Source organism: Nelusetta ayraudi, unplaced genomic scaffold (genome assembly GCF_046127955.1).
Source record: "Nelusetta ayraudi isolate G7.1 ecotype Tasmania unplaced genomic scaffold, CSIRO-AGI_Nayr_v1 ptg000094l, whole genome shotgun sequence".
NCBI classification, from domain to species: Eukaryota; Metazoa; Chordata; class Actinopteri; order Tetraodontiformes; family Monacanthidae; genus Nelusetta; species Nelusetta ayraudi.
Window position 1 is genome coordinate 823,142 of NW_027466144.1, and position 278,592 is coordinate 1,101,733.

General features: G+C 48.7%; 16 protein-coding genes across 48 annotated transcripts in view; 10 read left to right on the plus strand and 6 right to left on the minus strand.

Moving 5' to 3' along the window:
- map3k15 (mitogen-activated protein kinase kinase kinase 15) overlaps positions 1–6,720 on the plus strand; it is a 13,239-nt gene extending 6,519 nt beyond the window's left edge. For 4 of the 10 annotated variants that reach the window (XM_076047541.1, XM_076047542.1, XM_076047544.1 and 1 more), the window contains 14 exons: positions 1–55; positions 151–278; positions 362–492; positions 1,183–1,288; positions 2,035–2,192; positions 2,274–2,457; positions 2,563–2,740; positions 3,369–3,543; positions 3,612–3,797; positions 3,889–3,994; positions 4,387–4,627; positions 4,835–4,947; positions 5,307–5,413; positions 5,648–6,720. The exon at positions 1–55 is cut by the window's left edge and continues 79 nt beyond it. In XM_076047541.1, coding sequence (XP_075903656.1) covers positions 1–55; positions 151–278; positions 362–492; positions 1,183–1,288; positions 2,035–2,192; positions 2,274–2,457; positions 2,563–2,740; positions 3,369–3,543; positions 3,612–3,797; positions 3,889–3,994; positions 4,387–4,627; positions 4,835–4,947; positions 5,307–5,413; positions 5,648–5,995 — 2,216 coding nt within the window. In that variant the 3' untranslated portion in view covers positions 5,996–6,720. Of the gene's footprint in view, positions 56–150; positions 279–361; positions 493–1,182; positions 1,289–2,034; positions 2,193–2,273; positions 2,458–2,562; positions 2,741–3,368; positions 3,544–3,611; positions 3,798–3,888; positions 3,995–4,386; positions 4,628–4,834; positions 4,948–5,306; positions 5,414–5,515; positions 5,593–5,647 lie in introns of those variants that run through there. The other 6 variants (XM_076047545.1, XM_076047546.1, XM_076047548.1 and 3 more) reach the window with 4 other exon arrangements.
- A 1,479-nt stretch (positions 6,721–8,199) lies between these two features.
- On the plus strand, positions 8,200–9,585 carry ccl20b (chemokine (C-C motif) ligand 20b). Its single transcript, XM_076047551.1, has 4 exons — positions 8,200–8,465; positions 8,615–8,717; positions 8,841–8,918; positions 9,051–9,585. Exons 1-4 carry the CDS (start codon positions 8,387–8,389, stop codon positions 9,097–9,099), a joined length of 309 nt encoding a protein of 102 aa, XP_075903666.1. The 5' UTR covers positions 8,200–8,386; the 3' UTR covers positions 9,100–9,585.
- A 1,036-nt stretch (positions 9,586–10,621) lies between these two features.
- On the plus strand, positions 10,622–26,430 carry cnksr2a (connector enhancer of kinase suppressor of Ras 2a). The gene is made up of 24 exons (XM_076047628.1): positions 10,622–10,711; positions 14,177–14,340; positions 14,886–15,088; positions 16,182–16,269; positions 16,695–16,736; positions 17,013–17,132; positions 17,542–17,601; positions 17,710–17,778; positions 17,936–18,082; positions 18,410–18,522; positions 18,633–18,787; positions 19,173–19,262; positions 20,827–21,038; positions 22,051–22,093; positions 22,168–22,343; positions 22,431–22,504; positions 22,611–22,682; positions 22,806–22,873; positions 22,981–23,078; positions 23,320–23,538; positions 23,745–23,886; positions 24,271–24,501; positions 24,746–24,933; positions 26,020–26,430. Exons 1-24 carry the CDS (start codon positions 10,648–10,650, stop codon positions 26,227–26,229), a joined length of 3,048 nt encoding a protein of 1,015 aa, XP_075903743.1. The 5' UTR covers positions 10,622–10,647; the 3' UTR covers positions 26,230–26,430.
- Positions 26,431–27,974: 1,544 nt separating this feature from the next.
- On the minus strand, positions 27,975–30,229 carry klhl34 (kelch-like family member 34). Its single transcript, XM_076047627.1, has one exon. It carries the CDS (start codon positions 30,073–30,075, stop codon positions 28,285–28,287), a length of 1,791 nt encoding a protein of 596 aa, XP_075903742.1. The 5' UTR covers positions 30,076–30,229; the 3' UTR covers positions 27,975–28,284.
- Positions 30,230–31,129: 900 nt separating this feature from the next.
- smpx (small muscle protein X-linked) lies at positions 31,130–35,679 on the minus strand. Of its 2 annotated transcripts, none has more exons than XM_076047646.1 (5): positions 35,529–35,679; positions 33,102–33,148; positions 32,504–32,590; positions 32,036–32,198; positions 31,130–31,917 (listed from the first exon to the last, which is right to left on the minus strand). In XM_076047646.1, exons 1-4 carry the CDS (start codon positions 35,662–35,664, stop codon positions 32,043–32,045), a joined length of 426 nt encoding a protein of 141 aa, XP_075903761.1. In that variant the 5' UTR covers positions 35,665–35,679; the 3' UTR covers positions 31,130–31,917; positions 32,036–32,042. The 2 variants fall into 2 exon arrangements, with proteins under 2 accessions (XP_075903761.1, XP_075903760.1); XM_076047645.1 differs by having other exon boundaries at positions 32,025–32,198.
- A 5,655-nt stretch (positions 35,680–41,334) lies between these two features.
- On the minus strand, positions 41,335–46,547 carry LOC142902420 (protein nucleotidyltransferase YdiU-like). The gene is given in 18 exon segments (XM_076047446.1): positions 41,335–41,924; positions 42,010–42,089; positions 42,233–42,276; positions 42,373–42,449; positions 42,621–42,912; positions 43,313–43,357; positions 43,853–43,982; positions 44,073–44,156; positions 44,235–44,307; positions 44,423–44,492; positions 44,571–44,658; positions 44,753–44,820; positions 44,975–45,073; positions 45,173–45,229; positions 45,322–45,386; positions 45,487–45,615; positions 45,691–45,809; positions 45,889–46,547. Coding segments are annotated over 18 exon segments (1,866 nt in total). The 5' UTR covers positions 46,112–46,547; the 3' UTR covers positions 41,335–41,801.
- A 58-nt stretch (positions 46,548–46,605) lies between these two features.
- Positions 46,606–50,710, plus strand: pdss1 (prenyl (decaprenyl) diphosphate synthase, subunit 1). The gene is made up of 11 exons (XM_076047460.1): positions 46,606–46,806; positions 47,333–47,400; positions 47,613–47,739; positions 47,863–47,993; positions 48,233–48,374; positions 48,450–48,561; positions 48,646–48,755; positions 48,875–48,955; positions 49,096–49,209; positions 49,298–49,378; positions 49,651–50,710. The coding sequence occupies exons 1-11, from the start codon at positions 46,648–46,650 to the stop codon at positions 49,789–49,791; spliced, it is 1,266 nt and encodes a 421-aa protein (XP_075903575.1). The 5' UTR covers positions 46,606–46,647; the 3' UTR covers positions 49,792–50,710.
- A 698-nt stretch (positions 50,711–51,408) lies between these two features.
- abi1a (abl-interactor 1a) lies at positions 51,409–70,965 on the minus strand. 11 transcript variants are annotated; one of them, XM_076047447.1, is made up of 12 exons: positions 70,743–70,965; positions 64,602–64,769; positions 61,486–61,662; positions 59,001–59,015; positions 58,326–58,429; positions 57,764–57,916; positions 56,341–56,441; positions 55,394–55,510; positions 54,039–54,323; positions 53,033–53,128; positions 52,211–52,396; positions 51,409–52,116 (listed from the first exon to the last, which is right to left on the minus strand). In XM_076047447.1, the coding sequence occupies exons 1-12, from the start codon at positions 70,857–70,859 to the stop codon at positions 51,941–51,943; spliced, it is 1,695 nt and encodes a 564-aa protein (XP_075903562.1). In that variant the 5' UTR covers positions 70,860–70,965; the 3' UTR covers positions 51,409–51,940. The 11 variants fall into 11 exon arrangements, with proteins under 11 accessions (XP_075903562.1, XP_075903563.1, XP_075903565.1 ...); XM_076047448.1 differs by lacking the exon at positions 59,001–59,015 and having other exon boundaries at positions 70,743–70,964; XM_076047450.1 differs by lacking the exon at positions 55,394–55,510 and having other exon boundaries at positions 70,743–70,964.
- A 645-nt stretch (positions 70,966–71,610) lies between these two features.
- Positions 71,611–77,129, plus strand: acbd5a (acyl-CoA binding domain containing 5a). Of its 2 annotated transcripts, none has more exons than XM_076047459.1 (13): positions 71,611–71,744; positions 72,048–72,159; positions 72,470–72,590; positions 73,127–73,199; positions 73,277–73,394; positions 73,744–73,983; positions 74,071–74,220; positions 74,319–74,401; positions 74,479–74,683; positions 74,915–75,117; positions 75,406–75,465; positions 75,584–75,693; positions 75,787–77,129. In XM_076047459.1, the coding sequence occupies exons 2-13, from the start codon at positions 72,057–72,059 to the stop codon at positions 75,797–75,799; spliced, it is 1,479 nt and encodes a 492-aa protein (XP_075903574.1). In that variant the 5' UTR covers positions 71,611–71,744; positions 72,048–72,056; the 3' UTR covers positions 75,800–77,129. The 2 variants fall into 2 exon arrangements, with proteins under 2 accessions (XP_075903574.1, XP_075903573.1); XM_076047458.1 differs by having other exon boundaries at positions 71,614–71,750.
- Positions 77,130–77,267: 138 nt separating this feature from the next.
- On the minus strand, positions 77,268–82,496 carry mastl (microtubule associated serine/threonine kinase-like). 2 transcript variants are annotated; one of them, XM_076047444.1, is made up of 13 exons: positions 82,086–82,496; positions 81,865–82,002; positions 81,609–81,748; positions 81,418–81,506; positions 81,206–81,312; positions 80,953–81,112; positions 80,675–80,823; positions 79,496–80,506; positions 79,228–79,369; positions 79,105–79,119; positions 78,408–78,521; positions 78,201–78,302; positions 77,268–78,077 (listed from the first exon to the last, which is right to left on the minus strand). In XM_076047444.1, exons 1-13 carry the CDS (start codon positions 82,242–82,244, stop codon positions 77,920–77,922), a joined length of 2,484 nt encoding a protein of 827 aa, XP_075903559.1. In that variant the 5' UTR covers positions 82,245–82,496; the 3' UTR covers positions 77,268–77,919. The 2 variants fall into 2 exon arrangements, with proteins under 2 accessions (XP_075903559.1, XP_075903560.1); XM_076047445.1 differs by lacking the exon at positions 79,105–79,119 and having other exon boundaries at positions 82,086–82,494.
- Positions 82,497–82,735: 239 nt separating this feature from the next.
- LOC142902425 (ATP-dependent zinc metalloprotease YME1L1-like) lies at positions 82,736–88,446 on the plus strand. Of its 3 annotated transcripts, none has more exons than XM_076047461.1 (18): positions 82,736–82,966; positions 83,605–83,724; positions 84,120–84,288; positions 84,375–84,479; positions 84,569–84,678; positions 84,815–84,965; positions 85,082–85,189; positions 85,494–85,667; positions 85,738–85,890; positions 85,980–86,112; positions 86,203–86,265; positions 86,346–86,458; positions 86,599–86,754; positions 86,885–87,036; positions 87,129–87,255; positions 87,379–87,452; positions 87,604–87,690; positions 87,770–88,446. In XM_076047461.1, exons 1-18 carry the CDS (start codon positions 82,931–82,933, stop codon positions 87,908–87,910), a joined length of 2,172 nt encoding a protein of 723 aa, XP_075903576.1. In that variant the 5' UTR covers positions 82,736–82,930; the 3' UTR covers positions 87,911–88,446. The 3 variants fall into 3 exon arrangements, with proteins under 3 accessions (XP_075903576.1, XP_075903577.1, XP_075903578.1); XM_076047462.1 differs by having other exon boundaries at positions 82,737–82,966; positions 85,082–85,165; XM_076047463.1 differs by lacking the exon at positions 82,736–82,966 and adding an exon at positions 83,126–83,268.
- Positions 88,447–89,106: 660 nt separating this feature from the next.
- On the plus strand, positions 89,107–96,073 carry LOC142902527 (phthioceranic/hydroxyphthioceranic acid synthase-like). Of its 2 annotated transcripts, XM_076047672.1 has the most exons (6): positions 89,133–89,190; positions 89,289–89,442; positions 89,530–89,690; positions 89,791–89,994; positions 90,070–90,251; positions 90,333–96,072. In XM_076047672.1, exons 1-6 carry the CDS (start codon positions 89,133–89,135, stop codon positions 95,838–95,840), a joined length of 6,267 nt encoding a protein of 2,088 aa, XP_075903787.1. In that variant the 3' UTR covers positions 95,841–96,072. The 2 variants fall into 2 exon arrangements, with proteins under 2 accessions (XP_075903786.1, XP_075903787.1); XM_076047671.1 differs by having other exon boundaries at positions 89,107–89,442; positions 90,333–96,073.
- Positions 96,074–106,228: 10,155 nt separating this feature from the next.
- Positions 106,229–189,462, plus strand: gli3 (GLI family zinc finger 3). Its single transcript, XM_076047487.1, has 15 exons — positions 106,229–106,683; positions 122,851–123,025; positions 137,461–137,706; positions 151,336–151,441; positions 165,572–165,777; positions 168,834–168,995; positions 172,863–173,064; positions 174,346–174,565; positions 175,495–175,608; positions 176,196–176,336; positions 182,081–182,230; positions 182,315–182,479; positions 182,559–182,852; positions 183,531–183,924; positions 185,253–189,462. Exons 2-15 carry the CDS (start codon positions 122,893–122,895, stop codon positions 187,409–187,411), a joined length of 4,692 nt encoding a protein of 1,563 aa, XP_075903602.1. The 5' UTR covers positions 106,229–106,683; positions 122,851–122,892; the 3' UTR covers positions 187,412–189,462.
- A 935-nt stretch (positions 189,463–190,397) lies between these two features.
- prpf4bb (pre-mRNA processing factor 4Bb) lies at positions 190,398–198,486 on the minus strand. Of its 6 annotated transcripts, none has more exons than XM_076047404.1 (17): positions 198,331–198,443; positions 198,125–198,239; positions 197,013–197,091; positions 195,477–196,615; positions 195,164–195,334; positions 194,907–195,086; positions 194,658–194,739; positions 194,317–194,518; positions 193,490–193,563; positions 193,273–193,363; positions 192,956–193,103; positions 192,675–192,812; positions 192,393–192,546; positions 192,168–192,282; positions 191,909–192,060; positions 191,676–191,762; positions 190,398–191,565 (listed from the first exon to the last, which is right to left on the minus strand). In XM_076047404.1, the coding sequence occupies exons 2-17, from the start codon at positions 198,157–198,159 to the stop codon at positions 191,362–191,364; spliced, it is 3,051 nt and encodes a 1,016-aa protein (XP_075903519.1). In that variant the 5' UTR covers positions 198,160–198,239; positions 198,331–198,443; the 3' UTR covers positions 190,398–191,361. The 6 variants fall into 6 exon arrangements, with proteins under 6 accessions (XP_075903519.1, XP_075903517.1, XP_075903520.1 ...); XM_076047402.1 differs by having other exon boundaries at positions 195,477–196,618; positions 198,331–198,442; XM_076047405.1 differs by lacking the exon at positions 198,125–198,239 and having other exon boundaries at positions 194,907–195,065; positions 198,331–198,486.
- Positions 198,487–200,849: 2,363 nt separating this feature from the next.
- Positions 200,850–207,469, plus strand: pxdc1b (PX domain containing 1b). 3 transcript variants are annotated; one of them, XR_012929093.1, is made up of 6 exons: positions 200,850–201,538; positions 204,727–204,818; positions 204,900–205,017; positions 205,113–205,224; positions 205,588–206,418; positions 206,453–207,469. XR_012929093.1 is itself a non-coding variant. In XM_076047515.1 (5 exons), exons 1-5 carry the CDS (start codon positions 201,283–201,285, stop codon positions 205,709–205,711), a joined length of 702 nt encoding a protein of 233 aa, XP_075903630.1. In that variant the 5' UTR covers positions 200,850–201,282; the 3' UTR covers positions 205,712–207,469. The 3 variants fall into 3 exon arrangements, 1 of the variants encoding a protein (XP_075903630.1); XR_012929092.1 differs by having other exon boundaries at positions 205,588–206,414; XM_076047515.1 differs by having other exon boundaries at positions 205,588–207,469.
- A 459-nt stretch (positions 207,470–207,928) lies between these two features.
- On the plus strand, positions 207,929–227,587 carry tmx3b (thioredoxin related transmembrane protein 3b). Its single transcript, XM_076047492.1, has 16 exons — positions 207,929–208,061; positions 208,318–208,375; positions 208,832–208,871; positions 209,500–209,623; positions 209,797–209,842; positions 210,899–210,979; positions 211,414–211,513; positions 211,744–211,821; positions 212,012–212,078; positions 215,983–216,081; positions 216,820–216,877; positions 217,129–217,182; positions 219,475–219,531; positions 222,020–222,149; positions 223,500–223,568; positions 225,312–227,587. Exons 1-16 carry the CDS (start codon positions 207,971–207,973, stop codon positions 225,597–225,599), a joined length of 1,440 nt encoding a protein of 479 aa, XP_075903607.1. The 5' UTR covers positions 207,929–207,970; the 3' UTR covers positions 225,600–227,587.
- Positions 227,588–278,592: the final 51,005 nt, after the last annotated feature.

Below are 278,592 nucleotides of genomic sequence, written 5' to 3' on the forward strand. Positions count from 1 at the left end.
ACCTCAGCAACCAGGTCAGGATCGCCATCAAAGAAATCCCCGAGAGAGACAGCAGGTGGGTGGAGGAGGTCTGGAAGCAGGAGAGCAGGATGCTGTCCGACTCTGTCGACAGTGTTTCACTTGTGCCGCTCTTCTCTTTCTTCTTCTCAGGTACTCGCAGCCGCTGCACGAGGAGATCGCCCTCCACAAGTACCTCAAGCACAGGAACATCGTCCAGTACCTGGGCTCCGTTTCTGAGGACGGTTACATCAAAATCTTCATGGAGCAAGTGCCTGGGGGTGTGTGTTGTGAGAAAAAAAGTGGATGGACAGAATTCAGAGTCACAGAGTTTGGTTTTCATTGTGGCTCCGCCTCTCCCCAGGAAGCCTTTCGGCGCTGCTGCGGTCCAAATGGGGCCCGCTGAAGGAGGCCACCATCATCTTTTACACCAGACAGATCCTGGAGGGGCTGCGCTACCTGCACGAGAACCAGATTGTGCACCGGGACATCAAGGTGAGGAAGCAGGCCAAATCTGGCTGGACCAGTCAGAGTTGTTTCTGTCAAACAGAAGAATGATGACGTCTGTAGCGCTGATCAGCGACGGTTAAGAAAAAACAATGTTGCGACAACAGCGGAACTTTGATACAACTTAATTATGAGTCAAACAGTTCACAAGAACGGTGAACAAATGAATAAGAACCTGAGGGTCACCCGCTGTCACTACTGCAAAAACATTCATAATAACCATACAGAAATGAAATCAGTAAATTGAAAAGAAAAAAGAAAAGTAGTACCAGTAAGTATCATAAAAATCTGCTCTCACGAGGGTTAAAAATAAAATCCATTTGTTCCAGATTTGGTCAAATTTGTCCTGTTGGATTCTCAGTTGGAAGGTGAATCTTTCCATCCTAAATACCTCTAGAATGGTTCCAAACCAGTCATCTAGAGTAGGTGGGGTCTGAGCTCGCCATCACGTGGTCATGGTCTCTTTACTTGCCACCAGAAGCAATTGCATTAACTTCATCTCCCGCCGACAACTCCTGAGGTATTTGAGCTTTAAAAAGTGAACTTAATGAAGACTGACCGCAAACATTTTTAAATTGTGAGGAAAAACAAAATTTAATTTTGTTTTTTTTTCAACCTCTGCCAACTCAAATGCACTCAACAACATGTCAAACAGCCCTTCTCGTCTCTGTCCACCAGGGGGACAACGTGCTGGTCAACACCTACAGCGGCGTCCTGAAGATCTCTGATTTTGGGACGTCCAAACGCTTGGCAGGCGTCAACCCCTGCACGGAGACTTTCACAGGTGAAACCTTCCCTTCCGCACGCACACGCTGAAAATGCTGCCTGGCGCGCTCGTCATTCTGACCGTCCTCAGAAATGTCAAGGGGAGGCCGCTGTCGGCAGAGCAGGGACACTCTGGCTGGCAGACAAGTGCATCTTGAATTTCACTTTTATCAGCCATCTGGCCTCGTCCTCCGCTGGCAGCAGGTCAGCTATGCCACCAGATTAGCTAATCAAGCAGACTGTTTGTCTTTCATTAGCAGGTGTGTGTGCATGTTGCCCCTCCCCCCCCCCATCTCTATTTTATGGCTCTCTCTGTCACGCGCCTTGCAGGAGCTGTTAGGGCAACGGACGAATGCCGAGAGCAGAGCAGACACGCTGCTGCTCACTTCCTGGTCCTCGGGAGTTCATCCAGCATTCTGAGTGCGACTGAGCTCTGCTGAGACATGTGTTGACTCCCGCGGGCGGGTTTGAGTCCCAGCTTTAAAAAGGTTTTATTTGTCACGTGACACGATGCCGGGTTCTGATGTGGCAGAACCTGACGTGATCGTGCGTGTGAGGAATAAAGGAAGTGTAGAAAAAAGAAGAAGAATATAATAAGTGGCAAGTGACGACTGAAATATACGTTTTACAAAAATACAATGTTGGTTCATTATCGGCTCTAATTTGGTCCGCTGGTGACAGAGTGGGCGGCTGCGCCGCCTCCACACTTTCCCATTAAAATATTTGAAACTCCACTGATGGTGCGGTCCGCCTCACCTCTGGCAGGGACTCTGCAGTACATGGCTCCAGAAATCATCGACAAGGGCCCCCGGGGGTACGGAGCCCCGGCCGACATCTGGTCCCTGGGATGCACCATCATAGAAATGGCCACTGGCAAACCGCCGTTCCACGAACTGGGAGAACCGCAGGCGGCCATGTTCAAGGTAGGAACCCAGCGAGTCCCAGTCTCGCTGGCTCTCAGGTGCGCTCTGTATTTCTGGTTCACACCTTGTTTCCGTTGGCAGGTCGGCATGTTCAAGATTCACCCCGAGGTGCCCGAGTCGCTGTCAGTGGACGCCAAGTTGTTCATCCTGCGCTGCTTCGAACCGGACCCCCACAGACGGGCCATCGCCTCGGACCTCCTTAGGGACACGTTTGTCAGGCACAACACCAAGGGCAAGAAGAGCAAGATCGCCTTCAAATCGCCAGGTAGCGCCGACAGTCGTGGACGGTAACGGCGTGTGTGTTTCTCTATCCAAATCTTTGACTTATTCGCTTCCTCTTTTTTTTTTTTTTTGTTCTTTTAATTTGCAGACAACACGCAGAGCGTTTCCCTGCCGGTGCAGCTGCAGTGCGAAGCCATCGGCAGCACCAGCAGCGAACAAGGCTCCGTCAGCCCGGACTGCGACTCCAAGCACGACGTCTTTTTCCAGAAGAAGAAGAGTTCGGGCTCGGAGAATCTGCTGAAGCCGCCCAACTCCAACTACCTGAGGTCTGCACGGAGCTGCGCGACAGAGCAAGAGTGCATTCCTTTTTCACTTGCTTTTTGCACTCCACACATACACAATCAGAGTTTAAAAGCCACCATTAGAATTAATAGGGAAAAAAGCGGCTACACGGTTTTAGGGTTTGACACTGCAGCATCGCAATTTCCCTCCTTAGTTGCTGTGAGATTCTCCCAAATTTGCTGCAGACAATCCCACTAAAATCACGCAAAGAGGATTGTGTGCAGTTTTGTCTGGCAGGTGGTGTCATTGTGCTCACGCTGCTCTGCCTTTTACTGCACTTGTATAATGAGCTGGGCTAATTTTATGAGTTTACGGCTGCTTGGCTGAACACACGCACACACACACTCGCACTCGCGCACACACACACACACACACACCAGTTGGCATCCACACCCATCTGCATTTCGCTGTGTGTGTGTGCGCGTGCATACGTATATACATCCACTCGGCTGCAGTGCTGAGTCACGGTGCCGCTGCACTCTGCTGTGCACACACAGTAGCCAGGAGAGGATTGCATCTGTAAATAAACTGTAAATCAGCGGCTGCAGCCAGGCCTCTGCTGAGTGTGTGTGTGTGTGTGTGCGTGTGTGTGCGTGTGTGTGTGTGTCGCAGTGTTCCCGACGAGAGCTCGGCTTCGGACGACCGCAGCACCCCGGCCTCCCCCGAGGACAGGGACAGCGGCCTGTTCATGCTGAAGAAAGACAGCGAGCGGCGGTCCATCCTGTTCAAGGTGCTGAACGAGGACCAGGCCAAGGTCATCTCCAACCTGAAGGAGAACTACATCCAGGTGCGTGCCCAGCGTCAAGCGTGCGCCGCCGCCACGGCTCCCTCAAGCTGAGTGCGGCGTGTTTGCAGGGCAGCGAGGAGCTGCAGCTCTCCGTGGAGCACATCAAGCAGATCATCTGCATCCTCCGCGACTTCATCCACTCGCCAGAGAGGCGCGTGATGGCCGCCACCATCTCCAAGCTCAAGCTGGACCTGGACTTTGACTCCACCTACATCAACCAGATCCAGCTGGTGCTGTTCGGCTTCCAGGACTCGGTCAGCCCGCACAGATGCGCTGTTTCCACCCGCTTTCATCTGGTTGTTCTACCATCAACCTTTTTTTTTTTTTGACGTTGTTTTTTTCCAGGTGAACAAAGTGTTGAGGAACCATCATATTAAACCCCACTGGATGTTTGCAATGGATAACATCATCCGACGAGCTGTCCAGGCCGCCATCACCATCCTAATCCCAGGTAGTGTCGCAACTTGGCTTTGAAAAAAGAAAAAACCCAGACAAATGCTGCCCTCTAGTGGTCAATAATCTTAACGCAACACTGTAGATTTTTCTGATTTAAAATTAGCGTTTAAAGTCTTATTTTATGATTCGTTGACATTTGACAGGTAGAATGGCATTCTTCTCATGAACGCAGCACATCAGACTGACCAGTTAGAGAATTATAGAACTATGGTCGCCTGCCCAGCATCCTCTTGCAAGAGCATACCTGGCTAGTCTGTGCAGGCACTAGTTCCATAGTCAGTCATCAGGCCAGACAGGTGCACTCAGTGCAAGGAAAAGAGGATTTTGAGGTGGAAAAACCACACGGTGTCGCTTTAACGTCCCGGCTTGACCCCGTGACCTGCGCAGAGCTGCAGAGCCACTTCGGCCCGGCCTCGGAGTGCGAGGGAGCCGAGAAGGAGGACGAGGTGGACGAGGAGGACGGCGAGTTCGTCCCCGTCCTGGTGGCGCACGCCGATGACTCGGGCACAGCGGCCGACCCCTCGCACTCCACTGTCACCACGCAGCACCTGGCCCAGTCCCAGGAGCACCAGCGCTCGCACCATCAGCTGGGCGCGCAGCTCGGACGCCTCAAGCAGGAAACCAACAGGTGCTCTCACACACACACACACACACACACACACACACACACACACACACACACCATGAAGACAGGATTTCACCTTACAGTTGTTTTTAAATGGGCTGCTGAACTCGCAGGAGATCCCTTTGAATCAGCAGCAAACCACATCTGAGACGTTTCTCTCAGTCTGCGCTCACTTGAGGTCATTTGTTGTGGTTGTGTTGCCCCCTACAGGCTGCTGGAGGAGCTGCTGCAGAAAGAGAAGGAATACCAGCAAGTGCTGAAGATGACGCTGCAGCAGCGAACACATGACATGGAGCTGGTCAAAGTCAAACACAGGCCAGCAGGTGAACACACACACACACACACACACACACACATGATCGATAGATAGATAGATATAGAGATTCATTGATAGAGAGATAGATTATTGATCTCCAGGACACCAGGACCCATTTACAGCAGCTTGAAAAGGGAAGTAATGTAATAAAAGGTGTGGAGGGATAAAAGTACACTGTAAAATTAATAAAAGAAATGAAAATAACAATCAGTTAATCAGGGATCGAAAGTTAAAGCTTAATTCACTTTCCCACCCCGACTGTCCGTCTGGAAAAAAATCCATAATATATTAAAAAAGATATGTAAATGCTCAGCAAAATCTATTTTTATTTGTGATGCAGAATATTTCTGATTGCTTCCCACACAGACTTCTCACCTCCCTCTATCTTCCACATCCCAGCGGACCAGGAGCCCGACAAGCAGCTCACTGATTGGCTGAAGGAGCAGGGGGCGGACGCCGACGCTGTCGACAAGGTTAATTTATTGTTTACACTTTTAGCGTGCTTCTGATGCTGCTGCTCCTCCGGCTACACTGATGTGTGTGTGTGTGTGTGTGTGTGTGTGTGTGTGTTGCAGTTTGTGCTGGAAGAATACACACTGCCTGATGTTCTCAATGACGTGACGAAAGACGACCTCCGCTGTCTACGTCTAAGGTATCGCTCCTCTCGAGTCTGGCAGAAAGAAGCTTCCTGCTGTTTATCCCCGCAGGCTGCTGTCGCTGTTGTTCTTTCGTCACTCCGAAGACACCAAACACCAGAAAGCAAAGCAGACGTCAGCGGACCCTGTTTGACTCGTCCGTCTCGCTGTTGCTTTCCTCAGGGGCGGAGTCCTCTGCCGCGTATGGCGAGCCATCCAGCGGCACAGGGAGAGGCTGAGGAGCCCCGACAGATTAGAGGAGGACGTATGACAGGACGGTACAGCTGGAGGGTTGCCAGATCAGGTTGCCTCCCCCTACCCCAAAACGTGATATTAAAAACCTCTGTAATTAATACCTGTTTGCAAACAGTAAGAATTGACCGTCGTGGAACATTAATGAAGCACGTGTGGCCTTTGTGACATCACAATGGGATTTCCAGCAAAGCAAGCAGGAGAAGGAATCTCGCTGCTCCGTTGTGAGGCTTTTATTGAGCGGACACACAATCATTGTTACACTGAAACCTCTGTGGAGTGAGTTTTGCATCATATTGGAAGCGTGACTCGACTGGCCACTTGTCTGTGGTGACGCATGAGTGTTGTTCAACACAGGAGTGATGGTGAGGAAGTCAGGTTCCCCTGCTTTTTGTTGTGTTCCATTTTCTCTCAGGGGAACCCACCAAACACCTGATTTTGTCATCAGACAAATGTGACGTGACATGAGATAGAACCAAATCAAAAAACAAACTAAATTGACCTTTTCATTTTACTCTTGAAACGTATGAAGAAGGCAAGTCTCACGCTCCTCCGCAGTGCCTTGAAATGTTGTTTGTAAAGCAAAAATACCAAAGGAGAAAAAAAAATTCAAACAGAATAGCAAGAATGTTTTTTTTTTTAAGTGCTGTCACGTTGATCCTTCAAGAAATGATCACTCATGGTGCGATATTTTCAATTAAAGTTTCAAAACTGACCCACCGTCGCTTAGAATCACCAGCATATTGTTCATTCTGAGAAAAAAGAAGACTTTTTTTAAATTAGTTTCCAAGCCTTTTGTACTCTCTCCTCTTCCAGGCTTTTATCCCTGTGTTTTTCTTCCTGCCTGTTTTACCGCCGCTTCAAATTTGCAATAAACCGCAACAGAAAAGGGATTTCCTTCTTTCTCTCTCTCTCTCTCTTTTTTTTTTCAAACCCGTTGATCAACTCTGCCCACTCAAGTATCGCACTCATTACAATTACGAGCCTGTGCATCATATCCATATCAAATACAAACCCTCCTGCGGCCGCTCCCTCCTTGCAGCGCGGTGTTGGTTTACTGCCCGCGGCCTTCTTTCTGTGTGATTAACTGCTGAGACAGCAAGCGTGGGCTGGCTTGCACAACCTTTATGGCTGTTCGGTGACCCAGGTATTCACTTTTCATCAAAGCCATAAAACATCAACCCTGACTCCCGAGACCAGTCGGTGAGTTAATGAGCCAACCTGAGTGAAATTAGTAGGAAGTCCTCTTCTGCTGTTGCATCATCCACTACTGCGTCACTGCTGAGTATTGCAGTACTGGTACAATTATTCTCTGGGCAGTCCCGTCGACATCGCATGACTGTGGCTCGTGACAACTCAGGCCTTGGGAAACTTCCTTGTGCATAAGGTTACACAGCCTTTTAAACTGTGAGAAAAATAAATGACTAAGAGACCAGCAAGTATGAATTGTGCCGTTGCGTCCCAGTTTTCCAGGAAGGTGAAGGTGGGTGTGATTTTCACATCGTACCATCACCATGTGACGATTAACCTGCCAAGAGTTCAAACAAGGAAGTTCACGCTTAGTGCACTGTTGCATTATCTCAAACGCATGAGGTAATTCCATCCCTCGTAAAGCTGTTTCTATTTATAGAAGGTCTATTTTTAGCTTCTTTTTGGAATGCGGAAGTTGTTTAAGGCGTCATGCCAGGGGTTGCCTCACCACAAGGGGTTTTAAAACTTGATAAAGATAGTGACAAACTGATCTGACTGAACTTATCACATTTTATTTAAAAAAAAAAACAAAACAAAACACAAATTGACATCCTTCTACCAGAGGTCATTGTCTTTTCCACTTTTGGAAAGACGGGCATCAATCAAAAAGTTAAATGTAATTATTTTCATTTTTAAAAGCCTGAATAAAAAGTCTAAAAAATACACTTTATTCTGACATCCAGCAAAGTATTCAGTTGTTAAACTTCATGACTTTGTGCCACAGTACACGATCACCCACATGTCCCACTGCCAGTGCACGTGTCGCTGATCGAAACTACCAAAACAATTGGATTCCTATCTCCCGTCTGATTAAAAGCACTCCCATTTTCAGTGCGCAAATGAGACATTCTTTGGCCCTCTGCTTATCATCAAATTCCACTTTTATGACGTTTCCGCGTTCGATGTCGTCAGCATTGAGGAATGACTCACCACGCTTAAATGTCAAATCTGCAGCCAGGAAAGCTTTCTTTTTTCCATCATGCAACATAATCACAAAACTGAGGAGCAAAGGTGTCGTAATGTCAGAAGTTGAAAATAAATAATGCTAATAATAGTCTGATTATGTGTCTATCATAATTCTTTGAGAACCAACTACATGTCTGAACCAGGAGGGCAGAGTGGATGTGCAATCATTTACCTCCCTGCGTTGTTGTTGGTTAAACAATCACTTTGATTCATTGCGCAAGACAGGGAAAAAAAACCACAGACCTGCCCTACTTAAGCAGAGCGCTGCAATGGACCTCTGTCACACACACACACAGACGCACACAGTCACTCTGGGCGAGCTCCACCAAGTGAGTGAGAAAGATGACAAACGGCCGGCTGTGTCTCGTGGCTCTGTGCTCCCTGCTCATCCTCTGCACCTTCATCAGCAGCTCGCAGTCAGGTCAGTTCAGCTAAACTGCACTCATGTTGCCCTGTTGATTTTTTTTTTTTTTTTTTTTTTTTTAATGTAAATGACAATGTCTCCATTGGTGTATAATATTAATTTTTCTTGTTTTTTTGTATTTTGTATTTTTTCTTGTTTTTTTGCAGTGAGCTGCTGTCTGAGGTACACCCCACACCCGCCGCCGTGCCATAGGATTCGGACCTTCTCTGTCCAGACCATCGGCGCCTCCTGCGACATCAACGCTATAATGTGAGTCCACCCGTGCAATTTCACATTTCACACCATCATGACCGGACGGTCAGCATCTTGAATGCGACTGTGTGAAAATTGTTTGTGCGTCACAATGTCTTGACTCTGTGCCTGGTTTTGCAGCTTTCACAGGAAGAATAATAGGCTTGTCTGTGCCGACCCGAAATCCACAGAGACTCTCGAAAGGCTGGGTTGTTTAAAGTGAGTTGCAATCAATCTTTTTGTTTCCCCACCTGCTTCTTATGACACATTTTTATTTATTTATTTTACTTTGGTGCTGGGGCTGAATTCTGATGGAAACTCATTTTTCCCTGTTTTGTTTTGTGATGAAAGGAGGAGAAGGCAGACTCAGATGGCAAAGAAGCAGAAGACGCAACACTGACCCCTAGCTCCGTGAGGCTCAGCTGGAGGATGTGGTTCAGTTATTTTGCAACTCCCCTAAAAACACTACTTAACTAGTGACTTAGACAGACTCTTATGTTCTTAAATCTGCCAAGCGTGACATTTGCCCTTTGACACTGGATGAAGAATTGAGGATTTTCTTTTAGCTAGATGCAGTATTCAGTCAGAATTGACTCGTAACAAAGTTACCCTAATGATGCTTGTCAGTAATAGTTCCAGACCATATTGTTCAGCATTATTTACTACTTAATACTAAGTATTGGATTGAGAATTTTTATTAGATAAAAATAAAAAATATATCATATTGCTCTTATTTTTATTTTATTTAGCTGTTTTTATATTTCTACTTTTTGGATTCCGGGTATGTGTAGTATTTTAAATACAAAGACTATAAGCTACAGACAAGCCAAGTAGTATGCTAATACAAAAATATAATTGTGTTGAGATAAATAAAATGAGATGAAAAGTACACATGAATATGCTTCTATTGTCTTTCATGTTGTTTGTGTTTTATTTGTTAACAGCATATAATGTCTTCATCTTTTTGTTTGTTCGTTTGTTTGTTTGGCCTGCGTGACTTGGGGAGCGGGGGGGGGGAAGCAGGAACGCGCTGACTCTCCAACGCTGAGCTGCCTGACGTGCGCGTTCACGGTCCGGAGAGAGACACTTGTGGGCGGCTGGAGGCTGCATGGATGCGCACCGCACCGGTGTTGCGCCCAAAATCCCACCGCCTCGCATGATCCCCCCCCCCCCCCAGTGGCGTGAACTAGCAGTTTGTTTCGCTCGAAGCAAACTGCTTGTGCTCGATGCTAACAGACCGAACGTGTTTCGTCAACTTCGGCAAAGACCACAAACGTCTCAAAAATATTTGAAGTGTAAAACCAGCCAACGACAGCCATGATAGTAAACTCTAGAGAGCACAACCAAGACTGGAGTTCATCACTTCACATGACTCATCAAGTAACTTCAATTTAGGAGGTTAAAAAAAAAGAAGCAACGTCTTGTCTTGCAAGATGAACACAAGCGGACGCGCGTTCACGCGTACAGTGAAGCGAGATCTTGCAGGGGCGCGCACGCACAGACAGAGAGAGAGAGAGAGAGAGAGAGAGAGAGAGAGAGAGAGAGAAGCTGGGGCAGCGCAGCGGGAGCACCAACGAAGAAGACGCATGTTTTCAGTTGGCATCGCTCGTGTGAATCCAGCGGACGCGCCAATCTGCTGCACGCGCGCAGTTTGCCTCGCGCTGAGGGGGGAGTCGCGGCGGCGTTTCGGGAGGTTTTGAAGACAGAAGAAGAGGAAGAGGGAGGAGGAGAAGAAGAAGAAGAAGCAACACATCGTGATTCAGTGATGAGAAACAAATAGGGTTATTTTTTTTTATTACCCAGCCTGCTTTGCGGGGGGGTTGAGGAGGGGCTGGAACCTTAGGCAGGTGTCGCTCAGTCGGTTGGTCGGTGGGGGGCGGGGGGGTTACGCGAACTCGGGGCGCGCGGCGCACAGAGGCGCGAGAGGAGTTGGCGCAAAGTTTTCTCCATGGCGCTCGTGATGGAGCCGGTGAGCAAATGGAGCACGAGCCAGGTAGTGGACTGGATGAAAGGTACGGACGCTTCTGGAGCTCGCACTCACTCACGCACACACACACACACGCGCACGACTCACACACACACACACACCTCCCACTCAACACGGAGTCAGCCTCGGTCCGATGCATGTCTTCATGTTGAGTCACGCTCGTCATGTGTGTGTCACAGTGTCACTCGATGCTCGGCGACTGATGATGTCATGGACTCGCTGGTTCGAGTCTTTGATTGGGAAGATATCTCGTCATGTTCAGTTCACGCTACGTGTGCACATATGCATGTATTTATTGTGTTCCCGGTCCTGGTTGTTTTCACTTCACTCACGCGGCAAACCCGCGCGCCGCAGATGTGGGCATTTCTTTCTCCACAGAATGAGAAGGAATTCTCACGTGAGCCACTGTACGCAGTTATGATCCGCGCTGATCTCGAGCAGGGGTGGGCTAACTTTTTGACTGGTGGGCCACGACGGCTTGTAAAACATGAGAGAGGGGCTGGAGCAGCGGCAGATGGATGGAGCGTTTTGGTGAGCCACCTCATAGGAGGAAAAAAACGTATTATGGGATATGCACAAGTGTTCTATTAACATCAATTGAAAATGAACAAAATCAGTGTCTTTGAAGCCCCACGGTGTTTGGCTCTTTATTGATATGACTCTTAAAACACTGAAAAATGGATGCGATGCAGCTGTTTTATTTAGCAACATAACCCCTTCACGTTTGGCAGGCCGGGTTAGAAAGCCTAATGGGCCGCAGATGGCCCCCGGGCCGCAGTTTGCCCATGCCAGATCTTTTGTTTTTAATCAGGCTCAACCACCTGTTTCAGACTCGAGATGCATAAACAAATAAAATATGCTAACAAAGCCTTTAGAGCTACTTTACTTTGGGAGCTTTAAATCATATGAAGTCAATTTTGCAGCTTTGCAAAAAAAAATTTCCTGATGTGTTGATTTCCACGTCAACATCTGGATGGTTGGGTCAGAATGTGGTCCGGAAGAGTGGATCACATGACAACATACATTTTGTACAAAGAGCCGACGTGCACATCTATTTCTCCCCTCTGTCGCTGGGAAACGACTGGTTTGTGAATATTCATGAGTATGCAAATGCCAGGGCGGCTCGCTTCATATTTCCTCAGTGAGCGTCAGGACGTCTCCTCTGAATCCACAGAATTCGGTGCCCGATGTGTCGTCTCGCCAGCGTTTCACAATGTAAACAGCGCCGTGCACGCGCACCTCGTCTTGTTTCCCTGTAAACAGCGAGCAGCAAGTGCGGCTGCGGCCGCTGCCGCTGACTTCACCAGCGTCCAAACACCAACTGTGTTGCCCTGGTCTACGGTCTCACGAGTTAACCGGAGGCTTTGACAGGCCGGGTGCTCCAGTTGAGGTGTGTCAGGCTTTCATCGCATCGCGGCTGGATTCATTCAAACTGGACGGTGAAATGAGAAGCAAAGTGCAGCAGCGTAGAAGCCAGCTGTGCGAAATATACACCACCTTTTATGAAGATGACTTTGGGAGTCTGCTGAAGTGCTGTGTGTGTGTGTGTGTGTGTGTGTGTGTGTGTGTGTGTGTGTGTGTGTGTGTGTGTGTGTGTGTGTGTGCAGCTGCTCTCACTCTGTGCGGCCCCTGCACCTGGCTTTGGTGGAAAAAGGCCAGCAGTTATTGTTCGTGGGTGCATCAGGGCATCGCCTCGGCTTTATGGGCCCACCTTTGCTCGTTAGTCTGTGATTGGCTGCTGGTGTGGAATTGATCTCGCCAGAGTTTCAAACAACCAGGTTTATGGTCCCTCCTCAGCCGAGGGAGCCGGCGCCGGTGAAGTCGTTGTACACGTTGTGAAGAATAAGAAAACCAATGTCCAAGTGGTGCCGGGGGTTGAAAGGAACTCAAGCCTGTGTGGGAACGGAGCCGGTTGGGCACGAGCACGTGGCAGGCGTTCACGTGTGTGCGCGTTGAGTTGATGTGTATTTTTGGGGTCCACCGTGGACGTCCCTCAGGCAGTCAGTGAGCTCGTTTGGTCTTCGTTGTCCCATGGGGGTGATCGTTTTCACACGTCAGTCACGTGAACACCCTTTCCCATGCATTTAACTCACACATGCACAAAAAAAAAAAAAAGACAGAGGTTATTATTTACTTATTTATTTATTTAAAAATCAATCAATCAAAAGCAATGAAGCAGTGAGCAATAATCTTTGTGTGTCTGGGTGACCTATTTGGTGGGGAAAAAAACAAACAGTGCATGCGCATGTTCTTTGTGTGTGTGTGTGTGTGTGTGTGTGTGTGTGTGTGTGTGGGTGGCTAGATGGTGACTTGTTCATCTCAGACCATCTGTGCAAAACAGCTGACAGACAAATGCACACACGCACACGCATGCACAACACTGGCTCTTGGCCCCCAGACACGCCCACGCACACATCACTGTCGCACGTTCACACAAATAACACACGTGGGTGTGTGTGTGTGTGTGTGTGTGTGTGTGTGTGTGTGTGTGTGTCCTCGGTATTTGCTCTGACTCTCTGGGCGTCTCTGGGCGTCTTTGGGCGTCTCTGGGCATCTCTGGGCGTCTCTGGGCGTCTTTGGGCGTGTGGCGTCGTCCCACTGGAGGTTTTTTTCTGCGGCAGGAGCTTCGCTTTTCACTTGGGTTCAGCGGTGCTTGTGTGGCGCCGCGTCGCAAAAACGACGGTTGTGGGTCCGACAGGACTGCAAGAAGCGGATCGTCGGAGTTCTGGCAAAATGAATCCAGAGGGAGGAAGTTCCTGTTTCCAAATCTGTGTTCCTGGACGCAGCGGCTTTTCGCGCTCAGATGTGCGCGACATTATTTTTTCTTCCAACATAAATTGCGCGTTCCCCATCCCCACCACAAGGGTGGAGAGTGTAGTTCTACCTCCTATTGTAGCAGATGCTTGAAAGTCACGGAACAGATGACACATTGCCTGAAATTGGCTAATCTTTTGTAGGACACTTGAACGTTCCATTTTTTTTTTCTTCTGTGTGTGTGTGAGAGAGAGAGAGAGAGAGAGAGAAAGAGAGAGAGAGAGAGAGAGAGAGAGAGAGCGCAAAAGGGTGGTTGTGGGAGTTTGGCTCACCGTGCTGTTGTGAAAAGTGTGCCTCCGTGGGAGTGAAGTGTGTGAGTCAGATTTGAATCACATTTTCTTCTGCATCAGTCAAAGCCTTGCGCGCACCTTCACACACACACACGCACACACACACACGCACGCACACGCACACATGTCCACGTACACTGTACACAAGTCCATGATTATACCATTAGGCACCATTATACAACAATCCCACACAGGCAAAAAAGAACGAATTGTCACTTCATAGACACACGAACATGATGATCATGATGATGATGATGATGATGATGATGATGATGATGATGTTGATGGCCTGATTTCATTATGATTTGACAGTGTTGCATGCGCATCATTTTATTACTCATCTGGCCAACTGATGCTTGACCTCTCTTTGGTTCTGATTGCGTCAGGCCTGGACGACTGCCTGCAGCAGTACATTTGCGTGTTTGAGCGGGCGCCCGTGTGCGGCGAGCGGCTGCTGAGGATCAGCCACGCCGAGCTGGAGGAGCTGGGAGTCTCTCGCATCGGACACCAGGAGCTCATCCTGGAGGCCGTGGACCTGCTCTGCGCTCTGGTGGGTGACTTTCTCAGCCAGCCGTCCTACACAGTCGTGACTCACCTTTAGGTGTGCGGCGCCACGCGCGCACGCAGCGCCTCATTTGCATCGGGCCGCGGCGAACGGAGGGTTGGACGGAGAGGGAAGAATTAGCATGGCAGAGAATGTCAGCCGGACAAACGAGTTGTCGATGTTCTTTTAGGACTGAGCGGTGTTAATTTTGACAGCAAAGTTTGATTAAGTTTTAGTTAGAATTTAACCATCTAAATTGTTGTAGTTTTAGTCCAGTTTTAGTTGACGAAATATCAAAATCGTTTTGGTCGACTAAAAAGTTATCGTCTCGTTTTAGTCTGAAAAAAAGGTTGTTGACGATAACTACGACAAACTTTTTTCGTCAATAAAATTGACACTGTTATTGAACTCATAAAAAAATTCTAGGCCTTTAATTGAATACGACTTTGCCCACATTCAATAAAAAGTGAAGCTAAAAGAACAACACCGGGCCGTCCTCATCATCGCCTCATACGCTCACATGAACCGCTTCCGTCCGTCTGTCCGTGCAGAACTCGGGCCTGGAGACGGAGAGCGTGAGGACCCTGGCCCACAAACTGGGCGCCTCGGCCAAAAACCTGCAGAACTTCATCTCCAGCCGCCGGCGGAGCAGCCAGTCGGAGAGCAGGTCGTCTCGCCGGCTCCCCAACGACCTGCTGACCTCCGTGGTCGACCTCATCACCGCGGCCAAGAGCCTGCTGGCCTGGCTGGACCGGTAAATATGACGGGGAAGTGTTGCGCTCGCTCGATGACGTCAGCGATCAATGGTGTTCAGCATGACTTGGGATTTTGAAAGTGTGCGCATAGCCTAAGGCGCTGCCATTTTTATAGATAAATATATATATATATATAGACTGAAGCGGCGCATAGCCTCAATACCGATGACCCAAATTACAGCGATGCACCTGCGCTCCAGTCTGTGGCTTTTTTTTTTTCACTCCGGGTCTTTAGTCCAAAACATCATAATGACTCTGCAGTCGTGGCTACAGTGCAACGTCTCGTTTTGTGTGTCTGCTCATGTTTTCTTTAAAAGGGAAACAAAAGTATTGCAGCCACAATTGCAGTACAAACAAAACCAGCGGCTCTCTGGAAGCTCATTCAAACGACTGCTCGGACGCCGTGCCTATTAGCGGCTCTTTAGCTGAATGCTGCGCTCTGGGATTTTCATTTCCCCTCTAAAAAAGCTGCTTTTAAAATCCGACACGCGAGGAGTGATGTTTATAAACTGGCGCAGGGCAGAACCTGGCCTATTTACCTTGTTCTGCAGCGCAGCAGCTTCATTTATCCATTCACTGGAGCTGTGTCCTCTTTCTTTTTGGAAGGGGGAAAAAAATGAAATATATATATACACCACGGTTGAAGGTCCAGGCAGACGTCAGCAGCGACTACCAGTCTCCTCTGAACGCACTTGTCCTGGTTTCTGAACTCCCGTCTGCATGTGTGAGACGCTCAACTTGACTATGTTTGGAGGAAGACGCCGCTTTATCTGTCGCGTATACGCTGTCAGTGAGCAGCCAGTGCAAAAAAAAAAAAAAACACAAAATCAAATCTCTGTTCCCGCCAGAGCAGACTGTGGTGCAGAACAAACTCACTGTTCCATTGATTTTATTTTTTTTGTTGTTTTTTGTTCCATCCGAACGTAAAAAGACACCGAATGTCGACACAATTCATCCCACTTCTGTATCCTTAATGAATGCGTCCACACACACTTCCTCGCTGACTGTGCTTGTGTCCGTCTCCTCTGACTTTTTATGTAAGACTGCCGGTGTATTTAAAGGCACCACGGTGTGTTCTCTCTTCCTGCCCAGGTCTCCCTTCGCTGCAGTGGCAGACTACTCAGTAACCCGAAATAATGTCATACAGCTTTGCCTGGAGCTCACCACCATTGTACAGCAGGTGTGTGTGTGTGTGTGTGTGTGTTGCTCTGGATGGCTGATGGCTCCTAAGCGCACCTGTCAGAGGAGTGTGTGTGGGTGTGATGCGACAGGCTCGGCTTCAGCAATGCAGAATCTTCATTTATTTCTTTATTTACTTATTTATTACTACCTATGCATTTTACAGCGTGTCTGTTGTGTGTGTGTGTGTGTGTGTGTGTGTCTGTTGTGTGTGTGAGTGTGTGTGTCTGTTGTGTGTGTGTGTGTGTGTGCGCGCCTCTAAATAAACGCGGTGCATTTGCGTGGGCGTGTTTTGCTATCGGCCCGGGTACAGACGGTGCAGCTTTACCGGGGTTCAGGAGTGAGAGACCCGCACCGTTTATTTATTTTTGTTTTATCTGGCAAAGACAGGCCGTGCTGATGCCTTCACTTCTGCCTCTCCCGCAGGACTGTACGGTGTTTGAAACCGAGAACAAAATCCTCCACGTGGTGAGTCCTGCTCCCTCTCGTCCAGCTGCGGCATTTTCAAATCCAATCTTGTCTCGCGACGAGTCCAATCATCGCTCCGCGTCCGAGCTGCTGCGGCGCCATCTTAGCGGTCCCGTTGATTAGCAGTTCAATCTGCAATCTGCGGTTATTCAACCGCCTCTTTTTCTGCCGAGTCTTTGCTTGTTGCTGCTGCTGCTGCTGCTGCTGCTGCTGCTGCATCTCTGCTCGCCTTTCATCGCCGGCCGTGTTATTTTTGCCTCCCTTTCCCTTCTGTAGTGCAAAACGCTGTCGGAGGTGTGCGAGCACATTGTCTGTGTGTCATCTGACCCGCTGGTATCGCAGTCGGCCCACCTGGAGCTGGTTCACCTCACCAACGTCAAGTCCTCCGAAGGCCTGGTAACCACTCTGTGTGTTTGGGTGGGCGATTCGTAACTTGCAGATCAATGTTGTTGGGAACTCGTGGTTTTTATATTTTTGGGGATTTTGAACTTTTGTATCAAAAGTGGAACGGTGTTTTTTTTGGAAAATCTATTATGTTATTATAAAATATCACTGAATAATTCAGTCACTTCCCTTTTCAGCTGCAAAATAAATATTCTAGCTTTTTATCTTAAGATCCTGCAGCTGCATCCTGGTTGCAGGTGGCAGGAATCCTCCTGGTATTCACCTGCTGGGTTTCCAGTCCTCAGTGCTCTGTTGGAGCTCTGTCATTGATTTCCGCCCGCTGTCTCACAAGGCAAACCTGCCAACTGAATTTCACACCGTCGGTCTCCTCCACTGATTCACCCTTCCTGTCTTCTCCAAGGGGATGTACATAAAGTCGACGTATGACGGCCTTCATGTCATCACAGGAACCACTGAAGGGGTGAGTCGCCGCAAAGATCACACAATCGTGCGTTCGTGCCTCAGCCTTTTCCAAACTGTTAGCTCGGTGAGTTCACATCCTCCCTTTTCCTTCTGCTGCCGCCTGTAGTCTCCGGCCGACCGCTGCAGGAAGATCCACGCAGGCGACGAAGTCATTCAAGTCAATCACCAGACCGTCGTGAGTCTTTCCTTCCGCGATTTTATAAGAGACGGTGTTGTTGTCCAAGTGTCGGACGGAGCGTCTCCCCTGCCGCTCCTCTGGCAGGAGATGCTCAACGGGTTCGCAGGCGCGCAGCTTGTCCCTGCTGAGCCTCCGTCCTCTCTGCCCCCGTCAGGTCGGCTGGCAGCTGCGCAACCTGGTGGGCCTGCTGCGGGCTGACAAGGGCGTCGTGTCGCTGACCCTCAAGAAGCGTCCGCAGAGCACGCTCAGCTCCGCCCCCGCGCTGCTGAAGAACATGCGCTGGAAGCCCCTCGCGCTACAAGTCAGACCACTTCTCATTTTCTCACCCTCAGTACAGTAACTGTTGGCTCAATCGGCGTAGTTTGCCGCAAAAGACGGTGATGAATACACACCTTCTCCTCCGCTATGAGTCATATTGCCACAGAGCAGTAACAGAAAGGTGGTGCGGAGATGATTGGCCGAAGTTATTTATCTGAAAATTTGACTAGAATTGACTAGAAAAATAAACAGAAACCGAAAATGCTTGAGGCCTATTTTTGCATGGATGAATATTAGAAGTCAAGGCCGCCATGTTTAAAAAAAACCCTGAAAATAATAACAAAGGTGACGCTTCGTCTTGTTCCGACAGCCAACCAGAAGCCCCGGCAGCGGCTCCGCCACGCCGTCGGGCACGCCCACCAAGAGCGCAGCCCTCCACGTCCTTCACATCCCACCTCCGCCCGCCGAGCCCTACTCACCCAGGTACAGGACTCGCTTTCTCCTTTCGTTTCAGCTTCAAGCAACAAAAATAGACGAAGACTGACTTGGTGTTTTTGTTTTTTTTTTCTTGGCTGCCTCTGTTGTTGCCATAGAGACGAAGCGGGAGTCCCGTCAGGTGACGAGGCGTCTTGCAACCACGGCGGAGTCGGAGTTGCCAAGCGCTCCGACTCGCCCAACACCTTCCTGGATCAGGAGTCACGGCGCCGAGAGGAGGAGGAGCCCGTGTACTGCACCACGCCTACATACGGTACGCTCCTCCGTCCAGGGGGTGTATAGACATTTGTGTGTGTGTGTGTGTGTGTGTGTGTGTGTGTGTGTGTGTGTGTGTGTGTGTGTGTGTGTGTGTGTGTGTGTGTGTGTGTGTGTGTGAATTCGACCTATTGATGGAAATGGCTGCCAATGCATTGGTCTGTTTGTGCGTCGTTGGAGTCACCAAACTGAGGTCAAACTTTTTTTTTTTACCCCCCTCCTTCTTGAAAGCCATCAGCAAACAGACACTCAAGTCAGTTCAAACTCAACTCAAGGTCCCTCAACGCAGCTGCAATCCAGCTGCAATTTATCCAACATAAATAAATTGAAGCAAAGCGAGTTTAAAATCGACCGCTCCTGTAGCCTTTTGTGTCTCATTGTAGGCAGACTGAGGCCGATCTCCATGCCCGTGGAGCGCAACTGGGTGGGCGACTATGAAGAGCACGGCAAACTAAACAGAGAGTGCCACAGAGGTAAGAGGCCCAGAGTCTGAACCTGTTGAGAAAAGGCTGCCGGCTTGTTAAACGCTCCCGTTCTCTCTTTGCGGCAAGCGAGATGTCAGTGCGTGTAGAGATCAGCGGGGCTGCGGGAACAGACAGTCGGCACAAAGGCAGAAGAAATAAAAGGAGGTGATTATCGTGGGAAATAGAGATGGTGGTGGTGGAGGTGTGTGTGGGGGGGGGTTATTGGAAAAAAAAAGCTCTCCCTGACCTCCACCTGAATCGCTCACATAGTTGCCATGGCGACAGAAAGGCCTTGTTGCTGTTGCCAGGCAACGGCAGGAGGACAGGACCAAGAAGACCTGAGTTTCCTCCTGCCTGCACCACGGCAGCGGAGAGGGAAGTTGACAGAGGGAGGAAGATGCAGCAGAGTTTAGCCCCAAATCCTGAGCTGGGCTGGCAACAGCATGCGGCACAAACACACACACACACACACACACAGACTCGTGCGTGACACCACACACACCAGAGAAGATGGCGGCGGCTGTCAGCAGAACTTGCTGGAACGACTGTGCAGCAGCTGCTCCTGCTTTGAGCCTCACAACTCGCACCTCCATGACGTCATGTTCCATCACAAGGGTTCCTGAAGGGTTGTGGGTTCGATTCCGGGCCTGGGACCTTTCTTGGTGGAGTTTGCATGTTCTCCATGCGTCTGCTGGGCTCTCTCCACTGGGTTCTTCAGCGTCCTCCCACAGTCCAAAGACATGCATGTGAGGTGAATTGGAAACTCTGAATTGTCCGCAGGTGTGTGTGTGTGTGAGTGCACGTGGTTGTTTGTCTCGATGTTTGAAGTGGAAGAAGTGGGTGGATGGATGGGTGGATGGATGGGTGGATGGGTGGATGGATGGGTGGATGGATGGATGGATGGGTGGATGGATGGATGGGTGGGTGGATGGGTGGATGGATGGATGGATGGGTGGGTGGATGGATGGAAGGGTGGATGGATGGAAGGATGGGTGGGTGGATGGATGGGTGGGTGGATGGATGGATGGAAGGATGGATGGAAGGATGGATGGAAGGATGGGTGGGTGGATGGGTGGGTGAATGGATGGATGGGTGGGTGGATGGGTGGATGGGTGGATGGATGGATGGATGGAAGGATGGGTGGATGGGTGGATGGATGGATGGAAGGATGGGTGGGTGGATGGATGGATGGGTGGATGGATGGTGGATGGGTGGATGGATGGAAGGATGGATGGATGGAAGGATGGGTGGATGGGTGGATGGATGGAAGGATGGATGGATGGAAGGATGGATGGATGGAAGGATGGGTGGATGGGTGGATGGATGGAAGGATGGATGGATGGAAGGATGGGTGGGTGGATGGATGGATGGATGGGTGGATGGATGGATGGGTGGGTGGATGGATGGATGGGTGGATGGATGGATGGGTGGTTCCTAAAGGGTGACAGTGTTTGGGCTTGTTGACTGGAAAACGTCTGACGTCATCATCATGGCCCTATCAAAAAAAGTTCCACGTCTCTGTGTTGCAAGTGTTAAATGTTGGTGCTGATGTTTCTGACTTTCCACATTAAAGCGTCGCTGGCCGGTTACATGGGGCTGCCCGGCGCCAACGACAGGACCGGCTCGGAGGACTACCCCTCCCACACGGCTCGACCCGGCAAGCGCTCCAACGACACGGCCAAGCGCGCCAAGAGGCGAAGCCACCACAGCCAAAGTCCCTCCCACTACGTCCTCCCGCCCAATCAGAGAGAGCCCCCGCAGAGAGACGCCGCCTCCATTTACCACGTGAGCCCAGGGCTTTGAAAGTTCCCCTGTTTTCAGCTTTTGGCTTGATTGATATTTTCCAGGATACCGACGGCCCGCCTGTGTGTACGGACGGACTGAAGGCTCCCGATCTGTGTGTGTGTGTGTGTGTGTGTTTGTGTGTGTGTGGCTGCTGTGATGGCAGATGGGTTGTCTGCAGGACTCTGAGGGCAGGCATATGAGTGGGCAGAGTCACTCGCTCTGTGCTGAGCAGCAACGTTACACTCAGATAGAAAACACTTGCTATTCCCAGTGGATTTAGAGATGTGCTGCTCCACAAGGAAAATAATTTGACTGTGGGGGAAAAAAAGGAAATCATTGATATTTTCTGTGTAGCCCTCAGGCAGGAAAAATATTAGCCTGTTTTGTTTTGTTTTTTCCTGAAGTTGGATTTTCTTTTAATATACATACATCTGCAATTTGAATCCCTTTCTCATCAATGTTAACATTGAATTGGCACATAGGAGCCACTCAGCAGCCCAGCACCAGAGTTCCTGTGGCAACAATGAGCGACAAGACAAGAAGCAAACATCGCAACTTGCGTTGTTTGTGATATGTCTCGTAGCGGCTCTGCTAATGGCTAATTACAGGCTGCAATTAGCCAGGCAGGTGCAGAGGAACTGTTTGTTGTGATAATGACATAATTACAAAGTCCAATTAAGCAGGCACATTGTGTAAGAACAGCTAATGGCTCATCACGCCTACTGGCCATCGCAGGCAGCGGTTGTGTGTTTGACAGTTGTAACACCTCGGCAGAGCAGCCCAATGCTGTGCTTCAATAATTCATTGGCGCTGATAGCGCAACACGCAGGTCCACAAGGTGGCACCATGACCTCAGGGTGGTCGCTGAAGAAGGTGCACTAGAAGAAGAATCCTTGCTGGCATTGTGTTTATTGTGTTGTGCTGCGTGACAGAATGTAACGTGTTGTTATGTTTCAGGTTTTGTTTTGTCTCACAAACCGCCTGACATTTGTCTTCTTTCTGATGAACTCAGACGTACCAGCAGTCGTCCTCAAAGAGCAGAAAGAAGAACAAAGGTGAGCAGACACGCAACGAGTTTTCCAGCTTCTGCCGTCGCAGGGGCTCATTTTCACTTTGGCTCGTGGGACAGGTCGCAGCCTGGCCTCCCTGAGCCGGAGGCGGGTCTCCTGCAAGGCGCTGGGCCGAGGGGACTGCGAGGGCTGGCTGTGGAGGAAGAGAGACGCCAAGGGATACTTCTCCCAAAAATGGAAAAAGTACTGGTTTGTCCTGAAGGACAACTGTCTGTACTGGTACATCAATGAGGAGGCAAGTCCGAACCAGGGGAAAAGGAGGAGAGAATTCTGTTAAAGCAGGTCAATTGCATTGATTCACTTAGTTTTCTGTTTTGTTCAGGATGAGAAAGCCGAGGGTTTCGTCAGTCTTCCGGAGTTTAAGATCGACCGGGCCAGTGAATGTCGCAAGAAGTAGTGAGTGCCTCTTCCAGACTGTCCAACACAAGTATTCCCCTGCATGGTTGCCCCGGCCTCTCCTGCCATCATGTACCGTCTCTCTGTTTGTCCCGTCTCTCCCCAGCGCTTTCAAAGCGTGCCATCCCAAGGTCAAAAGCTTCTATTTTGCAGCCGAAGGAGTGGACGACATGAACAGGTAACAAAAGTAAACACGTTTGAGGAATACGATGCCAGTGTCCTGCGAGAGAGCAGAGAAAGAAGAAGCAATTTTGCAGTGAACATTTATTGAGATAAATAAGACTGTTGTTCTTTCTGTGAGATGGCTGAGTCGCCTCAACATGGCCGCGGTGGGCTACGCCGAGAGAGAGAGGATGCGCCAGGACCAGGGTAAGGATGGATGGATGGATGGGCGGAGGGATGGAAAGGTCAGGGAGGAGCGTCTGAGTCTCTCTCTCTCTCTCTCTCTCTCTCTCTCCCTATCTCTCTCTCTGCAGATTACTGGAGTGAGAGCGAGCACGAGGACGACACCGTCTCCAGTCCCAAACACGACAGTCCACCTCCTCCGTACGATACCTACCCACGGCCTCCGTCAGTAAGTCCTTCACTGGATGGTGTAACACACTTGCACACTGCGCAGCGGTGTGAACTGCTTAAGCTTGACAGCACAGCCCTTGTGATCACTCCTTTCGTCTTATGTAAGCGAAATACATAGAAATTGCCAAAAAAAAAAAAAATGTTTACTCTTTTTTGAATAGCATTGCAGCTGGCGTGCACTCATTTCTTTCTCTTCACTCAGTCGATCGCTCGGTCTCTCTCTCTCTCTCCTCCGCCAGATGAGCGCCTACCTGGAGGGCAGAGCCACCCGTCTGTCCTCCACGGAGACGTCCCGCTCCCGCTCCTCCCAGGAGGACTGCCTGTGCGCCGACGCTCCCTCCTTGGCTGCCGAGCCGCAGTACCACCCCAGTCCACTGGCGGGAGCCGCCACCTTCGTCGGCAGGGAGCCGCGGGGCAGCAGCAGCAGCGACGTCCAGTTCCGGTGCGACCCGGTGGAGGTGCGTCGCACTCGGACCGTCTGTGAAAGCCGCAGTTAAAACGACGCAGCTCATTTTATCTAAAACTTGGATAAATGACTCGAATGATTTGACTGATTTGAACACAAAACTATTTCATTATCATTCTTTTGGCATGCAAGGTTCTGCATTGATAATCCCATGTGTTTGTAAAACTCAAAATCGTATCATATGATGACTTTTTGCAGTTCCGCGCCAGTCCCGCGGGAGGCAGCAGTGAGACGGGGTCGCTGGGTCGATCCTCCTCGTCCCAGCGCCGATCCTGGCAGGACCTGATCGAGACGCCGTTGACCGAGTCGGGTCTGCACTACCTCCAGACTGGACCACTGGGTAGCAGCGCAACATCAGATTTAATGAGCAGAAAACAGCCACGGTTGAAACCATCCTCATCCTCATCCTCATCTTCCTCCTCATCCTCATCCTCATCCTCATCCTCATCCTCATCCTCATCTTCCTCCTCATCCTCATCCTCATCCTCATCCTCATCCTCATCTTCCTCCTCATCCTCATCCTCATCCTCATCCTCATCCTCATCCTCATCTTCCTCCTCATCCTCATCCTCATCTTCCTCCTCATCCTCATCCTCATCCTCATCCTCATTCTTATCCTCATCCTCATCCTCTTCCTCTTCCTCTTCCTCATCCTCCCCCTCCTCCTCCTCCTCCTCCTCCTCCTCATCACGTCGCGTCTCCTGTCTCTCTCTGTCTTCTAAAGAGGACTCGGTGTTTGCCGAGCCGACTCCAGGTGGCGCCACGATGGCGGCCGGCGGCGTCTACACCCTCCCCGCTCAGCGCAGCGTCGCCGCCCCCCCGGCCGGCCAGAGGCCGATTCCCATGGCAACCTGGGGGGGGAAGCTGCGTAGCTTCACGCTGCCGCGGGAGAGCGGCCTACACGCGCTCCTGACGACAGCGCCCACCAACAAAGAAGAGCAGCAGCCTCGCAACGGTGAGCCTGGAGAGCACAGGTGCATGCTGGGGGAGATAGAGTGCGCACAAGTGTGTGTGTGTGTGAGCGAGTGGGTGGGTGAGCGGTAGGTAAGCAGGCAGTAATAAAGGGTCTCTGGCTGAGTGGCAGCACCTGGGAGTTAAGGTAAAGGCTTTGACGTCAGCCAGCGGCAGAAGCTTGTGTTCATCATCGGCACGCTGGAGCACACACACAGCCGTGACCAGTCCAGATCTCCCCGCTCCAGGTGGCAGCGAGGGAGCGTCGCTGGGCGACCTGCTGCGGGCGTGCGAGCAGGGCGGAGTCTGCCCCCTGGGCCGAGGGTCAGAGGTCAGGAGCCAGTCGGAGTTCAGGCAGTCGTTCCTGCGGCGGGCCGCCGACCCCCAGCTCAACGACCGTCTGCACCGCCTCCGCATGCTGACGTCCACGCTCAAGGTTCGCTCGTGCACACACACACACACACACACACACACACACACACAGGCTGGAAAATAAGAATCACACTTGAAAAGGATGCAAATGACAACCATATTTTATTTTTGTGGTGTCATCATTCACATTGAAGTCGAAGAATTAGTTTTTTGAAATAAAGGACCAGTCTGCTCTCAGACACTGTTTATATAGACGGAACATCATCATCATTAGAAATCCCTGCAATCAACTCACACGAACGCTAAACAGTTATTTGACTCGCAACAGTCGAGAGAGGTTACAGAGTTTCTCGCCACTCTGACCGTGTGAAATTATTTTACAACTGATGTTATTTAAACTGTCGTGCTGCTGCTGCTGCTGCTGCTGCTGCTGCTGCAGGGACGCTGTGCATGAACTGGACACACACTGTTGAACGTCTGTGTGTCCCTGCCGTCCAGTCGCTCTTGGGCGGCCGTGTGGCTCGTTGCTCCGCAGCCTGGTGTCGCTGGAAATGAGCCTAAAAGTGGAGCGAGTGTGTTTCCGTCTGCCGGGTTGCTGCCTTGCTTCTGTTTTCTTTTCCTTCTTGTCGCCGCCGCCACAGTTTGCCGTCTTTTGTGAGTCTGTGTGTGTGTGGCTGGCGAGGGCATGCTCAGGCATTGTTTGTGCTGTTGTTTTTTGTGCGACGGCCTTGTTGTTTGTTGCCCGCTTGTGTTTGCTGCAGGAGCCCACTGGGCATCTGGTAAACAGAAACACTAAACTGCTGTGTTTTGTGTCTCATATTGAACCCTCGATGTCAGGGGTGTCAAACTCAAACACACAGTGGGGCCAAAATGTAAAACTTGGACAAAGTCGCAGGTCAACATTGATATTCATTGAAAAAAATCCTCCTCCGGATGGAACAGTGTACCTTTTTATATGGACCCAAACAAGTCCCAATATTGGCCCGCGGGCCAGAGTTTGACACCTGTGCTCTGCTTCTGGTGTTTGTTCGTCTCGAAGCGTCGCTCGTTTATTTTGAAGAACTAAAGAATTGAAGAAGAAGAAGAAGAAGAAAACTCTGTGATGGTGACCGAGCGCCCTTCTCTCCTCCCGCTGCGCTGCCACCTGCAGGACAGGCAAGGGGAGCTGACCCTGATTGACAGGCTGCTGGCCAACCCCCAGCTGTCGTCGGCGGAGTTCCTGGAGTGGAAGCGGGCCTATCAGGAGCTGTTCTCCCGCGAGATGAGCCCGACGGCCGCGTCGGCGCCGCCGCCGGACCCCGGCCCGCCGCTCACCCCGTCGCTCACTCACACCCTCTCCTACATCGAGACGCACGTGTGAAGCGGCCCGGCGGCCCCGTTTGGCCCGTTTATCCCGGGGAGCCGTGCGGCCGTCGGCGCGGCTGCGGCCCGCGACGGCCAGAGGGCTCTGAGGGTTGACCCCTGACCTCTCCGCTCCGCCTGCCGGTTGTGATTTAGCCCCTCCCCCGCCCGTTAATGTTACTTTACTGCGCTTGTTGAAATGCTGTGCGTGCAGATTTACCCCCCCCCCCCTCTCCTTTGCCATCACCCTGCTTGTTGTGACATGTTGAAACAAGCCAGTACAACATCTCAAAGACTGACTGACATCTTATTATTTTCCCATTAAAAGCCTCATACTTGACGTTTGCCTCTCAGCCCTCGTCACAATATGCCTTTAGTTTGTGGTCGGACTCGCTCCGTGCTGTACGTTCTGCGCTTTGGTCGTGTGCTGGGCTGGACCTGAAGCATGCAGAGGAAACACACACCGTCCAAACCGGCCACGCATTTCCAGGCCAAACTGGGACCAGTGGGACGTCTCATTTTTGATGAGAGAATTTCCAGAACAGTTGCTGAAGTCTTGAACGCTGCCACGCTGTGACTCCCTCGGCCGGGTTCCTCTTCAATGAACTCGTTGGAAAGTCAGAGAAGTGTTTTGGTTCTTTTCAGTTTCTTTGTATCTTTGGAGGGACCTGGAGTGAGTGGTTCGCTGCTTCACATTGTCTTCACACTGTGTGTGTGTGTGTGTGTGTGTGTGTGTGTGTGTGTGTGTGTGTGTGTGTCTGACTGACACCGTTTGCATTTGTTCTCCCTCGCCACCTGCAGCCAGGTGGTTCCGTGGAGGTTCCGAGCTGGTTCTGATCCTCGGTGCTGAGAGTCAATCAGGTCGCGCGCGGCGTCCAGCAGACCTGCAGGTTTTGCTTCAGCTTCAGTGAATAAACTGTTTGTGTTTGTGTGACTTTTCCAAACACCTCTTGATGAGTTTTTTTGGATGATCGTGTAAGATATTTCAAAGGTTAGATTTATTATATACTTTCTTGTATCTTGCATGCAACAACTAGAACAGGAGACACACGTATGTTATGAAATAATAATGACGATAACGATATCTTGAAATTAACATAAGGTTCTAATTTGTCTACTGCAGGAACATGACAACTCTTAAAGATAAAAGACATGTGAGCAACTGGGGATGTAACAAGATCAGAATGTCACAGTGTCATCGTCGTTAGGAATTTGCTTTGGTACTTTTTTAAGAGACATGTAAAAAAAAAATAAAAGTGCCTTTAGTTTTAGTATAGTTTAATAAAAGAGACAACTGAACTTGATGGTTACATGTGCAAGAAATAAAAGTGCCCAAGGTGTGTTTTCGTTTTATTATGAAAGACTACAAACTGACCAACTGTCCAAATGAGAGTTTGTGGTGCAGCTACAAACTCTCATTAATAATTATGAACTGGTAACTTTCCTTGAGAGTAAATTCCAGGCCAGGATTGCATTGAAACAGTGATGTTGTGATACTGTTACATCCCTTTTAGCAACTCTGCACACAAATGAATCCCAAGTGTCGTCGTGCTGTTCCGTCGCTGCTCCCCTCGGTCGGTTTGATGGCATGTCTCTCTGTTTATGAACAAGATTATTTTGGTGTGTGTTTTGAAACCTCTTGACAGTAGAATCTCTGTATAGATTAAACAAAATGATAGTGTTTTGAAAGATGTTCTGTTTTTTTCTTTCTGGTTTTCATCTATTTATCGATTGTATGATATTTATTTTTTGGACAGTCGGGTGAAGGTCGTTCACTGGTCAAACCATAAGTTCTAGAAGGAGTCACTATTTATTCTAGGTATTATTTTAGAATTAGAGGGCGGCTCAGGTCAATAAAGTGTGACAACTTGGACAGACGTGTGTTTGCTTTTGTTTGTCGGTTATCGCTGGACTGAGCTGCTGCAGCAAAACACAGAATTCCCATAATGCTTTGGGTTTTCTCTCTTTCCATCTTTTCAGAAAAACACTCTTTTGTCTTCTTGCTAAATGCAAACAAATAAACTCTGTGGGTCTCTGGAGTGTCAGTCTGGAGGTTCCGCTGCCTCCGCGTTGCTCAGCTCTGCTCCGGCAGCGCCAGCAGGGCGCACTCCGTCCCCGTCAGCGGGCCGGGAAGCCGGCCCACCTCCTTCCACGTGTCCCTCCTGGTGTCGTACTCCATGACGCTGCGTCCCGTCACCCGCCGCCCGTCGCTCCACCGCTGCCCCCCGAACAGCAGCAGCTTCCCAGACGGCGTGGTTGCCATCCCGTAGCCGAAGCAGCCGCCGGGCAGCGGCCGCAGCAGCGTCCAGTGGTCCCAAGTGGGGTCGTAGCGCTCGATGTCGCTGAAGGGCTCGAACATCCCCAGCAGGGCGTAGATGTGGCCGTTGGCGGCGGCCAGGCGGTGGCCGAAGCGGGCGACCGACATGGGCGCCTTCCTCGCCCACGCTCGACCTCGAGGGTCCCAGAACAGGAAGTCTCTGCTGCCGCTGCCAACGCTCTCGCTGTGGCTGCCGCCCTGCAGGCCGCCCGACACGTAGACGCCGCCGTCCAGCGCGGCCGAGGCGTGGCCGTGGAGTGGGCGGGGCATCGGCGGCCCCCTCCTCCAACACCCTGTGGCCATGTCGTAGAACTCCACCGAGGCGGTGGCGGCGGCCGTGTGGCAGCCCGGGGTTCCCCTGCGGCCGCCGATGGCGTAGAGGATGCCTTCCACCGCCAAGCAGCTGAACTGCGACCTCCCCTCCAGCAGGGGCGCCGTCTGCTGCCAGCTCCTGAAGCGCGGGTCGTAGCGCCACACCCGGTTGGACGGCGAGACCGCGGTGGGTTCGGCGGGGTCGCCGTCGTCGTCGCCCGCCACCTCCTCGCCCCCCAGGACGAAGAGGAAGCCCCCCACCGAGCACACGCAGTGGCCCTGCAGCCGCAGCGGGAGGGCGGGGCTCACCGGAGAAAAGGTCCGGCTCCTCACGTCGAACGCCAGCGTCAGCGGCTCCAGCCGCTCCGGGCTCGGCCCTCCACCCACCAGCAGCGCCAGGCCGCCCGCCGCCCTCGGCCTGGACTGCTGGCTCTGTCGGAGCGGCTGGGCCGAGCTCAGCGCGTGGTACTCCAGCGCCCGGGTCACCTGACTCCGCACCAGGGGCGTGGCCATGGCTCGGTGGGCCTTGCCGAAGGCGGCGAGGTCGGTGGGAGCGACCAGCCCGAAGCGAAGGCGGCTGAGCAGCAGGTTGGACTTGAGGGCGGGGAGGGGCCCGTTGCTGCTCAGCCAATCCAGCGCCAGCTGGAGGAGGTCCTTCTCCTCCACGCCCGCCATCTCGTCGGTGTCCAGCACGGCCATCAGCGATTGGACGTTCAGGCCCAGCAGGCCGGCCCGCCCCTCCCCCAGCAGCGCCCCCATCTCCCGGGCGATGGTCCGGTGGGCGGCCTCCAGCGCGTCCGGCAGCGCGTGGAGCTCAGCTAGGTTGGCGTAGTAGCAGCAGTTGTCCACACGGAGGCCTTCGCTGAGGAAGCCCTCGCACAGGGACACGGCCGGCGCCACCTGCAGGTACCTGGCCGCCTCCAGGATGGTGGGGAGGGTGTCAGCCGACAGGTTGAGCCACCCGGAGTACAGGAAGTCGAGGACGGCGCCCAGACCCTCGGCGGCGAGTGCCGGGAGGCTGACGGAGCCCGCCCACCTCTCCGCCGTGGTCGCCCCGAAAAGAGCCCAGAAATAGTCGGAGGAGGCGGCCAGCAGGGCCCGGTGGCAGGGGAAGCGCACGCCGCCGCCGGCCTCCAGCACCACGTCGCACATGACATTCTGGGAGCGCAGACGCTGAAATCCCGAGAGGAGCCGCGTCCTCTGGCCAGAGCTGTAGAGCAGCGAGTAGTTCTCCATCCAGGACGGAGGGTGGAGGACGGAGGGTGGAGGACGGAGGGAGGAGGACGGAGGGAGGAAGGAGGTGAAGTCCGCTCAGCCCAGGCCTGCGATCACGTCCGGCTCCCTCAGATATTAAAACTTATCGACCAGCTGCCCTGCGGATAGTGCAACAAGCAGTCACGTGCACACACACACACACACACACACACACACACAGCTCATCCTCCTGGTTGTCAGTGGTCCTCAGCTGAAGGCAGCACAGCACTGTGCAGTGTGTGTCTGCACTGGGAGGAGGGGCTCTGCACAAACACAACACATCTGGCTCACACATCCACCTGAGACCGCACAACATGTTGATCGGTTCACACACACACACACACACACACACACACACACTCAGATACTGGCAGCCGGGTGTCAGGGATTATGGCTCCAATGCTGGTGGATGAACTCATTGGTAAATAAAGCTGCTGCCGTCTGCGACCCAAGATTCCAGGCTGGCGCGGCATTTATTCGCGGGCAGGAATAGAAACGGAGCTCAGCGGATTTAGCACATCGACGTTCCACTGGAAAGACAGGAGGTCTGCTGAGCCGAGCCGAGCCGAGGGGGAGCGAAGATGCTCCTCTGACCACTCGGTGTCGACACTTTAGATTTAGTTTGTCTGTGTGTCATTTTATTTATTCACTTTATGCAATTGTGGGCAGAGCAGGTTGCTGAAGCAGGACAGTACAGAGTAAAGTTTGTTGTTGCTGTGTGTGTGTGTGAGTGTGTGGGTCTGTGTGTGTGTTTGTGTCGGGGGGGCGGGGGGGTGTTTGTGTACTGATGAGCGCTTAGCAACTGTGTAAGTATGTGCTACTGATACTCAGGAACATCAATGTGACTTTGCTCCCGCGACCTTGTGAAGGTGACTTAAGCCTCCTGATTAGACGGCGGCTCGCATTCATCGTTCGTGAGCTCAACGCAAGCGTGTGTGTGTTTGTCTGCGTGTGTGTTTATTTGTTGGATGTTGCGCTGCAGTTGTGAAGAGACAGAAAGACGCGCACACACACACACACACACAGACACACTTCATTCTGTGACTCCAGAGTGCTTTTAATCTCCCGAACCACGTTTCCCTGTCGCCCTGAAAATTCCACTGTGACCTGCTGGGAGTTAAATTTAGCCGCAGCTGCTCTGTGGGTGATTGTGTGCACATGGACATGTGATGAGCACAGATTACCAAAAAAAAAAAATGGTTTGAATTGTTGATGTGAGAATATTTGTTTGTTTGGTTTTTTTCCCCCCTCAAATGTTCAATATTCAATTCCTCTCAGACGCGTATAAAAGATCCAATCGTACCGTTAAAGCAGTGGCAATTAATAACTCGACATTCAACAGCGAGCGGCTCAGTGTGACGCTTCAACCTCTCCATCGGTTCCACAGAAACATTCAGGTTGGTCATTTTGAGAAGAAAAACACAGGTACCATTTTTTTTTTTGCTGTATTGTTTCCTTAAACTGGAGTGAAGAAATACAGACAATGAAAAATAACTTGTCTAATAAAAGTCTGGAAGCAGTGACAAAGAACATACAGACATTGTTGCCGTTTTACACCTGCAGATATTTTGGGGTGAGCACCGCGTCTCACTTGTTTTCTTGCACAAATCATTTTATTTATTTTTTATTTTTTTGCATTGGTGACAGTCTGAATCGGTAGCTAGCTATTGTCATGGTTTGAAACTATCAAAGCTCTGAGTGAGACGGGATGGCCGCCCCCCAGTGGTGACAGAGAGTCTCTCCCACTGTGTTGTGCTGTCAGGGGTCCAGTGTGCTTCGCTGAGGACTGGCTGCCTTCCTCTTCTTCTTCTCTGCTCTGTGACTCTGCAAGACAAAATGCTCTTTTTCCTATCTTTCTATTCCAGGCAATATTTTAGCAAAAACAGAATTTTATTTTTTTTAATTATTTCATTTCCCTAAATGGTACTGACTTGCTGGTCACCTCCGTGTTAATCCTTGGTGACCCATCGCAGCTCGCTCTTCACGTTCTGCAGCTCTGACAGGTTGACGGCGGGACCGGGCAGCTTCACCGCCCCTGGTAATGTCGTCGTCTTCTTCTCCTCCGGCGTCTCGGCATCAGCGTCTGTGATGTCTGTTGGTTGAGCCTGAGGACAGGGAAAACAAAGAAGTGAATGAATGCTGTTGACGTTGCTGAAGCACAACCCCCCACCACCACCCCCGGACACATTTCCACTCAGGAGAGAAAACCAATGGAAGACAAACAAACAAACAAAATGCTACAACTATTGTGTTCTAGATTGCTTTAGTGTCTGAACAGAGTGAAATTCAATGTTACCCCCAGCTTTTATATATATGTGTGTGTGTGTGTGTGTGTGTGTGTGTGTGTGTGTGTGTGTGTGTGTGTGTGTGTGTGTGTGTGTGTGTGTGTGTGTGTGTGTGTGTGTCACACCTCCTCTGTGACGACCGCCTCCTCTTTCTTCCAGACAGGATGTCCCGCCCCTGGGCGCAGGGCTCCCATTGGGATGTTCAAATTAGCCTGAAGGACAGCGGGAGCTTCATTCAACATTTAGAAACAACAGCAACTCAGGAACCTGTGTGTGTGTGTGTGTGTGTGTGTCTGTGTGAGTGAGTAGTGCTGTCCTCAAAGTCCTGTGGTTTCTAATCGTGACTTCTACTTCCTGCATAGCGCAGCAATGTCTCGGAAAGACTCGGATTTGATGTGTAATAAAAAATAAAAATATAAGTTAATGGAGTTTTTGAAAAGTCCCTCAAATTATGAACAAATGAGAAATACCCTAAATGTGCCTTTTGCATGAAACTAGATGAGCTGATGAGGTCCTGCTGGACAGCTGGGTCCACACAATTCACCAAACGAGGACGTTTTTATAACTCCATGCACGGTGAAAAGAATAACTCTTTATTTGTAACAATAATTTGGAATCATTCATTCCACACACAACACCGAGACACATGTTAGCACATCAAGCATCTAGGAAGAGAGCAAACACACACACACTAAACTGCAGACACAGATTAAAACCATTTACCTGAAGTGCTTTTACGTTGGAAGGTTTGGACATGGTCCTCCGCTGACCTGCAAGAAGCACCGAGATCAGCGTGAGCGACTCAGTGCCACAAAACTGCTGGCATTTTTTTTTTTTTTTCCACTCAGTCAAGGTCAGCGAGCTAGCGTTTCCGTTGCCTGGCGACTCTTCCTGAGTGAAACAAGTTGGGTCGCTGTTTTCTGAATCATTTATGAAAGGGCAGAAAACACAGCAGCTGTGCTCCACGTCGCAGCCTTTTTGCAAAGTCGAGTAAAGCAACCGATGATTTTTTTTTGTGGCCCTCCTGAGATGTAAAAGCCGCTCTGACAGACTCAGAACGACTCCACTGTCACATCGACAGAGCACAAAAACTCTCACTTCTCGTGAAGTTGCGGTAAAGTCAAAATACAAGTCAAACTGTCGTATACATGGTCGTGCACGTCTGTCTGGTGACTTGAAAAGAATGTCAGAGATGGAATTGCATCCTCTGATTTAACAGGGAGAGAGACACCAAACACCAAGTGGGGGTTAGTTTGTCAAATTAGTCACTTGTGATACAATTTCCATTTGTGCCCGTCTCACTTTCCAAGAGCCTGGCGGCCGGCGGAGACGCTAACGAGTCCCTGGTTGATGCCGTTGGCAGCGCTGCTTGAACTGGCCGCCGCAGCGGTTTGTCGCAGACACGCGTTGGAGCTCAAACTCGAGGGGCACAAAAGTACGAACGCAACACACAACTGGCAACCCCACCGACGGCAGCTGGCCTCACATGTCAGACAAGCCCCATTCACTTTCACTGGGAGCCTGTGTGTGTGTGTGTGTGTGTGTGTTGAAGTGTGTGTGGGTGTGGGTGTGGGTGTGGGTGTGTGTGGGTGTGGGTGTGTGTGTGTGTGTGTGTGTGTGTGCGCTCGTGGGACAACAGGCGTCCTCATACTTTACATTATTCAAATCCTCAGACATGGAAGCCCTTCACTTTGAGCCCAACGAAGGGCCAGTTGTGCTGTGTTGTGTCGTGCTTTGTGCATCAGTTATCGCGTCGAGAATTTGAGCGATGGGGTGTGTTTTTGCGGCACGTCAGCTGCGGCCGCTGACAGTTGACCACAGTGGAAACTGATATGGGGGAAAATATAAATAAATAAATAAAACTGAATTCACTGAACCAACTAAAATAAATATTCCAGTTTGTTGTTTTTTCTATCCATCAAGACTCAAACCACTTTCAGGTTTGCCCACGATAATGAAAACTGTAACATTTAAATTTACAAATAAAGTAAGAGCAACACACACACACACACACACACACACCAACACAAATCTCATGTTACCTCCTGTTGATTACACACTCTTCTAATGTGGAAGGTTTGTGCGTTCTGACTTCTCTTGCTTGTTGTTGGCTTTTATGTTTAATTCCATTCTGTCTCACACACTCTTTCCACTCTTCTTCCTCTTCTTCTTCTTAACCCCTCTCATTTACTACCTTCTCTCTTTCTTTCCCTCTCCCTCTCTCTCTCCCTCTCTCTTCCTCTGTCTCTCTCTCCCTGGTGGGCGGTAAAAGGATTCCTGTCATATCTGGGATTTGTTCTCACTATAAATAGAAGTGTGATGCACAGAAGGGACCTGCGTTCTATCAATGCACACACACACGCATACACACGCACGCACACACACACACACACACACACACAAGCAGCAGTAGCAGCCGTAGCGCTGAAACTTTCCCTCCCCATTTGACTCTCTTCTTCACCCTGAGGTGATTCCCTGATGGCAGTGGAAGCCTCCGTTGTAAAACCGAATACTTAAGACTTGCAAAACAACACACGCGTGTGCACAGAGGTTGGTATTGACAATTACAATCATAGCAGGTTGATTGCAGAACATCTCTTGCTTGCAAAAAAGCTTTCAAGGCTGTGAGTTCAGCGAGATTTTTGGCACCTTTTCAAATTTAGTACCACAGCGCACAGGGCCCAAAAAGTTCAAATGTCCGTGTAAACAAGGCTCGAGAACACCCTCAGTGAAATGACAACATTTATGAAGACTTGAGTGTCGCTCCGAAAAAGTGGTCTCCACGCGTCACAGCATCACTTGACAGACTGTTTGATTGTGACGTGAGAAACTTTTCCCAGCCAAGTCAGTCTCTGTGGCCTAAAATGGCTCTGCCCTATTTCTCCTCTCTTTCCCTCTGCCGCTCTCTCAGCCTTTCTGTCTGTCTCTCCGGCAGGAAGACACACACACACACACACACACACAGTCCATAACACAAAAACAACGACTCAGTATGAGTGTTCACAGCCTGGTGAGAGTCCCCTGACCCCTAAAGGAGGTGGCATCTCAAAAACATTAACACTATCCTGCTGTGAAATCGATATTGTGTGCGTGTGTGTGTGTCTGCGTGCGTGCGTGCGTGCGTGCGTGCATGCACACACGCTGTCTTACCTCCTGCTGTGTGCGTGTCTTCTCGGCCCTGCCGGTGCTCTCTCTTTCTCTCTTGCTCCTCGGCTCTACCTGACCTGTTTTCTCTTGTCCTGATTGGATTGAAGACGCAGGAAGCTCCTCCCAGTGTGCCTCCCATGTCGTCGTCGGAGCAAGAAGAGGGAGTTTCAAACTTGTCCGCGAGTCTCCCCTCGACATCAGCCTCCGTGTGTGTGTGTGTCCCCTGTCTGTCCTTTACTCAGCGTGGCATCAAACACCAAAATGATCTGGCAGCAGAGTCGCACAGACAGCTTCTGATATAGTTCATGCCATGCAAATGCTCCCTCCAACATGCACATTCATCCACTGGTTTTTCCTGTTTTGCAGGCAAAAGTTTCCCCATTGCTCCTGGAGTGACCCAATGGGCCGAGACAGCAGTTGGTCACTGGATTCAGCGCCACTGCGGCCACTTTGTATGGCGAAAGGAGGCTGCTGGTTTTCTCACTGTTGTTCATTTCCACTGCACCCAGTTTGGTTACTCGCAATGTGTTTTTTTTTTTCAGTTACCGACTGAAGAGCCTTAATTGGAAAGGATTTGCCAGATCGCGCCCACTTTTGCTGCTATTTTGCATAGAAATGGGTGTGCCTACTGAGACCACGCCCACTTCCCCACGATGGCGTCGGGAATGGCCGTGTTCTCTAAATGCAGGTTCATACTAGCGGACCAACCATTATGCCACCAGCGCTCAGCCGTGGTTCTCAGGACGCCTTTATCCTTCATTTCTGGCCAGTGGACATTAAAAATAAATAAATAGCACTACCTGAGGCTGGATTTGAACCGTCGGTCTTTGGATCCACTGCCAAATTCTTAAAGGTTGAGTGAGCTAAGTTTCGTAAAGTGAAGCAAAAATATTTTTTTAACACTGACTGTGGTAAGATTTGAACCAGCAACCTTGGCATTCAGAGACCATGTCTGACCCTCTGAGCTGTTCTTCAGGTGCTTGCTAAGGTTCTCCCAGTGCCTTCACCCTTCTCTTTTCTGGCTGTAGGACTTAAAAGTGAATCAGTGCCTGACGTTGAGGTCGGGTCGGGTGCTTTGTGGCACTACCGGCAGTCGAGGTCGAGGGCCTCGGAAACAGCCCGTGGCTATACTGTAGACGTGGAAAGTGTAAACGAATGTGTAATTGCAAACTATGACCACTAGAGGACAGTCGTCCTAAAAGCATAAATTGACTCGACTTCTTCGTCGAACCCTTTCGCTCGGTCCAAAGTGGCTGAAAGTAGGACACGGAACGTCTAGAGGTGGCTGATGAGAGAAAACTGGCATTATTGTGGTGAGTATCACACTTTTATCCCCACCAAGTTCATGACAGAAGGACTTTTTAAGGTTCGCTGGAACAGCGGAAGAATTTGACGTCGTTGACTTGTGCTTTTTCAGCGGAAGCAACCAGGTTTGTCACCGCTTGACGTCTGTGCACTTGATGAACACTTTTCTTCCACTCTTCGCTTAAAACGCACGTCTCCGTTTCGTTTCACCTATTGCGTTTTTCATCATTGCGTTATTTAGCAGCTGAGTTTTAGAGCTAACTTGTAGCTAGCTGGACCTCGTGGCAGACTGATTGCTAATTGCTGACACCTGGTGCTCTGGCTCGATGATCTGCCAATGAGCTCCAGTTGCAGAAGAAACCCGGATTGAGCCTCGAGACACGGAGCTGAAGTGTTTGTAGTAGTTTTTTTTTTTTTTTTTACACAATAACTTTTCTTTCCAGAAAAGCACACACCGGTTGCAACAAAAAAAGGAAAGGTGCATATTTCCATTTCATGGGAACACATGTACAGTGCAGTTGCTCATTTTGTTGTGTTTAAGGTTTTGCAGCCACCACAACGATGGAACTTTGTCATTGAAAAGTGAGTGTTTTATTTCCTTGCGTTTCATGCTGGATGTTTTGCTGTGAATTCGATTTCCAGGATGGTTGCACACCAAGCTGGCCTCCCGCCACCTTGGTCTCAAGTAAGTTGAAACGTTCAAGTTTCTTCCGTTTCCCTTTTTAAATGGACTGCTCTTGTTATAAAAAAAGAAAAAAAAATCTCCACTTTGAAACATTTTGTGCAATGGTACTTATTTTCTCCCTTGGCCAAACACTTCATACATTTTTTCTTTTAGATTTCTTTGTGACTTGACTCGTTTTTTTTTGGGTGCATTTTATTCTACTTTTATAACATTTTTTACTACTTTGGCAACTTGGTTTTCGCCTCTAGAATTTAGAGAAGGGTCCCCCATCACACTCGAGGCAGCTTTCATTGAAAGGTGAGTACGCTATATATTTCATCTGTTTGTGTTGCAGCACATCAAGCTGAGTGCTAGCCTCAAGTAAGTTGAAGCATTTGAGTCTCTTCTGGTTCCCTTTTTAATGGACTGCTCTTGTCTTTCAGTGCTTGTGATGTCTGGAGCCACTTGGTGGATTGTTAAAATTGAATAAAGAAGCTTTCAATGTATCCCCTGTTCTTGTAGTTTAATCTTCGCAACACTTAGTAAAATGGCCCCCTCATAATACAACCAAGTGTTAAAGGCCTTCTCATCTCATTTGGACTGAGGTCAAGTAAGCAAAATACAAACATGTTTTTCAAAATCTTTATTTCAAAAGCAATAAAGTCAGGACCAAACATTGCAAAGAGGCAGGCAGGAGAATTAAAGGGGAAAAACAATTTTCCCCATTTTAAACTGGAACCGTTTAAACAGTGACACCTGAGGAGGAGAGAAGAGAGCAGAGTTAGAATCTCAGCTTCAAGACTAAAAATAAATAAAGACATACTCGCCAACAGGACGTTGGCCTGGCCTCCTGGTCTCACTGCCTCGGTGACAAGACAAAGAAATAAAATTTAAAAAATAATAATTTAACAAGAAAAATAGTTTGGGACCAAGGAGGAGACCAATGTCTCACCTGGCTTCAACACTGTCTGGATGTGGACCAGCATCACCTCCAGATCCTCCTGTGGGAGGACGACACAACAGGCAAGACAATACATTTCACACCAAGTCCAGGTCAAATACAAATCAGGCACAACCTAGAATAATGAATCATCTTTAAGACAGTTTTGATGAAGTCTTGATGAGTCACTGCCATCTTCAGCATCGTGGTCAGTTTCTGCAGGTCCAGCTTGGGCAGCCACAGTGGAGGAAGCTTCCGGGCCCCCTGGTGTATGGGGTGCCGTTTGTAAAGTTTGTCATGCTTGAAATAACAGCAACATTTAGCTTCAAAATCTTTTTTATTTTTATTTTTTAAAGTTGTGTGCATTTTTGAAAGTTTTTTTTTTTTTTTTTTTTTTTTTAGCACATTTAACTATTCAAATATAAATGCAAAATCGAAACGTTAAATCTAAACGTTTCGGGTGTAACTAAGCATTTAGCTATTATGCAAATTCAAGCTGCCGTTGACCGGAAGTACCACAATAAAAGCCTGACGATGTTGAATTTGACTCTGTCAAATAACGAATAAACAACCATCTTTTCAGGAGGAAACTGCCTCTTGGACATAGATTGGTGGTTTTAAGTACCCAAAAAATAACAAACCCGTTTGGAGATGCTATATTTTACGAGTACCTTGAGTGTTTAGTGTGCGGGACTTGCGCAGCAGAGCGTGTTGTCTCTAGACTTATGACCTGTAGCCCCCAGGTCCATGAGCCACACCAATGTGGCTGGTTGTAGGGGCTACAGGTCGTAAGTCAGCAAACTCTACTGCGCAAGTCCCACACACTAAACACTCAAGGTACTCGTAAAATATAGCATCTCCAAACGGGTTTGTTATTTTTTTGGGGTACTTAAAACCACCAATCTATGTCCAAGAGGCAGTTTCCTCCGGAGAAGATAGTTTATTCGTTATTTGACACTAAAAACAGAGTTCAACATCGTCACACTTTTATTGCGGTACTTCCGGTTGCCGGCAGCTTGAATTTGCATATTAGCTAAATGTTTAGTTTCACCCGAAACATTTAGGTGTAACATTTAGATTTAGATTCAACGTTTCGATTTAGCATTTATCATTTATATTTAAAGAGTTAAATGTGCTTTAAAAAGAAAAAAAAAGAAAAAAAAGAAAAAAAGAAAAAGAACAACTTTTTAAAAACACAATTCTAAGCTAAACGTTGTGGTTATTTTAAGTATGACAAACTTTACAAACGGCGCTGGTGAACCAAAATGAGAATACAAGTTATTCTCACACCAGATTCAATGCACACACAAAAAGGTGGTCAATTGTTTTGATCTAAAGAAAGTAAAGCTTTGCCGGATGGAGCAGCAACATGACAGAGGTCCAAACCTTTCCTGCAGCGCAGAGCCGTGAGTTTAAAACGTCGAACGTAACTCACCACAATAATGCCAGTTATCTCTGATCAGCCTCCTCTCAATGTTTCGTGTCCTGCTTCAAGCCATTTCGGAATACACCCCTGCTCATGTGACACGGTGGCGAGGGCTTGCCACACTAAGGACCGAGCGGAAGGGCTTCAAGAAGAAGTCGAGTCAGTTTATGCTCTTCAGACGACTGCCCTCTGGCAGCCAAAAGCTCTGAAACTCCGCCAGTATCTCCTGTTGTAACCTGTGTGGCGCCTGGAAAGAAAAGTTATCGTGTTATTGTGGGGGAAAAGCAGCCGTAAATGTAAACTACTGCCTGAGCGACAGAGCCTGCTCCAGAAACCCTTCCGCTCCGTGTCTCGACGCTCAATCCGGGTTTCTTCTGCAGCTGGAGCTCATTGGCGGATCATCGAGTCAGAGCACCAGGTGTCAGCAATTAGCAATCAGTCTGCCACGAGGTCCAGCTAGCTGCTAGTTAGCTCTAAAACTCAGCTGCTAAATAACGCAACGATGAAAAAAGAAAGAAAAAGCAATTTGTGAAACGAAACTGAGACGTGCGTTTTAATGTTCATCAAGTGCACAGACGTCGAGCGGTGACAAACCTGGTTGCTTCCACTGAAAAAGCACAAGTCAACGACGTCAAATTCTTCCGCTGTTCCAGCTAACCTTAAAAAGTCCTTCTGTCATGAACTTGGTGGGGATAAAAATGTGATACTCACCACAATAATGCCAGTTTTCTCTCATCAGCCTCCTCTCGATGTTTTGTCTCCTACTTTACAGACACTTCGAACCGAGCGAGATGGTTGGACGAAGAAGTCGTGTCAATTTATGCTTTTAGGACGACTGCCCTCTGGTGGCCATGGTTTGCAATTACACATAGTACATTCGTTTACACTTTCCATGTCTACAGTATAGCCACGGGCTGTTTCCGAGGCCCAGATCGTCGAGGCCCTCGACCTCGACTGCCGGTAGTGCCACAAAGCACCCGACCTCAACGTCAGGCAGTGATTCACTTTTAAGTCCGACAGCCAGAAAAGAGAAGGATGAAGGCACTGGGAGAACCTTCGCAAGCACCTGAAGAACAGCTCAGAGGGTCAGACATGGGCTCTGAATGCCAAGGTTGCTGGTTCAAATCTTACCACAGTCAGTGAGTTTTTTTGAGTTGTTTTTTTTTTTTATAAAGCCCTAATTCCAGCCTTATCGCTAGCCCTAATGCCATACAAGTCAATGAGGATCAAAGGTCAACTTTGTCCTAGAGACATGGGAGCACTTGCTGCTTTCGTGCTCTATCTTGAACTGTCCCCATGTGACCGAGAAGTCATGACTCAGCCGGTGGTTCAAAGTTGTCTGTACATACGCAGGAAGGAGCTAAATAACACAATATTAGCCTTCACACTCGCAGAGGAAAAACAAACAAAAAAAAAAAACATCTCAGGAGACAAAATTCTGAAATTTTCATTTATTTAATCAAAATTCACAAAAGACGTGGCTTTAACCCTGTGCAACCCTAACCCTGTACACCTGCATACACATAAATATATACACACACTTGTGTCGTCAAGCCCATCAAACAAAGTTTATTGAACACACACACAGACGCACATGCATCACATACACACACACACACACACACACACACACACAAACTTGTTATCACGTCTGCAAAATGTCTGGCAGTATGTTAAGCGGCTTTTGGGGCCCATTACACACAGGCAGTTAATAAACAGATTAATAATCAACTGCTGTATTCAAAACACACGCTTTTGGACATCTCTGGGGATGCGGTAGGACGACATGTATTTATTTAAGGGAGAATTTATTTTATTTGAAAATGGAACCCGGGCATAAAAAATACATTTCTATGAATGAAAATGCCATTCAAGTTTTATTTTGGAGCAGATTTTAGTGGTCCACATTTTTTTCCCACGGTTTTGCCGTCCGTGCACCATTCAAGAGGAACAGCTAACTTTCAAGCTCCCAGCCCACGTTGGTGGTCTCGCTGCATAGCCCGTCGCCTCTGCTGTCTCTTGTGTCACAAATGGAGAAGACAAGACCTGGTGCAGCAGACCTACCTGGTAATCATCAAAAAAAATGCAAGGTTTGAACCAATGAACGACATCCACGACAGACATTTAAAGATACTTTGACAAAACAAACCTCAGAAAAATCGTTAGTCTCAGCTTTTCTTATTGCCGACTCTGCCATCCAGTTCCTCAGAACATATCTCGGGTTGATGCCTGAAAGATATATTTCTTCACTCACATCACTGTTATGTTAAAAATATATACATTTGTAGCGTCATATAACATACAATGCCACAGTGGGGCAAAACAAGTGAGATCTTTGAAACCAACTGTTGCATGCAGATTAAAACGCTCACTTTTCATCCTCTGCTGACGACTGAAATCGCAATCTTGATGTTGCCTGACCAAATGGGATTCAAAAGGACTCAAATCAAAATCAATCCTTATGAAATTGAATAATGCTGACAGTGACAAACCATCATCTACGGGTCTTTACCATTCGAGGCGGCGCAAGAATGTGCCGAGCCAATCGGAGAAGAGCTTATGGGAGGACAAGTCTTCCAGAGCCCAGGCCTAAAACCAAACAAGCATATGAGTCCTTATTATTCCACTGTCTCTCTATCATTTTTTCATACATGCCATACCATCGCAAATCTTACAGTTATTGTAACCGTCATATCTGGTTGAACAGTCCAGCTACCCACTGAGGAAGGAACTGAAGGAGTTCAACCTAATCGGCTCTACCTGCTCAAAGTTTTTGTTTTGAAGCTGCTGGGCTGACAATTCACTGAGCTGCCTGAAGGTCATGGTGAAGTCAGACTGGGTGTCCTCCATCATCTGGGGCAAGCAAACACAAGGTAGGACTCGAAGCGAAACACATCCATTTCTGCAGCGCCAGAATGCAATGAGATTGGACCGAGTGACCGGTCGGGGTCATCGGCAGGCGTGACTTGCCTTGAGCAGAACAGCAATGAGGTAGCCATCATCCTCCTCTTCACCCAGAAGACCAAGTTTAGCTTTAAAAAGCTGCTGAATCCTGACATTTAAGCCAAGAAACGGCCATTATGTTGAGTCAAGCTGAGTCGTTCTTTTCTTTTGAAACTCTTAATATCATATCATTAATGCTATTTACTTGACAGAATATTCTCACGTAACATCTTAGCTTTCCTCAGTTGGCTCTAGAACATAAATTCTCCACAGAGAAACTACAGAACATATACATGGCCTCACTACTAAATAACTTGATTTCTACTTCATTGCTAACTTGGCCAAATAAATCCTACTTTTTAAGGAAGAAAAAAATCAATGGCTCATCAAAATATGAAATTGACTGTGAGCACAGCAGTTTTTGGTTTGGGTATTAAAAATGCATAAATGGATTGTTGAATAAGTTATCAATAATGCTAATTTAAATATTTCGAGAAGGAGACGCCCACCTGATCTGGTAAATATCAACATATCCTTCCAAAACAGTCTTCGCCCTAAGAAAAAGATGCATTCAAAAATAATTCTGGTTTTAAAAACTTTAAAGTCGGCAACAAATAAACCAGAAAAATAATAATGAGGCAATATGTCACAGTTAGATGTGTCTGAAAAACAATTTAGGCTCAGCAAAACATGAAAAGCAAACGCTCCTCAGGTCAGGTTCAAAGCCAAAGCTATGTGCTGCCCTCTGCTGGATGAAAGGAATATTGCATGTTGGGAGCGGTAGATGGGTACTGAAGCGTAAACATATTTTCATTTCATTCATCTCCAGTCTCAGTGGTAAAATGCAAACAAAAATAAGCTGATAAATAAATATAAGAATGTGGTTCAATTGGGTGACTTCTAGGGGACAAAACCCAGGGTAAAGCTGTGCTAAGCAATAAATAAATAAATTATAAATGAATAAATAAATAAACTCTATTTGGCAGTCAGTGGGGAAAAAACAAATCACATCTTGCATTGCCTCACATTTCATCATAGAAATGTCTTACTTTTCCAGCTGTTTTTCAGACAGCACAGGACGGAGAGCGGCCAGAAGCTTCTGCAGGTTGTGCTGGCCAACACTGGCCTGAGCGCCAATCCTGTATCTGCCCTCATCATCAGATGTGTTGGGGACAAAATCTGGAACATCACAGCTTCTTGTAAAACAGTGAGCAAAAAGCAGCGTGCAGTTACTGTACAGTGAATGGAAACATAAACTTCAATATGCACCGGGGTTGTATGACTCCATGAAGCCAAACGGTCCATAATCTATGGTGATGGACAACAGACTGAAGTTATCTGTGTTGCACACACCTGTAGTGACAGAATGATGCCAGTCATTATATGCAAATGATGATGTAATCAGAATTTCAGACGGATTGGAGTTCCTACCATGTGCAAAGCCAACCGACATCCACTGTGCAATTAGATGAGCTGTTTCATTTACCACTGTGGAATAAAACAGCTAAAAAAAAAAAAAAAGAAATCACAAAAACACAAAGAAAGACAAGTAAGTGTCTTCATAAAAAGGATCAGGTGACTTGAATCAACACTGCATGTTGTACATCAGTTTTCCTTACCAAGTACTTATCTGGGTGGTCAGAACTAATTGAAGAAAAATGTTCATCAATCACAAAGTCCAGCAGCTTTCTAAAGAGAGCATTGACATGGTGTTATACTGGCCAAAAGGAACGCAGAGGTTGCAAAGAAAGAACTTAGAACACCCACCTGAGGAGCTCCAGCTCGTTGCTTTGAGACAAGACTTCCAGAGATCCGATTCGAAGCCATGACTTGGCAACACGGAGAACAACAGCTCCTGTTTTCCCATTAGAATAGTACATTAGAAAAGGCCCTTAACTGTCCATGAATAATATATTGGTTTTGTCCAGTTGCTGCATGTATCACTGCACCTCTTTCTGTCTTCACGTTGCCATTGTAGAACTGATCCCTCAACACAGGCTCATCACTTACAATTATACTGAAACAAAGTGAGTAAAATAATCACATTGGAAGAAAAAAAAAAAAGGCCACTTTTATTTTTTTTCAAACATACAATGACATTGATTACAATGTGACTGTAAAGACCCTTTATTAATATGAATCAATCCTGTGCACCATCACGTTAGTCTCACCTGGCAGCTCTGCTGGTTGGGACACCGAGGAAATGCATGGCCTCACTACACAGGAACTCTCTCACTGAGGAACGGATCACAGCGCGACCGTCTCCTGACCTACATTAAAATGTTTAATTTCTTTCTGTTAGGGTGAGTAAGCAGGCAGATGATGCCCAAAATGTGCCAAAAAAAAAAAAAAAAAAAGGCCTTGCACACCTTGAATATGGTGTTTTCCCAGAGCCTTTTAGCTGTAGCTCCCATATCTCTCCATTCCTGAAGGACAATTTGATTATTTTTTGGGGGGTGAAATGTCCCTTAAATTAACTATTTGTTATGTAAGTAACATTGCATAAAAATAAACTCACCTGTCGGTATACTGACCAAGCAAATGTGCTCGGCCATCACCAAGCTGACCTGCCCAGTAACCAAACTAGTTCAAAGGAAACAAAAGTTCACACCAAAATGTTCAATTAATTTCACGGCTATTCATTTTTTATGCCTAATTGCCCAGATGTGATCACAAACTCTACCTGGTGACCGCCGTATCTGTGTGCAAGCGGAACACATCCTGGCAGCACCCTGCCACCACTGGCGTACTGCAGGAACTCATCCGTCTGGGCTGCACTCACGGCCACGTTCAGGATACCCTCAACCACATCCTGTTGAGTATGTTATATTCCAGATGGACCTTCTATCATAAAATGTACCAATGCTGGTCACTGTCATGACTCCACCTTTGAAAGTGCTGCCAGCCTCAGTGGGCCTCTCAGTGGGCTGGGAGTAGATTTGGAGAATATGCAGTTCTTTACAGTGCGAACAAAGTTCCCGTTGACTTCATCGACGGGGAGTTTCTCTGCAGAGAAAAGAAGAATAATTCAGACTCATGAGATGTATGTTTTTATTTTCATATGCTTTTATTGGAATCAATTTACCCATGAGATTCTTGCAGGACACATTCAATTGGGTGATGTCCTGTATGAGGTCTGAGGTCACGCTCAGTTCGTCACAGCTGGACTTGACTGGAGTGTGTACAACCGTTTTGACTTGACTCTGGCAGTCATCCTCAGCTCTTGTGCAGAAGTCCAGGGCGTGTGCTGGTGCAAAGAGGCCCACAGGCACCAGAACACAGACTAACAGTGTGTGGATACTGAGCATTCCCACAGCAAACGAATTTACTCATAAACAAATGTGAGTAGGAGATGATGATTTTGAGAATAAAATCAAAGTTTTTCCTTTCAGTTCATGTATATTGTTCGAGTGACTTTGTTGCGGCTATATTGGCTATTTACCGGTGACAAAAACTAAATTCAAAACGCGTTACCGTGGCTCCCCGTGTTCAGCCTGGTGTCTTCGTTAACATTAGTCAGACTCGTAAATAGCGCTATGGGTTAGCATCCTGCTGCTAGCACTGTGCGAACATCAGGTTAATTCAAGTAATTCTTTTTTTTTTCTTTTTTAAACTACGAGTAACAAGTCATAATCTTACGTCCCCTTAGCACAGCATAGGGCGCTTGCAATTTTTTATTTTATATTTTTTTAAATAAATATTTAGACGCCAAAAAGCCGAAGCATCATCTGTACTCCAACACTTCCTCCTCCTGACGGTACGTCATCAACTGCCGACCGCCGCCGAGAGTAGTTTCCGGTTCCGCTTTTATATATAACTGTGTCAATGCACGCTTTTCGGGAACATGGCGGTCCCGTGGTGGAGGCTATGCCGGCGGTTGAGTTCGGGTTGTACGAGCGCAGCGTTGCTGGAGAATGTGCGACGCTTTGACAGCAGGCCGATGTCGGCCGCGGCATCCTGCCTGGGCCGGCCGTCCTGGTGCTCCTCTTCGCGGGAGAGCGCGGTGAGTGTTGCGGCTTGCATCGAGACACAGAGTCCTGTCGCAATCCAGGAAGGTCATTCATACCGCCGAGCTGTCAGCCGCACCTTGTGTGTGTAGCGGTTTGAATGATTTCACGGGTTGAACAGGGAATGCTGTGGGAGGGCGGAAATAGAATAAACACCCGCCTTGTGTTTGACTTCTGCAGCCTTCTGATGTTGTCTAATGTTAAACGATATGCGACTTGCTGAGGGAGGGTTGTTGGTTTATCCATAGGCTCGGCTCGTATTAAGGTCAAGACCTTCGCCTACTGGCACAGGAGACCACGGCCATGTCATTTCATTTGGTAGCTATTGAACAGAAACATAGTCCTTCTGATAAAGTCTCCGGTTATTATAAAATGTATTCATTTGTCCCCTGCATTTCTGCTTAGAATAAGGTGCTAAAGGTACTTGCAGTACAAATGGTAAAACACCTATTCTAGGTCTACGTGTAAAGTGAAAACTGACTAATTAGACTCCCATGTGCATCATGTTTATTGCATTTTTAGGAGCAGAAATCAACACCACTGACACAGAGGATGCCAAAAACATTAGACTTTGCATCGTCATTTACCAGGTGAGTTTTAATGATGCTTCATCCAGATAACTAAAAGCTATTATTCTCTTATTTTGTACAAATGGAATTTGTGATATTTGAGATTGACACAATTCCGCTGCATCCATGAAATCATTTTTTTTATGGAGCCCTAAAGTTGTAAATGCTTTTCAGGTCAGATTGGAGTTAATATTTTGCAAAGACTTTGATTATTGTCATGTGTTCCTCTCCAGACGTTTGCTGCTGGATCCCACTCCACAGTACCATGGCTGCAGAAAACTCCACAGTGATGCAAAGCCGAAGGACCCCTTCACCTTAGCGCAGAGAGATTTAAAGAGTTTATACGACGATATTAGAAAGGTACTTTTTTTTTTTTTTCTCAATGCCCAAAGTGTATTTTAGATTTGGTTTATATCCTCATATGGTATTTGGTGTATGAGATCTAGTTTTTTTTTTTACATTTATTTTTTTTAATCTCTGCAGGAGCTTTTTGTGTCCAAAGAAGAGCTCAAGTTTCTGTGCGACTACTATTTCGATGGCAAGGGAAAGGCCATTCGACCAATGATAGTTGTCCTGATGGCCCGGGCGCTCAACATCCACAGCAACCGAGATGGGTAAAGAACATAACGTTGATTTGACAGTCATAAAGTAGATTTTATTTTTTTTTTTGGGGGGGGAGATAAGCAACACGGAGAACAACAGCTCCTGTTTTCCCATTAGAATAGTACATTAGAAAAGGCCCTTAACTGTCCATGAATAATATATTGGTTTTGTCCAGTTGCTGCATGTATCACTGCACCTCTTTCTGTCTTCACCAACTTCATCTCACTTCCTTTTACGCCATCCCCCTCAGAGATTTGCTCCCGGGTCAGAGAGCCGTAGCTATGATCTCAGAAATGATCCACACTGCCAGCCTTGTGCACGATGACGTGATCGACGGTTCGGATCAACGGCGGGGGAAGAGAACCATCAACCAAGTCTGGGGGGAGAGAAAAGTAAGAGAAGCGGAAACCGGCCCTTCCTTTTCCTCGTGTGGTCGAAACTGCCGGCAACTGTGTTTCCTCTTCCAGGCCATCTTGGTTGGAGACTTCATCCTGTCAGCGGCCTCCATGGCCTTGGCCCGAATCGGAAACATCACTGTGGTGAAGGTCTTGTCCCAGGTGATCGAAGACCTGGTGCGAGGTACGTTCTGCTATGTCTCTCTTATCGTAATGAAAAAACACATTTTTATTATAAGGCACAAAGTGACTGAATTGTGCTTTGTAGGTGAATTCATGCAGCTGGGCTCCAAAGAGAACGAGAATGAGAGATTCAAACACTACCTCGAGAAAACCTTCAAGAAAACTGCCAGTCTCATTGCAAACAGTTGTAAAGCAGTATGTACGTTCCATCCCCACGCATATGTCTCAGAGTGGAGGGAAGCCCTGGTTTCCACACTCGACCCGTCTGTTGTTGTGGATTGACTATTGTGTCTGTGGGTTGTTGTTGTTTTAAGGTTTCCATCCTGGTGAATTCCGACCCTGAAGTTCATGAAATAGCCTTCCAGTACGGGAGGAATGTCGGCATCGCCTTCCAGGTCATGTTTGCAACCCAGTTCACTTCTTAGTCTAAACGCAGCATATCTTAACATAAACAATGCTACAACGATTAAGCGCTGGCTAACCCAATGTCATTGAGCTATATTGGTAGCTGACGTTCACTTTCTGTGTCCTAAAGTTGGTGGACGATGTGTTGGACTTCACATCGGGAGCCAGTCACTTGGGAAAACCCTCGGCTGCAGATCTCAAACTGGGCCTGGCCACCGGACCGGTCCTGTTTGCCTGTCAACAGGTGAGACCAGTGCAGCCTCTCTAAGTTGAAGGTGTATTTCTCCCTCAAAGTGTACTCGCCATTTAACTGGACTGTCATGTGCTTTCAGTTTCCTGAGCTTCATGCAATGATCATGAGACGTTTCAGCACAAAAGGAGACGTGGATCGAGCCTGGCAGTACGTCCTCCAGGTACGACACTCAAATGTTTACCCTCCCCAGACTTTCAAGATTTGCGTATTTTTTCCGAAATTTAAATTTAAACCCGACATCTTATCACTTAATTTATCTATCTTGGTGCACCAAAAGTGGTGCAGTAAGTAATTCTGTCTGTAAGCCCAAACTGGCTACTGTAACAACTTCTCTACAGATCCATCAAGTAATTTCACAATGCCACCAGAGAACAAGTACGTGTTAATTACCGAGTCTCTGACCTTTGGGCCTTGGTTTATTGGTTGACGCAGAGTGACGGCGTACAGCAGACCAACTACCTGGCGCAGCACTACTGTCAGGAGGCCATCAGGCAGATCAGCATGCTGAGGCCCTCGGCAGAGAGAGACGCCCTCATCCGGCTCACCGAGATGGTACTCACCCGAGACAAGTGAAGCCGCTCCTGCCCAAGACTCCCTTCAGGCAGCTACTCCTGGGCACGCAGCCCGGCCTCGACCCCGCCCCCCTCACAGCCACTCCCGCCGCCTGCGCCAGGCAAGGGTTGGACCCTGAGGCGTCAGAGAGCACGGGAGTGTCGGTTGAGGCGGACCTCCGGCGTCCGTTGTGGTTGTAATCAGGGAGAGCAGAAGAGCCTCAGTGAGTCCAAACTCGAAGGGGTTGAAGCGGAACGCGGAGGTCTTCCTGAATTGACGTTTTCGTGGCTCCCTCAACACCTCCCCACTCCCCCGACCTGAAAACCATCGACGTGATAAGTGTATAAATGTGTGAGATTCAGTGCAAATCATGTAGTTGCAATCAAGCAGATCAGAAATGAACGGTAACTGAAATGAACGGTTCGCAGTCGAAACTGCCAAACAACACTGTACTGTACTGTACTGTACTGACCTTCCCGGAGCGTCGGTTCCACGACGCAAGTGCCCGACGCACGACGCGCAGTTTTCACAACGCAACTGCGCGGCGACACTCTGCTCATAGACACACTTGGTTGGATCCGCGCCGTCTTTGGAGATCCGTCCAAACCTCAGAGGCCAAAAAAAAAAAACCCCAAACCCAAATAATGTCTGTCTTTCGAGGCACGTGAACTATTACAGGTTCAACACCTTGTAACAACCAAGGCCTTAACATCTACCGTGACTGTGTGCTGAACAAACCTGCTATTAAATATTTTTTATTTAAACCAAGCCGTTGCGTCCTCTTGAATGCTCGTCAAGTCACACCACTCGCTTGTCGTACATACATCTGTTTATTATAAAAGACTGTACATAAATTTGTTCAATCAACATGTCATATGTACAAATAAAGGGCAGTATGCAGATGGATACGAATATTTCTACCCATTAAACTGAACTGCAAGAGAGAGAGAGAAAAAAAAAATCACTGGATATTGAACAGGCAAAACAAACTAATCAAGGCATTAGCTGCTGATGGTCCCAGAAGTACAAATGTCAATATTAAGGAATGAGATGTATGTTCAAGGGTCAGTGTACAATGTTAAAAAGACAATCAAGACCTGAGTGAAAACTATCATTGATTGGATGCCTGTCTCTCTCTTCTTTGTTGTTAGTTTAGCTAAAAGTACACAAGCCTGTTCACAGCCACGCGAGGTATGATTGTTCATTAGTTACGTGGCAGTCCGCTCCCCAGTCTAATCCATCACTGCACACCACCTACAGACTAGTACACGGCCCACGGCTCCGACAGGCTGACACGTGAGTCGAATAGACGATGTTAGGAGAAAATCTTCTCTGAAAGTAAACTGGAAATGTGTTCTCATGATAAAATCTGGATGGCAAAATGAGTACAAGGAGAAGCTGATTATAGAATTTAGTCATTGGAGCTGCTAACTTTTAGGAGTGACAAAAGACAATTATCAAAAAGGTGAATTTATTAAAAGAAAAAAAAAAAATGAAATATGGGGAAAAAAACTGAATATATCATAATGACTTTGAATGCTTAAAAGCCAAGGAATGTTTTGATTTTGAGAGAAATTGGGTTATTTTAGAGAAATCTTAATTCATTAAAAAAACAAAACAAAAACAGAGCATCTGCGCGCCATAAACAGGGTTTGGATTTATTTTGCGAGAACAGAAGTGAAGAGAGCACCACTAATGAAAACTATCATAGATTTGACATTCACTGAATTCACATGACATAAACCCTAGTGGCTGCATCTCACCATATATACAAACTGGCGGTACAAAACATTGCAACTGAAGAGGATGGTGACCCCGCCCCCTTTTTTAATTTGTTCTTTCAAACCTCAGATCCCGGTCTGCAAACAGGCCGACTGTCCTTCGGCTGCAGCTCCGACGGCCTGGAGCGAGTTGCACTCCATCTCATTAAGAAACACTATTTTACACATTCCATAAATGTTCCCCCACCCGCCCGTATAACACCCGAAAATAAACTAAATAGATATCACTTTTCATTTCATATGCAATTAGCAATGTCATTAACATTCTGTTACATCAACAAAAAAAAAAAGGGGGACTGTATGGTTACATATCAGGAGGGCTGCCAGTCTCTATGTGTTTCAGGGGTACGACTGAATAAATAAGACTGTACTGTCAGCATGAGGTCCCTTCAGTCGGCGTAGTGCATGATGGATTCCACGTAGTTGCCGGGGAAGAGCCCCGTGAAGCCGTTGCAGACCCCCTCGAACCAGCCATCGTCGTTCTTCTTGACCACGTAGATGATGGCCCCCTCGATGAAGCTCAGCTCGTCGTCCTTGTCCCTGGTGTAGTCGTAGATGGCCACCACTGCGAGCAGAAGACAGAGGGGGAGAGAGCAATGTTTAGGGGATTAAGAGGCCTCGCCGCTAAAGCTGCACCGGGGAGGCTGGACTCGGCGAACCTTTCTCGACGTAGTTCTTGGGCGCCCACTGCGGGTCTCCGTCGGCGTAGGGGTCGTTGTACTGCACCACGGCGGCGTCCTCCTCTTCGTAGTCGACGGGGGGCGGCGGTGGGGGCGGAGGCGACTCGTCGAACATCGGCATGTCGTCCGGAGGTGGCGGGGGTGGCGGAGTCGGGGTATCGACAACTGTTCGGGCAGACAATACGGTGAGAATGGGCCGCCAGCGTGAGCGCCCCCTCGTGCCGGGGGAGCGGGGACAGTTGGCGGAATCATGCAGGGATTGTTGAGAGGACATGCAGAAGGGTTTGCATGCAGGACGTCGGGATGTCTATGAGCTGGCTGCAGCACTGCGAGGACTTACTGAGAGAGACGTCACCCAAACTGCAGGTCAAGGCAGAGTTTGGAGTCTCAAGCATCCACACACAGAGTTTCATGTCTAAGTTTTTCTTTTTTTTTCTTTTTTGAAACCCACACCCGGCAATCGGGTGATTAGCTCAAGGTGTGGACAGTCAAGTCAATAAGTCCCACAGTCATGTCAGAGATAAGGTTTCTGAATGAACTGATAACTGTCAATGGAGAATCAACGGTGGTTGTTAAGTGGTGGAAATGATGTTCCTCTGTTGCTATGACAAAACAATGAATAAACAGATGAAACCATCTTAGAAATGACAACACAAAACAACTATCTTCAAGCGAGCTAACAGGAAGCAGTGATGAGGACCAGTGCATGCTGCTGAGTGTTCTGGAAAGGGAAAGGAGGGGCCGGGTGAGAGGAGCAAAAAAAGAAAGAAAAAAAAAGACCATCTTAGCCTCTTCACTTACTGCTCTCCTGCATTCTGGCCACAAAGCCAGTCAGAGGTATCTGTGGAGTGAGCTGGGGCATGGGGGGAGGAGGAGGAGGAGGAGCAGCGGCAGACACTGCAAGCCGGCAGAGAGATTAAGATGAGAGAGAGAGACAGAAAGAAAGAGAGGCAAAGAAAGCCACCATCAATCACCAAAACCACACGGGAGGAAGCCGACGGTGCACCGAGATCAGTAAACACAGAAGTGTGAGGCAGGAGAACAGCAGAGTGACAGGGGCAGCGAAGCCGAGTGCTGCGGTGCATTAATGAACCCGCTGGCCTGAAGACAGCAGCTATTTGCTTCTTTTCGCCTGCTGCGTCTTTTGCAGCAACGTTTCCGCAGCTTTAAGTCTGATCCCGGCCTTCTGCGAGCGTGACCAGGGTTCACATGGCCTCGCGGGACAGCTGGAGCACTGATGGCAGATTCTGCCTGATTGCTGACTGTCGGGCTAGCAGAGCAGCGGCCAGAAGGGGGCAGTGTTTTTCAAAGACATTTATGACTCAGAGCCTTGCGTCACCAACAGAAATCATGCTCAACCTTTTTCGGAGGGGTCACTGTTTAAACTGAGACAATGCATCCTGTGTCTGCCCAATCATGTCATGTTTATAACAGCAGGGGTGTAAAAACTACTAGTGATTAAAGTCCAGACAGTCAGTAATTCATTACAGAGGCTGTTGTTTGCAACATTTGAGACATTCTGCATCAATACCAAGAGTTGTTGGTTTTTTTTTTTTTTTTTTAAAACCCTCCGACCTGCACTTTCAAGCCTTAGTGAGAAGTCGATACATGTGACTCAGAATGCCGGCCTGACCTTCTAAGAGGCTCTTAGTGCCACGATGCCTGCTGCTGTGAAACACTGGTGTGTGTCTGCGAAGCTTCACTGGCTTTTTGTGATTGTGCATCACTTTCAAAAATAAAAACTGGGGGAGTGTTTTTGCTGGCTGACAGTGAATGCAGGCTGGAACTGGAGACAAAAGGGCCTTACTTGAGTTCTGGCCATAACCAGGGGTGCCTCCATTGACATGAGGCTGCTGCTGCTGCTGCTGCTGTTGCTGCTGCTGTTGCTGCTGCTGTTGTAGTTGCTGTAGTTGCTGCTGATGCTGCTGCTGCAGGGAGAACTGGGAATTGACGGAAGGCGCTCTGCGGTAGGTACCCGTAGCCGAAACCATAGAGACAGAGGAGTTGGAGGGGTTGTGCCGTGAAATCTGCCGTGAGATGGTTCCAAACTGGGACATTGGAGCTGGTCCCAGTCCAGGCCCAGCGGCCACGACTAGAGACACCCAGAGAGAGAGAGAGAGAGAGGGAGGGAAAGGAGGAAGGACAGGCAGGATGGGAAAAGGGGAGTTAAAAAAAGCAGAGGGGAGGGCACAGGGGGAGAAAAACAAGGCGGCAGGGCTGTTAAGTGATTAGAGCCCCGTATGCAAAGACAATTACCAGAGAAAGCAGATGAGCTGAGAGAAGTAACACCACAACAGCAGCAACTTTGGTTTGTGAGGGAGTAAGACACACCAGTTCAGTTCAGTGACTCACAGGTCAGCAACACTTGTTGAGCGTTGCCTCCTGCACCAACAGGCAGCCTCAGTCTATCAGCGACTCACCCGACAGGTCGTGAAGAAGTCTGACTGGCTCGCTATACGAGACAACTGACTAATCTGATCACCTTTGGAGAGACTAGACTAGATCCAGCAGGTTTTTCTTGTGCACGTCAGGTTATGCGGAAAAAACCTTTGGGGTTAATATTCTACCTTAAAGGAAAAGCACTTTTCAGAAGAGAGGGCACACGTTCATTCCATAAACTGTTGCAAGTGGTCGACAGTAACTCAGTCCAGGTCATGTGAGACTTATTTTCAACATAAAAGCAGATTGGATCAGACAGGAAAGAGGAGCACCACCACCACCAGCACCACCAGCAGGTGCAGCACTGAGGAGAATCACTTCCACTCACTCAGAGTCCAAGCAGGACATCTGTCACCTGCTGTTTTGCCTCCAAACAGTCTGTTTGCACTTCAAGCAAGATGATCAGCACTCGCAAAAAAATGGTTTCAATTGAAAAATAAAAAATCCAGCAGACACTAAGTTTCAATTCAATTTGCATCAATTCCTCGGACCTTCGCATGCAACCGTGCAGCCTGCAGTTTCAGGGCAGAACCAGGCCACGGCATGGTTACATGCGACGACAGAGTTGAGTAACAATCCAAATCTCTTGCTTGCAGTGCAAACAAACACGCTGAGACCCCCCAGCAGCTCTCCACCCAGCGTCCTCCACCATGACAGCGATCAGGAGAAAAGTCTTGATTGTCCACCAGCAGAGGTCCGCGGCGCGGCTGTCACAGGTCTCACCTGTAGGGGGCAGCGGTGGCGGCGGCGGGCCGAGGCCGCTCATTGGAGGAGGGGGAGGAGGTGGCGGTGGCGGGGGAGGAGGGGGCGGGGCTCCCAGAGGAGCGGACATGGGCGGGACTGAAAGAGGCGTTTGCATTAATAAACACAGAAGCTGTTTGTGGTTCACCTTCTGCACCTCTAACGCTGTTACGCAACGCTCTACTCAAGAACCCCGCCGGGACCCCACATGTGCTCGCGCACGGTTGTGGCATCTGCACGCACGCTATTCTGCAAAGAAGCGAGTATCCATGGCGACAGGGCTGCACAGAGCCGCAGTCTGTGTCTGGCACTGAGGTACAGTCCAAAAAAAAAAGAAGAGAGAGAGAGAGAGAGTGAGGGAGAGACAGAGAGAGACAGAGAGAGAGAGAGAGAGAGCGAGAGAGAGAGAGAGAGAGAGAGCGAGAGAGAGAGAGAGAGAGAGAGCTTCTTCTCAATCCTATTAAAGTTTAAGGCATCAGTGTATGGGAGCGTGTGTATGGTGCGACGCCGTGCAATGCGGGGCCTGTGCACGGTGCGATGTGGGCTGCGCTGTTCTACTATAAAGAGGCAGGCCCAACACAGCTTGGCCTATTTACACAGTGGGATAGAGAATCAGCTGTGCTAAGAGCACAAAGGGGCCTCCGTAATCCCTGTCTGCTAAACATAAGCTCCATGTTGCGAAGCCCCTCACAATCCGCAAACAGCAGCACATCACATTTGTGCCCGTGGTGATTAATGAGACTTGATTTGCACGTCCGCGACACTCAAAAGTAACACATCTCTCCCCTGGCGTGTGCGCTAACGCTAACCAGTGTTTGTCCTGCAGAGCACGGTTAATTGACCTGGAACGCGACGATGACGAATCATGACAACAATGCAATGTGATATACAGAGCAGATTTGTTTCTCCCATCCCCACGCGAGTCTCACCTGGCCCAGAGTTGGGGATGGAGGGTGTAGGCACGGCGATGGGAATGCCAATCCCGCTGCTGCCGCTGTTCTCCCTGCTGCTGCTGCCTCCGCTGCTGCCACTGGGGGAGCAACAGAGACAGGACGTCACGACACTGCAACCTGCTCAGACCGGACTGCACAAAAGCCTGCCAGCCTCAGGGTTGTTTTTTTTTTTTTTTTTTTTAAAGTTATTTAGTATTGGAGCAGCCAGTTAAGGGAAAAACAAAACACTGCAAATACTAATATGCAAGCTAAACATATATGAATGCATTTTGTCAAAACTAATGTCCTGAACTGTAGGAACTTCAATGATTATTTTCCACCTTTTGATTTCAGGACCATTAAAGAAAAAGGAAGTCAGTATGATTTTCATTTTGTGTGTGTAATAAAACTGGATGGTGGGTGATGACTGCTGTCAAGCATCGTCGAGCTGTGAGCAAGAGGAGAGAGTCGTGCCTCTGCCTCCAGCCTGGGTTTGACCTCGGGCTGGTAGATCAATGCCCTGCCTGGCTAAATCCCTCCTCTCCCACACTTTACTCTCTCCGTCGCGGGTTGGCCTTGATCCTCAGTCCTACTCCCCTCCGTTCCCCTCCCCCCCGCCTCTCGTCCTCTTTCATGGCTGCTTCTAAAGCCGACCTTCTTCCCTATTTTGCGTCCGCTCTCATGACGATCTCAAGAACACACAGACCTGTTTTCATGGCCTGGGAATTAAAAAATAATAACCAAAATAACAAAAACAATGCGTTCAGTTGTGAATGTCTGTCAATCGAGCCCTGTGGCTCCCCTGTTGGTGTCAGTGGGATGAAGGCTAAAAAACATATAGTAGATACTCGTGTCTTTCCTGTGTCATGCCCATGCTGTACTTTGCTCCCCCGTCTACACGCGGTCTAATCTCTGTGTAACTCGCCTGCTCCTCGGCTAACCTAGTTATCTATTTCCCCTTCCCCGTTCTACCCTCTTTGTTTCCTTTCCTTCCAGCTCCCCGCGAAAGTAGAAAAACACACGGTTACGCCTGTGTAAAAGCAGTTCAGGCATGAAATCGTCAGTGCGAGACGGATCTACAGGATGCTTGTGAAAGTAATCTCGTATTGATATATACACAAAAAAAAGGCAGATGCTTGTTATTACGTCGATGATCTGCATAAATAACCCATAGGGCAAAAAACAGAGGATAAATCATAAGCAGGTGGAAGCTACCTTCATAATGATCTAACCTGGCATGATTTCCTCACCGTGCTCCTGCAGTGTGGTGCACAGCAAGCGCTCTGTGCACTCAAGTCAGCGTCAATATTCATGAATGTAGGAATATCAACCTGTCCGTCATGCGTGTTTGTGACTGCACAAGCAAATCCGCACTGCGTTTTCCAATAAAGCAGATTCTATTTTTTCCTCCTCTGCCTACCTGTGTGTGCGCGGCCTTTGGTTGAGTGATGCTGTGCGTCCCGGGCTGTGCTGCTGCCCGTGCTGACTGCCCAGCCTGGCGGGGCTGGTCATGTAGTCGTTGGGCACCGTGGGCGGCTTGACCGGCTCCAGAGTCTTGAAGGGGGTGTTGCGTCTGGAGGACAGCAGGAAGTTGACTTTCAGATAGCGGTTATAGAGAGAAAGTTGCAAATGGATATAAATAGAACTGGACAGATGTGAATCGGATTTTCAAAGCAGCCTGGAAGTTTACTTCAGTCATGAAAGTGTGTGAGACAACAGGGTTCACTTTGGTGTCACAGCTGCTCCTGAACTAACAGATAAATCTTCCCAGGCTTCACGTTTTCCTTTCTTCATATCAGATTTCAACACAAGTAGCGAACAAGCATGATGATGTCCTGGGGCTTCTTGGTAGCTTGCTGACTCATGTTATCATTCAGAAAAAATTTAAAAAAATAAACTTGAGATTTTCTTCAATTATTAATGTTGAACAAACTTAAAAGGGTCGGCCTTGTGTACCCATGTAACTAAATTAAAAATCTTACCCAAGTGTGCCACGCCCAGACATGGGAGGGCTCGGCGGTTTCTGTGTCGGCGGGTTGGTCCTCGATAGAGTTCCCCCTCTGACTGACTGATTGTTTCCATGTTGCTGAGGTGAGAACAGAACAACAAACAGTTTTGGTTGTTTTTTTTTTTTAAAAAAAGGCAGAAAGACAGACAGAAATCCGCCAGACAGGGCAGTTGACTGCACATTGTTGTAGTTAAACAAATGGTATGACTAAATGGATGAGTGGAGATACAGATAAACCAGATTACAGGCTGCCCAGATAACAACTTTTCATGAAGTGCGCATTTCATTTTTTTTTTTTATTGTATTTCCATTCCACGTCTTCTTGCATAACATTCAATCAAAGGCTTTTCCAACCTCTTCGGGAGAGAAAACTCATTCGAGCAAAACTCAAAAAAAAAAATCAAGGCAATCATGAGTGTTTGTCTGGGAAGCCTACAAGGAATTAAATGCATTATATATGGACGACTACATGACATTTACACAACATGACAACACACACGGGTGGTCAGTTGACAGGGAAACATTCCTGGGTCTTAGTCTAAAGACGGGAAAGGACAACAACAACTACATGGACGAGGCGTGCCGTCGTGCCAGGCAGATTAATGACAACATCACAGTTAAAGGGCGTTGTGTGACGAACCAGACTTACCTTGGCTTTTAGCCACTTATGTGGGTGCAGGAGGGGAAACAAAAAAAACAAAAAAACAACAGACACACACACAGGACTGGTTAGTAAAAGTCAAAGTTTGCACCAGGTGAGGAAAATAACTCCTGCTGTATTTACACTGGATTAAACATTTAGCAACAATCCCAGGGCAAGTCAGCCACAAGTCGCTGGAGCAGAATAAAACACCACAGTGACCGTTGCTCTTTTCACCCAGACCTCACAGGGCCACACCCAGAGTCACAGAGAAGCTGCAGGGAAAAAAATGCAAAAATCTGCCGGCACAGCAATTGGGTTTCTGGGGGATAAAAGCCATAAAATAAAAAGATTTGTAGGCTAAGAAAAATAAACGACAAAGCGTCCGTTCGCACGGCTTGAACTGAGAATCTGGCTGGCCTGAAAGCAGCGTCGACAAAATGGATAAAACTCTGTGAGAAAATCTCTCGCCGAGTTCTGTTTACTCGTGCCAAGGAGAACGCTGAGCCAACACACACCAGCGGGGTTTGACAAACGCCAAGTCAAGTGGCTCATCTATAATGCAGCGTCCCTGGCGGCCTCTGCAGAGAGCATTGAAGCGACGCGAGATCAGCGGGGAGGGGAGAAAGTGAGGCCAAAAGCAAATGTGTAGCGGAGGTCGGAGAGGGGTGACACACACAAAAAAAAAACTTCCACCAGAAGCAGCTGCGCAGGGAGAGTTTCACACTCAACTTTCACTCGCCGCCTGTGATAAGAGGTGCAGGGGCGGAGGGGTGTGGCACGATGTTGCCGCAAAGAGAAGGCCGTCTTGCGCTGACACGGCACGTCTGACGTCGAAATTCTGGACAGGCAGGTTCAGATTAAGGCATTATCAAGTCCAAAACGGCTTAGCATGTCAAGCTGGGGTGAAAATATAGGGCAGCGCAGTCCGTCAGACTTGGGTGATTCTGTGAGGGAAGGAGGAAGCGGCACTGCGGGGTTCGACACCCTGGACAGAGTGCAACACGGATAGACGAGAACACGGTCACTCCAGGTGGAGGCGGATTGTCTCTGCAGTGATAATAATGACAACCAAAAACTCTTATTTGTATTTGCACTTGGACATTGTTCCATAATCTACGTACTTCCTCGGTTTGAGAACAATAGTGCTGGCTGGATTAAAGATCAGCTGACTGGAAGCATAAATCACATCTTTTGCATTCAAATTAATAAAAAGCAGCGAGCTGAACTGAACTGTCAGTTCAGTGTGGGTGTTGGAACATCCTCATCTGTCAGACTCCAGATTCCTGTCATAACTACAAGGACAGAGGTGATTAGAATTATCTGCAAGATTCATTTTCTGATCTGCTTCTCCCTTCATCACTCGCTGGGATGCGAGTACAGCTTTGTTCAAACGCACTTAATATGCAAGAGCTTGACGTTGCAGCCCGCGCATTAATTTTAATTTTAATTAAAACGCACACTTCAAGCCCAACCGGACCGGTGCAAAGACGAGCGGGCTACACAGCTCGCAGCAGGAAATTAACATTATTTAAACACCTATTTAAAGTTTTGATGCAGGTCGGAAACCAAATCAATGTCGAGCAACACGCGCGCGGTTTCGCCCAAGAGGACGGCTCCAGTGTAATTCCCTGCAGGGAGGATCAGGAGTGACAATGCTGGATGATAATGGTGAGCCTCTAATCCAATCTGGCCCACAGCAACAATTGACTAGCTGATCGATGGGCCAGTGGACATTGAAGGGGGAGAATGGACGTCACTAAAGGGGCTGCAGGCCTCAGGATATGATGTTATTACGGCGACTATCAGCCCAGCGACCTCTGGAGCGACTATTAGCATCAGACAAAAAAAAAAAAACACGATGCGAGTTCAGACCGTAAACAGTTCATCACATCCAAAATTGGATTTGCAGCTTTCGGAATGTACTGATGTGAAAATGAAGCGCAAATGAAATTTTAGCAGCATCAATCTCCTGCAAAGCTTTAAAGGAACGCCAGAATGAGATTGTGAGTGCGGTCTGAGTCCAGAGTGCCTGTTCAAAACGCCTCGCAAATTTCATCTCCACCGGCCATATTCACAACACTCCCAAGAATAGAAGCATTTTCAGAGAGCAGGATGATGTAATCCCTCCACCCCCAACATGCTCCCATCAACTCGCATTCAAACGTATTCCTCTAGGGTGAGAAGGGGAATGGGGGGGTGGTGGGCGTTTTTTGAAGATAAGAGAGAAGTCACCAGGGAAAGACTGAGAGCGAAGAAACGAGTTGAGTGTCAAGAAAATGCAGGAAGAGAGCGAGGAAGAAGGGAAAGCATCTTGCAGGGGTGACAGGAGGAGGAGGGGAAGAGTAAAAATGACTGAACGGACACGAAAGTGAGAGAAGAGACATGAGAATAAAATATAGTGCCGCATAAAAGAGAAATTAAGAGTAAACACAGCAGAAAATGGAGATATCCTCCACAACATGTGTAGTCGGGGTGAAACGTTGCTGCTCACCTTGACGCCGTGGCCGACATCGTCCAGAACGTTGTAGTCTATCGGCTTCCTGATGTACCTGACCGGCCGCTCCATGTTAGCGGGCGCGATGATCTTATGAGTCCTTGATGTGTTTTTGTTGGTGGTGAGGATGCCGATTTCCCGCCTGGCCACCTTCTCTTTGTGGATGTCCACCGTCTGCAGGGCGACAGGAAAGTCATCAGGACGAGGCGCCATCATTGAACCACAGGGAGGGTAAGTGAGAGAAGGACTTCAGGAGAGTGGCGTGCAGCACTTTGAGTGATTGAATGGTGAGGCGCGGCAGATGGTTGCAATGCTTTCACCAAAAGCCACCATTGTCAGACGGCACAGCAGCCAGAGCAGCAGAGTGTTAATTTGTCCAACATCACAAATAAAATTGACAGTGTCAGCAACATGAAGAGTATTTATTTCAGCTATAAATACTCTGCATGGCTCTCGCCTCCCCCTCCTTCCGCGTCAGCATTGGATTCGTAAAACGCAGGGAGCAAATTGCAATGCATTATTTATGTTGCATCGCTTTTCACTGAAATTGAACTGGCGTTTCATCAATTACCCCGAGTCCCTTCCAGAGGAGTTGGAAAGAAAACATCCAGAGCGCCAGCTCAATATGAAATAAATGAATTAAAACTTTTCAGCTGTTTTTCCCCTCCAACAATCACTTCTAAATGCACTCACTAGTGACTTCTTTCTATACAAACAGGAAGGATATTACTTCAAACAAACAATAGATCATAAAAACAGTATGATTGATAGTGGAGATAGTCAAAGATGCTCACTCTCTGAAAGGCTCAAACCAAAAGACAGGTGCTTCACAGATACATCAAAATTTACCAGTTAACAAATCACTTCCCGTGTGAACATCAAAAAGCGAGACTGATTTCTTTGCACTGCAAACCCTTTTACAGAGCGTCATTATTTGTCTCCCATCCCCGGCGGAGCATTCAGGACAAACTGCCCTCCCTCTTGAGACTGAAGGCCTCAGACTCAGACTACAGTTTTTCACAAGGGGAGTCCAGCCAGTGCCTGGAGGCCAACAGAGGATTCCTTTCATGCCACATCTGTAGCCGGACCCAGCGCCATCCCATTATGCTATACTGGGCCGCTGTATGGGTGGCGAAGACATGAAGCTCCATTTATCAGAAAGCAAACGCAAAAAGAAAGAAAAAGAGAAAGATCGGTGCCGGCGGACAGGGACGTGGACACAGCCAATAATAAGCCCTGTAAATGAGCAGACAAGCTCAAAAATAAAAATAAATAAAGATGTGATGACGAGCAGATGTGAAAAGGAGGATATGGTTAACCATTGGTAAAACTGGGGCTCTATTTTCATGGGTCTTGTTTGTCAGAAACAGCCGGTGGACAAATGGCGACCGCAGCCGAGCCAGGAGGGAAGTGAGAAGACGAAGTGAGGTGTGTGTGTGCGTGTGTGTGTGTGTGTGTGTGCTCATCTTTTTCTGTGCGCAGGGAAAATAGCCACAGCCCAACTCGCAGCTGTGCGAACGTCAAGGTGAACCACAAACCCTCCATTGTCCCTATTGAGGTCTTCTAGTCTTCTACGATTGAAGTTTCACATTGTCGACGTTGGAATTGGAGGAAAATAATTATCTGTAAAATCTTACACACACGCACGCAGGCACGGCTCCCTCCCCTTCATTACTATTTGGGCGATCACGGAAGGTTCTCAATGTGAGGCCTTTTCTTTGGTCAGACTCACAAAGCGCTCCCTGTTCACAGGCTCTTTGCAGCCACTTCACATCCTGCACCAGGTGGAAGGCCTGCGATGGCGCTCCGCTCCTCAGCCTCCATGCTGCCGTGGATCGATAAAGCAGCAAACGGGAGGAGGGCCAGTTGCACTGAGACAACCTGATCAATGTGTCGAACAGCATCAAACGTGGTGCTTGCGTACAGATGAGAACGGTGCGCTGGCCCGATGCAGCGGTGGGCTGAGCGTCGAGATGCTCCGTGTTAAATGAATACGCAACTGCAGGTTTGTTTCATCCGTCCAATCAATTTCCATCACTGCTCCTCCTGCACACAGTCTTGCAGGAGGGAGATTGTTGGGCACTTTTTATTCAAATTTGATCGTATGGCACAACATGGAATTAGGGATGTGTCACTGTCTCCATGAGAGAGCAGTCGTATTTAGAATCTTTTTCAGCAGTTCGACTCAGCAAAAAGCTTCTTGCTGCTGTGCAAATATTTCCTGCGGCGGAAAGTATTTGCTCTAAACTCTGCTAGGCATTCAACTGGAGACCGGTAAAACGTACAGAGGGGCAGACAAGTTCACGGCTCTGCCTCTTTATCAGCTAACTGGCTTGACTGCATTATGGGAAACACCTCCTCTCCTCCCCCTCCTGATTAATGGAAGAGCAACTGGCCATGGACTGAGAGTGTGAATTGCAGGAGACAGGAGACGGTGATGAGCACTCGGAGTGACGAGAGGAGTGAGAGTGATGTTTACTGTGCCGCGGTGGCTGAAACACAGCGTCACGTCTGTCTCTCGAATCCTTTCCCTACGCCGGGGAGTGTGGAGTTGCTGTGACCTTGTCGTCAAATAAACACTGTTTGTCAGGAATGATTGCCTCAAAGAGCAAAGGAAGTCTGTTTTGGAGGTTTGCACAGGGCGAGACTTTAACTTCTCATCGTTTATCTTCTCTCTCAAGCCCTCCAATCCGACCTTGTCTCTGGTGTATTGGAAAAGAATTTCTGGCGCTGGAAGGGAAGTGCTGAAAGACAAACTGAGAAAATGAGCCCGTCTGGCACTTTGTTTGATTTGTGATGACTTATGTTCACAACTTTATTCTATTAAATTTGTTCAAACAGTCTGGCGATTAAATGAATGAATCAGAGAGCGCGCGTAGTGTTATCTCTCACCCTAAATACCTTTGGAACTTGGCAGCGAGATTAGTCGGCAGGTTAGAAGTTGTAAAATCATCAGACTCATCAAACACCTGATAAGGTCTCGCACCTGCGAGCTCTGTGCTTTGTATATATATGTGTGTGTGTGTGTGTGTGTGTGTGTGTGTGTGTGTGTGTGTGTGTGTGTGTGTGTGAGAGTGTGTGTGTGTGTGTGTGTGTGTGTGTCCATCCCTCACCTGGGAGATGTGGTTGATGGAGGACTCCATCCGCCGCAGCTGGGAGGCCTGGATGTCCAGCAGCTGGAGCACATTGTTGGCTAAGGCATTGATCTGGTAGGCCACACTGGCCAGGGACTGTGTGGTGTAGGCTTTGGTCTCCTCCAGGGCTTTCCTCTTGTCCTGGGCCTGGAAGGAGATCACAACGGCACAGGTGAGGATCATGTTTGGGCTACAATTGCCGTCCGTTATTCCCTCCATTGTATTATCGACCAGAGAACACGGTGAAACAACACTATGAAAAAAACAGGGACTTCATGAGTGCTACTATATAGCATTGCCATATAATAGACGCAGCCATCATTCCTCCATCATGTCTTTTAAATACAACAACAGCCTGGCGGTTGCAAAGCGACCAAACCAAACAACACGCTCACCTCAAACAGGCTGAGCGCAGAGTTCCAAAATGAACCATAACACTGTAATGCTGTCTGTGGACTCCCTCGTACACCTCATAAAGATGAGTGCAGAGAGAGGAGCCCGGGGGGGGGGGGGGGATGCTGAGTGTTGATAACACTCGGCCAGGGGGAAAGAGGAACGTCTCTGAGGCAGCGGTGGAGCAAAAAAGCTGCACGTCCCACTGACGGCCGCACCAAACTAATCCACAACCAAAATCCTGCGGCTCAAAGTTCCTGACCTGGCAAGCAGCTGAGCTGCTCAGCCTGGGTCAGGTGAGAAGACGGTGACAGTGACAGTGACCGTGCCAACGGTTTCCTTTTAGCCAGGATCAAAGGGGCGGATGTGCTGTGAGAGACAGCAGCCTGGGGAAGTGGGCGGCTTCCTCCAGAGGGCGAGAGGCCATCTGTTGGTCTGAGCTCAGCATTGAGCAGGCGGAGAGGACTGCTGTTACTACTAATAACTGAGGGGGAAACAACAGGAGCCAGCAAAAACTGACTGCCATCTTAGGCTCTTCTTGCTTCTTGCTTTCTAAAGTGGGCGGAGAAAAGAGATTTCAACCAGACTGATGAGCAGCGCTGACCGTGCCGAGCTCACAGATGTGACACTTGATTGCACCGCCGGTGGCGGCGTCTCAGACTCCAGTTAAAGCCCTGCTGTTCCACCGCTCCACAAATCAGAGGTCAGCGCCGCAGCGGCCTGCAAATCCCAAAACTGCCTGGATTACTCAGAGCATTTTCTTGTCCGTCATCAAGCAAGAAAACCGACGGAGCGGAGTCACTTTCGGGAAAGAAAAAGTGAGCGGGAGACTCGGATGGGGGATGTGAGTGTACGACATCGCAGCTAAACGCTGAGCTCCCAGAGAGCTCTCAGTGCTCCAGGGGCCACTTTAACTCATATTTCTGAGATGAGCAAAGACCGAGAGACCATAATAATAATAAAAAAAAAAAATCCAGAGTGGCCCAGCAATAGACAAGCTGTCAGCGGCTCGTCTGACTTTAAAAAGCAACTCTAGAGGAATGTGTGTCTACAAGCCTGGGGGTGGGCGGGGAAAACACTGTTGTCACCGTCACCGGGATCTCGCTGTGCCGCTTCCTACATGTTTTGCTATGGGAGAGTATCTGCCTCCACTTTCAGCCTTAAAATAAAGAAGTTTAGACAATCATGAATATCAGTGTTTAATAATATACAGTCGATATAAAGAATCATCAAATCAAACAGGAACAGTACAGGACCAGTTTAAGTCCTTCTTTTGTTTTCTGAAGTATAAAAATACCACCAAGATGTTTTTCCAAAAAAAAAAAAACATCTTACTGGCAGGGGTGGGTGAAGACTGGCTAAAAAAGAAGAAGTGAGTTATTCAAGGCCTGTTGTCAGCCAGGGCGAAAGGTCTGCACTTCCTCCCCGAGGGCAGAGACTCTTCACCCTCCACCCAGAACGGCTGGAACAGGAAATGGAGAAAACCAGTGTCCTCCTCCTGACTGCCTCGCATGACTGAGGACATCTAGAGAAGTGAGACAAAACAGCGAGGAGCAGACCAGAGAGTATCGGCCCCTGGATACCAGGCAGCTGACAAACACATGTGTTTGTATGTTCCCAGCTTGTCCCGAGGGGAGGAAAGTCCGTGTTGGAGCACACATACGGCAGACTGACAGGAATGTTTGGAATTCCGCAACACGCCGTATGTCTATAAACTCTCATGTGAACTCCTGAGTAGAAATATTTCAGACATTTTTCGAGAAGATAAAAATGCGGCAACGATCGGCAGGGCGGCGTGGATACATTTAGCTTTGCAGAGCACCAGGGCTGAACCTGCAACAGGTCGAGTACTGACAAGACTGTGAACTGGGGATGGAGATTGAAATGGAAAAATAGCAGTTTAGGTGTCACAGGGTGCAGGTTCACACAGCACGGTGTGCTCAAAGTGACACTGCGGTCGGTGTGTGTGTCAAGATTAGAGAAAACCTGCAGGCTGCACTTTGGCAGCAAAGTCCCCCCACTTGTTATCAAAAGTCAGCAGTACGCCGTGTGAATTCATAATTCTTCTGGGGCCAGATGGAGGCTGACAGGGAGGCCACGAGGTCTAAGCTGACCTTGAAGAACTGCCAGAGCACAATTAAAAATTCCCTCGACATGTTGAGGGAAGGTGACACAGGAAGAAAGTCGGCACGCAATGAAAAGCCATGAACAACTTTTCCTTCAGTGACTTACTAATGGGTTTGTCCAGAGCAAAAAAAAAAAAAAAAAAAAAAAAGGCACTGAGCTGAAAAAGTTGTTTTTCGGTTTAATAAATCCGGCTCTGCATCTCAAGATCGGCTGCATATTTTTCACAGATATCAGTGACTCACAATGAGAGGTTAATCGACTTCACAAAACCTTCGCAGGCAGCCAGCACTGAACAAATCAGCCCAACAATTCTAGAGCCACCCGGCGGAGAGGGAGGAGTGACAGGTGGTCAGAAAGGATGAATGGGCCCGGCTGGTATGCTGAGAGCCGCTAGGCCTCGCCACACTGACGGAAAAACCAGGCCACTCCACACACACAGAGCGGGGGGGGGGGGAGAGTAAAAGAAGGACAGGAAATGAGGACTCAGTAACCCAGAGAGACAAAACCTGCGAGGAAAAAAAGATTACATTTGCCACCTGCTCTTATCCAGGAGAAACATTCACATCCAGTCCTCTGGGAGAAAAGGAGGACAGCATTACAGTGTCTGACCCACTAGCTGCAGGTGAGATTCAATCTACCTGCTCGTATAGGACTTGGAAATAAATTTAAAAAAAGCCTTAAGGCAACTGGTTCTGATTTGCACTGCGGTCCTGACTGGAAGCCACTATGTACTTGACCTCCCAGTGTTGCAACAACTGGTTGGCAGTCGGAAAAAAAGGAGCTTGCAGAGAAGACACTTTGGCACATGTGTTCAACTTCCCTTTGTAATACTTAACCGGTTCATGGCTCACATGATGAACTGATTCAACAAGAGGCTGCATGGAACAAAGATGAACATCCAAGTGAATTTTTAAAATGCATAATGTGTAATTATTGAGTCAGCAACATAAGAGGAAAATATGTTTGTGTCATAAAAGTGTTTATTACAAAAAGAAAAAACCCAAGCAAGCAGCATTGACAGAGGGATTTTTTTCAATGCTCTATTATTAAGCTACTTCCTGACATACTGAGAAGGTATTTCCAGGAAGCTGGCAATCAGTAAACATAAGACTGACCTCACACACATTTCTCAACAGTCGCTTCCACAAAAATAAAGTGGGCCAGCGATCCGACTGGGGTTAAATCAGAGGTTTTACCATCTGCTTTGGCTCGCTAAGCTTTTACAACTATCTACAACAGTGAGTCGCTTAGAAAGAAAAACCAAAAGTGCTGGTGTGTGAGCGCTGAAGGGACGAGCGCAGTCAAGCTGAGACATGTTGACGTGTGCGTGTGCATTTTGTATCTCTCGCCTTCAGAGAGAGCTTAATAAAAATAAAAAAAAAAGTGTGCTGTTCGTCTGACACCGGCTTCAAATAGAGCGGCCACATGTGCCAAGAAGCTGACAATCCCGCTTTTTACGTCAGCGCTTCGCACAAGGTGCCCAGCAGGGGGGATAAACCTCTACAAAAAATGAACAAATAAAAAAAAGGGAATGAATATTTTCAGCTTTTATGTAAAGCATACAGCTGGCGTGTCGACATCATCCCGCCCTCTTGAGTAAGATTTTCTTCCAATATGACTGCTGTTGCTTGGGACAGGGGATACAAGATTCTTGGAAACTGGAGATTGTGAGCTGGTCGCTGAAATATTCTGTTCCATACCTCCTGAGATTCTCCAGTAACCTTTGATCAATCTTTGAAATTGATTGTCCTTCAGAGGGCAGAAGCTGTGTGAGCTGTGATTCCCACTGAATTTAAAAGACTTGAGTCCAACATCTCTGTGTAGGGGAACAGTGCAACTTCTTTTCACGCCCCATGAATAAAAATAGAGATGATCAAATCCTTTTCAGATGTTGACCAAACAGAAAAGGAAACCCAAGGAAAATGTAGACACACACACACACACGCACACACACACACACACACACGCACACACACGCACACGCACACACACGCACACACACGCACACACACGCACACACACACGATCAAGCCTATGAGTCACCTGCCACCCCGCCAAGAAGTTCTATTCTGAGCCAGCAAAAATACCCTGAAATGAATCATTATTGTTATTATTATTACATTTTTATTATTCACGAGGTCCCTGTTGTCCCTTGAGGGAAACTAGTTTTCATTGCCACTGTCTTCAGCAAGTTCTAATACAGAACAGGGAAAGGTCTTTCTATCCTGATAAATAACTGGGGAAAAAAATAGATGTGGTTCTGCTTAAAAAGCAGCAGAAATGACACAAAGTGCACTTCTTCTATACACATTTTCCCCCTCTTCGTCCCCCCCCAAAATTATTTCGGGCCGTTACAATTCCAGATCATCTGAGGACGAGCGCAAAAAGAGTCCAAATTACAAGGAGTCCTTGGGGAGTGCAGCTGTAGCAGACACACCCTCTGTAGCACAGATAGGATGGGATGTCTTCCTGCTGAAAAATAACATTCCCACAAACACTGTTTGTCTGGCAATGTCGAGTCACAAAGCCTTTGTTGTGGATGAAATGAAAGCATTTGTGGCAACACGACAAGCTCAGTCAAGGAGACGTGACGTTAAAAGTTCCAGTCCACATTTTGTTTAAAGCAAAAAAAAAAAAAAAAAAAAAAAAAGTACAAAAAAAACTGTGACTTTGAAAGGGCAAGAAAAGGCTGGGTGAGATTTGCATGACATTGGTTTCCATCAAATATATATGTGTATATGTGTTAGACTTCCACTGAGCACCAAACAAGTGTTTTAAATTTGTCCCTCTCATCTCACAAGAGGTGTAATCATGCAAACCGAGCTGGGGAGAAAAGAAAAAAAGAAGAAAAAAAAAAGAAAAGAAAAAAAACATTCTCGAAAAACTAAAATTACAACGTCTTTACGTTAAGAACGTGGAATGCATGTCCAGTCAGCTTTGATACCACTGAGTGCTCACAGGTCTAATTTAGCCAAAACAGAACCCCTCTTCCTGTCCCAATGAGAGCTTTTCTCTCTCTTTCGTGGTATTAAGTTGTGCTTTTGAAAGGCTTAATGGACTGTAATAGACTTGCCTATACTAACGATGTTGCGTGAGTTAATAATTTGAATGCGAAATTAGGTTTCCCCCACCTACTGTACATTGTTGAGCACTGCAGGCAGCGTCAACGTCAAGTTAGGACAACAAGCTGCTCTTATTTTCTCGACGGTTCAATTACAAATCACATTTAAAAACAAAAAAGGATAGAAAACGCATTATATATCGCGGAGGGGGGAAAGTCCGACGAAACAGCGATGACAGCCGTTTTAAATCGACCAACTGTAATCACAAAAAAAGTAGACACACCCTCTGAATAAACGGAATAAAAATGAGCAGTGTGAGAACAGATATCAGCTGCCTAAACTGTTTCACAGAAGCTTTGAGTTCGTGTGAACTGACTATTATCTTAGCTCGAGTGTTCGGGGCGGACATGTTTATTCCACAACCGAAGCCCAGTTGCATTATCCACATTTCCTGTCCCGGGAACCACCGATTCAATCCCGAGCTTTTCCTCGACAAAAGCGGGTTGGAGAGATGTAGCATGTTAGCTAACTTACTCACCTGGACATAATTGTTCTCGCAGTAGTCCGCGACTCTCGTAAGGTTTTGGTAACTCTCCACCAGTGCATTTTTGCTTGCTGGAATCTCTTCCTCTAACAACATTTGTAGCTCTGCCATCTTTACATCTCTCGGCAGAGCTTCCCTTCCCTCTGCCGTCCTTCCCTTTGGTTGAGAGCGAGAGAAGCACCAGCCCCACTTCTGCCTCGGACAAAAAAAAAGAAAAAAAAACAGACCTTGGGATTCCAGCCTTGGCGTCACGTCGTCTCAAAGATCCTCGTTGCCAGACAGAGCAGTCACGACGTTGAGATACAAGATATCGATACAACTGTAACTGTAGAATCTTCGGGAAATATTTTATTTTAAAATACAGATATATGAAAACAAATTTTCTGGGAGATTATTATCTACTTTGGTGAATAGAGCTTAAAAAGGTATATGTACATTCTAGTATGTCCAACAAGTGCAACAAAATCAAATGTCACCGCAAAACTGTCGCCCAAGATGAGGTTCTTCACACATTTTAAGTAGTTAGGTCATTAATTTGTCACTGTCGACTGACACTGACATATTTTCAAGACAAGATTTCCAAAATAGGAAACCGTTGCAAGTGGAAAAATAACAATCGAAGTGAGAGCTCTCTTTTGTTTTCCATCCACCCATCCCAGTTGTGAAAAATCAAAGATGGAAGTCTGTCTGATGGATGATGGCTTTTGTAGTTTTTAGTCCAAAATCGAAAAAAAGAACGATTCTTATCAGTAGCGTATCATTATCAACACACATCATTTGATAACATCCATCCCTCTCAAAACACACCCCTTGTTTCATATTATATCCCTCGCATGTGTGGCACTTCTATTAAGTGGCGATAACCTCGAAAAGAATATAAACCACAACTCCCAGCGTGCACTTCGGCTTGGCCTTAACACAGTTCATGGCCGCTGGTCGAAGGCTACATACTGCGTATAGGTCGCCTCTCGACGAAGTGATCAGCTGCTGACGTCGGTAAGCGTAACTCGACATTTCAGTATTATGTATAGTGTTTAACACAGTTATTACTGCAGGCACATGTGTCCCGCTTGATAGACGTGTCCTCTATCAACAGCCGAGTCAACCTCTTCCTCCTATTGGTGTTTACGTCTGTGTAGCTACACCAACTTTCGCTGTTCGTGTCAGTGTTTTCCTGTCAGGGGCCAGCAAATACGAGATTGTCCGTGCTCAGGAAAAACGTCAAGTCACAGCATGTTTCCCCCAACGCTGCTTTACATAAACCGCATGTCATGTTTGTGTTTGCGTTGACCGCCTCAGTCGGACACGATGGAGATGGAGTGTGTTGCGGCGGAGGAGGAGAAGAACAGGCGCTTGACCCAGCTTCGGTTCGACGCCGCCGTCAAAGTGATCAAGAGTTTGCCCCCCGACGGTGAGCTCTGGTGACAGCCGCCTTGCAACACGCGTCCAAGTCTCATTTAATCACATCCGTCTCAGAATGAAGGTGTCCCAACAGGCAACTGTCGCGCACGGCCAGGTGCAGCAGAGCAACGTCTCTGTCTGGCTCGGATCTCGCAAGGTTTACAAGGCTTAATCTCATTACTGTACTTGCACTGAATAACACCCCATCCCCCATCAGCCTGCAGCCTAATGCACCGGAACGCTAGTTTCTTATCTTATTCTGAATAAGAAACGAGGCAGTGCTCATATATCCCAGAATCTTTCCCTCTGCTTTCCTTCAGGTCCCTTTCAGCCGTCCAATGACATGATGTTAAAGTTCTACAGTTACTATAAACAAGCCACCGTCGGAGTGTGCAATATCCCCCGTCCTGGCTTCTGGGATGCAGTTGGCAAAGCCAAATGGTAATTGTATAAGGGTCGGAGGTGCAGGGAAATAACCTGTCTGTTGTTTACTGTCGCCGGAATTTTGGTTTTCACATCACTTTTCAGGATTTACTGGGTTCTGTTGAATAGTTATTACGTTTTTAGAACAATGTTGAAAACATATTCTGTAGTGGCCCACTTTGATCTCACCTCGCTCCGCTATTCTTTCTCTTTTTGTCCATTTGTGCAAGTCATTCTGGACTCTACGTGCAACAGTGACCTCTTACCCACAATGTTTGACCATTTCCCTTGTGGCTAAATTATAAAAAGTCATATATTAGAAATAGATTTTTTTCTTCAACCATTGGAGGGTCAGTTTACTATCAACCAGTTCACTCTCAACCTTTGACCCCGAGATAATGAAAAACAAACTGGGCTTTAAAGAAAACTGACCTCATCGAAAGAAAATCAAGACAAGCTCAGTCATTTTCAAAGCGACTGCTGGTTTTTGTTATGCTACACAGGAATAGCTTTTATTAATTTATTAGTCACTGAATTAATTGTCGTTGTTGCAGGGATGCCTGGAGTTCTCTGGGAAACATGTCCAAAGAAGAGGCAATGGTTGCCTACGTGGATGAGATGAAGCTGGTACGATTTCTTCGCTTAAAAAGAAGTATCTAAATTCAGTTTCACCTGTTTATTGTTGTGGAATTTGACTCCTGAAGATCCTAGAGGGCATGCCCATGACGGACGAGGTGGAGGAGCTTCTGCGAGTCCTCGGCCCGTTCTACGAACTGATTGAGGAGAAGAAAAAGATCTTGCATGTATCAGACCTGAGCACAGGTGAGGCATTTTTTCCCCACCAGCTTTGCCTCTTCATGCTTGTTTTTTTATTTTATTTGTGATGTCACACAACACACACAGCTTAACTTTTTTCTTTCTTTTTATAATTTTGCCTCTTGTTCGACACTTAGCCCGTTTGACAATGTTTGCTAGGCAACTGGAAGGCAAGTATATCACAGTGCAGCGCTAGAGACCCAGTCTGGATTAGTTCATGTGCTGTGGCTTGGATGCTTTTGTGTTTTGTTCGCATAGACGATTGAGCAATTTTTCTAGTGCAACAAAATTCGATGCGTGTTCTCCATAAATCATATTGTTACAAGAGTCTTGTGAATTCCATCGTGCTGCTCAGGCTTCGGGACGACACTAAATGCGTTCACTTCCAAGAGCGTCGCAAAGGACCTCATCAGGACGATGGAAAGGAACGGCACTCTGGAGACGCATCCTGCTCAGCAGAAATCTAAAGAAGTACGAGGGAGGTTAGACAACGAGGCTCAGGAGGAGGAAGAGGAGGAGGAGGAGGAGGAAGAAGAGGAGGAGGAGGAGGATGACGAAGAAGAAGAGGAAGAGATGCCAGAGGAGCCTGTTAAAGGTAATGAAACAGGTTTGTTTTATGAGCCTAGAGGTATTTGCTTGAGAAGAACTTCCTGATGATCTTTACTTTTACTTTGTATTCAAGACAAAGAATCAGCGGCTCAGAGGAAGGAGAAGGGCTCCAGCAGGAGGCACAAAGCACCCCTCTCTAATGGCAAAGTGGCAAACGGAGTCACACACCTGACCAACGGGAACCACCAGGAGGAGAAGGCTCTGTTGAACGGACACCACTCGGGTACAGAGGACAGAATCTAGGGTTGACACTAGATCAGAAGGTTTGAAGCTGGCTTCCTCTTTTATTAACTTTTTTTCCGCCCTCTGTACTCACTGCAGACGTACCTGGCCCCAGCCACTTGGCCAGCGACTCGGACAGCGAGGTCTACTGCGACTCTGTTGACCAGTTCGGACAGGACGAGGCAAGAAAACGCTCCTAAACTCCCTCCTCGGCCTTGGGTTGTAAAATCTTTGACTGATTTTTGCATCACCTCTCCAGAGCTCAGATCGTAACCACTCCCTGGATGACCTGGAGGAAGGGGAGAGCCAGCCTCCTGTCGAGGAGATGCAAGAGATGCAGATTTATGGCCCACCGCAGGTGGTCCGGTGTGGAGGGGAAGATGGCGAAAACGGCAGGCCGATGTCCCAACGGCAGAGGTCACACACGGACATGCGGGACAGCTCTTCGGCCAGAAGAGGAAGAGGTAGGTGCAGCCACCTGCTGGACTCTCAAGCAGTGAGTGGCACTGAAGACTGACTCCAGTTCAGAGCAAAGGAGATTAAAGTCTCACATCTCTCATAATAGCATGAAATATTTAGCTGTAGTTGTGTCATTATTCAAACAGCCACAAGCAAATCCTGCTGTTTGAAAGCCTGGAACACGTCTTAGTCATGAATTAGTCTCTTATTTCAATTTTTTGTCTTCCTCCCTGCAGGCTCTAAGTCTCCTGGTCTCGGCGCTGGATTTCAGGTGCCCATGCAGGGCGGAGGAGATGGGGACGGGAGCCGGCGTGGAGCGTCTGCTGCCGGCGGAGGAAGCCTGAACGAGCAGATCGTGGTGGCGCTGGCCAGACTGCAGGACGACATGCAGAGCGTCCTGGAGAGGCTGCACACCCTGGAGGCTCTCACCGCCAGCCAGGTCAGACCGGGGGTGGTGGCCGTCAACAGGCGCATGGACAGACTCGTGACTTCCTGAAAAATGAGCAAATTTTTTTTTTTTTTTTTTTCTTTTGCATTTCTTTTTGAAAAATAAGTCATTCAAATGATCAGAGCATTCTGGCTTCATTTTATTTGCAGTAGGTGATCTGTAAAAGATTAACACAGTTCTCACAAGTTGCGACTCGCAAACATAGAAGATAAGCCAATTGCTCTTTGTGCCTTTTTCCTCCTGAAGCTTCTTTTATGTTTTTTTTTCCTCACTTTGCAGGCGAGGTCAATGTCTCTGTCTCCAGCGTATGCATCACCCCCAGTGAATAAGAGGAGTCAGGTATAATTTAAAAAAAAGAAAATCCTTGCGTATTGAAATCATGATTTAGAACTGGGACATACTAACGTAGGTACACCGCATTTCCTAACGACAGTGCACATTGACTATGTTTGTTCAGAGACCTTCCTGGTGGCCTTTCGACATTTCTCCCACCAGTTTGGCCTTTGCCGTCATTTGGCCATTCGTGGTGCAGTGGCTCATCCGCCTTGTCATGCATCGGAGGAGAAGGTAAACGACAGCAAGGGCATCGGCCGTCTCATTAAAAGGCAGTCGCCGCTTTAACTTCCCTATCTCTCCCCCTTTGTTTCCTTTTTAATCAAGACTGACGAAATGAAGCGTCTCCCATGTGAGGGCGTGGACGACACAGAAGACTTTAACGCACCTCTAGTTTGGGCTGCTGAAGGCTGCAATCAATCCTCCAATCCTCTGCTTTTATCTGCCCGGCAATTTGCTTTTGCACTATGAGGACTGGACTTGGAGTAATCGTAGAAACGGCATGTCTTTTCAGTGACGTGGATATGAAATTTGATTGAACTACGAATGTATGAACGGTATGTGGCTCTGTGAGGCGAGACTGGCAGTCTTCTCTGTAAGAAATGGTTTGCGTTGAAAGGAGGAAAACAACCCAACTTTAACAGCTTCCCAGTAATCTTTATGGTAAGGCTTTATATTTGCACACAAAATGGGCCAGAAACTTTGTCGCATTGAGCGTAATGCTTGATTTTACTGTTATTAGTTGCCTGAGCGATGCTGCTATAGTAAGATGTTGTGATATCAGTTGAAACGGAGATATCTGAGGAGATTAGCGTACGTGACGTGTTGTGTGTATTTAGATCAAATATTTGTTTGAAATGCTCAAAAATAAGTCATCAAGTATGTAAAATCAAGGCAGCATAGGTTAGGAATTACAACCGTTTTGTTTGTCGTTTTTTTTTTCTTTTGCGTTTGGTATGTTTAAAGTGACTGCTGTAGGTTGGACATGATTGCAAACAGCCCTGCTCCTGTTGTCTGTATTTTATGTTGGTGGTGCTGAAAGTGGTCTGACGTTTTTTGCCATCTAATTTCCCCAAATAATAGAATCAAGTGCCTCAACATCATAAAGGTACATTTGCACTGTCTGTGGCATTAACATTTCTCACATTTACGCGTTGTAGCTTAGACGTGCTCCAGTGCTTGGACCAAATATTGACAGATCATACTACCATGAGGTGGCGAGCTGTTTTTCATCGTCAACAGAAAACACTGTTGAGTGTTGAGGCCCACTGCGTAAGATTTATTAGCTGCTCAGTGTTCTGTGTTTACGCTGACACATGACAAAGGTAAGAGTAAGATTGTCCGCAGTATGCTTTGTTGCCACTAGATGCTGCTAAATCTTACACTCAGCCTCAAGTCTTTGTGATTTTCTTTTTGTTTGTTTGTCTATTTTCCTGTTTGTGCAAGTAATATGTGAAGACTAATCATTAATTTCTGTCCAAAGCAGTGATATCTATACAGATTGTGTACAATAGCTGTACAGTTTAAGATTAATATGCAGTATTTTGATTGCATTCCTGTGAAATAATATGTAGAATGTTATATATCGAACGTGCAGGGGTTTGTTACTGCACAGGACTAATTTTTTTCTCCAGAGCAATTATGTTTTAATAAAACATTGACATTTATAAGGATGCCCGAGATTTTGTCGACCTCTACTCTCCTCTGTTTTCACTGAGTATCTGATCGATGAGCTTTGCAACATTTCAACACAAATGTGTCCCTTCACTTTCTTTGCGATCGAAAACACTTCCGTGAACAACTTCACGCTTATTTTATTTTTTATTTTGCTTGTTTCTTTGAGAAAAACAAGATAAAATACACAAAAGGAAAAAGCATCAAGATAACTTTTATCCTAAAAGACATTGAAAATTTGATCATATTCAAAAGACCATTAGAAATGACAGGAAACATGCTAGCTCAAATGCAGTCCCTCCCATGTGGTGAAACAGAACTAAGTGTTACTAACAAGATTTACATATAAATGTACAATCTATAAATATATTAGCATATTTTTGAACCCCACTATTATAAATGTAAGGGGCCCGCCCACTTCATCAGGGTGATATAGCAAACAGGAACAGTGCTCAACATCACACAGTAGTTTCAACTATTTTTTTCCTAACCTTTCAAGAATAACAAAACAAAACATCGACATTTTTTTTTTAAAAAGAATGAATAAAACAACACTTGGAAACATTAAAGAAAAATAAGTATACCTTCTACAACTACTGTAACTAGTATAAGTTACTGCATATAGATTTATTACTATTACTTTTTTTTAAATTACAGTCATTGAAAAAGAAACCAGCAGAAGCTAAACCATTTGTTTTTCGAGTGTTTTAAATCAAAGGTAGTTACAGTGTATTTAAAAGGGCTAATTTTGGTGCTACATTGTACTTAAAAGGGCATTTTTTTGTGCTAAAGACTGAAACCCGACACTGCGATGTGTTGAGCATTGTTCCGTGCGTCAAAGTACGAGGTGTCCGTTTCGTCCTCAGGCTGAGGAATGAAAGGCATCGGCTGATTCTGCAGGTTGTCCCAGTCCAGGCCATCGAAAAGCGGGTGTTCCCTCAGGTCTGGTGGAATTTTAAGTTCAAAATTTTATTTAAATTTCTACTGTCATGGATTATTATTATTATTATTATTATTATTATTATTATTATTATTGTTTTGAGGTAGAGGATGGAAAAAATGCTTACTTTTTAGTCCAGCTCGCTTCCTTACATCCATAGTTAGGAGGATCTCAATTCCATTCCTTGCGTTTGCCGACAGTGCCTCCTCATCCTCGGGCCAAGGAATGTCTAAAAGATTTGGCAATGAGAAATTTTTTTTTCCATTTATTTCTTACTCACATCTATGTTTGCTGCATGCAATGCAGTATCTGTCAGGTTGAGGCAAAGACCAACCTCTGTTGAGAATATTCTGGAAGACCAGCTGAGGGGTCTCGTCGTTGAAGGGAGGCACACCAGTGAGGAACTCAAAGAGACACACCCCCAGCGCCCACCAGTCCACCATGCAGTCTGAAAAGCAAGGCACACGTCATACACCGGGCTGCTGCAAACATCAGGCTCCCAGCATTCCAAGTGATTCCCTGTTAGAGGGAGCACTAAATGCACTGCGGTGGCAGAAGCAAGGACTCGGTTAGACTGTAGCATTAGAATAATTTCACCATTCAGACATTCGAAGCAAATCAACCAAAACACCTGCTTCTCAGACCATTGTTTTCGAGAAGCTGCTCGTCTCTGAAGCCAGAGCTCAGAACGCTGACAAACCACCCAAAATGCATCGACTTTGTGTGTATAGTTACAAGAATATTGCAACCATAGAACAAGATCTGACTGCCAAAAGGTTAGCAAAAGTTATTTGAAAGTAAAAGCTAATTCCACTTTATAATCCCTTGTTATTAAAAAAAAAAAAAAATGTAAAGAAAGCTTTTCCCTTCCCGCTCATTAGGCCCCATTCATTAATCACTCCCAGGGAATGGGGGGGAACCAGTGAGGAAAAATGGGGGGTGTGGCAACAAAATCAGTTCCTCTATCATATTAGCAGGCTGCAGAGCCATGCGAGCTCGCTAGCAGACAGCAAGCATCAGTTTGAACTTACCACACTGATAATTTCCTGCAACTCAGAGGGGAAAAAAACAGCCCGTCACAAACAAACAATGGGCTACATTGAAAAATGAAAGCAGTGTTATTGTTTTGTGCCATCGGAATTTTTTTTCCTTACCGTGTGGTTTTCCCAAAAGAAGCTCCGGAGCCAAATAATCAGGAGTACCCAAAATAGGTGCGCCCTCAGCAGGCACTGGCCCCCTCCTGATGCTCTTTGGTGTCCTGAAAGGCGTCTGCGAGGTTGACATCTGCTGTGGAGTCTAATTGAAGAGAAATAGAATTAAAATAATAATAATTTAAAAAAATGAAACAAAAAAGTTTACCTCAAATTAGCAATGTTTTTCTAAGTAATCAGAGGGAGGTATATGTAAATGTATCTTTTCAACCTGAGTGTTAGAAGTGCTGGCGCTGGCTCTTCTCTGAACTGGTGTTGCACTGCCAGATCCAAAGTTGTAAGATGCAGCTGGGGACATGTCCATAGCCTCGAGGGAGCCGGTGTTGTAGTGGGAGACCCCCGACATGTTGGAGCGGTTGATGGAGCTACAGTAGCTGCGGAACGCAACAACATTTTTCGGCTTGAGGAAGGAGGGGGAATGCGTAAGACTGCAGGCCGAATCAGAGAGTCTCTTCACAGAGGAACACCGAGACTCCCTCCCAAAGTCACCGAGTCTGGGCGCAGCAGATTGGGTATTGAGGTATGACTTGGTGAAAGGTGTGACTTTGAATGCCTCTTGGTCACCAGAATATACAGACATTTCAATTGTGGAAGATCTATTTTGCTTGGGAGACATGTGACTGTCAATAGTGAGAGATGTTTCGTGCTGAGAGCTATCAGAATCCAGGCTCCAGCTCCTGCAGAGGTCACTGTTGCCAGCCATGGGCGATGTGGAGCTCGACGGGAACAAGTCTTCAGGTTCGTCTTCAAACACATCCTCGGTCGGCTCCTCCAATTCACCAAACAGACTTTTGGCCACACCAATGGGACTAGAGCAATTCAGATCTTGGTCTTCGGGCACTTCATTTCTGAACTCTTGTAATTGTACACTGGAAAAGGCTCCCGTCAGTCCAGTATGGTTCCTTGCAGTCTCCTCTGGGACCTTGCAGCATCTTGTGTAATGAGCATTATTTTTTTTGGCCTGTTTTTCAAATGGTTCAGGACTACTCTCAATGTCAGAAAATGTTCTCTTTGTGGATGAGCCAGGGTAACAGGCTGGTGACATGGGGAGCAATTTGTCTTTTGAACTTTTTACAAAAGAGACAGCGAGTTCTGGATTGGAGCCATTGGCAAAGTTGCTCAGGACTGAGGGGGTAGAACTGTTTGTTCCTGTAGGTGAAGGATTCAGTTCACACTGCTGCTTAGAATCACCTTCTTCCTTGTATTTGTGGATGTTTTCTTTCTGTGGGAAATGAACAAACATTATCTAAGCCGCTTGCAGAGCAAATAATAACGATGACATTCTTTTTTTTGTTTTTGTTTTAATAAACCAATGATATCATACCAATGTGGCAAAGCTATTTGCATGAGCAAGTTGTTTGTGGTTGAAACACAGGTTTATGTCACTGACCTCCTCGGACTCCCACAGTGGACTGATGCCACCTTCAGTGTCTGTGGTGGTGCTGCCTGCACTCACTGTCTCAAACCTCTGCCTGGTCTTTAGCAGTGAGGGAGTCAGATTTTTTGGCATGCGAGTGCTGAACAAAGTATCCGTTGGTCCTAATGCAAAAGAACAGAGAAAACAGAGCAAGGTTAAAAGAGCTGTTATTAAATGCGTTTCGTGGCAAATTTCTCATCAAGGAGGTACATCAGCCTTATATTTCAAAAGGAATTTTGACTTTTTCATACCCTTTTTCCAACGATAACGAGCTGGAGATAGTTGAGAGTCGTTTGTCTGCATTACAGGAGAACCTAAGGAGATATTTTTTCGTTGCACCCTGCCACAGGACATTGGACTGGACATAACAGATGCACTGCAGTGTCGTTTGCCTTCCCCGGCTGGTGTATTCTGTGTTTGAATAGTGACAAGTTCAATAGATTCATCTCGCAAGAAAAAGACAATCTTGCGTACGAGAGAAATATATTGTATGAATACACTTACAAATCCAAGGGAGCTGATCAAGGAGAGGATTTGGCCCGGAGTACGAAAATAATCTTCTTTTGGTTTGGACAGAGACGGAGTATTTAGAATGTCCATAAGACTCAACTCTGAGAAATGGCAAAGAGTAAACATCAGAAAATATACCTTACATGACTAGCAGTGCAGTGGTGGTCAGGATTGACATGTGACATGCTGAAAATGAAAAGCCATACCTCTGCCCAGTTTGACCTTGGATAGACCAAAATCTGTTAACTTGATATGACCTTTATCGGATATGAGCATATTGTCCGGCTTCAGGTCCCTACAGGTCAGAATGTAAGAAACATGTCACTTCAAACAATGCGTCACAAAAATAATAACTTGCTGTTATAAGCATTTAACAACATTGAAAAATCACAGGTACCTGTGGATTATACTATGACGGTGAAGATAGTCCAAGGCCAGTGCGACCTCTGCAATGTATTTTACAGACATCTCCTGATCAAAATATCCATATATGTGAAGCAGGGACTTGACATCTCCACCAATGAGGTACTCCATTACCTGCAAGCAACGGAGAAACGGCGATGTCCACAAACGTTATTTTAAAAAACATGGAGAATAAGTTAATTTATGTCCGGTCTAACTGTCATCTTGATGATCATGGCATTGGCTCTTACCAGATAGATCTTAAATGCTGTCTGAAGGGAGTAATACAGGTGGACCACGAAGGGGCTTTTGCTCAAAGCAAGCGCGTCTCTTTCTGCCTTCATCTGCCCCGTCATGTTTTTGTCAACCATGTCGGCTTTCTTCATCACCTTGGGATCAGGAAGGAGAACGTTACGATAGAAAAACTCACCCCCGACGAAGAAACTGTCGAGAAGAAAACGAGCAAACCAACCTTAATGGCATATAAACGCGCATTGCATTTCTTCCTTGCAAGGTAGACCTTGCCAAAGGCACCCCGGCTGATAGGCTTCAAAACGACGAAATCCTGAATTGGAGGAATATCCGCCCTTTTCCCATTGGTATCGCTTTTATTATTTTCACCTTCATCCATTTTCTTCTTGAATTTCGAAAAGGCGATGTGGTTGTGCCTATCTCGATCAGTTAACTCAACGCAAACTATGACATGTTCCGACAATAACTAAGGGTTTGTTTTGAATTTTTGAATTGCGCTGCTTCGGGCCAAGGACCTTTGACGTTCTATTTAGGTATACATGTAAGTGCCTGACTGCAAAAGAAGAGCCACTCTTTCCCACCCTCCAATTGATAAATTTTCTGAACGGTATTTTTTTATTGTGAGTAAATCTGACCGATACAATATAATTTCAATGCAATAAAATTAGTTTTAATGTCATCGTATTTTTTAGTTTAATTAAAAAAAAAAAAAAAAAATTAAGATATTGTTAAGAACAGAGATTTGTGGAAACGGGAAGCTGTGAGATTTTATGGACAAAGACACATAAATGTAACACAGTTTATCCTTTTGATATTGAATATGACCTTAATTTAATTGTTCATTACGTTTACAGTGCGTGCTGTTAGTGTACCCGGAAACAGATAATTTACGTCATTTTGTAGTCGATGACATTTCGCATGCTTGCGTATCATAGCTGTTGAAAGTTGTGTAACAGGGAAAACAAAAGGACGCGACTCTCGAGAAGACTCCCCTACTTCCGTTATTAAGAGGGTCAGACCTCAAATATTTACCCTCTAGGTCTTAATTATCATCCGGCAAAGAAAATGTTTTCGCTATCAGCGTCTCTTCAACCACAGCAGGTATGCCGGTGTCGATTAGTAGCTATTTAATTTAGCTAGCTGATATGTGTCCTTCTGGAATGCCACCTGTTTTTGATTTAAACACACCAGTGCTGTTTTGCCGTAATTAGTCGAAAGGGTTTTTAACAACGTAAGCTACGACTTGTCGTTCTATTTGTTACGTTTCTTTTGCGGTCAGGGGCAACTTAGCTAGGCTAAAGTTAGCAGTACCGAGTCAATGGTATTTTCCTTAATCACCCCACACGCTTACGTCACGTTGTCTTGTGCTATTTGTTGCGTGGATCGCTCCAGCAAGCGTGTGCGTGAGTTGTTTTTCGACTTTAACAAATGCATTGACGTGTTCCGGTTGAACAAGGGCCAGCTAAAGATGTATTTTTTTGTACTGCATGTCTTTTCGAACCGGCGTTACATAAAAAGCATACATCTGACGTAAGGTGGCCATACTGCGCCCTGTTGGTCGGAGCAAGTATAGACGGCTCGAATGAGGATCATGTTACAGACCCCCTGCCTGAAAACAACAAAACTTCAAACTATTTTAGTAATGAGCAATTTGAAACATATTTTTGTATGTGTGAATGTGTCCTTCCTCGTTTTAGTGCACTGATTGTTCGCTCCCCCCGCTTTTTTGTTTCTGCCAGATGATGCTTCCCCTCACCCAGATCCTCAATTCCCTCCACTCTCTGAAGAATACAGCCACAGCCTCAGTCCAGACCCTCCACAGAGACTTTATTCAAGAGCAAAGTTCACTTCTAAAAGAGGTGAGGCGAGCATAATAATAAAGAACTGACAGTGTGGTCTGACCTTGAATATCTACAAACTTTTCTTGGAAGATTTTGAAATAGCAAAACATACTGATAAAGGACACCTTCATGGGACAACAGCCCTAGAATATACAAATAGGATTTTAATTGATTAGGGTTTTACTGAGTGATACATGCAAGTACATATTTGTGTTTTGACATTGTGTTAAGGTCAGTAGTTGTAATACTTACACGTCAATTGTTGGTCTGAAACTTTTTTAATTCATGTATACGTTACTATAATGTAACTTTAAGTGTGTCAGACACAGTCCTTGTCAAGCGCAAGTTCAATAATAGTCCATGTTTCTGCCTGGGGATGATTATAACCTGCTATTGCTGTCCGTACTTCACAGCCCACTGTAAATCTAAGAGACCTTGGCCTGTCTGACATCAGGGCCAGTCAGCTGGATGAACTAGTCAGCAGATTACTGCCTCATCCAGGGCCTGAAGAACCCCCCACTCTCCAATACAAGTGGAGGACAAGTCACATTTCTTCTGACAGTTTCTTTCACAACAAGCATGGTGAACTTGTGAGACTATTTCACAAAATTCTGATTGCATGTAATGAATGTAAAGGGAAATAATTTGTGGCTTTATTTGTGTTTCAGGGTTTTCACATCAAACATCCGGGGTATTTGGGTCACCGGTATTCCACAGACAAAACCATCCAAGTCCGCTTAAACAAGTTTGCTCCAAATTCCAGTTCCTGCCTGGTGAGAAAAATGATGATGCCTGGGTGCATGTCATACATTTGTGTAGTTTGTTTGAAATTCAGGGTTTTCTTATGTTTCTCACTATTTAGTGTGGGTCCAGAGTAGGGGTTTTAAAACTCTTCGGACCAAGACTAGACGGATGGAGTCTGACTACGACGGCCCGGTGACGTCTGAGTCCTACACACCTGCTTTCATTAAGGTCAGTTTTATGGCAACTATTCAATCTTCCTGAATTGTCCATAAAAATGTGTTCATGCCTGGACTGTTGCAAATCAGTTTGCAAATTTCCTCTGGGTTACTTAGTGTTCACTCTCCTGCTCTAATTATTTATACAGGGGTTGCTTCAGAGAGAAAAAGGACCAGAAGTGCAATCGCTTGACCAACTGGTGAAGCAAAAAGACGTCCCAGACAACAAGCAGGAGGCCTTTAAAATTGGTTTCACTGAGGGCTTCATGCGATCTCAGGCCTTCACTCAAAAATCACAAGGCATGTGTGCAATAGTCAGAGTAATGGTTGCTTCACGCCGTGTTTGGCTGGCATTTCTGAGTTTGTACATGACTGACAGAGAATCTCTTTTCTATGACTTTGCTTTGCTCTGACAGACTCACTGAGGAAAACCAGGTTGATCGTCTTGGTCCTCCTCCTTGTTGGTATTTATGGCTTGTCAAGAAGCCCGTTTCTCTCGGGTAAAGGCTCCTTTTCTGATGCTGGTTTGTTTCAGTTTTTATTCTTCCCTACCCCTACGCTTGCATCAACCCACAACCGCTGCATGCCAAGAAATACCATGGCATTGTTACAGAGTCACTTTTAGCCTTAAGGTTAAGGTAATATGTGTAATTTGTAATTGAAAGTTATATATGTGTTAGTTGCAGAGGTGCTGAAGCTATCTAAACAATGTGCAGGAGTAAATTTATTATATTGACATATATTCCACCACAGCAATCTGGTGCAGGATTGATGCTCTTGACTGTTTTACTTGGGACTGAATGTCAGTTGTGTTGATGACTTTTGCAGTGAGGTTCCGCACCACATCTGGCCTTGATTCAGCTGTTGACCCCATACAGATGAAGAATGTGACGTTTGAGCACGTCAAAGGGGTTGAAGAGGCAAAAAATGAACTGCAAGATGTTGTGGAGTTTCTGAGGAATCCCCAGAAGTTTACCGCTCTGGGTGGCAAGTTGCCTAAAGGTATCGCATTGCCCGACAGGCTGCAAAATGAACATTTGATCTGTTTGGCTAAATAGATTGTCCTTTGCAGGGATCCTCCTCGTTGGTCCACCGGGTACAGGAAAGACTTTGTTAGCACGGGCTGTGGCTGGCGAGGCAGACGTGCCTTTTTACCAAGCCTCTGGATCAGAGTTTGATGAGATGTTCGTGGGTGTTGGTGCTAGCCGGATCCGTAACCTTTTCAGTAAGTTTGCTGCATACGTAGTAAAATGAGGAGCCGGTTACAGAGGTGGTCCATCAACTGCAATGTCTTCTTATCATTATTGTTTATAGAAGAGGCAAAAGCAAATGCACCTTGTGTCATCTTCATTGATGAGCTGGACAGCGTTGGTGGAAAGAGGATCGAGTCTCCGATGCATCCCTATTCCAGGCAAACGATCAATCAGCTGCTGGCTGAAATGGATGGGTCAGTTTCAAACACTCAAACATTTTAAAATGTCTTGGTTGGAGCTGTCTTTAATCTGACACTGTGGTTTTATGTTTTGGTATTTTTCAGGTTTAAACCCAATGAGGGTGTCATCGTTGTTGGTGCCACAAATTTTGCAGAAGCTTTGGATAGGTAGGCCTATTTTTTATCATCTCTACCACTTCCTATGAAGTATTTGTTTCATTGAATGCAACTTGACTTTTTGTATTTAGCGCACTGGTGAGACCAGGAAGGTTTGACATGCAGGTGACAGTCCCACGGCCTGATGTGAAAGGACGCACAGAGATTCTCAACTGGTACCTCTCCAAGATTAAAGTAGAACCTAGTAAGTCCCAGTATACTATTAAAAAAAACAAAAACGGGCATTTACACACCTGTGAGACTCTTCGTGAGGGGGGAAAATGGTGAAATTGTCCCTTGAACACAGAGTTTCTCCTGACAGAACACTTATCTGTTGTTTGGCAGCTGCTGATGCGGAGATCATTGCCCGGGGCACTGTGGGCTTTTCTGGGGCTGAACTGGAGAACCTGGTCAACCAGGCAGCCCTGAAGGCAGCCGTGGACGGGAAAGAGATGGTCACTATGAAGGAGCTGGAGTTTGCCAAGGACAAGATCCTAATGGGTGAGCACACATTATTTATGTGTCAGTTTAATTTCATGCTCCTACATTGAAAAATGTGGAAAAAGATAACAGAAAGTAGATTTCTTTTATGTCGCTCATACTTTATTTATTTGGTCTCTTCTGTTGCAAGGCCCCGAGAGGCGAAGTGTTGAGATTGACAAGAAGAACAAGACCATCACTGCCTACCACGAGTCTGGCCATGCCATTGTTGCCTATTTCACCAAAAATGCAATGCCTATCAACAAGGCCACCATCATGCCTCGTGGTCCAACTCTCGGACACGTGAGCTTCTCATCTCACTTTTGTTCTCTTGTTAACCCTAACCAAACAGAATGTCAAAGCTCATACCCGTCATCCTGCTCCCTGTCCTGTAGGTGTCTCTGCTCCCAGAGAACGACCGCTGGAGTGAGACAAGAGCTGAGCTGCTGGCTCAGATGGACGTCAGTATGGGTGGACGGGTAGCAGAGGAGCTCATCTTTGGAGATGACGACATTACAACTGGTGAGGGGTTAAGATCAAAACGTCATGCACATATTACTTTGGTGTCATTTTAAAGATGAAATATAGGATTATATAAAATATATGATCTACTTTGTTTTGAAATGTTCCTATTTTGCTGTTCAGGAGCTTCCAGTGACTTTGATGGAGCGACCAAAATAGCAAAAATGATGGTGACCAGGTTCGGGATGAGTGACAAGGTAAATTATATGTCTGCTGCACGATCACTTTGATGGTCTAATGAGGTCTCTTCAAAACAGCCTGAAAGCGTATAAAAATTAAGTACATGTAATCAAATCATGCTTGAAATGGTTCATTTAACCTGACACTTTGATCCATTCTTCCTTACAGCTTGGTGTTATGACCTACACTGACGTGACTAAACAGAGTCCAGAGACACAAGCTGCCATTGAACAAGAAGTCAGGCTCCTCCTCAAGGTGAGCAGTCACACATTGTCTTTATATTATCTCCCAGTGATCCACTGACCCCCCCCCACCCCGTCCCCTCTTCTTCCAGGACTCTTATGATCGGGCTAAGAACCTCCTGAAGACCTACAATAAGGAACACAAGATATTAGCCGATGCCCTGCTCAGATATGAAACGTTGGATGCCAAAGAGATCCAGATGGTGCTGGAGGGGAAATCACTTGACCACTAAACACCTCAGCATAGATTTTAGACTCCTGTATTATGTGTATATGAAGCTGTGCCATTTGTGCACCGGCCTTTTGGAGGCCTTGTATTTTAATTGTTTCGATCCCTCTGAATGAGAACATTACATTTCAGTCCGTTACATGAACTTGTTTCTTTGTTAATTGAACATGTTTAGTTAGTTGGTTGTTGTTTTTTTTTTTAAACAATACATTCAGCCCTACATTTTGATGCACTTTACAGTACAATTGGGTTTTCTTTCCTCATGAGTTTTGATCAGTACGCTGTCATTATTCTTGTCATAAGTAGACAATAGAGCAAATACATTTTGTAAAATCCTGGGTACTGAGGGCAGAAACACAAGATACACGTGCAACCTTTTGTAGTTCCACAATCTAGAATGTACCACGAAATCATTCATCATCACAGATGTGATACCAATGTACTGTTGCATTGTTCTCAAAGTAACTTTTTTTTTCCCTTTTATTTCCTGCATATGCTGTTTTGTGAGTTATTTATTAAAATATCCAAAGGTGTTCTCTCTTTTGTTGTCCCCACTGGGTTATCATTTCCTGTTTTAAGCTCACCAGTAGCGGATCAATTGGGGGGGGGGAAGAGTGTATATTTAACATGACAGCGTACAAGAATCTGTGCTGCTGACTGTGACTTGAGTCCGAGGACACTGTAAGCACAAATAAAGGTTCATCCTACTGAGGAAGTGTCGATTGAGTCCATGACTAAAATAAGACGAGCGAATGTGGAACTTGTTTTAGTTTGTAACAACATTCTTTAATCAATCTAGCAGGGTTTATAAACTACAACCAGACATTAACTTTGTGACTCCAATGACTTTATATTTAAAGGGAATTTTCAAGAATCTGAGAAGCAACTGCCCACTTGAACAACACAATACACACAAAGGTGTTTTGTGATTCTCTAGAGAAGGTACAAAGGCTCATTATCTGCCTTCTTCGCTGATCTGTGTCTCCTGTTCGGTGTATTTAGTTCTGTGTGAAGCCATCTGAGCTGCAACAACCAGACACTGTTTGGTCCCTTTTTTCAACTTTTCCGTTCATGCTCGGCACAGAGTTTATAAAAAGGTGGAGGTTGCAGAACTCGCAGAACTGACTTGGGACCAAAAGGAGTAGAAGCCACGCTTCACTCCTCACTGGACTGACTTGTGAACGGCTTGGATGCCAGGCCAGGTTTACTCTTCCTCCTCAATAGCAATGGAAGAAACAGAGGATGACATTGCTGTTATTGGAATTGGATGCAATTTCCCTGGAGGTATGAATTCCTCATAATCCTTTTGTCAGCCTTCAAAAGTTCTCTTGAGGTTCATAGTTCCATAAAATTAATCAGAAGCATTTCCAAATGTGTCTTAGGTGAAGGTTTGGAAAATTTCTGGAAGATTCTGTTGGAGGGAACCAACTGTGTTGCAGACATTCCAGTGCAGAGGTTCGATGCTGCTCAGTGGTATGATGCTGATGATGCAAAACCTGGAAAAACGACAACAACCAAAGCATCTCTGATAGAAGGGTAAGCAGGATTATTTGCATGGCTGGCAGTTTTTCTGACATAACTACTGTCTCCATAAATTCCGGTCCATTTTTTTTTTTACATCAGGTTCAACGAGTTTGACCACAGGTTTTTTGCCATCCCTGAAGCTGAGGCTGACGCCATGGACCCTCAGCAGAAGCTCCTTCTGCAGTGTGCTTACAGGGCGCTAGAAGATGCAGGGACTGCCATGGAAAGCATCAGTGGAAGTAGAACGGGCGTTTACATAGGTGCTCTCATATCACCATGTGGCACATTTCAAACTCACTGCTGCCTTTTTCCCTTTCAGCTTTTAACCTTTTATTGTTTTTTTCCCTTTTATTGTTCCAGGGCTGATGAACAGGGATTATGAGAAGCTTCAGAGCAGCAGCTCCGCCACAGTCACCCACTACAGCGGCACTGGGACAGCAATGAGCATGGCCGCCAACAGAATTTCCTTTACATTCCATCTGACCGGCCCGTCTTTTGCTGTTGACAGCGCCTGCTCCTCATCGCTGGTTGCTCTGCACACTGCTTGCCAGGCTATAAAGCAAGGTGCCCACTTTTCTTTGGACCAATGCATTCTATCTAAAATGTTCCAGTCCTCATTCCTCCGTCCCTTTCAACCAGGAGACTGTGAAATGGCTCTTTGCGGTGGAGTCAGCTGCATCATCGAGCCCAGAGTGTTTGTCGCCCTCAGTAAGGCGAAGATGATCTCACCCGAGGGGACGAGCAAGCCGTTCTCCTGCCGGGCGGACGGCTACGGAAGAGGGGAGGGCTGCGGCGTTGTTCTCCTGAAGCCTCTAGAAAAGGTAGCCCAATTTTGTTGTGCCTATTTTTGACGGGGGAACAGTGGCCTTGCTGCCATTTCACACACTATTTCTCTTTCAAAGGCCATTAAAGACAACAACAAAATATGGGGCGTCATCAGCAAGACGGCAGTGAACCAGGACGGTCGCTCGGTCACACCAATCACCAGACCGTCCAAGACTCAACAGCAGGAGCTCCTGCGAAGAATCTACTCGGACTCTGACCTCGCTGACCTCCAGTACGTCGAGGCCCACGGCACCGGGACGCCGGTTGGAGATGCGACGGAAGCCAGGAGCATTTCAAACGCGCTCGCCAGAGCCAAGCCTCCGGGATCAGCGGGCCTGCGGGTCGGTTCTGTCAAAGGCAACATCGGACACAGTGAGTCTGCAGCGGGAATGGCCGGGCTGATTAAGGTTCTCCTCATGATGAAGCACGAGACCATCGTGCCTTCGTTGTTCTACTCAGAGGACAGCGCCGCCGTGGACGCTGGAGCCCTGGGGTTCCGCATTCCAGTGAAAGTGGAGCGGTGGGAGGTGAACGGGTCAAAGTTGGAGAGGGTGGCCGGGATCAACAGCTTTGGATTCGGAGGCACGAATGCACACGTGATAGTGAGACAGCACAGGCGCACTGAGGCGACAGGTCAGATCCTGCTGGGTGGCCCCAGAATATTTGTAGTGTCTGCGGCCTCTGAGAATTCTCTTCTCTCGTCCATCACCGACACTCACCGGAGGCTCTGCAGTGACCCAACAGTCGACTTGGCGGCGCTGTCGTACACGTCGGCGTGCAGGAGGAGTCACCTCAGACACAGGTACAGAAAGGCCTTCCCCTTCTCCTCCCTCTCAGACTTGAAACGACAGCTGGAACTGAAGACAAAGCCGGAGCCGGCGAAGCCCGATGACAACAGGCTGATCTTTGTGTTCTGCGGGAGCGGGCTGGCCTGCGGGGAGATGTGCACGCAGCTCCTCCGAGAGGCTCCGGTGTTCCGGGACAAAGTCAGAGAGGTTGGGGAGCTCTTGAGGAGTCACGGAAGTCACGGGGTCATTCGCTGGATGGCTGGCGAGCTGCGCTTGGACGACGACTCCCGCAGGAAGCCGGACGTCACGCAGCCGCTCCTGTTTGCCATGCAGGTGGGCGTGGCCGCCCTGCTGAAGCACTACGGCATCCGGCCCGACGCCGTGCTTGGCCACTCGGTCGGCGAGCTGGCCGCGGCTCACTGCTCCGGCCTGCTGTCCCTGGAGGATGCTGTGAAGGTGCTGCACCGCCGCAGCGCCCTGCAGAGCGAGGTGACCGGAGGGAAGATGCTGGTCGTCGGCAACGTGGCCGTCGAAAAGGTGCTGGAAATCCTGCCGGGCTGCGGGGGTGGAGTCAGCGTGGCGGCGCTCAACAGCCCTCAGTCCTGCACGCTGTCGGGAGACGCGGACGCCGTCGACGCCCTTCATCGCAGCCTGAAGAGCGTCTTCGCTGGGACAGATGTCTTCCTCCACGAGCTGGACGTCGCGGCAGCGTACCACAGCCACATGATGGATGCCATCCTGAAGGACGTGGAGGAGAGTATCCATTGGCTGCATGGCAACAGGATGGAGTGCCAGCTCATTTCGACGGTGACCGGCGAGAGTTGCCGTGACGAAGACTTCAGAACAGGGAGTTACTGGGCGAGGAACATCAGAGAGACGGTTTTATTTGACAAAGCGCTGTGCACCGCTGCTGCCTCCAAGGACCAGAGGGCGACTGGAAACGTGACCTTTGTGGAGGTCGGACCCCGCAGGGCCCTTCAGAGAAACATCCTGGAAACTTTGGGCAACGACACTTTAGTTCTGTCCTCCGTGCAGCCGGGCAGAGACTGCGACACAATGTTGTCCACCATGGCGAGACTGTTTGAGCTGGGGACCAACATAGCGTGGGATCGCATCTTCAGAGGTCATGAGACGCTACCCACCGCACTGCCCGTCTATCAGTTTTCCAACGTGAGGAAGGAATTGAGTTTCAAGGCATCGACAGAAAGCAAAGGCTTGGTTGCATTTCCTCCTCACGTTTTAATATCGCAGGTGAAGCAGGACATGCAGGACATGCAGGAGTACACATGCACCCTCTCCGCAGACACAGTTCCATACATCTGGGAGCATAAAAATGGCGGTGTTCCCATCGTTCCCGGCGCGCTCTTTGTCGAACTCGCCTACGCCTCAGCGATGGCGAGTGTGAAGCCGAGGAAACATGTTTCCTTCCCGCAGCTCGGCGTGAGGTTCGAGAGGCCACTCACGCTGAGCTCCAGCTGCCAACAGCTGAAAGTGGCGATGCAGCACACGGATGAGGGATCCTCTTTCAGGATCTGCTCAGCTTTTCAAACTCACGCTTCAGGCACGTTTCGATTTTCAACCGGCCGAGCACCGCTGGAAGAGCCAAGCATTCGTCCCGACGTTATTTACCAACGGTGCAAATATGTGGTGGAGAAAACTGAGATTTATTCCCTTCTGTCCCAGGCAGGATTTGAATATGGCCCCGTCTTCAAACAGCTTGGCGACGTGCGTCTGGGAGACGAGTACAGAGAAGCTGTAACATTGATTCAACTTCCAGGGGAAATTGTGAAAGAGCTCCGGGACTATTACCTTCACCCTGTGCTCCTGGACTGTTTCTTGCAGATGACCGCCGTGGCAGCTCACAGGCGGCACTCCGGCAGAGTGGGATTCCCCTCGGCCATCGGAAGCGTGTCCATATCTGGGCCACTGCGGGAAGAAATGATCATGTACCTGAGAGCCACTCAGGAGACTGCAGACTTCATTGATGTGTGCGGTTGCTTTTCCACATCTGATGGCCGAGCGCTGGTGGAACTGACGGGGGTCAGGGTGTCGTTTCTGGGCGCTGTTCAGTCGTGCTTCTTTCACAATGAAACCGCCACGGTTCCCGCTGGCGGGGATTCTCCCGACATCCTGATCAAGGCGTTGGTTTTCGAGGACCGACTCGGTGTCGCTCAGGCGCTGAGGACGCACATGCATCCCGAGTCGGCCCTCGTGGCCAGCAGAGAGCGCTGGACATCGGACCAAGTGAGGAACGTAGTGTCGGAGTCGCTCAGCGCCAGTGAGGATTTGGAAAAGGTCCTCTTCATCTGCGGCGTTGAGGACCTCAGTCACCTGCCCCCTGAGAAGGTCGTGGACTCTCTGGCCACCTGCTGCGAGCTCCTCCGCCAGGTGGTTTTAGCCTTGAAAAGCAGCAAGCGGCCGTTTGCCATTTACGTCATAACCCACAGAGCGACAGAAAAGGTGGTGGACCACATCAGCCCAGGCTTCGTGCTGTCCGGCGTGACCAGGACTTGTGCAGCGGAGACGAATGGCCTCTCCTTTCACCTGATTGACCTGGCGTCGGTCAGCGGTGAGGACGTCAGAACTCTGGCTCGGGTCATTAATTCCTGCAGAGAACAGGAAGTTATGATCAACAAAGGACAAGCGTCCACAGTGAGGATAGCCAAGACTCCCAGGAGAGAGGAGGCATCGTGTGGGGGTCATATTTGCTCTGGAAATACTCCAGAGTTTGTTCTGCAGACGTCTGATCCGTACAAAGTGGCTGAGCTGACCGCTGCACCATCTGACTCACCGGAACATCGTTTAACAGAGAAGTCTGTGGAGATTCAAGTAACAAACATATGTGTGCACTCGTGCGATTACTTTCCGGTCACCACCTCACAGTTGAACTACGGCAGGACAATGTATTGGGATGAACACACGTCACAGAGTCACAAGCTTTTGTGTCTGGATTTCAGCGGCGTCGTCACGGCCGTCGGCAAAGAGGTTTCCAGCACAAGAGTGGGAGACCACGTCGCCTCGTGCTACCCGGCCGTCGCGCACTCCAAAGTTGTAATTCCTGCAGATGTGTGCTACAGCACCAAAAAGTTTACCTTTCTCCAAGAGACGCCGTGTGTCTCTTTCTTCATCCTGGCGTGGGAGGTCCTGCAGAGGGGGCTCAGCGAGGTGAGAGTCAAGCACAAAAGGATGGTCATCGTTTCCCACAGCTCTGCTTCTGCTCTGGTGAAGGTTCTGGCTCTGACGGCAAACAGATCAGGTTGGAATGTTTCATCCTGCAGTCATACTGGAGGACAAGCTCAGCGCTTCGCTCAGAGTCATGCGTTTGTTTTTCTGCCGCCATTTGAAAACCCATGGCAAGAAATATCCGACTTCGAAGGACCGGATATACACGTTATTTTCATTTGCAGCGATGACACATCCTCGGCCCTCCCAGCGAGCATGTTAGCTCTGAGAAGTCAGAAAACTCATGTGCATAAAGTCAATGTGTCCCAAGTACTCCAACGAGCTGTCGTGCACGAACAGAGCAAGAACATCTCCAACTGGCTCCACACGCTGGGCTTTGACGCAGCATCTCTCCCGCTTAAAACAGAGACGTTGCAACTGTCAAGCACAAAGACACCCAGGCCTCACTTAGACACTAAATCCTACTTGAGGTCAGTGACGGTGCAACAGGTTGCTCTACATCAGACAGACGCAGTGGGTCCACTGTCAGATATTGTCTCTCTCACAAGGCAGAGGCGGCAATTCAAACAACATGGTGTTTACATTGTAACTGGAGGTCTCTCTGGATTGGGGCTTGAGACGGTAAAGTTTGTTGCGCGCAGCGGCGGTGGTTGCATTGCAACACTGTCCAGAAGGCCTGTCACTGATGAAGTACACGGTGAATTGGAGCTCCTCAGAAAAAGACACTCGGTGAGAATCATAAACGTCCAATGCGACGTTTCCGTGTGGACACAGGTGGACGAAACCATCTCCAAGGTTGAGCAGCAGTTCCCCGGCTGCAGCATCAGAGGGGTGTTCCACAGTGCTGCTGTGCTACAGGACGCGCTAATTGAAACTCTCGACTGGTCCCTCTTCAGAAAGGTGCTGCTGCCCAAGGTGGGCGGAGCCTTGAACCTCCACAATGCAACGCTTCATGTCAAGCTCGATTTCTTTGTGTGCTACTCATCCATCTCATCGTTCATCGGCAATCCCTCCCAATGCAACTACGCGGCGGCCAACTCCTTCCTGGACACCTTCTCTCACTACCGCAGAAACCTCGGTCTGGCTGGCCAGTCCATCAACTGGGGACCTTTGAACCTCGGCCTCTTGCTGAACAAAGAGCATCTTCAGAGATTCCTGGAGGCCAAGGGGATGAGGGTGATGGGGGTGGGGGAAATTCACGGAGCGCTCGAGGAGTGCCTGGCGATGGACAGGCCGCAGCAGGTTGTGTGCAAGTTTGACTTCAAGAAGCTGAGCGCGCACGTCCTGTCACAAAATGCTTCTCTGAGGGAGAGACTTTCGGGCCTGGTGAGAAGGGAGATCAAAGACGGTGCGAGTGTTGGACCCACAGCAGTACACGGCAGCGTCAGAACCATCATCTGCGACATCCACAATATCAGCGTCGAGGAGCTTGACGAGGACTCCACGCTACATTCAGTGGGCATCGACTCCATGTTGGCCATGACGCTTCAGAACAGAATTTTCCAAGAGACGGGTGTAAATATCCCTCTGGTGAAGTTACTGGATCCAAATGTTACTCTGGCCACGTTGGAAGCCGTTGTAATGCGTGGTGGAGAGTTACATTTAAACAGGTAGTTCAGGCATTATCTCTTTCCAAGTCCAGCTGAGGGACCTCTCATTCTTTTCCATTGTAATGTCTTGTCATTGAGTTGAAATTATGGCAACATATGAAGTGAAATATTGCAGTACACAATCAATTTGAATTCATAAATCCAAATGAAAGAAAATGATAAAAGTAAAGATCTGAAATGTTTAACAGAGGAAGTGTCGTTTATTCTGAGCTGATGTCTATTTTATTTTGATTACATGTGGAGATATTCAGGAAAAATACACTGGCATGACTGCTGACGTCAGTTAAACGCATGAACAGCACGACTTTTGGGTTTGTTTGACCGTGGTGCTTTGGCGCCCCCTTGCGGTCATATGCAGAATACAGAAAAAGCAACGACCCTGCTGACGGATCGACGCGGAAACAAAGTGGTGACGCCAAGAAGCAACAGAGGCTCCCAAACAAACGCCTATTAACGGAACCAAAAGGTGAGCGGACCTCCAGAATGAAGTGGGAGATTCCGAAGATTTAACAAATGGACAAGTGTGAAGTGCTGTTGTGGGTCAGGAAGCGGTGGACACGAGGAGCTTTGCTCTGGGACGGAGTCAAGGTAAGAACACCAGCTGCCGCGCATCACAACTACCGAGTCTCACTCGCAGAACACGGTTAAGCAACATTTGATTTGATTTGAAGCTCTTTAATGTTCTCGAATGGCAATTTGGTTTGCAACATTAGAGTTTCACCTGTTAAAATGTGAGTGTAATGAACCAAAAATCAGCAGGAAACTAAACCGTACCCGGGGAGCCAATGAAGAAGTTGTAAGTTTTAGCACCCATGGTGGCAGAGACCTCTGGTTCATGCCAGGCAGCATTTGGTCTCAACCTGCACTGCAAAGCTGCTCCGAACCTGTGCCTTTCCCTCCCCTAATAATGGTAGAGACATTTGATTCATGCCAATGACCACTGTGGAGCTGGTCATAACCTGTATCTTTTGCACCCCCTAGTGGTAGAAATCATTGGTCCATGCTAGTAAGCTGCTGGTAGCAGGTCTCTTTGGACCCCTCGTGGTATAGACCAAAAGTCTGTGCCAGGGAGTTTTTGGTCCTCGCTACTGAGAAGCTGCTCACAACCTGTAATCTTAGCGCCCCCCTAGTGGTGTGATTGGGGCTGATTTATTTGTTTTGTTTTCTTTTTTTCCAGGTCTATGTTGCTGGATCAGAGAGGAGTTGGTTTTGGTCCTCCCACTGAGAAGAACTTGGTCAGAATCTGTACTTTTAGCATCCCTAGTGGTAGAATAATTGTACTGCACCTTTGAGCTTTTTTGAGCTGTCCAATAGAAAAGTAGTATTTGCCAGGTCAGGCCCACTTTTGCGGCATTTTGCATAGAAACAGGTGTGTCTACGGAGACCACGCCTACTTTCCCCCCAAAATGGCGTCAGAAACTGGACGTGTCCTCCAAACCACGCTCCATTTATACAAATACATGCTATTTTATGCTAATCAGGTTCATATCCTGTGCTATAATGTCAAAATGGGTGTGGTTATTGTCCCTGTCATAATTGTGCACGTTTCTGTAAATAATGTGTGGCTAAATGGGGCATTTATTGTTCTGCTTTGGCTGTTGCACTTTAAAGTGATGCCTAACATAAGATTTGAACCACCAACTTTGGGATTCAGAATCCGTCTCTTACCCTCTGAGCCATCTGTACTGAGTTCAGGGCAAGTTTCCTGGTGCTTTATCCTTTTTTTTTGGCCATAGAACAAAAAAGAACCCAAACAGTGACCACTTCAGGATTTGAAACAGTGATCTTTGCATCTCAAGCCCATGTCTTTGCCTCTGTGCTATACTTCAGGCACTCGGTGAAGTTCTTCTGGTGCATTTATCCTTCTCTTTTCTGCCTGTTGCACTTTAAAGTGAATCACTGCCTGACATAAGATTTGAACCACCAACTTTGGGATTCAGAGTCCATCTCTTACCCCCTGAGCCATCTGTACTGAGCTCAGGGCAAGGTTCCTGCTGGCTTTATCGGTCTTTTTGGTCCAGTGGACATAAAACAATCTTGAGCTGCTGCAGGATATGAACCAATGATCTCAGAACTCCAAGCCCAGCTTTTCCACTCGGAGGCAGTCGTCCTGTGCCCGATGCATTTATCCTTCCGTTTTTGGCTGTTGCACTTTAAAATTGATTCACTGCATGTTATGAGATTTGAGATTTGTTCCATTAATGATATATACATACATTCAGTGTCCTTTCTCAACCCTTTGGAGTCAGCAAAAGAATACATACTACAACATTTTTAGTCCAACATAAACAAATTTTCTAAACAAGTAAAAAGGAAAAATAACTGAACTACTGAAAGTTAAATAGGGAAAACTTTATGAAGCTTACGTACAAAATGAAAATAAGAGATGTTCAAAGTGTGAAGTACTGAAAGACGCAGAAAAGATAATTTACCACAAAACGAGGTGCCAGTGATAGTTAATAACACGGAAATGACTTTTGAATGTGTAAACACACACGAGACTGAGTCGGAGGAGGAGGCCTATGGGTTAGAATTCACATCGCATAGCTACGAACCTCTACCACAGGGTGGCGCAGCGCCCGCAGAGCATGGTTTCCCGTGGTGTTGGCCCCATCTAGTGGCGATGTTAATGGGTTCGGGAAGGGTTCCTCAGGGTTGTCTCCTCCCTGTGGAGACGCCAACAGACTGATCATCAGACACGCGGGATTGCTAATATATAAAATATCCCCCCCCTTCATTGTAGCAAAACTGTGGTTGCACGGCGATCAGCACAGGGGGTGGCATGGTCAATCTTTCAAATCAAAAACCCAGGAAACATAAAAACAGACTGAGAATGATGAAAACTAAATAAAAACAAACCACAATGGCTGCAGTCTGTGGCAACTAGACTGCCCAACACAAGTGGAGCAGCACCTGCAGTTTGGAACACTCCATCCATCTTTCTGCACGAGGGGAATTATTTGTGTGTGTGTGTGTGTGTGTGTGTGTGTGTGTGTGTGTGTGTGTGTGTGTGTGTGTGTGTGTGTGAGTGAGTGAGAGAGAGAGAGAGATGTGTGAGCGGAAGGAGACTGCATTGAACGAGGACACGGTGCTGTATTGGAGTAATAGGAGGGTGCGTGTGTGACCCAGTGACACTGAGTGGGCTGCTTCTGCCTTCTACCGACCGACGGTCTGCTTCTGTGGACGACGGAGGACCTCGGGGACCACAGCCATGGGCTAGGCAACACAAACGGGTCAATAAACGGGGAGGTGTGGTTCACAAGACAGACCCGAGGGTCACATATTGTGCAAAATATACTTTTACCATTGTTTTCTTGCAGTAATATGCATCTTCTGGTCAGCTGGTGAGCCTCCCAGACTCTAGAGAACGTCACTGCATTTTGCACGCTGACACAAACACACCTCTGGAAAAAGTGCACAACATAAAACATGTCACAACATCCTCATCCAGGTATTGTGCGACGTGACAGCTTTTGTTTTGTGTGTTACGATCCAAGTGAAGCTTGTTTGGGAAAAGCCGAGTAACATAAAAGCCAATGGGGAGGCAGCAGTTTTTTTTTTTTTTTTTTTTTTAAAGATTTACGAGATAACAGATTTCAGAACAAAAGGAGGTGATGCAACTGGAAGATAAAGGGTCCAATGAATGCTGTTGATGCAAAGAAACTAGCGAAACCAGAATTTTCTCTAGAAACAAAACTAGAATGTTACAAAAAGCTTCACTTTCCTATTTTAATGATGACACATGACCTATTGTGCCTGATTTATTCAAATGTATTCTTGTTCTACGTACTTTCAACTTCCACTGCAAACTGATTGTTTCATTTGTGAATCAAACCAAATAATGTGAGGCACAAAGCTGCTGCGCTGGGAAACCACAGATCTGAAAACACGCAGCGCCACCAAGCAGAGGAAGAGAAGAAGAGAAAGCAGGACTCAATCCGGCAAGAAGCGACTTTGTGCCTCTCCCCTGTGCAAAAAGAATTGTAATAGAACTCAGACCTCCGCAATTCAATTCAAGCCAAACAGGGAGCTCAGCCCCCCCCACAACCCAACAACCACCACCACCACCCTTATCAGCCGCCATCTCTCCCACAGCTAATATTTCACTTCAGCTCCCGGGCCTACAGAATGAGAGACGTTTCCATTTCACGTCAGTCATTTCCAGGCCTGTGTGTTACTTGTGTGGTGATAAGTGTTTGACTGACTGGGAGTGTCGTTAGTCACTGTCCGGCTGCGAGTGACAGCCACAGATTGACGCTGCTGATGATGAGTCGAAAGGCGCCGAGGCCCGGTGTGTTTCTGCAGGAGAAAAAAGAAAAAAGACAAAGTTGATAGAAAAGAGGGGATGATTGAGGGGAGAGAAGAAAGACACTTCACATGCGTTTAATGAGAAACACGCACGTAGCAACACTTATAATGGGGGACTGCAAAAAAAGGATTCTATGTTTAATAATATAACCAGGAGACAACAATCTCATGCTGTTCTAATTCAGAAATGGGTTTATCTTTTTTTTTATTTTTTACATGCATTGTATTTTTAATGTACATATATGTTGCATGTTTTTAATGTGTGGTGGTTGTATGAAAAACACGCACTGGGCCCACTGTTTGACCTTATTTCCCTGGCCCTCCTTAAAGGTGCATTAAACTAACGTTTATTAAGGATTAATATAATAATTTTGAGCCTGCTGCTTCTTTTTCACAAAACAAATAATATTTGCTTCATTCTTCTTTTGTGTGAAATGCTGGCAGACATTTTGACGTTCTTGCTTGTAGTGAAGTGAAACACCGTTTCCGTCTTTCCAGGGCACTAAATCGTTTTATTCCGATAAAATGCAAAGAAAGATCCCCGTCGCTGTGTTGGGGTTGGAAAAAAAAGAAAAAGTGGGACTCGGAAAACAACATGTCGGCCTATTCCTCCTCCACCCGCCTGTATATTTACTTTTTAAAAAACCCAGAACTATGAAATCATCCACAAGTGCAGGCCTCCTGAGGAGCAGTTGAGACACCGGTGGATGGATGCGATAGTAAACAAGGCAGTTTAGCGGTCGATGTTCAACATAATGTTAGTGATCGCGTTTCATTCCAACAGACAGCGTAAACACGCGGTGGCCAGCGGACTCAGCGCGGCCCTGCAGCGGCGACGTGACGGCCTGTGAGTTCCCCTCTGTTGTGTTTACACTCTGGCTTTTCCAACATTGTGACCAGATCTTGTTCTTCTGCGAACTCTAACCGCTTCTTTGCTTCCATTGTCCCAACTCGACCTGCGATGCATTTTTTTTTACAGAGTGCTCTGTTCTTTTTCGCAAAATCACTGTGAAAATCTTTTGTTTGTTTTTTTCTCCAGAAGTGTATAACCCTTCTCTTCCATTATGAGGGCGATTGAATCATATTCATGACTGCATGACTTTGATGTTCGAACACAGATTAGTATTTCACTTTCAGAGTATAGAGGAGGAAAGAGGGATTTTTCTACTTATCTGTAAATGGTATGGCTCGGTTTTCTTCCCACTTTTTCCACTGTGGTTCAGTCTGTAAAAAAAAAACACACACACACACACACACACACACACACACACACACACACACACACACACACACACACACACACACACACACACACACACAGCACAAAAACGGATGAGGAAGCGACACGACACAACAAGGTCAAAAAGTTCAATGTGTGCAACATGTTTTGGCCCTGGCGCTCTCTGGCGCTCTCTACCCTCTGCTTTACCTCCCGTCTCGGAAGCCGTCTGATGGACGGGCAGAGCGAGTTGCCGGCTCTGTGAAAAAAGTGAGCCGAGTCTGACTGCTGCTCTACCTGAGGAGGAGCAAAAAACAAAAGAGCCATCTCTACCTGTAGGACTGTGGGAGTCGAGGCTTTGATCTGGACCAGATAGAAGAGAGTAGTTTGATGAAATATTGATGCTTTCTTTTCTTTTCTCTCTCTCTCTTTTTTTTTTTTTAACTGTGTCCTGTGGGAGCTCGCTCTGCTCTCAGGATGTGTGCGCTGATCCACAATAGCGCTCTGTTCCTGGCGAGATGAGAATGAACTTGACTGTGCAGCTCTTGTGGCTCCTAATGGGCCTAATGATGACCGTCCACACTGGGGGGTCATCAGTTTTTTTGAGGAGTGTTTTTCTTGCTGATCAAAAGAAAAGGTCTTTTTTTCCCCCCCTAAATTAGTCCACACCTATGGCAAGAAGAAACACACAAAGAAGCTGTGTAATTTTGACAACACGCAACCTTGACAGCCGAGCCCGAGCATGACTCAAATCTTTATTTGGTGTTGGGCTGCTTTTTAGGATTTGTAGCGCGTCCTTGAAACAGGGGTGAAACAGCTCAGAGCGTAAATGTTTCATGCGCGATGCATTCATGCATGCATTCATGGCTGCAAAACGCCACTGTGGAACTTTGTGCACGCTAATCGAGCGGGAATAAAGACATCACTTGTCACCGAGTAAATATTTTTTCAAGTTTTCAAAAAAAGTTGAACAATGAAGTTCAGTGTTGAGCTGCAGCGGCGGGGATCGCAGATTAAACAATGGGGAGAAAAAAAACAAAAAACAACAAAACCTTAAAATTGGATTGTAACTGGACACTGGGAAAGTTTGATGCGAGTTTGTGCAAGTGACCCAAATTCTCCCGGCAACAATCGTCTCTTTGCGGAGAGAGAAGAGGAGAAGAAAAAAAAAAAGAAATGAATATTGATAACTGCCTAGAGTGCTTTTGTCTGAAATTTAAGAGGCCAACACATTCCAATCACAGCGGAAAATAGAGCAAAGTACGAGGGGGCTGGATTTATCTCACTCCCATGCTCACGTTCATACACAGAGATAGTCGGGCCGGGCATAATGACTTCTGCGCCAAAAAAAAAAAACGAAGGAGGACGATTATATGGACTGTATGGCGGTGGGGTGCGGGGTGGAAGGAGGAAGACATGGAGAAAGGGGTTGATGAGGGGGCGGAGGAGGAGGGAGGAGGGAGTCTGAGGAGGAGCCAGGGGGGCAGCAGATAGTCTGGGAAAAAGGTCTCGCGTTTAAGTGGAATTAACATGCCTCCTCCATTGGACTCCATCTGATAATCATATTCATGCCACACAAGGCTCAGGCCCTCTCCGTTTCATTATTCCCTTTTAATCCGGCCTGATAAGGGGGGTGCAGGGCGCCTCGCGCCTTTATTATGTCGTCATTTGGAAGTCCACACCGACGCCATCACGGGAAAATTGCTTCAATAGCCCGAGCGGATACAGTTTGTATTATTTCTGACGGATTCAAAATAAGCATAAATATATATATGTATATATATATATATATACATATTTTTTCCCCCTCACTACTGGAGGCTGAGGGGTCTTATCAGTCATTCACACTAATGGCCCACTCAAGCTATCCAATCCTCTGCTGCTGGTGGAGGTGGTGTCATGTAAGGGGGGAGGAGTGTGAGCGCTGCGTTAAGCGTCCTGAACGTACAAGCGGGCGGACGGACAGACGGACCGACTGAACAACAACCTGAAGTAGATTTCGGTTGACTGGGGGGTTCAGAATGCGGAGGAAGATTGGGAGGTTTTTTTGTTTCAAGTGGGGAAAACATTCCGAGATCGGCCAAATTCCCCAAACTTCCCGTTTTTTTCACAGAGGTGCACGTGGGGTTTGTAGCGCTGATGAAATTCGACATGCTTCAGAAATCTGTTTTCTCTCTGCAGGACGGCAATCATCGCGCAAAGTCACTGTCAATTAACGTTAATGCACGTCTGTTAAAACCATCCTCAACTCCTGCAGGATGATGAAGGAGAAAATATCACAGCAGCGGCTTTTTATTTCCTTATTTATTTATTTTTAATAGTTTTCCTTCATTGATACATGTAGTTTTTTTTTTTGTTGTTGCAAAAATGCAACCATTTAGGTTGGTTGTATTTGCCGAAATACTGCAATACAACAGAGATTACATTAAAACATTTGAAGGTAATCTTGAGATGAAACAAAGCAATCCAGCGCCGGCTCGCGCTCGGCTTATATAAGAGAAGAAGAAGCGCGAAACAAACGTCCTCTTCAGTGTTGAGAAGATTTTTTTTTTTTTTTCAAGAGAATTTCTCAAGCGTCTTGTTTTCAGCCCCAGTAACGCCGAGCCGGCGGCCTTCCAGCGAAGCACATCTGCGTGGACATAATACGCTTGCGCTGCCGTATCCATTTCACGGCGACATCTGTCCGGCAGCTCGGAATTAAAGGCAAAAATCCAAATGCCAACACAACATTCTGCCAAGTATTGATTTACTGTTACTGCCGGGGCAACGTGCGAGCGTCGCAGGCTGACATATTAGCTGAGCGAGGCCGCGGCCACGCCGGGAAACTCACTCCCTCATTGTGCAGCCCCCCCCCCCCCACCACTTCTTCTTCTCCCTTTTTTTATTTTTGTTTTTTATTTATAACATTTTTTTAAAAGCTGCAGATATTCTCTCTCTCTCACTCTGTGTGTGTGTGTGTGTGTGTGTGTGTGTGTGCGCCGCTGCACCTCCCTGCCTGTGGATCTCAGGCTCTGGAACAAACAGGAGTTCCTGCTTAATTGGGGTGAGATCTGGGGCTTAAAGGGGGCCAAGAAAGGACCCGAACCCCCTTTTTTTTCCTTCTCTCCTCCCTCCTCCAGAATCGCTTTGGCTACAGAGGTGCTTTTGATGTGTGCTTTGGCTCTTGCGAGGCCCGACTCTGGAATATGTTCTTGGGAGACCATTGGTTACTTGCCTCCGGGCAGAATCTCAATCCCCGCGATCCTGGCCCTCTTTGATGAAATACTTTCGGGAGCCGCTAACCCCACTGATGCCCATGTGCACTCTCGACTCCCCCCTCCCACCTCTTCCCCTTTACCTTCTTGTTCTCCCCCACCTTCACGTTCCTCGGATTCTCTCTGAGAGATTCATAACAAGGACTTTATCTCTGTGTAGCCGCGGCCAGATGAGCACCGGCTGACAAACTGACAGGAGAATTAGTCGTGTCTTTGCACGGCACCTCTGACCGCCTCCGACTCCGGACTGCACTTCCTCAGCGCAGCCGGCGCCTCCCGATGCCGAGCTGGGTCCGCACAACGCGCTAAATGACCCACTTCACACGACAACCACGCTGGCCGACTCAGATATTCAAAGCACCCTCCAGCCGTCCACACCCTCTCCCATTCAAAATCCATATTCACATCCTGACGAGTTTATCGGTGACAAAAGGCATCGATTGCTGTCACCAGAAGCTCTGACTTATTAATCTGCAGATAGATAGATGGATAGATAGATAGATAGATAGATAGATAGATAGATAGATAGACAGATAGTTCTTGGTGGACTTGACCTCGTGGCCACACGCACACATTCAAAATGCGGCTGGGGCGATTAGCCGCTGATTTTCTCCTCCTCAGTCTCCCACCTCTTCATTGATTGAACGCGCACCCCAAAGACCCCTTTTTAACCACATCATTTCCCTGTATATCGATTATGTATATTGATTAGAACCTCCGCCTACAGGAGGGCTGCTCGCCGCCCTGCCCCGGCCGGCCGCCGCGTTAGCGTGTTGCTCTGTCTGAGGGAAGGGGCGGGGCCGGGGGGGCGGGTTGAGGAGGGGGACCTTCTCCTTCTCTCGCACATCCACACAAGTCCCCGACTGGCCAGTCAAGTGGGCGGCCCATAAATGATGAACTAGGCTTTCACGGCTGGGTAATTAAGAAATAATGTCCTGTGAGGCACCGTGATTTGAAGTGGATTCGAGCTGATTTTTCTTCTTTGATATTATTTATTATTTACTTTTATTTCCTTTTGTTCAAACAAATAAAGATGGAAAGATGTTACCAGCTTCACAGCTTCAAGCAGGTGACATCTGTACATCTTTATTTGTCCGAACAAAAGAAAATAAGAGTAAATCTATCAACGTTTTCAGTCGAAATTATTCTGACGTTAATATACTTCTATTGGCTTTTGAACGTGAATAACGAGCAATTATTGACGCGCAACAAAACAAAACTTCCAACCACAAGCAACGGCATGATGCATATCATTTCTCCATACTCCCCTTGTCCCAACTTGGTGCACACCTCCTTAATGCAGGGGGGAGAGGGGGGGCCTGTGCGGGGTAAAAGGGAAAAGTGGGAAAAAAAAAATAAAATAAAAAAAAATCACTTTCACGTACAGTGTGTGAGCACCGCTCCACAAATGGCCGAAACATTAGGGATGACGCGAGTGATGAAGTTTCCTGAGAAATATGAGTTTACATAAAAGCGATGGAAGCAGGAGGAGTAAAAAAAAAAGGAGGGGGTGGGAAGGAGGGAGGGGAAGAGGGAGGGAGGAAAGGAGGGAGCGATCCGAAGGGAGGAGTCAGGAGAGGGAAGGAGCAGCTGGAGTCCCACTCTTCACTCCCTCTCTCTCTCTCTCTCTCTCTCTCTCTCTCCCTCCTCCACCTCGGGAGAAAAAAAAGCGCACTAAATGTAACAACAACTCCGCACGCGTTCCCCCTCGCGCCTATGTTGCCTCTTTTGCGCACTCTTTCTCCGCACATATCACCGGGAGTCGGCGAGAAGTTGGCTTAAAGAGCAGCAAGCTGAGAGAGAAGGGAGGAGGAGGAGGAGGAGGAGGAGAAAAAGAGAAGGAAAGAAGGGGAAAAAAAAACTGGCAGCGCCGTTCAGGAGTTTGACTCGCTGCGTAAAAGAGAAAGAAAAAAAAAGTCTCAGGCAACTCCAGAGAGAAACATCTGCAACTTTGAAGAAGAAGAAGAAGAAGCAGCAGCAGCAGCAGAAGAAGCAGAAGCAAGGAGAAGACGCCTCGTTTTGCTTGGTGAAGAAAGAATTAAAAGGGCAAAAGCACCCGGAAAGAAGTAAGTAGACTCCAGTGAGAGGCGCGAGACTGACTTGTCCACTTGTAAAGTGAACATTTTCCGGAGGAAAAAAAAAAGGGGCAGCGGATTCTCTTCCTCTTTTCAAAACAGAGGGATTCCGCACAAGTTTAGATGCGGCCAGTGAAATTTGCGGTGTGTGTGTGTGTGTGTGTGTGTGTGTGTGAGAGAGAGAGAGAGAGAGAGAGAGAGAGAGAGAGAGAGAGTGAGGGGGGAAAACTTGAAAAACACTTGAAAAGTTTCGAGCTGGAATCCAGCATCAGCGGAAAGTGCCGCAAACTACATTTTAAACTACAAACTGTAATAATGACAATTAAACGAACTTGTGAGGCTCGGCTCGGATTTTGTCGAGACGTTTTTTTGAGCGGCTTTGGACTCTAAACATGGAAGCAGACGGACAGATGTTGCATTTTTCAACAAAGCTTGCAAAAAGTTTGGTTGTTTAAAAAAAAACACAATTTGTTCTTGTCGAGGAAACTGGTGTTGCGGGTTTTGAATAAAAACCTTTTTCAGGCGTTTAACCTTTTACTTTTTTTTTTTAAGGTGTGGGGGCTCTGAGAAACGTGCATAGGGACGCGGGGGGAGGGGGGGGTCGTATGTATGTGTGTGTGTGTGTGTGTGTGTGTGTGTTTCGGGGTGCATATTTATGTGCATGCGTGATCATATTTCAGCGTCTGCTATTGATTGGCTGGACTTTGTCAGTGAGTTCCCTTAAAACAGTTGTCCAGATAGTTTTTTCTTTTTTTTTTTTTTATAATTAACTCTGTCACTGACCCCGGGGTTGACCTTTGACACGCAGGCATATTAAATTTATTGCCACTGGACCATGTCAAAGCCCACATTCTATTTGGGGGCTGGCCGGGGGGGAAAAAAAAGGGAAGAATTGCACAATCTGGCCCGTGAAACATGTCAACGTTTTAACCAACTTGGAATTTTTTCAAGAAGGAAAAACAAACTAATTTAATTATTTTGGTGTGTGTGTGTGTGTGTTTTTTATTCTGGCTGATATGTTGAAAGTGTCTCGACGACTGCAAAGTTTAATTATATTCAAAAGGCAGTAAATAATTTATTTTGCATCTGGATTTATTTTTTTTCTTTAGGAATGTATATAAAAATTCTGATGTGCTTCATTTAAAAACGATATATTTTTTCTCAGGCCTGTGCATGGACATTGTAATGGGATTTGGAGCTGATCGAGGTGCCGTTTGGAGAGATTTATCAGGCCTCAAGCAAATAAAAAGGGAGAAAGCAAAATCCTTTTTTTTTTTCAACTTGTTCAACTTTGTTTGATTAAATTTACCAGCCTTGTCATAATGGAGATAATTAGAGCGAGTGCAGCTGCAGGTATCCTCGCTTGTCTTTGAAAAATACCCCAGTGCCACATGCGGTGGAAAGCAATCCCTCCACATCATGTCTGTGTCTGTGCTTTTTTGGCCGTCCAGGACATGAAAATGTTTGGGAGCCCCCGAGGTTCCACATGTGCGGATATTTGTTTGAAACTTTCCCTCCTGTTCTCGCCAGCTGTTCCACATTTTATCTGCTTGTCTGCTCTCGGGTTTCACGCGGACGACGAGGGTCCGAGGCGCTCAGCCATGCGGTGCGGCTCAAGTCCACCCCTCTTCTCTCTTTTACCCCCCCCACCCCCTTTTGACACTTGGCAAATTATGAACGGAGGTCTGGCTGCCTCCAGACGCTGCAGCGAGTAAACGCAAAAATAAGATGTTTAAACAGCGCAGATTGGAATCTTCTCCTGGCTATTTTTATGTGACGCGTCCGTCATCCGTCTTGGCTGTGGCTTTCGCTTCTCAGCAGAGTTCTGGCAGTAACTTTCCCGACGCGGGCTGCGTTTTTCTTGTTGTAATTTGAAAGAGGAAAACGAGTCTTATGTGGACTGACACTCAATACCTTGCACACTTTATTCAGAATGGCAAAAGATCACTTTTCACAAAGTAGGTAATTAATCACTGTCATCTGAGTGATTTAACTCTGTTAACATGAATAGTCCTCAGGAAATGAATCAATAAATTTATAAAAATTAATATTTTAAAATTGGTGCTATATTTAATGCAGAATGAGAAATTGTGTTTTTATGTTTTTTTATTTTATTTAAGAATTAATTGTTTAAATTCTTCTGAATTTCCTCCGTGTCAGAAGCACTCAAAAGCATAATTCTGAAAGCATCTTATTTTAAAAAGGTGACAGTCAAGTATTAATTACAACATTATTTTTAATCAAGCCTGGAATTAACTGAAAATGTTATGAGGTAGAAGACATTTTGTTAATTCCTGAGTTTCCCAAAAATGGTGTCGGTAAATAGAAAATACTCACACCGGTCGTACGGCATTAAATGAATACATAAATAATTCCAAATTTGTGACAACACGTTTCATTACAATTACAAAAGTATTATGCGGGGACACTTGTAAGAGCTGTGCAGCGATTGTGCGACACATAAAGCAAAGTACCCAGAGGGATGCTGGTGTCAAACAGGTGCACTGCTCCCGAAAAAAAAAAAAAAAAAGGGGGACTTGTCCCATTACGAGGCTGCGGCGGTGATGAATGCTGGAGTGTTTAAGATGCTAATCTGCCAGAATGAGATGCACAGCTCGCAGCCTCTCGCCTACTGTAGCCAGCAGAGATGCATCACCGCCGCTCTCGCTGCCAAGCGTGAGGAGCGGCCAGCGAGCGCCGGGCCGGGCACGCCGTGTCCGTCAGATAGCGGCGGCGGCGGCGGCGGCGGGGCTCTTATCTCAACTTTGAGCACTTCTTAAGGAGAAATTATGCATTGCCGCCTCTCTGCCCGGGACACCTGTGACCCCGGCGACCTCGGAGAATAGGCGCTGTCATGTTAATGCAGAGGGAGATGGCATGCTATTAAGCTTTTGAGGTATGGCCCCCGCTCTCCCCTGCATTCACTGCAGCCCGGCAGCTTAGCCGTGTCCTCAGGCCGCTCTTGCCTCGCAGCAAAGGAAGAATACCTGTTATCAAGTCTGCATGCGAGAGGAGGCCACTAATGAGGCGCCGTTGTCGTGCTAACGGCGCCTCACAAAGAGATCTGAAAGGTTTTCTTAAAGCCAGGTTGATTGGAGGAAGTTTATTTTTCCACAAAAGACAATGCAGGCCGCGCTGTGTGTGTGTGTGTGTGTGTGTGTGTGTGTGTGTGTGTGTGTGTGTGTGTGTGTGTGTGTTTTGTTTTTTCTGCACAGTGTTACTTTTGTTTAATTAACAGCATATTGCAGGGATTAAAGAGTGTGTCTGAACTGTAATTTGAAAAAAAACAACAAAACGCATTCACAAAAACACCTGCAGCGAGACTCGTTATTAAAGTTTATAATAAATGCTTGTATTTAAATAGCTGTTTGCCTCCATTTCATGTAAGTGGGAGAGGCTAAGTGTACGGGGCCCCCTAAAGAAATGTCTCACTTTGATGATGCGCTACTTTGATATGTTGACATCAAATGAAAGAGACGCGGCTGAGAGACGGAGAGAGAGAGGGAGAGAGAGAAAGAAAGAGAGGGAGAGAAAGAGGACAAGTCAGACGGAGGTAGCGGTTGAGTTGGGGGGTGGGGGGGGAGGTTGCAGGAGAGGGTGGTGGAGGGGTGCTGCTGCTCGTGAGAGAGGACGGATGGAAGTGTGTGTGTGTGTGTGTGTGTGCGCTGGTGGGGGTTTCGGCGGAGGCTCGGCGGGGTCTCATGAAAAGTTGGGGCCGCGGCGGCAAACCTGAGACGCGTCAAAAACGTCCGGGTGCATTTGCGCGCAGGCGGAGACAAGAAGGGGGTCTTTGGGTGTGCAAGGACTTCTCCTTGGCCCCCACCCCCCCCACAAATCCCCCCGGCCCAGCCATCCCTTCAGGGCATGCCTCAGATCTGGCTCCGCGGCTCTCTCCCAGCGACCCAGCAGCTCCGCTGGCAGATTTAATATGCTATGTGTTCTGCCCTGCCCACCTCCCCCCCCTCCCCCCCACCCACACCCTGACACCACCACCACCTCAACCATCATTGTCCCGCCGGCGGGACCGCCACTCCCTGCTTCAAGGAGCCTGCTAAAGGCACCTTTCAAGCCCGGGTGATGTCTTTGGATAAGGACTCGGTGGCGGCGAAAGGCGAAAGTGGCTGCGGGACTCCAGATATCCGCCCTGTAATTTCAGATATGCATATTTTGCTGCGCGCGGGGAGGAATCTGAAGACACACGATCGCCGTCGTCCTCTGCCTTTGCTTTCTCCAAAAAAAAAAAAAACAAAACCCCCAGAGTGGGGCACCGCAGACGGCAGTAAAAGGGGCAGGAAGTGAACAAAACCTGAGTCGGAGGGATTTATGATCGATGAGGGTGCGTGCGACAGCTTAACATAAGCCACCGTTGTAGGTCAGCCTGAGTTTTATTGCAAATATACACGCAGGTGCTGAGAATCAAAGAGGCCGCCTTTTCTTTTCCTCGGCGGTGGCGTCGTCGGTCCTCCTCCACCCGTTTACCACTTTAGATGTCTTTAAAGCGAAAGCAAAGAAAAAAAAGGAGGTGGCGGGGGTAAAAAAAAAGAAGAAAAAAAAAAGAGGCTTTTGCACTTTGGGCCCCATTTGCTGGCGGCGCTGCGTGTAAAGCGGGGGCCGGCCCCCCGAAGACACGGGACACAGTTTCCCGGGGGTTTGTTATTGCAGATGTGTCACTGTGTCAGCTTTGATGTAAGCCGGTTGTGGCATCCGTGAGGGGTCTTTGCTTCTCCCGCGCCGTCCTGCGGGCGGGAGGACGGATGAGGCGGCTGCTGGCTGCCTGTGAACAATGACCCGTCAGTCAGGCCCGTTGCTCAGTGCGTGAAGGCATGAGTCAGGACTCGACCGCAGCGCCACGAACTTCACAGCTTTCATGCAAGGAAAATTATCCGCAGCGTTTTTTTTATTTATTTTTTATTTTTTTAAAGATAAAACTAATCAAAATCCAAACAGCATTAATGACGCTACTTGCTGTCACCTATAGTGATGCTAAACAGCCCCTGGTGTTTATGTGTGTGTGTGTGTGTTAGCTATCTGTTTGCAGCACGCCCCTGAGTTGTCCTGCCGCATCACATCCTCCTGGAGTGCGGGTCAAGGAGGCGCCCCATTGTTTGAATGTCAAAGGTAAAATCCTCAAGGTCAAACAAGTGAAAGACGCGCCGGGTCAGACACTCACTCCTCGGCAAACATGTTTGGAGGAGCACCTCCACCCCCCACTTGCTCCTTCATTTCCTGTGTTGTGGACTTGGGGGCAAATTGGAGGGGGGCATCCTATACACCACACACACACACACACACACACACTCACACACTCACCCGCCCCCTTCCTCCATGGGTTCTTCTCAGCAATGAATGCTGAAGAGAGCCTGGCTCTAATAATGCCTCATCTTGGAAGACAAAGGGAGAACTCGGCTATCGGAGCAAATTTCTGCCCCGACCTGAAAGAGCTCCACTCTGACAGTGCACCAGTTGAAGACTAATCGTTTTTTCTCATGCAAAGCACGCTGTTTTAAGAGACCGGGCCGCTGCGGGAGGGGGTGGGGGTGGGGTGGGGGGGCTCTGTGTTTTAACAATACTCCGCAGGGAGTGAGGAACAGGGTTTTGGGGGGGGGCGGCAGAATGGAAGGGGGAGGTTGGTGGTGGTGGTGGGGGTGGGGGTTCTTCTCTCTTCTCTCCTTTGCTCCACAGACAAAGCCCAGTTCCTTTTCAGGGTTGAAGAGGGTGGAGGGGGTGGAGGTGGTGGTGGTGGGGTTGGGTGGGGTGTTGTACGGGGAAGCATCCAGAGTTTCTTGAGAGAGAGAGAGAGAGAAAGAGGAACTCCAGTTGTTTGCAGTGACACTCTGTCCGTGGTGCCTTCCACCTCCGGAGGGGGTGGGTGGGTTGGTGGGGCGTGGGGTGCCTGGCTGGCAGTGACAGCCCTGCAGAGCAGCGAGACCCCCCTAACCCCCCCCCCCCCCACTCCCTCCCACCTCAAAAGAAAAATGTTACAGAGCAGCAGAAATATTAACGTGTACACGGGACCCCTAAAACGGCTGCAGCTATTCCTGCCAGGCGGCTGTTTGTATTAAGAGGGCTGGACGTGCTTTGGAAATATATCTTATTCATGAAGAAAGCCAGGTTAGACTTCCCAAAGAATTCATTATATGCCCGGCCCCCCCGACCCCCTCCACCCCCTCCACTAGATGCGGCTTTGCGGGGTTTGCAGCCGTCCCCCCTCGGAGGACGTGGAGCGTGGAGCGCGACATTGTAAAGCCTCCCCTCAGTGGGCAGGGGAGCGCGAAGGGTTCCATTTGTCAAAAAAAAAAGAAAAAAAAAAAAGGGTGCCGGAGTCTTTTTCCCCTCCTCAACACCCCCCCCCCCCATTCCCCCCCCACCACCTCCCGCTTACTCTCAAACTCATTGTCTGAGCAAAGGCAGGACATTAGTCACCGCAACGGCAGCAGCCTGCAGGGCTCGGGGAGTCCGGACTGGGACGGAGAGTCGGGGGGGTGGGGGGTAAGGTACGAGAGGGGGGCACGTAAGGAGAAGGAAATGTGGGTTAGGCGAAGCAGGGAGGAGGAAAAGTGAGGAAGAGGGGAAAAAGTGAGTGCAAGAGAATGTGTGTGGGAGAGAGAGAGAGAGAGAGAGAGCGTGGGGGGTGGGGGGAGGGGGTTCGAAGGGAGTACTGGTGGTGGTGGTGGGTTGGGGGGGGCGCTGCTCTACCTCAGGGCTCAGTGTGTAAGCCCCTGTCTACCCCCCAAAGCTGCTTTCACAAAGAGATTTACAAGACAGGTCTCCAGTGTGCTGCGCCGTCCTGCATTACGAGTGAGAGCGGGCGAGCGGGCGAGCGAGCGAGTTGCCACCACTCGGTCTGTGTTCTCAGCACCGCTTCTTTTTTTTTTTAGTTTGTTTTGCCGTTTTCGTAAAAAAAATAAATATCACGCACGCACGCATGCAAAAAAAATGATGTTGAGCCAAGTTTCACCGTCCGGGAGGCCCAAGAAGTCGAGAAGTGTGTGTAACCGATTCCAGTCCAGTGGCAGGGTGCGTGCGTGTGTGTGTGTGTGCACGTGTAAGTGCACACACACACACACACACACACACACACACACACACACACACACACACACTTGGGCCGAGATGTATTTCACAGATTCACAAATACAAGGGATGCCGTTAGCTTTTGGAATTATTTATAAAGCCCAGGGTTTTGTGCGGCGCTCTAAGTCACTGTCTCCTCCCATTACAGCCCACGACTCTACCTAGCCCCCCCCCCCCCCAGCCTCCACCTTCAGCCTCCCCCAGCCAGCTCGGGTGTTCTGTCTAAACACGTTGCACTTACTGCTCTCCAGAAACGCTCTTTTGCGCGCGCTGCTGAAGGTTTGTGAAGTTTGCTCTTGTTTGCAGAGAGACCTAATCTGCAGAGACAAACACAATCTACTCACTGCAGCGCAGCCAGGCAGCCAGGCAGGCAGGCTGACAAAGTTGTGCAGACCCATCCCATATGGCCATAATTACCCTGTAATCCAGGAAAGTTTTCTTCTTCCCCCCCCCTCCCCCACCTCCTCCTGCGTGGCCTGAGCGGGGGTGAAGGTTTTAGCGTGTTTGAGATGGTTTATGTTAATGTTGCTTTTATTGAAACAAGCTGGGATGTGATTACAGTCCCGCTCGGTACATATGAGCCGCAAACTGCTCCAGTACCCCACCGCCCCAACACCACCGCCATCCTCCACCACACCCCATCTCCCTCTGGCAGGGAGATCAATGCAAACCAGCTCACGCAGGGTAATAAGCCATTAGTACACACATTGTTGGAGAGATTTACATACATCGACCGGCAAACTGATAAACTGGGTTCCGTGTCCTAGAGGTAAGAAATATTGTGCGCGCTAGTGATTAGCTGAATGAACTCTCTGATAGAGTGAGCGTGCGTGCACGAGCGCCTGTGTGTGTGTGTGGGTGTGTGTGTGTGCATGCACGCTGCGGCGATCCCTCGTCTGTGATTGGCGCTCATGTGTGATAGGTGCCAGATTGTGTAGCTGTGGGCCGCGTTGTCTCTGCTCGTCAGCCAGAGCGGGGAGGAGGATGAGGAGGAGGAGGAGGAGGATGAGGAGGTGAGATGTGCCGATGATTGCGCTGCACACTCTTCCTCTGATCTGATTCATCACTGACTGTCTCACCAGCAAAAGGCTGAACTTATTATCCCCGACTCAACTTCCAGCGCCGAGCCAGCTGCTCTCCCTGCCTCCCAATTAACCCCAGGCGCTCGTCAACTGCTCCAATTAAGGCCTCCTCCTCCTCCTGCGCCTCCACCTCCTCCTCTTCCTATCCTTCCTTCTCTTCCTCCTCTTCTTCTCCTCCTCCTTCTCCTCCTGCTCGTCGCAAGGCTCCAGCATGTGGCGAGGAGTGAAGGAGCGAGCCGCCGAGCGTCGCGTCTGTTTGTTTAGCAGCCGTCCTGAGAAATGGCGTTGTGGCCCAGGATTTATTGGAGGCGGAGCTGCCAACAGCTGAAAGGGAGTAAACGCGGCCAGATGTTTGGCTTCCTCACGACGGAGCCAGCGGGCCTGCGGGGCCTGAGCAGCCTGCCGCTGCTCCTCCTCCTTCCTCCGTAATTCCCGGGATTTCTGCATTTTCATTGGTCCGTTTCGCCATTTTCTCCTGGAGTTAGTTTCTCATAGCTCAGCGTTTAGTGCCGCCACATCGTCCCCGTGTTCAATCCGTGCAAAACTCTCTCACAAGGCCCAGAGTTCTTCCCAGCTTTTCGATATCTGGAAAATATTGGAAAAAATTCCTTATTTTTCGAGGCGTTGCTTTCTGATGAAAAACAGTGTGTGTGTGCGTACGACTGTGGGTTTGTTGATGTAGGTGGGAATACAGGTTGGCGGTGCTGCCAAATCCTCTGAGACCGCCTGCCTGCCTGCCTGCCTGCCTGCCTGCGAGGGACGGCGGCGGCTCTGTGGTTGATATGAAAGTGACGGGAGAGAGTTGTCTCAGAGCCGTCAGGGAGCGGGAAGTCTCTGGGACTCCCTCTGAGCTCCGGCTGCCTTTGATCTCGCACCCTTCGCCGCTGTGCGCGTGGAAGTGGCAGAACTGTGGAGGTTCGCGCCGACGCAGACGCAGACCCGAGCCGCTCCTTCCTACTGTAAAATCTCCCGAGGAGGAGGAGGAGGAGGAGGAGCGAGGAGTGAACTGGACAAATATCGATCCGCAGCCACTTCTTGCGGTGGTTCACTCGTGATTTGTTTGACCCAGTTTGCTGGAAGCCCACAATAGAAGGGAGTGAGACGTCTCGACGCGTCACTCGACGAAGTGGACTGACGAAGCAATCCAGTCACGGAGGTAACAAACAAACAGCTCAGATGTGCAATTTCCCAAAAAGGGATCAAGATGAGACCGCTTGGTTTGGAGTGAATCACCCTGCCAAGTCCACCAGAGGCCCGGCAGCAGCGTGTTGAGATGCAGCAGCAGCAGCAGGGACTGGCTGACTGAGTGAGTGAGTGACCTCAATCCCAACACACTTCCAAACCCGTCTGACCAAAGATAACAAGAACATCAGACATACAACAAACCCACCCCCCTTCCGTGGAATGTGGAACCCAGTTTAACCCGGTTTGGATCGGTTCCCATCCACACAGGAAGTCCGACATTAATGTGATGGCATCTCTCTCTCTCTCTCTCTCTCTCTCTCTCTCTCTCTCTCTCTCTCTCTCTCTCTCTCTCTCTCTCTCTCTCTCTCTCTCTCTCTCTCTCTCTCTCTCTCTCTCTCTCTCTCTCTCTCTCTCTCTCTCTGCATTCCTTGGACGGAGCTGCAGCCAAATCTCAGGACGGCTTCATTCAGCATTCCCCCTCATAGCATCCCAGTCTGTTTGTTTTATTATTGGCTCCCTCTTGGATTTTTTTCTCCTTACAAGTCTCAGGGCTCTTCATCTCTCGGCAGCCCCAAAAAAGTGAGACAACTTCATCTCATCCAATTTTCAGCCCTTTAATTCGGTTTAAATGGCATGGCCGCAAGGGCCCGAGTGAGAATTAATAAGAGCCAATAAAGCTCGCCGCCGGGGCATCCAGGCCAGTGTTTAAGTAAACATTATGACTTCTTGAGGGAGGGGGAGGGAGTGGAGGGGGGGATCAGGGGCGGGACTTGATGAATTGTGGCGGAGCTTGGGAAGGGCTAATTTCTCACTTAGCCGTCCTGATGGGGCTCGCTAATAGGCCCCGGTTTTGCCTGGCTGATTATCAGCCGGCTTTATTATTGTGCATTATCGCGCTGCCCCCTGGCTGTTGTTAGCGCTCGGCCCCGGAGACGCCGGGGAACCTCCATTAATCACATCGCGGTCGCCTTTGCTCACTTTTTCCCGGCCGACGCTTATCCCGGTGACACGCGGGACAGAAAAGGACGTGAGGAGGAAAGTGAAAAGCGAGATTGAAAGGCAGCGAATGGAGTTTTTTTTTTTTTTTTTTTGCGGCTGAAGTGAATGCAGAGGAAGGAGAAGTCGGCGGTGGGGGCAGGGCGGTTTGAAGTTATAGCTCAAATAACTTTACTGTACATGGCTTGTTTAAGGGAGGTGTGTGTGACAGTCCCCTGGGTGACTGGGCGAGGACCTCCTGACTCACTTAGCAGGGCCTGCCTGCCTGCCTGCCTGCCTGCCTGCCTGCCTCCGAGTCGCGAGGCGTGTGAGGCTCTTCATCAGTCGAGGTGCTTCTCTCCCTCCACTCATCTGCTCCCAGGGGTCTCGACTCTCTCAGTTCCAACATGCAGCAGCAGCAGCAGCAACAGCAGCAGCAGACGCAGCAGCGCGGAGGGAAGGAAGGAAGGAGGCACGTTTGCATCGGCTGCCTCAAGCTTCTCAAACACAGCCGGCGAGGGGAAAAAAAGAGCCTCGGTTTCTCAGTTTTTTCCCCCACGTTAGTTGCTTCGCTCGTTCTTTCGTTCGCATGCACGCAAAACACATCACCATGTTCTGGAGCGGTGCAGGCGGCGCAGCGTAGCGTGTACTGTTTGGCTGTGAGAGGCATGGTGTAGGATGTTGTTGACAGGCATTGTGCAGGGCGCCGCCTGGTGCGAGAAAGCGTCTCCTCTTTGGAGATGAGAGGCCTGCTGACAGGAAGCAGACCTGAGCCGTCTTCCTCTCTGTGCCACGCACAGGGGGCCACTTGACTGGGTGCAACATGGCTGCTAAACAAACTGCAAGATGTTGCTTTGAAAGTTTGGAAAAGTTTTTTTTTTTCTTTTTGCCATCATGCAAATGCAATGCAATCCCTCGGTTTTGGAAAAGAGGGGGAGAGAAAAACTTTTGGGCTCAAGTTTTGTCGAAAGATTCTTTTCTCCTCAAGGACGCCGACGGTTTGAGGAGAAATTATGGGCGGCTTTGTTTTCAGCCTTTAGTAAATTGCTGAACAAGAATCTTTGGCGACTTAGGAATCAGGGCCGATGTCTGATCAAACACAAGGCAAACAGAAGAAAACACATCAAGTCGGAGTGAGGAGCTAATACTGAACAACAGGGCCGCCGCTGCCAGCGCCGGCATTATCCATTGTCCTCCAGTCCCCATTTGCCCTCATGCAGAAAAAAAGCAGCTCATGAACAAATGCAAAGTCAAAAACAAATAAACAATTTAATAAGCGGGGGGCTGTGGGGAGAACGCACAAGATTCCCACTGCGGCCCCTCGCTTTATTTTCCTCTTATCTTGTGGGTAGCGAGTGCAAAAGAAACATTGTGTAAGCATTACGATTACATCGTGTGGGTTTGTTACCCAGGAATGTAAGATGCACTCGACTCGCTTCATGGCGCAACACACAGAGACCCACAACAACCCCCCCCCCCCCCCCCCACACACACACACACCCAACACCCAACCCTCCCCAAAAGCATCTCAAGTGGAGGAGTCTGAGGGAGCAAGACGCACGCGAGGATAATCTTATTAGCTCCTCTGAAAGCTACTGATGAGCTGCGGCGCTGGGCTGCGTTTGTCCTTGACGAAATAAATAAACAGAAAAGCGCTCCCATTTGCACGCTTTTCTGTTTTTTTTTCCTCAAGTGTTGTGCAGTGTGGTTGTCATCAGGCCGCATATCGCCGATGCAGCGCAGCGTCAAGCGGCGAAGAGCTTGTTTATAACAAACAAATGGATCCTTCAAAGCATTCCGACAGAAAGCAAGATTTTCTGATATAAAAGCACAAACATGTTTGTGGTGGCAGCGCCAAAGCATTTTGCTGCTGCATATCAGTGGACTATGATGTGTGTGTGTGTATGTGCGGTGGGGTGTGACTAATTCCAGGTAAATAGCCCCGACTTGAGGTGCTGGTTTTCCCCCCTCTGTCAGCTGTAGGCTAAACTTTGTGCCAGCTGGGCACAACGTTGCCGCAGCCACAGAATCTCCCCTCGCAGGGCCAAGGGCGAGTCCTGGGCGCAGTGTCCAACAAAGCGTGGAAACCCAAGTATGCGGTTCCCTCTGAGGCACATTGGATCGGGGAACATGTCCTCGGTGGGGCCACCGGTTTGTCAAACGCCTCCTCCTCCTCCTCCTCCTCCTCCTCCTCCTCATCCCTCCACTGGCCCTAACCAATGCAAACACAGGCAGGGCGGGCGGACGGGTTTGCGTTTTTATTGCTAGATTCAGCTAAGTCTTGCCGAAGGGCCCCTCCCCCCACCCCGCCACCCCCCCAGCCCTGGCCCTGGGTGTTTTTAGTTATTCCAGCTGTTGCAGGAGCCCTTAATGTTGTTGGCATTAGCTGCACAAACGTGCAAAAACACACATTGTACGCAGGGATTGGTGGAGGAGGGGGTAGGGGGGGGCATGTGCAGGCATGCGAGGGGCACACGGAGGTGCACACACAGGCACGCATGCATTTAAGTGCGCACAAACACACACACACACACACATTCTCATGCTCCACCCGTCCCCCATTCATTCTCTCCGCCTCTTATCCCACTTTCTGCTCACAATCTCCCTCAATCGTCTCCATCTCCCATCTCTCCCCTCCCCTCTAACTCGCTCTGCTGCTGCGGTGCGTTTGTGCAAGCGCTGATAAGCCTCAGATAGCGGATCTCGGTGGTCGCTGATGTAATGATGATGAATGCCGCGGCGCTGCCAGTCTCCGCCCCCGGGGGGGCCCTTGACACTCAACAGTCGGCCCCCTTAATGAAATGAGCGCAAATACAGTACAGTGTCTTGGGGAGTCGGGGTGGGGGTGGGGGGTGAATGGGGAGCTTGCAAATGTAAGAGGACACTTCAAAAGTTGCCGTGAAAAAAAAAATGAAAGAAATGTCCCTTTGTTTTTTCGCGCTTGTGCGTTTTTACGCAGCGCTTATGCAAATGCGCCGCGAATGGCGAGCGTGCGGTGGAAGTGGCTGCACACCTGCAGCAGTTTTATGGAATCAGCCTTGTAAAGATGTTGTCTGCAAGTATAAAACACCGCCCCCCCGGCCCCCCGCCCCCCCTCACCAAACAAGCTGTGATTTGTATTGAGCGCATGCAGCCGTTTTAAGCTCCCTTTCTTTTTTTTCTCCAAGTCAAAGTCAAAAGTTTATTTTTGTGTCTCACTTTGATGTGTTACAATTTGCAGATGACTTTCAACTCGGCGCCTTTGTCACCGAGGCGTATAATTTATGTTAAATTGATTTGCCTAATGTGCTTATAAAATGAGAATTTCTTTTCCTTTTTTTCGGAGGGAACCGACTGAATTGCGGTATTTTAAACCTATTTAATCGCCTCCCTGTCTGTGTGGAAGGATTACAGTGGCGCACAAAATAAAGATACACTCCCTTTCTCTCTGCACTCTAATTGGGTGCTGCAAATACACTTTTTCATGGGAAGACGTTAATATGAAATTAACATTTATTTTGGGCAACAACAGCAGTGCGCGGCGGCTTGTAATTCCTCCCATTATGCCGGTGACACATCCACTTGCCGTAATATTTCTCTGCTGTCTCATGCGAGTGTGTCTGCAACTGGAGAGGAACACTGATCTCTGCGGATCGGCATGCATGGAAGGATAAGCACAGAAGAATAGGAACTTTTTTTTTCTTTTTTTTTTTTACATTAATAATAATAATAATAATAATAATAATAATAATAATGATAATAATAAGGTGCACTCTGATGAGGAATTTCTCAGTGTTTTGGGAAAGAATTGCCAGGGGGGAGAAAATGAGCAACAGGGAGGGCCAAAAACAGAGAGGAGAAACATCTGCAGGACTGGGTGTGGGCGTCCAGGTCAGGGGGATTACGGGTGAAAAGGTCCCGCTTTTAATTGCCGCTTTGGAACTGTGGCCTGCCTTGTGGAACACAAAAGGCCGGTCAGACACGCTTCACTGCCTCGGACTTGTGAATATTTGCCCGGCACCGTTGGAATGCCCTGCTTTCTTCCTGGGCTCCCCTACAAACCTCCGGAGGCGCCGCCCTCCCGCGCTTCTCGCCGCTCTCATCTGTCTGAGCTGCGGCTGCTCGGCTCACCTGGAAGACACTGCCGGTGCACGCACAAACACAAACACACACACACACACACACACACACACACACACACACACACACACACACACACACACACACACACTTGCCTTGCTTTGCTTTGCAACTTCTTCCTGTTTCTGGTCAATCCTTTACGATCTTAACGCAAATGCATGGCAAAGTCCTGCACTGTGGTCAGATTTCATAATGGGCAACATTCGCCTGGGCTGTGCACATTTTGCAAAAGCAAAAATCCCAGGAAATGAAAGCATCCAGGCGGTGAAACGCACGCAGCGTTGCTGTAAGATCTTATCTGAGCCGGTAGGACAAAAACGTCTCTGGCTGCGGCACCTCAGCTACACATGTATCCATGCGGGAGTGATTAGAGGGACGAGCTCTTTGTTTAATTCTGTTTTGATTGGTAGAAGAGAGTTAATTGCATTGTGTTTTTTTTTCCCCTCATTCACCCACCCACCCACCCGCCCCCTCCTCTTTTTAACCCCCCCGCAAGCTCTGGCGATTGCTCACAGATGCCGTCGGAGGATCGAAAATGAAGACGGGTTCTGTTTTTTTCAGCCGGTCGGTCGGTGGGGGGAGAAGCAAAAAAAACAACAAAACAAACAAAGCGCGCAGTGTTTGTCTGAAGTTTACCCCTCACCACTTCCCTCTCGCCCTCCCCTCCTTTGGGAGTTTGTAAAAAAAAAAAGAAGAAAAAATCAACCCCCCACCCTCCCTCTCTCTCTCTCTCTCTCTCACTCCACCCCAAACTCCACCACGCTCTTGAATTTCAGCAGCTCCTCCTGTTTTGCGCCGCAGCCGACTTTGCTGCCGCTGCCCCTTTTGTGTCCGTGTGTGTTTACGGGGTGAAGGAGGGGAGTCAAACAGAGAATTAAACAGAGAGTTAAACAGAGAGTTAAACGCCGCACTTTGGTAATTAGCCGGCGTTCGCTGCAAAGACAATGTTAGTCAGACTAAATATTTCCAGCAAGCCTCCGTGATTTACGTCGCCAAAGTACAGGCCCGGCCTCGCCGGAGCGCTGTGACGCTCTCCTGTACTTTGTGTAAATGAGTGGTTGTTGTGCGGTTGTCTCCATAATCAGAGACCTCCGTGACCCAGATAGGAGCCGGGAGTTTGTAGACTGGCCTCGGAGGTGCTGAACCGAGCAGCGCGTCTGCCAGACTGGCTGGCTGAACCCCTTCTAAACCCACAGACGGCATTAACTTGAACCACCTTTATTCTTTGAAAGAAAAATTGCCCGGCACCATGATATTCCCAACAGGGCCTTCAAACAAGCCTTGTTTTTTTAGGACTGTGAACGTTTCTCTCTCTCTCTCTCTCGCTCGCTCTCGCTCTCTCTCTCTCTCTCTCTCTCTCTCTCGCTGTGGTATCCCCTGAAGGTTTCTTCTTTCTGTGGTGGAAAGGCAGCTAGAGTGGGATTATCAGTATATCCACAAGCCGCCTGTACTTCTATTCTGAGGTATGAAACCCAGGCAAGATGTCCCACCTCGTTCTGTGCACGGGCTCGTTGTCGGGGTTTTTTATTTATTTTTTTTTTGACAGGAAGTCAGAAGTTTAGTGTGACACTGTTGAAAATAAAGCAAAAAAAAAAATTTCCTTGGCGGGACTTTTACATCTGAAGTTTTGAATTGAATGAATCTGAGCAGGTGCACCGACGTTGCTGATTTGTCCCGACTTGAGTTCCTCACGTCTATTCTCTTTTGCACTTTTTGCAAACAGCTCACTCCTTCTCCATGAGGTGCTGAGGAATGAGCCATCGCCATGGAAACCCAGTCCCAGGCCAGTTCAGCAGCTGAGAAGAAGAAGAGGGTGGAGACCATCGTGGCGACCAAGGGCTCGTCGGCGCGCAGCGACATCAGCGAGAAGGCCGTCGCCTCCAGCACCACCTCCAACGGTAGACGCACCTCTGCAGCTCTGATGCTCTCCAATGTCAACTCCAAACCTTTTCTGCTCCCACTGAGAACTTTTCTCCTCCTCCTTGTTGTACAGTTACAGTTCTACGTTACTTCCCAATAACCTTAATCGACTTTGCACACTCTTTCAACTACTTGTTGAGGTGGGAGAATTTTTCTTTTCACGCACTCTCTCAAAAATCCTCCTGCGTCCATCTCCGCATCATCAACTTGTGTAAACGTTCTAACAAAAAACACATTTTGGACACTCGGCGCTCGACGCTCGACAGCAGCGGGGAGCGGGGAAGTTGCCATGTTTACATTCCACCGTGTTTGACACATAACATTAAAGGGGTGTAGAACTGAAAGTCCACTCAGCCTTTCATTATCAATTTTGACCGCTGAATGATGGAAACCACATTAGCTGGCTAAAATCTTTGGCTCGGGAAAACTTCGCAGTTGAAAACGTTGATCTCCCTTCTCTGCATTTTGCAGCAGCTGTGCTCATTATTACTCAGAAGAGTTAAAACAAAAAAGTGTGCAGTGGTCTGGATCTGGTAGGTTTCTGTCAAGCCCCTCCGCCGCTATGTCAAACGTGATCAGCCCAAGTGTGAACAAGAGACAAACAATCCATGAAATTGTGAGGAAAGAAAAAAAAAGAAAGAGGAAAGTGGTGGCGGGCTGTTCCAGATGGGACTTATCACAGGAAGTGGGTAAGGTAATGCATCCCCAGACATCTTGGGGAAACATTCTCGCTCTTACTTATTCCCAGATGGCTCCCATTTTTTCCCCTCCCTTTCTCCCTCTGTTTTTTTTTTAAATTAATTAAAGGGGCAGTGAGGACGGAAAAAAAAAGTTTGTTGAGGAAAACGCATGGCTGTAATTTCGCTCTGATTGTACATTTTTCTCAGTAATGCCCTGGTAATTACATCTGTGAGCAGCATAAGGTTTGTCTGGAAAACATTGCAGTGAATTCTCCTCTGGTCTCATCCGTCTTAAAGCGGCACCGCGCTCCTTTTCTTACAGTAGCCTCATCATCGTATACATACATACATACATACATACATACATATACACATATATATTTTTGGTGGGATGGAAGGACGTGTGTCTGCAGAGATCGAATCCCGACCTTCATCCGCTGGAATCAGACTATAGCTTACACATTCTTTGTGTTGTGTTGTAATTACAGCACATTCCTCGGTCGCCCCCAGAACTCATAACCTCTTATCAGGTGTAACCCAACACCGGCCTCAACTTTAACCCTCGTCGCCCCCTCCGTCCCACTGCCTCCGTCCAAACAAAAGGTAATTGTAAGCAGCTGCGGGCGGGTCCCTGGGTGACTGTTGTGCCTCTCAGGAAGGACCCTGGGCCCAGTTCGTCTCTCTCCGCGCCCATCAAAGGCCGAGTGGCGGCCCCTGATCTCAGGCCGGCAGATACCCTCGCGGTGCAGCCGACGACAGTGTGGAACGTGGAGAACGAGAGAGGCGAAGGCCTCGAGATAACTCCAACTCAAGGAGGGTCAAGACGGGACAGACTGACTTTTCAAAAATGTTGTAGTTTCTCAAGCAAAATCAGGGTGAAAGTAAGTTACCATTCAAGATTCCTAGCACTAAAAACCATGTATGGGCATCGTACACGATTAATAATCATTCAGAAACAAACAGTCAGACACCAGCCACGAGGAACCTCTGATATGCATGTGATCCAGTTGCTGCGTGCAACCAAGAACCTTCACACTCCTTCTGTCACCAGCAGCCAGACAACAGTCCACATTATAGGTCTATGATACTGTGCACTAGATCACCTGTCTGAATGACCTCACAGACTGTGCAGAGTAGCATCAGAACAGGGACACTTCCTGCTGACCGGGCTGTACGCCGTCCTTTCCGCCCAAAAGTTCTGAGCCGAGTCGGGCCCGGTGCAATTACAGAGTCCTGGTGGAGCGTTCCCACATGGCTGGCTAAACGCTGGCTTCATCCTGTGTGCCATTCTTCTCCGTGCCCCCTCCTCTCGCACTGACAGCTCAAAAGAGCCAACTGTGCCACAACAATGCTGTGATTGGTTCTCTTTGGGAGGGAGAAGGGGTGGGGGGGTGGCGGGAGTCGGAGTAGAAGGAGGGTGAGGAGAGGGGGGGGTCTCCTCCCGCCCTCGTCATTCGGCAGGCAGGTGGACCACAAAGTCCCCTGATTCTTTTGTGGGGTACAAAGCTAGGAAAAAAAAATATGTCGGCGCTCCCCTCGCTGAATAAATCCTGTCGTCATGGGATAATTTGCTGATAATGAAGAAAAGAAAAAGAAAAAAACACGTTGGTACGAGTGGGAGGAGGGGCTGGTGGTGGTCAAGAGGAGTTAGTTATTTATGGGAGAAAGTAAAGGAAAAAATAAAGTTTGCAGCCGAGTGATCTTTGGTGCGGCTGGTGGTGTAAACAGGGAGCCGGGACTCACTAAACCAAATGAGACAAGGTGGGGGGAAAAAATTGGAAATGAAAAAAATAAATAAATTAAAAAACTGCCGGATGCTTTTTGCTTTGCGTGCAAAGTGACTGATTTGGGACCTCTTTAAAAAAAAAATAAAATAAATAAAGGCAGAGAGCAAAGTGTCTCAGAAGCGGAAAACGCGCGAAGCCTTCGGAGGGCGAGAAAAACGTTTGGTTTTCATGTAGGCTCGCCCAGAAAGTCCCGAGGCGAATGGAGAGCGTGGCTAAACTGTTTAAAGAAGAAAAAAGAAACACACTTGACTGGTCTGGAAAAAAATATCCTGATGGAAGGAGAGAGAGAGAGAGAGAGGAAGGGAGAGAGAGAGAGGGAGGGAGGGAGGCATACAGGCAGAGGGGAGGAGGGAGGAGGAGGAGGAGGAGGAGGAGGTGGAGGAGTGCGGGGGCCACCACCTCCTTTTCTTAGGCAGCCATTTAAATGATCAACAGTAAATAGAGGGGAATGTCATCTGACAGAAATAAAGTTCCCGTTAACAGCGGGGATGGAAAGTAATTTACAGATACGCTGCCCCCCCCTGCCCCCCCCGTCCCCCTCCTCCGCACCCCTCCCCCACCTCCCGCCATCTTTGTGCCTCCCAGATAAGGTTTCATTTCAGAAACGGATAGGAGACATTTTCACTTACGGGCCCCCATTCTGGGACACCTGTGATAACAGCTTGTGGAGCCCTAATTGAAAATGGGTTTCAAAATGGATTTTCACTTTTCTTCCTCCATCCTCTCACCCCTTCTCACTCCCTCCCTTCCCTCCTCCCCAACCTCTGCCCCCCCCCACCCCCCCACCCCTCGCTGCCGCTTGTCGCTGGCTGAGGGAGACAATATTGGAAGGACAGTGAGGGAGGGAGCGAGGGAACGAGGGAGGGAGGAGGGTGCAGGGAGCCGATCATCCCTCAGCCTGCGTGACGGCCGTGACAGCCGCGCGATTCGTCTTATTAATGAAATCATTGATCACTTGATGGGACTCATAATCCACTGTTTTGGCCACTGCCCCGGCCCCGCCCCCTTCCTCCTCCTCCCTCCTTATGCTGCCCTGGTCTCCACTGGTCTGAAAAGATGAACTACTCCCGCCACGGCTTCTCAGAGTTGCGGGATCTGCTGGAGGTTTCTGACCCCTGAGGAGGAAAAAAAAAACCTCACTGCTGCCTACTGTCAATAGTTTCCTGACAAAACTTCTCATTGAATTGAATACATTTTTAGCTGAGCCAATTTTTTCACTAATTTTTTTAAGAATTTGATGAAAAGTTAAAGAAAAATCTGTTGAACTTATAACTTAATATTTAATGACCCAAAGCCGTCATTTTGAGACGATCTCTGTGAGTTCCGTCGTCTGGATTTGTGGGTTTTTTTGACGGGGACCAGGCCAGGAAGCCGGGGCCCTTCTGCGTTACCTTACTCTGGGGCCGTGCCGACGGCGGCTAATGAGAGAGGACTGATGGGGGGATAAGGGACCTCGCGGGAGCCCCGGCTGGCCCCCGGGGTCAAACAGCACAATGGAGGAGGCGTTATAGAGCCTGACACACAACCCCGCACAGGAAAACTGGCTTTTAGTGTCAAAAGACCCCTGTACACTGCATCAATTATACATAGCGCACACACACACACACACACACACACATTCACACACACAAAAAAAACCTAAATCAGCAGAAACTCGGAGAGGGAATAAGCATTTATCCGCGTTATTTTCCTTTTGCAATCGCAAGAGTACGTGGCGGGGGATTACTGATAGATCTACCTGTAAATACTCCCAATATTGGGCCTGCGTGCAAACTGGCCAGAGCCAGTGGACATTTCATGGTTTTGTGCACCGGAGACAATTTCCTGCAGCGGGTGGGGGGTTGGGGGGGGGGGGTGGAGGGGGGGTGAAGGGAGGGGGGCCAGGCTTTGGCAGAGTCTTCACGCATGGGGCCCGAGGCGCAGGATTAGCTTAGCCACCGCTGCTCCAGCAGGGCGGAGGGGAACCTCAGCTGCCCGACCAGGCCCAGCCAGGCCTCTCTAGCCTGGCCCCCGTCCACGTGCACAGAGCCCGAGCTGCTGGAGCTGCTGGTGCTGCTGGAGCCGCTGGTGTTGCTGGAGCCGCTGGAGCTTTAGTGCTCCTCCAGTGCCGGAAGATACATATAAGCCAATGCCTCCAGTCCAGTGCACGTGTGGTGGAATTGTTTTTTGTTTTTTTTGTTTTTTTTTGGAGGGGGGACATCCGACTTGTTTGCTCTTGCTGGATGGAGCCCAAAACAGAAAGTGCATGAGAGCAAAATCTTTTCAAATTTGTGGGCGAAAATGTAAATGACCGAAAGTCACGTCAAGGTTGACGATGAAAGTTTCTTTTCATTGATGATTTCCATCACAGGGGCAATCGACTGAAAAAATATTACAGATAGACGACGTCACCACATAGTAAAAGAAACAACCACCCAACTATGTAATTAAAAGCATCTCTACAATGTAAACTTTCCAAAAATAGGACTCAATTTCCTGTCGGGTTTTCCCCCCTTTGGCGGCACGAAGGGCAAAAATTCCCTCTGACTTTGCAGCCGGAGCTCCTCGAGTTCTCGCAGGTCGCCTTGGTTGGCTCACGCTGACCGCCACAATGGCCCCTCACAAGAGGTGCGGATCATTTTCGCTGGCACGCTGGGAGCCAGAATGGCCTCGGGGTCAGAGGTCAGCGGAGTCTCTGCTCTCGTGCGCAGCCTCACAAAGACAAATCAGCCGACTCTGTGTGAGCGGGCGGCGCTGCGCTGACCAGACTGGCCCCGGCTGCAGCGCCGCGGCGCCGCCGCTCCGCCAGGCGCCGCCCCTCTCCGAGAGGAAGGGCGACCAATAAAGCCAGAAACCCGGGAGCTGCCGTTTCATCGCTCCGTCCATTTGTCGCTGGCCATCCCCGGACTGCCCTCCCGCGAGCGGAAACAAAGCCAGAGTCTTCCGACCCCACCGGGTGATTTTTTATTGTCTCTTCTTCTTTTCTTTACCGCCTGTGTCCTTTTTTTTTTTTTTTTTTTTGCTTTTGTGTCTTTTATCATAATCAAAAACTCGAGCCCGTGGCAAGAACAGCAGGTAGTTGCCCTGCCAGAGGGGCTGCGGCTCGTGTGTGAAGTGGATGAAGAAGTGGTGAAGGACACAACCGACCCCAAAGGAATCTTAGCTTAGGCCGCTTCTGTTTATGTGAAGTGGTCGTCGTGCACATGAGAGAACAAGTTCTGACGTGACTCAGATTAGTATCAACGTCCGTTTTAAAATTATATATAAGGCAAGTTTAAAGAAAAAGGCTCCCTGGAATGATTGGTTTGCTCCGGGAGGATCTTGTATGTTTCATTCCACTTTGCTTTTTTCCCTCCTGTTCAGTACTCGACTGGCCTAAAATCAAGACATGCTCATAGAGACCAAAGAGCCTCCGAACACTCCCCTAATCTCTCTCCCCTGACCTCCACTACCCTTTGGGCCTTGACTCTCACCCTTCTCCCTTCGCCCTGCCCCCCCCCCCCCTCTCTCTCCCTCGCAGTGCGAAAGAGGAGCCAGGATCAAAGGCCATAAGCCATGGCAGTGATTTCTGGTGATTGATTAGAAGCAGAGGTCTAGAAGCAGCAGCAGCGGCAGCAGCAGCAGCAGTGCCCTCTCTCTCTCTCTCTCTCACTCGCCCCTCCTTTCTTCCCACCCTCCAGTGCTGTGTGCTCACTCTCCCAGGGCTCTCGTAAATAGCTCAGGCTTCAAGTGTGAAAAGAGTTGCCACGATTGGCAGACCGAGCCCCACAAACACATCCGTGCCGGGGCGGCTCGGACCCTTTTTTTTTCTTCCCTCCTCTCCTCCCCTCCCTCTCTCTGTCTCCTCCCCCTTTACCCTCTTTCTCCAGGATGGCAGGGGGGTGTCAGTTGATAAGAACCATTTGTTGTCTTGCTTGGATCTGGGGAGGGACAGTGTAATCCCTTCGCCCTGGCCCGCTCGCAGAGCTGGAGGAAAAGAGCAAAGGAGAGGAGGAGGAATTGATTTTCAGATAGAGGGCATGCGGAGAATTGAACTCAGATGTGTAGCGGAGACGGGGGTTTGAAGGGAGCTCTCCACTCGTGGGGAAAACAAACGTCTGTAGCTTACAGCGCCGGGGCCGCGCAGCTTGAACCGGAGCAAGTCCCTCCAATGTTAATCAATGGTGGTGCAGCCCGGCTGCTTTTTCTTTCACGAGCCTCTTTCTCCTGCTCAGCCCCGACGTCCCGAACTCAACTTAACCAGGAGGTCTTTGGACGAGGGAGTCGCCCTGTTAAAGGCACTGAAATCAGGCCGCGGCCACTCAGATGCACAGAGATTAATGCTGCAAACCCTTTTCATTAATTTGTACACAGTTGCACATGTACCTCAGCTGGAGCTCTGAGTCTAATGGTGTTTACCCACAAGGGTTTGATGCATGACAGAGGCTCCATTAGCCAAGAGAAGGTTGTTTCCTGGCAATAATACTAGGATAAAAAATTTACATTTTTACAGAGTTAGAGCTCAATGCCACGGAGCCTCTCATTAAGACCATAAAAAGGTTCTTATCGGTCCGCATTCTCAGAGTTGTGGGCCCGCAGTGTTCTGTGGACACCCGGCCGCGCCTGCAGACACATTATCACTCCATTAGCCTCACGACTCTTGCTGGAATCTCACTACACACGCACACTGGTGCCAGTGTAGGATGCACAGTCATTATTAACTGTTTGGTGACCTCGTGACTTCATCTTCACAGTGGGCCCAGCACTGTGTCTGCCACCACCGTCAATGGGCTCTTTGTTCCCGGGCCTGGTCCTCTGGAGGAGCTCAGCATGGGGCTGCGTGAGTGCAGTGGACCCAGTGTGGCTCCGGAGGGCAGGAGAAGGATGGATGGATGGATGGATGGATGAATGAATGGATGGATGGAGGGAGGTGGGCAGTGGAGATAGATGTGGGAAGAATGTGTGCATGGGGGGAAACTGGTAGAATTAGAGGTGAGATCATGAAACCAGGAGTGCGTCACTGGACAGGAGGCGTGTCGATGACTGACAGAAGGAAGGATGAAAAATTTGGAGGGAACATATGGCGAGTTTATGCTATATGACAGGAAATGGATGGTTTTTAAATTCTGCCAGCGTGACTCTAACCGATTTATTCCAGTGCGAACGGCAGATTTTCAAAGTGTTTTGTGTGTGTGTGTGTGTGTGTGTGTGTGTTGAAGTGAACTGCACTCGCCAACCTCGTGTGGAATGTGGGATTAATGGCAAAGTAACGCAGAGATTAGAGGAGGGGGGGGGGGGGGGGCGATGGGGGGCAGAGAAGAGCAGGAGAGGAGGATTTGAGATGCAGGAGTGACAGCGAAGGTCATACATAAAAAGAGCTCATTACAGGGGGAGGACAGCGAGAGAAGCAAGACATGATGAAAGTGACATCGGAAGCCATGTGACGTGCCAACAGACGGTTATCGTGCACGAGTTGAATTATTCAGAGACGCTACTTTCTTGACCTTTTCACACTTGTCAGCTGGTATTTACCCTTAAATAAAGAAAAGAAGGGAAAAAGAAACAATCCAAGACGAGCTCAATCCCGGTCATTGTTATATATAATGTCATGTTTGGTCTCATCATGACATGAAATGAAATCTCCCGGAGTCATTCACTCCGCTTGTGAGTCGGTTTCACAATCCCGGCTTGTTCCGCCGTCCCCGCTCGGTTACGTCTAAAGCCCGGTTCGCTATCCGGCGCCCGGCCTAATTGTGTTTGGCCAACACTGCAGCGCCTCTGATCTGCAGCGCTTTCACCCGCCTGCTGCAGACACTGTAATTAGAGCGCCGGGCCTCACCTGCGTTTTAGGGGAGAGGGGAGTGAATTACACGCTGTTTATAAAAGCCAGCACTCCCCCTTTACATCACACGTCGGGGGCAGGTGAGGGTCAGCTCTGGGGATTTTGGAGTCGGCCGGCGCTTGTGCTGTGCATAAAGCCCGGCACCTTCCTTTCTAATAGAGAATTACACTTTATAATCTGTGCCCCCGCAAAAGAGTGGCTGTGTTTGAAATGTTTAAAAGGGAGGCTGACAGCTTGGACAGATGTGACAAAACTGTTACAGTTAAAGTGATGGACTTGTGCATCGGATGGCTCAGGGTGCACGAGTCGCTGTGGGAATATGATACTAAAGTAGAAAGTTGCTGCAGCTTCAGTGACCTGCATCTGTTAAACGCATCTAAAAGTCTAAGAAAAGAAGTCTTCAAATTAGAAATCTAAAATCTAAACAGTTTTTTTTTTTTTTTTGCAGTGTTCTGAAAAATGATCTCAGCTGTGCAAACACTTCTCTTGGAGCGAACATAAATCTACTCTTCCTTTTTTCTTTTTTTTCTTTTTTTTTGAGCTGCATAACAGGTGCGAGAATAGCGCAGCAGGGCCACTGAACAGGTCCATAGATTAGACAGATCTGAACATCCTCGGGCCTAATCACCTGGAGAGAGAGGGAGGGGGGAGGGGCGTGCGAGTCCACTCCGGACTCAGACATTTACCAGTCATTGATAAAGTGCTTAGCGGCAGGAAAATTAATGAATCCGGCCAGGCTGGGAGAGGAGGGGAGGACGGGGAGGGGTGCTGGGAGGAGGAGGAAGGCAGTTAGGGTTGTGCAGGGCGGGGGGGTGGTGGAGTGTGCTGTGAGGGGGTAGGGTGGGTAATCCTGTTCCAGCTAAATGGCTGATCCCCCTCATTCCTCAGATATCAAATGTCAAGAGTTAAATTAGCCTGCTAGCCTCTGATAGGAGTTAACATGCTTTTAAACGGGGCGGAGCTCGGCGATCCCGGCCTCCTCTGGGACGGTGGGCAGGTGCCTTTGAAGTGTCTAATGATCGAGTTCCCAGTCAAGTCTTAATGGGGCCTTGCACGCCTCATTGCGGCGCCCTCGCTGACTGGCGCGCCAGAATTTGTACGTGTGGATTTTTTCATTTATTTATTTTTAAAAAAGCAACCGGAAAACACTAACTCTAAAAAAAAAAAAAAAAATCTTAATTAAAATTTACTAGTTTAAGGTGTAAAAACACACACACACACACACACACACACACACACACACACACACACACACTATTTTCTCCAAACTACTGGCCGTCAGTCTCTTTGCCTTGGCCTGGATATCCGTTTCTTTTGGCACGCCGTCGCTAATCTGAATGCCACAGACTTGGTCTGGATCACTCACTGGTGTCAGAAGTGGGATTCCAATACTGGGGGCCCTGTGGCTGGCCCAGTCCAGTCCGGTGGGCAGGGTGCCCAGATTTACCGTGAAAGAGCCACTTGTCCCAAAATGACAGAAGTCGGCCCTTGCGCGCGCTCATTTTATATTGTAAGAGGCCGGCGTAGCGAAGCGCCAGGTTATGGCTGATTATTGCGAGCGTCCTCCGACCGCGTCCCACGGCTGAATGACATTTTTTGGCTTTGATGCCTCGCTCGGTCTCTGATTCCTCACAGAATGCCGGCCAAGGTGCCCTTCCAGTGGAAAAAAGAAGGAAAAAAAGCCCCTTAAAAAGCCCACAACTATCTGCAGTCAAAATGCATCAGCATGCGTATTTAGGAGCGAGGACTTTTCAGCGAGGGCTAAAATGGCCATCGCCTCCTCACAATGTGACCCTGATGAGACGACAGTGGCCGCTCCGTGGTGGGCCGGTGCCCCCGTCGGGCGAATGAGGGGGCGGGCGGAGGCCCGGCGGCGCCACGCGGCCCCGCTGGGAGCCTGATTTGAAGGTGCGGCGGGTGGAGATGGAAGGCGCCAGAGACGGCTTTGATTTGGGCCCCTCCCCCCCCCGGGCTCCCCTGCCCCGAGGCCAGAGGGCTGCGGCTGTGAGTGGCTAAGCTCCGGGTGCGTCCCAGTACGTGCACGTCCCCCAGTCACCAGAGAGAGAGAGAGAGAGAGAGGGAGAGAGAGAGAGAGAGAGAGAGTTTGGGATGCGGACACATGGGAGTCATCAACTGTCACTGGACTGCTGGTGAAAAAGACCCGACTCTGACCTGCAGTTTGTGAACAATAACTCCAAAGACAATGAATCAGTCCACTAATGATTCACCGTCCAACACGTCTGATTCACTCTGCACAGATGCTCAACATTCTCTCCAGTCTGCCTCACTCATCAGGGAGATTTCAGAGTCTCACCCCGGATCCTCCCTCAGGCCTCGCTAACCTCCACATCTTGCACATACACTCAACTAGCGCAATGAGAAACCCACCCTACCCCCACCCCACTGGTTCGCAGTGGCCCCCGCGCTCGCCAGCCGAGGAGTTGTGCAGAAAAAAAAATACCCCACACAATTGTGGTAATCCCCCCCGGTGCTCCTGTTGTATGGCGCTCGGCGGAGTTAGCGAACGTCTCCCATCTCCGCCTCTCGTCTTTCAGGCCGCGCTAATCGTGAATGATTCCCTCTGTCTATAGCGCCGGTGCCAGGGCCGGTGAATCAGGTACATAAGCCTAAGCCGCTTGGAGAGGTGCTCTTATTAAACTCTAGCCAGCTGCTGGATTTTTTTTTTCCTCTTCCCCCCCTTCTCATTGTTAATTGGGGAGTCTTGAGCTTTTCCCGGGAGTTTATTTGCAAGAGAAAGAGAGAAAAAAAAGAGGGAGCAAAAGATTATTGCACAGGAGGAGAGTCGCTTTGAAGAAATGTTTTGTGACTTGCGCCGCAGATCCTCCTCTCCTCCCCGCTCGCACTCCGCGTGCGCCCCAGCCAAAACCCCCGTTTTGTGCCACTGACAAACAAAGCCTTGGGAAGTTCCAAGGTGGAACGCAGCGCACAGCGTGTCTGGCTTTGGCTCAGAGGTGCAGCAACAACACCTCCACTGATGTCTGAGGCTTGAAAGGGGGAAGGCGGCGGTGGAAATCTTAACGGTGTGCGCCGGCCTTTGTGCAGTGCCTGGAACGTGCACGGCCCGGCTTTGGAGAGTTCAGGCTCGGGGGCAAAATCCGATTCTCGGGAGTGGAGGACAGATTGGCACGAGTGGGAAGCGCAATCCCTGTTTTTAACCCCTGCCTTAAAAAAAAACAACAAACTGGGGGTTTTGTCTTTCTCTTCATTGTCTTGAATTGGCCGGGCACCCTTAACTTAAGCCCCCTCTTGTCCCAGAACCATCTCTCTCCGAAGGAATTGGCCTCTCTCCATATCTCATTATCTCCTCCGAAGTTGCAGATTTCCAATGCGTACAAACACTGTGTTTCTACGCCGGCACAATAAAGGCCATGCACCGCGATCTCTCTAAAGGTATTCGCACTGTTTTTTTCAATAGAGACCCCGGACATGCAGGGGGAGCGGAGGTGGGGGGAAATTGGTAGAAACCTGCTCTTCAGGATTTAATGAGCGCCTTGCCGGGGTTGAAAGAAGGATAGAGAGCAAGTGAGGGAGCGGCAACCAGAGTGCACTCGCAGCCGGGCGGAGGGGGAGCGCGATAGGGGGAAGGAGCGGCGGAGGAAGGAGGGAAGAATGCAAGAGTGGAGCAGCAGGTACTATAATAGTGGCCGAGAAAGCTCCTGAAATACTAGAGCCGGGGCGTGTGCTCTGATCAGAACGGCAGCGAGCACAATTACCTTCTTTTCAAATCCTTCAGTGACACTGCGGGAGGAAGGAGGACTTTGAAAGTTGAAAGGCAGGAGCTCCCTTTCAACCTCAAACGCGAGCAGGAAAGGGCTCTGAAATTTGTTCAGTGCTCCCCATCCACCATTAGCTTGTTTCTTCCTCTCGCCTCCAGGCATTTAAGCGCTTTTTGAAAAGATGTTAAGAAATTCAATCACCATAGAGAGAGTGGGATACTTCTATTTTTTTTTCCTTCTCCTTCCCCTTCCTGTTTTTTTGAGAGGCGTGCTTGCCTTTGGTCCGCCGAGGACCGGCCCGTTGCTTTTGTATTGGCCTGAATAGACCTCGCAAACTGGCGCAGGACTGGATGTGGCAGCCATGGGAAAAAGAGAGCGAAATGAAAGAGGAATAAAAAATGAAGGAGGGAAAAAGGGCCCTGGACGCTCTGGAGCCGGGCGAGCGTTGCGGCACTGAACGTTTCAAAGTTGCATGTGTTTCCATTTCTGACACGTAACTGACATGTTGGAGCGGCAGCAGAGGTTTTCCGGCAGGCCCGGGTGTGTGGGGGGGGGGAGCGGGGCGGGGAAAAAAGAAAAGTTATCTGATACTGTTTCTTCCACCGCCGCAAGAAGTCAATTGACCCCTTGTCCTGCCGAGTGAGTGTTTGTTTAACAATTGAAGGCGCTATAAACTCCAGTAACGAAGCCCCTTAAGGTGTTACATGGTGGGATGATGAACCTCCCAGTGGGCTTTGTGCGTCGACTTAAGGGGGGGATGGTGGGAGTGTGACACCGCTGTGATTGAACTATTAGTCGCATGACCTCACTTGCGGCCGGGGGGGGAGTGACACGTCTGAATTGCGGCGGAGGTCAGCGGAGGAAGAGGAGGAAGAGGAGGAAGAGGAGGAGGGCGAGAAAGAAAATGAAGAAAAATTCTAAAAGTAGAATCGTTTGAAAGCTCCAAATTTCCAGCTGCGTTAAGGCTCCAGCACTAAAGCTGTTCCATAAAACATCAAAAATGTCTGTGTAAAAACAGCAATAAAAAAAGAAGAAAAAAACACAGGACATAAATATTGAGAATGTTTTGACTTCTGGAATGGGAGAGAAGCGGCTCAGGAGTGCAGGCCTCGGCTCCTGCTCCCGGCATCCTCCACATCCTCCACATCCTCCACATCCTCCAATCCAGTGTCGGGGAGATGAACTCCGCTCCCAAAATCCCTTTATGTTAATATTGCGCTTTTGCGAGCGGCAGACCTATTAATCCAGCTTTAACCGTATAAGTGCCATTATTTCCTTAATAAGATCACTGGCTGTGCCGTATAGGATTAAATACTTATATCATAACTGACAGCGTCATTTCCCGCAGGATGAGCTCGGCTTGCCTCTCTCTGCCTGTCAGTTCCGCGTTAAGAATCCTTGAATCGGCTGCCAGGGCCCCGACGCCGGTAATGGATGTGGGAGAGTGAGGGAGTGAGAGCAGGGGGCCCGTGGGTTACCATCCTCTCCTCCTCTTCACCCCCCCCCTCCCCCTCCTCCGTCTTTTTCTGATCACTTTGCCTCCTCGGTGAAGTGGCGCGGCATGATGGCGGTCCTCTGCAGTGCTCGGGGTGGCGTTCTTTAATCTTGTCCCCTTCTTCTCCTCTTAATTGGCTGCTGCTGCTGCTGCTGCTGCTGCTGCTGCGGCTGCTGCTGCTGCTGCTGCGGCTGCGGCGCATAGCGCCTTGCTAATGCTAAAGAACGTGCGGCGATTCTCAGTCACACTGAGAACAAGCAGTGGAACCGACTCGTGACCGCTGCCCTCAATTCGATCGGTCTGGGCCAAATGTAATAAAGAGATAAAAACACAACTGGGACGTCCTCAAGGCCCGGATATCATCACGCTGCGCAGAACTCTAATGCCGGGTCAGCAGGCCGCCCGACTCTTACACATGTCAGTGCAGAGGGTCGGGGCCAGGGGTCAAGGGTCAGGTCTTAATGGTAAAGGGCGCCCCCTCACCCCTCCGACCTCAACTCAGCGTCTATTCTCTTCCTCTGGAGCACAAGCCTGCTAATTCTCCTTCAGTCCTGGTTCAGGTTCATGCTCCCCTGCTTAGACAGTGGCAGCAGTTTGAACTATGTTTACATGATGTAGCTGTTGAATAACAGGAGTGGTTGCCCTTGATTTAACCTGCAAACACAGCAAATGACCCTGTGTGCTGTGAACTCCGCTTGGACGAACAAACAAAGAAAGTTGGAAATGTTTAGACTGCAGAAAGTGACGCCCAGACTGTGTAATAAGCTTGTTTAAACTTTTAAATTTGAGTGTGAAAACTGAACTGGATTTTATTTATTTATTTATTTTTTTACATTTTCATGCACCATTTCTCCCTGAGAAATTTCCTCACTTCCAACTTGTCCTTCTCCTCCTCCGCTGCTCCGCCCCTGCAGAGGATGACGGCTCCGGTGTGCCGTACCACCGCGAGCGGCGCAACGCCATCAGCTCCCAGACCGCCACGCCCGGCGCCCTGGACCGCAGCATCAGCGAGGAGCCGTCCACCTCCACGGAGGAGCGCCCCCCGCTGCTCAAGAAGGAGCTGCACAGCTCCCTGCCCCACCTGGCCGACCACGCGCTGCCCTACCGGGGCACCCTCTTCGCCATGGACCCCCGCAACGGCTACCTAGACTCGCACTACAGTAAGTCCACTCGCCTCCACTTTGACAAAAAGAACCTACCAAGACTCCACAAAGGCCGAGTTTGTGTCTGGACTGTAGGTGAGTGGCGGCGCCGCCACGGGCCTGATTGGGTCTGACAGATTAGCCGCGCTCTTGTGCCGCCTCGCGCCTTTCCCTCGTTTGCACGCACATTTGTGAGTGCGCACACACGCACGCACGCACGCACGCACGCATGCGAGTCTGCTGGCACGTCGGTCTCGCTGTGCGCCTGGGAAGTTAGCATGGGGAACGGCCAGCGCGCCTTCTTAATTCCCTCATTAGGGGCCTGTCTGAACACAGCACTCTGCTTTCTCTCATCAACGCACACTTCAAAGCAGCGCCGACTCCAATCCCACCCGCCCCCCCCCCCCCCCCCACTCTGCCTCACTCACTCTCTCTGTGGGACCCTGAGACTGCGAGAGCGAGAGAGAGAGAGAGAGAGAGAGAGAGAGAGTGGACCAGAAGGGCGAATAGAGACGAGGTGCGAGAGGTTGTAGTGGGGGGGGGGGCTGGAAGGACAGGATGCTGGGTATCATTTGAGGTGAGTTGGTCGGTGGACGCCAGAGGGGGGTGAACCTGCGTGCGTGCGTACGTGGAGAGACAGATGATTGTGGAGTAAGAGGCTGATTAGGAGGATAATTCAGTGGCCACTGTAGCCCCGGACTTAGCCTGCGGACAAGGATTTGATGTGATAGCTTGTTTAGTTCGGTCAAATTGGTTCTGAATTGGGGCAGACAGAGTCGGGAGGGCGGGGGTGGGGGGCTGGGTGGGTGGAGAGGGGAGGTGGTGAGACGGAAATTCTAATCCAGCGCCCTGCGACGGACAAGTCCAGCGTCGCCCGACCTCACGCTGTAACTCTATTTCTTCGGCCACTTCATTAAGCGTCGCCTCCCTCCTCTCGACCTCGGAGCCACTAAAGGTGCTTGTTTAAAGGAAAGGCACTTAAAACAAGGCAACGGCAGGCTGGACAGGAGCCCCGAGCGCACAACATTACTGCCCATTAGGTCTCCACCTAACTCAGCAACACTGCCACCTCTCATTTGATGTGCCTGCGTCGGTATGTGCGAGGGCGCTCCGGAGGTTCCAGACCGCTGAAGCCTTGGGGTCGCGGTGGGAGGGGGGGGGAGGAGGGAGGAGGGGAGAGGGAGTGGGGGGAGTTCACTTCGAAGCTCAGGGTCATTTGGCCTGAAATGGAGAGTTCAAAAGCAGCCCGAGAAGTCAAAAGGGTTGTAGAGCTTCAAGAGGTTTTCTCTGTGTGTGTGTGTGTGTGTGTGTGTGTGTGTGTGTGTGTGTGTGTGCGCGGGGGCGACTGGGGAGGCTGGTGAAGACCAGTAAATCTGTCAGGGCAGAGGGGAGGCAGAGGTGCGAGTCCATCACGGTCAGTTCATCCATGCTACTCCGTGTCTGAAGCCTCAGTAAGAGCGTGGACACAATATTGAGTTGAACGTCGAATATAAAGCCGACTCACATTTGTCACAACCAAAAGAAATTCAGACAGATTTGTAAAAATGAGGCATTTTAATACAAACGTGTAATATTTGCAAACAATGCAATATTTCAGACAACTTCTCCAAAAAAAAAAGAGTAAGAGAGTCCAGTTTTCCAACTTGAGCCACATCTGCTGGAGAACCACAAGGAATCTCCTTCCCTGCCATTCCCGGTGTTCCCGCCACGCGTCAGCCGCGCGATCCCGACTTCTCCGCGGGCGGACGTCTGATGTCAGGCGAGAGCTGTGGCGTCGCTCGTGTGTAAAACACCTCCGGGAGGCCCCAGGTGTCGGCGACGTGCGCCGCACGGCAACCCCTTGAAAGGACGACGGGTTCCATTCTGTCTGATTGAAGCCAGCGCCGCAGTCTGGGGGTCAGCGGGACGAAAGGCTTCCGCCTTAAACCTTTCGCCTCCCTGCGCCGCTTTGAACAGGAAGCCTGTGGAGCCCCGGCGCCCCCTTTTGCGCTCTGCGAGGTGCAAAGAGCAAACTCACTTCTGCTCTGGATTTTCATTTTTTTTTTTCCACACACACACACACACACACACACACACACACACACACACACACACAGAGTCCTGACTCCTCTGCTGCCCCAGTGGTCGTCCCGCTCACGGGGAGGGGGATTGGGAGGGGAGGCGGGGGGGGGGCTTTTGCACCTCGGAAATCCATCCCAGGTGCGCGGCGGTGATGAAGAGGCCTCCTCCAGCTCTTGTGCTGCGCTTGCAGAGCGTGCACGGGGGCAGCCGCGCAGGTAAATCCGATCAGTCTTTGTGGCGGCCTGCGTCGCCGCCTAATGTGCCTAAATATCGACGGCACCTGCAGCCTGGCGCACACCTGGCCGCCGGGTCGCTGAGGCAGTGGCGGGCGAGGGAGTCGGAGAAGGAGGAGGGAGATCCGGTGTTAGCGGTGGTGGTGGTGGTGGTGTTGGGGGGGATTCTGTGTGTATTTTGGGGGGGGGTTAAATCTCTGCTATTCACCCTGGAGTGATCTCCCACTCCTCCAGCGTCCGCCGCCCTGAGACTGTGTTTACTCTGGCTCTTTTTTTTTTATTTTGTTAACACCCACTTCAGCGCAGACAAGGAGGAGGCGCGAGCAAACACCGCCGCCATTGTTAGCATTAGCTAATCGTCGCCGGTGCCGGAGTCTTAGCAGCTTTTCTTGGGCAAACACTGGATAAGAGTCCACATCCCGTCTTACCAGCGCGCTAATACACGGGGCTTTGCCGCCGGATCAGAAGGAAGGATTGAGACGAGGATTAATGAGGGAGAAGTCTTTAAAAAAAAAAAAAAAAAGATCTTAATTGTGTGCAAGTGTGAATGGGATGCGCGGCGCCGACATCCGTTTACATTGTCGCGGCCGATTAGCCGGTCAGTGGTCCTGTTGCGGCGCTGAGCCCACTTGCTGGCGAGCCGTCGCTGCTTCCTCCGAGGAGATCCTCTTCTTCCTCTTCTTCTTCTTTAAAGTGTCTCCTCCTTCTTAAACACTCTGCCCCTCCCGCTGCCAGCCTCAACACATCCACGGAGGGACTTAAGACGCATCCTTTTCACAAAAAAAAGGATTCTCGCAAAAACTTTAACGCCCCGGAGCTTTTTAGCCAAACAGTAAAAAAAATAACAATAAAAACAGCAGCGTTGGATAGAATGTTAAAGTCTCGCATGACACTGGAGAGATTAAAGTTCCCACTCTGTTGTTTCTGTTAGGACACTGACAGACTGCAGGCAGTTTGCCTAACAGAGTCAGAACCTACAGAAAACTGGCCAACGTCCGGATGCTGGGGTTGAAAATCCCCGGCCTCAAATCCTCCCCGTCCTCGCCTGATCTCAGGGAAGAGCCGAGTCCGTTAAGCCCGAATCGGTGTAGGTGCGGATCTGCGTGGCTGAAGGATGCCATTACACGTCGGCTATAACCCTGCTCCCTGAGCCCCTGCAGCGGCCGATCTCCGCTTGGATCACGCGAGCGGCCGCGTCCGGGGGGGCGAAAGAAGCGCCGGGCGCCGAGCGTGCGACTGCGGCTCTCCGGCCGCAGAGGTTAAAATAGCAGAAGTGCTGCGCTTGATCTCGTGTCCGCTGGGCCGCGACGCCGAGTCCGACGGGCCTGGATGTGGAAACGCAGCTGACCGTTGAAGTGCACGAGGCGGCTGTCAGCGAGCCGTACGTGAGCCGCACATCGATCTCTCCCCGCGAGTAATTACAGTTTGTTCTTTGTGGCGCACTGGCTGGAAAAACTGGACTTTTCCAAGAGTTTTATAAGAGGAGGGGACGGAGACGCAAGGTCACGTGTACTAAAGTAGCGCATGCGGAAAGAACACAGGGTGACCAAGGTTAGAGCTAAGCAAGCAGACTCATACCATAGCATTTAAAAATTTCAAAAGCAAAACATTAGGATGGTAAAGTCAATACTCTGGGAGCCAGTGCAGAGGAACTGGAACTCTCTCTCCCTCTCTCGTCTCTCTTGTGTGCTTTTGTTTGCAGGCGTGCATTCAAAAGAGACAAACTTTGCGGCTCTCTTGTCGGTTTAAACGTGCACTGAGGCACAGATTCAAACACCCACCCCCCCGCCCCCGTCCAAGAAAAAAAAAAAACAAAGCACAGAGCGCAGCCTCGGGTGAGAAGACACGTGCCCGCGTCAAGGGTGAGTGTTTGGCTTTGTAATTGTTTCAGCATTTGCTTCTTTTGGAGCGCGGTGGCACGGTGTAGTCCCCCAGCAGTGCAGCAGCCTGGGGCAGACTGCAGGCGATGGAGAGGGATCCCTTCCATCCGCCGCCTTTCATCAAGAAAGAACAACACGGGCCCGGCGCTCCGCTCTGGCCCCTTGGTCCAACACACCAGGGATAATCAGATGATCCCCTTTTATACAGCTTATTAGAGGCATCTCATGCTGTAAGATAGGCCATATTCTCCCCCCCCCCGTTCCCCCCCTGTACTCCCTCCTTTTGTAACGCGTGATGATTTAAAGGGGTTAGTCGGAGTTTGAAGTGCCTGCCGTCTTAAGGTCACGTCGTCGTTCCGGCAGCAAAGCTTCGATACGTTGCGAAGCGGCAGTCGCACAATCAAGCGGTACTTTTTTTTTGCTGTCGTTTGTCTTTTTTGTTTTGCTCGACAGTAATAAGATTAGAATAAAATGAGAAGGGGACGGGCGGGGTTGGAATTAAGAATTTCCACTCAACTTAAGATGTCCAAAGAAACGCACTCGGCCGTCTTGTTGTTATCGCCGTGGCAACATCTGTCAGGGTGTCTCAACTTCCTTTCAAAACAGAAGATTCTTTAATCAGCCCGGCCGCAGACGCCAGCGTCGACAATGGCTGACGTTGTGAGTGAGGGCTTAAGGATGAAGATTTGCCCCCCCCCACCCCCCCCCCCCTCACGCCTAAATAGAGAATCAATTGCAGCAAACAACGCTGGTAACAATACCATTAGACAGCAGCGTGCTGGAAAAAAAAACAACAACAACAACGAGAGTGAAACACTGGCAGGGGCCCCTCTTGGGCTGGCCGGGGGTTTTCTCTCCCCCTTAAGTTACCCTGAAGTCTCCAGCAGGATAATCACCTCTGTGCGCTCTGGGAGAACCAGTGTTTTTTTTCGCCGCCTCTCACGTTTATTTCCCCTCATATACAAATGGCATCGCTCCTGCGCTCGTCCTCCTCTCTCTCTCTCTCTTTTTCTCTCTCTCTCTCTCTCTCTCTCTCGCACGGCGGACGAAAGATAAGCGCCCTCATCCCTTCGCCCCAACAATCCGCATCTCGCTGTCGAACCCCCTAGCGCCCCCTAGCGCCCCCCCGCACCCTCGGGGAGGGTCACCGGCGCTGCTCGGAGAGGAGCGAAGGCTGATGAACAAAAGTGTAATTAAAAGGTTTTCAGCGCGGCGCGAGATACGGCGGTGAGAAGGAAAACGGGACGGGGAGACGGACGGAGGGATGAACGGTGGAGGAGGAGGAAAGAGAAGAAGGGAGGTGGGGCCGGGGAGGGGCAGGGGAGACGGAGGGGGGGGGTAACAAAGCAGAAAATGAAGAGAGACATAAAAGAGTGAGAGCTGGAGGAGGTCAAGCCCATCACAGGCTGCGGCGGCGCCTTCAAGGACGGCTGGGACAGGTGGCCGCTCCAGACAATCTCGCACCGCAGAGCAGCATCCTCTCAGGGGGAGATAAGGGATTCCTCCGCCTCACTCCGCCTCACTCCCGCTCCGCTACTCACACCCCCCACACCTCCTTCTTCTTCTTCTTCTTCTTCTCCTTCTTCTCCTCCGTCTTGGGGTTTTCCCAGCCCGGCAGCTTTGATGTGGCTCAGTGTGTTGACGGGGCGGCCGCAGGCCTCGGGGCTGCAGCTCCGCCACTGTGCCGCTGGGCCGCTGGGCCGCTGGGAGCCGACTCCAGCGCAGCTCAATCAGTGGGACTCTCCCGTGCCCGCCACCTTCAGCTCTCATTAAAGCGCTCCGGCAGGGTTAATCCTCTTTAAGGTTTACACGGGCCCCAGTTTGTCTCTCTGCCCGGGCCGAGGAAACCCCTGGGCGCCACCTGCGTGACAAAGACTCAAATCGCTGTGACACAAGTTCCCTCCATCTGTTTCCTCCTCCGCCGCTCTCCTCTCTCTGCACTCCTTTTTTTTTTTTCCATCCCGTGCCTTTTCACCGGCCTCCTCCTCCCCCCCCAACCCCCCCTCATGTGCATTGTGACTCCTCGCCACTCCTCGCTCCCTCGGTAGCACCTAGGCGTGGTTGTAAGTCTTTCAGGATTATTTGGGTGCAATCTGTTGACAGGGGGGCTGCGGTAAATGGATTACAACTTTGTCCTTGTTTTGGGATGCTGTAAGGAGGGCAAGGGGAGAGATACGCTTTGAATAATAAAAGGAGGCGAAGAAAAGAGGCCGGCCGAGAGCAGGATTAACTGGGAAGAATTAGGAGGACGACGCGAGAGCAGAAGCGGAGGGTGAAAGAGAGGCGAAGGTGAAAAGTGGCTCCGGCGCCGGATGTGGGCCGCCGCCCACGTGACCATGAAGTGGCCTCGGCCCGCCGCGTTCATTTGTCAGCTTTGATCGCGGCCATGTGCGACATCGACCCCTCGTGACGCGCAACTTCGCACAGCGCCGGGTTGGACAAAAAAAATCCACGGCAAAAAAGTGGAAGCATAAATCACGACGGGGGCTTGAAGAGAAACAAATGTGGCAAAGTCCCGGTGAGTTTAGACCAGGGTTTAAATCAACTCCATCCTCCTCCTCCTCCGACCCCCCCACAGCCCTCCTCCTCCGAGAGGCAGCCCTGTTGGGAAAGATGAGGATAGACAGATGTAACAGATGAATCTAGAGAAGGGGAGCGAGGTAAAGCGGAGCTACTAAACTGCTGTGTAAATCTCTCCCCAGCTGGGTGGGTAGAGGAGGTGGAGGGGGTGTGGCGTGGCGGGCGCGGCGCTTTGTTCTGCTCCCCCAGCTCATCCCAATCGAGGGAAATTCACCCCGTGCAGGAGATAGATTGGCGCTCCCCCCGCTGCCCCCCCGCTGCGAAATAACCTTCACTCGCAAGATCAGCAAGTCTCGGAAACTTGGACGAGGAGAGGAAGAAGCGAGAGCGCAGCTGGGGTTGGATGGAGGATGGAGGTGGGGGGTGCGTGCACGCTCTCCATGTGATTGCGTGCAATTTGTCAGGACCGACTCCACTCTGCAAATGTCTTGCAGATGCTGAAGTTTCACAAGGAAGCCTGAGTGACTTTTGGAAAGATGAGGTGGGATGGCGGGACGGCGGGATGGTGGGATGGTGGCGGGATGGCGGGATGGTGGGATGGTGGGATGGTGGTGGGATGGTGGGATGGTGGGACGGTGGGATGGCGGGATGGTGGGACAGCGGGACGGTGGGATGGCGGGATGGCGGGGGGGTGATACAACAAAAAAAGTTACTACGCGCAAATCTCTTCTGCACCTTCCGGCTGCAGTCGCTTCCATGACTCTGCAAAGTCTTGTGTCAATCAGTCGACCTGAACACGCAAAAAAAAAAAAAAAAAGCCCACCGGCGCCGCTGACCGACGTGTTCAGTCTCGACAAACAAATGTCTGCTGGCAGCGCCTGGCGGTGGAATGTACACTGGAAGGCGAGGAGCTGATGTTTGTCTTCATCACCGCACGCAATCGTCTGCCCCCATCTGACCCCGTCACCTTTCTTAACAACGCGACGCGTCGAGGGTGGAAGCAATTTAGCAGCGAGAGCCTTCGGCCTGCCGGCGGCGCCGCAGCTTATTTTCTCCTCCGCCTGAGTTCCCCTCGCCCGTCCATACGCACTAGGCCCAGAAGGCTGCGCTCTCCCGCGCACCGCTGAAATCCCTGCGCAGTTTCAACATTATTCTAATTTATACGCCGGTAATTAAGACCATTAGACCCCCAAACAATCCTCCCCCCTCCGCCCTCTCCCCTCCGCCTTACCCAATTAAGCAAAATGTCAAAAAAAAAAAAAAAAACCCCAACAGCAACTCCCTCTGAGCTTCGCTAAACACTCTCCAAAAGTGTTGTTTACACGGCCAAGCAGCTTGAGCTCGCGCTGTTGTTCAGCAGCCGTGCAGACCGGGAGACTGATTGATCGCCAGGCGGCTCGGCCAGGGAGTCGTGTAGCGGCTCCTGTAATGTTGCGCTCGCTCAGTCGCAGTGAAGTCGTTCCGTTTTGTTTGTTTTTTTTTACGGCCGAGGGGAAAAGCGTCATTTCTGAAACTTGCAATCGTTGCGCAACCGACGGTGCCGGCCTGTTTGTCCCGTTCCCCTTAAAGTCTCAAACTTGTGAGCGTGTAGCATTGCCCCCCCGCACACACACACACACACACACACACACACACACACACACACACACACACCGCCACCATCTTGGATCTCAGAGCAGCCAGGCGCTCGCAGGACTGTGCATGCAGAGCAGGGGGGGAAAAACACTGCGGTTTTCATGTGGGCAGGTTTGGAAATGCTCTGCATGCTTACATACTTATGGTCTTCAGTCGCTTTTTTTTTTTTTTTTTTGGTACAGCTGCAGATGCAGAAAGTGATGGGCTGGGACTGGGAGGACTCGGAGGACTCGGGGAGGGATTAAGGGTCAGGCCTGTCATTAGGTGACGTAGTTTTCAGCATCTGCAGACCAGAGTCTTCACCACGGAAACGCGTCTGCAAAAATGAAAAAAAAACAATCCTGCCCGCTTTTAAACTGCCGTGGGTTAATACGTCCACGCCCTGCGACAGCCGGCGCTCGCTGGCTGCAGGCACACAGCGGGAAACGCCGCTAGTTTAGTGCAGTTTGCGGCGCAGCGGCGGACGTGCGTGTCTGAGCGGTGAGATCACGAGCGCGAAGCGAGGTGGCATAATGAAATCTGGCACTCGCAACCTCCAGCGCAGGCTTCATATGTTCCACATTAGCAATTCAGCCGAGCCCTCTGGAGGAGGCCTTCTCTCTCTCTCTCTCTCTCTCTCTCTCTCGCTCGCTCGCTCGCTCTCTCCTTCCCGCTCGCTGCCTTTAGTTGCCGGTGACAGTCTGTCACTGGCTCTTTGTGCTGTGGCAGCGGAGCGTCGATGAGAAGTGCCGTGTGTTTACGGAGAGGGCTGCTCGTAGTGACACAGGAGGAGAGTCGCTGAACCCTGAACAGCAGAGGAGGAGGAGGAGGAGGAGGAGGAGGAGGCAAATAAGCTCACTGTGCATTACAAAAACTAAAATAAACGGTGAAAATGGTGCGAAAAGTTGAAAAACAAACAAAACAAACTAATCAGGAGGGTTTAAGTTGGCTGATTCACAAGCATCCAGTGAGTGATGTTGAGGCGTGAAGCTTTTTCCTTCTTCTCCACCTCAATTTAAAACCATTCGCCCATTGCGCAGCTCGCGCTAATAAGCAGGAAGCTGGTGGCTTAAGGTTAAATTGGAATTAATGAGCCGCTGTCAAAAGTTTCCTCCTAATTGCTCCTTCCAACAGGGAACCATTTGCATTCACACCCTAATGACTGTCATCACCTTTTTATTAAAAAAAACGTCTAATGAATGAATAATACAGAATAATAATACCGCGCCTCCTTTTTTTGTGGCTTTTAAGCCGTAAACGCAACGGACTCTAATTCAATAGAAAAGCCTCTCGACCTCAGTCAGAAGTAGTGAAAGCGTCGACTGGTGTGACTCCCAGCTGTGTTCTGCCAGAAGATGAAAATGCCCCTAAATATCCTGGAGGGCAGCAGCAACCGAGGCGGGGAGTAAACAGTGAGGACTCCCGACAGGAAACACTGGAAATGGATCGCAGGATGAAGCCCCCCCGAAGCCCCGCTCCACCCCCCTCCCTCCCCCACCCTCCCACTCCCTCATTTGCCCTCTTTTCTCTCCGACTGTATACATTCCCTCGGCTGACACGGGGGGGCCTGTTTGCCTTGCTAATGGAGAGCCGCGGCGGCGTAAAAGAGGTGGCAGGCTGCTATTTAGACAGGGCCGCGGCTAAAGTAAACTTGCGAGCTGGATTTAAATAAACCTCGAGTGGCCGGCCGGCCGGTCGGCCCGTGCGGCGGAGCTGTGGGCCGCGGCGCTGAGCGAGGAGCTGCAGAGGCATAAACACACAGAGGGGATCTGGCTAATTCAAGGCGGTCTGACTGGCAGACGTGGGAACGCGGGTTTGACTTGGTGGAGGGGGCGGCGCCCTGTTGATTTATTAACAGCTCTGCAGCCTTCACGCGTGTTTCTGTGGAGTTTGATCTGGAGAGCAAGAAAACTTTTGCAGAACCGCAGCCAAGCTGAAAGGTTCATTTCCGACTCTGACAGCCGAGGCTGCCGGGCGGGGCGGGGGGAGCCGCCGAGGGTAAACAAAGCAGATTCGGCTCCGGCCCGGCCCGGCCCCTCCCCTTCCCTCTATCCCAGAATCCCTTCATCCCAGCCTCCCACAGCAGCTCTGGAATCGGCCGAGGTGAGCCAAAGCCGAGACTGAGTCATCAGGAGGAAACTATCAACTGGACAGAGCAAGTCAGACGCTTGCCAGAGCTGCAGAGGAGGCTCTGAGCACTTATCTGCGAAAGCCGGGGGGGGGAGGAGCAGGGAGTGAGAGTAGGGGGGAGGGAACTTGTTTGGATTTTTGGAAATTCTATTTATACCCAATCATTGCACAAATACCGATGTGTTTTGTTATATAAAGTTGTCTTTATTTATTTATTGATAAGAAATAAGAGACATGCTGACGTTGTGCGTCTTGGTGTCATAGCAGAACTTCAACGTGTGAAATATCAGCCAATATCCAACAGCCTCCCCTTCCCCATTGTTGCGCAACACAGATCGAAACTTTCCACATGCAGTAGGCCTACAACATTACAGCATTTCATGGATGCAGGCCAGGACAATCAGTATTTAGCTCACATGACAACACACACACACACACATAATCTGATATGCTACACTATTAATCAATCAATCAACTTTTATTTGTAAAGCACTAAATCACATCCAAAGGAGTCTGGAAGTGCTTCTGCACAGTCAACAGAAAAACCAAGTGAACTCCAGAGCAAGTGAGGCGCGACGGCGGCAAGGGGAAAAATCTCCAGCAGACTCCGGACTGCGGAGGGCGCTCATCTGCTTTGACCCATAGGTGTGAAGAGGAAATGAAGCAAAATGAAGACAAAGACAGAGGGATGGATAGAGAAAGCACAGTCAGAGTGGCAGACAGGCCAGAGTGAGTTGCAATGAGCTTTATAGACAGAGGTATAAATGTGTATATCAATAAAGAATTAAAATATAGAAAGACACACACACACACACACACACACACACACACACACACACACACACACACACACACACACACACACACGTCTATTTATATTCATGTTATTGTATTCATACAAATGGAATTATTATAGAATTGAACTCAACTGAAGTGCATCATTATGTTTTGGTTGCTGAGCATGAAGGAAATATATGACTGTGATTCATAAAGGAGAGTCAACGTTGTGCATTCCAATGCAGCCGCGACAGCAATTGGCACCAATCTGGCGCACTTACAAGAGCACTTGACTGAATAAATGTCAGGATTATTGACTGTGCATGGCATTGGTGCTTTGTGATATTATTTAACCGTTTGTCAACAGCAAATATGATCAGACAGAGATAAATCATTTAACGCACGCACAAAGCACGTTTGACATCTCTCAAATTGAAAAAAAAAAAAAAAAAGCACCACGGCAGAGGCTGACAGACAAGAACACAGACAAGAAGCTCAACATCACCACGGCGGGTGATATCTCTTTCTCACACACACACACACACACACACACACACACACACACACACACACACACACACAGTGACTTCTCCAACTCCAAGGCAAAGCTGCTTCTCGAAGATCGCGACCAACCACAAGGCCAACACAACCATCACCAGAGCGTCGGGAAAGGACAGACGCACAGTCGCACAGACTCATCTTATGCACTGCAATCCATTCTATCGTCACAATTCAGTCACTGCAGGAGAAAAACAGACCTCTTACCTCAAGTTAGAAGAGACCTCTTGTGTTTTCCATCCTGGTTTACAAGAAGGAGAAGGAGAAGAAGGAGAGGCTTGGTGTCCTGGAACTTGGTCGTCTTTGTCCACAGGAGGCCTGCTGAGGTCCACAAACAAGCCGTCTTCGTGCAACCTGGTTGTTAAATGCATAACCTGTCCAATGTTGCCAGTCATTTATAGTTTGATGACTTGTCAACCTCCTGTCTTGCTTCTGTTAGAAGCGCACAGGGCAGGTCTGCTTGGCTCTGGGTGGCACAAAATATTTTTTTTCTAAATATCCGGTCATGGTGAGCGTAAAAAACATATCAGTGCCTATTATTGACAGTCAAATATTTCATTTTTCTGTTTGACAAAATTGGAGACCCCCTTCAGTCACTGGAAGTTAACAAAATCCAAACTAAACACAAAAAAGCAGAAAAAGGAAAATGTAGGAGAAAGTATCAAGGTGATTAAACTCTGGATCAACAAGAACTTTGGTCCATGAAGAGAACAAGCAACAAGCTCGGAGTCTCTGAGATAGAAACAGAACAAAGGGAAGTGCAGACTCATTATACGCAGCAGGTGGAAGACAACGGGGGTGGTGCTGTGACACACAAGGGGGTGGAGCAAGTTACCCAAGACCAGTTGAGCTTCAAAATAAAACAGGAAGTCACGAAAATCATGGACTGTAAAATAAAAACAACAACAAAACAATCAGCCCAAAATTGGTTCTCTTTGTCTTCCTCCACTTTTCAATAAACAGGAAGTGAGATGTAGACCCTCTATCCAGTTGTTGGTGCCTCTATAAATTCTGCAACTTCGAACTCAACTGGTATTTAAACTACGGCTGAAGAGTTTGATAAAGTTTTGACTTGAATTCAGGTTCATTTGGCCGCTTAAAAGAAAAAAAAAAGAAAAATCCCTCGTGCCAAAAACTAAATCTCTTGGTTTCCTCACTCAGAATTACACTCTAATGCTTTAAGATTAGAAAACAACACTCAGCCGATCCCCTTTTAATCGTTGCTGGCTGGACTTTGGCCCAGACTGCAGCGTCCTGGTGATTGAGGAGGCGAGAAAAGGCTGAGAGTTGCCCAGGGGATCAACACCTGCTGCTAAAACACACAATAAAACCCCAAAACAAAACACATGCACATCACCAGCAGAGTTGCAACTCTTTTCTTCGCTGCGTCTTTTGTGAACTAATTGAAGTGCTGCAAGGTTTGTGTTGAGACGATGAGCACGCACACACGCGGGGGGGGGGGGGGGGGCTCAGCGGCTTTTATCATGCAGATGCTTCATGCGATCGAAGCGACAAACAGGAGCATCGCATTTGGAGTTGTGACAAAGGAAGAAAAAAGTATGTTTTTCTTTTTATGCCTGATGTGCTTAACTGCGATCCTTCAGCACAAAACCCTCCCCTGCTGGGCAAGAAAAGAAATGCGTCATTTGCGTGGTTTCCTCTCTCTTTCCTCGTCACGGCGGCTCGCTTTATGTTGCGCGAGCCTCGAGACATCGACTGGCATCCAGGAGCGGCACTGATGTGGTCTAATTTGGGCGGGGATTGCCGTCAACCAGAGCTTCTCGTTTGCCTGGTAGTTGGCTGGAGTTTTGGAAAAAAAAAAACATGCGGAAAATCTTCATGTTTTCTGTTTTTCTTTCCTTGTTGCTGCACAGCTGCGCCGCAGTTCTTCCCGGCCTTCCATCCTCCGGTGCCCATCGATGACAGACACACACAGGGGCGCTACATCTACGAGCCATCGCCCATGCCCCCTCTTCACATGTAAGTCTCACACTCACTCACACACACACACACACACACACACACACACACACACACACACACACACACACACACACACACTGATACGAAGCTACTGTTCTGGTTTGCAGCAGGAAGATCCTGGGTTTGATTCCCACTCGACGTCTTTCCTGTCTACATTTTGCAGCTTCCTTCCCACCGTCCACACATGTGAAACACTTGGTCGAGGTTGGGTTGCCAGGTTGCCAGGTTGCCAGGTTGCTTTCCATGTGGAGAACTGGCAACTTGTGCTGGAGGGTGAAAATCTAGACAGTGATCTAGACAGTGAATGGAATGAATGAAAACTGGTGCTGATCACACCAGCTCAGTGCTGCTGCTGCATCACATGCACGTGCACAAACACACGCACACACACACACACACACACACACACACACACACACACACACACTCCACCCCTGGGCACCAGGGCGTCCTCCTCACCGGTGCCTCTCTGTTTTTGCTTGTTTGGGATCAAAGGCCACGGCCTCGCAAGATGCGCAACATGAGCCGCGTGTCAGAGACACGCAAACGAACACGTGTCAGAGCGGCACAGGGAAATGAGAGCGGGGGGTGGGGGCCTGCGAGCGTGCAAAGATTCTCATAAGAGCAGAGATCAAGCCCCGTCTGTCAGCGGAGGGAGGTGATTCCTCCCGCTGACGGCGTCTCCCGGCGGCGAGGGAGCCGCGTGGCAACAAAGCAAGCGGCCTCGCGGTGTCACGCGGACGCCATCGGTGGGAAGTGACGGCTGGAAAAGGTGGAGGAGGAGGAGGCCCGGGGAGCGTTCAGAAGCTGCAGGGCTCCATCCTTAACCCCCCCCCCCACCCCCTGTCATTTGCGCGGTGAGGCGTCCGAGCGGCGTGACGAGACGCCTCGCCCTCCACCCGCTTCTTTCCTGACGGGCGCAGGCGGCGAGGAAGCGATCACGCCGCGGCGAGGACAAATTGGACGGGGCAGCTACTTGGGCCGCATTATGTTCGATATTCTTCATCATTATCAACTCACCCCCACCCCCACCTCACCCCAGCTTCCTCCTCCTCCTCCTCCTCGGGAGTCATATCTCCCCCCCTCGCTGATGTGCCGCTAAAGCGTAATGAATTTTTTATGTCCCCTCCCCTCCAACCCGGCCCCACCTTTCAACGCCACTCGTCTTCTTCCCGCTGAGGGGGTGAGAGCGCGTGGAGAGAGGGGGGGGGGGGGAGAACCCGCTAAGGTGATTGATGCCAGGTGTCACCGCAAACAAAATGGCAAATATAATTTAGCATTTAGCTTATGCAGAGATAATGGGGCGAACACGCCGACAGCGTGAGCAAACAGCGGCGCCTTGTTATCCGTCAGGAGTGTTTTGGTGCTATCGGGACTGGAGGTGAGGGTGGGGGGAGGGGAAGGGGAGGGAGCGAGGGAGCTGGATTAAGGAGGAGAAGTTACGGCGTCTTCAGTCACTCAGCGATCTGCGCGCTCGGTTGCCTGCGCAAACAGGAAATCATCAAACACGCGGCTCGTTAACAGGACGCGCTGAGCGGAGGCATTTGTCACGATTACGAGACATCTGCTGGGCCACGTTCACACCCGCGCGCTGTCGTGCACGCTGTCAATAAACCCACACTTGCAACATCCGAAAAGCCAAAAGTCCCGACCCGGCGTCCTCCCGATGAAGAACTGAGGCTCCACCCTCATCGCTGGCATCAAGAACTTCAAACTTCACGACCCGTCAACCAGAAATGTTCCAGTCCACTGCGAGGACGTGCGTTCCGCCGGGTGATGTCGTCGGGCCGAGCAAACAACAGGCAGCAGACATGCAGCCGCGGCTCCGGGGGGGGGGGATAATGGACGGGGGGGGCGGTGGCTTATGGAGAAATATTGAATTGTTTTAAGACAAGTTCTCCTCCGTGTGCAGAATTAATCGTTATTAGCCCTCTCGAAGATATGCCTAAGTACACAGGGACTATTATTGCCGTACTTCCCCATGCAGCCTCTCATTACGGCCTGTAATTACAGTCGGCTCGGCCCCGCGGCGCTTCCATCAATCCAGCCGGCTTTTTCCCCCCGCCGCGCCCCCCAGTCGGCAACCACTGGGCATCAGTGGCCGAAGGCGGGGAGGGGAGGGAATGAAAAACACACTCACACACACACACTCACACACACACACACTCACACACACACACACACGGCGCAGACGCCCGGCAACTTGTTTCCTCTCCGCCGCTGCCGTGACACATCAGCCATCCATAAAGTGGCAAATGAACAGAATCATATCCTATTACTGCGTCGGGGCCTAATTGAAACATGTTTATTTATGGCCCCCTGTTTTCAGATGGAGGCGCGGGCTGTTAGCAGCGTGGCTAACGGCGGCTCTGGCGATACGGCGAGGCGGGGCGGAATTAAATTAAAAGCACATGAAATGAAATATGCTCCGTATTAGCTGTTTGACACTTAATTTGCCTTCAAATGAGCGGAGGAAATCACAAATTAACTGTCCTTTTGGGTTTTTTTCCCTCCTCCTCCTCCTCCTCCTCCTCCTCCTCCTCGCTCCTCCCCTCCCCCTCCTTTTTCCTTTTCACCTCGCCTCCCCCATTAGGCGAGGGAGAGCGCAATTACAGAAGAGGCTAATCGTTTAGTTTATGAATTCTTGCGGGGAAGGCACCAATACGCCATTCAATATTAATGCCTCGGGGGGGTCGGGAGAAAGGGGCGGGGCTGGGTAGTTTGGGTCGGGGGGGTAATTTCCTATGGGTGCTTGCATTGCTGGGGGAAGAAGAAGAAGCTGAAGAAAAACAATAAAACTACAAACCCCAAAGGTGCAGCAACGACAAGGAGTCTGCTCTGAGTTCCAGCTTGAACAAAGCCGTTCAAAAAAATCCTTTTTGTCGTTTGCGGCCGGTTTAATTTTCAGCCCTGCTCTTCCTGGCCAATACCTGCTCCAGACAAGATGCTCACCGCTTAAATAAACACAGGGACGAGGAGGCGGAGGAGGGGGAGGAGGAGGAGGAGGAGGAGGGCGGGCTCTTGGCGGGGGGCTCCTCGTCCCCTCTGCCAGGGCCATTGTATGGCACCAGCTTAATGAGAGTTTCGGAGGGGCGAGGAGGGAAGACGGCTCCTTTCACTCGGCCTTTATTGCCTGACCGCCGTACACAGCAAAACAAAACAGGCCTCTCATGCGAGCCCAGCGCCGGCTTCTGGTCGCCCCGGAGACGGGCCGCTACAAACGGAGGCATTTGTCACAAGTCAATTATCAGCGTCGGGGGCTAATCTGGAGTCTCCGGGCCCTTGTCAGCGTGAATGGAGGGGCTTCAGTGAAACAAGCAAACATTCTTAAGGGGGCTGAAGCAATTGACTCGCAACCTTTTTTGGCCGAGTTAGTGAACGCAGGTGCGGAGCGAAGTGGCCCGAGTGCCAGAGGAGGAGTTCATGAGGAAGTTCATAAAGTTGAGGACGAGAGGGATTATATGTTTCACCACTGTGTGTTCAAATTGGATGAAACAATGTTTGAAATATTCCAAAGAGCAGGAATAAGATATGCGGGACAATTTTATTTCTCTGTTTTTTGCTGGCTGCTAGTTTTCACAAAGTGCTGCATGTCGACTGGGAATTCCACGGCCCAACCAAAAAGAGAAAATATGATCCAGTGAACCTGCAGCTGCGTGGATGAAAATGCCTTCGTGGATGTCAGGGGTCAGAGGTCAGAATGTTTGGACAGGTTGGACGCCACGGAGAGACGACGGTGACTCTGGTTGCAACCAAAGGGTCTGCGGAACAACAGCTCCTAATAAAGTGGCCGGCGACTGGCTGTGGATTGCGTCAGGACTTTACGGCCTGGACAGGAAAACTGTTGCAGTCGGACTCACGGATGCAGCCGCAGTCAGAGCTGCAGCGCTGCAGTGTGTCTGTTTGTTCAGCTGGAGGTCTGGCCTGACTGGGGATCCACTTCCCTGTCATCACTGCACAATCTCAGCACACCCCACCACCCACACCCACACACACACACACACACACACACCCCTCTTGCGTGAGCCGATCGAAACCGGAACGCGGCGTCGCTCCAGAGATTCTGAAAGCAGGAGAAGTGAATCACCTCCTGAAACCTCCACATTCCCAATTTTATTTCCCCCCCGCACCTGAGGCCGGAGCCAGCGTCGCCCTTTTCCAAATTCCACACGCTTCCCCCTCACTGTCCTCTGTGTGTTTGTGTGTGTGTGTGTGTGTGTAAAATACTCAGGGTTCCTCTTTTCAATATGGATCCTGTGTCGTTTTTTGGTTTTTTCTTCTTTTGCTATTTACATAAACCGTTGTCAGAGCGCCCAATCTGGGCACGGGAAAGCGCGGCGTTGCTTAGCATAAAGACCGGGGCCTTATCTCCAGTCCTGCTTCCAGATGGGACGCCGCGGAACAACAAACACAAACCCAGAAGTACAAGGCGCGCGATGCAAAACAAAAAAAGAGAGAGAGAGAGAGAAGAAAAACAAGGGTGAAAAAACAACGGCAGCGGCAGAAAGGCACGAGGCTCCTCTCGCCTTTTGTGTCGGGAGATGTTTTGTAATTGCAGTTGTTTTTTTCCTGCAGCTCTGCTGCGTCAAGGCTCCGTCAGTCGGCGCCGAGTCACTCCCAGGTGTCGCGCAAATATTTGTTTCGCCAAAGCTGCAGCAGCTTAAAACTCATCTTCTCAGGATAAACAAAAAAAACAAACAAAAAAAAAAATGTTGCCTCCTCCGAAATTTGAATGCGGTCTAGACTGAAGCGTATTTTTTTATTTCTCGCCACGCCGGGGCCCATAAATTACATTAGGAATCGACGAGGGCTTTTCATAATCTGCTGTGATCGCCGCTGTCCAGATAGACGAGAGACACTTTTTCATCCTGCCTTCTAACTGTCCAAAACGCACTGGTTGTGACTTCATAGGTCACTTCCTCCCTCCTCCTCCTCCTCTGCTGCACTCACTGCTCTGCCCCCCCCTCCCCTCCCCTTCCTATACACCCCCCCACCAGCTTTTAATGCTTCCTCTATGGGGTAAGTCAGGGGGACAGGCGGTCACGCGGTAGCTGGCTCCATGATTAATGGTGTTTATTCTTGACAGAAGGCTCCTTTATTTATCTGCATTGCAGTATTCGCTGATACTATCAGTCACCTGAATGAAAAATATTCAGTCATACCAATTTTGCAGTATAATTGAGTAGAGTCACTTCCTTTCAGATTTTTTTTCCTCCCTCCCTGCCTCCTTCCCTCCCACCCTCCGACCTCCCCCCCCTCCCCCCCTCCACGCCACCTCCCCCTCGCCTCTCCGCCGCTCTATCTGGCAGCCTTATCATCGCCACAGTAATTTTTTTGCGCCGCGTTGTTTGATATGGAGAGGCTGGCTTTGGCCCGCATTTGACATAAAGCCTCTTCAATTTTCACCGCAGGAGGAAAAAAAAGAAAAAAGAAAGAAGAGGAGAGGCAAGAAAGAAAGTTGTGCACCACTCTGTGAAAATGTATGAAGAGAAGAAAGTATCTCGCCTCCCTTTGCCCCTTTTTTTTCTGAGGCAATTTCAGGATTTAGAGAGAAAGGAGATAAATGCCTAAGCAGAAATATGGGCAGATTGAAGTAACAGGATATCTATTTTTTTTGTAATACACCAGTTTCAAAAGCCCTAAACGGCCGCTCGAGTCTTCTCTTTTTTTCCTCCCCCCTATACCCGGCCTGTGCACCAGACCGTGAGATTTTAAAGGCACCTGCATTTTGGAGATATTTCAAGCATAGAGGCCTGTAAAGGTTTTAAGGTTGAGTCATTACCAGTGGAGATCTGTCATGACACGTTCAAACAAACTCTTTCTACAAGGGCTCCTACACCGAGGCAGCCTCTGCTGCTCCGCGTGCATTTTCTGTTTGGATTTATTTTTTCCCTCTTCAAACAAAAAAATAAATAGAAATACATCATGAATTTTTCATTTGTCAGGCTTCGCGTCTCGATTAAAAACGCTCAAGACGCATCCAGGCCCCGTCGAGGAAAATAAAGCACATCTCATTTACAAATGATCCTTTATTACTTTCACCCAGCCGTGACGCTAATATTATTATTTCCCCTTCATTGTGCTGCACTCTTGTTCCGCATTCCAAATTCCTTCCTCCTCGCGCACGTCATAAATATCTTGGAGAAAAGGTACATTTCGATAAAAAAGGGAATGCATTAATCTGTAATAAGAGGCCTGTGAATTTGCACATGTAACACATTAGTGGATTTGATTTTCCCCTCGCCGCCACCCTGCACCCCTTCATGTTTGAGATCTCAATTTGTAGCTCTCCCATGGAGCACAATGGAGAAGCAGGTCTGAGGGGAAGAGATAACAGGCAGGTGCCAGCAGCTCTGCGCCAACGTGTGTCATTGTGTGTGTGTGTGTGTGTGTGTGTGTGTGCGTGTGTGTGTGTGTGTGTGTGCGTGTGCGCGCGTGTGCGTGCGTGCATTCATCCATGTTTTCACAAATGCACAGTTGTTGCTAACATTTTTTATTTTCCCTTAAAATTGATTAAAAAGATATGTTTCTTTATTTTTCGCCTCAATCTAAATTTTAATTCGTAAAAAAAAAAAATCACGATTTACAACTGTATTTTTTCTAATAATATGTACATTTTGAAATTAGTATTTCATTTGCACAAAAAAATATTAAGCGCCATTGAGGGCCGGTCAAAAAATTATTGAAATGTGATGTGTTATTTTTTTTTTTTAATTTAGAATAATTACATTTCTTTTTAGAATAACGTATTTTTTAAACATATAACAGACAAAACACATATAATCACATTTTCAAGCGATGAAGCAGTAGACATATAGTCATGAATGGTTCAAAAGAATAATTTATACTTTGGCTGATTTATTGGTTAGGACCTCCAGAAATAACAGACGCACGACTCTGAACAGACATGAGGTCATTTCAGATTTATAAAGGGAAAAAGCCATCAGGTAGCCGCCAGTGTGCTGGAGTCTCTGCTGACCGGCAGCAGCTGTTCTGGGAGCAGTCGGTGGCAGCGTCACACTGACTGTCCCCGCAGCCTCAGGCAGCCGCGGCCCAGACTCTTTACACAACCACAGCTCTTTCATTTCAATAAGAGCTCCGTCAATTTCTTTTTATTTTTTTTTATTTTTTTTACCTTTTTGAAGTGAATTTCAAACAGGAAATATTTGCCTTTGCACTTAATGCCCCATTATCCACTTCGCCCTTCAACGCCTTAAAGAATTTAGAGTCACTTTTCTGCATGTGCCCGGCGGTCGCCATGCTGCACAGTGAAAAAGAATCTCTCTCTCTCCCTCTCTCTCTCTCTCTCTCTCTCTCTCTATATATATATATATATGGAATTTCCATTACTGTGATGTGGAGGCTGTGGGCTGCAGACCCTGTGATTCTCACTCTGGGGGCCAGTTACAGCGACTAACGAGGCCGAGCCAAGAGGGCATAAATCCTGCACAACTGGGCTCAGTTTCCTCTTCCTCTTCCTCCTCCTCCTCCTCCTCCTCCTCCTCCTCCTTCTTCTTCTACTTCTACTACTTCTTCTTCTGCAGGTTTCCCGTCCAAGTTTAGTTTCACCCAAGACACTTTTTAATGTGATACCCCCTCTCACTCCACTCAACTTGTTTATCTGCTAAATCACAGATAATTCCACTCTCCACCCAACCAGTGCAAATTAATTTCCGACACGTAAGATGCCCGCCGTTCTCTCAGCACCTTCACTATCGGCCCCATCAGCCAGCTGGTGTCCGCTGCATCTGATAGGCCGTTAGTGGGCAGGTTCACCCCACAGGTGTTTTGCAAGGATTAATATTATTATCTGTTCTTTATCAATTTAATCAGTGGGTCCGTTTCAGGGGGAGAACGTGCCCACAAATACTCCGGTGAAATCTGCACAACAGTGAATGATTTTTTTTTTAATGCATCCATCGATACATACAGCTTTATCCTGCAAGTCATCATGTTTTTCAGCCTTTTCCTTCAGTGTCACTCACGTCCTCCATCAGTCGGAGGTCACGCCAGCCTGCGTTTAAGGCTCCTGCAGCTTCAGCCGGACTGAACTTGGCACCACCGCCTCTCAGCAATTTTTTTTCCTTTTTTTTTTTTTCTTTTCTTAATGATTAAATATCGAGGAACCCCTCTTGACATTTTATTAGTCCAACAAGATGGATGAAATGACCGCGATAAAGTAGGCTGAGTCTGTTCACTCTCCCACCAGCACTTTGCTTCTCTTCTGTCCACTTTTTCTTCCCCCTTTCGCCTCGTCTGCGCCCCGGAAAGTATGTATTAAGAGAACCGTGATGGATTCCCGTCTGAAGAACACTGCAGAGAGAGGGAACACACATTTTTTTTTGCGTCTTGTACCTGATGCTCCTGTTTTTTACCCCCCCCATCACCCACTCCCCCCTCCTCCTTTCTGTTGATCTACCTCAGATCTCAGTCTGAAGGATTAACCGTCTCCAGCCGTGTGTCTCGGCTGTCTCCGAGTGCGGCATATTGTTTGTGATTTGCTCCGGCCCATCCGTGCGGCTGCTCATTTCAGCAGCCCAGCGTGACACGGTGAATTGAGGGGGGAGATCCACGTCGCTTTTCTCTTCTTTTCTTCTTCGTCTTCTTCTCTTTTTTTTTTTGCTTTTCCCTCCTCCTCCTCCTCTGCGGCCTTGGGCCACACTCATCCTCTTCGCTGGAGACAGCCCGCAACACCCGTGCTCATTACCTGACTTGTCGAGGTGGAGGAGGCGGTTGGGGGGCGGGGGAGTGGGGTGGAACTCGAGCCCTGTATCGCTGCAGGCGTCAGCTGAGGTTTTTCTTTTGCAGCAAAGGTATCGGGGGCCATCGAGACATTACTTGAGAGGAAGAGGAAGATGGATGCGCTTCCTGGCTGGTTTCTGAAGTTTAACACTTGTGCACCCAGGAGTCCCACTCCTGTCTCCTCTCTAGCCCCGGGCATGCCAGAGGAAGTCAAAACACTCTCAGAGAGCAGGGCTAATTCCACCTGTGCTTGTGTTTGGACGAGGTGGAGTGGGGAGGTAGTGTGGGGGTGGGGGTCGGGGGGGGGGGAGAAGAAAGCAGAAAAAGCAGGCGCCAAATTATCTCTAAAAGTTGAGATGAAAGAGAAAAGGCCTCCGTGCAAAATGATTGTTGTGTTTGTGAAGCAATGAAGAAATCACGCTTGGGAAAGAGAACAAGAGAACCTTTTTCCCCCCCGTTCTAATGTTTGTTCAGTGATTCGTGCTCCCTTGAAATTACAGGGGGTTTGTGGAAAAAGGCAGACTCATTTTATGTAATTTCACTTTCATGTTTTTCCTTTTTTTTGCCCCTTTATAGCCAGTCGATTTGTTTTTGTAGACATTCTTATCTCAGCGGCTGAAATTGCATTTAATTGCCGTGCGGAAAATAGCGGCCGCCACGGAAAACTGGAAAAAAAAGAAAAGAAAGCGATTCTCTGTGGCTTTTCTGGCGCTGCGCTGCGTTGGAACTCGCACAGAGGCTGAGAGGACGCGTTGAGCCGCCAGCCTCTGATAAGTGCGGCGACACGCCGAGGGGCCTCCCAGCGTTTGTGAGACACACCTTCAGCATGCGACCCCTCTGACACCTGTCGCAGCCGCTGACTCAAGCTGTGGTTATCAATCCGGCTGCGTGGAAGTGATGCGCGAGACGGAGAAAGAGAGATAGAGGGAGAGAGAGAGAGAGAGAGAGAGAGAGAGCGGGCGTTCTAGCGGGCGGCGAGCGTGTGAATCGAGCGTGCGGGAATGTCTGGCACGCCTCTGGAGACGTCCCACCGGGAGGGAATCCGGCCCCTGTGAATAGAAAGCCGGCTCCGCCCCCTTGAACCCACCCGGCCCTTTGATGTCGGGCGGGTCACTTGGAGCCGATGCAGGGGGGCGTGGTGGGGGGGTGAGCATAGTTAACCTGAGAGCCTGGCAACCTCAGCGGGTCCTGCCAGGCCAGCACGCTGCTGCGCTCGGCCAGGGGAAGAAGAAGAAGAAGAAGAAGAAGAAGAAGAAGAAGAAGAAGAAGAAGAAGAAATCCTGCTTTTCTCTCCCCTCTGCCTTCAGTAAAGCAGAAATATTGGCAAGGCTGCAACCACTGGCACCACTTCACCCTCTTCTGCATACACTGTAAAGTGGTGCCATAAGCCTGCACCGTTCCACCATGAATCACAATAATAATAATATTTAGAATAAGGACAATGATAATAAAAGGGTAGCCGAGCAGGGGTTAAGGAGTGTTGAGTGGATATTTTCCTACTCTGGAATGGTGCACTGACGCCGCACTGACCTGCAGTTTGACTTGAGGTGGAAGCTGAAAATGAAATTTCCTCTTTAACGGCCGCTCTTAATTGTTATTGGCTGTGTGGAGAATGAAGTCATCGGAAGGTGCTGCCGTGGCAGAGCCATCGAGTCGTCAGCTCGCTGCTGGTGTGGATGCAGCCGTCTCTCCGTCCTCTCTGCAGCCCAGGTTTGGGCCTTTAAAGTGCCTCGCTTTCAGTTTTAAAATATGTAAGACAGCTTTTGCAGATTTTTTTTAATGACGTGAGCAAGTTGATGGTGCCAAAAGTCACCAGATCTCTCAGTAAATCCTCAAAAAGTAGCTTTAAAAAGATCCGGGTTGCCACGTTAGGTCATTTCACACCTTCTCATTCTCCTCCTGCAGTAGTGTTTGGGAGCTGGTGGTCGTCCAGTTGTTGATTCTGATATTTCACTGATAAACATGTCAGGACGGAACTGCAGTAAACTGGACCAGACGGTGCCGCTGGCCTCGGCCGATGTCGTGAGACTCTCAGATTGGACGCTGCAGCGCCGCTAATCTCCTTCCTGGACCACTTCAGCAGCTGAAGATGAAGCGATAAAAACAAATGATCATTTCTAACCATTCACAGCTGCTGGATTATGGGATTTGGGAGCAGAAATTTCCTGTGCCTCCGCTGGCGAGGCGCGCGTCAAGAAAGCCTTTGTGTTTTTTTTTCTTACATGACGTGCAACCACTTTTTCCCGCTCAGGGTTTTTTTTTTCTCTCTCTTTCTGCCAGCTGCCCTGAGCCACAATGACACCCTTAAGTTCTGAGTGGCCGCCCGTGTATTTACTGCAGGTCTGCACCTCGGAAAAATAAATATATACATATATATATACTAAGGTTGTCTTAACCTTGATCCAAACAAGGTCTTGAGATCCCTGGAATGTCTCGGAGCTCCACTTGCTCCTGGCACGTGTCTGCTCCTCCGGTGAAACGGGACGGCCGGTTTTAAAATCCACAGACCGCCCCGTGTAAACAGGCAGCGTCCTGAAGAGGCATCGGCTGGTTGCAGCGAGGCCACGTGAGGGGAAATGACTTCCATATGTCCGCAGCTCTGCCCCCCCGCCCCCCCACCCCCCGCCCCCTACTCCCCTCGCCCCCCACACCCCCTCCCCTGCCTGCCTGCTGGATGCCTTCTTTGAGGGTTATTGGGAATTACGAGGCCCGGAGTGGGAAGTGCAGGGATGGGAGCGAGAAGTTTTTTTTTTCTCCCCCCCCCCCCCCCCCCCCCAACCTCCCTCCCTCCCCCCTCCCTTGACTTCTTCCCCCAGTGTAAGACAGAGAAGAAGCATGCAAACCCCCGCGGTACAGCTTTGATGTAAATCTCAAATCAGGTGTAACTAAGACTCTTCACACGCACATCCACACACACACACACACGCAGGGAGGGCGAACATTCCTGTACACACACACACACACACACACACACACACACACACACACACACACACACACACACACGTCAGATAACTTCCTTTCGTCATGTTGATTAATGCGTACTGGCAGATGCTAAAGCGATCATGACCCTGCAGAGAGCAGCTGAACGCCGAGGTGCAGCCTCCGCCCCCCCCCCTCCTCCCCCACCAGCGAGGACTCTCGCCGCCACCACACTCCTCTGAGCCATCCATCTCTCCGCCGTCCTCCTTAAATCCCCTCACACCTGGCGCTGCACCCCTCGGAGACACAATTTTTTTTCTTTCCCCAACTTCCATCTGCAGGCCTCCGACCTCTCGGATCGCAGGGCCCGTTACCTCCTGGCACTCCTCCTCCTCCTCCTCCTACTCCTCCTCTCATCAAAACTTTTCTTCCGCACCTTTCAACAGGGCGAATTGAGAGCAGCCAGCCGATAATAAACGTCTGCGCTGCTGTTTTTGCCCGTGGGTTTCCAATCCCCGGCCCTGTAGCAGCCTTTTTTTTTTTTTTTTTTTATTCTGGAAGGTAATTGGAAAAAAACAAAGCAAGGCCAGGCTTTGCGCCAGGGTCAGTGTGAGGAGACTCGGCCAAGGCATGACGAGGTTAATCAGTGTCATGGCAGCCAGAGTGTGTCTGGCTCTCCTCAAACACTGTGCAAAGCGCCCAGACCGGGAATGGCATGCCAATAAAATGTTCTCTTTTTTCCTTTTCTTCTATCTGAAAATGTCACACGCGGCCATTTTTGGGCAACAAATGTTGCCTTTCAGTGGAGACTAGCACGCGTGGGGATCGTCGCCATCGTTGCGTTACAAGTGTCTTGAGGCGCGGCACATTTTTTTTCCCCTCCTCTGTCAACGTTTCGCTCTTGAGCGCGGCGCCACATCAAAGTGGCGCTCGGCAGCTGTGTTGTGATCTGGCATAACAAGGCGTGTAAACGGCGAGGACGCGGGATTCGCTTTTTCATAAACACACTTGTTCGGGATGCTGTTTTAATCCCGGTCGACGCTCTCGGCTTTGCACAGCAGGGAGGGTGCAGAGACCTCTAGGCAGTCTTCTGACAATGGACCAGGTAGACACTACTAGCCCCTCCCCCTTTTTGCTTTGTCCACCTAAACCCACTTTAGCATCACTGAAACACAATGTCGCCCACTGTGGACGCCGTTAAAATCCTGCCGAAGCCCCTTTGGGCTCATTACAGGACCGAGCAGACAAAGTTTACACTTGTGTTTCCAGTGTGTATGTGTGTGTGTGTGTGTGTGTGTGTGTGTGTGTGTGTTTCCACTCCTGGCCGCTCATTATTGGCGCTGGCCTGAGCTCTTTCATTAAGAGGGCTGCACAAGAGGAGGGATGGAGGAGCCAGTAGGGGATCAGAGGACGGGGCGGAGGTCATAATTGGGCTGTTCCGCTCCCCTGGCCTCGCTCAAGGTCACGGCGAGACGAACCCGCCACCGCCACTCTCACCCTTTCTCCCCCTCCCTCCCCCCACCGTCTCCCTCATTCATATCTCCTCCTCCTCCTCCTCCCTGGCTCATCCCTTCCTCCTCCTGGGGTCCATTGTCGCAGAAGGCCGCTCGGCTGGGGAGCGGCGGAGGAGTGAAGGGTCTAATTCAGTCTAATCTCTCCGGCTGCTAATGTCTGGCTGATATGTGGATTTCAGCCCGTCCTCAGGGGAGGGACTTTGTGGTGAAGGCCGTCATTACCGAGTTTCCTTCAGCCCTCTTCACTCGCCAATTATGAGAGAGGAGACGGCTTTTAGTTTGTCTCAAAGTTTTGTTCACGACGGAGAGAAGAAGAGGAAGAAGAGATAAAAAAAAAAAAAAAAACGGTGGGAGAAGATTTTAAACAGTGAGCTGTTTAAAAAAAGAGAGAAATGGACGTCTCGTGTGAGACCTCGCCGAAGGATTTTTGTACAACGCTGTAGCCGTCATGTGCAATTCTGTTCTGGGCCTCAGCTCAAAGCCGAGTCTGAAGCCATGTGAGCGAAAAAAGCGGCGAAACGGCGTTGCTCGTCTGGCGCTGGCCAGCGGTGAGTGAGCTCCCTCGCTCGCTCGCCCGCTCCAAACTTTCCCTCTGATTAAGACACAGCGGTGAAAGCCGCCTTTGATCTGAGGAAATGTCTGCACGGGGAGCAGCCGGAATGCAGCGGCGAGCTCGCTGCCTTGCAGATGGGGGGGAGAGATAGTGTCACGCTCCATTTGTCTGTGTGTCCCGGACTGCCAGCTTTCCGACAGACAAACTTCTTCTTGTTGTTTCCTTTGATTACAAGTTCAGCGACTTGGAATTGAAATTTGCAACATGCCACCACTGTGTGTGAAAGCCTCTTTATGAGTTGTTTTCATGAGTATTATTGAAGAACTATTATGGACCTCTCTTTTCTGACTTTTTCCACATCTTTTTTCTCTCCATCCTCGGCCTTTTGCTTTCCAGGCCTCACGGCCTCGCGGGCAGCCCAGCTTTCTCCGACATTTCCCTCATCCGGATCTCGCCCCAGCGGAACCCCTCGGTGGGGGCGGAGTCGCCCTTTCACCCGCCGCACCCCTACATCAACCCGTACATGGACTACATCCGCTCCCTCCACAGCAGTCCCTCCATCTCCGTCCTGTCAGCCACCCGGGGCCTCAGCCCTGCAGATGGTGAGTCCAGTCCACTCACACACGCACACACACACACACACACACACACACACAGCATAACATCCACGCTTGGGACACGCGCACATCTGCACTCATAAAAAATAAAAAATCTCAGCAGACCTTTTGGATGCTACTTAATTGATCAGCGGCTATCGATTGTGAAGCAGTTTAAACTATATATTTTTAATGACTGTTGGGGATCAGGAGAGGTCAGGTGAGAAGCAACTAGATCTGTCTCTATTAAGGCGGAGGGATTGTGAGACGCTATCTGAAAGGGGGCGGAGGGACGGGGGGCGGGCGGGCTGATGCGGGTGGGTGAGAGCGCGGCGAGGAGAGTGCAGCGCGGTCGGTGCGGGTGGGGGCGCCGCTTGATGGCTGGGTAATCCTTTTGATCTGTGAGTCGTGTCAGAGACCTCAGGGGGATGAATCACCGAGCTGCAGGGTCACGAATAGTGACAACACACACACACACACACACACACACACACACACACAGTCGAAGGGAGGGAGGGAGAGAGGGCGGGTGGGATTGAAGTTGGAGAGGGGGTCTGGTTGTTATGATATCCTGCTGGGAGCGTTTGTGTCCTGAGTCCTGGTGACGGATCTGAACTGGGAAATCAATTAAACCGCACAAGGAAGCCAGGTCAACGACGAGGGAAACAACAACACGTTCATCACCATCAAAAATTAAATGCATTGACTTGATAAAAAAAAACAATTATAATTTTCTGGTCTATTTTTTTTTTTTTTATATCTGAGCATCTTTGACTTACTAAAAATAAATAAAAATATGAAGAACAGAAGAATAAGTGTGTTCTGAATGACAATGAAGTTTTTGTGCTCAAATCAAATGCTACAAATTATGTTGCTGCTTCAATTCCTCATAGACGGGAAACTAATTATATGAATGACTTTGTTTAGATTCTGCAGGGGAAAAAAAAGAAAAAAGGGAGATCTGATCTGATCCAGCACTCTCTAAAGTGTCTTTTCAAGCCATAGAAAGACGCTTCTCACCAACACCAGGCTCCATCCCACCCAGGCCTGTTCAATAAAATAAATGAAAAAAAATAAGAGTAATCCAAAAAAGTTCTTCTGTGCTGCTCCTCAACATTGCTCCTCACAAACAGGAAGTGTGGAGCTCCTCCACCCCTCCTTTCTCCTTCTCCTTCTTTCCCTCCTTCTTTCTCCATCGCGGCGGTTTGGTCTCGCTTTCAATCAAAACAGTGGCTCCAACCTACCACACGATCCCCTCTCACTTTATAAAGCTCTGAATTGTGAATGAGGCGCCTAATTACTCCTTTAATCAAGCCAGTGATTAATTAACCCATCAGCCTTTGTGTTGTTAGTATATCACCGCGCTTACAGAGTGAGCCTCCCTTCTTCCCCCCCCCCCTCTTTTTCTTCTTCTTTTTTTTTTTTTTTTTTTACAAAAAAACGTGCATTTGAATAATGATGAATTAATTAACAGAATCTAATGGAGAATTACAGTGGGTGGGATTGAGCGCCGCCCTCTCCCTGGCACGCACGCTCGCTCCTCTCCTCCTCTCCTCTGTGGGTGTTGGCGGCGGGACGGGGGGGCTTCACAGGGGCTTCACAGGGGCTTCAGAGGTAGACGCAGCCCTCATCTTATTGTAATGCTGAAGGAGCAGCCGGTGGCTCACCGAGTCCTGAGGCAAGTCTCTGCCTTTTCCACGGCGGCTGCCACACTGAGAGCTGCGCCTCCCTCATCCCTCCCTCCCTCCCTCCCTCCCGCCTCCCTCACCACCCCCGTACCACCACCAGCACCACCAGCACCACCAGCACCCTCCTCCTCCTCCCCCTTCTTTTGCCCTGAGGATCGCACTCGGATGCCAGCATTTCTGATTTAGAAATTCCGCAAAGCTCCCCCCCCTTTCTTTTCTGCGCGCACACACTGAATGGACCATTTTATGGCTGAATGCAAAAGCAAAGCTAAGGCGGAACAGTGGAGACAATTAAGGAACCCCCCCCCACCACCACCACTAAAGACATAATACCCAGATCGAATTAATTTAGAATTTTTTTCTTCCACTCATTCAGCCAATCATGGATTCATATTGCAGCCATACAGGCCGGCCTTAAGAGGAAATCTTCTCATGGAGCCTTTCTTTATTTATTCTCGCTTTAGTTTCTCAATTGGGGGTTGGTGGTGGTAGTTGTGGGGGGTTGGAGGGGGGGTTGGTAGCGCTCTGTGGGTCTGAACCGTTTCTATATTTGCATCCAAAACCACAGCGATCCCTCTTTCTTTGCATATTTGCATAAGGAAGCCGACCAGCCAGATGTTTATTTTTAGGCTCCGGTTCAAGGACTTACGGCGCGCTCACGCAGGGGGTGACGACGCCATTTGAAAGGGAAGGGAGGCAGAGAAGAGAGGAAGGAGAGGGGGGGGGGGGGGGTTGGAGGCAGAATCGCTCGCCGCATCTTTATGTATGCAGATGCATCTGGGCCGATTTAGGGCCTTTTGTCTGCGCGCCGTCGAGGAGCAGGTTGCGTATCTGCAGACTGCAGCCGCGCTGCGTTCCAGCGTGCGAGCACCGTCCCTGGCACGGGATGTGTCGGCCCACACGCGCGCACACACACACACACACACACACACACACACACACACACACACACACACGTGCACACATGCACGCACACGCGCGCACGGAGGCATGCATGTTCCCTCTCCAAAGTCGTCAAGGAAGTGTGAGATGAGGGCGGGGATTGTTTCACAGCCGCATTGTAAGACAATCAGTTCCGCCGCGCTCGGCTCGCACGCACGCACGCATCAATCAAACGCTCCACGTGCACGCTCGCTGTAATCTCTGAGCCAGCGCGGCCCCCCCAACCCTCACCCCCACCCCCGCCCCCTCTTCTCCAGGTGATGCTCCCCCCGTGTTTCCCTCCACTCGGCCGTGTTGTTAATGTTCTCATTAATGTGATTGGCTGTCGGCCTCCTCTGACTGGAAACTCCGCCCCCGTCCTCCCGTGATCGCCCTCGCTCTGACCCCGTCGCTCCCTCTCTCCCTCTCTCTCCCCACCCCACCCCACCTCAGCCCCCCACACAGGTCTGACCACGGCCGAGTACTACCACCAGATGGCCCTGCTGGCGGGCCACCGCAGCCCGTACGCCGCCGACCTGCTGCCGTCGGTGGCCGCCACGGCCGGCGCCACCAGCGCCAGCGCCCTGCACATGGAGTACCTGCAGGCCATGGAGAGTAAGTCCGCTCTTCACTCACTGCACGGCAAGGACGCACAGTCACAACACCTGGTCCCCAGAACACCATTATTGTTAGTATATCAGATCTGGAACTAGTTTGACGCTCTTTGTTTCACTTTGTATAGAATTATGAGTTTTTAAATACACACCAAACCGGTGGGACAATGGTAGAATAATACAGGCACTTCAGTCTAAATTGCCCCAAATCAGCTATGAAGGATCCTTTATTAATCTGATGACTTGATTGGTTAGCATCTTCATCTTTTTTTTTATTTTGGAGGTAATAAGATAAAGTTTGAAATACTCACCAGTAACATCATTATCCGCTGAGTCCTGGAGCAAATTAAATATTTTTTTCATTCATTCATTTTCCATACCTGCTCCTTCCCGAGCTCAGGGTGACGGGGGTGTGCTGGAGCCTCTCCCAGCTGTCTCAGGGCGAAGGCAGGGTGACACCCTGGACAAGTGGCCAGTTCATCACAGGGCCACATAGAGACAAACAACCATTCACACTCACATGCACACCTACGGACAATTCAGTGTTCAATTGACCTCGCATGCATGTTTTTGGAGTGTGGGAGGAAGCCGGAGAACCCGGAGAGAACCCACGCAGACACAGGGAGAACCTGCAAACCCCACACAGGAAGGTCCCAGGCCCGGAATGGAACCCCCGACCTTCTTGCTGTGAGGCGGCAGCACTACCCACTGCGCCACCGTGTCGCCCAAAATATCTTTTTGAATTAAAATAGTAACAATAAGACACATGACCTAATAGAACACATCCAAAGTCACGATAAACAACTTAGAACAAAAAGTCGTATGATTTATTTAGTACGCGTCCAATGACTAACAGTGAAACTGACTAACTTAATGCCCGGTGCACCAGACGTCCACTGGGATTCCACTGTGATGGATAACGAGTGCACGTCTCCACACGGTAGCCTGGGTGGCCTCGGTGGGAATTCAATCTCGGGGAAATGCCCCTTTAGACACACTGTGCCCATCTATCCACTATATATATCCTACAAGAGTAGAGGACGTTGAGCTTCACTTTGACACCCACTTAAATGAGCCATTGTCTTAATGTGTCGGGCTCGGGACTGTGCGCAGAGGACTTATGCTAATGAGTTATTTTAAAGTGTAAATAGGAAATTAAATGCACACTGGATCTTTGAGAGGGTCGCGCTGCTTCACCCCCGCTGCCTTTGATGAGGATGTATTTAGGCAGGCGGGCCTCGCTTTGCATGGAAATCCGGGGTGAAGTTCCCCCGTATTCCTCTGAACAAACTAATTAAAACTGGCCAAACTTGCGCGGGTATCAGAAAATTAATTGCTATTAAGAGGGAATTGGAATGTCCCACCATTCATCACCGGAGAAATCCTTTCTTCTGTGTCACTTTTTAAGATTAATAGACTGAAACAAAACAATTAGGGGCCAAATTTAAGTGGAGATGCGCCACTTCTCACTTATTGAAAAAGAAAAAGAAAAAATGAAAAAATGCCTGTGATCATAGTCGGTAATAGCTCATCACGGTTCAACAATGTGCGTCTGAAAAATTAACACTTTAAAGCTTTGTTGGATTTCAGAAAGGAAGGGGGAAACACACACACACACACACACACACACACACACACACACACACACACACGCACACACACACACACACACACACAAAGAGAGGAGTCTATCAAGAGGCTTTGGCTGATAATCTGGGCTAGTATGTTACTGCGGCTACTTAAGTCTATTTCACATCAGTGTAATTACCTTCAGTGAGAGTGCTGCTAATGAAACAATGGGCCTGTCCTGCCTATTTGTGATTTAATGGGCTATTGTCTGTATTCCGATGGCCTAATTAGCGCTGCGGCTCGACTGTATCGCTTTTATATTAAAGTCTGTTTTTTTTCTGCTCTTTATTTGTACATGTTCATCTCCTCATTATTTCTCCTTTTTTTTTTTTTTTTTTTAAAAGAAAAATTAATAGGTTTGCTCTCGGTCACAGTTTCCTAGCCTCAAAATCACCTCAGAATAAATGGAAATACTTCCACAAACAGAAGGACAACTTCATATAAGGCCAATTAAGGAGAAAGAAGAATTATTCCTTTGTCCCCCCCCCGTCCATTTCAATCGCCTGCCTTCATATATTTTTTTAATATAATTCCTAATGTAGGTTCTCCATCACATGAAATTACCAACCTTATATGCACACGTGCGCCCTCCCCTGTGATAACGCGCCTCTCTGGTGGAGTTCAAGCCCAGTTTTGGGAGCCCGGCTCTTTACTTTCAACAGCGTCAGTCCGGCCTGTCTCAAGCCTCCCCGGCCGCAAGAATTAATGACGCGGCGCAAACGCAGCCATCCTGTCCATAAATCAAGGGGAAATTAAAGGGACAGCGCCGCCATGTGCCAGGACGCTCCTCTCTCCGTCTCCGCCGCTTGGCCGATTTATCATTTGGGCTGTGCATTAATAAACACAGACTCCCAGGAGGCGCTGCGGTGTTGGGACGGCCGGCGCCCACCCTTCAGTGAGCAGCGCCGGTGAAATTTTCCTAATTGGTTTTGCAGAATTTCTTTGAACGCACGAGGTTGAGTTTGTGCAAAAGCAGAAGGATGAAGATGAATTCTTGCCTGATGATACAGTGGAAATAATACATATTCCACAAAATAATAAAAAAAAAAGTGCACCGCGTCACGTCGCCTTTCGGAAAAAAAAATTTGTGCGCGCTCAGGGATTTGTAAGTGCACGGCCGCCGCGTCCTTACATGCAAGCTGCTAAGCTAAGCCGTATATAAACAGATTTTCCCTGCAATGACAACGTACAGGGAGTGCAGTGTGTTACTTTTTGCACGGCTTTTTTTATGTCGCTCAAACACACCGGCGTCCACACACTCTCACACACACACACACACACGCACACTCATGCACACACACTCACCCATTCACATGCAGGCTCTGTGATTACCATGTGAATGGGGGCGCTCGACGAATCGTCGGATGTGTCAAAACCAGAGACGGAGCGTTTACATTTTGAGGGATGGATGGATTGAGGGGGACGTAAATATGAAGGGGGGAGGGGAGGGGGCGGGGGCATAAGAGGGGGGGGGGCTCTCAGGGGCGCGAGCTGGTTTTGTTTCGCCCATTTTTTTTTTTTTTTTACAAAATAACTCCAAATGTTTCATTTCCAAGTCGCGAGTCACAAAGTCATTGTGTCAGTTCAGGCACAAAGCGCCACTTCCACCACTGTCACCTCCTCCCCTCACCCCCTCACTCCCCCCGCCCTCCCCCTTGTCTTGTTTGTGACATCTCTGCGTGAAAAGACAACAAAAGTCATGTTTTAATCTCCACCCGTGGCTCTTTGTATGTGCCGACAGAATGGTTTGCCACATTTTTTTTTTATTCCCGCCTTGTACCTTTTGAAAAACCGCTCCCCCCTCCCCTTTCAGCGGCCCCTTCCTTAGTCAACACTGATTGCATGTGAATAACGAGTCAAGATTGGCCTTGATGAAATATTACCATACACAGTCGGAGCATTTCTCCAACATAAAAGGCATGTTTGCTCATGGATGAAATGCAAGCAGTGCATCAAGTGACAGGCGAACAAGTCGTTCAGACGAGCCTTTTGTCTGATGATTGACAAAGATGTCATGTGTCGGGGGGTTAGACTAGACTGGGTTAGGAGCTCGGAGTAGAAAAAAAAGAGGCATGACTCAAGCGGCACATGCTCTTTTTACAAGTCGTGACTAATTTGGAAAAGATTTAAGGGGAATTCAAAACAAAAGCGAAGGAAGAATAATGAATTTGTTAGCTTGCTGCAGAGTTCCTTTCCTTCCCTCTGATCTCCTTCGCTCTCCTTCTCCGCGTCCTCGCAGACTCCCGCTTCCCCAGCCCGCGGCTGCCGTCGCGGCCCAGCAGGAAGCGCCCGCCGCCCAACTCGCCCCTGTCGGAGCACAGCTTCGACCTGCAGACCATGATCCGCAACTCGCCCAACTCGCTGGTCACCATGCTCAACAACTCGCGCTCCAGCTCGTCCACCAGCGGCTCCTACGGCCACCTCTCTGCCGGAGCCATCAGGTAGGCCAGGGCCCGGGGTGGTGGTGGGAGTTGGGAGTTGGAATCACACTCAGAAAGAGCTGGAGATGCGATTCTGAACTCAGAGGAGCTGCTTCAACTGTTGGGAAATGTTAAAACTTTGGGATATTTCCAGTTGTGATGCTACGTTATCGACTTTCGTGCAGCACAAATTAATGACATCACATTTCATGAGTGACGCTCATCGCGACTGAGCTTTGATTGATTGTTTGCATAAGGTGGTCGTTCGGGGACTCGCATGTGCCAATGATGAATCCACCGACAGCAGGTCACCCAGGAGAGAAGGCCGTTGATTTTCCAACAGGATTGATTTGAGTTTTGTTTTTCACACAGCCTGTTGCAGTGACAATACTCTACACAGAAAATTGGTATTTTTTTGTACATCAAAATCCCCGTGCGGTGTGTCGGTGGCCCTGCCTGCCTGCCTCCCCGGCGGCTCGTGTCAGTCATCCGGTGCACCTCTCGGAAAAAAAAACAGCCCGCACCTCCGCTACCGCGGGGAGGGTGGAGTGGGGTGGAGGGGAAAAAAGAGGAGAAGAAGAGAAAAGGGGAAAGCAAAGATCCATGGCCCCACCCACAAGCATTGATCAGCGATCTGTGAGAAGAGCTTGATCAATCACGGCGGCCGGTGGCGGCTGGCGGCGCTCGGGCCACTGTGGCGCTGACAGGACCCAAATAGCCGCGGCCAACAGACTGATGAGTGATATGACAAGCGGATGGGCCCCCAAATGTGTCTCGGCCCATTGATTTCCACTCCGGCTTGTAATAAAAATCAGCAGACATATGGGGCCGCGGCGGCTCAGGATGAATGGAGTCGACTCGCACTGATCTGAGCTCGCAGCCGAGCGGAGCTGCTTGCACCGGCCTCTGGGACGTGTGTGTTTTTAATACCATAAACAAAGTCAGCTCAGTTTAAGAGTGAATAAACTGAGAAAACTCAAACGGCCGCAATGGGAGGAAAATTAATTTGGCGCGACTTCTCCTGCGCCCTGAGCGACACGCTGCAGGTTGTTTATCATCCGCATCGTTTTGCCCAGTAGGAAGGATGACACACTGCCTTACACACCGCATGATAATTTACGCCGTGTTAACAAGCTGAACATTCATCGGCAGCCCCCCCGGTTCCGCTATTACCGCAGCATCTCCTGTCAGATGGTCCTCAGGGAAGCAGCAGCTATCCAGAACCATCCATTCGTTCTTCTCTTTGCCTCGCTACTTTTGCAAATCATTTTTTTCTCTCCTCTCCTCCTCCGTCGCCCTCAGCCCGGCGTTGAGCTTCGCCTACCCGCCCACGCCGGTGGCTCTGCACGTGCACCAGCAGCTGATTGGCCGCCAGCCGGGCATCGTGGGCTCCGCCTTCGGCCACAGCCCGCCCCTCATCCACCCGTCGCCGGCCTTCGCCACCCAGAGGCCCGTCCCCGGCATCCCCCCGTCCGGGCTCAGCGCCAGCGAGCGCTCGGCCATCTCCAGCGAGTCTTCGCAGGTAAGGACGGCAGCAGCAGCAGCACCGGTGGTGGTGGTGGTGGCGGCGGCGGCGGGCGGCGCCCGTGTGATTCATCATCACTGGTAATAGGCGGCGGCGGCGGCGGCGGCGGTAGCGGCAGCCAGCCACGTCTCAGGCAAAAAAACACGGAGCGCCGAGGCCTCCCCGCCTCCGCAGCCGCTCATCTCCTGGGAGCTTCGCCGCACTTGTGCCGCCTCTTGTTTTGAGAAGCCCAGAATGCGCCCGCAGCAGCAAACAACAAGGGGCTTGTTAGCATAGAATCCCAGCGCTGACTCCATTAATCACCAGAGAGAGAGCAGCGATATAGAGAGGGAATATTGACGTGGATGGATGGATCCTGAGGGGCTTTTTTCTCTCCCCCCCCCCCCCACCACCACCACCCCCACCCACTTCCCCGCTCCTGGCTCGATGTGCGGCCTCACATCTGAAGTAAATATTCAGCCGTTTATTACCCGTCTTCCCCGCTGCTTCCCCATCACGGGAGTGTTGCTTCATTGCCAATGAGGCCTCGCCCGGAACTGGACGCGGCAGAAAATTGCCTGTTTCTTCCTCCCAATGAGGAGACTATTGCTTGGCAGCCTCCCGGCGGTCTGCTGGGGGGAGGGGGAGCAGGACGGCCGCCTTCCAGGCCAGACAGACCCAGAGGGACGGCAGCGGCGACTGCTTTTTACAAAAGGCTTCTAACATGAAGCGCCTAGTAGGCAAATTGAAAGCTGAGGCCAAAGTCAGGTGACCTATCGGTTTGCTGAGCGCTGATATAGTCCAAACTGTGCAGTGTGAACATCATCGGGACGACTTATAAGCAACAATTGCAATTTTAATTATTCTATAGAGGATTAAATACAATTTAAAAAAAAAAATGCAAGTAGGATCTGCAGCAGATGGGAATGATTCTGTGTTTTCCACAGATCAAACCAACCAGTGAGTCGGCGGTGACCAGCACCGGAGACCCGATGCACCACAAGCGCTCCAAGATGAAGCCAGAGGAGGAGCTGCCGAGCCCGGGCGCCGTCAGCGTGCAGGTGAGGGCTGTCAACGTACTTCTTCTCTCTGTCAATTTATTCTTCAGGACTATTTTTTTTTGGACAGTTTAGCTTTTATTTTTTATATTCAAAGGAAACGGAGCCGCGCCTGAAAGCCTTTTTAATGTCTTCTTAATGGGGGCCTTTCTGGCGAAAAACAGCAAAAAATTAGAAATTAAAAAGATAATTAATAGTGTGACTGCACTCGGCTGCACCACCCCTGCTGTTGTGGCTGTGAACACCAACCCCGAACCCCCACCCCACAGTGTACAGGAGGGTTAGATTCCTCAAATATTCGGCCTATAACAGCCCTGCAGGCACAGAGCAGCTTTCAGAGCAACATTTCCTGCTTTTTTTTTTTTCCTCCCGAAGAAAAAAAGGGGCCAGACTCACATGGGAACTATTTTTCTCAGACGTGGCTCCAAATCTTTTTTGGCTTCCCCTTATAATGCAAAACTAACAGCCTGGCCCAGCGCGGACCCCGCTGACAGATCTGAACGCAGCCCAGAGGGCCGCAGAGCAACAGGGCCGCGTTTCTGTTGTGTCGCCACGTCGCAACTTTCTTCTCTGTTGCTGTCGTCGCTCAGGATCACCCCGACGGGATGACGCTGGTGAAGGAGGAAGGCGACAAGGACGAGAGCAAGCAGGAGCCCGAGGTGGTGTACGAGACCAACTGCCACTGGGAGAACTGCTGCCGCGAGTTCGACACGCAGGAGCAGCTGGTGCAGGTAGGTCACGTGACCAAGCACGATGTAGGGAACAGAACAGCACAGTGGCTGATGACGACAGAAGGATTCCAGGGGGGGGGGGGGAGAGAAGCGGCGGCCTTTGGTTTGAACACTGTGAGAATCTCCAGAGCCTCCGGCTGATGAAGGTGCCAGCAGCACCGCGAGGCAGCTGCGCCCGTCTTTGCACTGTTCCTCACGCCTAGGCCTCGAAAAATAAAAGCACTGCCAGCCAGTCAGCAAGAGAGTGAGTGAGCGAGCCGCGGCCCCAAGAGCTGCAGGCGCTGGCCGATACCGCCGCTGGATTCCTGATTGGACGCAGGGCCGGCGGTAATGGGCTCAGAGAGCCTGGAGCAGAGAGCCAGTTAAGCCTCACAGAGTCCAGGATGTGAAGCCCCAGCAGCAGCAGCAGCAGCAGCAGCAGCCTCCAGCCTGTTATCACAACCCTCACACTGGTAGCGGCTGAGATGGATGGCCCTCGTCGCCCTCATCGCCCTCATCGCCCTCATCGCCCGGCCCGGCCCAGCGCCGGAGGGCTCGCCGCTAACCGCAAAATATTAATGACATTATGGAGTCGGTCACGGAAGCCCTGGCCACCACTTCCTGTTGGCTCTCCACACCGAGAGCCAGGGGGAAATACTGCGATATGATGGCATGAACAAGGGACACTAGTGTGTGTGTGTGCATGAGTGCACACACACACACACACACACACACACACACATACACATACACACACACATAAAACACACATCATGGCCCATCTGATAGGAAGATCTTCAGCTCTCCACCGCTGTCTGTCTGTTTTGCCGTCTTGACATCGCAATCCTGCCGCCGCTGCCGCCACCGCGATCCCCCCCCCCCTCCTCCTCTCAACCCCCCATCCCTCACCCCACCACGCCCCCCCCTCTCTATCTATAATTGATATCCTCGGCTCGGAATAGGCTGCCGATCCGCCGTTTGAAAAGGCTCCGCTCGGCGTCTTGACAACTTCCAGCGCTTGTTTTTCGGGAGGCCGGCTGAGCTGCACCAGGTGGTCGCCACCGCATCGCCTCACAGTGTTGGTGCACACAGCAGCAGCAGCAGCAGCAGCAGCAGCAGAGTCCTTATTAGTTTTCCAACCCCTCCTCCAACCCCCTCCGTCTCGCCTTGAAATTGTTTTATTCTCCGCCTCCCCACTCACCCGCCACCCGACCCGGCGTCGACTTCCTGATAGTGCGTTTTATTTCTCATTTCGCCGTGCACATGCAGATATGCACAGAGATGCCAATGGGAAAAAAGATGGGGGGGGGGGGAGAAAAGAGTCTTCGCCTACAGAGTCCCTGTCCTCTAATTCAGCAGAGCGGAGGGGAAAATGCTCTTATCGCTACGCATCCTCACCCCCACCCCTCCCCCCACCTCCCCACCCCACTCCCCTCAGTAATAGGATAAGTACAGTATTTGGACCACAGTGGCTCTGTGATGTAGGGGGGGTTGGGGGGGTATATAACTAAACAATGAAGCCCGGTCCCCTCCCCCCCGCTGCGCTCATCTTCTGAAATGGCTTCGGGCTGTTTAAGAAAAGAAAGAAAGGAAAATGGGAAACGGGACATGGAGGAATCATTCCGAACCACCACGCAGCAGTCTGAGCAGTCTGAGCAGCCTGACAGTGAGACGCACATGACGCGGCCCTGAGTGGATCCAAACCTTCCTTTTGTGTTTGGCCTCATTTCTTTTTTCTCTTTTTTTTCTTTAACCAATTAAACCTCCCTGGTCGCTCTCCACCTTGTTCAAAAGCACTGCCTGCATATTTCCACACTCTCCAGCTCTCGCCACGACCGACCCCCTCCACACACACACACACACACACACACACACACACGCTCGCTCGCTCACACACACACACTTTTTATCATCCGGCGTCTAAGCGCTCTCTGCGCCGCCGATAAGATAAACATCAGATCTTGTGCAATTTAGCTCACTTATCTGGCCGCCGCAGTCAGCAGAAGCGAGGCGGGTGTCAATTTTAGTTTGCCGCCTTTATTTGATTTATTACATTTTTGGCCGCCGCCGCACCTCGACCGACTCGCTCCACAGAGTCCTGCTCAGCGCCACCTTCTTTCACTCTCAAGTGTGTGTTTTTTTTTGTATTTTTTTGGGGGGGAATTTAAGAAAAAAAAAGGGGGGAGTGGGGGGGGGGGAGTGGGGGGCATAAACCTCTCTTCCTCGTTCTCCCCTTCGTTTCCCCCTCCGCCCCTCTTCTCCCCTCTGAGGCAGCACTTTTAAAGATAAGGCCTGGTGGCTTCTTTAATGTCTCTCTTGAAGTGCCCCCCCCCCCCTCTCCCTTGGTTGTGTCGCCAGGGATGCCAACCCCACACTCCCCTCATTTCCTAACGTGGTCCGACTCAACTTTCTTCCTTGTTTTTTTTCTATTTTATCTGGGATCTATTACTGACTCGTCGGCACGGAAATCTACAAGGGAGCTTTACATTCTCGCTGCCCCTGTATTCAAAAAAAAAGTGGAAGTGGTCCTCTTTGTTCTAAAGCCGTTGTTTCTTTTTTTTTTTTCGCCGAGGGGCGTTTTGCATTATATTCAATTTATTCTGAGGTTAATCCCTGACATTTCACAGGAATTACAAGTGCTTCTTCCTCAGTAGTTTAGAAGCCACTTTTTGCTTGCAGGGAAGCTCGTGCGTGCGTGCGTGCGTGCGTGCGTGCGTGCGTGCGTGCGTGCGTGCGTGTGTGTGTGTGTGTGTGTGCAGGCCTGTTCGCCACACTGCGCGGCCCACCCTCCTGTCCCAGCCTGGAGTCTACATAGGTGGCGCTGTGACGTGCTTGTTCTCAGATGGGGAGCTGCGTGTCTCCGCCTCCCTGTGAGGCTGCTGCCGGTGTTCAGGGGAGATAAATGGAAAAGGGTGGTGCAGGGGGGGGGGGTCTTGGGGGGGCGGGGAGGTGGTTGGTAGTCTAAAGCCTTACCCCCCACCCCCCACCCCACCCCACCTCCCTCCTCTGGCTGCTGGCGCCGGCTTTTAATTGGTAAAATGCTGATTTTTTTTTTCCCCTCTTTTTTGATCAGGAGGAGGATTATGGTCCTTATCTTTCGAGAGTATCTCACTCTAAGATGAAAAGACTCTGCTGAATTACACATGCCAATTCCAGCTCCCTGCCCCCCCCACCCACCACCACCACCACCACCACCAGCCCTCACCCTCCCCCCCCCAACTCCACCACCACCCCCCTCTGCCTCACTTACTTAATTTTCCCCTCTTTCCGCACCTCCTCCCCTCCCCGCCTCCGTGCGCACAAAGCGACTGACATCACAAAAGAGCATATGATTTATTAGGCGCTGTTTGATAATGCTAAACGGTGTTGCGGGTCCCACAGCTTAGTGAAATTGCCTTGTAAACAGGAGCCTCGTTTCATTCGCGCTCTGCATTTCTCATGCACGGGGGGGGATGAGAGGGTGAGGGGGAGATGAGGGGGGCAGTGGGGGTCCCTCCGTGGAGGATTTGATAAAGCGACGCGGCAGCAGCGGATACACAAGTTGACCAAAGTGGAAAATGGCTGCAGTAATGGCTGTAAAGGGGGAAAAAAAGACAAAGAGGGTGGCGGGGATCACTTTAAATAACAGCGGATATAGAGCAGCTTGCAGTGCTGTGCAGGGGTCTGGAGTGGGGGGTGGGGGTGGGGGTGGGACTGGCCCTGCACCTGTGTGTGTGTGTGTGTGTGTGTGTGTGCGCCTCTCGTACGTCACAGGCGGCCTCACTGTCCCCCGTGTCCACGTCCCCGGCGCTCCCTGTCGCGCCGCGGCTCCCCTAAATCCATCTCGGTGGCGTTTTTACAGTTGTTGGCCGATAAGCTGGCAGAGGGAAGATGAATTGACCCGCCCGCCACTGCCGTCGCCGCCACCGCCGCTATCAGCACCTGTTTGTCGATTTAGCCGGCCAACAGGGCCTGTCTGCTCAGCATGGAGATTATTGATTCAATGAGAATTGCCATTAGATCACAGCCATTAGGTTCCTGGACTCTCACTCTCTCACTCTCTCACTCCAGGCAACACACACACACATGCCGCCTGCCCTCTCTCTCTCACTCTCTCTCTCTCTCTCTCTCTCTCTCTCTCTCTCTCTCTGTCAGCTCGGGGCCTCATGCATCACAGCCGTCAACGACCTCCCTTCATTTGTACAAACAGGATACGAGTGTGTATCTGTCTGTGTGTGTGTGTGTGTGTGTGTGTGTGTGTCTGCGCTGGTGTCGTGCCAGACACAACCTCTGCGATCCAACACGGCGGCGGCGGCAGTGGCGGCGCTCTCCCATTGCTCTCTGAGCTGCGGGATATCGAGCGCTGCTCAGGACTGACCGATGGCTCGCCACCGGGATTCCCTTGCTGCGAAGCGGAGGGTTGGGGGGTGGGGGGGGGTGAAGACGAGTCAGTGGTGAGGGAGGAGATCAATCTTGGAGGGGATGGGGGAGGGGCGGGGGGCATGGGGTGGGGGACTTCACTAACGTCCGCGGCCATCGAGTTCCCAATCATTTTCCTCCAAATTAGTCTTGTTTTGTCACTTTGAAATTAAAAAATGTCAAGTGAGAATAATGGGGGTCCTCTGCGGATATATTAGTGTCAATTTTTGCTGCTGCTGCTGCTGCTGCTGCTGCTGCGTCCACGCTGACTCATTTGTCGATGCAGTTGTTTTTTATGAGCAGTGCCGGAAAGAGCCGAGTGTTTATTTTGTCCAAAGACAAGAGGGTTAAAATATCTCCAGTTGACTCTTGAGTTTACGGTTAATGTCAAGGTCCTGCTACAAAGTGACCCGCCATTCTTTAGTTTTCCTCCAGTGCTGAATCTTACAAAGAACCACCCCCCCCCCAGATGTGTGTTTGTCTTTCATGCCTCCTCCGCTGCCCTGCTGTCCGTCTTCATCCAGCCCTCCGGGTGCAACGGCTGCCCAGGAATGTAATAATTCTCCACCCCTTTTGCTAGAGGATATTGTTCCTGTTTGCCCCCGTTTGAATCGCTCTTGGGGAAAAAGGGGTGGTGGGGGCGGAGGGGTGGAGGTGGGGGTCCGTGGAAGAGGAGGGCCGCATGTTGACCCGAGACGGTCTGTGTCTGCTCCCCCCTCCTCTTCCTCACACTCACTCTTAAGGGGTCTTGCGAGGCAGTGGAGGAGATGGAGCATCAAAAGGTTAAAAAAAAAATGAAGAGAGAAGGAGGTGGGGGGAGGGGGTGGAGCCGGGGGCCAGGGGGGGTTAATGTGTGAAGATACACTGCTTGACTGGAGCAGTGAAGCCCCATCACATTTCAGACGTCTCCCACCAAACTTTTCATTTATGGCCCCGTCCCCTCCTCCCTTCCTCCCTCCTCCCTCCCTCTCTCCTCCCTCTTCTCTTCTTCTTCTTCTTCTTCTTCTTCTTCTTCTTCTTCTTCTTCCTTAAGCCTCAGATTGGATGTTGCCGCGGCAGCACAACTGTCAGCTGCTTGTCACGCCGCAGCGAAGGGCCAATATGATGCCGAGTGACAGGGTTTTATTTGAAAATCCTGTTTCGGCTCGGTCTCACAAGTCTGGCCCCCCATCACCTCCTCCTCCTCCTCCTCCTCCTCCTCACCCCCTTTTTTCCTCCCTGCATTTCTGTAGATTTCAACAGAGCGAGGCAGAGAAAGAGAGGAAATAGTTAAGATCATTGTGTGGGAAGGCATTTAATAAAAAGCTATTTCCTGACATTGAAAATCTGTTTGCTCAAAAAAATAAAATAAACTGTCTTTTTCTCAGCACATCAACAACGACCACATCCACGGGGAGAAGAAGGAGTTTGTGTGCCGCTGGGAGGACTGCTCTCGGGAACAGAAGCCCTTCAAGGCCCAGTACATGCTAGTGGTCCACATGCGCAGGCACACCGGGGAGAAACCCCACAAGTGCACAGTAAGATTGAAGAATTTTGATGTCATTCTTCAAATTAGGAGGAAAGCTATCCTACATGCTCAGACTGTTACTCCCTCCCTGCAGTTTGAGGGCTGCGCCAAGGCCTACTCCCGTCTGGAAAACCTCAAGACGCACTTACGCTCCCACACCGGAGAGAAACCGTACGTGTGCGAGCACGAGGGCTGCAACAAGGCCTTCTCCAACGCCTCGGACCGGGCCAAGCACCAGAACCGCACGCACTCAAACGAGGTAAAGTGACACCAGGTTGCTCGATAGAAGTTTGCTCTCCGCCGCCGGCGTCCTCACCTCCTTTTTTTTTTTTTTTCAGAAACCGTACGTGTGCAAAATCCCGGGCTGCACCAAACGCTACACGGACCCCAGCTCCTTGCGGAAGCACGTGAAGACGGTGCACGGGCCCGAGGCGCACGTCACCAAGAAGCAGCGCGCCGACTACCCTCGGCCGCCGCCGCCGCGGGAGCACGGCGCCAACGGCCAGGGGCGCTCGCCGGGCCAGGTGGGCCTGGGCGGCGGCTACACGGACCAAAGGGAGTACAACCACCACGCTACCTCAAAGCAGGACGAGCGTCTGCAGGTCAAGTCCATCAAGACCGAGAAGCCCATGGTGAGAGCTGCAGCCTAACAGCTTGAAAATATCATACCTGCCTCCATCTAACACTTAACCTGGGACGGGCGTAAACTCTGACCTCTTTCTAACAAGCAAACCTTCTTCTTTCACCCAATGCTTCGGCATTTCTCTCCCTGCCGTTGTTAAGGACAGTGGGTAATCAGGTGAGATGGACACGCTCTCTTTCTTTCCTTTGTGTAAAAAACAAAACAAAAAACAACTTCACGGAGCTCATCTCGCTCGTCATGCTTGTGCCTGTCTCACCGTCCACTTCCTTTCATCTCTCGCATTCATCGATATCTTCATCATTTCAACCAAAAGCAATTGGAAGAGGGCGCAAAACAGAGCTTCCCGTCTGCAGCAGCGCGGCTGAGCTTTCGCAAACATTGCACACATGCAGCAAAACTCATTCTCATCGTGAACAGAACAGAACTGGCATCTCTGCAAAGTTCAGCAAGAGTCCAGCGTTTGTGTTCCAGGGATTGTGTTGTCACAGGAAGGTCATGCTGTGTCATCTTTCTGCACGATTCTCAGCAGAAAGCGTGTTTCAAACATCGTTGTGACTTGTGAAAAAAAAAATCAACGTGTTCCATTCATTTGCATCCATCTAAACTGCTCCACATAGACTTCTAATTTTTTATTTTCTCCTTCTTCTACCTCCCATGTGTGTGTCAGACGTCTCAGCCAAGCCCTGGCGGTCAGTCTACATGCAGCAGTGACCAGTCCCCCGTCGGCATCTATCCCAGCCGTGGAGTCCAGCTTGCTGTGAGTGCCGGACGCTCGCCAGGGGAGGGGCCGGAGGAGGACGAGGAGAAAGAGGAGCACGGGGAGGAGGCGGACGAGGAGTGCGAGGGCGAGCCGGCCCCCATCATGGACTCCACCGTCTCCACCGCCACCACGGCCATGCTGACCCTGCAGGCCAGGCGCAGCGTCGGCCGCCCGCTGCGCTGGATGGAGCACATCAAGATGGAGAGGCTGAAGCAGGTCAACGGAGCGCTGCCCAGGCTGGGGCCCCTGTCGCCCTCACCGCCACCGAGGGTTTCTGCACTGCCCAACATCCTGGGAAAGGGTGAGTCCTTGTCTCAAGCGTTGATGATCCCTCCCCATAGACGCACATATGCTTATCTGTAACTCCAGAGTGCACTTGAGCAGCCTTGCATAGGCGAAAAGGAAGAAGCAGAGCATTTAAGCAGGCCGTGCTTTATCTTGTGACATCAAAGGTTTATTTCCTGAATCATTTGGTTTCAGAGGGTATTTTGGGGGGAGGAAAGGAATAAAAAGCAGTAAAGGATGTTCTTTTTTTCATTTCTGGGGAGTTTATTCACAACTCAGGGACAGATATTGTTAGGAAACACTGGGGATGTGAACTTCAAACTCGGCCTTGTGTCAGATAAATCATTATCTGCAGTCCCATCTTAGTCCCTTTCGGGGGTGAAATATTCAGGCAAACTAGATGCTTGGAGAAAAAAAAAGTCCCGTTCCACTAGAGAACGATATCAAATTCATATCAAGCCGCTGCATCGAGCCAGAGAAAATAGCATGTAACAGCGTTTCATGGCCGAGCGCAGCATGCAGTCAATGGAGGGGTCTGTTTTAAGGGTGTCTGTTTGACTGAGCAAGACTCATGTTTGTCTGCGATTCACTGCACGGGGTGGTTGCTTTTCCCCTGAAAAGTGAATGCAGCCTGAGGTCAGGGGTCTCAGTTTGGGAATGAAACTGAATTGAATTGTTCAAAATCAAAAACAAAGTTGATTTCTCACGAAAGAAGGAAAAAAAACAACATCACTCTCTCTCACTCACTCACTCACACTCACACTCACACACACACACACACACACACACACACACACACACACACACACACACACACACACACACACACACACACACACACACACACACACACACACACACGGGTCCTTTTCTAACCTCCTGCTGACCTGATTAGCAGCAGCTGGAAGGAAGACGCAGGTGTTGCCAATGAGTGCTGATGAGCAGGAATCAACTCTGACCTGATCAGCCACAGTCCCAACTTTACAGAGAATTCTGTTTGCATTAATGTGAACATAAATGTAAACGACCACACCTGGAAGAAAAAACAAAACTAACACTGAATTAAAAAAATGTACATTATAATAATTATAATATATTTTGCTGTTCTGTTTGACTATTTATTGCTTACCAAAGAGGACTGCACTGAATTCTGTTGTAGCTGGTACATTGACAATAAAAATGTGGTATTCTATTCCATCCATGTGTGTGTAATATGATTTTCCAAATTCTGCACTATACCATTGCTGTAATTATGCAACTTTTTCCACTGTGGGATTAATAAAAGCGTTCTATTCTATTCCATTGCTTGTTCACTCTGCGTCTTCCCTCCCTCGCCACCTGCAGGATCCTGCCTGGGCAGGCAGTGGGGGGTGACCCCGCCCCAGCCGCCCGCTCCCGCCGAGCTGGCCAACACGGAGCTCACGGTGCTCAGCGTGCTCCGCGACCGGCGCGACAGCAGCGGCAGCGCCGCCAGCTCCGCCTACCTGAGCGGCAGCCGGCGCTCCTCGGGCATCTCGCCGTGTTTCTCCAGCCGACGCTCCAGCCAGGCGTCCCACCAGGGCGAGGGCGCCGCCATCCCCGCCCTGGCCGCCGCCGCCCACCACCGCCGCCTGCGCAACCTGAGCTCCGCCGACTCCTACGACCCCATCTCCACCGACGCCTCCCGCCGCTCCAGCGAGGCCAGCCACTGCGACGGAGGAGGCGGAGCCGCGGGGACGCTGGGCGGCGGTGGGTGGGGCTTGTCGGAGACGCGCGGGATGCTCAGCTTGACCCCCGCTCAGCACTACCACCTGAAGGCCAAGTACGCTGCGGCCACCGGCGGCCCCCCTCCCACGCCCCTACCCAACATGGAGTGGGCCAGCCTCAAAAATCACAGCGTGGTCATGATGGAGGAGGGCGGCGGTAACCACCACCCTCTGCCCCCGCTGGTCAGACCCCACCGCTGCAACAACTCCGCCGCCGCCGGAGGAAGTCTGGGGCACGGCGGCTACAGGAGGCGGGGCCTCTACCCCGGCGAGGGGCCCCTGAATGGGCCCCGCAGGGCCAGCGACCCGGTGCGGAGCCAGCCTCACGACCTCGGCGCCTTGCCCTCGGTGCAGCGCTTCAGCAGCCTGAACAGCCTGAACAGCCTGAACAGCCTGAACAACCTCCACCCTCTTCCGCCGCTGTCCCATCACCCCGCCAGCTGCGGCGCCGCCCGCTCGGAGGGGAACCTGCCCAGGGGGCTGCACAACCCCAGCATCGCCGAGCACGCCGCCCTGGAGGCGCTCGCCACGGAGGAGGAGGACGACGGCCTGCTGCTGCTCGCCGACGAGGACATGCTGCCGGACGACCTGGTGCAGTACCTCCGCTCCCGGGCTCGGGACGACCAGATGGAGCAGATCCTCGGCTTCTCCGACCCGTACGGCCTCCAGCAGCAGCAGCAGCAGCAGCAGCAGGTGGTGTCGGGGCCGAGGAGCCCCAGCCAGCTGCCCGTCCAGTGGAACGAGGTGAGCTCCGGCAGCGCCGACAGGTCCCCTCAGCGGTGGCCGCACCCGGACCTCGGCTCCGACCCGGAGCCTTTCGGCCGGTTTGGAAACATGATGGTGCAGCAGCAGCAGCAGCAGCAGCAGCAGCAGCAGCAGCAACAGCAGCAGCAGCAGCAGATGGGCGGCTGTGCCCAGGTCAGTCAGTCCCACAGCACTTACTGCAGCCACCCGCCCGTCAAGCTGGAGGCGTCGCCCAACTCTTGCATGGAGGCGGCGGCAGTGGCAGCGGCCAAGACCCTGCGCCGGCCCGACCTCTCAACCTACAACGGCGCCCCCTCCTGTCACAACGGGAACAGCGGCCTGGCCTCCGCGGACCACCATCACCATCACCACCTCTTCAACCAGCCGACCGCTCCCCAGCTGGGCCGGCAGGGCCACGCCCCCCGCCACAGGAACCTGGCCCGGGTCCAGCAGTACCACCCCGGTCCGGAGCTCCCTGGTCAGACGCAGCCGAGGGACGGCAGCCTCTGCGGCTCCCTGCCGGATAAAGTCGCCTGGCTGAAGCTGGAGGCTGCCGACCAGGGCTACCTGGACCAGGGCTTCTCCGACTGCCTCCCTCACGACACCTGCAAGGGCTCGTTTCCCGCTCTGAAGGACCAGTGCCTGCTGGAAACCATCGCCGAGTCGGTGGGGCAGGTGGACGCTCACCTCAGCCCCGGCGCCGACCAGGTGACCAGCACGGTGGACAGCAGCGTGCCAGCGGCCCTGTTCGGCGCCGGCCTGGACTTCGCCGCCATGCTGGAGGACGGCTTCGACCAGAGCAGCCTCGTCTCCGGGGCCCTAAGCCCCTCCATGTTCCAGGGGATGTCCAGGACCTCGTCGCGCCTGACCACGCCCCGGGCGGCAGCGGCGGCAGGTGGGGCGGCGGCCTTCCACAGCGTGGCGCCGGGCCTCAACAACATGGCCATCGGCGACATGAGCTCTCTCCTCACCACGCTGGCGGAGGAGAGCAAGTTCCTGGCCATCATGCAGTAAGCGGGCGCCCGCCCGCCTCTCCCCTTCAGCCTTCTCCGCCCTGAGGAAAAAAAGAAATCATAATGAAATGAAACAAACAGAAGAAAGAGAAGAAGAAAAAAAAAACAAACCTCTGGTGTATGTGAAGATAAAGACCAAAGTGGCAACAGTGACTATTGAGTACTGTAAATGTGGTGGAACAGGCAGTTGCCAAAACCTTTTATTTTGTAAAAAAGAAAAAGAAAAAGAAAAAAAGTCATCTCATAAAGAAATGGGATGTGTCACAATTATGTACAGATGAATAGTTATATTCCTTTTCTGGAATGTAGGCTATTTTTTTTAAAAAAAGCTCTTTCCTCTGTATTACTATGTGATAATGAGCAAAAGCTCACTTCCTTACAAGCAGTATTCTGTGTTTTGTCACTGTTTTGTTTTTTTAAAAAATATTATTTGTTTGCTGTACACACTGACGGTAAAACTGCATGTTGTTTGATACGGAAGACAAACTGTTTATATATAGGAGTGCGGAGCCGAGGAGGGCGCGACGGATTTGCTTTTTTTTTTGTACTGTGCCGGTACCGACATCGACCGGCCCACGTGCCAATAATCTAGCGTTCTGACTGCGCAGACACAAAATCCATCCTCGCTGCGGCGGGTCAGACACGGGCCACTGGTTCGATGAGAACCTTTAGACGCAGAGAGGTTTTGAGAAAGTGAAAGTGTATTTACATTGTCATATGTTACTTTTGTGAATCTGTAAATGTTTGCAGTGCTTCTTGCAGCTTTTTACCAAGTGTTCTTTTTTTTTTGACAGTTTTTTTTTTCTCCAGCTTCCTGAAGAGTAAGTGCGGTCTGTGGTATCAGGTCACATCCTCTGAGCCTCCAAGGCGTGTAGGTAGTTGTCTACTTGATATTTAATTGGCTTCATTTAGTTACCCTGCAAAGGTACTTGCAAGTGTACATAACAGTGTTCTTTTTTTTTTTATATATATATATCTGTTGTTATAACCTTGATTATTGACGTTGGATTGCACGGTTGTTTGGAGCTGAGACAGACACTTTTTTTATTTCCTTTCTTTTTTCTTGATTTAAAGAGCCCGTCCGGGGCTTTTTTGTTTGCTTACGTGAATCGATGGGATTTGCTTTCTGGGTTTTCCGGCCCCGAGAGCGGCCCGCAGCACACCGACTCCCCCCCTCGTGATGATAAATGCTGTAAAGTGTTGTGTTTTGTTTTCCCAGGAAAGTCATTTGTATTGTTTCTCCAAAGCTCTTAAATTCAGAATGTGTACTGCCATCAAGTATTGCAGTGACTTTGTCGACAGTGTTAGTATTGCCTTGCAGTTCTGTGTGGCTGCGCACAGAATATTAAGTAGTTTACCTTTTTATTCAGTGTCAAAAAAAAAAGAAAACAAAACAAAACAGTGAGGTACAAATTGTTTTACTGTTTACTTGGGTACTTTTTTGTCATACTTGTAGCTGTGCATTGATGATGTTTTTTTTTGGTTTTTTTTAATTGTATCGAAAAAAGTAGAAATCATTTCTTTTGAAGAAGGGAATCAATACTGAGGTATGTGCCTTATAAGTATCAGCCTGTCGATGATGAGAGTGATCACTGCCAATCCTCCAATGTAAATTATGGGGAAAAAAATGTATGTGTCTTGCAAGGCCTAAAAATAATAATGATAGTGAAAAATGACAGAGCATTTAAAATCAGAATTTTAGAAAAGTGAAAATGTGCGAAATGCATTCTACTTTTCTTTGTTTGTTTCGTTTAAGTTTTGACATTTATTGTGCTTTTTAAAATAAATAAATAAATAATGAAATGAATAAATAAATATATATATATATATATATATAAATGATGTGTAAATACAGTACTCTTTCTGTAGGTTTAGCAGAGGAAATGGAAGGTGTCCTGAGGCCAATAAAGAAGTGACTTTATAAGCAGGGATTTCCAGGCTCTGGTGAGAGCTTCAAGGGTCCAGCACTGCCCCTCCATCAGGAGAGCTACTTCGCTCTTTTATAACTGACTACAAATGTTTGTATGGTTTTAATAAATATGAGAAAACACATCTCAAGTCTCCTGTCTTCCTGTGTTAGGTGTGATAGTTTCCCCTCCTTCTGGTCGAGACAGAGTGAATAACGTCTGACCCGCAAGCGCATAGAAAAGATATGAGTCATCGCTTTTTAAAGAAAACAGAACCGTCCAACGTGTTTTAACTCTCGCTTTGGCTGCATAGATTCCGGATTGTTGTTTTTTTTCTCCCGCCACTCATCAATCGTTTTTCTATCACTGCTTAATCTGAGCTGAGAGTTGCTGGAGCCCATCAAAAATATGTTGAGGCAAAGGAGGCCTGGACAAGTCGCAAGGAGATGCAACTTTTAATAAAAAAGTCATAAAAAATCATAAAAATAAAAAAAATCCAAACTGAAATACTATGACTATTACTATAATATTCACGTCTCATCATATGAATGCACATTTTCTTCCATGCGCACTCAAGTGTCATGCAGGGGCTGTTTTGACGCTGAGAGCAACCGTGTTGAGATTAAAGCCCGGCGTAAGCAGCCGCGCTCATTCACACAGACACCTTCACAGACGCTCATTCAACTCCCGTCCGCTGTGCTCAGAGGTGACGCTCCATCAGCGGCACCTCTTAGCGAACTCCAGCTAAGTGCAGCGAGCTTTTGCATCATCCCACAACGTGTATATATATATAAAAAAAGAGAGTCCGTCTATTACGCACATTATGCTTTTTGCAAGCTGGAGAAAAGTGTGACCACTTCCTTCTAATGAAGGGTGCAGTTAGCCTTTCCACTGCAGAGGAGCATGAAAGCTGCAAATAGTTTCAACTGGCCAGATGGCGGACCGTTCTGACTTTTGATGTCTGAGTTCCTTCAGAAAGTCCTGACATTCTGACTGCACCAAAGTGAGAGCAACGTACTTTTTGTGAAGATGTGTGTGAACCGCGACATGTTGGAGATAGAAAAAAGAAAAAAGGTGGCATTGGTTCACAATAGGAAATATTTTATTACTAAAAGGTCATCATGAAACTGAGGGCACTCCTTCAGCAGAGTTTCCACAACTACTCTTTATTGAAACCACAAGATTGTTGCTTTTTTTTCTTTTTCTTTACCATTTTGACATGAGGAAAAAAGAATCTCACATTAAATGACAGAAACTGGGGGGGAAATATGTACAAATAATGGGAGAGTACAGTCACAACTGTGGCCAGCATTGTTTTGGTGTTGTAACAATGAGCTCGTACAGGAGGCACTTGAAAGTGAGAGCCTGAGGGAGCCGAGAGCTGGGAGGGGAGATTTAAAAAAAAACAAAAGCGTGACTAGCGGTACTGGCAAAATGATGCATCGTTTAAACAGTACGTATGATGCATCCATTATGTTCCTTCTGTCAATGTGGGACCGATGCGCTTACGGAGCATTTACACAAGCCTGCACCACAGAAAAGTATAGCAAACAGGGTGCACATTCAAAAGCATGCATTGCCCCACAATATGGAGATGTGGCTGAAAATGTCATTTTTAATATATGCAACTACGAAAAAAAAGAAGAAAAAACGAAAAGAAAAACGTCTGCTGCTTGAGATTGTTTCTGCAATAGACGTACAGTATTTACAGGAATTATATTCTTTTTTTTTTTTTAAAAACATCTCTTGCTCAAGTGCCAGTTAAATAAAAAAAAAGGAAGGTAACATAACTGCATCGCTGTGTAATGGCGCTAAATTCGAACTGTCGACCGCTAACATCGTCAGGGAAAGTCTACTGTTTTCGATGACGTATTTACAATAAAACACATGGATCCCATAAAACAAAATAGAGTCGAGGAAGAAGTCAAAGTCCATGACATTCTGCTTGGGAGCACGTGGTGGCTGCACGTCACTTTAAGCTGACCTCCGATTACAGCTGCTTTAGTGGTCGGGTTCCGGGTTCCTAGTTGGGCCCGGGGAGCTCTCAGATCTTCTCCTGGATGAAGGGGTGCTGCAGGGCCTGGTTGATGCTGATGCGCTTGGCCGGGTCCAGCATCAGGGTGCCGTCCAGCAGGTCCTTCAGCTGCATCACCTTCTTCCTCTGGTCCTCCGGCAGCCGCTGGCAACCGATCATGTCCACCAGGAGGTCTTTGGTGGGGTTGATGGTGCTCATCACCGTCACCTTCTCCTGAACAACGGAAGGAAAATGAGCTCACTTTGTGATAGGAAAGCAGTTGAGAGCGCTTATCCAATGGCTGTTAAAAACACCCACTGCTGCAACGGGAGAGAGCGCCTTACCCTTTCAGTCACTTTGTCTACTTCAATGTACAGGAAGTTCAAATTCTGATCGAAGTGCTGGTCTTTGAACAAGCCTTTACGGATCATCTGGAGCAAGAGAGGCAGAACATTGCATCAGCCATCACCTGCTGAACACTGACACGGCGCAGCAACACGCCTCACTCTGCCCGAGGAAAGGAAAACAATAACCCGAGGACTTGGAGTGATGTGACGCAACCTTCTGCTTTTTTCACCTTGTTGGGCATCTTGCCCTTGAGGTCCATGGCGAGTTTGATCATGTGGTTGTTAGAGGATCCTGGAAAGAGGATCTTGCCGGTGTAGAGCTCATATAGAGTGCAGCCTACGGACCACATGTCAATCCCATAGTCGTACGGCTTTCCTATAACTGAGGCACAATAAATTGGTGAGCTGGGTTTGAAAAAAAGAAAAGAAAAGAAAAGACAGAAAGAAAGGAATCCACATGGTGCAGTCGAGACCGGCGGTGCAACTCACTGATTTCTGGAGCTCGGTAGAACCTGCTAACCAGATAGGGAGTGATGTCATTGTCAGCAACATGAGAGGCGGAGCCAAAATCACAGAGCTTCAGGATGGTCTTGGACTCATTGACCTGCGGTGGAGCAATAAAGGCAGAAGTTTGATGCACATGCTTGTTTTTTTTGTTTTTTTTGAAAAAAATCACTTCAGCCAGCGCGACGAAGCCGGGCGTTCACATCGTACCAGGATGTTGTCCGGCTTGATGTCGGCGTGCAGGATGTTGCACCGTTTGAGCAGCTTGAGGGCCAAAAAGAGCTGCTGGCTGTAGGAGCGCACGGCCTTGATGTGGAGGCCGACGTCCTTGCCGTACTTCTTCAGCACCTCTCGCAAATTCATACTGCCGATAACAATGTGACGTGCGTTTAGTGGACTCATCACACAAGCACCGAAACAAAGCAATGAAAGAACGAATGACGTGATGGACGAATGAATGGATGGGGAGACTCTTGCTGCCTTGTCATTTACCTGAGAGGCTCAAAAACAAGACAGAGATGCTGCTTGTGGTAGAAGTGCCTGAAGAGACGCAGGCAGTGGAATTTGTCATCAGGATCTGCATCGTTTAGCTTCTTGAGGAACTCCAACTCTTTCAGCCCTGTCTTTTGCCTGAAAAAAACAATTTTTTTTTTATTAATAAATTAGTACATCAAGCAGAAATGTAGAATAAACAACCATTGTAGTGTTTCTGCATGCGGTGGATAAGAAAGTGGATGAATTTGTGAAGACATTTGATGGAAAGTGTGACTCACATGAGCTCGTTGTTTCGGATGATCTTGACTGCCACCTCCTGGCCGGCCCTGGCAGTGTCCCTGGCTCGGATCACATTGCTGAACACGCCCTGGCCGGTGTAGCCGTAGACGTCGTAGCGCTTGTCCAGCGTCTCCCCGATGTTCACTCCTAATAAAAGCACATTTGGCAAACTTGTTACCAACAGGGAGACGGCGGTCTGAAGGAATCCTGAGAGAAGACCTCCTCCTGTCTTTGAAGAAGCAGAGACGTCCCACTGACAGGGAAAGTAAAAGTTTCAGCTGTGCTTCCAGAGGTGAGATAGCGGGGCAGCACTTACTGTAGTAACCCTCAGCGTCAGTCCAGTTGTCCCTGAGGTTGGGGTTCTCCTTGAAGTCCTTCCCCACACCAGCGGCTCTCATCCTCGCACTCTGCAGAGCAACGCAACAGGACGGCGGGTCAAAGAATGCCAGACGCTGGGAACTCCTTTACCGTTTCAAACTTCCATCTCGACGTGTCAGCACGGCAACTGCCGACGCACAACGGAGCGCACTTACGTCAAAGTCTGCAGCAAACATGTCATCCGACTCCGTAAACATGTCAGGAGCTGAGGGCTTCTTCTGGTTGGCTCCTGGAACAAAACAAAACAAAAACAACAACAAGACGGCGGCGTGCCGGGTGAGTCTCTCGTGATCCACCGCGTTGTAAAACAGAAAGTCTGGAACATGAGTTTGATTCACATACTCTGCAGAGCTCAAAATATGCTGCAGACCTTTTGGCAGAGACAGCCAGGCTTTGGATTACAAGCCAGCAACTGAATGAACACATGACAGAAAGACACAAAAATTATGAGCCCTGCATGGCACAACTCTGCAATTCTCACACAAACGCACCCTTACAGGACGTGTGCAGTGCGGCTTCCTCTGACCATCCGATGAGATGAGAGTGGAAAAGCCCCCTAGATTAGAAGCGCAGGGTGGAGCGAACTTCATGATTTTTTTTTTTTTTTGTTGGTTTCGTGAATTTCTGGGCAGCTATCGATCAGCCTTCACCGTTTTCAAGCCGTTTTAAAGCTGAAAAAGCTAAAAGCTATTAAGTGAAAACAAAGCTATTATTGTTAATCCACTCCATATGAATTTGCCTGATTCCCTAAAGTCTGCAGAAGTAGCTCCAGTCAGAAGGTGCGGAGGAAAAAGACCCCAACTGGTTTCTAGAGGAGGGACGCGATCAAGACCGTCTCCAGCTCCACGTCGTTGGAGAACCCAGCCGCACGTCGAGAGTCGTGAGTGAGGCCCTGAGCACAAACCTGACCCGGTGGCGTTCATTCAGTTGGCCTTGTACGCTCGCAGACGAGACAGAAAGGTCCCTTCGAGCGGAGCCTTACCGTCTTTCTCCTGGGCGATGAGGTTGTGCTTGGCCTTGATGCTGGCCTCAAAGGTGTTGACGTTCTCGCGCTCGTACTCCTTGACGTCGGCCGCCACTCGCTCCAAGATGTCGTCGGGCGAAGGCGAGCGGCTGCGCGTGCTGCTCTGGGGGCTGCTGGGCTCCGAGATCATGTTGGTGTCCTCGTTCACCACCTTGTATTTCTGGACAAAGCAGGACATTTCACCATAAGAGTCAATCAAACAAAGAGTGCAACTTGGCAAACTTACTGTTATCAAGAAAAGGGGAGTGGAAAAAAAAACAAACAGCAGCAGGAAGTCAGAATCAGTCACGTGCACAGACCTGGACAATGGCCAAGCGCTGCTGTCGCCGCTGCTCAATCAGTGCTTCTTCATCCACTTCCTCCCCATCAAAGTCCTCTAGGCTGCAGATAAGATACAAATGCTTTGAGATTAATATCAATCGACAAGCGGCAGTAACATAACTCAGCAAATATCCACAAATGGCAAAAGAGCAGATGTAATTAATTGCGTGTCCTTTGGTCCTTCTCCCCTGAGAGTTCAGGTTGGTCAGTTGCTCCTCTTTACTCACACTTCATCTTCGGAGGACTCCTGGTCGACCTTCATGCCCTCCGACAGACTCCCCTTGAACTTGTCCTCGTCTCTGTTCTGTCGCCGTCTCCGATCTCGGTCCCGCGACATGGAGCGCCGGTACTGCCTCAACCTGCCGTATCTGTCTCTCTCATCCGACCTGGACGGCGCACAATACAAACTTCATCACCCTGTAAAAAATTCTCCCATACACAAAATGTGAGATTATGTTCCTGAGGGAAGTGGCCAGCGGCTCACCTGCGTCTCATGGGAGAGCGTCTGCGTGGGGACGATCGAGAGCGCCGCCGCGGTGACAGAGGCGACCTCCTTCTCAAAGGCGAGCGGCTGATTCTGCGGCGAGCGGCCAACCTGGGGCTGGTGTCTCTGGACCGATCCCGGCCACTCAGTAAATCTGGCCGAGGGCGCTTCCTGTGGGAAGTCATAGCCAAGGACAATTCACACACGGTCATGAAGGACATGTCCAAAGTTTTCACTTTTAAGATCACATTGTCCAGCTGCTGCTGCTCTACAAAGTTATTTGTATAAAAGCATTGCGGGAAGGTGGACGAACCTTTGTGGGGAATCCGGCCTGTCAAACTCTCTCCTCCTGACGTCAGGCGAGCGGCTCCTCCCCCTCCTGGGCGGAGTCCTGGTTCTGGATGGGGAGTGGCTGCGCTTGGACACCCTGTCTGAGGCACTGGTGGAGGGATGGTGGGCGTCCCGGAGGCGCGGCGAGGCGCTGCGGTTCCTGACGGGGCTGTGAGGCGCTCGTCTGTGCGGGGAGCGGTTCTCCTTCCCTGACGAGGCGTCCTTCGATGGGGACTTGGCCGGCCGCCGTTCCCGGTCGGCGTCCGGGCGGCCCGGCCGCTCTCTGGATCTGGACCGCCGGCCGGCTCCCTTCTGGTTCTGCCGCTCGTCTCTCCTCGGGGGGGAGCGTTTCTCAGAGCGGCCGGGTTTCTGCTCTCCCCTCCAGCCCGACGGGGAGCTGGACTTGCCGCCTCTTTCATTGGACCTCTCGGCGCCGTCGGCACCCTTCCTGTCTTTGGACCTGCTCCTGCCACGGCCCCTGTCTTTCGCGCCCGTCTCCTTTGCGGCTTTGGTCACCTTGTCCTGTTTCGTCTCCTTGGCCTGTGCCGCTTTGTCCGCAGACTTACTCCTACTGCGGCGCTTGGCAGCGGACTTGCTGCCGTCTGTTGAGTCCCGTCTAGATTTTCCACTTTTCCCTCCCCTGGGAGATATGGGTTTACCTGAGCTGCCCCTCTGACGCTGTTCTCCGTTCCTAATCCTGGCCTCGCCGTCCTCCTCCGATCCAGAGTTATAACCCTGAAGAATCAAGCCCATGCCTGACTGAACCTTGCCCTCCATTAACTGGCTGTCCAGCTCGGCTTTAATCATGGCCCTCTGTTTCTCCAAATCCTCCAGCAAAGCCCTGTCGTCCAGGCTGGGATTCCCAGAGGAGGGAGAGGATTCAACTTTCCTGTGGCCAGAGGAGCCCAAGACAACTGCCCCCGAGGGAGAGGAGCCCTCCTTGCGCTTGTGTTTCCTGTGTTTGTGGCGATGCTTCCGTTTGCGGTCCTTGTCCTCATCAGAGGCGTGTTTGTGTTTCTTGTGCTTACTACGGTGTTTGTGTTTTTTCCTCTTGTGTTTACCACCGCCGCTGCTGTGATGTTTGGACCCTTCTTCTGTCTTTTCGCCATTAGTCACGGCCTCCTCCTAGGATGAGACAACAAATCCCTGAGAAAGGCTCAACTTAAAAGATACATTTTAGATCTCCAGTCCAAAAAAATAAAAATAAAAAATGCTACAAGACACATCGTAACATTTTTAGCATTTTATGTACGTAGGACTCTGGTGTTTATAGACTTTAATGAGGCTGATACAATTAAAAATGAATTTAATAACTGTACACTGGGTCTCTTCTTGTTTTTTCTATGAACAATTATAATTTAAGGCAAATGGGGATATATCAGGAAACATCTTACATGCACTTGGATGATGAGACAGCCAGGTGTAAAATATAGATCACAGTAAAGATAAAACTGATGAAAGAGTGGCTCAATTTATTGTGCAGTCTCGACCAAAGTCCAGATCGTCTGCCATGTCCTACCTCTTCTTCTTCCTCCTCTTCTGACATGTCTCCACTGTCTTCATTCCCACTTTTATCGTGACTCTCCAGGTCCTGCTTCCTGTTTTGTTTCGAGAGAACAGGGTTAAACATTAAGCAAACAATATGAGACATTGTGGCGGTGTGCAAATCCAGCATTTGACGCCTGTTTCACGGAGGTGTCGGGGAGTCAAACGGTGTGCTGTACAAACAGTGACGACAAACACCTGCAGTGCACTCTCATTACTTTTATCAAGCCCAGAGAGCGTCACGGACCCTGGCAGTTCAGATGATGGACAACTGTGATAAAGTTGTTTAATTTACAAATTAAAAATGCGTGATCGTGGGACTGAAACAAACCCCTTGAAATAATATCCAGTTACTGCTACTGAAATGAAGGGGGGCTTTTAAACATTAAGGACCCCAGCTTTGCTCCTCACCTACTACCCCCTCCTCACAACAGTAACCTTGGCAACCACGACAACAGCACAATCTTCACAAATCTTGAACAGCTCTTTTGTGTTCAGTTAGATTAACACACGGCAAACAAAGCACAGCTCATCCATGCAATAATCTGCAAGCGTTACAGCCTGTCCTTCGTCAATAATTGACAAGTGAGAGTGCGCGCGCGCGCGCGTGTGTGTACATTAAGAATAAATGGCTGATAATAAACTAATACCAACGACCACAACAAGCCCAAGATGTCATCGGGTATATCCCTCGGATACGTTACGTAATGGGCCAAATTAAGCTTGAAACTGCTTAAACACTTGGCAACGACATTTACGCGCAGTGGTTGGCGGTGCTGTAGAATATTACTCTGCTTGTTTACGGAACTGACGGAAAGAAAAAAAAAAATACCATCGACGGTTTTAAACTTCCGCTACACTTGTTCACACCGCCAAGCCAGTCTACTCTTTCAACACCGAGCTAGCCGGAACAGGCTAACCGCTCATAGCAAACTTAGGGACGTCAAGCTAAGCGTATGATAAATGATCGTCACGTGTTGTCAAATTTTAGGAGTTTGGGTGACTTCTGAAAACAGTAGCAGGTTATTTACACCGGGGAAAACACAGAGCAAGGAAGGTGGAGTATTCCGCCGTGTGCTGCACTACCTGATAAAGTTAATGCTAGGCGAGCCAAAGAGCATTAGCTTAGCCGGCTAAGAACATTGGCTAGCTGTGAAGTGTGAAGCCAGCGCCAACAACGTCGCACACCTGCACTTGAAACCTAAGCAGCGAGAACACGAAACAGCACAACGTCAGAACTGCTGTTTTTATCGTTTTGGCATAGGGGTTTTGTGCAGAAGTAAACGACTTACACGTGTTCGTTTCCATTATTCATTCTTGTAGACGCGATCTCGACGTCGGCCATTTTCCTCAGTCAAGGCGCTGCTTCTTCTTCGTGTTGTTATACAGGGGAAGAACAGCAACATCAAACCGTTGAGACGCCCTCTGTTGTGTTGGCGGTACCGTGCACTTGTTACTTGCGCTCTGCAGTTATGTCTTTTGTCCACCAGGTTGGCCCCTTCGTTCACGTTCACTTTCGACCGATCAAACGGTGTAATAAATAATGCAAATAATTAAAGGAGACGGTCTGATATTTTACAAGTTTAATAAATATGACAAAATGAGAGCAAACCTGAGCCATGAAGGTACTTTTTTCTTTTTCTTTTCATAGAAATACCACATTTCTGTTCTCATCCAAACTTCTTGTAAAATTAATCATTTGAGGTGTAGTTTGAGATTAGGGAAAAATAAAAAAAAAAATAAGAAATGAAACATTTTAATGACTGATATTGATATAATCTGTCACAGTAAGCATCCATACATATAAAATACATTTCATGTCTTTTTTTCGACATTGTTTATGAGCAGGCGCTTGTATCAGAGGGCTCATTTCTGCCCTTTAACTTCTGGATCTAATTTATAGCACAATGGGCATTTTTGTCAGAATGAGTGAATTGAACATAAAAAAAAGTCCAAACGGGGAGGGACTGCCTGAAGTCTCTGCGCTCGTTCAAAGACTCCACGAGCACAGAGCCGTAAAAGACAAGGCTCAACAGATGCGCACCAGAGACGAGCGCAGTCCATTACGTGCTGAGGCAGTGAGTTAACCCAGTGTCAACCTGGCCCCCTGCTCTCCTCACTGGGTTTTGTTTGCTTTTTGAGTTATGGTTCCCAATGTCTTGCTTAGAATAAAGCACTGCCATAGCTCACAATGCTGTTCAATAAAAAGGAGAATGGCTGTGCTGTACTTGTGCAGATGTTCTTTGTTCCCCAACAGATGCAGCCGTCTTTTATCTTTTTCTTTATTTGTCCTCCCTGCAGCCGGTTTTTCTTTGCTGTATGACACAGAGACATGTTTTCTGAGAAAAACAAGATGAAGACCGAGGCATATGGCCTCGTCTGAGGGTGACATCTATGCAAAGTAAGAGAATCGCTAAGCAAAAACCGCCATGGTCTGAACTGATTTCAAGCTCAATGACATTATATGTATGTATGTATATTGTGTGTGTACACACACATATATATATGTATATATATATATATATATATATATATATATATACACACACACATACATGTGTGTGTGTGTATTGCTGTGACACATTAAAAAAAAAATCTCTATTTCCAAGTAAAGTTTAATCTTCCATAGAAATAAACCCACACTGGGGCTTCTCACCACAGAATGTGCTGATTCAGTGAATGTGACCAAACCACAGATTGAGGGAAACTGGAGAAAAGTTTTTTTTTTCTTTTTGGCACGACTCCACCTGTTTTTCTCCATGCTATTTCATTTTTCCTTTCAAAACCATTTGCGCTTCTGTACAGAGGTGGAATTCGGTTTGGTGAACCACTGATGGACCAGATTGTCCGGTCAGCTGCTCCAGCAACATGTGGAGATAGGGACGAAGCCAGGAAAAAGGGAAAAAGACAGAAACGCAAAGTGTTTCCAGGACGATTAATCATCCACCATTGACCCACTACATATGATATCTTCTCATAGCTTGCTGGTTTTGCTGCCATATAACTTTTATACCTAGTTTCTGTCTCCAGCTACCACTTGCATTCAGTGCTTCTCTCCACAACTTCATATTACAGGAAATTACAGTGATTCTTTCCCCCACAGTGTCATCTCTATTACAACAATCATAAGTGATGCTGGCTGGTGCTGTGAGGAAAGTGCAGAACGCAAGAATCACTTTTCCATGCGCACTCGTATCTGCTCTTGCTGATTTGAAAACATATTGATGTGCTTCTCCACCTCTTGCCCTCTGACAGCAGGGATGGACTTCAACATCTCCGGAATCCTGAATGCTGGACAAGCTGTTTTAAAAAAAAATAACCTCTTCTGGGATATGCAGTGTTTAAGAGTTTAGCTGGAACAACAGTAGATTCTTGTTTTACATTTCTTTAGAAAAAGCTTCATTTGTGAGTTGGCATTCCCCGAACTGACATTGATCTATAATGTGTTCTCATTGGCTCCCCCACTCTCCATTAGCCAGTGACGCACAGATCAGCTGCATGATCAATACAATTTAATGCACTTTAGCTGAGTAGTGCACGAAGTAAAAAAAAATGATTTCGGGTCAGGAAAGGATCGTCATGAGTGCAAAAGGCTGGAAATGTGCGCAGCTCTTATTTTCAAGTCAAGGCCGACGCACTGACCCAACATCACAGAAAAACAACAAGCTTCTCCTCCGTCTCCTCCTCCTGGCAGCTATAAGAAGATGGGCAGCCTGCTGGATTCTTTGCATAATAATAGTCTGTTGACACTGGGAGAGGAAGGAAGGAGGGGAGGAAGGAAGGGGGAGGAAACCGTGTTGAAAGAGGAACTGTTTTTCTTTTCCAGGCTGTGAAGTGACGCGCTCTGGATGCGGGAAACTAATCCGGATTAACGGAGATGCGAGTTTTCATCTGGACTAAGCAAAGCAAAAAAAAAAAAGAAAAAAAAAGTTGCAGACGCTTTCGACTTGTGGTTTTTCTTCTTTCCTGCCACGTTTGAGATCACGCCTGTGATGGGCTGAGCGGCCGTCGCCCTCCCACCGCCGATCAGCAAGCAGCAGGAAAAAGTTGCCACAAGTTTGCGCCGTTTTCGTCGCTCCTGCGGCGCGCCGCCGGACTGTCCCGGCATGCTGGGCTGACGACCCAGGAGGGGTGTGTGTGTGTGTGTGTGTGTGTGTGTGTGTGTGTGTGTGTGTGTGTGTGTGTGTGTGTGTGAGTGTGTGTGAGTGTGTGTGTGTGTGTGAGTGAGTGAGTGTGTGTGTGTGATGGCATCGGCTGTGTTCGAAGGCACGTCTCTGGTCAACATGTTCGTCCGGGACTGCTGGGTGAACGGGATCCGCAGGCTCATCATCAGCCAGCGGGGAGAGGAGGAGGAGTTCTTCGAGATCCGGACGGAATGGTCGGACAGGAACATTTTATACTTGCACCGTAGTTACTCCGACCTGGGTCGGCTGTTCAGAAGGTTGCTGGAATCTTTCCCAGAGGACAGGAGAGACCTGTCCAAGAGCCCTCCGATAGAAGGTTGGTATTTATGTACGTATGAATACTCGCTTAAATATTCCCTCCTGGAACTTTGGCAGATTCATTTATCAACAAATGTTTTCCTGACCAAAAACATTCGTCATTTGAACTACTACTGACCAGAATGTCATTCCAGGCTGGGGTGGCCGAGGCACAACATGATCATTACCGCAACATCCCCAACTCACATTAAAACAGGAACAAAAAGACACACAAGCAAACAATAATGTCAAGGCTGCTTTCAGGCCTACTTAACAAAATCAAATAAACACATAAATCAAACATACTTTATCTAAGGACTTCAAAACGATTAAAAAATATATATAATAATAATAATAATAATAATAATAATAATAATAATAATAATAATAATAATTAAAAACAAGAATGTAATGCAATGTGTTGTGAATGCATAGGTGCCAGTGGAGCTGATATTCTTTTTTGTTTTTGTGTCATGAAGTGCTGCTTTTTTCAGAACCCAAGGGGAAAAGCCAAATCATCAGACACACAATCAATAAAGGCTGAAAGATCACTGAAACTGACTCACAGTCTGGACTCGTGGGTTAATATTTAACACACTTACATTGCCAGAGCCACCACGTCGTCACATTCTCCAGACCACAAGGCCACACCGTTGACATCGTCGCCGAGCTCTTTTTTTAATATTCTGCATCTGAAAGCTTAAACTGTGTTTTCTGATACTTGGTAACTAAAATGTAGCCAAAAGGGATGCATCCCATCAGGAGGAGTGGACAGTTCAAGGTTAAACCTTACCTCAGTGCCCATCAGGCCCTTTTAAGGCAGAACCATGTGTGCCCAATGCCTTGGGATGCTGTGAGGTGATTATGAGGTTCACTGTTAGTGCTTTCTTTTTATTTTACAAACATTTATTCTCTTGGCAGTGTGATAGGGTGCAATCAGAGTCAAAATACTTTGGGGGGAAAAAACAGTATTTAAGGGGTGCAAAGTTTGTTTCTTTTTGCTTAGAGTAAACTAGAATTGGCCTCTGCAAATATTTTTAAACAGAGGCTGAAACATTTCCCCATGGTTTTTTTTTCCAGTGCAAATCGTAGTAAAACTTTGCAAGTGCACGTTTAGGCATGTCAAGTGCTTGCTAAAGTTTAGTCACTCAGGTTTTGGCCCCTTGACACTGAAACACCGCGACAGTGCCAACAGCTTTGGCTCGGCTCCCAGCTCGCTCTGTGGATGTTGTGAACACAGACTCCTTGGCTCTTTTCTTTTGTCTCTACCCACTGAGTCTATACTAATATTTCTGGAATATCCCTTTAGTGATGACTGGAAGTCAGAGCCTCCTGATCAAACACCAAAATAGCCGACAGTTTGTTTTACGGCATGCTGCTTTGCAAAATAGTGACTGATTTTCTGGTGTCTTCCTACAGGGGGGAAAATGTAAAGTGCTTTCTAATGGCCAGTGAGACACCTCCTCTGATTTTCTTTGGCTTTTGTTGTGATTGCCACTCAGATTTAAACACCCCCTCCTCCCCAGTGAACCAAAACAACTTCGGCCTCTTCTCAGCTCGTGTTTTCCTGCTTCGGTTCGTCACCCAGGCAACAAAGAAGACTTTGCGAAGCCTTCACACTGATGTCACGATGAGGCAGAGGCTGTGACTGGATATGCCATATTTAGTCCCCTCAGGCCTCCCTTTAACACTTAGTTCACATGTGTTCCAAGAGTGAATACGCTTGCAGGAAGTGGTTGCTCACATTCCTTGCCAGGCCGCAGACGGAGGCTGGGTGTTGTCCGGTAGTCCTGCCCAATGTCTTGTCCTGTCGCCTGTACTAAATAATAATTTAGAAATGTGGACAAAAACTCTTAAAGACAAAACTTACTGGAGCTGGAAGTGTTGCCCGATCTTGGAATATTTGCTTTTAAGTACTGTTATGTATTGTAGGTTTTTGACCCCACTAATTGTTTGCCAGCTTGACTAGCTGACAGATGTTGAATATACTTACATTGTAATGTACAAACATTAATTAAAATGTGAAGCACATGTAGCCACGAGACACCAACAAACAAACAAGAAACCCACTGCTACTTGCAAAGAAACCAGAAGGCTAAATGCTCCCGTCAGACTCGGAGCGCACGTTGGAAAGAGGACCTCCTCAGAATGACTGCGGCGTCTTGAAATAACATGTTGATGAAAGTGCAGAAATTTAGTGGTGAGATGATAAAGGGGTTGGGCTGCTGACGTGCCGGATCCGCGCAGACAGATAGCTGCGAAGCGGCTGCTGCCTCTTGCAACATCAGATGACAGTTCAGATAATGTGTCTGTGTATGTTGTTCCGTGCTGCGGCGTTTAACAGAGGGCCCTTTTCAACCAAATGTAAAAACACGGAAAGGAAGCTGTGTGAACGTGGCACACACACAGTGGAAATTCTTCATGTGTTGCACTGTCATGTTTAAATAATGTCATTTGAATTGAATTGATTTGATGAACAAATAAATCACCAGCTTTGTTACGAATTAGTTTGTTTGCGAGTGGTTCCAAGACTTCGAAACGTACATACAGTGCATATCATTCTGAATAATTGCTTTCAACACGAGGTCTGTTGCAGGCAGACAGGAAATGGATCCCCGCACAGGAATTTGAAGGAAATTCACTAAAAGCCATCCGGCAGAAAAACACAGCAGCAGCATTATGTCCAAAGCAGTAGCAGTGCTGAAGTTGGAGGGGAAGAGTTGGAAACTGCTGCTCTGCCAACGTGGGCCTGCCAGGTCCAAATGAACAGCATGAATTAAAAGGGAAATGCCAGAGGACACTTGAGATAATTGATGGAGGCAGGCACCCCCATCGAAGCTCTCATGTTTATTGCCTTTAACTTCATGAACGCTGCCTTTTGAGGAAAAAACTCTTCGTGGGACCCGATCCATGAGCCTCAGACTGGGCGTCGGCCTCAGCAGTGACTCAGTCACTCCTCACATCTCACACCCCGTGAGTGTGATGTCAGCTGGGCAGCTATAGTTGCTCTGCTGACTCCTGAATCAAACGGACACCGGTGTTGCAAGGCAGTGTACTCCCACTTTGCTTTACATCACATTCTTTCTCTCTTTTATCAGCAGGTCTGTGGATCATGAATATGTTTGTGAAGTAGCTGCTCTCCCCACACTAACAACAATCTACCCCGCTTCACTGAAGTGGTCTAATAAATGCTTGTCATGTTTTCAGGCCTCATAAGAATCAAAGAAGCAAATGACATTGAGGAGAAATTGAATGAGGTGGAACGACTACTAAAGAATGCGATCAACATGCCGTTCAAGGTCAGCCTTTGTCCTAGTCCAGCCATTTAAAAAAATGTTTTCAACTTTCTGATGATCAGGTTTTTTTTCTGGACCCGACAGTATTCCAGGTCAGAGGTGATGCTGACCTTCTTCGAGCGCTCGCCGCTGGACCAGGTGCTGAGGAACGACAAAGTGCACAGAATCCAGCCGTGCATTCAGAGTCCAATCACGATATCAGGTGGGTGGAGCCGTAGCCCGGTGGGTGGAGCCACGCTTCACCTCGACAGAGTCACGCTGACATCAAGGCTGATCAGGTGTCTTTATACTTCTCAGAAATCATGAGGTCCAACGGATTTTGTCTGGCGAACACAGAAACCATTGTGTTTGACGACAGTCCCCCCGAAGAGAAGGACAGACCCTCGTCCACCGATTCTGCCGAACATTTGTGAGTTCGATGGAGTTTTGCGGAGAAGCAGCGAGAAAAAAATTGATTTCTTTCACCACAACATTCCTTTTAACTTTTAAAGTGCACACAGCTTTAAAGTGTGAAGGCCATGTTGAACCACCCACCCACACAGGAACTTTGTCTGAACACCTCTTCCTTCCCTGGGTGTGCATTTGTGTGTCGGAGGCACAAGAGGAACTCATTCTTCTCGCCACCAAACAAGATTCGTTTTCATTTTTTCCCCCCCTTGTTGGGAAAAAAGCCCCTTCCGCTGAACAACGCAGCCAGATTTTCTCAACCAAACCAGCTGACTGTGATTCCACCTTGTCCTCAGAGTAACGTGTCCTTTAATTTTGTTGCCAGGTATGAGGATGGAGCCGAGTTCCTGCCGGTGGAAGCAGATGTGTGCGATGGGGATGCAGAAGCCTATGTCACCAACCTTTCCTATTACCACCTGGTGCCGTTTGAAACCGACATCTTGGAATGAGGAACTGACCCGCGTGGACATTAACTACCCCGAAAGGAAGAAGCGCTCTTAAACTGAGTTGTGCAATGGTCAACTGTTTTTTATTTTTTTTGCATTTCTCAGTAAATTCTTCCGCTGCCTTTTCTGCTTTTTTTTTTTTTTTTTTTTAACTCTTTCCACAATCTGACTCGATATCACCGCTGAGGCCTGTGAAGAGCCTTTAATCGTTGAAGGATCTGCAGCGGCGACGATGAAGAGAAGCATATTCAAACAACAGAAGATGCTGCAATACACGCACTTTACTGAATGTAGCGGCGCCTTGCGAAAGGGCACCTGTCTCACCCATTCCAAGAAATGTGACGAGCCTGATGTCTGGTTTTGAACGGCTCTCTGAAGAGCTGTGAACAGTGATCATGATCTCCGTTTATAAGACAGCAACTCAAACTCTTTCCAAAGGGCAACCTGTTTGAATGTTTGGTTATATTTTGTGGTCTGCTTAATTCCTGTCTTGCTTCTTTTTGTGGCCCACTAAATATGGATTGTGTCTCTGCCCTTGATGCCGTCTCACTGGCTATAAAAGGAGGCAAAGAGAGCTTTTGTGATGAGGTTCACTTGAGGGCATATCTGACCAGTCCTGTAAGATGACGTGTGTGGGTCCAGTTGAACAGATGAGTGAATGTGGGTGTATGTGTGTGTGTGTGTGTGTGTGTGTGTGTGTGTGTGTGTGTGTACGTGTGTGTACGTGTGCGTGCGCATGCTCAGCTAAGCCTCTGAAAGGGCAAACAAGTCTGGTCTTTATTCGAAGGAGACAAATGATTCTGCTGTACTTAAACTTTCCATACTAAGTGTAGAACGGGGTGAGAAAGAGCACACAATTTGCCGTAGCTGCCGCCTTTTGTGTGTGTTATGGAGCCTACCCCCCATGAGATTACTATTTTCACTTCTTCTTCTCACGAAACTGTCAAGCTGAGACGGGAAAAAAAAGGAAAGTGAGGGCAACAAAAGATGACGCTTTTGTGTTTGTAGACTTGGCAGTTTAATGCTGGCTTGTTGAAACAGTGCAAGTGTGTGTAAATGCTTGCAAATGACTAAAAGGCATTCAAGCCCAACAATTGGGCAAACAAGGCTGTACACAAACACAAGGCTCCAAGAGGAGCGCTTGGCCCCCGGTGGATCTGTTTAGTAATGCAGTCATGATTGGAAACTACTGTTCATTTTGGAATGCTGAACCCCCATCCCTCCCCACACCTTCTCTTGAGAACAGTGAACTTAGCTCTCAAAACAGCATCTAAATTTGAATCTGTAAAGGAGACAAAGAAACTGGAATTTTTAATTCCAAAATGCTTCTGGAAATCACAGAATTCAGAGGCAACACATACATGAACGTTTCACCTCAAAGGTACTCAACTGGGTGACTGACACAAGCAAGGAAAGAAAACCGTGCACCAAGATTTTCATACATATCACGATTATGCCCATCATGCAAGTCAGAGGTGTCAGGATTTAGACACAACTCATAGAATTTTTTTAAATAACTTTTATTTATTATTGCTAATCCACACTGTGTGACGTTAACCATGCAATTCCTTTTAATTTTATTTCTGTTGTGCTTATTAGGCATGATGAGCAATAGTCTTATATTAATGTGTCATAAGGCCTGAAAAAAGGTAATCTTTTTAAAAAAGTGAATTTTATTTGGTAGCATAACTATGCAGGCAGTATTAGGTGCAAATAATTATTTTCATATATTGTTGAATTTACAATAAAAGTTTAAAAGAAGTGCTGTTTCCATATTTTGCCTTGATTGAACTCAAATACTCTGTGAATAAACTATTAGTGGTGAGTGTGGACGTGCAGGGTAAAAAAAAAGAAGAAAATCCTAGACTGCCATCTAGTGTTGCGTTAAGGATAGACCCTAAACTGTTAATCGTCACCTTTCCATTCCACCCGAAGCATCTACAACATTTTATTTTTATTATTATTTTTCAATTAATTAAAACAAACAAAAAAAATATATAGATCATGATATGTATTAACGTTTTGAATAATACTATATGGAGCGCCGGAAATTGTAATAACAACTAGACATTACAACAGGCCCGTTATTTCCCATTACAAAATTAACAAGAACACATTTAGAATACAGTTCATCAAGCACACAAATGTTGAATCAAAGACACGTATGTTTATTACACATAACAACACAAGTTGCGTGTCGAGTGTCGACGTCGAGTCGATTCTTCTGAACGCGCTTTCTCTGGAACCCATGTGACTCGACGCATGCGCAGAAAGCCTGGAATTAGCTGTATTTCCTGCTTGCCGTTTCCACTCAAAGAAGCGATGGCAGAGGCGAGAGCTTCCCTGTTTTTGGGTAGGACCCTTCGCTTTCACACTTTAATTCCCCGCGTACATCTGACCGCTTCCACCCCGCGTATGTCTCCGAGCCTGCCGAGGCCTCAGTTGCCGCCATCGCGATGCACATCGGTGCACAGTCGAGCCGGGACGAGGGCTTTAGCCGGTGATGCTCCAGTCATGAGGTTCCAGGCTGGAGGGCTGGAGAATGGAGACGGTCAGCCAGCCTCGTACACGTTAACAAAAGACATTTCTCCTTTGTGTCTCGGTTACAGTTGCGGCGGCTCTCCTGTGCTCGGCGGTCCTTGCGTTTGTCGAAGATCTGGATGAGACGTGAGTGAGCCTCCTGTTTTTTTTTTCTTCTTTCCCTTCTCTTTTTTCACCTCTCTGACCCCTGCGTTATTAACGCGTTATAACAGCTGGAGATACGATCTCCCAGTTGTGCAGACTGACTTCAAAGCTGTTCAGAAGGTTCAAAACACGTGCGGTTTTTCGTGAGCAGGCCTGCTCCTGGTGGAAACCAACACGTAATTTCAGGCTTGTGCAGGTCCGATGCAACTGTGGTTCCTGGTTTAAAATTAGTGCAGAAAAGCAATTAAAGCGTGCTCAGAGCTAAGATCTGGGTTTCATCTAGCCTTAAGCGAGGTTTTTCATATTCCCATGTGTGTTTGGGAAGTGGCTTGCTCTTGTTAAGAAGCATTTCTTTCATTTCCTGGTACATATATCGCAATTACTTGCCAAAATGTAAGAAAAATAAAGTTATTAATTCAAATTCTTCACTGTTGATAGATTCAAAGATACCCGGGTGAATGATATCTGGCTCGTCGATGTGAGTACAGCGCGTGCACACACACACACACACACACACACACACACACACACACACACACACACACACACACACAGCCCATTCATGTGTGATGGACTGGACCGCCAGCATGCCACTGTCTGGATCATCCCCTGCGGAAGTGGCAGCAGTCAGTGGAGGATATCGGCTGGCTGGGACTGGGCTCCCAGACTGAGCTCCCAGTTTGTGATTAGTGAATGTCAAGTCATGCATGTTGGACAAAAGCCACTGGGGTTCCAGTGGAGGTTTACAGTCAAGGGCAGATGTTTTTTTTTTTTTTTTTTTGCATATGTTCAACTGAATTATTGGGGTAAACTGTCTATATGGATAACATGTTCTCCCCGAGTGCAGGAACAGCAGAAAGGGTTTCTGATTTTGTCTCTGAAATGGCTCATCTTACTGTTTTGATTAAATGCCTTGTGCTGTCATGGCAACACAACCCCAACAAATTTACTGCAGTTATTATTCAAATGTCATATAAAGAGACTTAAGATATATGTATATATTGTAAAGTCGTCTATCTCTATTACCCCTTGCTGCTATGTGTGTATGATCACCCTTCATCCTGCTGAAGTTGATTGCATCACTTTCTCCTCTTGACTGCCGCCAGTTCTATGCACCGTGGTGCGGCTACTGCAAAAAGCTGGAGCCAATATGGTACGAGGTGGGAGATGAGCTGAAGAGCTCCGGGTCACCGGTCCGCGTGGGAAAGATGGACGCCACTGCGTATTCTGGTGAGTGCCTTTGGCAGCAATGGGGGAGTTGTGCAGTGATAACAGGCTAACGGCAGGCTAGCCTGGATTAGCCTGGCTACCAACAACCCAAGTCTATCTGGAGGTAGCCTCAGAACTTTAAAATGCCTTGTAGACTACGCATGGATTTCATTAACGTCGTCTTTTAATTCCAGGTATGGCGTCAGAGTTCGGCGTCCGTGGTTACCCCACCATAAAACTGTAAGTCATGCGCGCCTTTCCACAGAAAATTAGGCATAATTTGCTGATACCGATGCAGGATATTGATAATGAAACTTCTTGGCAACAATTTAAACCATAATGATAGTCCTTCTACATCCATAGTTATTATTAATTTGATTGTCTCAGCATTTTGATGCCTTCAATCTTCTGATTATTTTAGTTTTTGGTCGACTGCATAATATCTTTTGCAGCCATGACTCTTTGGCTTTGGTGTTTTTATGATGCCATTAGCAGGGTCCCCAGATGACACTGTAGGCTTTGCACCCCTGAGGGCTGATCTTTACAGGGGCCTCAGGTGATTTAGACCCGAGGGAACGAGGTGTTATCACTGCTTCCTTTGGCAGAACCAATTGACAAGATTCGTTCACATCTTTTTTTTGGGGTTGATTTCTAGCAGGTGCGGGGGAAACTATTGAATTCAAATCAGCTGAAGTGGTTTTTTGATTATTTATAGAATTGCCCCAGTTGTTTAAAATACATTATCAGGCCTGCTAATAAAAAGGTGTAATTCAATTTCCATTTCGTTGTTTTTCTGTCCATGCCATCCGTTCTTGAGTGCAAGTAATACTTTCAAATGAGTGGTTTTTGCTAAACAGCAAGCTCTCAGCAGCACAGGCCCCTGTGGACTTCAGAGAATTGATCGTCTCGCGCTTTCTGCACCCCGCTTGAATCCGAGCCGGTCATCTCCATGCCACTTTAATCGGCCATTTAGTTTCATCAAGTTGATTTGGAAAGCTGCCAAAGGGTCTCAGCAGGGCGTTGAAAAAATGATCCATCAAAAACACAGGCGAGTCCTTCCTCGGAGACGGAGGGAGTCCTGCTTTAGCACGGCGTGCCCTCGAGTTTGTTCATCTCCGGGGGCTGATGCAACTCTCAGGGCTCTGAATAAACCCTGCTTGTCGTCGGGAACTCGGCAGGTTTTGCTTGGTGGAAGTTAGAAGGGGCACAATTAGTGGATTAAACACCCTGTAAAATGCCTCGTGTCGATGACAAAGCAATGCGCTTGTCCCGTGTTGTGTTTTGTCTGTGTCTCAGGCTGAAGGGTGACCTCGCCTACCCTTACAAAGGACCAAGGACCAAAGACGACATTGTGGAGTTTGCCAACAGGGTTGCCGGGTAAGTCAAGTTGTCTTAAAATAACCCTGTAATAAATAAATAAAGCTCTCCAAAACTCTAAAGGGTAACACAATGGCGTGAACGAGGATGAGGCCGAGCGGGCTTATCAGCGCCGACCACATTAGTTTCATCGCCCTGCCTGCTCTCCCTGCAGCGCTCCACTTTCAGCCTGCGTGTCGCCCAGAGCACATTACTCCTCCTGCAGGGGAACAAAGCGTGAACCCATCACAGAGGGGCTTGATCAAAAGCTTGGCTCTGACCGGAGAGCCGGCGTGTCGCGCAGCCATGCGGTAGTTTGCAGAGCCTCCTCTAGATGGTGCTGCCTGCTCAGGCATCGAGCCTCAGCACCAGCCTCTTGCCTCTGGCCTCCTTGTGTGTTTTCACAGATTTGCTTGTGTTGAAGTGACTGAGTGAATGTGTCTCCTCTCACCCAGGCCGGCTGTCCGCGCTCTTCCCAGCAAGCAGATGTTTGAGCACATGCTGAAGCGACACAACGTGCTGTTTGTGTACGTCGGCGGGGAGTCTCCCCTCAAAGTAAGCACCACTTTCAGATTCCCCCCCCCCCGGCATAAACAGAGATTAGTGCCTCCCGGGCGGCTGCTGCGGAACCGGCCACTGTGCTGAAGCTCAGTGTGAACTGCTGCCGCCAGGAGAGACTTGGGGTTCTGCGTGTGATGCTTCGCACAACCAGTGCACGATGTTGTCGTTTTTTCTGACGAGGAAACGGGCAGAATGAATCACGCTAATTTTTTTTGGGCTCGCAGGAGAAGTACAGTGACGTGGCGTCCGAACTCATCGTCTACACGTACTTCTTCTCGGCCTCGGAGGAGGTCTTTCCAGAGGTAAAAGTGTTCTCCTTTCATTCCGAGCCTTTGTCATATTTTTTGTTTGGCTCTCACTCAGGAGTATTTCTGAACCCAACCGTCTAATAACTACACTCGCATGGTCGATAGGTTGTGTCCCTACTACTATGCAGCTGCACATTCACTCGTGTAACCCTGTGACCAGAACACTGTCTTTTCTTTTCAAAAGTCTGTGGCTCTACCGGAGCTGCCGGCGGTCGTTGTGTTCAAGGACGGAGGCTACTTCATCTACGATGGTACGTTGACGTCTTCTGTCTTCTGTCTTCCGTCTTCCAATAAACTATTATTGTTGTGCAGTCGGACTCCAGAAACGCACAGCAGCACTTATGCCGTTTAAACTGCTGTACTTGTATGTGCCCTCGCAGTCGCAGTCGCAGACGCAGACGCAGTCGGCCTCGGGCTCGTGCTCGGTTTTCCCAGGCCTGCTGCAGTTCTTCTCATCTCGGTTTTCCACATGGAATTATGGCGTTGCGGCGCCCCGTCACAAAGCAGCGAGGGCTCTACCCGCCATTGTGTGTGGTGGCGGCAGCGATGTTTGGCGGTTTGTCTTTTGGGTGGACGCGCATAGCAAGCCAGGGCGGGATGGCTTAGGGAAACCACATATAAGGACAGCGGGGAGGGGAGTGAAAGAAAAGAAGGAAAACTCCACAACGGTCATTTAAAGCCGAGAGTCACCTCAGCAGCTGTCATGTTGGCAAGACAAAAAAAAAGAGAAGCTCTGCTTCCCGTTGCTATTTTCTCTCCCACCCAGTCATTTCAGAGGCTGCTGCCACGACTCGCAGCACGGACAGAAAAATAACAGCACACACCGCACACAACTTCATCACAGCCTCTCGCAATCAGCCCAGTTCGGACTGCGCTTCCATCCTGAGAGGGAAGCTGCGAAAGAAAAGTGAACTGCAGCAGCCGGGCACTTTGGTTCAGAGTCCACCTGTGTGTTTGGAAGGTCGCAGCGAGCGAAGCTCAACACATCCCTCCGTGATTGGCTGCCGCCGTTGGCCTCGGGCCGGCAGGCGGGATGGCGAGGGGGGAGGGGGGAGGGAGGTGGCGTCAACTCTGCAGGCCGGCGACGCCGGCAGCATCTTCTGGGGAAGCTCCTGCAGAGCAGAACGAAATCCGTTTTCCCCCCTCTTCCCTCTCCTGAGCTCGGCAGTGCGTCAGGAATATCTGGCCACAACAGAGCTCGCTGACGGACTCGCTCTCGCGCTCTGCAGAGTTTCCTCCGGGGCCTTGGGAGGAAGGATGAGGGGGGGACGGCCGGTATTGCCATGGTGACAGCGCATTAGGCTTGTTAAGGAGTGAGGAGGAGGTGAGCTGCATGGCAAAATGGCCTGGCTGGCCTTTAGCACGCCACCGGCTCCTGCTTTGATGGGTTTTTTTTTTTTAATCCGGACCCATCAATCAGTAAAAATCATTATCGTTCACTGTGATTCAGAATGTCGCTTGTTAGGCAGAAATGCATCACCATTCCATTGTTTGGCTTGTAACCACCTGTAGTCCTCAGTGTCAGACTGGCCTCTGCTCCTCAGAGCTCCGCTTGAGAAGACGCAGCGAGTGCCGGATGACGACAGGCTGCATCAATTAGAGCCTCGCCTTTATGTCGACGCGTCACTTTGCGTCACTTTGCGTCACTTTGCGTCACTTTGCATCACTTTGCATCAAGGTATAATCATAGAAACACTACAGACTACACTACAGTCAGTTTTTCAGACATGTTTGGATGAAGCTCGTGAGATCTCGTTTCCGTGGAGCTGCTCTGCTCTGTCCAAACCTGTTAGAATCTTTGCCCACTTTGGTCTCACGGAGAATTCTGTGTCCTCTCACAGGATCACATGTATGAGTCTCTCGAAGCAGAATGAACACCGAGTCCTGCACTTCCACATTTCACGCTCGGGAACACTGAAATCCCCCTGAATTTCCACTTTTCAAAACCTGCACGAGCGGCCGCAACATATCAAATAACTGCCAGACGCAGTCTCGGAATTAAAAGCGAAAGCGAGTCAGACCCACGCTGCTCTGGCCGACTGGGAAAGGGAGGGGAAAAAAAGTCATTACAGTGTAATCAACTTTGAAATGTATACACCTAATTTGAGAGTCAAATGAGTCGGTGCCTTGTCAGAGGTTTTTATTATGCAGCTTCGTCATTTTAAGCGTCGATTGGTGCGGTGGGCGGCTGCGAGGTACGTTGACCAGAGGAGTGTCAGCTGACACAGAGGTCGACTCACTGTCGTCCATCTGGTCAGTGAGTCTGACTGCCCTGATAGCGCAGTCCAGTCCTTCAGAAATAACCAGCAGCATGTATTTTGAGGTAAGGGAAATAATATTAATTAAAAAACATGACTGAAGCTCTGGCTCAGAAACAAGGTTTTCTATGTGGGCCAAGTTCTCATCAGTCAGAGTGAGGCGGCTTGATTTCTTGGGGTGTTTTCAGTGAATTCTGATTAGTCTGCCCTCAATTTCATACCGTCAGCGTCTTTTTTTTACCATTTATTCTCTGTATAATTTGCACTTTAACATGGTGTTAATTTAGCAGCGTTCGGTAGGGACTGAGGCCGTGGTTCTCTCTCTTCCCACCTCGTCCTCGTCCTCGTCCTCGTCCTCGTCCTCGTCGTCGTCCTCGTCGTCGTCGTCCTCCTCCGCCTCCGCCTCCTCCTCACCTCCGGGTTTTTCCTGTCACTGCTTTTGTTTCTTGGCCATTTGCGCGGTGGTGGAGGTCCCCCTTGCCGTTAACTTCCCGCCGTGCAGCCGGCCTCCTCTGAACCCTGACCGCGGCTCACCCTCTACCCCCCCCGCCGAGACTCCGAGGTTGCGGCCCGGGAGGGGAGCCGCTCTGATTTGCTTCAAGGTGAAGCAGGTTCAGCCGGCGTGGAGGTTCGGTCGGGGCTGCGCGAGCCCAGCGTGACGCCTCCAGCCCTGGCTTTCACTCACTGGGAGGATGGTGGGGAGAGCGCTGCCTCTGAAGCCAAGGCATCTGAGGAGGGAGGTGGTGGTGGGGGAAGAAGAAGAGCTCTGGCATGCTGTAATAGATGGACAGCCGCCGCAGCGTAACAACAACACAGCGGCGGCGCTAACAAGTGGAGCGAGCTGCCGCTGCGAGCTTTCAGGTCCTCCTCATTCTCGTGCCAGAAAAGCACGGCGACCTCGGGGTCTCGGAAATCCGTGTCGAGCCTGCGAGTTGTCATGTTTTGTATTGTGCTAGCGGCTAATTTGGGGCCCCGCGGGCTAAAAGAACCTTGTTAAAGTCGTCAGCGTGCGTGTAATTATTGTAATGGAAGCGGAAAGGTCATCATAACTTATTAACGTGTCATAATGAGGTCCCGGCTACGTTTGACATCAATTATGGGCATCCTCCAGCCTCTCCACAAGGAAGGAGAAACTAGAGAGAGAGAGAGACAGGTTCCCTAAGCAGCTTCACTGCTACTGCTACTGCTACTGTAGCCTGTAGCCTGTCTGGCTCTTTACATTTTAAACTGATTGTGTAACAGTGGAACGCTTTCTGTTCTCTGTGGTATTGAGTCAATGTTTTGTTCGCACTCTGTTTAGCTCCTCCAATCTGTTGAAATGATGCCTCTGCATTCACAACCAGGGCCAATCAGCGTCCACAGCTGTAACTGTAGGAAACATAAATAGATTTTTTTTTTTTGTTGTTGTTGTTGAAGGAAAGGCCGTGCTCTACATCTCTTATCTCTCACACAGCGTCGGAATCCATAAGTCTTCAGTCACGTGACCTGTGATTCAGGCAGCCTGTATGACCTCACTGTCTCTCTGTGCATGTGAATGCACATGCATATATGCTGTGAAGGCCACGAGTCAAGTATTGATCTCTTGGAAGCAGCGCCCACGCAAGAAGAGCAACTTATATTTTGGTGATGTCTTCCAGAAGACTCGGGACGTACAGCTGAGCTGTTCTGCTCCACAGTTCTAGTGAGCTGCTTTGTACAAAGATGGATTTCAGTTTAAAATCTCCTCCTGTCCAAATGCATGAAGCAGCATCAGCAGCAGCAGCAGCAGCAGCTTTGGCTGCTCGACCCCCTCAGATTGAATCAACGCATCTTTTTCTCCATCCTTGGCAATGCTTTGATTTTTTTTATTTCTCTGTGCCTCTAACCCGGAGCCCTGCCTGCCTCTCTCCTCCTGCAGAGTACGAGGACGCCAGCCTGTCGTCGTGGGTTAATAAGGAGCGCTTCCAAGGATACCTTCAGATCGACGGCTTCACGCTGTACGAGCTCGGAGAAACAGGTGGCGTATGCTTCAAAAAGCTCCCTGAACAGCGTCCTCCTCTCCTCCTCTTCTTCCTCCTCCTCCTCCTCCTCCTCCTCCACCCCCTCCTGTTTTTTACCAGTCACCTAAACAAACATTGGTGTATCGACGGTTTTGCTCAGCCTGCCTCCCCCCAGTCCTCCATTATTGCCAACACCTTGCTTCTTATCAGTTTTTTTTTGTCACAAGTAGACGTCTCTCTGCACGAGCTCGACCCCTGTCGCAATCAGCCACCACCAGGGGGCAGGCTGGCACTCTAATGGCAGCAGCAAGTGGTTCTCCGAGCCTCTGGTGGTTGCAGATGTGTCTGGCATACCCTCAGCAGGTTTTCCTCCCCCCCTAAGCAGACCTCTTCTGTCACGCAGTGCGTTTGGCCTCTGAATGGCTCCTCTGCCAAGAAGCGACCACTTGTTTGCTGTTAAAGCTGAGCGGAATCTCCGAATCCGACTCAACGTCTTGAGTGATGAATGAACAGAGCGCCCTCGCTGCTCCGTCCCTTTGCCGCCGTCGAAAGGCCATCAGTCTCCTCCGGGAGGCCTCTCGTCGGCCCTGCCGCGGTCTCCACCCGCAGTCTCCCCGTGTGTGTGCGTGTGTGTGTGCGTGTGCGTGTGTGTGTGTGTGTGCGTGTGCGTGTGCGTGTGCGTGCTCGTGCTCGTGCTCGTGCTCATGCGGGCGAGTGTGCGATGGTGATTTTTCAATCCCTTTCTGCCACCGCAGGCAAATTGGTGGTGATTGCAGTCATCAATGAGAAGGACCCCACAGAGGAGAGTGGCAGGTACAGAGGGCTCCAAAATTAAAAAGCATGGCTCCTGATAAATTACCCCTCACACACACACACACACACACACACACACACACACACACACACACACACACACACACACGCTCACACACACACTTTCCAGTGCAGATAAGAGCCGCCGTTATTGTTTGGGATCTGCCCACCAAATTGCAGGCGCAGGCTAAAAAAAGGTTCTTGCTCTTGACCCGCGTGGTATTACACTGTCCTCTCATTTCTGCTTCCAGATTAAAGACGCTGATCCAGAGGGTGGCGAAGGAGCACAGGCAGCAGTTTAACAGGTAAGAACGGCTCCAGTCTGGCAAAGCCGAGAGCAAAGTCGCTCCCAACTTGACGTCCGACTGTCTCGTTAGCCCTCGAGGGCCGACCGGCGACACAGCTCGTGTGCACGTGCACGAGCGCAGCTGCTCGGTAATTCCGCCCCACCACAGCTTGACGGGAGTCACGTTCCGGCCGCAGCGGCGTGAATACAGATGACGCTCCCGAAGCTCCGTCTTCTCGACGTTCCCAACAGGAACGACGAGTTGATGTTTGTGCCTCTGAGTAAACGCCGTCAAACAGCACCAACACAAATGGAACCCCCAACGAGGAGGAGGCCGACCCGGCCGTCTTCCGTGGCCCGGCGGAGGCGAGCGCCGCTGTTTGCAGAGGCTCTGCCCTCTGCTCCCTGCTCTTATTATTTTCCTGTGTTCTGCACTTTGGTGGGACTCGGCGGCTGCCGGGGAGGATCACCTGCTCCTGAAATATAGATGCATTAGGTCAGGATGTATTTGAGAACCTGGCAGTGACGCTCAACCGGTTGTTCTCCAAACCCGGGAAACTTCAGCCGTCTAATCCAGCATGTTTTTTTTATTTTGCTGTTTGTTTTGGGCTCTTTAATTTTATTGCTTTTTTTCCCCACTGAACTGAGAGCCTGCTGTGATCAAAAAGCTCCCTTTACCAATTTATAAGGACTGATCTTCAATCAGTCCAACAAACCAAATGATTTGTTTTCTTTCTGTGCGTCATTTTTCTTTCATCAAGTCTCATCTGAGACCAAAGCTCCACGCGGCGTCCTGACGCAACCCAAACGGCTAAACTTGTTACCGCAGGTCGCAGAGTTTGGACGTCTCAGCTTTTTTTTTTTTTTTTTTTTTTAGGCAGACGTAAATGTCACAGCAAATCGGCTCCGCCGCCGTTGCTCGCACTGTGGGCTAACAGTCCGCTTTAAATCACCTGTCTGAAAGGGATTTGTTGCAGCATGGGGTGGGAACGCTGGTACTCGTGCAAATGTCATTCTTGGACAAAGTCATGGGGTTGAAATCCCCGCCTGCAGTCATTACTGGGTTTTTTTTTGGTTTATTTGGACAAGACGAGGCGTGCTTGGGTTTACAGTTGGGCTCGGAACGGCCCGTCTGTCCATAAACGTCACTGACATTTTTTTTATTGAACTATTATAATATTTCTCAGCCCTTGCCAAGTGTCAGAACAGAGTGCAGACTGTCTCCAGCCATGGCTGTGTGAGGGGCCTCAATGTTGAGTCTGGATTAGTCGCACCTTTATATCACACAGCGACTTTTAATCACCCTTCCTGACACACCTGCAACCTGTTATCCACACACTCAATGGATCAGCTCCATTTCGTCTGCATGTTGCTGCAGTTTATGAACTGAAATTGAAGGGAATTACTGTAAGCCGTAACACAGAACTTTCTCTGGAGTTTCAGAATGAATCTGCAGGTTGATTCTGCTCGTGTTTTATTGCGTCTGTTTTCGATAAATAAGCAACACCACAAAAGCAACAGTAACTCTCCGCCCTAAAAAGAAAATGTATAAATAAAAAGACGAAGGTGCACATTTCTAGGGCGAACGCTTGGGTAAACAACCTTTAGCTTGTGGAGCGTTTAGCGAAGAAGCTTGTCGGCTGCAGCTGGGAAGCGGAAAGTTAGAGACACACGTGGAAAACAGAGCTGTCAGTCGCTCAGCCGGCAAGAAACCCCCCCCCCCCCAAAATAAATAACACCGCTCTTTCTTCCATCAATCTTGTTTTCATGCAATCCCGCCACTTCTGCCTTTGACGGTCGACGGATGAGCGGCCTGTATTGTCTCGTGTTCCCCGCCCTGCTTCACTATTGATGAAGAGATTTTCCACACAACGCATCCACTGTTATCATCTTTATAATACTTATGACAGAGGTCATAATGGTGACATCGATGTCGGCACAGGCAGTGTGGAAACACCCAGGCGACGACGGTGCTACATGCTGCCCCAGATCAATACAACTGATGCAGAGCCGCAGAGGCCACACATCCTCATCCATTCAGAGGGATGATGATGATGATGGTGATGATGATGATGATAATGTGGGGACACATGCCGGCTCTCAGTCCAACAGTGAAAACACCATCATCTGCATATTTCAGCCTTTCCTCCACCCAGCAGGCTGCTGCCATGGAGGAAAGTGATGCCAGCTGACCACCCTGTCATTGGTTGATTGCATTTACAACATCGATGGTGTTGCTATTAAAGGGGTCTAAAAGGACTTCTTTATTTCCCATTGCTTGACGTGTGTCTCTTGTCGTTTTGTCCGCCAGAGACTTCCAGTTCGGCCACATGGACGGGAACGACTACATCAACAGCCTCATTATGGGGTGAGTTTCGCAGTTTGCTCTCACCCAGAGAAGGCGATTGCTTCTCTTTCTTTTTTCTTTTTTTTCATTTTGCAGCATGCATGCGTGTGGGGAGGGGATGGGGGGGCGACACAAATGCGAGTCGGCCACTTGGAAAAGTAAAGGAGGAGTTTAAGGACGAGGCCGTGCAGGAATCCTGTCCGCGCCACTCGTGCGTTCGAATGGCCTGTCAGAGAACGCCGCTAATGATGCTGCGAGCGAAAGTCTGCAGCCGCGGCTGCCTCCTCCGCCCAAGGGTGGAAGGAAGAGGCCCCTGCAACTGACATCACCACACTCTTAATTAGCCAGAGCCCAGCCGTGTGAGAGGCCGGGCCGGTCTGCAGGAGTGGGTCTTGTCGGCTGGCGCCCAGTATCTAATTACACGTCTTTACATAATGCGGCGTCGGCGAGGGAAACTGCTGGCGTAATTGGCCGCTACAGGATGTTATTTCAATTTACGCATGTTGTTGCTGGCCGGGCGAGATAATGGCAGACATGGGTCCAGTCAAGTCGCGCGTAATTACAAGCGTGTCTGCAGAGTGAGCGAGCGAGCGCGTCGCTATTGCTTTTTAGTCTTGTTTTAGAACTGTGATGTCTGCGTCGCTGACATTTGAAGGAGGCTGCGCTTGTGTTTATGGCACAAGAGCGCCGATTAGCCCCGCGAATTTCGCACGAGTGCACACAATACGTATTTGGCCGGGGCTTAGCGGGGCCCGAATTTGGCGGCCGCTGTCTCTGCCGCAGCGCGGGATTAATTGCCCTCCTTTGAGGAATGAAATCCTGTCCTGTCAGTGTCCACTAATTCTCCCCCCGAGGGGGAACCGTGGAAATAAATCTGATGGCTTTTTATCCCGCGCGCTGTCATCGCGGCGATTACCGCGCTCTGCCGTGACGTAAGGCCCCGCCTGCTCTCGCCAGAGCCGCTTCCTCCTCGCGCGCTAATGGCTACATGAACGCCGCCGCTAAGCCCCGAGGCTTCTTCTGTTTTAAAACCTGGGATTATTTGCCCCTTGCAGCGTGCATACAGTGTGTAATGCGCTGTGGGTGCGAGGTGAGTCTGTGCGTGAAGGAAATACTGCGTGTCATCACAGAGCTTTATAGACCGGCAGGGCATACTGTGCAATTTCATGTGCACCCATTAGCGGCACTTAACTTTTATATAGAAAGATGTGCCAATATGTATACTGTATGTGTATATATGTATGTGTATATATGTATGTGTATATATGTATGTATGTATGTATGTATGTGTATATATATGTATGTATGTATGTATGTATGTATGTATGTGTATATATATATATATATGTATATATATATATATATATATATATATATATATATATATATATATATATATGTATATATATGTGTGTGTATATGTGTGTATATGTATATATATATATATATATGTGTATATGTATATATGTATTAAAGAAAAAAATTGTCTTTATTGGCCCAGTGAAGAAAGAAGAAATGTCTTTTTCAAGACACACTTTAATGAAAAGAAGTCTTTATTGGCCGAGTGCATCTTGTTCTCTCTGAGGATTTTAGCTTGTGTCTGTACTTGCAGTGTTGTCACTGACCCTGACACTGGTTCTTATAAAACAAAACTAAACAGGAAGCCGAACGCCGATGCTGCTCTGCACAGTTGAAAGAAGGTCGCGCTCTAATTCGGCGCCGCACACAGCCAACTCATCACAGTCGGCAAAGCCCCCCCTTCTGGTTGTCGCCGCTGACTTGGGGGGGGTGAATAGGCTAATCCATATTTATTTTAAATGGGCGCCATCTGTTGCAGCAGGCAGGGGGACTAAGTGTGTGTGTGTGTGTGTGTGTGTGTGTGTGTGTGTGTGTGTGTGTGTGTGTGTGTGTGTGTGTGTGTGTGTGTGTGTGTATGTGGGTGTATGATTGCAAAACTCAGCTGGACGGCGCACTGTGATGAGTTACCTCACAGGTGTGTGTGTGTGTGTGTGTGTGTGTGTGTGTGTGTGTGTGTGTGTGTGTGTGCGCGAAAAATCTTTCCATCTTTGCCAGACTTGCAGCGGCAGCAGCGGCGGCGGCGAGGGGCGGCGGCGTCGATGCAATTTGGCGTGGTGATTGACTGAGGTGCACAGCGAGGCCGCGGTTCGGTGTCGGGATGCGCTGGGAGACAGACAGATTGCGTCTCTGCCTCGACGCGACCTTGTTTGTCGTCACGGCGTTTGTTAGTAATTCCGCCGCTGATTTGTGGCGCCGCCGCCGCCGCCGCCACCACGTCTCTGTTTCCGCCTCCTCGCGCAGGAGAATCCTTTGTTTGGAAATAATGCCCGTGGGAAAGGTTTGGTGGCCATGAGCCGCACACGGGCCTTGTTTATTTATCTCGATATTGCATTTGCGTGTTGGCGTTTGTTCCTTACAGGAGGCTCCAGTTGCAAGGTTGAACGCTGCTGTCACCCCCACTTTAAAACTCTCTTTGGTGTCTTTTTCCCAGCGAGGTGGCCGTCCCCTCCGTCATCATCCTCAACACATCCAACGAGCAGTACTTCCTGCCCGGCGAGCCGACTGACACCATGGAGCAGCTGGTCCAATTCATCACCGGTGTTTTGAACGGTTCCGTGCAGGTCTGAATCCCCCCCCCGGTCTCCCCGGCCTGCAGCCCCTCGCGTTGCACCGCTCTAATCACATCAGTATTCTCCATTAATCAAAGATGTTGCCTCGTATTCCAAATCCACCCTGGGACACATTTTTCCCCAACAGATGAGGGTTTTGTTTTTGTTTTTTGTTGCAATCGCAGCCTTGCATGTTAAGAATTCACAATGCCGTCCATTCTGAATAGATTATCTGCAATAATTCTCCGAGATCAGACTCTGAAATTGTGCCGCGCCGACGTATTGAATCGCAAACACTAATCTGTTGAGGGGGAATATCACCGTTTCCCAGCGCTGCGCTGCAGCCGCCAGATGTATGAGACCATTCCCTTTTCCAAGAAAGGTTCTGAGCTATTTTCTGCTTAGTAAAACAAACCACCTTCCGCCGAATAAACAGCAGCAGAAAAACCTCCCTCTGCGTTTTCTGGGATGGGCTGCGATCCAGAAGCCTGGACGGCTTCAGCCGCGTCACCGTGGCGTGACAGCGGGGGGGGAGGACCCGCCCTTTTTTCCCCTTTATAATGAAGAAACGCACATGGGATAATGTCCGTGGAATGCATTTAGTTTCCAGTCATTAAAAAAAAAAAACTAGACGGCGCCCATTGAAATCTTCTTCCTTCATCCATGAAATAGTGCACCAGAACCTGGTGGAGCCAGGAAGTTCACTCTTCATTGTCATTGTGTATTTCGCAAGACTTTTGTCCTTCACTCGACAAGTCGCAGCGCAATAATTTCCCTAAACTCCATCTTGCGCCGGTGTCCTCGGCTCATTCCTAGTCCCGGCCAGGCGCCGCCCGCTAATTAGCCGTCGCCGTGAATTAGCGGCGAGCGCTGATCACTCGCTGGCAGCCCAGGTGCTGCTCCCAGTAATTCAGCTCCGTCAGCGTCGGACCGCTGGACGGTGAACAAACAAGAGTCGGACACATCAGATAATGTTGTGCACAGAGGCAGTTAATTAAACGTGTTTTTTCCCCCCGCCCTCCTCCCTCTCCCCCCCCACTAAAAGCCGAGGACAAACAAGAGACTTCAATCTGCGCTGTCACTGGATGGATGTTTTTTTTGTGATGTATTTATTGATAAAACCACTGAGCTGTTCCATGAGCAGGATAATCCCCTTGTAATTGCATCACATTACACAGGCTGAACTGGTATAGATAGATAGATAGATAGATAGATGGATAGATATGTAAACACTGGAAAAAAATTCCTTTGAAACTGTTGCCGTCACTTACTTTTGCCTATCACTGGTTTTAAAGGGAGAGTTTGCTCAAAGCTGAGTCTCATCAGGGTGAAGTTAAGCGACCGCCTCCGTCTCTTCTGCAGGCTTACGGCGGCGACGGACTCTTCCAGAGGATCAAGCGTGTGGCCTTTGACGCCAAGTCCACCGTCATGGTGAGTCGGCGACGGTGCCCACAGCTGTTGAGGTGCCACACACACACACACACACATCATGATTCACCTAAACCGGGTGGAAGTCGTACAGTTGCGTCTGCCTGCGTTCAGCAGGGAGCTCCGCCGCTCTGAAAAACAAACCAGCCAGGCCAGGTGCTGCGCTCATGGAGGAAAAACAACTTTTGAGGGGACAGCATAGGAAGTACCCCCGGGAATGTGCAGCGCTGGCAGTAAACACTGCATTGGCAAGCAGAAATAAGCAACAGAGCAGCAGCAGTGGGTGGGTGGAGGGAGGGAGGGAGGGAGGCAGGCATAGAGCGGGGGGCGGGGGGGGCGGGGATCTGGGAGAAGAAGAGGTCAAGGAAGGTCACAGAAATGAAGCCTCTTATCCCACGTTCAGCCCCGGAGTCGCTGGTTCTTGAGGGATTTTGTTGTTGTTCCACCATCGCCAAGACTGCACTCGGAATGTCAACACAAGAACATTGAGAGTCCCAGTTGGCTCCCGCGCTCCCTCGCTTTCTGCTGCTCTGTCCTCTTCTTTAAAGAGTCGTCGAGGGAAATAATACAGATTGTATATGCGAGACAGTTGTCACCTTGACACCTGGGAGGGCCTGTCTAAATACACCTTTGACAGGAGTGTGATGAAGCAGCCACATTAGGCTCAATGACTCATATCCGGCTCTGTTTGCGTAGCGCATCTCTGCCTCATCTAACACGTCAGACAGCGCCGGCAATTACCATCCTTCTTGAGGTGGAGGTGGTGGTGGTGGTGGTGGTGGGATGCTGAGCAAACCCCCCACCCCACCTCTCGCTTTGTTCAGGCACGATGACACGTTTGTCACCCAGATCTGGCTCGAAGAAGCAGAACGTGCAACGCTGCCCTGTCATGCCTGCTACACAAGCAGCTGCCGTTTCATCTGTTTTGATCTACCGTGAGAGTGCAAGCCACCTCTGCATGTCCATACAGGGGGCCACTTTAAAACCTTTTCACTCCTGCCGCCTTGCAGCGCAGACAGGTACTTTGTTTGCTTTGTAACGACGTCAGCCAGATGTCATGTGATCAAAAGAAGGAATCCAGCTCCCACACAAAGCTCAGTGTTTTATTCAATCGCTAATTCCCAGTCGAGGCGACGCCAACTTACTCTCTGTGAGTCTTTGGCGACTCAGTGGGGCTTTATGCATGCAGATTAAAATGCAAAAGCATTGAGGGGACATTTTTGAAAGAAGGACTGCAGGTGAGTTAACGAGGTGAGTGGGGGCAGGTGTGACAGAGACTTGACGAGGGCGCAGGCTGCAGGTGTGACGAGTGGCAGGTGAGGTGATTGAATGGAGTTGTGGCAGGTGTGGCACACTGGGGAAGACGAAAGACAAAAATTAATACGTAAAATATAGAAGCCAGCCTGAGTTTTGTGCGGCTGCAGTCACTGCATTTGCACAAAGCTCAGTGGAGCGACGCGACTCGAGTGATGAAATAAAGGCCGTATCAAAGTAAAAAACAAACAGACATGAAAGCCGGTCAACAGATCTGTCGTGCTCTGGAATCCCTCCATATGTATCTGATTATCTGCAAGCAGGGACTGTTGAACCAGAAGCGACACAGAGACTCGCTTCTTAAACCCGAGCATCAATTTTACACTGCCTGCGTGCGTCGCTGGGAGCAAATCTCAACAGTCTGCAACTCACATATTTGACTTTGAACCAACTTTCTGCAATTTGTCAAACTCCCCCCCTCCTCTCTCCCAGTCGGTGTTCCGCAGCTCGCCGCTGCTGGGCTGCTTCCTGTTCGGACTGCCGCTGGGCGTCATCAGCCTGATGTGCTACGGCATCTGCACGGCCGAGACGGACGACGGCTCGGACGACATCGACGCGCTCAAGAGGGAGGGACTGACCGACGAAGAGGAGGAGGACGAGGAGGAGGAGGAGGAGGAGCAGCGGGAGCTGGAGGGTCCCGATGAGGAGGAGGAGGAGGAGGAAGAGGAGGAGGAGGGTGCTGCTGGAGAGAAGAATCCAGAGGAGAAGAAAACAGATTAACTCAGGTGCTCCTGGCCGGCGACACGAGAGGCAAAGACGCGTTTTGCCGTTTCCCGCGTCTTTCCGCGTCTCCTCGCGTCGCGTCGGCCGCGCTGCGTTCATGAGGTTTTCTGCGTCTGTTTCTTCCTCCGTTGTTGGCTGCTGAGCGAGGCCAATCAATCGTCGTTCAAAGGTACACTCTCTCTAAAGAATTTGAGCTTCAGCTGCGCGTTGACTGGCAACCAAAAGTACCACTTATTTATTTTCCAACGTTTCATGACGAGCCTGCTGTTTTTTTTTTTTTTTATTAAATCATATCTCCAACCTCTAACGCTTTGTTCCCATCTAGTTTAGAGCGATGTTCTGATGCATAGTTTAGTAGGTCAATCTCGCCTTGAAACCCCCAAGTACAGACGTTTTGTCCACATCCTTCTCTGAAAAATGTTTTTAATGTGGAGCGACTGAAGGGTCGAGACAGAAAAGAAAGTGCCCATGAAGGAAAACTGCCATAAAACAAATTGTGCTTTCTTCCTTTCAATAAATGTACATTTTTGCCTAAAAAAAACAAACACTATTCTTTTTATAGGAATGCAAAGTGCCGAACGATGCCACTTGTCTTGTGTGAATTATCTGTTTTGGCAGAGAAAATAAAAATAAAAAGCCTGGAGTAGTTACTTCACCATTGCCAGTCGGGCTGATAGTGATAAAAGGATATACGGTATATGTATGTATATATATATATATATGTATATACATATAATTATTCTATTCATTTGAATCCAACTTGTCCAAGCAGCTTGAAGTTCCCAGCTTGGCTGTCGTGTATCTGCAATACTGACACTCATCCTGCATCACTTGCTCTGGAGGACAGATTATTCCTTTTTTTTTTTTTTTTTTTTTTTTTAATGTTCCTGGCAGAATATTGGCTCAGATCGACCGACGGTCTCCATCCACGCCTCAGTCTGCCTGTGTCCTCTATCAAAGGTTGCTGTATTGAATTCATCTGGCAGGTCTCAAGCCGATTCTCTGAGAAGTTGAGAGCGTTTGCGACATTAGGAGCCGTCTCCCTGCTACTTAGTGTCAACCACCTTTTTTTTCCTTCCCCCCTCTCGTCCCAGCCCGCTATTGTCGCCTTCTCCTCGAGACTCTATCACCTTCTCTCACTCTTGTGACGAGTGTCTCTCTGACGGCTGAAATCAAGCCGCTGCTCCTCCTTCCTCTTGGATTCAGGAGTTGCTCCAGAAAAAAGAGCTCCTGCACCCACTGTAAGATATATATATTTTTAAAATTGAAAAAAAGAGCCAACTCCAATGCATGTTTATTATCTGAAATAAGTAAATAATAACCACCGATAATATTAAAGGATTCATTTCAAAAATAGAACTATAAACCTCAGGGTTTCAGCTCCAGTCTTTGCAATGACAGATTTTCCTGCCCAGACTGGTTGTTTTTGTCTCTGTGAACCAGTGTCACCTTTTTTTTTTTTGCGCCCCGTCTGCGCTGCAGAACTCAAAAGACACAACGAGGACTGCAATGTGTCGGTGAGTTGTGTTGAAAAGGGACGACGCAGACACTTCAACACTTCCTCGACCTGACAACAGCGCCGCAACTCAACCACCTCAGTTGGAGAGCCACTTCTTGATACTTTTCGGCTGCTCTTTTTTTTTTTTGTTGTTGTTGTTCAAACATGTTTCAGCGAGTATAGGGGATTTAGTTTGACGCGATGCTTCGTATAACTGTAGTCCTTGCTTGGCCCTGCCCTTCACTGAAGCACACCTGCTGTCTCTGATATACAGAATTTATCTGTATCACAACTGTGAAACTGCATTGATGGGGAAAAAGACAGCAGAAAAGAGAACCTAAACTGCCCTTGCCTTGCCTTCTGGTCTTTGTAGTTGCCTAACCATTCTCTGCCAAACTTCCTCTTTTGAGTTTGAATTGAGATTGTCATGTTTTATTACAGGTTTGAAAGACTGAAATAAAGATTGTCCTCTTTTTTTTCTCTTGTCCGCCGACATCCCTTTTTCTTGTCTGCCATCTCTCAAGTTCCTCTAACAGCAGCAGCAGAATAGTCGGTAATGATAGAGGCTTGATTCATCTCAAAGAGATGATGTAAAGGGGAATTTTCTGTATTCTGTGTAATGATTCACAACCTCTGTGTGCCCGCTGCCGGCTCTCCCTCGGGAAGAAACCAACAGAAATTGGCGAGATAATTCAATAATGCATCCAAAATCAACATATTAACCCAGCTAACAAGGTGGCTGTCGATGTGCGAGTTCCCTCACACACACAAGGTCAGGTTGCGTGGCCGGTCGAGTTTAAACAATGGTTATTTTGAGTCAATGTAACAGACCAGGCTGCTGTTGTCAAGGATATTTTTATCTCTCGCTTAATTGGTCAAAAAAACCTCAAAAAAGTAATTGCTGATTGCTGTCTTGCCATGGAAACCCACAGCACTCTTTTCTTCACGCAACCTGTTTGGAATGCAGTGGGCAGCTGCGTAATGAATTTATGCAATCATTTCCAGCAACATGTATTTCTTGCTTATTGTTAGTCCGCCCACCTAAAAACAATGGCATATGTAGAGGAACAAAAAAAACTGAATTGCATGCCAGATATGATTTCAAAAAAAAAAAAAAAAAAGCGTAGAAAGAGGAGCCTTGGGCGCATTTCATCCAATGGAAACACTTTGCAACCGGCTCCCGGTCGGCTCCGGGCTCCCGCAGCCCCCGCAGCCCTCGGCTATCACCCCACAGCAACACTGGACACACACACTCCTGCAAAACGCAGCCAAATGAAGAGGAAATCAGTAACGTCAGTGAGGAGCTGAGCTGTGGCTCCGAGTCTGACACCTGCAGCTCCAGCCTGCTGGACTCAACGTTTCTGAGCAGTGATTGCACAGCTGCCAGTGAAAGAATGGAGTCAATCAGAAGGTGGAGAAGGACGAGCGCCGCTGAGTGTCGGCCTGTCGCAAATTTTGTTAATAGCCGAAAATGTGCAAATCGTGTCTTGAGTATTTTGTGTGGTGACAGCGTGTATCCCAGTATCCCGCAGTATCCCTGTCACCTCACCAGCGCACTGTGAGCACAGCTCCTGCGTATCACGGCGCCGATGGAGCAGCTGCCTCACAGCGGATGCTTAATGATGTGGACCAGGTCGCGATGGTAAACTGGGGAGAGCCGACGGAGCTCCGAGGGAAGGAGGCCCATGTGGCGGCGTTGCCCTCCTGTGTCCCAGCCGGCCAGTTCTGTCTGTTCTCCACCGTGATTATCTGATGAGCTTTAAAATAAGTCCCCCACAGTGAGCAGGCACGACGTGTTAATCAACACCAGCGTTTGCCACGAGTCACACGGCCTCCGTTAATCTGATCCCGGCACGCAGCTGTCAGGGGTTTGCCACACTGCACTGGAGCTTAGTCCCCTCCAAGCTTCCGGAGTGGAAAGGAAAACGGGAGGATTTCTTTGTGGCAGACACTGTTTCCTACCACTGATAGTGTTGCCTTGTTATTAAGAGCCAATGGGAAATGTCTTGTTACAACGAGTTAAGTATTGGAGGCTGCTGATTGCACGCGCGTGTGCACACAAACACACACACACACACGTGATTTGAAAGAGGATCAGTGTGTTTTTTTCTCTCTCTGTGATCTTGAAATATTAATGCTTCTTTTAATTAATCCACCTGTGGCTGAAGCGAGTATTTGTGACTCATGTTTTGCAGTTAAACGAGCTCTTGGACCCCTGCTGGTGCGTTAAAATATTCATCCTTTGTTTGATGTCTGGTGCTGCTATCTTCGTTTGCCTTTTTTTTAATCTGTGGAATCAGCCGCGGCCGCTTTTCATGTCTCCTCCGCCGTTTCTTTATCATCTCACGGCTGCCGGTTACGAACCGGAAGAAAAACAACTGGCCTCCACATCCAAATGCCAGGAGTGAATCACACCTTTTTCTTTTAAAGACGTGTAGGGAATTCGACAGAAGGACACCTGCAGAAATGGTTGACATTTGTGACTCGCCTCCGCAACCGCCTTAATGTCTGTACGCAAAAAAAAAGAAATCAAATAAAGAAAGGCTACAGCTTTCAAGTCAGGGGCAAAAAACCCACTCAGAGCGCAGGGGTCGCGTCTTAGCGCTGGCGGCTGACCCCTGACTCCTGCTTCTTGCGAATGCGACATGTGAGTCAAAGCTCGCAGCGGCTCTGCGGCCAATCAGGTCTCGGTTTGTTTTGTTTTTCTTCCAGCTTTTGCTTATTGCTCATGTTGAGATGCACGGTAAAAGTGAGCTCTGCAGCACCATCCCATCTGCCTGGTGTCAGTGGCCCTTATGGCAGGAATTATAGCACATGCACCTCCTATCTGGAGACAGGAGGTGCCTCCGCGGTGTGATGCCACACTGGGTCAAGTACATAAGGCATTTAAAATAGACGCGTGGAGAGCTTTCGGCTCCACCACTGGTGACAAGCCCGGAGACGGCTTCCTCCTTGGCAGAAGAGTGGGAGGCGAAGTGGTGTTGGCGGTCATTACCGAGCCCAATTTATCCTCCAGCGGCGGCAGAGAAATAACAACACGGCGCCTGCAGAGAGTAATAAGTCCAGAGTGCCACCGGTGGCCTGTGGCTCCGGCCGCTGCTTCGCTTTTGCCTTTGCTATCTGATAGGACGTGTTTGCTCTCCAGCTCCCTCTGATAGCTTTTTAATTGGTTTGGGCGACACTGTCACCTCTCCTCCTCGACAGCGCCGGCTCCGCATTGTTGTTTGTCGCCACGGGGGAGCTCTGTAATGCAATCAGGGAATAATCATAATTAAAAAAAAATGTAATAATAAACAGCAACAAAACATAAATAGATTGGTTGTTTGGTTTAAATTGAACCTCTGGTGCAAACTAATAAATTCTTGCCTGACGTAAATCAGCTTAGGACGTTTCTAAAGACAAACAATAGCAAAGCTGGAGGTCTGGTAAAAAAAAAAAAAAAAAAAAATGTTTCAATACTTTAGATAGAAACCCTCTGGGTCTTTCAAATAAAATTATTTTTTTTCTCTGGCAAGTTGCTGCTGGTCTGTCTTTTACTCAAACTCTGCTGGAAAACGTTTTCAAATATTTGTTTCCGCTGTGGGCAGTGAATCAGAACAGTAAAAAGGGCGCCGTGATTAATCACCGTTCCGCTTGTATGGAATGCTAGTAGCAGGGGTCGCGTAGCTTCATGGGAAAGGGGCAAAATGCCAAGCAGGTTTCATTGGCTGATTGCTTTGCATGGAAACAGGAAGGAGCGGCACATTTAGTTTTTATGTCAGTTCTGTCCACATCCACGGCAATCTTGCTTGAGTTGTTGCATCATTTTGGCTGTCACGCTGATTTCTAGTTCCATCATCCACCTGGAATTTCTGACAAATGGATACTAACAAAAAATAAAATATCGGCGTCTTGCATGCAATTGCTGCCAGCTAACAACCCAAACGACAAAAAACAAAACAATAAAAGACCAAGGTGAATACTAAATAATAGATAAAAGGGCTCTCTCTCTCTCCATGTCGCTTGTCAAGCGGCGTTGCTTTCTAAGGCGGTGACACGTGCCTTCCACGGGGACAGGAGCAGCTTGGATGAGCGCGCCAACAAGTTGTCAAGCATCCAGATAAATTTTCCCGCAGCCTCTTAAGGCCACCCAGGAGGATCTGGCCCAGAGGTTGGTCAAGGACGGCCAGAGGCAGATCCGCAAAACTGGCCCTCGGCCCTGTTTTCACCCTCCACAGTGTCTCCGCTCTCTTGGTGAGTGTGTGTGTCTACCACTCTTAGCAGGCCAGAAGTGGTCTGCTCTGTGTGAGTTTTCCCACGGTGTAAACGGGAGCGGGGAACGGCTCACCTGAAGATAGTCACCGCAGGTTTAACAGCCGCGCGAGTGCAGACGGAGGCCCCGGCAGGATCGCAGCCTGCCACAACAACTTAGAGGCTACATTCGTCAAGGAACAAAGAACGGAGAGTGGGGCTGGCGGGCGGTTGCTTTGTTGGATCGGGGTTTATACCAGACAGGTTTCCTGGACAGGAGAGCCAGACAAGAGAAATAAATCTCTCTTTTAAAAGGGTTCACTGCTTTCAAAGTTTTTCTTTCTTTCCTTTCCCTTCCGGTTATTTTGATATCTGGAATATTTCAGGTCATTTTTTTTTCCTTTGAAGAACCTCTGCATGGGCTCCTCTCAAACTCTGTTGTCTCTGCTATTACTCATCCTGAGCGTGAAAAAAAAGCATGCTTGGTATGTTTCCTGGAATCTGCACTTCGCACTGATGTTTATCTTTATGCGGGAGAAAGGAAGTCACTCCGCTCCATAACTCTTTGTCATGGCGAATAAGGCGAAACATCAAATTAAGAGGTAGAATATTCCTAAGTGATGAATGCTGTGCTGTTATTTCGTCGCATCACCCATTTGTCTCTCTTTGCAAAGCCCATAAATTCTTTGATGAAGTCACCCCCCAAAGCCACTCCACTTAATTGCAACTAGTGGGCAGGAGAAGCAGTTAAACTGATTTGTTTCAGCCGCTAGCAAGCTTTTCACATTGTTTTTGGTTGCCTGCAGCCTGAACATGGTGAGAAAACAGCCAGCGTGGTCAGCAGTGTGTCCGTGTGGCCACCTCACCCAGGGCTGTGAGCCTTGATGATTTAGTGGACCTTCTCCGTGACACGTCCAGAGCTCAGAAAGTAAGTGTGCAGTGAGGAAAAAGACAACCAATCCATCTATGCACTATATATTACACATGCACTGCCCATGATTGTTATACATAGGTATATATAACAGACAGAAGTAGACAGAATTATAATTAGCTTTATGAATTATTTTCCCTCACTTTGAAACCGTCACTTCACTTGGTGTCTGATAAAAAGAATCAATATGAAAAGTTCCCGTTCCTATCAGCATTCAGGAGAGACACAATCCTTTTTTTTCTTTTTTTTCGTCGCATGCGAATAAACAGTTATTAAAGCTCGCCGGCTGAATCTCAAGAGGATCAAAGATTAAACGGCTACAGCAGCTGACACGTTTTGATCCCATCTCAAAGTGGAGGAGCGTGCGTTTGAATAAGCGAGTGTTTATTTTTGGTCTCACTGCGACAGGCGGCGGATGCGGAAGATGCAGCTGTGATAACCTTCAGCCGGACGACCCCCAACCCCAGCTTCCCTCCCAGCTTAGCTGCAGCATGCACTGGCCCTGTAACTGCAGCATTCAACTGTGGGCGCGTTAGTAAATGCATCACTTTTCATATTATCACTAAAAAATAAATAAATAAAGACACCCCCCTTTTTTCCAAGTCCTGATTTCTAACTTCCGGCGCCTGATGTCCCTCCCACTGGAATCCACAGGCCTCCACAGGCAGATTGGAACATAAGATGTGACTTCTGAATCCGCATCGGCCGCCTCGCTAACGTTGGCTCGTGTGACTCAGCAGGAATTTCACACCCACTGGAGCAACATGAATCTGTGAGTTGCGAAGTCACCCAGGGAGCGTGATGAAAAGCCACTCCTGAGCTTTTTGGAGGGAAAGAAAGGCTCAGAAATGTCCCAGAACTTCAGGCCAAAATGCTGCATTACCCCACTTATGAAGCCGACGTCATAACAACAAAGTATCAGGCTTTGGATGCATTAATTCAGAATTAACACAGGGATCCAGTTGGAACATCAGCGTCTGTCTCACCCAAAATTTGAGTATCTTTATCTAAAATTGTCTCATTTCAAAGTGACACTCGAAAATGCAATGCAGCCAAATGTGAAGAAGCCTTCACCATGCACTGTAAGTCTTGGCTCACTGCAGCAGCCAGTGCATCCAACCTGCCCAGAGAAGATAAATGCTTGTGTCTGGACGACAGCAAACCAGGACAGATGGAAGCAGGGAGGGCCACCAGACACATTTGTCAGGGAAAATAAAACATGTGGTCACAGTTCTGTCTGTTTCTCCCCCTCCACCTGCAAATCAGTGGCAGTTCAAAGATGGAAAGCTTTATGTAAAATACTCATAGAGTGGCCGACCTGTGAGGCCGTGCATCAATGGTAGCCACAGCTTGAGTGCAATGCCCTTGAAACCTCTGATTAGAAGATGAAAACTAGTCTGCACTGCACCTCCCCCCCTGGCCCTGCCTCTTTCTCCTCCTCCTCTTCCTCCTCTTCCTCCTCCTCCTCAGTACAGGCAAGCCCGGATCATGAACCCGGGGGCCTTGAGCTCTCAGGGGCCTCCGGGCTCTGGCAGTTAGCTTTCTTTTTTGTCACGTAAATCCGAGTTCTTCTTGGCAAGGCGTTCTTTCAACTTTGTTGCGTTCGTGTGTTCTAAAGTTGTAATGCGGGGAAACATGAATACTAGTATTTTCTTTCATTTTCCAAACAAATAAATCAGGTGGTGTGTGTGGGGGGGCCTCTCCAGAAGTCTGGCCGAGGGGCCTCTGTATTCTTAATCCAGCCCTGAATACAGGTGTTCACAGTCGTTCTCGCCTGCTTTTCCAGCATTTTCCTCGTCACAGCAAAGCAGTTTGTGCAGGCCCGCTTCATCCAACCAACCGGTGCTGAATGCACGACTCCGTCCTGGCCCTCCTTCGAGCAGGCTCAGCATTTTCAAATCGCTCCTTAACCTAGATTTGGTCTCCGCTGAATCCCAGAAACCCAGATCTGGTATCTTGGCGAGCCGCTCCGCTGAGCAGCGACTGGATGGCGGCGGCGTATCAGTTCTTGGAGTGGCTGTGGATCTCAATGATTTATGGCGCGGCTCCTCCTTTTCTGTTACCCAAATCCTGTCTGTGTCGAACTGGGTTAGCGTCTCCGGCTGCCATCACTGCTTTTTTTTTTACATTGTCTTTTATTTCCCTTTCTTCATTTCTTTCTTCCTATTGGACACAACAACGGGGCTGCAGCGACCTGATTGGTCGGACGCGGGAGGCGCTGACGTCGGTGCTCCCACCCTGACTGACACACGTCAGTCCCGGCGTGTGCAAAGGGTGCGATTGACAGGAACATGCACTCAAGTGTGCTCCCACCCGTGCACACACGTGCGCACACACAGGCTCGTGTCAAGCCAAATAAATGTGCGAGGCGAATCTATTCAACTTATCGCTCATTCTCTCTGCCGGGGGAGAGAGAGAGAGAGCGAGAGAGAGCGCCTGATGAATAAAACATTGACTTTTTTTTCGCATAAACATATTGATTTAAACATAACTATGAATAGGCCTTAGATTGCTCTTGAGATTTGGTCCCCCTTCTCTCCCTCTGCCTATTATTCTACAATCACTGACGTTAGCACATTCCTCCACCGCCCCCCGCAACCCATTCCACCACTTTGCTATCTATTATTATGATTATATAAATATTTTTCTCTCCCCCCCCCCCTTCCTCCTGCACTCGTGCATTCAGGAAGCACAGCCTTGAGGATATAAATTGGTAAAATGTAAAATAAAAAAAACAGGTGGAATCCAGTGATCCCGAATGTGAGTCACGGAGTTGAGAAATTTTGGGGGCCTTGAAAAGTCAGACGGCTTAAATTACCGTCAGTCTGGCCAATGAGAGGAATAGGGGAGGAAGGTTGGTGGGGAGGGGGGGCGGGGATGAGTTTTCCAAAGTAATGAGTCTTCCAAAGTTTTCCAAATGTCTATCTAGCAACGGAGTCAGCACTCAGCACGTGCTGCATTTAAATCTTGCCTTGTTCCCCTTCATCCCGCCCCACCTCTTTTTATTTATTTAAACACTCATAATGCCTGATTTGCATCGCCCGATCAAAAAGCCCTCCTGCGGTCGGCAAACACACCGCCACCTCATCCGCTGCACACGGCGCGGAGCCTCCTCGCCTATGAAAATGATCCTCGAAAGACGAGATAAAATGCTCGGCGGAGAGAGAGAGAGCGAGAGAGAGAAATGCAGTGAGATAGCTCTCCGCCTTGAGCGAGAAGGGGGCCTCCTGCGGCACAATACCGGGGCCACGATGAGAATGAAAAGGGCAGAGCCAGAGGAAGAGGAGAGATATGAGAGAGAGCGTAAAAAGAAGTGAATTAAATCAGGTGCGAGTCCTGTAAGACGGCCGTCTGTGGAGGCATCTGGTGTAAAAAAATGTGTGATTCACACCAAGAGTGCAGGAGTAAACTGGCACAAGAGGTGATTAGATTGTGGAGACGGAAAGGCAAAATTGATCGCAGGACATAAAAAAAAAACATCCAGCTCATCATTGATTATTAGACATTGACACTTTTTCTTCTTCTTTTTTTTTTTTTTTTCCTAACACGGCCACTCTTGTCTTGGCACTGAGGCTCCGGCTTTATTTCTAGGTGAGTGCAGATCGATGGGAGGGTGTTTTGTGCGAGTCTCTGCGGCACTGTGCCTCCCCGCGGAGCGTCCATGTGTAGGTCAGACCAAAGCACTTTTTAAAGGTTGAAGCAATGATGGGAATCAATGGATGGGAAATGTCAACTAACACGGCTGTTTTCCACCCAGCAGCAGCAGCAGCAGCAGCAGCAGCAGAACTTTTTCTCGCTATTTTCTGGCTGTCGGTTTCATGTGAGTGGATATAAACAGTGGAAAGCAACATTTTCTTTCAAAAAAAAAAAAGAAAAAGAAAAAAAAAGTGATATAGGCTGTGTGCACATTTCAGATTTCTCCTGCTTCTGCAGGTCATGGATCAAATAAATATTCATTTCGTGAGCTGCTGGAAATTGATTAAGGCCGACGACAACACTTGTGACTTTTCTGTGTGCCTCTTTTGGGCTGTTTACACGCTAGTGAACGAATATCATCTAGTGACTGCAGTGGACACTTTGCTCTCAGATCCACAGAGTGAAAAACTGGCAGCAGCCAGTGGCTATTTTTCATTTTGCCTTCCGTGTGCGGCCATTTTCAAATTCCTCACAGAGACCAGAGGTCAGACACACACACACACACACACACACACACACACACACACACACACACACGTACATTTATTTCGATTGCGATGCAGCTTTAATATTTACAACACGCCGGTGCAACAACGCACAACACATTAACCAGTGAGACGACCTGTTTGTCACTTCCTGTTTAATTTTGACGGTCCTGTCTTCCCTTGTGTTGTCTCTAGCTTTACTTCCAGTCCTGTTTTTTTCCCGCCTTTTTTCCCTCTTGTGTATGATTTTAACCTGTGTCTCCTTAGCTGTCCAGCCTTGATTGCTTACACCTGTGCCTCGTTACCTGCTGCATGTCATTTGTGTGTTCAGGTCTCAGTAGGCCTCTTGTGATTTTTTCCCATGGTTAAGTTAATTTTTTCATTTTTTTCTCAGTTTTTTGTTTTGTTTGCACCTGGAGGAGGTTTATACGTTTTTCTTTTGTTCTTGAGTTTTTTTTGGCTTTGACCTCCAGCCCTGAGTTTTTTTAATTTTTTTTTATTTTGCACTTGCATTGTACTTTTTGCACCAATCACGGTGAAGAAACCGGCTCCTTCAAGTCTGGATCAAAGCGTGCTGTGCAGTTTAGCGAACGCTGCCAACTGAAGGTGATCTGACGACCCAATTACATCAAGGCGCCATTTGTGGGCTCAGCTCTCTTCCTTATTATTGCCATGTGACAACTCACTTGCAAAGCTTGCATCCGCCCACTTGTGCGAGCCGCTCGAACTGCTCGATGAGTCAGTGGCGTCGCACAGTAAATCCGTTGGAGAGCCACTCAGAGATCCTCAATTTATTCAGGAAAGCATCTGATGCGAGCGGCCCTGCGGCGAGGTAACTTGTTTGTTTATCGCTGCCAATTTGTAGTCGACGCTGATCACTCACTCACCTTGGGCTTCGTGTTCACCACGTTATCACAGCAACGTGAAACTGAAAATTATACAAAGTGTAAACTTCCTGAAAAGGGGGGAAAAAAAAGTTTCAATCAAAACGGCAGAAAGTTGGTTGTTTTCTTGTTGGCGAGTCCCTGGAAAGCAAGTGATGCAACGGTGAGCAAAAGCACATCACCTGCCTCGCCTGAGTGCATTTTCCATTCATTCAAGCCTCCAAGATTCTGTTTCAAAGCAGTTGGAAAACCATCAGAATCGGATTGATGACATTTTCATACCTAATGCATTATTGATGGTGAAGGCAGTCAGTGCCACGAGGGGAGTATCAAACAGGGAAGCTTTCAGATGCAGAATCTCAGGCAGGCAGACCTGCAAACACACACACAATATTTTCCCCATATTGACACAGGAAGTGGGACTGTACTTGGAAACCTCAAGATAATCGTTCCTATTAATTTCACAGCCAAAACAGAAGAAGGTGCCAAAAGGTCATCTGTCAGTGACGGCGGTGGGTAGGCAGGCAGGCAGGCAGGCAGGCAGGCGGGCAGGCGGTTAGACCCGGGCAGGTGGAGATAATGGGGCAGGAAGTGGTCAGAGATGAAGCAGCAGATAAGCCGTCTGGAGCGACGGGCAGCGGCCGAGCGCGTGGGCAGAAGAGGATGTGAGAGTGAGAGGATGACGAAAGGCTGTGGAAATAAGAGCAGGAAGGAGGACTGATTTAAATGTAAGGCAGCGTCTGTAACAAGCAAGAAAAGAGACTTAAAATACATCTTGTTTGATTGAATCTTGCATCTCAGAAACTGTGTTTTTGCGTTTGAAAATCCCTGTGATGTAAAACGTCGAAAAACCGACAGGAGGTGTTGAGTCATGTCAATATAATTGACAAGTTTCTCCAACTCAAGGTTCTTTTCCCCCCTTTCAGGATTCTGCCCATGATTGCTTTCGCACTTTGTCTGCATTAACATAATGGAAAATAACCCAAGCAGTCTGAACGCATTTCATTACCGAATGATTCATCTCTTCCGAATAGTGAGAGTGTGGCAGGGGCAAATTATTTGTAAGGAGACTTTCTTGTTGTTGTGATTATTATTGTTTTGTTTTGCATACTGCAATTTTCACATGCAAACTTGTCTATCTTCAGAAAAAACATCTCTTTTCCTTTGCAATTTAATTATGTAAAAAGTATATTAGTCACGTAGCCGGAAGTAGCTGTGTTTGTGTGATGACTGGCATTAGGGGGCGTGGCTCTGGGAGGTCCCAGGTCATTGTCCAGCCTCCAGGAGGCCCCAGGAGGACCCAGGAGCTAAAGCCCGAGTTAGCACTGGCTGCTGCTCATCATGCATGCCCAAAGATTCATTGACTCATTGAGGCGACGCATGAGATTTCCTCTGTACCTGTACAGCAATGCACCTGTGCTAACAGCACAGCAACACTTTATTATACTGCATGATTCTGATTTGTCAAGATGTTGTTTTTACAATGAAAGGAAGTTATGGAAAGACCTGCGCTGCTTCCTTTAAGGTGGTAACTTGAGAGTCGAGAAGAATGTCTGACGTTGACCCTTGGTGTTGAGATCAGAGGTTCATCGTCAGCGGCTCAGGTGCTGTTTAGCGCGAGACAACAAGTGATTACGGGCATGGATTCACCCACAGGCCCAGTGTCATGTTGAAAATCTCGCTGCTGTCAAGGGCAGCAGCGGGTCAGGCCCGGGCCGCTGCGTCTTGATCCCTGCTACCAAGGCCTCTCGTGCTCATTAGCAGCATTTCTTGGAGCAGTGTGGGCCCCCTGGGAGGAGGAGCAGTAGTAAGAGTAGGAGGAGGAGGAAGATGCTGCTCCAATTGGATGGCGGCACCGTGCTTGACGGCCTGGGCAAAGTTGATAACGCAGCCTGGGTTCGGACCGCGGAGCACACACAAAGGAGCCGGGAGGGATCAGAGTGGGGCGGTGGTGGAGGTTTGGCCCCTGAAATGTTTGGGTTTAGCAAGCGTGTGACTGGCAGGTCACCTATTAGCCTGAGGTGATGTTAGCATTCAGCGAGCGCTGCAGCTGGGAGCAGCATGCAAGCAACAATGACAATACGGTGCATCAACCCTCTCACCTCACAACAAACAAACAAACAAACAAAAGAATTGCTCATATTTTTCACTGTGCAACATTCACCCACTCATGTTTATTTATTGTGCCACATTCCCACCTGAACACAAATGTCATCCAATTCTTGGCCTGTCTTTATCTCCAGATATTGCTTCTGCACGCATGCAGGCAACAATTTAACATCCATACCTTGTACACATTTGCATATTTTCCAAAAGGAATAAAAAAAAACCAACAACCAGAAAAAAGCTAATATATTCTTGCATTGAACAGTCTGCAGGTGCATAAGGTTGCACAGAGAGTTGTTTTTAATATTTATTCATTTCAAAAATACGCCCACGTTCCTTTCGCAGCAGCAGAGCTGGAGATGCATCAGTGTGTCGTGTCGGTCTCGTTTGAACGGCGCATGACTCCGTTAAAGACGGGGCAACATCTTGCGGTTTAATCCGGGCTGATCGGCGGCTGGTGCGACAACCGCATCCACACAAGCAAAGTGAAAGTCGTGCATTTTAATTCTCAGCTTGTGGTTGATGGTATGCACGCCAGAATTTTTTTTTTTTTAACCAAACCTTGAATTAATGGTGACAAGTACACGGAATACAATGGTAACACCATCTGCAGCCACTTTGGCCACACAGTGCAGACACGCCACACAACAGCAGCTCTTACATTATGCATTTATTCCAGACAAACAACGAGACTCAAACTCGGAGCCTTGTTAGGGGGACCGGCTCTTGAAACCATGTTGAAAATACACCAGAACATGAAAAGTTGTCAAGGGCTTGCCTTGCATGTCCTTGGCATTTCTAGTGTGTGAGTGGGTGTATTTGTGTGCGTGTGTGATCACAAAGCGACACTAATGCACCATCCAGGATGCGCCGCGAAGGGAGCGCTCCATTTGATCCCCGGCAGCACAAAGCACAAAAGGCGCGGCCGGAAAATAGAGGGCTCCAAAAGGCGCGGCGCAGCGTCCCGTCGCCTCCCTCGCAAACAAACGCCTGACACCTGCATCACAATGAACATCGCGCCCTTGCGCTGCTGTCAAAGAACCTCCGACTTTCACAAGGAATTCTCGTTTGAGGGCACCTGAAAGAGAGGATACGAGGGAGAAGGCATCCAAAAATAGGCTGCTTATTTATATTCAAAAAGACTTCAGACGCTGGCGTTATTTAAATATAAATATATATTTCTCCCGAGTGGCTTGCTTAGAAATCAGACGCGCTCCGTCGTCTGGGATAATGATGGCGAATTGTGGAAATATCTGACTGCCGGCTTGACACGTGTAGCATCCCAACATCAGTGAGAGAGAAAATCTACCGATCGGCAAAGTGTTCTGAATCTTAAAATCTAAATCTGAAATACAAAACAAAAAAACAAAAACACCCAAACTTGGCCCAGTCGAATTGAATGTGTCACTTGAGATCATTTGTAAATATTGTAGAAAGACACTTTATCCTGCAGGGGGAGGTCAGATCAGGGTCAGTCAGGGAAAAGTATCACACCTGGATGTGATTTCAATATGGCTTGATGGTTTGAAACTTCCTTTCAGTCATATTTTCAGCTGCTTTTTCTTTCTGCTCTTCAGTCGATCACTACTTCAAACTGTGCACCATGTCCAACAAAAGCACTGCTGGCTGTCGAGATGTATCATTATTTTTCCAAACAGGGCCAAGATTCAGAATTCTCATCCTAGATTTACATTGAAGTTTGCGTTTTCTGCCAAAACTCATGGCCACACCCCAGTATGCCGTTTCTATATGCAATAGGTCGAATGTTTGGCCACCTGTCGATAAGTAAAGACGCAAATTCCGTCATTTGGCTCTGGGGCTGCCAGCAGATTTCCGCCCAGATTTTATTGTCAAGCGTTGGCCACTGCAGTTTTCAGTCTTGCACGCCGCCTCATTTGCATGAGAAGGCGATTGTCTGCGACGCAAAGTCAAATGCATGTGGTGGAACGTAACAGAGGAGCAATCAGGGAAGTAACCAGGGATAAAAACAACAACAAACTACCGGAGTCGAAAGAGCAAGCACAAAAGACTGCCTTCATAAATAATGAATTCTTCTGATGTGCAAATTGTTTTTCCTGGAGATTCTGACCATCTGGGAAGTAGATGCAATATCTTTGTTATGGTGGCTTTTTAATTTTCTCTTTCACAATATGATGTTGATGACGGCATGCTGATGAGCCAGACTGAACAGTCAGTACCTGGTATTAATGAGGAATCGATATGCGTTCACGCTGTTGGCTGCTGGTGCTGGTCAGGCACGTGGACTGGATGATACCGGTTTTGTCTTTGTCGAAGGGCTTTTATTAAGCGGCTGCTCCCTTAGACTTGACATGCTGGTGGAAGAAGCTCTCTGATTGGCTGCACAAATTCAGCGCGAGTCATTGCAACTTGATGCTGCAGAGCATTAGCTCCGCCTCCTGCTTGCTGACCACTTGGAGAAACGCTGCCGCGCTGCCGCTTCTTCGTTCTTCGTCAGAGCGTCCAAAAGCTTTGTCGCAACAACAACTTTGGACTCGAGGCCTCGACCTTGGACCACGGCATAAATCTGGATGGGCCGGATGTGTAATCACTGGCTCTCGTGCAGGTTTACCACTTCACACGTCCGCTGGTGGCGTAGATTACGGCTGTGGACGCGAGCGCCCAGGTTTTTCAGGCTTTTGAGGTTTTGGCCTGCTGACATAACTCCATCCAGCTGTTTGCCTGCCAGAGAGGTTCCGCGCCGGTCCCTCCGCTCTCCTCGGCCAAAAATAGCAACCACATAGCTCCGCCTCCAATCAGGCTGAATTAGAGAGGAGGCACTGTGCTGACAGGGGGTGGGTGGGTGGAGATGGTGGTGGTGGTGGTGGTGGTGGTGGGGAGGGATGTCTGGCGCACCTCAATCCTGACAAATTATATGATTAAAGCTCTCGGGAAGCCATGTTTCATCCTCAAGTTAATCCGATTTGGCGACGGCGCGTTACTGCGGCGCCGTCCCCCGGATGAAGCGCAGCGCTGGCCAAATTAGCGGCCGGAGATCCTGTTCAGACCTTGAAACGCCACAGATCGGGCGGCAGTAAGTGCGTCACGTCGAGGAAAGGTCCTCCGCGGACGTGCCGCATCTCGGAGACGGCTGCAATTTCCCACAGATTTCCATGAGTCCTTTTTTTAATCCTCTGCCAGCAACAATGAGCAGTGTGCGTGTGCGTGTGCGTGTGCGTGTGTGTGTGTGTCCGTGTGTGTGTGTGTCCGTGTGTGGGTTCCCAGCGGAGGAAGGTGAAGCTGGCAGGTAGCGAGCATGCCTGATTGGTGTCGTGCGTCATTAAGGATGGGCCGTGGCGCCGCTGCCTGACATTTGCGACGGACACCAGGGCGGTGCTGTCACGCTGGCAACGTCCCCTGGGGCTGCAGGCACCAGCAAAACGGCTCCCCGTCTTTTATTTAATGAATTTATCTCATGACATTAAATTAAAATCCTTCTAATCCCCTGCTCACCCCTCACCCCATTTCTTATCGCTGTTCCATCCAAATTGACCATCATTTTCAACAACTTTTGGAATTTCAAAAGGATCCCAAATGTACCTACATTTTGGGAAACTTTTGGAGTTTCAAAAGCAGTAAAATATAATTGAGGTGAAACAGGCTGCCGAGCGCCACCTCAGAGTCACAGCTGCACACTGCGGCTCCACCGCCACCCTGCGAGTCGAGGGCCGGTTGTTTATAGTTGTGGGCTTTGAAATTTCAATGAGGCTTGCTTTTTATTTATTTATTTATTTATTTCTATCAGGGCGAATGATTCAGCGTTGTCATGGCCTCCTCTGGCGTGCAGCAGCAGTGCGCCGCTGTCATCTGCGCTTCATCTCGAAGCCTTTTTCCACTGGCCTTTGTCGGAGCCGAGTCCCCGGGGACGGCGCTTATAAAGAAATCATCTCTTCATAACAGCTTTTGATCAGGGTGCCAGTTAAGGATTATTATCAGCAGAAGCAGCACAGGCTTTTCAAGGACAAGGGACTGAATTATTAACTTTTTTTAAAAAAAATTCTTCAAAGCTTCTTTGATGATGACCTCAAATCAATTTTTGCTATTATTGCAAGAACCGTCGCTGACACCTGGATCTTAAAAATATATTTAAAAAAAAAAAATCCATCTATTTTCAAGGTTTCTGTCTATGACAACTAAGGGTGGCTTTTGTCTCAACTAAGAACTGCACTGCTGAAACACCAAATGCAATGTTTCACATGAATGAATGAATGAATAGTTCATTTTCATTTACAATGTAAAATAATGGAATTCTGTGCAATCAACTGAGAAAAATAGGAAAAAAAAAACCTTACAAACAAATTTGCACAATATATACGCTCACAATAAAAATAAAAACAACTCTGTAAACAAAGAAAGGAGTAGCCTGGAGCCAAGGCTTATTTTTTGCCTTATCCAATCCCATCGCACACTGCGAAGAAGCCCAGAGAAACTGGAAGTAAAGCGCAATGTAAGGGACAAACATTTACTGGCCAGTTATATAATTTTTACAATTCATTTTCTTTTTCTGCACTTGCAACTCAATAAGCTCCTCCCAGAGGGCGGAGTCAGGGATCACTATCTGTGCGTGGGGCATGCACAGTTGGACCGTTGCGGCGCTCCCACTGCGCTGGCTTCATTTCACAGTCCAACCTTTGCCTTCGCACATGCAACATTCATGAGTGTTTCTTGTTTTTTGACTTTTTTGTGTGTGTGTCGAGCGTGTGGCGCCCTGCTGCCCCGACCAGCACCGGAATGTGTCCGGGAATACATGCCGTTGCACAATTACCGTCCCCGCAGCGCAGCAGTCGATTAACCGCCACCGAGTCGTCGTAGCACAAAGTAGGCGTGAAGCGGAACGCAAAGGCCGTCGGCTCATGACTCTTTCATGAGCCGAAAGCATGAAAGTTACATTGTGCATTGTGACGAGCTTCAATACGTGATTGGAGTGCAGCGCGCAAAAGGCGACCAAAGGTCCCTGACGAAGCAAAAGTGTTTTCTAACAATAATGCCAGTGGAAAAAAACGGAAATGAGGAAAAAAAAGTCCATCCTTCACTTCTTCCTCTGTTTGCTGTGCTTTTTGCACTTTGTTCGCTTGACAACACAGTTCAGGAAAAAAATATCAGTTCCAGCACCTGGGACCTGAAACTGAGGCTGTGAGCAGAGGGCTGAATGTGCAGCGCCAGGTTGCTCCACCGGGCTCTGGAGATCAAACAGACATTGGCAAAGAGAGAATTTTGCATGCAACCCTTTTAAAAATGGAAAGATGCCGATTCCACAAACCTTAAGCCAAGTGAATCACTGCAAGGGAGTGAATAATGCAGCGGAGTACAAATCTGTGCGACAGTTCGTCTCCGCATATATTTTTGAAAAGGCAGCCAGAGCAGAGCTTCTGAAATACCATCAAGACGGTTCTGAGTGGGAAGCTGAATATGTTTTTAATCCTCAACGTGACTCATAATGCAGGGACTGAGACCGTTTACTGCACCTGTGAGCCACTGTTCGGAGAACAGTGGTATCTTTCTAAATTAATTTTTCTGGATATGCCATTTGAATATTTTAAGTGTTAATACATAATCAATGAGTGGGGGAGATGATTCATCATTCATGATATTTTTTTTATCCAATAGACAAAGCAATATAAAGCAATCAGTGTTTTAGATGTAATCCAGAAAAATCAATCTCGGTGTGGGAAATGATTTAACCAACAGTACTGCGGCGTGCATGAAGACAGTGAAATCAACACGTCTGTGATGACCTTCAGCTGATTGTCAAGACGAAGTTGAGTCTGTGTATTGTTTCGCAGCTGGTATGGTTTCTGTAATTAGACATGAGTGGCTAATTGGCTGTGATTGGGCAGCATATGTATATATATATATATTTATATATATATATTTATATATATATATATACAGTCGTGATTATATTTGATAATAAAAAAAATAGACTGCAAACATCCTCTGTAGAAGGACAAAAGCAGGCATTGACGCAATTAGCGGCAGCTTCAGTCATTTCGAGACGATGCTCGGCACTCTGAGGGATTTTGAGGCAGAAGTTCCTGGAAATAATCAGGTCATAAAAGTGGGAATTGTTGTTCTTTTGCGCACGATGACAGATATCAGGGTTTTCTCCGTATGTCCTACACTCGGTCATATTTCCACTCGTGATTTATCTCCAAGGAATTTATCATTGGGGTTTAATCCCCCCACCTACCTCCCTCGCCCGAATCACCGGCGTAGTCTTATCTCCGGCACTGAAATAACCGAATTAGCGACATGGCGAGGAGGAGGACGAGGGAGGCGGCGATGGAGCGAAGTATTATTGCCATGGCAACATGAGACGGCAGCGAGGGTTCGCCGGTTGTGATATGGCACGGTGCGTCCTCAGCTCACAAAGATAGGCGCTCAGACCATTGTGTCCTGGGGAAAACAGGGCGGCGGAGGGATGGAAGCGCCGTCTCGGCGGACGATGTAATCTGGAGAGCGGAGAGGTGTTTCCGAACCAGGCGACGCTGAGGGGCCGACGACCTTTTTTTTTTTCGAGAAATGCTTTCAAGGGATGGTCGGCTAAAAACGAAATGTCAAGTAGACAATGGACGCATTTCACAGAAGCTTGTTCGGGTCATTTTAAATTTTAACCCTCTCGCTGCTTTTGTCTCTGTAAATCACAATGTAGGCCACCGTTTTAGCTTTAGGGTTCTCTTACACTGCAAAGTATCTTTTCTTGAACACTAAACCAGCTGAATTTTGAATGGATTTTTGCAGAGCAAGTTAAATTGCAATGGGCCTTTTTATGGCCGACACCTCCTCCCCTCCCCACCACACTTGTGATCGCACCAACCACAATGACGATCTCGTCCTGTTAACTTTAGTGGCTGGAAGCTGATTTTGAATCTGTTGCTGCAAGTGTGGAGACAATTTGCAGTGCCACTAAGGGCTGAAAACAAAACAAAACAAAGCAAACCCAGAATGATGGCGGCTCTTTGGGACTCTGGACCACTGATGTCGCTCGGGCTCAGGGGACAGGAGAGCGTTGGCCGACCACTCGTCCTTTCAGTTGGAGGGAGCCATGGAAATCCAGAGACCAGAGGCACAAATCCTGAAGAACTCTCTTTCTTTCGGAGCGGCGTCGAGTTTGCTCGCACTAAATGAACCTCTACGCAGACCGGAGACACTTTTTCAACTCCGGCGTCAGGATCTGACGGCATCATCGAAACAAACACTGCCCCCCCCCAACCCCCCCAACCAACGGCTCATTGAATGTATAATGAATTAAAATCCAATTACAAGTGCTCATTACCGCAAACAAACAGCACATTAGCATCAAAAATGCAAATGCGTGGTATCTTTTGCTCTGATGAATCACTGCGCGCTCGGCCAGAGCCAGCCAACCATGTGTCTGTCGCTGCCTCCACTTTGTTTCCTCCCTCCCAGTCGTGTTAAAGAGAGGGAGGAAGAAAGAAAGAAAAGAGGCTGGTTATTTGCAGCAGAATTGCGACCCCGAGAGTTATTACTCACTGGGAAAAAAATTATTCCCCATTAAGGATTTAATGGTAAAAACCAATGCACGAGGTGGTTTCCTTTGTGTCGTCGCTGTGGAGGGCCAATGGCAGTCGGAGGAGGGTCCCAGAGGTTCAGCGTGCAATTAAATCTGAACTGGTTTGTGTTCAACACCGGGGATTTTTTCCTTTCATTTAAAGAGGTGGCACTTCAAAAGGACAGTCGTCAAACTGGAGCTGCGGAGAGACGGCGGAAGCCTCTTGCAAAACTCATCTTACATACAATTCTTCTTCGGTTTCGCTCCGGTTTGGTCGGCCTGGGAGAGTCAGAGGAAAATCTCAACACTTGCCACTGATGCCAAACGTCAAATTGAAGTGAGTTGGCGTGGACAAAGTAAAAAAAAAAAAAAAAAGAACTGCAAAATCTTGAATTAGATTTTTCTGAAGGGATGAAATAGCGCACAAAAAAGCTGTTCAGGCTCATATTCCCGAAAATGAGTTCGTGATGTTCTGTGGAATCTGTTCCAATCAGTGCTGAAGTGTAGTTGTAATTCTGGCAACAACACCAAATATGAGCAAATAATAAAAAAACAATGAATAAATGATATTTTCTTTCATTCTGCAGAACAGGATCACAATACAAACCACCACCGCTGTGGCACTGATGTAAATGGAGAACTGCTGTGTTCTGCCACTCTGTTTTTCTGCCGCCTGTCGCTCCTGTAAATCCCAGTTAGGTGGGACCAGAGTGAAGTCGAGGCAGGGAAGGCACGGGTCTAGTTTTTTTCATGTCGGTGTCAAACAGGATTGACTGAAACACATTATCCTCCATCACAAGAGTTGCTGTCAGGGCAAAGCTGCATCTCCGCTGGCTGCCTGGCTACCGAGGGGGATTTGATTGTGTGGAGTCATTTGGGAGGGTTGAATATTTAGAGAAGCTTTTTTTTTTATAGAGCTTTTCACTTTTTTTTTTTTTTCCCTCCATGTGTTTGGAAAGAAAACAACATTTTCTATAAGACCGGGCAGGTTATTGTCAGCCCACATCAGCATCATCCTGGTGAGCCACAGGAGATGGATTTCTCTGCCGGCAATCTGGATGTGGATCCATCCAGCGCAGCAGTCATTTCTTTTTCCTTGTGTGTCTGTCTGTGCCTGTGCACATGCACGCATGTTTCCGCCCCATCTGTACACCTTCCCCATACACATATTAGTATTCATGAAGCGGTGTTATTTCGGTGTATTTGTGTGAAGCAACAAACCCCAAACGCCAAAATAGAGCGATGCAGAGCGCGTTTTAATCTCTGCTACCTGCAGCTCTGCCTCTGCAAACCGCACGCGATTGTGCTATTTTCTTTCCAGATGAAAAAACTGTCTTTTTATTTTGAACACTGTAAAGTTTGTATACACACACACACACACACACACACACACACACACACATATGTATATATATACAACCAGTCAAAAGTTTCTGGACTGCAGATAGATACTGAAGACATCAAATATATGAGCAAGATATATAAAATTATGTAGCAAAGAAAAACCTATTCAATTACTCTAAATAAGCTTTTTATGAAAGATGGCTTTGAAGAATTTAAATCTAAAACGCGTTTGAGTTCTTTTACACATGTATTGTTTCCTACATAATTCCATGTGTGTTCATACAAAGTTTTGATGCCTTTAGTGAGAAACTGCAATGTCAATAGTCATGAGAATGAAAGCAAAGACATTAAATTCATAGAAAAAGGGAGCTAAATAAAACAAAAAAGGCAGGTGCGTGTGTCCTTGGCTGCAGTGGGAGGAGCCTGCAAACAAGCAGCAGCAGCAGCAGTTGCAGCAGGTGGGGCCTGTGCAGCCTAACGAGAGCACTCAGGTCCAGGTGCTCCCCAGGTCCCAGGTGCTGCCAATTAATCCAAATCAAGTCTGCCCTACAGGTTCCCCGCTGAAAGTAACCCCGGATCCACAAGGGACCATAACAACAACAAGGTCTGTACATTTAAACTACTTTGTTTGCACTCATGAACCTTGGCTGTGCTGGTGTTGTTTGCGTGTTTGAGAGAGAGCGAGAGAGACAGAAACAGTGATGGTGCAAAAAAAAGGTGAAACAAGTGCAAAAAGAAACAATCCAATAAAACACTTAGGGGCTGCAAGAGGCTATGCAGGGGCTCTGTCTTGCACAGATGCATCATTCTAGAGATTCTTTAGGAGATTTAGGACACAAGCAGCTAAGGCTGAGATCCAAACACACATGACTGGGATATGATAATGATAATTGACTGCAGGTGGATGATCTAAAGGTGATGTTGGAGCCGATTCTGTTGCCCCCAAATCCCGACCCTCTCCCACAGATAAATTTCCCCGATCGTGTTGTTGTCCTCTGGCAGGAGTTTCTCTTTCCACCCGCTTCATTTGATGGAAGTGGTATTGAACGTCTTGTTAACGGAGCGTTTTAATCGATGCAAGCACCCTGGAAGCGTTGCAGCTTTTTTTTTCGCATTCAGCTAATAACGTTCCAATTGGGTTTTTATACTATCCACATTTATTCCTTGTGTCAGTGTTGCGCTGACAAATACTCGACAGAGATGCGATGAGAGACATGACGACCTCTTCTCTGCCCCCTCTGATAAGTGAAAAAAAGGCCTAAACTTTGATTTTTCAGCGGAGGCACAGTCAGCTTGAAACACACTCAACACTCAGCCACTTTGCCCTATTTTTTTTATTTTTTTTTGTAAGCGCCAGATATAATAAAAATACCGGGCACCACTCGAAGCTCCTTCCCTAATTTGCAAATGTATGCTTGGAAAACGCCTTAGGAGGTTTTCCAGCCTAGTTGACGGCCACCTGAGAGTTTAATGATTTGATCTGGATGGAAAGGAAGTAGTAGTAGCAGCAGCAGAAGAAAAATCGCCAGAAGCTGTGCAGCAGCCGCAAAGCTGTGCAGCAGCCGCAAAGCTGCGCGCTGCAGTCGGAGTTAGCCGAGGTCGTGTTTCTCCGCCCCCTTTCTATCGATACTCTGATCATAAAGCAATTTATATGCCAGCGTTGAGCCGCTCTGGACTGCGACCTCGGCAGCGGGCTTCTTTTACTGCAGTTTTAAGGTAATTTCTGGATATACGGGCTCTGTGCCGACAGTGATGGGTCTATCGTGGCTGTTGTTTTATTTCAGCCCTGGAGACCTGAGACGCCTCGGGCTCCGTGCCTCAAAGGGAGAGCAGTAATTCAAGCCGCCGGCAGCCAGACACAAGGGAAAAAAAATAAAATAAAAAATAATATATATATATATATATATATATATATATATATATATATATATATATATATATATATATATATATATATATATATATACATATATAAAATAAAAAAAAATCTTACTTTCAGCCTCAGACAGGCAATTTATATGCACTGATTTTTTTTTCCCCTGCCACTGTTTTTTTGTGCTTAGGTGTTTTAGTGTTACCCTGACCTCAAGTAACCCTGACAAAATTCTATCACAGCTCTTTTGTTTGTCTGCTGTGTGCAAGAGAGCCAGTAGCTAAATGCTGCGTGGTAGAAATAGTCCATCGAGATCCTCTAACTGATGCTGAACCTTCCCGCCTTTACCTTCCTACCAACCTACCAACCACCCGATCATCCTCCCTGTGTTGCTTTTTATTAACGTAGGGGCAGTGGTTGGTATCATTTGCTGTGATTTTTGTCGATCTTGACAGATTTAGTTCATTTTAAGCTGCACTGAAACACTTGCAATGTGTCTGCCCATGTATTTGCTAAACGGTTAAAGAAATTAAAAGTTGACTGAAAAGCTTCTCTGTTCCTTCATGTCTCTCCAGCATCAATCAATTGGATCACAATTGATTGATGCTGGAGAGACATGAAGGTGTGTGATACTGTGTTTGTGTGTGTGTTTTTTCTAAAAAAGCTCAGTTATGGACTAATTAGAGGACTTGCTTTGGCTTCTTCTATCCTTTTTGTAGCCTGCTGTCCTCGGATCTGTAAACAATCACCTTGTCTGATAGACAGGCTTTTTTTTTGTTTGTTGTTTTTTCCTGCTCTAATTCAGACGTAGCCTCGGGGAGAATTGGGCCGCAGGCTTGTTTTGACAACTCTGGTTGGGTTCAGAGGGACGGCAATTAACCTCCCTATTTGTACCGGGTGGTCTGTCGGGATACTCTCACTGGCAGCCCCCCGGCTTGTGTGCTGCCAGTGTCGCAAAATGAACGTCACATCTTGTCAGGTTTGTCCGGTGAGGTCGTTGAAGGCGGGAGGAATTTATCGGAAGGCTAGTGTGAAGTGCTTGAGTCCTTGAGGTGAACCGTACTAATCAAACTGGTGGCTGTAAATTCAGAATCCTGCAAGTCAAAAAAACGGAATGGCTTTTAGTCAGTGGTGCGAGGCTTCTGACGGCATCCCACAGCGCCAAGACGACGGCTGAAGGGTGGTGGCAGGAAGGAGGAGTGCGAGTGGGAGCTGTGAGAAGTGGCTCTTTGGTGATTATTTCTAATTCTGTGGCAGGAAACACGAACAGCCTGTGAACTTCAGGCAGGAAAAGGTCTGTGGTGGTGGATCTTTCTGCAGATTATCTATGCATTAGGAGGCATTAAAACCCTCTAATCAAAAGTCGGATCCATTTTCGAACCTCAATTATCTCAAGTATTTACTTTTCCTTGCCTTGCACGGTGGCCAGATGATTAAAATCCTCCCCTCGTTACGTTTCTCCAGAGTCTATATATAGAAGGAGAAAAACGAGTGGGGGAGGGGCGGCCTTCAGACCAAGCCCTGCCACATCCATTCTAACCTTTCCCTGTCTGCAAAATTAAAGGTTTCGACTGAGTTAACTCTTCTACCCTCCGGTGAACTCCCGTGCAGATAGACGGGCATTAGGGACGCACGCTTTCCCCTCATCTGTCATTTCAGCACTGCCAGGGCGTTGCCGCGGCCGCTGCCCAAACAATGTGGTCAGGCCTATCTCCCCTCCAGAATGCAAAGGAGCCAAAGTCCGCTCCCAGCTGCCACCGCTGGCCGGCCACCCGCTGAATAAGTATCTCAACATTCCTCAAGAAATCCCAAAGACGTGACTCCAGGGTCCGAAAATGATTCTAGATGACGGATTCAGAGGCCAAGAGGTGGAGGCAGAACCTGCTCAATGATACAACCAAATAACTTTTTCACCTCCCGTATTTTTTACTTCTTCTTCCTTTAGTGCACATTTATTTAACTTTAGCCGTCTTCAGTGTGGAAGGCAGCTGATCCGGCTGGTGGAGGGCTGTAGTTTGACAGCCACTGGAAGGACAGCAGCTCTGTCAATCACCAGCAGCATCAGTGTGAGGACCCCCCCCCCCCCGAGGCGGCAGTGATTGATTCGCAGGTCTATCTCATCTAAGACCTCCCAGTGTTGTCGTCCTACTGCGGCGCCGCCTTTTTCTTCTTCTTCTTCTTTTTTTTAATAAATCACCGCCAATCCCTCAAAATTGTTTTCGGATAGCCAGCGACTGCTGAGGTGTGGGGTTGTTTGCCACTACACTGGAATAAGACGGAGCCCGGAGAAAGCCAGGAGGGAAATAAATAATCAGGGAGCCCGGCCCGACGGTGGGACGCACCGCAGGTGAATCAATGGCTCAATTAGAGCCTGTAGTCAGCCGTGAAAAAGCTCAGGCGCTGAGCTAAGAGGTGTAGAGGTCAGAGATGACACCTGCAAAGATGTTGGCGCCCTCAGATCTGCGGCGATGCCGCTCGTCGCGTCTCTTCTGCCAGAGTGGAGCTTTTGTTCCTAATGGCGCCATACGTCAATATGGACATAACTGTCAGCCACCCGTCGCCGCCGCCGGTGTTTCACCGCTATTGCATCACGACGGGAAAATACATCCCCGGCGTTTTTTTGTTGCTTGCATATCCGAATGCGACGTGGCAGCGACTCGATTTGCTCTCCTGGCGAGAGCGGAGCCGCCGCAGATTTACACGGCTTCTTATTCCTGCAGAGACAGAGGAGGAGGGAAATCTTGGAAGACAACAGAGATGCAGGATTATATGTAAAAAAAAAAAACACACCAAAAAAACGAGCTCACTCACTTTGCATAATGAGATTCCAACTGAGGAAGTAGCGAGGAGCTTGTCAGGGACAGTGTTCAGACCACAGAGAGTTTACACCTGAAGCACTTTGGTGGATTAAAGCAATTTGTGGCTACGTTTAAGGCCTGCGCTGACTGAACTTGGCTTTTTTATTTTTGTTTTTTTGGTGTTTACATATTTCTTTCCCACAAAATAAAGGCCGCCTCGTGGCCTGCAGCAAAGACAGATTTCCAACGACTGCGTTCATTAAGCCGGTGTTGCTTTTGACTATTAGCGTGGAGTCGCACTGCATTACATTCTGTCAAATCGTGTTTGAAGCGCCTCGCATCTTTTTCATGTTAAAAATGTAGCTTACATGCTGGCAGGCCCGTTCCTGTCAGTGCAGTGGTTGCGTGGTCGGGGGTTGAAGAGGTGCCGTCGCTCACAATCCAGAAGTGTATTCGACAGACGGCAAACATTAGCGACTCTCATCACCATTAATCACCAGCGTGTCGCCTGTAATTACCCCGTTTAAACCGAGCGGTCCCATCCAAGCCATTAATGAAGGTTAATGCTCTCGGCTGTCACCGTTCGTCTGCCCATATAATGCCAACAACCGCTGTCTCCGTTAAGTATAAAATAGATATTAAGTCCCGTGCTGGGCAGCGTCACGCTGGGCAAACAGAGCCGCTGCTGCCTCCTCTGGAATGCATCGCCACCGAGCCAAAGTGAACCAGGCACGAGGCGACATAGTGCAATTTTGCAACTTTGGCGCAAATTGGTGCAGGTTGAATTTAGATTCACTTCACACAAGTTGTTGGGATTAGAAACTTGTCTTTTGCCAGCCAAGCAAGTAAAAACAGAGTTGGAAGCAATTATAAATGAGCACAAAATGACTCACGGTTGGATCATGTTCTCCTTCCACCGAGGCCTTTTCCTCTCCTAATGCGAGACCAATAGCGATGTTCCACTCCGGCAGTTGGAGTTAAGAGGTCGTGGAGGGTGTCACTGACTCACACGGACTAGTAAACGTGCTCACAGCCACAAACTACCTTCTCTAAGGGGTCATTTGTTCAAATTGAAGGGGCAGTCTCAGCTATGAGGAGATGGAGGAGCAGTGTTTTCTTTTCTTCTTTTTCATTCCATTGGCAGACAGTTAAATCTCAAGAATGGTCGGAGGCTAGATTGTGCTTGTGGCTCTGAGTGGATGGTCGTCGTTTTTTTTCAGAAACAAACCATGTCTGTATCATTCAGCCGCTGTTTGCATTTGAGCTTTTAAAAGGAGTCGAGGGTTGACTCAGGAAAAAAAATAGAAAAACATTTTTTTATTTTGGTCTTCCAGATAAAGAAGTGAATCTTGTGTGAAATGAAACAAGCAGTTTAATCTGCAATCACTGAACAGCATATTGCACAGAAACATGAGCTGCTATCTGCAGATGCAGTTTATCTATTTTTGTGTGCTCATACGTCCCTTCTGTAAAATATTACTGTTTTCACTATGTTTTGAATTGAGTCACACGGGCAGAAATAGCAAATTGCATTTTTTTTGCCAGTGAGTTTGGCCAGCGCTGCACATTGTCCACATTGTAAGAAAACGTCCAGTTCCTTGTTGACGGAAAACCATGCCTTGACTGGAAACCACGTCCAGGCCTCTAAGTGGTGCACGGCCGGCCCGCCGGTCATTTCCTGCTTCCGTTATCTGCAACAAGTGAAGCGTTTGTCAACAGACGCAGCCCGTCGCCCCGTCCGGGTGGCTGCAGGGGAAGATAAAACGGCCGGCTCGGCCCTCGTGACAGCTGGCAAGAATAGGGGAGTGGAGATTCTCTGTTTGATCTCTGAGGCGGGAGGATGCGGACTGCTGGCTGTAGTTCTGCAAACACACACACACACACACACACACACACACTGATAAGAGTGGAGAGTGCCATCCTATTAAGCTGAACAAACAAACAAACAAACAAACGTGATGCCAACCTGAAGTTAGAAAACTGCAGCTGTCTGTTTTCACAACATCCTCACGGGCTGCAATTAGGCTGCATTCACAGCCAATCACATTGAGCTGAAAGCAGACGACTTCTAGTCTGAGGCAATCAGCGACAAAGCTGATCTGGACTAAGATCCCGGCACCAAAAGCTGTCGCCAAGTTGTCCCTGAAAAACACTGTGAACACAGAGTGAAGTGTTTGCGTCAGATTTTGGCCTCCTGGGAGCCTTGATCGGAGAGAAAATCTCATCTATTCGTTCTCCAACACCTCCGTCCAGCCACCACAGTGATCACACAGCACCCAACTTAATCAAGTGCAATAATAGAATTCATGCTCCATCCTCTTTCTTTTCATCCGTCCTCCCTAGTGACAAATGCAAAGAGGGGATTCAGCCTCTGCTCGTTGTAATTCAGAACATTATGAAAGCCGCGGCGCTAAGGCTTCTTTTTTTCTTTTGGAAGAAAAACAAAGCTTTCATAAGCTTTCTAATAATCAAGGACAACCAGCAGTGATATGCAGGATTTGTCTGGCAAGTGTGAATCTTTGTGTTCCAGGCGGCAAGCGGTACATAAGGTGAGACGTGTCGCGCGGCTGCAACAGTGTCGCGCCCTGTTGCTGTTCACGCCCACTCAGGCCCACTAACCCAAAAGTAAATACTGAATAGAAACCAAAATGGTATAAATGTGTGAGCTGGGGACGAGGTTGTTTGTACTGGACAGAAGCTTTTCTCGTTTTTCTTTTTTTGTCTTAATTAAATCAGCCCCTACACTATGGAGACGGTGCTCGCACTCGAATGTCTGCGAGTCGCCATAAGGGGGAAGTAAAAAACAAAAAATGCCGCGCCGCCGCGGAGATGCCTATTTCACAGGTGTCGCCTGAGTGGAATATAATAAAAAAGCCATCTGGAACACATTCTCGGCACGCTCTATATGAAATGCATTTTCATACCGTCAAATTCTATATGTGTTCCGGGCCGTCTGCAGTCGCTCTTCTGCAATTTGTCGCAGTGAATTTGCCCGACATGACGCCGGGCTCCGTGACAAAGTCATCAGATTTTCTTTGACGTGATTCAAATGCAGTGACCTCTGGAAGATCAATAGGAGAAATCTACTGACGAGGCCGTCACGGGCCTCTAATAGCCGTCATCAGTCATTCTGCGCGGTCCCGACACGCGGTTTGTCTTCAGCGCTTGACTCTGTGAAGCTAATAGGCAGAAGATACTGGAGGCCAGTCGTGGGTATCACGGTTTTCACACCAATTTTCAGACAACTGCGGGTGGATTTTTCATACCAGACTGTGTGGTTAGAAAAAAAGAAAAGAAGCCCCAGGCCAAGTTTGAGGCATCTCATTATGGGATGGAAAGGAGAGCTTTTCACCTTTTTAAATAAGACGCCTCTATCTTCAGCTGCAAGACGGAGGTTTTCATTGCAAGACGACTAACGCAGCAGACTTGAAGTTCAAAAAGGAGGCAGAGGTCTTTTTGATTCACTTATGCAGAATACTCACTTACCACTCCTGCGCTTACGTTTTACCTGCATGTGCTGAGTCTCATGTCCTTTTTGACGTTTTTTGGCTGCAGCTGTGTTTCTTTGTCGAGTTGCTCTGGTTTTCAATGGGAGCCTGCACCAGCTGGAGTTTTCTGTTCAGGCTTGGAAAGATCCGCAGGCAGGTTTTCAAAATGAAAAACTGGGGCTTTAATCGCTGCTGCTAACCTGGTGGCAAGAGACTGATTTTCATGTTGATGTAGAAAATACATTGTGTGGATTACTGTTTGTGGCAACAATCATCAGAGGTCACTGATTTGGATAAGACCAGAAACTCACATATTTGAGTTGTTTTTCCCCCCAGCGAGATTCACTGCAACCGCAGACTGTATAGATCATGTGGTGCAGCGCCTGCATTAAGTCCCAGCAGGCGCTGCGGCCGCTGCCCTCGTTGACAAATGAGAATTCTTTTGCACTTGTTGTGAGTCGAGGTGGCCCACAGAGTATGTCTTGCTCGTGCACGTGCCTACAGTGGCATGACGAATGGAGGCGCCTTTTAAAGAGCAGCAGCACAGATGGTCTCTCATCAAAGGCTTGCAACGCCATCCTGCAGTCAGTAGTCACAGCCAACCTCTGATCAATGCCACAGCAGTTTTCTATTTATTTATTTACATATATACTGTACATATATGTGTGTGTATACAGTTTCTAATTGAATGGCAGTTATAAGTGAAAATGCTTCATAAACCTCTTTTTTATTCTTATGTCATAATATAGGTGTTTATTGGTTTATTTTAAAATAATTTATCTCTAAAATACACATCGTAAGCTTTCGTCAGTTAAGAAACGCCTGCTCAGAACTGCGATACAGTGAATAGCTTTTATATATATATATATATATATATATATATGTGTATATATTCATAAATGTTTTCCTGAGTAAAGGGAATGGCATCGCGGGAGCTAAAAAAGGCGAAACAGTCCCGAGGTGTGGTTTGACTTTTAAAATAAGGTGTGTATACATAGGCAGAGGTTATTTGTGGCGCAGCCGGCACAGAATAAAGCAACCGGTACGGCAATTTGTCTTCCTGAGAAATACCCATGGCCCGGGGTGTGAAGTATACGGCAGAGTGCTGAAGTGACAAACAACAATGGTATTTTGCTTTGTTCAGCACAAAAAACAGAAAGGCCCCTTGTTGCAGGAAACAAATTCATCTGTTTGGGAAGAGCTTGGCAGGAAGGCGTCTATTTGTCACAGAGAAGCTGGCGAGTGGTGAAGGAGTGAGTGAGCAGCAGCCTGGCCACCTCCCTCAAAGCTCTCACACAAGCCTGTGCACATTTTTTTGTTTTTTTGTTTTGCATAAATGGTAACAATCAGCGTGCGGTGCGCTATTGCTGAGACATGACCTTCCTGATTGTCGTTTTCACTCTCAGGCGTCGGCTGATAATCAGTTTCCAGCCACCAGACATAGACAAAAGACATAAACACTAACATTTAAATTTTGCTCTGTTCTAAAATGTGCGGTTTTGCCTTTTCCAAGTAGCCGGAGAGCGGAAATACAATCTCAGTTTCTCTCTGTCCTCTGCCCAGTTGGAGTCATTGCTGGTCCTTAATCTTCGGAAATGGATTCTCATTTCTGTTTTGCAGCTTAGCAGGAGGATTTTTTTTCCCTCTTCCGCAGGCAAATTGTTGGTGGAAGCACGTGCACGTGCACGCACACATAAAACGATTAAAGCTCAGTCACCGTGTTGCCCCAATTCAAATTTTCACCATTTTGCGCCACATTGCACCATCAATAATATCAGACCTTATCTATCTGTCAATCTATCTGACTACTGCTTAACTTCTGATTCAAGGCTTTTCAAAATGCCACTTGCACACACCTGTCGGAAAAAAATAACGACTCAAACATGCAATTTTTTATTCCTTTCAAATCCATCTCATGAAAGCCTTCACGCTCTTGTCTGAAAAGTGGCTCCAGGTTGTTATCAAAGCTAAAATCTTGCGACGGTTGTAGTAATCAGATTTTTGCCCGAAGCGGCTTCACAATCGATGCAAGATTAAAAAAAGGGGGAATAAAAAGCAAGAAAACTCAGCCTGTGCTGTCAGCTGCTTTAACGTTCCAGAGAAAAGAAAAGAAAAGCTGTAATATTTCCCCATGTGGGCTGGAAGAAGCGTATGAAAGATACGAGCGCCGCGTCTAAACAGAAACTCTTCGGGGAGCGAACGACGGCGACGCAGCTGCGAGGCATAAAGCATTGAAATGACTCTTCAAGCTGTAAGCAATCAGGAAGTTGTGCCGAGGAGTGCACAGGAAGTGGATTTAATACGATCAATCTAGCATTATACTACGCCACCGCCGCTGCTGTGATGAATATGCAGCTGAACGCTGCTCTCGTCTCACAAGAGGGAGGCTGAAATTAACATTCAGAGAGTCTCGACTCAGCTGAAGAAGAGCAGCAGCAGCCATTAGCAGGAAGCAGGACGTCTCAACAATTACCGAGACAGACAGAGGTGCTTTCAGAATGTGCATATAAATGGGTACTAAAAAAAAAAAAAAAAAAAAAAAAAAAGGCTGCTAAAACCCACTCAAGTGTGATGAAAAACACCACACATCCCAGAAAAGACAGAAGTTTTGATTGGAATGTAATGCCAGCGACGCAGTGTGCCATGATTTATTTATTTTTCTCTCCAATTTGGAGACTTGGTGAATTCAAAAGTAGGATCAGAGCCGCAAACATTTCCTGACAGGTCTGAGTTGAGACTTTTTCTTTTTTCTTTTTTTTTGTTGCGATTCTTTGCTTTTCTCCGGCACCGAAACAGGATGAACCGTATTTCCTGTCACCCGCGCTGCGCAAGATGATGTTTGACATCGTAAAGGGGAAAAAGAATAGCTTCCCTGAAGGTGTTTGAGGGAGGGAGGTTCACACGTCTTCATCGTCCCCTTGACAGACTGCAAATGTTGTCGCAGCTCTAAAGGGTGCTCAACAGCGTACTGATGAAAGTGCCATTTAAAAAAAAAATATCACTCTTCTCTCTTGAGAAGATGCATCATACCAGCCGTGCCTTGTCCTCTTCTTTGTTGTTGTTGTCCTCATTGTATAGACGGTGGTTTAGACAAAAGAGGGGATGTAGACAACACGAATTGCTGCAAAAAACAGAGTCGACGCGTACATAAATAAATAAAATCCTCGAATACCTAAAAAACAAAACAAAGACAGTTATTGACATCGCTACTCAGGATCAGATGCAGGATAAGAGATGAGTACTTGTTTTTCCAAAGTGAGTCTCTTGTTGTAAATAATGCAGGTTGGCTGCAGAGTGCAGGGCGTAGAGCAGGCTTTTTTGTTTTTTTTTGTGTTATTACTGCGATACAGCACCACTCCTCGGGGCAATATTTTACGATTAAGTCCTCCAATGCGTGCGCGAGAGGCATCATTCATCATAGACTCTGCCTGCTGCTGCACAAGGCTGCTGTCCCCATGCAAAACCTATTTAATTCTCCGTTTGCCCCCGATCAAATTAAAAGTGGCGGTCGGCGTCTCAGTTTGTCCTTGTATCTTTTTCCGTGAGGAGGATCTGATTGCACTTCAGGTTTCCCGCTGGCGCTCGCAGCCTGAAAGGAGGCTGATGGGGCTTATTGCAGAGCGAGCGAGTGAGTGAGTGAGCGGCGCTCTCGGCTCTTGGAGGCCGGCGTGGTTCTGCTCAAAGACGGAGCGATAAGACAAAAACCCTGCTGCGGAAGCTGCAGGTTGGATAAATAATTTGCAAGTAACGTTCACGGGTGTCGTTTGTCAGAGCTTTGCGGTATTCCCCCCCCACCTCCTCTGTTACCTGCACCTGTCGGGAGCGTTGCTCCAATTAGCCCTGAACTGGATAATTAAACATGATCAATCTTTTTAATTATCATTCCTGCAGAAATGGATTTTTTTCCCTGTTTGCAGTCAGCACCAGTGACTGACAGCTTCTTGCTTTACTCAGTGATCATGTGGTTTTGTTCATGTATTGCTGAGACAAAAAAGTCTAAACTGTGACCCTCTTGGTCCACCATCATTTTTGTTGCAAGCCCCGCCCCTCTTATGTGTAACTGTCCTTCTATGTAACACATAACTTCCAATTTATGTGCAATATGTCCTCTTGTGTTCAATAGTTGCAATATTACCTGGAATTATATGCAAATACCTCGACACAAAGACGGTTCAGGTGATGTGTGATTAGCAGTAATGCCAGGTGTGTGTGTGTGCAGGTGTGCAGGGCTGAGCAGGCTGGTGGGGCTCATTCGGACTGATTGGAGCAGCTGAAGACAATTGGTCTGAGATGCTGGTGACCCACTTTCTGTGGAACATAGAACGTTGGAAAAAAAACAGAAGAAGGAAAACAGATTTTTTTTCATCTGATCTAAAGCGGAACATTACATTGCAAAGACAGCAGCAACAATACGCGCCACCTGAATTTTGCTCGATGAAGATTTAATTTACATTCCAGTCGCTGCGGCTGGTTGCTGTTCTATTGCATCACATGTATAGTTGTCTATGCATGCGGTTGTGTTTTAACTCTGAGCTGTGGAGCGTGTCGATCTGGTTGTGTTTCGCGCTTCACTTGTATAGACTGCGCACCCACGTGCCTGCACAGCTCTGCCTTGATTTACGCCGCTGGCTGCTGGAGTGATTTTTCAAGTGTTTACGAGTCATTTTGATCACTTCCGCTGCTTGAATCAGCCTTGATGAAGTAGGTTGGAGTGTTTTAGTGGAGTGGCTGGAGGCCCGACTGGGACGTGGCTCCAGTTTCAGCCTTTTCAGACTATTAGACTGGTGTGGATGTGTTGCATGCACATATAGAGAAAACACAACTGTGTCATTGCAAAAGGTGAAATTTTACAGATCTTAAACAACCCACTTTGCCGATAGACTCAAATGAAATAATTAAAGTAAGTGGTCTCAGTGTATTAGTGAACAAAATGGGCCACTTGCATTAAAATTGCACGACTATGATGGATCACCAGCCAGTTGGTCCGCAGCGCTGAAAGTTTTTCGCCCTTGGGTGAAAGTGACCGCCGCAGTTTTTAACTTGTCAAAAAAAAAGGGTTCTTTAATATCAGAAACTCAAAGGGAAATACATCATCAGGGGGGGGGGCAGCGGCGACAAGGTTATGAATGTCATTACAGTCCTCGGCGGACTTTGGCGGCGAACTCGTTCAAAAGAAGTTCATCGTCATGGTCTGAAAGGCTCCGTTCTGGTCAGAACGTATTACGGCCGCGACAATGGGGGCGACGCGGCGACGCCCACTCGTATAATGCGGCAGATAATAAGATAGGCACGAGGCGGCGGAGCGGCCGGCACGGGGAGAGGAGCCCGGATTAGAGCGCGACTCAATGAAAACAGAAACGGAACCGGCGGTGACAGACACTCGTGGACATGACTCACAATAGAGCAAAAACCATCTCCATCCATCCACCCATCCACTCATCCACTCATCCATCCATTCCCTATACTTTTTTTTCAAAGCACTCTTTTCATTTCCTAAGCTCACTATTGAATTTTCTCACTCGTACTCGGTCTGACTGATGGAGTTTCTTTCCTTTTTGTTATGTGTCTCTCACACACACACACACACACACACACGGGCCATGCCTAGAGGTTAATAATGACATTTAGAATGAATGAAAACGCATATTAATGTTAAAATCCATCAAGCCGAGGGGGAGACACCTGACAATGGCAGGAATTAAACAAAAAAAAAAAAAGACTCAGGTTTATGGATTGAGAGAAACACCATCACAAATACTTTAAAATATAAAAAATACAAATCTTGACATCTCCAATTAATCTTCATCTACCGGCCGTGGCTCGCGGCAAATCAAACATTATTTAGACAAATGCACTGCTTCACAAGTGCAGGTGCTCACGGCAGCCTGGGTCTGTGTTTCACTCGAAGAGAGGAGCCGGCGACCAGAACAAAGAGGAAACGCATCAGACAGATTTTTAAAATTCAGGAGCGAAGGAGCCGAGAAATAAAAAAGAATGATGCAAAACGGATGTCTGCGACGTGGGACACACCGAGGTTGCGGGACACACTTTGTCTGGGAGATTTTGCGATCCACGCCGTTATCTGAGAGCGCCGTGTCTCTTTTAATATTTAAAGGGACGAGCACATTGAAAGGGCTGTCTGCGAGATGAGAGGTCGGCGCCAGGCTGCGTCACTCCAAACAAGACAAAAAGGAACTCGGCACAAATCTCACCCTGCTTCTCCCAAAACCTCTCTCCGCTTTGAAAATGACGCGGCAGGCAGCGTTTCCTTTTCTCTTTATTGGAGGAAACTCACCGTCGGAAGCCGAACGTGCTGTCAGCCAATTAAATGGTCCTCCGCAATGTCACTTGATAGAATAGCACGGGCGACGGATGCTAATGCTCCAAGATGTATGGCAATCAACGAAAACGCTAATTTGAACCGCCGTGATTGAGTCGTCATTAAGACGAGCATTCATTTATTTATCATTCGTCATGTTTCTACAGACGGGTGGAAGAGAACTTTGAAGATTAGTCAGGCGGAGGCAGGCAGGCAGCGCGGAGAGACCTCCTCACCAAAGCTGCTCATTAAAAGAAGAACCTTTGGAGACGAACAGAAGAGCAAGAGAGAGAGAAAGAGAGAGGAGAACTTTGGAGTGAGAGGCAGTGTGTGTGTGTGTGTGTGTGTGTGTGTGTGTGTGTGTGTGTGTGTGTGTGCGTGCATGTCATCCTGCATGGGTGAGAGGAGGTCGACTGAAGGAACGCAGCGAGCGAAAGGAATCTCAGGTATTGAGCAGAACTGAAGGTAAAAAGGATGCGGCTGAATTCTCAGAAGGGAGGATGAACTCATGCCGAGGTCAGCCGGCGCTCTGCTCTTCACAGAGAGAGCCGGGAGGCCACACGCAGGTGGATATATATATATATATTATATATATTATTATTATTATTTTTTTTTTCTGTCTTTCTTCCCCCCTCCCTTTAAGATTTGGCCTTTTTGGGAACTTGCACCGAGATTCAAGAGTTTATTGTTGAGTTGATTCCTTGGAAACTGAAAGTTTTTTTTTTTTTAGACTATACGTAAATGGTTTTGCTTGAGAAAACAAAAACCTCATCCCTTCATCTTCTTCTTCCTCATTATAACCTGAGACGCTCAAGGGAACGACCTCAGAGGAGGTCGACAGGAAGTGTCGGGAGGAATGGGTATCACATATCAGCAGGAAGTGATGCAGGTGTAATCACTGATCGCCATCCAGACCAGAAGTCGGCCTCTTCATCTTCAACTCCGTCTTACTGCACAAGCTCCACACTTTTATCAGCAGCGTTCATCACAACCTTCCAATATCGGCGCAGCGGCGGCAGCCTGGACGAGCAGAACATTATCAACTGATCCCATCCATCACTGCGTCTCCTGCACTCAGACCTCCTGGAGTCCATCGCAGCAGCTGTCGTGGGGTGAAGACGGGAAACAACCTGCGCAAGCTCCCAGTTCATCCCAGTTCACAGTCACACCTACAGGCAATCTGGAGTTCTCCATCAGCCTCCTGTGCAGCCTTCTGTCCTTGTGGGAGGAAGCCGGAGTTCCTGGACTAACAAGAACCCACGCAGACACGGTGAGAACATGCACTGTGGGAGATGAACCCACAACCCGGTCGCTGTGAGTCAGCCCTGCTGGGAAAAAAAACAGTTGGCAAGAAGGTCAAAGTGAGGCAAGGGCGCTAAAACAGCCGAGATGGATGGTTTTTATATTCTCACCACTCGCACCCCAGTCGTGTAATAATGACAAATTACCGGAAACAATTTTCATCTGAGCTCAGAGTCGCTGCTATAACCAGAGGCACTGGGCAATACAAGGCAATATTGCCAATGGAAAAGGCACTTTAATTACTCCCACGAAAAATATGCAATGCCCTTTTGCTGTTTTAGTCCGTCTTTGTGATTTAATTATCCAGAGGTGGCAGCTGAGGTCAAGGGGTATTTCATTGAAAAGGCCATTTCTCATAAGGATGTTTCTGAAACCCTCAAACCTCGTCACCTCGTTAGTGAAACCCCAATGGAAACTAATGTAGAACGCGCCTGAAAAAGACTGTGCTGTGGCAAACTTCCCGTGTACACTGGCTGTAAAATATTGAAACAATCAATTCAGTAGGGAAGGAAAAAAAATGTCTCGTTTGCCAATTCCAAAAAAAGGGCACAAAGAATTTATTATTATTTTTTTTTTTGCTTAATTGAAATTTCCTCGACTGTGGCGCAGGGACTATTTCCCCTCCAACAGCCGTGTATTTTCCTTTCAGGGATGTGTAATGAAGTCGTTGTGTGATGGAGATTAGGGTGGGAGATAAAAAAAAAAAAAAAAGAAATGTGAGAGAAGACGGGCAGATGAAGCAAAAGCAACCCAGAATCAGATATCTCCAGGGACGGAGGGAGAAAAAATGGATTAGACCCAAAAGAAAAAGAAAAAAAAAAAGCTTAAATCCATCTCCAGTCACAACGCCGGCGGTGTCCTTAATATATCGGATGAGGGATGGGGATGAAGATGTGAATGGCGGAGCAGCCGCTCCCACTCACACAGCGGGTGTTAGCGCACTCTTGAATGTCTAAAGCCCTGGAGCAGTTTCTCCCTCCGGCAACGAGCTGCAGATTCATGGAGGCCGTTCTGCTTCGGCTCTCGTGAGGAATCAGCGGAGACGCTGCTCGCACCTTTGGGATCTACTGATTTGTTTGTGCTCACAAATTGAGCAGCAGACGCTCTCAAAGTTTTTGAGAGTGGAGGTATTCAGCTTGTTTTCCAAGTTTCTCACTGCCTTTGGCCGTGCGAGGGCGTGGCTGAACTGCTCGCTTACACAGCAGCGTGGCCATCAAACTTCAACAGACGGTCGCCCACAGCCTCGTAAAATCTGCAAACGGACTGCGCTTCATCATCCAGTTTGCTCTCAATACATTATTTCAAACTTGGAAACAACTCGGAGGCGGAGGAGGACCCGGCTGAGAGCGAGGTGAATACAAATCAAGCGCCTCCTCCTCCGACGTCCCTGCCCCGAGGCGCATTAGACAAATGAACTGCTGTTCAACAACGGCGACAACGGCTCCCAGGAGTTTGCTCACTTGCAAGTTTTTTTTTCGTTTTTATCGTCACGTTTCAGGGGATCACACGAGACACGGACGCTTTGGGTGCGGATGCAACAAGGTGACGCTCGATTGAAAATTCACCTCGTCGCCTGTGTCGTAACGTGGCGAGGGGAGCGGAATCGCTTTCCTCGTGGATCGTCCTGGCGCGCTGCGATAGAGACAAATGGCCCTCATCACCGTTTTTAGGTCACCATACGTTGCAGGGTTGTAAATGCAACACGGCTAAAATGGCTGAGTTATTACTTATTCATCCCTGTGGGGTCATTTGGCCCTTTGCGTTTCGCCCAGAGTCAATATTTAAGAGAGTTGTCCAACCGCAGCCTCGCACCAGGGGACCAACTCCCACCTGGACGAAGGTGAGGACAAAGGTCAAGGGCGAGGCAGCGTAATGCATATCGTGCATGGAGGAAATAAACACAAAGCAGCAGCAGCAACAGTGGCTGAGACTGAAGTCTGCCACTTGTTCTGGCCGTCCCGAGATGCAATCACGAGGCTCTGCAAGCAAACCTCCCACCTCTGACACCAAACACACCCTCCCATTCCCTCCCCAACACAACCAGCGTCTATATCGCTGTGGATGAAGACGGGCTTGAACTGCAATGAATAGTCTGTGAACCAAATGTACAGTATATATATAATTTTAATTGCAGTGCATAAAGATCCTTCACAAGGTCAGTGCTGTTTCCCAGATTAATCTCCTGGCCCGGCAGAGGAAGCTGTTTAGAAATGCCAAGGTTCTTTCAAGCCGTGTTCTTATCTTCGCTCCGCAGGTCTGAGGATTTCCAGATTACTGTCCAGGCTGTGACCTCCCTGGAGGCTGTGCTTGCTACCTAAGATCAAAATGATGTCCAGCTTTTTCAAAAAATTTCCCATCACCCGTGCGCGTAATGGTTTAACCCACTTACTGGATTGAGATGCGGTGCATGAGACAACTGATGGAAATGTCAGGAGAACTAACTACATGCTCAATATTCCACTCAATACACACATGCGTTTATCATAGGCAGGTGTGTTATTTATCGCTGTAATCGTTTCAAAAAAACACGGAGGCCGACCGGGGGAGGGGAGGGAGGGATCACGTCAGGCAGGAGTCCATATCTCCATAAGAGTGACGGATGTGGGTGAGGAATTGCTGCTGTCTCGCTGCAATTACACCGGTTGGATGAGACGTGTTTGAAGGACAGAGGAGGGGAGCAGCGACTGGTGATTCATGCTCAAACGTGGCAAAACAGGTGATGTTACCATCCTGACCTTGCAGCGATCAGGGGGGTGGGGGGAGAGTGGGGGAGGAATCATCTCTCCTTGTTATTCTTAAATGATCCCCCTGGAGCTTCTTTTCTTTCTTCTCTTTCACCCTGGCGAGATGTGTCCATTGAAACTCATTTCAAATGGTGTTGGCCCCGGTCGAACATAACATGTCTTCACTGCTGAAAAGGGTCTGCAGGTTATATTGTTCTCAGTCTCTTGCTGCACAGCAGCACGAAGGTTGTGGGTTCGAAACCGAGTCCGGGACCTTTCCTTGTCGAGTTTGTGTGGGGTTCTCACCAGGCGCACTGACACACACCAGGCTGACTGTGTGGCTGGTTGTTTGCCTGCCTGTGTGTGTTGCCCCTGTGATGAACTGCCAGAGGAAGAAGATGCTGAGTCTCAGAAGTGGTTTCTCTGTTTTGTTGCAGGTTTTACTCCGTAGTCCATTTATGCAAAGCAAGGTTTCCTCCAGGAGGCGACAAAGTTTTTTTTTTCTGTCTTTTTACATCCCCTCTGGCTCAAGGAAGGTCTGACTAAATCTCGGAGGCGAGGCCGCTGCTTAGCCGTATCCACACGCAGGTTAATGGACTTCTAACCCCTCATCAGTCATTAGCATGATTAATCCGACAGCCTCGTGATTCCCTGCCACTCTACTCACCATCATCATAGTGGGGCTGCCTATTATTTTTTCTTTTTCTTTTCTTTCTTTTTTTACCCCCCTCTGGCAGATGTTATCAGTGCAGAGCTGAGGGCGGAGGGGAGGAATCAAAGGTAGGCTTCAGAGGCTCAGAGACCAAGAGAGAACAGCAGTTACCTCCAGCTGTGCGCATGACGCATCCACGTGGCCTCGCAGCAGCATCCCATTGCAGCAGCAGCCCGTTGCAGCAGCACCCGGGGAGGCAACACAAAAGCACTTTGGCAAGCACAACTTTTCCAGCTGGTGTGTATGGGGGGAGTACAGGTGTAAGGATGTAAAAGCATCAAAGGATGTTTAATCTTTGGAAAAAGGGACATTTCAAAGGCTTTCGCAATAACTGACTAACGCGGCGTATGAAATATGAAGGCGGACGAGGGAGACGGTCGTCTGACATGCAACGTCAACGCAACAAGGCTGAGCTTGCTGGCTTTGTGTTGCATTGTATGGAAAATTGAAGACGGTCGTTATTGCACAGGGCCTGACTGTTGCCGCGTGCGCTCAGAAAGACCCTGTTACTGTGTGACTGTTCTTGCGTTTTCTGTGTAAATTCTTGCATCGGTCAATGTCAAGTGACGGATACAAAGAATTTTTCAATAACTTTGTCGGGGAAACACACAAATTCAAAAAAACCCTGCAGGTGTAGTTTATGGAACCTGCAGGCACCCTGATGTCTAGGAAATCTGTTTTTAGCTCAATCACAGAAAGTGACAATAAAAAAAAAGTGCTCGGTCAGTGTCGTTAGTGGGAGGAGTCAAGGTGAGCCACAAATATTCGGGGTGAGACTGCAGTCAGTGTCTCCAGGCGGGGTGCAGCTGCTGTCTGCTGTCCCTTCCTTGCAACCCTCCTGCTGCTCACAGGGACAAATTTAATGATTCAGCAGAGGGGCGTCGCTGCGAGTGTTGACGATACACCGGGCTGCTCTTTTTATTGTGCCTCTCTCTCCCTCTCAATTACAACACAGGCGAAACAAGCTAATTAAACTTCAGAATGGCTCAGGCCCATTTGAAACGGCTGCAGATAAGCTCTTAAGAACACCAGGGTGACACATTGACTCAAAGCCTCCTCCCGCAGCCTCCCGCAGCCGTAAACGCACAATTTAATCTAGCATTCAATTGTCTGTACTCGCACTGCGGCCGTGTTTGGGGAGTGGGGAGATGAGAAAATGGGTTGGGGCTGCGGCTCAGACCACCACCAGAGGCCCCTCGGGGGAGTTTCCATCTCAGAGACGAAATAATTAGAGGCTGTTTTGTTGAGGGTACGCTCGCTTTAAATTGGATCAAAGCACGGTGCAGGGAGACAGTAGCTTTCCAAGCTGTGTCTGGTTCATGTTTTATTATTATGATCAATATATATTTTTTTCAGTTCATTCAGTTTTCCCAGGTTTTCCAACCAGTGGTCTGATCAGGAGCTGTGAGTTTTGGGATCCTGCAAAACCACAACGGCAGATTTTAAATTGTGCTTTTAGTCGTTTTTGATTTTTAGTTTGTTTTTTATAACACTGTGGAGGAACAGGTGTGACAGTATTTCTTTATTTTTTTTTTTAAATAAATAAACAGCTGGCGAGGGTGATAAAAACTGAGACGTTTTGATGGGTTTGAGGAGACACCGTAGATCAAGAGCGGATCTGAGATTAAAGTGATGAGCTCTGCAATCTTTTTAAATTGTATTTTCATTTTCCCCATCTCAGCGTCAACGGCGACGAGATTAGAACTGAAAACAGTCGCCGGCGATCAGGTTTCAGTAAAAAGTGGAAAAAAGGAAAACCACGTGGAGAGGAAACATTCAAAGAATAATCTCCAGCGGCTATCACACTTTATTTTGGTGATGCTGACCTCGTCTCATCTGCCGTGCTGTTCTAACTCTCCCCATTTCTGCTTTTTCACCAGTTTTTCATGCCGCTGTTGGAGCGATAAAGTGAACCTGAGAGTGTCGGTGATGGCGGGGGCCTGAAACAACCGTATTAAAGATTCATGGGGGGAAAGTGTTTCGCAGGGACGCCTATTAAAAAACATGGGGAAAAAAACACTGCCATGACAAATTGTGCTCTCATCGCTAAAGTGCTGTTTGTTGGAGACATTCAGGTGTCGGGCTGCACCGTGAAACATCGAGTCTCCTTGTCCCAGCGTTGTGGCGCTCAATGTGATCGCAAGACATAGAAAAATGCACTGAAAAATTTAGGACTGGCAACTTGTTTGCTTCAAGCTCAGAGGTCTCAACTGAAAATACTGAAAAACTCAGTGCAACTATAAGTGAGACATATGTTTTGTTTTCTTTGTTTTTCACCCCCCACTGGAGGTCTTTGATTGCGAGGTTGAAACGGGCTCCAGGCCGGAGTGGCGCCGCACTGCACCAAGCTATTTACTGAGACGCTCAAAGGCTCGGCGTTGGCGCGGTCAAACGCATCCAGCGTGTCTCTCCGAGGGCCGCAGGAAGAAAGTGCAGGGCGGCATCGGTCACAAAGTTAAAAGGAAGGTGCGCCTGGAACAAATGAGCTGTGTGCTTCTGATGGGAGCCCGAGAGAGGGAGAGGGGGGAGGGAGAAGGAAAAAAAGAAGAAGCGATTTTGCTTTATTTGTGTCCAAGGTCAGAGAAGTCGGTAACAGGCACGGCAACAAACAGAGTCCGTCTCTCTCTCTCTCTCTCTCTCTCTCTATCAGGATGTTACTTTGCTCGGCCGGTGTATATTTTCATGACATGAGGTGACCTCCTCCCCTTTCCAGCCCACCACTCCCCTGCCCCCTCCTGCCTCGATAGATAAATAGAAGCGGCTGCTTTTTACATGCACATGTGAAAAATGTGGGCAGAAATTCAGCTGCGCTGCTCAATATGTTTTCCTCACCAAGAGGCGACTTGTTGTTATTTCCATGGTTATCTTGAGCCGTTGCAGGGACACTCAAATATTTGAAGCAACGCAACGTGGCATAAAGTTTGCACAGCTTTGAGGTCCTAACTGCTTCCTGTGTGCACAGGTGGTGGTGGTGGTGGTAATGGTGGTTCGGACAGACTGTCCTGATCCTTGACCTTGATGTTTAATTAGACCGTTCCCTTCATGCGTGTTTGCCAGGGTTCGATCCAATTAGTCTCCTTGATTAAATCTCGGCTCTGGCCCACTGGACGTGAACTCAGAGGGAAGGAAACGCAGGACAGCGAAACGGCGTGAGTGGGTCACAGTTTAGCTCTGCTGCTCTCCGGCTGCTGATCTGGAAAATTCCACTCAATCAGCACACCTGCCACAGTTCTAGCCAATCAGTACACCTACCAACGCTCAACCTATCGGCACACCTGCCGCAGTCTCACCCACAGTCAACACACCTGCCACAGTTCCAGCCATCAGCACACCTGCCACTCTGTCACACCTGTCCTCACCCACCGGATTGACTCACCTGCAGCTCACACCCCCAATCAATCCTTTCCTGCTGTCCATCACTTCATACTTTTTTCTTTCTAAGATTTCTTCACACTACGGCCTCGTTGTGAGCTCGCCGCGGTGCTTCAAGCAGCGTCGCCATGGCTCCGTCTTCACCTGCCGTCAGCGCCGGTGGCCGACCGAAGGTGACGCAAATCCTCCTCCGCCCGAGCAAAGCGCGGAGCTGCTTACTTATGAGAGCCGGGGAGGTTGAAGAAGATGAAAAGGGCAAGGACGGCAGCCAGGGTGACCCGTTCAGAGAGGGAGGGTTCAAAGTCAAAGCCGAGTCGCCCGCCTCTTTACTGGGGACAAGAGTAAGATAATGAGCGCTGAGGAGAGCCCTCGAGAGCGAATCACAGCGAGTTCAATTAGGCCACGACGCTGTTGCTTCAGGCTCCGACTGACTGGTGCCAGGATGAAATGTCTCAGGTTCCTGTGAAGCCAGCAGCCTAATTGGAACCCAAACCAAGTCTTTGCCACGCCCCCCCTACCCCCCCCACAACACACACACACACACACACGAGGCTGAGATCAGAATCCACCGTCGCAGGCTCGTTGTTTTGTTGATCCACACGCTTCTTCTTCTTCTTCTCCTTTACAAGTGTCTCCCTCTATTCTTGCCGCTCGTTAGAAGCATCTTGGTGTCGTTTTATGTTCTCCCTTAATGCTGCTGGTTTAAAGGCCTTTCAAGTTCAAGTTTTGCCATTGCAGCCTCAACAACCGCAGCCGTCATCCAGTGTAACACCAAGGGATGATTCATTTTTACTGAATCAAACTAAGACAAATGAAGGAACCTTTTAAAATGATTTTATATAACATTTCCAGCTTGTGAGAAAAGTGCAAGTCAGAGTCTCATCATCATCATCATCAACATCATCATCATCATCTCAATCTGGCTGGTGTTAATGTTTCAAGTCTATCATTTGTAGCAGAAGCATCATAATATTTTTAATCTAACGCAGCACTCACTGACTGTTCATTCATTCTAATCAGTATGGGTAATGTGTATACATGTATGCCAGTTGCTATGGCAGCTGGAGTTATTGATGCGTGAGTGTCAGACTGCAGCTTACTGTATGCCGAGCGTGCACGCAACAATGTTGATACATGTTTTTGTAGTTGTTGAGGTGTCAAAGCCACATCCAGTTTTCTCCTCGTAGTTCCCGTACCTGCAGCGCACACGCTTTACTTCTTGGAGCTGGAGAATTATCTCGAGTTTTGGCAGCTGAGGACGAACCTGTGAGCTCACTCCGGCAATCCGGCAAAGACGCTCATGTCATTTCAAAGCCTTTAGCTGCGAGCCTTCTGCTTCTCATGGACCTCTGTTTTTATTTTTTATTTTTACGTTTCCCCAGTCTCTCGCTCCGACTCTAGTCCATCTTCCATATTTCCTTCTTTTCCTTTGATTCCGAACACCCAGTCCACTCAGGTTGTCTGCTCATCAAGAATGCAGCAGAATTCCAGAAAGCCTTTTCAAAGCAACCTTTTAAAATCATTCCACCCAACTTGTGTATCAGTGCCGAGACTCGTGCAGCCTTGGATGAGACTCTGCTTTTCTGCATTAAAAGCTGCATTAAATTTGACCCTTGTTATTCGTTTCTCTCCACGGTCGCACTCATTTCACAAAGGACAGAAGAAATAAAGTCGGATAAGCAGAAATCCCACCGGCTGACCAGCAGCGGCCCCGGCTGCTGATACGATGAGACAGGCTGCTCTATTAACATCATCCGTGGCAATAAATCTTCATAACGGCGGCTGTTGGCTTCAAATGCATGGCTCTAATTTCCTGCCCCGCCCCACCACCCACCCACCCATGAGGTCATTTAATAAATAGTCTATTCTGGCTGTGCGGGGGACAGTCACGGAGACTGATGCAGAGCGGAGGTGCACCCAGTGCGACTGGACACTGTAATTCATCAGTTTTAAATGACAAATTGTCAGCGGCGCCCCTGAGATTAGCCGACAGGGCGACTCTGCACCGACTCCTGGTCGGTCGGTGGGATTCTGCCAGATGGAGAAAGAGAGGAAATCCACCTTAGACCTGTTTTGTTTTTTATTTCCCCGCCAGTTGATTCCGTGTTTGTGCACATTTGCATGGCGACAGCTTGAACAGGAGCGGCGTGAAATGATGGCAACCTGTTAGCGTGCGCTCGCAGCGTGAGCCCCGTTGATCCCATCGGCTCGTGAACCGTCCCCTCGCTCATAATCAGACTCGGCATTACAGCTCAGTAGCTCACGTAATGGAGGTCTCTCCTCGGCGCACTTTAAATATTCATGGGCTGTTGTTCGAACGCGGGGGGCGGCTCTTGCCTAGCTTCACCGCCGCAGGTCGACTTCAGCCGCCAATCTCGTCTTCTGCGAACCTTCCTCTTCCACTGGGTGTTTGTTTTCAGCTTGTTTTAGCTCTTTAGTGATGTTACCAAAATCGACAAAACCAAAATCAACTTTATTGATCGCCCTCTGGACTTTGACTCCAGCGTATTTTTTGCTCTCTGTGCACTCGCATGGTTCGCACATGCAGCTAACTCTCTCGGTGTTCGAATGCATTTGCTCCTACGAAACTCCCTGGTGATTGAGGAGAAACTCCAGGAATCTGCTGCAGGGTATAAGATGTATAAGATCCTCGCCTCGCCCGCGGCTCACTGTCAAAGCGCCGTCAGACCTGCAAAATTCACGACAAAGACAAAAGACAGAATTTATCTCATTGATGATGGCCCACAAAGCTTTTCCAGGAAGGACTGCGAGTGAACCGCGCCGTTTTGAAAAGCTGCTCCTCCGCTTGATGAATAAAACTCCTTCCTCTCATCGTCGCTTACCGACTGACGGACAAACTGTTTGATGTCTCGCTCGCCTTGCATATAGCGATACACGTGGACGCTTTGAAGATCTTTCGGGTACGCACGCACGCACGCATGCACGCATGCACGCCACAAATTATGATACAGGTGCACTCATGTGCCTTTTTCTTTCTTTTTTCACAGCTTTTGCACCCACGCTGTGTTCCGTGATGCGGTGCACGGATGGAGGGAGGGGGGGGGTGGGGAGGCAGGGAACAATGCCGGATGCATTAATCATGGGTGGCGTTAAAAATAGTGACCCTGCATATGCGATGCTCCGGCCGGCCAGCAGGAAGGTGTCGCTCATGACTTTTTCATCGCAACCTTTTAAACGACGGCGTAAACCATGTTCGGCTGCGTGCGGAGACATCGTGTTAGCCTGTGTAGGCCCGGAGGCTAACAAAAAAAAGAGAACATGAATTGAAATATTTATTGATTTCACTTTTCTTTCGCATTTCTAGAACATTTTGCATCGTCTGTTTGTCAAACAGCAGCTCTGAGGCCGCGGGCTGTCGGCCGGCCGTGCTGACAAATGCATTGCAGCGTTCCGCCGGCTGCCGAGCTGCCAAGCTGAGATTAAAGGTGAGAAAGTGCCGACGTTGCTGCGGGTCGTGCGGGTTAAACATGCAACTCTCCGTGGAGAATTCCGTCTCCGCAGAGTCGAAAAAAACCGAAGTGGCCGCCTTCATCGCCGGCTGCTGTTTGCTGTCTGCCTTTGTGATGACGCTCGGAGCTCTGGCCTCTTTTTCGCAAAGCGTGAACCAGCTTCTTCAACTGGTGGGTCTCGGGCCGCCGACTAGATTAGGCAGCGCGCAAAAGCCCCCCCGAGCGGCTGCAGCGCCTCCCTTTTTTGCCGTGGTCCCTCTGTGGTCATGAAAAATGAAACAGATACAACACCCACGCGCTGGGGAAGCTTTCAGCCCCTTGCTCAGCCTCCGCTTTAATATTTCATGGCCACCTCGCTCTTATTTTAGTTGGAATAATTGATCTGGAAAGAGCACCGCGCCGCGCCGCGCTGTATGAAACACAGGCCAAGAGAGACGGAGGAGGAGGAGGACGAAAAAAAAGTTATGTTATGTTTTTGACGACTTGAGAGAATTTTTTTGTTTTGTTTTGTGTTGCCTGGAAGCGTGCGAGCAGAAAGTCTCGGCTGCAATCTGCAAATCTTTATTTATTTATCTATTTATTTGCTTATGTCTTCCAAGGAGAAAACACATCCTGAAGTTTAACTGCTTTCAGGGGGAGACAAAATGTTCTGCAGGTTGTGTGCAGCTGTGCCGGGGCTGCTAGCCGAGATAACTCAATTATTTGGCTCCCTGCAGTCGTGCCCATTTAGACCAGCTTTCTTATTATTTTACATCTCTCCCCCCGGCCCCCTCCCAAAAAAAATAATAAAAAAATGCCAGTGTGGGGAGTAGCTTGCTTTCACCGTTATCATTTTGATAATGAGCAGCCAACACTGACAGTCGGGAAGCACAGTTGATTCTCCCTGTGATAAGGGCGAAGGTCATCCTGGACCTGCAGCTGTATTCATCGATGCACAAAAGCACCTCCAGAGACGTGCACCTGCATACAACAAGCCCCCTTCCCATTTCCTCTGCAGCCTAGCTTTATGATTGGTTGCAAGGAAAGTAAAGAGAGACAGACAGAGCCAGACGATGTTTGCTGAAGACCAGGGAGGAAAAGTTGATGAAGTTCTGACAAAAATAGCAGCTCAAAGTTGTCATTTCGCTCAGTGGGTTTATTCTTTTTTTGGACAATGATTTGTTTTCACTGAACGATTTTGCTGTTCAGCTGATGGAAGACGCGTCTCAGTGCCGGCGACGTCGAACAACAAAGGACACAAACAAACAAACGACCTCAGTGACAGGTGGCTGTGGGAGTCGATGGCTGGCAGAGGCAAATAAAGTCAAATAACCATTTATCACGGCGACGGTTGAAACTCCATCTCGGTAATTACGGCCGAGATCGGAGCCGCCGTCTCTGCCGAGCGGCGGACGACGTCTCGGAGCCCGAACAGATCAATGAGCTTCCTCAGGAAGCGACGATGAGCCGGTAAACAATAAAACAATTGTTTCGGGTTCGGCCGCTACCTTCAGTGCACGTGACGGATCTCGCCGGGAGACACCGGAGACGGGACGGAATGAGAGGGGGGGAGAGATCGATGTCCCGGCGAGAGGACACAGCGTTCCGCCACCGCTGACCACACTGTCGCTGAAACCCCATCTCTGGTTAATTTCAGCGCCTGGTTGATGCACACACTGGGAGGCGGAGGGAGTTCCTACAGTACCTGCTGGTCCTCCTGCATTTGTGAAGTCAAGGGATTGCTTCTCAAAAAAAGATTTCTTTTTTCACTTTACAAATTCACGCAGTGCAAAACTGCAACAAAAGTGCCTCCTCGCAACAGTCGGTTTTGACCATACGGAGTCTCCCAGGCCTCCCGGGCAGGAAAGTGCTGACGCTGTGTGCTTTAGCCATCTGGGACGTCTCTGGGTTTGTCAGCTGCCTTGCTGGTGTGAATCTGCAGGATGCAGCGATACGCTTGTCATTCGACTCCTGCAGTGAATGTGTTATATGCCTCTGCAGCGAGGGAAAGAAAAATTGAGGGTTTTTTTGTCACAAAGACTTCAAGACAAACTCAACGGTCAAACAGGCACTGAACCAAACTGTAATTGGTCACCAAGTCAGTGCGTCACGTCTGAGTCAAAAGATGAGGAAGCAGATAAATCCCGTCTGTCGTTTTACAAGATGCACAATCCATAGTCTGATCTCTTTCCTCATGTTTTGAAATAGCAGGGCCAACATTATAATTACCTTATGTGTAGCACATTTTTCAGTAATCTGTGCAACCTGCTGCCAGCCAAACTCCGTCCAGACGAAGCTGTTTTGGATGTTCAAAGTGAAACACGACATAAACCGTTGGAAAGTCTACTTAGTCACAGTTTGTTTTGGTTTGTTCCGTCGTCTATATAAAGATGCGCGCAGGTAGTCAAGGTGTTTTTTTTCCTCTTTTAAAAAAAAACAAACCTGCTGAGTGCAGCTGCTGACGTGAGAGCGACCGTCACGGACCAAAGCTTTTTGGGTTTGTTTATGTCATATTTTTTTAATCTGCCTCGCTCTCGGACCACTTACGGCCCAAAAAGCAGAGCCATTCTGTCCTCTTACCTCCCTCCCCCCACTCCCTCGCTTTTTTTTTTTTAGCGCGGCAGACGAGCGAGTGCAAGCACATATTTTGGCTGCCGAGGACAGAATGCTGCGACGCGTGGTGACAAACTCGACCTCGGCCTTCGGCATTACGGGAACTAAGTGCTCCTCCTTCCATTTGCCCGCTAACGCTGTCACCAGGCGGATTAGGCTCTCATTCATCATTCATTAGCCGCCGCCTCTCTTTATTGCGAACAGTTTGTTGATATCTGGCGGCGGGAGGTGGGCCTTCCCCAGGCTGAGTCATCCTTCGGTTTGCCAGAGGATCTTCAGCAGGAAAACTTGGTTGCAGTTTGCAACCAGGGGAAATTGTCAGCATCTGTAAGAGGGTTGTTTTTTGTTTACACTGTTGTTGTTGTTGTTGTTGTCATTGTCGTTGTGGAAGACACAGAGAGGAACCCTGCTGGGGGAACCGTCTGTGCGACACGCCGCTTCGTGCCCTCGCCGTGTTCCTACACTTGTCGCACACTCAGTCAATTAAAATGCATTGTAGTCGGCTGGCGTGCAGTCTTAATCAAAGCCGTTCCTCTGGGGCAGCAATAACGGAGGTGCAGCTCCGAACTGCGCCTCCTCGGAGGGATGGGGGGGGGGGGGGGGTGAGTGAGTGGCAGGAGGAAAAGGGAAGGGAAGGGAAGGGAAGGGAAGAGAAGGGAAGGGGCTCTGCACCGCTGAGCCTAAACGGCATCGACTGCCTCCAGTCACTCTGAGTGGTTTTGATAACATTTCAATAAATATTGAATAATTATTCTCTGAGGGGAATTGGAGCTCAGCTGGAGCGAGAACAGTCCGGAGGGGCGGTTTTGTTTTGGAGCTTGTGACAAAAGCACATGTGTATATATATGTTACGCATATAGCATATATACCCACATATTTGCACAATCCAAATTGTTGGAAGTGCTGCTGCGATTTGAACGACACCCTTTTGCAGGGTTGTGCTCAGCAGAGCTGCAAGGCTCCTTCAGGTGCGCTGACCGGATGCTTATCTCCTGCCCTGCACCTCCAGGCCGTCGTTTACCCAGGCGAGGAGGCTGCACAGATAAATAAACGCCGCCCGGGCCGTTTTCCAACGGCGAGCACAGCGGCGGCTGACTCGTGCTGCACGCGTGGCGGCACCATCGCTTTCGCTCACTGAGCGGCGGCGGCGGCGGCGGCGGAGGCGTGTGAGAGCAGCCCGGCTCGGCTCGGGGAACTGATCAAATAGCCTCGCTAATGGCTCGGCATGATGACATCGGATGAAATTTCCCCACCAGTGCCCCTTGGAGAAAACATCTTTCAAGAAAGAAAAGGAAAACAATTACTTGCGGCCGAGCCAAACAGCCATTTATGATCAAATGTACCTATTTCTCTTCGCTCGCTTCCTTTAACAACACAAACATCTGAGAGGGGAAAAAAAGGAGCAGGGAATCTTGCGCTAAGATTTCCATTCTTCTGCACGACGGCGCGCATTTGCTTTCTCCCCGTCGGATCGATGCGCATTGAGCTCGGCTGTGTTCCTGGGGCCTTAAAATACAGAGAGACAATGGCGAGGCGGCGGGTGATTGATGACAGCCAGAAGCCGAGGCTTGGACAAGAAATGAGAGGTAAGCGACTGTGATGAATCAAAGATTACAGGTTCGGACCCGCAGGTATT

Coding starts and splice junctions, on each gene's coding strand:
- ccl20b (XM_076047551.1), top strand. CDS start 8,387: ATGACAAACGGCCGGCTGTGTCTCGTGGCTCTGTGCTCCCTGCTCATC. Junction 8,466..8,614: donor CATCAGCAGCTCGCAGTCAG/GTCAGTTCAGCT, acceptor GTTTTTTTGCAG/TGAGCTGCTGTCTGAGGTAC. Junction 8,919..9,050: donor GAAAGGCTGGGTTGTTTAAA/GTGAGTTGCAAT, acceptor TTGTGATGAAAG/GAGGAGAAGGCAGACTCAGA.
- acbd5a (XM_076047459.1), top strand. CDS start 72,057: ATGGAGATGGAGTGTGTTGCGGCGGAGGAGGAGAAGAACAGGCGCTTG. Junction 73,395..73,743: donor TGTATCAGACCTGAGCACAG/GTGAGGCATTTT, acceptor CGTGCTGCTCAG/GCTTCGGGACGACACTAAAT. Junction 73,984..74,070: donor GCCAGAGGAGCCTGTTAAAG/GTAATGAAACAG, acceptor TTTGTATTCAAG/ACAAAGAATCAGCGGCTCAG.
- LOC142902425 (XM_076047461.1), top strand. CDS start 82,931: ATGTTTTCGCTATCAGCGTCTCTTCAACCACAGCAG. Junction 86,266..86,345: donor TTTGCAGAAGCTTTGGATAG/GTAGGCCTATTT, acceptor TTTTGTATTTAG/CGCACTGGTGAGACCAGGAA. Junction 86,459..86,598: donor CAAGATTAAAGTAGAACCTA/GTAAGTCCCAGT, acceptor GTTGTTTGGCAG/CTGCTGATGCGGAGATCATT.
- pdss1 (XM_076047460.1), top strand. CDS start 46,648: ATGGCGGTCCCGTGGTGGAGGCTATGCCGGCGGTTGAGTTCGGGTTGT. Junction 46,807..47,332: donor CCTCTTCGCGGGAGAGCGCG/GTGAGTGTTGCG, acceptor TTGCATTTTTAG/GAGCAGAAATCAACACCACT. Junction 47,740..47,862: donor TATACGACGATATTAGAAAG/GTACTTTTTTTT, acceptor TAATCTCTGCAG/GAGCTTTTTGTGTCCAAAGA.
- klhl34 (XM_076047627.1), bottom strand. CDS start 30,075: ATGGAGAACTACTCGCTGCTCTACAGCTCTGGCCAGAGGACGCGGCTC.
- LOC142902527 (XM_076047671.1), top strand. CDS start 89,174: ATGCAATTTCCCTGGAGGTATGAATTCCTCATAATCCTTTTGTCAGCC. Junction 89,443..89,529: donor AAAGCATCTCTGATAGAAGG/GTAAGCAGGATT, acceptor TTTTTACATCAG/GTTCAACGAGTTTGACCACA. Junction 90,252..90,332: donor TCCTGAAGCCTCTAGAAAAG/GTAGCCCAATTT, acceptor TCTCTTTCAAAG/GCCATTAAAGACAACAACAA.
- gli3 (XM_076047487.1), top strand. CDS start 122,893: ATGGAAACCCAGTCCCAGGCCAGTTCAGCAGCTGAGAAGAAGAAGAGG. Junction 168,996..172,862: donor GTACCTGCAGGCCATGGAGA/GTAAGTCCGCTC, acceptor GCGTCCTCGCAG/ACTCCCGCTTCCCCAGCCCG. Junction 182,853..183,530: donor TCAAGACCGAGAAGCCCATG/GTGAGAGCTGCA, acceptor TGTGTGTGTCAG/ACGTCTCAGCCAAGCCCTGG.
- smpx (XM_076047646.1), bottom strand. CDS start 35,664: ATGGGAGGCACACTGGGAGGAGCTTCCTGCGTCTTCAATCCAATCAGG. Junction 33,149..35,528: donor AGACACGCACACAGCAGGAG/GTAAGACAGCGT, acceptor TGCTTCTTGCAG/GTCAGCGGAGGACCATGTCC. Junction 32,199..32,503: donor AGGCGGTCGTCACAGAGGAG/GTGTGACACACA, acceptor CCCTGTCCTCAG/GCTCAACCAACAGACATCAC.
- mastl (XM_076047444.1), bottom strand. CDS start 82,244: ATGGATGAAGGTGAAAATAATAAAAGCGATACCAATGGGAAAAGGGCG. Junction 81,113..81,205: donor TGATCAGCTCCCTTGGATTT/GTAAGTGTATTC, acceptor ATTCAAACACAG/AATACACCAGCCGGGGAAGG. Junction 78,078..78,200: donor GAAGCGAGCTGGACTAAAAA/GTAAGCATTTTT, acceptor AAATTCCACCAG/ACCTGAGGGAACACCCGCTT.
- pxdc1b (XM_076047515.1), top strand. CDS start 201,283: ATGGCATCGGCTGTGTTCGAAGGCACGTCTCTGGTCAACATGTTCGTC. Junction 201,539..204,726: donor CAAGAGCCCTCCGATAGAAG/GTTGGTATTTAT, acceptor TCATGTTTTCAG/GCCTCATAAGAATCAAAGAA. Junction 205,018..205,112: donor GAGTCCAATCACGATATCAG/GTGGGTGGAGCC, acceptor TATACTTCTCAG/AAATCATGAGGTCCAACGGA.
- abi1a (XM_076047447.1), bottom strand. CDS start 70,859: ATGGCAGAGCTACAAATGTTGTTAGAGGAAGAGATTCCAGCAAGCAAA. Junction 61,663..64,601: donor CCATCAACCACATCTCCCAG/GTGAGGGATGGA, acceptor GTCGCCCTGCAG/ACGGTGGACATCCACAAAGA. Junction 56,442..57,763: donor CAAAGGCCGCGCACACACAG/GTAGGCAGAGGA, acceptor TTGCTCCCCCAG/TGGCAGCAGCGGAGGCAGCA.
- cnksr2a (XM_076047628.1), top strand. CDS start 10,648: ATGGCGCTCGTGATGGAGCCGGTGAGCAAATGGAGCACGAGCCAGGTA. Junction 14,341..14,885: donor TGGACCTGCTCTGCGCTCTG/GTGGGTGACTTT, acceptor CTGTCCGTGCAG/AACTCGGGCCTGGAGACGGA. Junction 18,523..18,632: donor GCCGAGCCCTACTCACCCAG/GTACAGGACTCG, acceptor TTGTTGCCATAG/AGACGAAGCGGGAGTCCCGT.
- prpf4bb (XM_076047400.1), bottom strand. CDS start 198,383: ATGGCCGACGTCGAGATCGCGTCTACAAGAATGAATAATGGAAACGAA. Junction 197,092..198,330: donor AATAATGGAAACGAACACGT/GTAAGTCGTTTA, acceptor GAAACAAAACAG/GAAGCAGGACCTGGAGAGTC. Junction 193,364..193,489: donor TGTTTGCTGCAGACTTTGAC/GTAAGTGCGCTC, acceptor GTTGCTCTGCAG/AGTGCGAGGATGAGAGCCGC.
- tmx3b (XM_076047492.1), top strand. CDS start 207,971: ATGCGCAGAAAGCCTGGAATTAGCTGTATTTCCTGCTTGCCGTTTCCA. Junction 211,822..212,011: donor CGGAGGAGGTCTTTCCAGAG/GTAAAAGTGTTC, acceptor TCTTTTCAAAAG/TCTGTGGCTCTACCGGAGCT. Junction 219,532..222,019: donor ATCAACAGCCTCATTATGGG/GTGAGTTTCGCA, acceptor TCTTTTTCCCAG/CGAGGTGGCCGTCCCCTCCG.